The sequence below is a fragment of the Ahaetulla prasina genome, chromosome 1, assembly GCF_028640845.1.
Source record: "Ahaetulla prasina isolate Xishuangbanna chromosome 1, ASM2864084v1, whole genome shotgun sequence".
In the NCBI taxonomy this organism is placed as follows: Eukaryota; Metazoa; Chordata; class Lepidosauria; order Squamata; family Colubridae; genus Ahaetulla; species Ahaetulla prasina.
Genome location: NC_080539.1, coordinates 100,185,535 through 100,420,112, shown reverse-complemented (window position 1 = coordinate 100,420,112; position 234,578 = coordinate 100,185,535). Strand labels below are relative to the sequence as shown.

At 38.5% G+C, this 234,578-nt stretch overlaps 6 protein-coding genes, 1 long non-coding RNA gene and 1 other non-coding gene across 19 annotated transcripts in view; 6 read left to right on the top strand and 2 right to left on the bottom strand.

Annotated features, from left to right (window-relative positions):
* The first annotated feature begins 41,840 nt into the window (after positions 1-41,840).
* Positions 41,841-106,549, top strand: PHACTR2 (phosphatase and actin regulator 2). Of its 3 annotated transcripts, XM_058170363.1 has the most exons (13): positions 41,841-42,221; positions 79,742-79,909; positions 84,872-84,952; positions 85,895-86,050; positions 89,612-89,872; positions 92,577-93,120; positions 95,087-95,286; positions 96,903-97,059; positions 97,780-97,835; positions 99,933-99,994; positions 100,493-100,630; positions 101,808-101,884; positions 104,261-106,549. In XM_058170363.1, exons 1-13 carry the CDS (start codon positions 42,179-42,181, stop codon positions 104,274-104,276), a joined length of 1,959 nt encoding a protein of 652 aa, XP_058026346.1. In that variant the 5' UTR covers positions 41,841-42,178; the 3' UTR covers positions 104,277-106,549. The 3 variants fall into 3 exon arrangements, with proteins under 3 accessions (XP_058026346.1, XP_058026354.1, XP_058026361.1); XM_058170371.1 differs by lacking the exon at positions 84,872-84,952; XM_058170378.1 differs by lacking the exon at positions 89,612-89,872 and having other exon boundaries at positions 41,847-42,221.
* On the bottom strand, positions 49,099-107,357 carry LOC131191853 (uncharacterized). 2 transcript variants are annotated; one of them, XR_009153586.1, is made up of 4 exons: positions 107,150-107,357; positions 104,255-104,430; positions 74,483-74,582; positions 49,099-51,474 (listed from the first exon to the last, which is right to left on the bottom strand). It is a non-coding gene; the product is annotated as an uncharacterized LOC131191853 (long non-coding RNA). The 2 variants fall into 2 exon arrangements; XR_009153587.1 differs by lacking the exon at positions 49,099-51,474 and having other exon boundaries at positions 74,448-74,582.
* Positions 107,358-110,513: 3,156 nt separating this feature from the next.
* On the top strand, positions 110,514-124,208 carry LTV1 (LTV1 ribosome biogenesis factor). The gene is made up of 11 exons (XM_058170351.1): positions 110,514-110,651; positions 112,744-112,875; positions 113,964-114,152; positions 114,510-114,597; positions 115,063-115,207; positions 115,458-115,701; positions 116,929-117,056; positions 117,947-118,083; positions 119,389-119,441; positions 120,736-120,936; positions 123,860-124,208. Exons 1-11 carry the CDS (start codon positions 110,649-110,651, stop codon positions 123,971-123,973), a joined length of 1,434 nt encoding a protein of 477 aa, XP_058026334.1. The 5' UTR covers positions 110,514-110,648; the 3' UTR covers positions 123,974-124,208.
* A 190-nt stretch (positions 124,209-124,398) lies between these two features.
* Positions 124,399-138,089, top strand: ZC2HC1B (zinc finger C2HC-type containing 1B). Its single transcript, XM_058172684.1, has 7 exons — positions 124,399-124,621; positions 125,374-125,535; positions 128,483-128,547; positions 129,709-129,828; positions 131,040-131,178; positions 132,082-132,212; positions 134,109-138,089. The coding sequence occupies exons 1-7, from the start codon at positions 124,399-124,401 to the stop codon at positions 134,241-134,243; spliced, it is 975 nt and encodes a 324-aa protein (XP_058028667.1). The 3' UTR covers positions 134,244-138,089.
* A 153-nt stretch (positions 138,090-138,242) lies between these two features.
* SF3B5 (splicing factor 3b subunit 5) lies at positions 138,243-139,041 on the bottom strand. Its single transcript, XM_058170337.1, has one exon. The coding sequence runs from the start codon at positions 138,946-138,948 to the stop codon at positions 138,688-138,690; it is 261 nt and encodes an 86-aa protein (XP_058026320.1). The 5' UTR covers positions 138,949-139,041; the 3' UTR covers positions 138,243-138,687.
* A 15,187-nt stretch (positions 139,042-154,228) lies between these two features.
* Positions 154,229-167,915, top strand: STX11 (syntaxin 11). Of its 6 annotated transcripts, none has more exons than XM_058170309.1 (3): positions 154,270-154,336; positions 163,340-163,469; positions 165,620-167,915. In XM_058170309.1, exon 3 carries the CDS (start codon positions 165,627-165,629, stop codon positions 166,491-166,493), a length of 867 nt encoding a protein of 288 aa, XP_058026292.1. In that variant the 5' UTR covers positions 154,270-154,336; positions 163,340-163,469; positions 165,620-165,626; the 3' UTR covers positions 166,494-167,915. The 6 variants fall into 6 exon arrangements, with proteins under 6 accessions (XP_058026300.1, XP_058026292.1, XP_058026282.1 ...); XM_058170299.1 differs by having other exon boundaries at positions 163,340-164,804; XM_058170291.1 differs by having other exon boundaries at positions 163,340-165,013.
* A 9,796-nt stretch (positions 167,916-177,711) lies between these two features.
* TRNAL-UAA (transfer RNA leucine (anticodon UAA)) lies at positions 177,712-177,794 on the top strand. The gene has a single exon. It is a non-coding gene; the product is annotated as a tRNA-Leu (tRNA).
* Positions 177,795-192,715: 14,921 nt separating this feature from the next.
* Positions 192,716-234,578, top strand: part of UTRN (utrophin) — a 429,397-nt gene continuing 387,534 nt past the window's right edge. For 2 of the 4 annotated variants that reach the window (XM_058170259.1, XM_058170253.1), the window contains exons 1-2: positions 192,718-193,378; positions 196,131-196,300. In XM_058170259.1, coding sequence (XP_058026242.1) covers positions 196,222-196,300 — 79 coding nt within the window. In that variant the 5' untranslated portion in view covers positions 192,718-193,378; positions 196,131-196,221. Of the gene's footprint in view, positions 193,379-196,130; positions 196,301-234,578 lie in introns of all 4 variants that reach the window. The other 2 variants (XM_058170270.1, XM_058170245.1) reach the window with 2 other exon arrangements.

Below are 234,578 nucleotides of genomic sequence, written 5' to 3'. Positions count from 1 at the left end.
GAGCGGGGGTGGGCTCCCTGCCCTCCCTGCCCCGAGGAACCACGAGGGACGCCACCCGGTTGAGAACGGCTGAGCTGCAACAACCCCCGGCAATGGAGGCAGCGGCAGCGGCGGCGGCGGCTCCGCTGACGGCGAGGGAACTGAGCGAGTGGGGGCGGTCCCTTCTTGTCAAAACTTTTCTCACGCGGATCCCCTCGGATTGCTCCGGGCGGCTGCTCGAGGGAGGCGCTGCACCTGCTGCGGAAGAAGGCGCCAAGCGCGCCCAGACCTCTCCGGGACCGCGAGAGGAAGAGAGGAGCAGACGGGAGCGATGGAGGAGAAAGAGGGGAGCCCACAAGCAGGAGCCGCTGCTCCACCGCCTCGCCGGTTCCCACTTCTCACCGAGGCCGCACCCAGAGGCCGCACCCAGAGCGACATCTCCGCTTTCCGGACCCTCAGGAAGAGTCCCCTGCTCCGAGCGCCGCTCTCAGGGTCAGGTAGGGCTGGGTGTGTGGGTGTGACCCGACGATGCTCTTTGTTGCGGGGGGACCCGCCGTGGGCTGCGGAAATCCTGGCCGTTGCAAAGAGAGTTTTGTGGCGTCCCGGATTTGCCAGCTCCCACCTGCTAACCCTTGACTTTCACATAAACCCTTTTCTTGACAGGCAGGGTTTCAGAAGGCGGCTTGGCCTTCAGAAGTGGAAGGGACTTCGTCTCTGGAGGTTTTTAAGGAAAGACCGGACAGCCACCTGTCTGAAAGCATATAGGGTCTCCTGCTTGAGTAGGGGTTAGAATAGAATAGAATTTTATTGGCCAAGTGTGATTGGACACACAAGGAATTTGTCTTGGTGCATATGCTCTCAGTGTACATAAAAGAAAAGATACCTTCATCAAGGTACAACATTTACAACACAATTGATAGTCAATATATCAATATAAATCATAAGGATTGCCAGCAACAAGTTATATATATATAACAAGTTAGACCAGAAGACCTCCAAAGTTCCTTCTAGCTCTATTCTGATTGATTGATTGGGGTTTTTTTTGGCTTGCTTCATCACTGGATGTTTTTAAGGAAAGACTGGACAGCCACCTGTCTGAAAGCATATAGGGTCTCCTGCTTGAGTAGGGGTTAGAATAGAATAGAATTTTATTGGCCAAGTGTGATTGGACACACAAGGAATTTGTCTTGGTGCATATGCTCTCAGTGTACATAAAAGAAAAGATACCTTCATCAAGGTACAACATTTACAACACAATTGATAGTCAATATATCAATATAAATCATAAGGATTGCCAGCAACAAGTTATATATATATAACAAGTTAGACCAGAAGGACCTCCAAAGTCCCTTCTAGCTTTATTCTGATTGATTGATTGGGTTTTTTTTGGCTTGCTTCATCACTGGATGCCTTTAAGGAAAGACTGGACAGCCACCTGTATGAGATGGTATAGGGCAGTGGTGGTTTTCAATTTTTTTTTTACTATCGGTTCTGTGGGTGTGGCTCGGTGGGCATGGCAGAGGAAGGATACTATAAAATTTCCATTCCCACCTAACTCCAGAGGAAGGATACTGCAAAATCCCCATTTCCTCCCCATCAGCTGGGTCTCGGGAGACAGAGAATAGATGGGGCTGGTGCCAGTCAGAATTTTTACTATCGGTTCTCCGAACTACTCAAAATTTCTGCTACTGGTTCTCCAGAACTGATCAGAACCTGCTGAAACCCACCTGTGGTATAGGGTCTCCTGCAGGGATGAAATCCAGCAGGTTCTGACAGGTTCTGGAGAACCAGTAGCAGAAATTTTGAGTAGTTCAGAGAACCAGTAGTGGAAATTTTGAGTAGATTGGAGAACCAGCAAATACTACCTCTGGCTGACCCAGAGTGGGGTGGGAATGGAGATTTTGCAATATCCTTCCCCCAGGAGTTGGGAGGGAATGGGGATTTTGCAGTATCCTTCCCCTGGAGTGGGAAAGGAATGGGGATTTTGCAGTATCCTTTTCCTGGAGTGGGGAGGGGATGGAGATTTTGCAATATCCTTCCCCTGGAGTGGAAAGGGAATGGGGATTTTGCAGTATCCTTTCCCTGTCACGCCCACCGAGCCATACCATGCCCACCAAGTCACACCCACAGAACCGGTAGTAAAAAAAATTGGATTTCACCATTGGTGGTCTGCCTAAGCAGGGGGTTGGACTAGAAGACCTCCAAAGTCCCTTCTAGCTCTATTCTGATTGATTGATTGATTCAGTTTCTTAGCTTTTCTTAGCTACTTAGCAGGCAGAAATTCAGTGGGTACCCTGCAGTTATCTTGGAAAAAATGGCATATGCTGAATGGGTTCATTGTTCACTGATTTTAGTCTCCAGATGAATCCTTTTATTAGCCACAGGATTGTGTCTACCCGGCAGTTCCGCTCAAAGTGTTGTTGGCTGTATTGTTACTTTCTCTTTTAAGAAAAAATGTGTAGGGCCTTGAATGAATAAACTTGTGTAATGGAAGGTTATGGGTGGCTTTTTATTCCTCATTTATTAGTGGCTCCTATAGAGTCTTGGCAGATGCCTTAGACCTTTTTACATGGAATAGAGACACTATTTATTATTATAAAATTATTATTTACCAAATTTTTATCCCATCCATCTCCCTTATTGAGGTGACGCTGGGCGGGTTGCATTCAAGAAGCAATATTTCATGTGATGTGCAGTGACAGGAAACAGCTCTGCTTGTTGAACCATTTGCAAGTTGTACGACTGTTGAACTTAGTGGTTAACAGGTTAGATTAAAAATAGCAAAACTAATTGGTAGACTCAGTTTTCCTTAAATACAAATTAGTCTGTTAAAGCAACTAAATGCACTCTGTTAAAAACTGGAACATCTCTAGCAAATCAAATAGCGAATTGATATAATTATATGGGTGAGTGTAAAGGGAAGAACAACATAGTTACTGGTCAAACTTGAATGGAGAACAAAGATGTGATTTTTTTAAAAAATTGTTTCGTTTAAATCTTAGGAATATTATAAATTAATGGATTCTGTAATAGGCCATGGGCACGACAAACTTAAAAAATCTAACATGCCCAAATTCCATTTAATTGTTTTAATAATACTGACCTACTTATAGTGGTACAGAAAGAGACCTTTTAAATTTAAACATAATATTTTGAATCCTTAGGAGAGGTAGAATGATTATTGCTTTATATAATATTTTTAACATGCTGAGAGAATGTAAGAACTAATTTCAAATTTTTATATTGTGAACAATAGTTTAACTTCAGTGGGAATGGTAGAGAAAAGGATGTGAACCAAGAGCCTTCCCTAAATAGGGCTGTTGGGCATTCTTACTCTTTATTTATAAAAGCTGAATGTGCAGTGTCTGTTTCCAGAAACGTGGCTAGAGATATATGGCTGTATCCTACTTCTATATCTGTCTATACCATTTTTTGAGAGGGGGGCGCAGTGGAAGAAGGAGAGCAATTTTAAAAAGTCCAAAATCTTTGTACAAGGTTATTATTTGTTTCCGTTTGTCCTTCTTAGCTTTTAAAAACAATCACTGCAATACAGTATACATTAAATAAGTAATAATGTTTAATTCTTCTCCACTTGCTACTATAGGGTTGAAATTCTCAGTTTGGATAACTTAGAACTGTGTTGCTTGCAGTCAGACCTAGGTATTGCATACAAAATTATATGTAGTAATGTTTTACCTGTAAATGACTTTTTTAATCGTAATAATAAGTGAACAACTGCTTTAAACTCAATATAAATCATTCTAAACTTGATTGTAAAAAATATGATTTCTGTAATACAGTTGTCAAAGTCTGGAATGCCCTACCTGATTCAGTTGTCTCAGCTACAAATTTTCACAGTTTCAGTCACAAATTGATTTCCATGGACTTTACTTCATACTTAAGTGGTCAGTAGAGGAGGCATACATAAGTGCACTAATGTGCCTATCATCCCTGTCATTGTATTTTTATTCTCTTATTCTTGTTCTCGTTTTTGTTTGACAAATTCACATAAACAAATAAACATGCCTCCCACATATGAGGGCTGGGGTGCAAAAATGGAGACAACCACTAGATGGGAGACATGTGTTAGTATATTCATTGTCTCATGCTAATGACCAGTTAATAGACCTGTTATTTGAGGCTTGTTCATTTATTTTCATTATAGGATACTACTTTTATTTGTTATGGAAGTGAATGTAAGAGCTAATTTCCCTTCTCCCCTGCCCCCTGCAACAACGACCCTGTAAGCTATCTAGGGACAGAGTGACAGACCCTAATATCATCTTGTCAACTTCCAAGGCTGAGCTTCTTGTATGCTTCGTTGTATAAAAATTACAACTTTGCAATTAAATCTCCTCTTTATTGTTAAACATTTGCATAGAAACCTACAATTTGGAGAAATGGCTGAAGAGGATTGGAGAAGCACTTTCATACAATTTTGTTAGTCTTTTTCCTCTGTTTTTTAAGCATCCTATTCCATTTTTATTTCAGTTCAGATTGCAGCAGTACTTAAGAAAGAACCCTTACTCTTACTACCTCCAAATTCCTTTGGGAATTTTCCAAAGCTTGTGTTTGGGTACAGGGTTTTCTTGCATTTCTAATCTCTGATATTCTCAGAGGGAGAATTACTTTTTATAGAAGATAATGGGAAACCTCCTTCTATCTTTATTTATATCTGAAACAGAAAGCTTTTGGGTGGAGTTTAAAATAAGTAATTGGCAGCAGGACATGTCATAAGCCCCTAATTGCTTTGCTCCAGTGAGCTCAGCAGTCAGGAAAACTGCTTAAGAAAGAAAAAGGTAGAGGAGAGCTGATACTGGTTGATATTGTCTTGGACTAGAAAAGGGTGTAGACCAAATGGATAAAGACAGTCTGGTAAGTGTAATCATACGCTAATTTTAAGGGGAGAAAAGATACTTTAAAACTAGTATATTATACACAGTAAAAATATACAAGAGTGCAGATAAGAAACAATTTTTAATATGATGAAATTTCTACTTAGTAAGTCATATTTTTAAAGAAGCAATTGAAGTAAGAAACAGTATTGGGAAATCATAAAAGGTAAGTTTTAACAAGGCCTCTTTAAAGCACATGAAAAAGGAGACAGATAATTCGGATAAAAGAGTGGAGAATTTATTTCTTATACATTGTTTTCCTTTATTCAATTCAATTTAGACACTGCCCAATTCCAAACTGATTTGGGTTTGTGCAATATATAAACCACAATGTGGTTTACTTGCTTCTTGCTTAGTGTGATATATGCAAACCCAACACATTACAGTTGAATGCAATATTCCACACTGTTAAACTGTGTTCAACAACGTATGGATAAAAGTCTGGCTTAAAATTATGTCTGAATGCAGCTATTAATGCTATTAGTAAATAACCAATTTCAATTGAATAATGTTTACTTCTTTTATATGGGTTAGAATCGTGAAGTTAAAATAGAGACAAAACATTGCTTGGTAGCCGTATCACAATTATAGTTCACTTTCAGTTGAAAATACTTGAGTTGTATATATAGTTTATTTATTAAATTTTTATACTGCATTATATAGTTGTAATGACAATATTAACAGTAGATTTCCATCCCTCCAAAAAGTAGGCATGCTGGATTCTAATGGTAAGCCAATAACTTACGGTGCAATATATATTAGAGTTTTGCACCTGGAACTGCTGTGCAAGAGAAATGTGACCTTCCTACCATGATGACATCAAAATATTGGGGGAATCTATTGACTGTAATCTTCACTAGTATGCACAGAACTAAGAAATGCATCAATTGCTGCAAGAAACTGTTAAAGATAAAATTCTGGTTAGCGATACAATATGCCTTAAAAGCTATTCTGGCAATGATTCACAGAAGCCATCTGTCTATCATTCTGTATAATCTATGCATCTCTAAACAGATAATTGGTATTTCCCGCATAGAAAAAAATATACTGCCATCTGTCTATAGAGTTCTGCTAAGATGTAGACCTCGTTAAGTAGACCAGCCAATTAAATGGTTGGCTTTATATTGATATTGTCTAGATGGTTTTCTGCGCAAAATGGCAATGATGATCCTATGAATGCTATTCTCGGTACAGTATAGGTTCCATTAAGTACAGGAATGAGATGGATAAGACTGGAAATCAAGGTCTGATAGTCCTATTGACAAACCCAAAGCCGAAGAGCTAGCTCGGTCCAAAGACATCTCTGTGGTCATGACTAAATGCCAAAGTTGCATGGAACGCTATTACCTTCCCACCAAAGGTGGTCCCTAGTTTTCTACTTGCGTTTTTTTACATGCTTTTGAACTGCTAGGTTGGTAGAAGCCGGGAAAAGTAACAGAGCTCACCCCGTTACTCGGCACTAGGGATTCAAACCACTGAACTGCTGACCTTTTGATCGACAAGCTCAGCGTCTTAGCCACTGAGCCACCGCGTCCCTCTTTGGAATATAGGGGACATAAAAATGGAGTATCTTTCTGTTATTAATATACACATAAACAGTGAAAAAGGCAAAAATGCATTTGAAAATAATTATTTTAAAATATATAGTGCTTTCTTCAAATCAGAAGTTGGACTGCTATGATTAGATAACATGTTTTAATTCCTAGTCAGCATGGCATATGTATAGTATAAGAAACCAAACTGGGGAAAACAATTACCCTGTAATTGGACAATGTAAACTAATGATAGATCGATTATATCAAGTTACACTATTGTATTTAATCCTGATGTTTCTGACTTTATGTCGACTCAAAAATACCTTTTACAATTTAGTAGATGTTTAACCATTTTGAAAAATCCATTTTTGATGGTATCATATATTCTTTAAAGACAATAGCTTTCGTCTTTCTAGATACTGTATATCATAAAGCTTCTTGTTCAACCATATAGTAAATTTCTACCTAAACTTGAATCTATCTGCAGAACAACTTCAAGTAAGAGGGATGGAAAGAGTATCAATTAACGTTTTATTGACTTTATATGTAAATTCTGGTTTAACTGCTCCCAGGGCATATTTGCAATTTCCTGTTTCTTTCTGAAATCAAGAAATGACTGGGCTCAGGAAGTACTGCTTTCAAAATTGAGGGTTTATTCTCTTTCGATCTCCATTTTGTCCATTTTATCCTAGACATTGTAGGAAGAGAGCTGCAAAAAGCTGTATTATGGCTGCAAAAAGTCAGGAGGAGTCTAGTAATAGCTTTTCATACTAATACAATTTCTTTAAAGATATAAGCTTTTCTGAATTGTATCTCATATCACAGATGCATGGTAAGATTAAACTGATATAGGCTTTACACTGAGATGGGTGGATGGTGGTGGAGAAAGAGTGGTTATGAAGATTCAGTTACTATACACATGATTCAGATTATAAGTATCTCCTCAAGTAACAGATTAAAACACCATTGTGGTTGTTAAAATCTTCTGAGATGGCCTGAAACCTTTTAATGTGAGTTGTGCAGTTTCTCAAGTCTGGTGTAGTTTGGTTCTTCTGAAACTGCTATCTTGAGATTTTAAAAACAGTGCTTTGGAAGATATCCTTTCCCATTTGGGTCAGAGGCATCTTCTAGGGAGGAGAATGTGGTTAGGACACTTCCTGGTCTTCCAACCCAGTGTCCTAACCACTGTTCTCCTCCTTGGAAGGTTAAAAGGCTCTAATAATACTTTGTCCTTGCTTTGAGTCCTGATACTAAATTTTTATCCATTAGTTCTTCTGTGCAAAGTTTGTCCCCTTTGCCCTTGGTAGAATCTAGAGGGACATTACTGGCAGATGAAAGAACAGCATATGAAGCTACCTGTAATCTCATGTGTGGAATTATTGGCATCTATCACAGTGCTGTTGATATAAATGTAGGGGCAAATAGACATCTGGGTTTATTGTGGAATGAGTAGAATCATTGTTCCATACTTTATTGTTGCTTGTGAGAATCTGATATTTCCTTACATTTTTCAGTAATGCTTTTAAGATAGCTATATTTCAGATGAAATGATATTATAGTGGCTGTTGCTGGTTCCAAATCTCTGAAGAGAAGCTAGCAGAAAAAAAAAGCCTAAATTATATACTAAAAATACTGTAATATAGTTATGAAAAAAGATTGCTGTGCAGAATTAGATCACTAGATGGAGCATTTGCCACACAGATAGGTAAACTGTTTTTACTGTAATATCAAATGCCAGCTTGAATTTTTAATTTCTCAAAGAGGTTTTTTAACTAAAAGAAGAGATGTAATGCTGGAAAGTTGTATATCCAAATATAAAAACTCACTGGAACTTGTAACATTTTAAGGTAAACATATTAAACTTTTTAGCATAAATTTTGCAGATTTTAATAGATTTTAATTTTAAACAAGTATCTGGACATTCAGAACTTTCTGAGAAAAAAGATATGGTGCATTTTGATATGACATACATGTCTAAAAGATTCATAAAGTTAGTTTACCTTCCAAAGCCAATTATCATCATCATCACCATCATCACCATCTGTCTGAGATGGTGTAGGGTTTCCTGCCTGGGCAGGGGGTTGGACTAGAAGGCCTCCAAGGTCCCTTCCAACTTTGTTGTTGTTGTTGTTGTTATTATCATCATCATCATCATTACATATGTATTTTAGCTCTTTGGGATTAATTTATAAATTATTACAGTATTTGAATTGGACATATACTTCAGGTTGGCAACTTTACTGATGCAGGTTAATCTGTGAAAAAGTCTATTTTTTTATATTTGGTACACCTATGAACAGTGACTGACTGAGGAATCAGACACATTGTGATTGTTGCTCATGCTATATAGCCCCATCTTGCTCTACAACAGGGGTCTCCAACCTTGGCAACTTTAAGACTTGTGGACCTCAACTCCCAGAATTCCTCAGGTAGCTTTGCTGTTGAAGTCCACAAGTCTTAAAGTTGCCAAGGTTGGAGACCCCTGCTCTGCAATGATTTTCTGCAATCTTCCCAGGACAAGTTATCCAGCAGGGTGGCAATATAGGTAGTCCTCAACTTACAACCACAATTGAGCCCAAAATTTTTGTTGTTAAGTGAAACATTTGTTAAGTGAGTTTTGCTCCAGTTTACGACCTTTTTTGCCACAGTTGTTAAGTGAATCACTGCAGCTGATAAATTAGTATCCCAGTTATTAAGTGAATCTGGCTTCTCCATTGACTTTGCTTGTGAGAAGGTCGCAGAAGATTATCATTTGAACTTGGGACACAGCAATGGCCATAAATATGAACCAGTTGCCAAATATCTGAATTTTGATCACATGATCATGGTGCAAAGGTTATAAATGTGAAAAATGGTCATAAGTTACATTTTTCAGTGCCATTGTGACATTGAATGGTCACTAAATGAACTGTTGTAAATTGAGGACTACCTGTACAGCGGATACATCACAGCCAAGGAATCTGAACCCAGATCACCATATTCAGTTCTGAATAATCCTTCTCCAACTACCCACCCCCCTGTAACTAACTCAAGCAATATTCTAAAATGCAAGATTTTATTCCAGCAGATAAGAATAACTTCTTTAAGCTGATTTTGTTTTGGATTTGGTATGCATGATTGTTGTTTCGCCTCCTTTTTTTCCTGGTATTTCCCTTTTTCTAATACATTCCTTTATATATTAATTATGTAGCTTCAAAGGTTTAAAAGAATTTCTCACTTAAAACTTCTCTGCAAGCAAGTTTGCATGATTACACTGCCACCCTGGGATATCTGAAAGATATGGTTAAAAAAAATGAAAAATGACATGACAGTGTAATCAAAGCTCAACTTTTTTTCCTTTTAACCACCTGCCATGGGTACCCTTATAGCACCACCTTATATCCTAAGACTGGCAAAAGATTTGTTAACTTCATTTTTTTAAAATTTGAATTTATATCCCGCCCTTCTCCGAAGACTCAGGGCGGCTTACATTGTGTAAGGCAATAGTCTCATCCTATTTGTATATTTATATACAAGGTCAACTTATTGCCCCCCCAACAATCTGGGTCCTCATTTTACCTAATAAAGGATGGAAGGCTGAGTCAACCTTGGGCCTGGTGGGACTCGAGCCTGCAGTAATTGTAACTGCAGGCAACTGTGTGTTAATAACAGGCTACATTAGCCTGGTGAGCCACTTCCCAGCCCTTCATGTTCTTCAGTAAGAAGAACTTAATGTTCTTCAGTAAGCTGGGCCATTATTGTCTACCTGTGATGCCAATATATATTCTGCCAGCCAGATCTAATCATGAGTCCCTTTGAAAGTGTATCCATCAAGGTTCAGATCGAACAAATATTTGCCAAGAATATTTGTTGCCAAAAATTGTTCGCCCATCTTTTAAAATGACCAAAGTGCTGCTTTATTGTTGTTATATTCATGGCCCAGTCAACCAGGTGTTTAAACTGTAGTTGGCATTTTTATCCACCTATCTACCTAATTTTTCCCAAGGATCTGGAATAGGCAGATGTTGTTTGATGGTGTTTGATGAAGTATCATCACAGGATGTAAATTGTTCCAAGTAAGGCTGCCTTTTGCAATTGACTGGTGATTTTGTAAGTGCCGTTGGTGATCAGCAGCCATAATAGAATAGAATGGAGTGGAATGGAATAGAATATATAATATGTGTATGTGTATGTATGTACTGGAATGGAATGTATGTGTATGTATGGAATAGAAATAGAAATAGAAATGAAGAGAAGAGAAGAGAAGAGGAGCAGGAAAGGACCTTGGAGGTCTTCTAGTCCAGCCCCCTGCTCAAGCAGGAGAATCTATATTATTTCAGACAAGTGACTGTCCAGTCTCTTCTTAAAAACCTCCAGTGATGGAGCGCCCACAATTTCTGAAGGTATCAAGTGGTGTTCAAGTGGTGTTCCAGATGTTCTGAGATTGCACCCAGTGCCTGTTAGTACTATCTTTTCTTTCTTTTGTTACAGGCATTCTACTTTTATTTGTAGGTCTTTGTTTCATCAGTTCATCCTCTTCTCTTCTGCTGTCTCCAGGTATTGCCATCTCCACTATCTAGAATTTGTTTGTTTTTCTTATCAACAAATGTTAAATCTCGGATGTTATGTCCCAGAACACTTTAGGTTCTTCATTTTCTATGACTTTCTCTATTGTGGTCTTACCAGTTCTTGCTTGCCAGAAAATGATATTTCTTGCAAATCTTCCACTGCACCATAGTTACTATTTTTCCATGCTGTTGCTTGCAGTCAGTCTGTGCAATCTTTTTGCAGCAGTTACAGTAATTAGGCGATTCATTGCTTCTTCAGCTTCTTTGCAGATTATTACATTATTATGGTTTTAATAAAAGAAATATTCTTTATAGTCTCCTACACAAAAAAAAGCTTCTTTTTTATTCTTATCCACTTCCATTATTCAAGCTGCATTCTTGAATAGTTGAGCCCAGAACTGCACTGGTTTTTTCTTTGTGAAGTGCTGACTGGTTCATTACAGTCTCTCTCCATTGATGGATTGATGGAAACATTTCTGAAATTGGAGATTTTGCAATTCAAGCTTCATATCTTCTGATCTTCCTGGCTATAGCAGTTACGCTCTGCTTTCTTATTTCTAATGCTTCCTTAATCGTCCTAGTTTCTAGATGATATTTCTTGATAAAGTAGTCTTGCTTGCATCTGATCTTAGCCTGCTGATTTTATTTTCCAGCTTCATCTTCCATTTAGATGATGCACTGCTTGGATTTTTTTTTCTGATTTAGCATCCCAGTTATTCAATTATAACTGCAGTCATGCTTTACATTATTTGGTTTGTTTCTTGCAATGAGCTGGTGCTTATATTTGATATTATAGTAATGATGTATTTAATTACTTCTGCTGACTGTTTCTTTGGAACAAACTTCAACCCAGAGAACCTTATTCTGTTGTTTTTACACTGTTTTGGATGCTCAGGTATTCTTTGTTTCAGTTCTTCTTTTTTAGTTGATGTTGTTTCTGAGGAGAAGGCAGAAGGGATGATGTCTGGTTTGAGAATGAAAACAACTTAAATAGCTATGTTGGCTTCTTGTACTGTTATTCTTTGTTTCAATTCTTCTACTTCTTTATTTGGAAGGCTTTGTTCTTTCTGAGGCAGAGGAGAGGGTGACAGGTTTCCACATGAAAACGATTCTATATCTCTGCTGGATTCCTTTATTTCCAACTCCTCCTGCTTTACCTCTGCAGTCTGAGCTACTACTGGCAAGGCTTTGATTTCTTTGCCCTAGGTAGACCTTTGCAGTTCTTCCAAGTCTGTTTCTATGAATACTTTATTTCACATTATAAATCAATGTTGATCTACTAGCCTACTACAGATCTACTAGTTCTGTAATTTTGGATTCTAGATGTTTTCCCTTCCAGAACTGGTGTATTCTTGTCAGATAGCTTTTTATTGGGCTTAATTTGTAATAGCAGAACATTACCTCTTTGTTTTCAATATTTATATCTTTGCGATGAGTAAACACCCTTTTCTTCCAGTAGTCTTGAAGCTGCTGTCCCAGGATGCTCATCCAAATGACCTGAGTTCTGTAGGTCACTTGTCATCAGATATTCAGGAACTCCAACATGTACATAGCACAGTCCTTGTTGACCTGGGTAAGGACCAAGCTGGTATGGGTTTCAGTAAATTACATCTTGCCATATTGGTTATTGGCGAGACACTCTTCATCTGGCTTTCCTGATGAGTTCTGTCCATACAATTGAACCTCTGGCATAGTTCTCATCTTCCTCAGAGCATGCAAGTCCCACATCAAGGTAGTACCTCCCTTGGGGATTATTATTATAATGGTTTGTTGCATAGTCAATGAGAAGTTTAAAACGGATTGGTCATTTTTACCTACCTACGGAATCTTTCTCAAGACCTGGGATAGATAAATGTTATTTCATGGTGTTAGTTATTGTCATAGGATGTAAGCAGTTCCACGTAAAGCTGTCTTTTGAAATTGACCAATGGTGATTTTGTCAGGGGTGAAATCCAGCAAGTTCTGACAGGTTCTGGAGAACTGGTAGTGGAAATTTTGATTACCACTAGAATGGGGTGGGAATGGAGATTTTGCAATATCCTTCCCCCAGGGGTGGGGAGAGAATGAGGATTTTGCAGTATCCTTGCCTTGCCAAGCCCACCAAGCTGCACCCAGAGAACCGGTAATAAAAAATTTGGATTTTACCACTGGATTTTGTCAATGCTGATGGTGTTCAAGTGGTGGTCCAGATGAGATTGCACCCAAGGTGCCTATTATTATTATCTTTGCTTTCTTTTGCCACAGTCATCTATTTTACCTGTCATCTGTATTTTGTCATTTTCTCCAGTTCTTCCTCTTCTATTCTGCTGTCTCCAGGTATTGCCATATCCACTATCCACCTTTTTTTGGTCTTTATTACCAACAATTGTTAACTATCAGGTCTTATATCCCAGAGATCTTAGCTTATTCATTTTTTATAACTGTCTATTTTGCAAGAACCTACCACCAATTCTTGCTTGCAGACAAATGGTATTTATTCCACCATTGTTGCTATATTATTATATGGTTCATCACATAGTCAGCCAGATGTGGTACAGACCCAATTTGGTATTTTTATCTACTTATCAAGTCCTTTCCAAGGACCTGGGATAGGCAGATGTGGATGCTTGATGGTTATTATTGTTAGGAATTATTATTATTGTGGTCTGTTGCACAATTAACCAGATATTCAGACTGGATTATGATTAAAAGTAAAACAATATTTAAAGATTTTTTTTTGAGAAGGGAAACTGCCAATGGAGCAATTATAAAAATGTTATTCAATGATGAAATAAAAGGATCAGTCATTGTTTTCTGGAGCAAGAGAAAGCAATAAAAAAGGTTGAAATGTCAAAAAGTTCTGAAAAATGAAACAAAATGGAAAAGTGTCCAAAAAAACCTCAGGAAAATGAAGACATGTTCTCAATAGCGATTCTACAAATATGACTTGTTTTGGTAATTGTAGAATTCTACAACAGTCGAAATGTTATTTATTTATTTATTAAATTATCTTGATCTCCCCTATTTCTTTAAAACACTTTATCATACTGTATATGGGATAAAACTGAAATCTAAACTTGTTATAATATTTGAAATTGCCAGGATGTTTTTAATTTTGTTATTAAACATTTCCATTTGTAGTATAAACAACACACACCCATTCTACGTTTTTGCTTTATTAAAAATGTCTTAAATAAATTTCCACTGTATTATTTAACTTGCCTTGGCATCACTGGGAATTCCTCTGTCCTGGGATGACTCAGTTTTCTCCCGAAGCAGGTGCTCCTGCTGAAAATTGTACCTTGGGGGTTATATTACTTCCCCCATCACATTCAGGGTCTTAATATAAACTCTGAGGCTACAATGCTAATTACAGTATCTTCAGTTTCACTTCAAATAAGTAATTAAAGAACAAGTGCTAATAGATGCTATTGTGAAGGAAAAAGCAAGGAATACAGTGGATTATTAGCCTGATTACTACCCTAGGAACACGTCATCCAAACAGCATTGACTTGTGATCCCTTCAGAGAATCCTGTGGCATGCTGTGAATGGTGAGTAGCCAGGGGGAAAAAAGAACTGTATAATAAACAATATGCTTTTTGTCTCCCACCCTCTACAATGTAAATGTATTTTGCATCATTGCCAAAGACTTTCAAACAATAAGAATACCTGCATTGCAGCTTGCTAGTGAGTTAATCACAATTTCAAAATACTTAACAGAAGCACCAATATTCACTTAGGCCCTAAAGTTAGATTACCCCCTAATGGTATAAAGAAATAATGAAAAGTGGAATTGACTCAGAGACCTTGATGCCAAGTACAATATGGCCGACATTTGTTGCATTAATTTACTCGAGTTCCTCCTAATGCGGTAAAAAAAGACTTTTGGCAGCTTACGGTCTTATCAAATTACATTAAAACATCCATGGAATAAAACAAAAAGAAATATACACTGTATTTAGGAAAGTTAACATAAAATACAATAAGTGAAACATGATTTTAAAAATGCAACCAATAGATGACAACATTCTTTGTTGAAAAAAATTCCCTCTGCTTTCAATAATTTCCAAAAAGGCAATAAATTTTAAATTCTTGCATTTTATTGTCTATATTTCTAAAAGGATCTGAATTATAGCTTATATTTACTATAGCATGCTTGCTATTTTTGTTTCATATATGCAGAAAAATCTACAATAATGACTATGTCTTCCCTTTATGTTGCTATTTACTCACATTTGGATTTTGCAATGATGGACATGCAATAAATTACAAATATTTTAAGGATTTATTTTATATAAGGATTTATTCATTACAAATACATAAGTATCATGTTTACAAACAGGATAAGGAAGCCATGTTGGTCGATATTTTTGCCATATCATTAGTAAATAATTTAACTTTACAGTTAAACAAAGATACAAAAGGAAAAAAAAGATTAAAGTAGAAAGGCGATAGTGTTATAAGAGCTTTCCAGAGTCTGCATAAGCAGCAGATTTGAATCTTTATATGCTTGAAATAGAAATCTCTTCACATGTGAATAAACTCTACTAAATTACATAGGATTTAATTACAAGAAAATACATAATGCAACTGTATGGCTGCATTTTTCTGCTACTTAAGTAAAAGTTTAAAGGCAGTACAGGCATAGTTCTGGGATTTAGGAAATCAGTAATGTTCACAGGGTGACTTCCATCAGAAGAGATCCAAGGTTAGGAAATTTAGCACTGAGTTAATGGATGCGCAGAAGAAAATCTTAAAGAGATCCCAAGTTCCCTGTTAAGCATTTCTTGGCAATCTTCTAAGTGCTAAAGATGCTAATGCTTTGGAATTCATAATTCATTTAAGAAAGCCCTTTTTATTAATAGAGGTATGCCCTTACCTATCTGCCAAAAAGACAAGAAACGAAACTAGGGTTTCATACATTGGAAATATTTATTGGCTTTCACATATAGCAAGGATAATTTATTTTAGCATTAATTAATTAGTCTTATGTCATGACTTACAGTATTGTCAATTTTTCTAGTTGCAAAGATGCATAAATATTTGGTTCTTTCCCTCTCTTTTTTATATCTATTGAGCTTCCATCTGACATGGGATTATGTTGATTACAAAAGTCAAGGAAGTTAGCTTAGATTCCCCTTCTTTTGTTATATCTTCAACATTAAGGTTACTAGGTGTCCAGCAAATGAGGTCCTGCCCTCCTTTTTGTCTTCATGTATTCCATCCAACAGGCATAGCTTTGAAATCAAATATTTCCAAGCTTTTTGAGAGTCTGGTTGGATTTTTTAAAAATTGAACTAGTCATTCAAACTTCGGTATGCTCTATTGTGACTTTGTACATTGTCTGGTTTTTGTTGTTGTTGTTTCTTTTGCCTATTGACAGACTCAACAGTCAAGATTGTCGTCACGTATGGTAATTTTTTCCCCTTTGCTAAACTGAGGGTGGATGTGGCCAGTCTGTGACGAAACTGGCCCACGGGCCGCAAGTTTGACACCCCTGGTTTACATTATTCAGTCTAGCCTTTCAAATCCATCATCACTCTAATCTGTAAATTACAATATACATATAGTTCAGGGGTGAAATTCAGCAGGTTCTGACAGATTCTGGACAATCGGTAGTGGAAATTTTGAATAATTCGGAGAACTGGCAAATACCACCTCCGGCTGGCCCCAGAGTGGGGTGGGAATGGCGATTTTTCAGTATCCTTTCCCTGGAGTGGGGTGGGAATGGAGATTTTGCAGTATCCTTCCCCTGCCACACCCACCAAGCCACACCACACCCACCAAGCCACGTCCACAGAACCGATAGTAAAAAAAATTGAATTCTACCACTGATACAGTTCCATGCTGAAATTTGAGAAGCGCATTGTCATTGAGCCTATATTATTGCTAATGTATGATCTTGAAAATAAAGACATGTTGGAAAAATATTGTGGTTATAAAACCAGTCTTTCTAATGCTGGAAAAAGTAATTTCATATACATGTAGGCCTGAGGTACAATTTTTTGCTGTAATTTTTGTTGCAGATGCAACAAATCGTAATCAGTGTGATGATGTTAATCAGTGCGAAGATGTTGGATAATGAAACATCTGCAAACAATCAAGTTCTGAGGCCACCAAAAACTTCACATAATGTCTCTCTCTCTCTCATGTGTGTGTGTGTGTGTGTGTGTGTAAATGCTGGTGCAAAAGTCTTGGCACAAGCCCAGACATACCTGCTAATCAAATTCTATCCCTAAAATAGCACATAATCCTTCCCATTTCTAAAGAAGAACATCCCTAAAATTTCTGGATTCTTTAATATTACTTTTCATTCTTGTCTCATATTCCAAAAGAGGTAGCTTGGATATTAATTATCCCTCCTTCACTAGTTTTTTCCTGAAAAATATCTGGGGCAAATCCTATCATTTGTTGTGTGTTTTTTTTTAGAAACATAATTAAACATAAATCCTGAGAAGGTAGGGTTGTTTTTTTTGGGGGGAGGGTTCAGGAAGTGTCTCAAATCTGCCCTTTTTAAAAAGCTGATATCTATGGTTTGTGACTGCGGGATCAAGGAGTACTGCTCTATTGCTATATAAAGAGAAAAGGAATAATAGAAAACACTCTTTTGGTTCTCTCCCAATTCCGTCAAGCCCGCAGTCATTCCCAGTTGTTACGCATTTTACTTAGGATGGCTAATAGAGTACCAGAGGATGGTAAAATTTTCCTGAAAACTGATAGATCCATGATGGCAAACCTATGACATGTTTAGCCGAAGTGGCACACGGAGCCATGTCACCTGGCATACGCGGCATTGCCCATTCCTCTTCTGGGTTTCTGGTGTGCATGCACATGGGACGATCAGCTGGCCAGCATGCATGCTCATGCAGGAAAACGGAAGACCAGCTCTTCCAATTTCTGACACTGCTGCATGCAAAAAGGCCAGCTGATCATCATACGCACATGCACGCCGAAAACCCAGAAGAGTAGCTGGCCAGTGCGCATGTGCATGCCAGAAACTGGAAGTTCATTTTTGGCCGCGCGCATATGCCCTGGGCAGCTTCCCTTTCAGGCTGCGGCCCAGACAAGGTTCACCATCATTGTGATAGATGGTGACTTAGTTGGAGTTTGAGAATATATTTGTTCCCATATTTTTGGTAATAAGAGCAATATTTTATATTATTTTCATACTCGTCATTAAACAGCAATAGAATATAATATTGTGATTATAACCACCTCGCTAGAACAACCTTCCAGATTTTGATAAAATGAGTACCGTATTTTTTGGATTATAAGATGCACTTTTTCCCCCTCTAAAAGAGGTGAAAATTTGGGTGAGTCTTATACTTCGAATGTAGCTTTTTTGAAGCTTTTTTTCAGCCCTAATGAGGTACTAGCGAGTGAAGCGATCTTCTGAGCTTTTCCTGCTCCCTCCAACTCTCAGCTGTGTTTTAGAAGCTTTTTTTCAGCCCTAATGGGGCGCTAGTGAGTGATCTTCTGAGCTTTGTCTGCTTTTCTCATTGCTGCTCCCTCTCAGCTGTGCTTTAGAAGCTGTTTTTTATTGCCAAGCAGGGGATAAAAAGCGTGCATGCGTGCTCAAAACCAGCAAACTACCAGATGAATATCTAGTAGGCATTTTTTTCTCCTATTTTCCTCCTCAAAAACTAATCTGTGTCTTATACTCCGGTGCAATTTATACTCTGAAAAATAGAATAAATATGCTTTGAAGTTTGCATACTGACTGAGAGGGCTCTGAGCAGTCTTGACACTGTTCAGTTTATGAGCTTATCAGCTAGGTATTGCCATCTGCTGCAACATTATAATGAAAAGAATTCTGCAAATAGAAATACTATTTTAGTGTTTACTGCAGTGTGACAATGAAGGGAGAAGTAAAACATTGTGACATTCTTCTTCTCTGCTAATATTGACAACTCCAAATGTCACTATGTGACATTCTCATGTCAAAATATAGACTAATTTTTAGCGTTCTCTATCTGTACCGCAATGGAGGAAACACTTTCAAAGTCAGATAATATCAGTGGTGGGATGCTGCCAGTTTAACAACCGGTTCGGTGATTGCACGCTTTGCAGTTTTAAAAATACTAACCTTCTGTGTTACCACTTGGGAGTAACACAGTTGAGGCGCAGCAATCCGCTCTGCCGCGCCAATCAGCTGAGAAGATAAAGGTAAGTAAAGCTCAGGGGCAGGTGAGCGGGCCGACCTGATCATTGGAGTGAATCGCTTCACTCTCAGCTTATCCTTGCAGCTACTGGTTTTCCCGAACTGGTCCGAACCAGTAGAATCCCATTACTGGATAATATACTACAGAACAAACACCATACTGTAGATTTTAATTGTTTTACATATGCGGGTGAATATAATGGTATTCATTTTTGCGATCTATTGTACAATTTTCTGATTAGAAAATTAACTGATGGGATTAGAAAGTAGAAGAGTTCCTATCGATAGGTGGATGGCTGTATATTATATTCGCTCCATAAGACGCACTCCCCACCCCCCCGGTCAAAAGTGGGTGGAAATGTCTGTACGTCTTATAGAATGAATATTGCCGGTCCTTTGGTGAATAGCAGCCAGGCCATGGCAGCAGGGTCCTTTTACACTGCTGAACCCCACCTCTTCTGTCTTTGTCATTGCCTGCCTCTTCAGTCTCTTTTCTGCAGTGCAGGAGTCAATAGGCAGAGCTGGCACATGAGAGGACACATCTCTGGTCCTCTCAGGCTCCGCCTCCTGCCCTTAGTACATTGTTCAGAATGTTTTTTTCTTGTTTTCCTCCTCTAAACCTAGGTATATCTTATGGTCAGGTGCGTCTTACGGTGCGAAAAATACGATACTTGTTTAATAAATACATTTATAAATACATTTAATAAATACATTTATCAGTATCAATTTTTATGTTATCTTTTGATTTCCCCAGAAGTGCTACCTTAATGTATTTTATTTTTGTTTTTATCTGATTCTTTTTTTTTGAGGTTTTGTATTTTTATATTTTCTTTAGCTTTAATGTTTTAATTGAACACTACCTGGAGTTGCTCTGTGATTGAGATGGGTCTTACCTAAATTCAAGAAACAAACAACAAACAACAATCAAACAAACGTTTGCTTTCTGTGATATCTTGTAATGGACAGATACTGTGATATTTTCAACTTCTAAAAACAATAGGATATTTGGTATGATAATATATGCATTACCAGTTGCATTCATTCGATGTATTGTTTAGTAACATGAAATATATATCTCAAGGCCCTCAATCATTTTGAGCCACACTGGGCGTTGACTTAGTAATCAGGTTTGGAATAACTTGATCTCCTCACTCTCCTTTTTTTCTTCATACTTTCCTTTGCCATCTCAAATATCTTCTTTAATATAGGTAACTATAACTTTACATTATATGTAAATTAATATATGCATTAAATTTATAGATTGACATACTGGTAGTCCTTGATTTACAACAATTCATTTAGTGACTGTTCAAAGTTACAACAGCGAGGAAAAAAGCGACTGTTTTTCACACTTATGGCCATTGCACCATCTCCATGGTTATATGATCAAAATCCAGACATTTGGTAACTGGCTCATATTTATATCAGTTGCAGTGTCCTGTGGTCATGTCATCTGCTTTTGCAACCTTCTGACAAGCAAAGTCAATGGGGAATCCAGATTCACTTAACAACCGTATTGCTAACTTAAGAACTGCAGTGGTTCACTTAACAGCTGTGGGAAGAAAGGTCGTAAAATAGGGCAAAACTCACTTAACAAATGTTTCACTTAGCAACAAAAAATTTGGGCTCAATTGTGGTCATAAGTTGAGAACTCCCTATAGAAGACTTCACCACAGTGGATGTTTTTCAGTCATTCTTCCTATAGTTCTAATGTAAATTTCTTTTTATTTTGCCTGGGTTACAATACTTGCAGTATCTCATAATCTATAATTCCATTTGCTTCATTTGGGTTTTCCCCCCAGTTGATTGTAGAATCTTTGTCTCATTTCAGTGCCTTACCCTCTGCAATATATGTATGCAGGACATACAGTTGGACCCCAGTCATGAAGAGATATTTGTTTGTTTATCAAATCTAAATACCATCCATCTCACCCTCAGAGTCTGAACATTTTATAGATAAAATTATTTAAAAAAGAAGATTCTGTCCTTATCATCAGAATGAACATGAAACTCTATTGCAGGTATGAATTCCACTGACTTTTTAATGGTAATTTATATGCAGGCATTCTTTTTATATGCATTTTATTGTTATGAGGTAAAGGTAGTTTAGAATCCCACCATTAAACCCCCATCATTGCTGATGGAGTTGCTATGTTTGTATCTGCAGAGATTTCCATAAGAAAGCATAAAATGTTCTAATTTTGGAGTGACAGCATTATGATAATTTCTATTCTATTTTATTGTATCTTGATACTATTCTATTGTATCTTATGATTTACAGTATGTTGTTTTGTTGTGTCTTGCTCAAGTTTTTATTTTTTTAGGTCTTTGCTTTTAGGTTGTTGTTTTTTATAACCAATGCATTGCTTTAGTTGTATTCGGCCTTTGCTTTTGTATTTTTAACTTGCTGATTGTTGTCCTTAAATAAATCTAAATTTGATTCAACTTTATTTGTTCAGTTTTGGTGTAATATTGTGGCTGAACTCAATCTTTGATTAGGCCAGCTTTCCTAAGCTTGTTGTCCACCCCAAATTCAGTCCATCATTTTCTTTCTTAGGAGAATCTCATAATCGTGAAAGCTTTCAGAAGTCAAACTAAAAATATCTGTTTCATGTTTCCTGATTCAAGGACATACCTATCCCTATTCAAGAAGTTTCTCTTTGGATTTTTTTGCATCTACTTTTAAGGAAGTTTTAGGTGCAAGAATCTGGGAAGTGGCTTCTGCTGATTTTGAATTCTCCCACCTCTTCCATTGTAAAGCCACAGGGAATATCATGGGAATTTCAACTATCTTATGATCTCTATGATAGGCTTGCAGTCTGCTGATAATGGAGCTAATGGTTGTTTGTCATCCGCAGAGAAAGATAAATTTCCCTGGCAATGTTTGCTATAGTCAGGGTGTGCACTAACCCAGGCAAGGTCTAATAAGCTGGCAGGAGCTTTATAAGTGGGGAGGGGGGAGTGAAGAGAGCAAGCAAGGAAGCAAGCACAGAAGAGGAAAACAGAAAAGAAGTAATAGCAGCCTGCTGGCTCTGGGATAAAAGAGGAAATGGATACTGCCGGTAAGTGAAATAAACATTAATTCTTGGCTGAACTACAAAATTCATTTGTATCGTGTGTGTGTGTGTGTGTGTGTGTGTGTGTTTCGTGTACTGAAGGTTTGCTTTTTCTGTTTGTATTTATTGGCCATCATTACATTACATTATCTTTTCAGCATTCACTTTTGTAACCCTTTAGGGGCTATTTTCCACCTCTGAAGAGCAAAAATCATGTAAACTGTGATATAAATTGTAGCTCAGAAGCTGCTTAAGGGATGGGCTAACTTGCATCCTTTTGTGCCTTCAGATGGGTGAGGAGAAAACATACATGTAAACTCTCCAATACTTTTCAACTGTGATACTAATTTGAAGAATCATTACTATCAACTCACCTAAAATGATTTTATCTACATATGCATTTTAAAGCTTTTTATAGGTGTTTCATTTCTTTCTGATATTTTTAAAAATGTGATCTTTTCCTAAGATAACACTTCTAAAGTATGAAAGAAGAATTACACAATAAGGAAAAATGTGAACTTTTAAATTAAATATCTGATTAGTACTTAAACCAGAATAGTTCTTTCATATTTTCATTGTGGTGCATCTAATTATATATAATTGCATTATTTTACCTTAGTGATGCAACATTTCCTTGGGTCACACAGTACAAAAATGTTTACAAGAGCCCATTCTACCTTTTTTTTTTAAAGAAAATTGCCAACTCGAGCTAAGCAAATCTTTTATGTTTTTTTAACTTACATGGCACAGTAATTATATTAATCTTTATTCAGAAGAAATTGCCTTTTTATTCAGTAGTGATTACATTTTTAAAAATGTGTTTTAACATTTTAGTCTTAAATTCAATTCCCACAGCACTCAACAAACATAAAAGCAAAGTGCTGAAGGAGCATGTAATGTTGCTTCCATTTATATTTATAAACAAAATCAGGACATTTCTAACTTTACAATAAATATAGGTTGTTGAAACAAGACAGCCAGACCAAACTGAAGTCCATTAAGGTTTCAGAATACTTTTGTTTATTCTGTATGTTTCTGGATTATAACAGAATGACATAATAATGAGCCATGACTAGACAAAATTTTCTTTACTCATCCAGCTTCCTTTAACAGTAAATACCAATTTCATACAAAGAAGAACTTCTGATTTATCCTAGTTTAAATTATCATGCTGTAAACTATTATAATGGCCTTTAGGCCAGTTTAATCCTAAAATATATAATAAAAATATCAATATAATCCAGTTATAAGAGATTTTATGAAAATAGAAGTAAAAGAACAACAGTGTCTTTTGAACAGTAGTTGTAGTACTATTTGAAAATCAATGGAAAACAATTTTATATATAGCTTTTATTCTTTATTTTATTGAAGCTTTAGGTCTTAGATGATTCTTATTTAGTTAAAGATAAATAAACATTTGTACTAAGAAACTGCCATTTTGGTTACTTTCATTAACTAGCATTGAACTGCCTTACACAGGTATGTATGGCCACAATTGAGCCCAAAATTTCTGTTGCTAAAGGTAGCTTTGCCCCATTTTACAACTTTTCTTGTCATAGTTGTTAAGTGAATCAGGCAGTTGTTAAGTTAGTAACACAGCTGTTAAGTGAATCTGGTTTCTCCATTGACTTTGCTTGTCAGAAGGTCACAAAAAGTTATCACATGACCCTGGGACATTGCAACCATTATAAATATGAGTCAATTGCCCTGAATTTTGCTCATGTGACCATGGGGATGTTGCAGTGGTTGCAAATGTGAACAAAGGTCATAAGTCACATTTTTCAATTCCATTATAACTTGAATGGTCATTAAATGAACTGTAATAACAACTACCGCTTTCTTTTTTTTGTTATTATGAACAACCAAGTTCAGATAACTAAGATTTCAGTTATCAAATAGTATCTCTCAAATGCGGTATAGGAATTTCCAAGAAAGCATTGTTCTCTGGTTTCTCTGTGAATTCCATGAATAAAGCTGTGTACTTGCTCCATAAAAGCCTGATCTGGAAATACCCACAGACCATAAGAGAAATTTATTGGTACAATACCTGTTATTCTGATACAGTATATACTATTTTCACAAAGATTCTGAAGCATCAAGTAGATTATTGTTCCTCTATACAAATAAATTGCCAACATGATCGCCAACGTCCGATGACGGATATGGCACAAGAAGAATACAAATAAATGAGCAAGTATCTAGGCTGTGGGTCCAGACTAGCAAAAGCATTTTTAGAGTTACTACCCACTCCTTAATTAAGGTTTTTCCTGCATGCTCTAATCTTCCTTAGTTGAATAGACTTCATCTCTCAGTAGTCCCCAGCAAGAATAACCATTACTGAGACTTCTGGGAGTTGAAGTCCATAAACCTAGATGTCTCCCAGGTTGGAGAAGAATCACTCTGGAGGGTATCTACTCTACTTAATGATATTAGTCTCATTTCAGTACAGTGCTCTCCAATTTAAATTACAGTATTATGGTTACATCAGATTTTTTTTTAAATAAAGCAAGCAAGAAGACAATCAATGGACAGACCTAAAACATACTGCACGTCAGAGGTGGGTTTCAGCAGGTTCTGACCAGTTCTGGAGAACTGGTAGCGGAAATTTAGAGTAGTTCCGAGAACCGGTAGTAAAAATTCTGACTGACCCCGTCCCCATCTATTCTCTGCCTTCCAAGTCCCAGCTGATTGGGAGGAAATGGGGCTTTTCCAGTAACCTTCCCCTGGAGCGGGGTGGGAATGGAGATTTTGTAGTATCCTTCCCCTGCCATGCCCACTTAGCCACACCCACCAAGCCATGCCACGCCCACCAAGCCACACCCACAGAACCGGTAGTTGGCTTGCTGCATACTCCTGTGCAGCATCTCCATATACAATACCCCTACAGGTTTAGCTGGGTATGGAAATTAGGAAGTAAGACCCAGCAGTTGTACTACTGTAATGGCAGCCACCCTGGATGATTTGAAAGGGGATTAGATAGGTTCACAGATGACTAAGGTATCAATGGCTAATGATTCTGACAATAGTTTACCATCTCCTGATGCTCATAGGCACCATGCCTCAAACATTGTTTGCTGGTAAACAACAGTGTAAAGGAGCTATCAGAATAACAGGGTCGGAAGAGATCTTGGAGATCTTCTAGTCCAATTCCCTGCTCAAGCAGGAGATGCTATACCATTTCAGACAAATGGCTGTCCAATCTCTTCTTAAAAGCCTCCAGTGATGGAGCACCCACAACTTCTGGAGGCAAGCCATTCCACTTATTAATTGTTCTCACTGTCAGGAAATTTGTCCATAGTTCTAGGTTAGATCTCTCTTTGATAATCTTCCATCCGTTACTTTTTGTCGTGCCCTCGGGTGCTTTGGAGAATAGATTGACCTTCTATTCTCTATGTCAGCCCCTCAAATATTGGAAGAAAGCTATGTCAGTTTTAATCCTTCTTTTCATTAGACTAGACATATCCAGTTTCTGCTACAGTTCATTGTATGCTGTAGCCTCTAGACCCTAATCATCTTCGTTGCTCTTCTCTGTACTCTTTCTAGAATCGCCCCATATTTTTGGTATTGTGATAACCAAAACTGGACACAGTATTCGTAGTGAAGTCTTACCAGTGCAGCATGAATTGATACTAGTACTTCATGTGTTCTTGATACTAGCTATGTATTGATGCAGCTTAGGTACTTTTTAACTGCTGCAGCACACTGCTGGCGCATACTTAAGTGGTTGTCCTCTAGGACTCCTAGATCCTTGTCACAGTTAACTGCTATTGAGTCAGATACCACCAATTCTATACATGTACATTTGGTTTTCCTTGCTTAAGTGTAAAACATTACTTTTTTGCATCACTGAATTGCATTTTGTTATATAGGGCCCAGTGTTCAAGTCTCTCAAGATCCTTCTATATCTTGAGTCTATTTTCTAAAGTGTTGGTTATTTCCCCCAGCTTGGTGCCGTCTGCAAATTTGATGAGTTCCCCTTCTATCCCTTCATCTACATTATTTATGCTTTGAGCTTCCCAAATGCATCCAGTTGGTTACTGTATGACACAGATGTTTGGAGTAGATGGGCTGTCTTGATAAATCTATAGCAGGAGTGTTTTTCATCAGCCAAGGAAATACATGTGAAAGCAATAATAACAGTGGAAATATTATGGTGTAATGTTCAGATATTTTTTAAAGGTGATCTTGCCAAGTTTTAGCTTTTAACTCGCCAGCTTCACTATTACTCTTCTGGAGCAGGGGTCTCCAACCTTGGCAACATTAAGACTTGTGGACTTCAACTCCCAGAGTTCCTCAGCCAGTATTCTGGGAATTGAAGTCCAGAAGTCTTAAAGTTGCCAAGGTTGGAGACCCCTGTTCTGGAGAACAAAATACATTTTTTTTCTGCTAACAGCAATTATAGCTAACAACAATTATCAGTGATAATGTGGGTGATAATCTCTTTATGGGACAACTGAGTTTATTTAAATAAAATATTTCCCATGAAAATCTATGTGTTCTATCCATATGTGTTAGTGAAGAACATGAAATGGTAAAAGATAGCCAAAGAAAGAAATGCTAATCAAGAGAAGATACATGAATGAAAACTCCAAGGAATATGCATAATGGCAGACATTTGATGGCTGCTCTAAATAATACTTTTGTATCACATTTATACATCTGCCAAGTCCTTGGCACTATTTGAGCTTGTTTGTTTGGTAATATCAGTGTGAGTGAGTGTGAGATTTGCTCCTGTTTATATATTGTATTTTACCCAGTTTTACAAGCAAACAACCAAGCTCAGAAGACTCTACAGTTGAACTCTGAACTATTGTTTACATGCAAACATCCAAGCTCAAAGGGCACTGATTTTATAGTTCATTCCTGAGCTAAAGATATTCTGTTCTGTTGAAATGTGTACAGCTGCCCCTATAAGAGTGTGGTTTTACTCACTGGCATTGCCACCATCATTGCTTCACATAATTTACTGCTAAAAGGAGAGGAAAGAAAATGCCCAATTTAACCACCCTATGAATAAGTGAATCTGAACCTTACAAGAATAATACTGACAGTGAGACACAGGAAGGCCGTTTTTAACATCTATCTACAATTGTTAATCCATACATTATCCTTGAGAAATCTATCTACTTTGTCCTTACTTCCTGGCTGGCTTCATAACTTTCTTTGCTGTATAGCTTAATCAGTTTGTGTTGTCCCTTTACTTTTCCAAGTGTATTGTTCTAATGGTCAAACAAATACGTTTCTGCAGATAAAAGCCCTGTAACAACTTCTGCAATAAATAAGTTCATTTAGTATTACATGGTAAGCATAACTCCCATAAAATATTTGAAAAAACTCTGCTTTGGGCTGTAAGATTAACATGGACTCTTTTTCCCCCTCCAGCTAAATTATAAACTAGTGAGAAAGATTGGTTTGTTTGTTTTTACATGTTCTCCTCAAAGACTGGTCATCTACCTGACATCATTTACTGGGCAGCTATTGTTTCTGACAAAAGACTAGGTGATCTGGCACACAGCTGCTTGCTCTAGTGCAGTGGTTCTCAACCTTTATAGTGCTGCGACCCCTTTAATACAATTCCCCACGATGTAGCGACCCCAACCGTAAAATTATTTTCGTTTTGAATTTATCGCACCTGAAGCCATATTGGCTAGCGATCTGAACTGCTTGCGATTGCCTTGAGGACGGAGGCATTAAAGTGGAGACTCCTCCCCTATTAAGTTTATCGTGCCTGAAGCCAGATTAGGCTAGCGATTGGGAGTGATTGCAGCTGGCTTGAGAGGGAGACATCAGAGCAAAGATTTCTCTCTTTTTTAATTCATCGCGCGTGAAGCCGAATTCGGCTAGCGATTTGAAAAGCCTGCAGCTGGTTTGTGGAGTCAACCATTGGAGTGCTATTCTTCGACTCGCAAGTATACTTCCCATATTTCCGATGGTCTTAGGCGACCCCTGGCAAATCGTCATTCGACCCATGACAGGGTCCCAACCCACAGGTTGAGAACCACTGCTCTAGTGAGTCCTAGAGACAGTAATTTAGGTACATAAACACTAATGATTCAACCTTTTGTTGTCATTTACCCTTTTGATAGACTATGAATCAGATGGATAATAGTTTAGGAGAGGGACGAGTGAAGATAAAATTTATTTTAATCATTAGTGACCTCCAAATTATTAACAAAGGGATAGATCCCTTCTTTTGTGTATGGACCACCTCCATCCCGAAGCCAGTTTCATGTCTGAATTGGAATTCCTGATCCTAGTACCCCTTTTGTGAAGCTGTGTCTTCCATATTGATATTTAGTAAGCCATTGAGAAGTGTCTCAGGAGACATGGATGAACTCCAGCTGCAAAGAAATGATTTTTCAAACATCCCAAATTTTGCTTTATCAATTTTTTTTTATATTTGTTCAAGCCCACCCATATGTTGAGCTACAACTGATTTCCTTCTTGCCTACGTCATGGTTACAAAGGAAACTGCCTACTTTCTCTCGGAGTTAGAGAAGCTATTTTGTGCATTGAGTTTAATATGTGGCCTTCAAAGCCATTGTTGGAATGAAATATCAATTTACTTGCACCAAACAATGAGTATGTATTTGGAAATATTTCATTGAATGGAAACAGATAAACTTAAGACAATTCTTTTAAGCAGGTTATCCTCTGAAGGAGGATATATCTTATAATACTTGCCTGCTAGGAAGCCAACGGGCATCCAGATATTGTTGAACGATACTTCAAGCAGCTCCAATTATCCTTGCCAATTGTAAGGAACATTTGGGGTTTTAATTCAACAGCATCTTCAAAGCAACATGCTTTCTTGTTTACTGAAAAATTATTTAATGTGTTCTGATTTTTATTTCAAATAATTTTTAAAGAGTGCAGGAACTCTTTGCCCACAGTGTTCATTTTTATTCAATTAATTGCAAACATTTACTCTAAATTAAAACCTTCCTCTTTGCTAAAGCAAGGAACTAGTCCTGTTAGTGATGGGATGCTTATTACTTGCAGAGCCAAATAATGATTTTGGTATCAGTCCCAAAACTCTAAATAACCTGGGACTGAGATGTTTTCCTGTTCCATCCTGCCTCTTTTTATAGACATCTAAAGTTTTTGTTGCCACTTTCATTATTGAAAGTTGGGCAAAAGTCAATATTTTTTTTCATTGGCATTGTCTTGTTTAAGGAATGTCACAAGAACATAATTAATTAGCAGTTGAAATGTATTATAACAATGTTGGAATTTTTAGTCCAGTATTCTCCTACATCATTCATTTGTAGCTTAGTTTACCAGGACAACGAACACTGTTGAATTAGGACTAACAAAAATAAGATGGGATTTACAGAGCATATTAATCTATGGTTTGTTTATATAAAGTGTAATAAATAGAAGAATGCTGCCCTAAGCTACAAACTTAGTTTGTCAATTATATAGCATGCTAAAGACACCATGTTATGACTAAGTACGATATACAAGTCCAACTGAAGCTAAAATCATCACTAAGCCATGATACAGAGAGTGATTTAGAATCAGTAATTATTTCTCAGTTTAACCTACTTCCCAAAGTTGTTATGAGAATACAAAATAGAGGCAGGAATATAGCAAATTTATTTAATAAAAGTATATGGCCACATCTCATTTACTCTGGATGGCTATCAATTAAAACACAGGATAAAACAACCAACATTTAAAAAACAAATTGCTGCCAATAACCATTCATAACAACCCATCTTCAGATTAACCATAAAAATGGGTTTACCTTTACTGGCAGAGCCTCAGGCTACGTGGCAAAGCCAGATTTTTAATACCTTGTGAGTGGCCAACACGGCTGAAGCAAACCTAATCTGAAGGGGAGATGATATTCCAGAGGGCCAATGCCATGGCAGAAAATACTCTCTTCCTGGGTCCCATCACATGGAACTCTCTAACCGAAAGGACCTGAAACATGCCTCACCTGCCAGATCTAACAGGATGGGTAGACAATACTGGGGAGAGACAGTCCCATAACTAACCTGGCCCTGTGCCATGGAGCATTTTAAAGGTATCCACCAACATCTTGAATTGCATCCAAAAGCATACCAGTGCAGCTTATGAAGCAGAGGTGACACGTGTCACCCAAAACTTTCATCATTGCATCTTTCATTAGCTGAGTTTTAAAATACTCCTTAAGGACCGCCCCAAGTAAGGTGTGTTGTATCAATCAAATCAGGAGGTGATAAAGGCATGTTGCCGTATCTTTTAAATTGCTGTGTGATCCTAAGAAATGCTGTAACTGTTCTAAGATGTTGCAGACAGATGCCACATTCAGATTCCCACATACTCAATAACATTTTGGAGACTGCATCCTAAGCGCTACACAGCCCTAATATCTGGATCTAAGATATTTTATCCAATTAAAATTCCTTAAATTAAATTCCAACCCATCTTTCTTTTGGAAAGAAAAATTTAATATACCTTACAGATAAAGGGAAATCTGTTCTATTCCATTGGCTTACTGTCATTGTTTTCCTCTCCTTTTTTCTTACAGTTGCTAGATTTGCGGGCTTGCTGAGAACTTTAATATTGTCCTGATAAAAGCAGTGGTTATTTAGCCGATCAGGTTTGAGATCTAACAGCTAGTCAAGTCCCAGAAAAGGGATATGTAAAAAAAATAATTGTTTCTGAGACCTTTAAGATAAACCTACTTCTAGTAGATGTGCATCATTTTATTACAGGATTGAACAATTATTTAAAATGGCAAAATTCACACAGTCATTTTGGAAACAGGATTAAGATTAAAATCACAAATGAGCCATGGTGGCCCAGTGGTTAGAGTGTAGTATTGCAGGCTAATTCTGCTAACTGCCAATAGTTCAGTCCTGACCAGCTCATGGTTGACTCAGCCTCCCATCCTTCCAAGCGGTAAAATGAGGACCTAGATTGTTGGGGGCAATATTCTGACTCTGTAAACAGTTTAGAGAGGACTATAAAGCACTGTAAAGCGTATAAAAATCCAACTGCTATTGCTGTTCAGATTTTCTTTAACTCTATTATTAGGCCAAATTCCACAAGTGTTTCTAATCAATCAGTAGCTCCCAACTATTCATTTACGGTGAAGTTGTGCTTATGCAATTGTGTTATAAGAGATTTATATGATGATATCTTTGTTTTTCACACACATTTTTTCATTTGGTATTTTATATACAGCATATTGATTTGTATGCTGTCTTTCAATATACAGTTTATCAAATGCTAAAAAACAAAGAGAGCTATTTTTTTTTTTAAAAAACCCAGTAGAAACCATTGGTTAGCACTGTTTTTGAGAAATAAAAAGATCAGGAAAGTATCTGCTTTAATTCTGTAGACAGTTATACTAAGGAAACCACTCAAGATAGGAAGTGTCACAATTTACGGTCAGAGAGAGAAAGCTTTCCAGTTGCCACACATTTTGTGAAATGACAAGGGTAATTTTCAGAAACTTTGTCTATCAAAAATATAAAAGTACTGATGAAACAAGAGGCTTTAATGTTTCTTTCTGCAGCATAAACTTAGAGGGACGTCTGGGAAATAATTTACCAACTGCATAACAGTTATATGTCCCATTTTCTTAGACAGGCAATTCTGGAGTGGGCGACAATGGTTTCCTTATAGGACCCCTGTATTACTAAACTGTTACAGTGTATGAACATATAACATCCTAGGCATTTCAGCTTTACAAATCTGTTGCTCTTCATAAAATAATGAGCAAAATAGTACTTCTATTAAGATCATTAGCATTTTTTCCTTGTAGTGCTTAGCGGCATGCATACAAAGAACAATAATTTTTAATCTAGGTAAAAATGCAATGAAATGAACCAAAAATATTGAGTCCAATGGCATTTCATAAAAGACAAAGATGTTTTTTGGGTGGGGGGGAAGCATTACATTCTTGCCCATTTTTGCTCAATTAACGTTTAAATACCACAAAAAGAAACCTAAACTAGCTTTCAATGAACATTGCACACTTTGAGTGTTATTATACATTTAAAATTCTAAATGCAAGTTCCAATTAATTAGATTCCATTGAATTGGCTTTGATACCTGGTAACAGCATAAATGCCTAGCATTGTAATCTGTAAACCTAGCAATTTTAGTAATAATTTGTATTGCTTTCAGGAACATTCTAGCAATTTCTTTTCTTGTGCCCATATACCTTATTCTTTTTTGGTCCATCATCTGTATTTATCACATTATCTTCTATCACATGCCCTCAGTCTCTCTGCTTGCTGATTATCACCTCAAGGAAACCAACAATTGGGTTTTATTTGGTTCAGGCTCAGTGATTGGTTCTTCTGCAGTCTTTGGGACCCTGCATAATCATCTTCAAATCAAGAATTCAAAAATGACCATCTTCTTTATTTTTGTCTTCATTAATCAGTTCAGTAAGCATGTAAAATTACCATTACCTTTGTTTTCTTAGTATTTATCATTCAACTTTATTTTTTTGCTCTTTTTTACTTTCTTTTTGTCTAAGAAATGGTGCAGTCTACTTATCTCAAATCATTAGAAGCTTGAGCACCAATTTGCATCCTGACTTCTTCCAATCTCACATTTCTTGTAATAGATTTGCTGTGTATGCTGAACAGAACTGGGGACCATATGCACTATATGGCTCTCGAGGACGTGGACAGGTTGTTGGGGAGGTTGCACGCCATCACATGTTTCCTGGACCCGTGCCCCTCCTGGTTGGTGCTGGCCACACAGGAGGTGACACGAGGCTGGCTCCGGGGGATCATTAATGCCTCCTTGTTGGAAGGGGTTTTCCCTGCCGCCTTGAAAGAGGCGGTGGTGATACCCCTCCTCAAGAAACCTTCCCTGGACCCAGCTATTTTGGGAAATTATCGTCCGGTCTCCAACCTTCGCTTTGTTGTGAAGGTTGTAGAGAGTGTGGTGGCATGTCAGCTACCCCAATACCTGGATGAAGCTGTCTATCTAGACCCATTCCAGTCCGGCTTCCGGCCCAGATATAGTACGGAGAAAAATAGTACTTCTATTAAGACAGCTTTGGTCGCGTTGGTGGATGATCTCTGGAGGGCCAGAAACAGGGGTTGTTCCTCTGCCCTGGTCCTATTAGATCTCTCAGCGGCTTTTGATATCATCGACCATGGTATCTTGCTGCACCGGTTGGGGAGTTTGGGAGTGGGAGGCACAGTTTATCGGTGGTTCTCCTCCTATCTCTCTGACCGGTCGCAGATGGTGTTGACGGGGACAGAGATCGACCGCGAGGCGCCTTACTTGTGGGGTGTCGATTCTCTGAAGCCGCTGGGCGAGATCATCAGTGGCTTTGGCGTGAGGTACCAACTGTACGCTGACGATACGCAGCTGTACTTTTCCACCCCGGGCCACCCCAACGAAGCTGTCGAAATACTGTCCCGGTGCCTGGAAGCCGTACGGGTCTGGATGGGGAGAAACAGACTCAGACTCAATCCATCCAAGACGGAGTGGCTGTGGATGCCGGCACCCCGGTACAGTCAGCTGCAGCCACAGCTGACTGTTGGGGGCAAGTCACTGGCCCCAATGGAAAGGGTGCGCAACTTGTGTGTTCTCCTGGATGGACGGCTGTCGTTTGAAGATCACTTGATGACCGTTTCCAGGAGAGCTTTTTACCAGGTCCGCCTGGTCCGCCAGTTGCACCCCTTCCTTGACCGGGATGCTTTATGCATGGTCACTCATGCTCTTGTTACCTCTCGCTTGGATTATTGCAATGCTCTCTACATGGGGCTCCCCTTGAAGTGCATCCGGAGGCTCCAGTTAGTTCAGAATGCAGCTGCGCGGGTGATAGAGGGAGCCGCACCCGGCTCCCATGTAACACCACTCCTGCGCAGGCTGCACTGGCTGCCTGTGGTCTTTCGGGTGCACTTTAAGGTTTTGGTTGCTACCTTTAAAGTGCTCCATGGCTTAGGGCCAGGGTACTTACGGGACCGCCTACTGTTACCCCACGCCTCCCACCGACCGGTACGCTCACACAGAGAGGGACTTCTCAGGGTGCCGTCCGCCAAGCAATGTCGGCTGGCGGCCCCCAGGGGAAGGTCCTTCTCTGGAACGAACTTCCCCCTAGCTTGCGTCAATTGCCTGACCTCCGGACCTTTCGCCGCGAGCTGAAGACGTATTTGTTTATTCGCGTGGGACTGGCTTAAATTTTAAATTTTAATATTTTAATAGGGATTGAATTGTAATTTATATTTAATATAAATTTTAGGGGTTTTTAGGTCTAAATGTTTTAAATTTTGCCAATTATATAATAAGTTTTTTAATCTCTGTTTTAGTTGTAAATTGTCATTGTTTTATATTGGCTGTGAACCGCCCTGAGTCCTTCGGGAGAAGGGCGGTATAAAAATCTAATTAATAATAATAATAATAATAATAATAATAATAATAATAATAATAATAATAATAATAATAATAATATTTTTGTTTCACTTCCTTTTGTATTCTGAATCCATCAGTTTCTCCAATTTTAATCCTTATAATAAATTGTTCTTTTGAAGAATCTTTTGCATTAAAAACAATCAGATATTTTGTTACTATTATTAGGCACACTGAATTCCATATTCTAGGACAGGGGTCTCCAACCTTGACAATTTTAAGACTTGTGGACTTCAACTCCCAGAATTCTCCCAGAAGTCCACAAGTCTTAAAGTTGCCAAGGTTGGAGACCCCTGTTCTAGAACACTCTACACGTGCTATTGCTAGGGACAGATTAACAGTGTTTTAAAAAGTAGTACTTTTCCACTAGTAGTTACATGTTTCCTTTTCTGGTCTGCCAGAGGTCATCCATAAGAGTCACTTCCGTTTAAGCTGTGGTCAAAGAGCTTAACATTAGCAGAAAATTAAAGGTGAATAAACTGCCATTCTTTCCAATCTGTGATGATTGAGGTACAATCAGGTAAAACTGTAGAAATCAAGAGGAATTGATCATCTATTAGTCATTATGGATTGATGCTATGCATGTCCATATCCATGGATGACCTCTGTGACAGAGCAGATGTTTGATTTTTGTACTCCTTGATCACCTAGTAGCTTTCAATGGCCTGACTTGGGCCTGAATCCAGTCTGGAAAAGGATCCACATAATCCATCGCCTGAAAAAAGAGCTTCCAATCAGCTATCTGTGGAGGCAATAGGAGCAAAGAAATAAGCACATTTCACCTCACATCCCCACAAGATAATCCCTAATAAAGGCTCATCCCTGTGGCACCTTTCCTGAGAGTGGCCCACTCCCTGTCTACCATTATATCTCCTTATTTTAATCTGATTTTGATTTCTTCTGGCTGAATGACAGATGGAGAGAACTTTAACTAATCAATGGAGCAAAGCTTTAAGAGTTCTTACTTATTTTTCTCTAATTAAATGGCATGTTGTTATGGTATAAAGTCTGGTCAAGATAGCCCAATTTTAAAAATTCTTATTAGAATTAAGTTGAGTCTATTATGAGAAAAGCTTATGAGTTATCAGAAGACATGTGCTATGTAGTAACATAGAGGGATGTGTTTCAATAGAAATTATTGTCTTATAAATGCAGAGTTGGCTTAATCTATCTTCCCTAACTAGAAAACAGAAGAGTTGCTATCGGTGAATGGAGAATTAAGTTGATCTGCTTGGAACTAACGACAAATAGCAAAGATCCAACTAAATTGTAAAAAAAAAAATCCTATGACATTAAAAATCTTCCTTAGAAATCTTATAAGGAACAAGAAGTGTTAATATTGATAATGCTGCAATGTCAATCTATATGTAGATGTATGAAAGCACGTGTGTATGTGTGTGGGGAGTTTCCTCTGTATCAAGCTTGGTGACCTCATGGACAACTCACTGGAATTTCCTGGGAAAACACATATTTATCTTCTATGTTGTTTTTATTGTATTTAAGAAATGTTTTTCAATTTTGCCATCTGGCCCAACTCACTGGTTCTCCATGGTGGACTTTATCCAAGTATTAATCAGCTCTAGCTCTGCTTATTTTATTTATTTTTTATCTACCAGCACAAGCTCAGTTCTCCCAGCACTTACCAGGAGATAAAAGTTCATTTAAATTGAGGGTAACCAAATCTACATTTCTACATTGCAAGTTGCTCTTAACCTTAAAGTGACATGCTAGGGTTTCATTGTTTAGATTGTATTTATGATACTAAATATTTAATATAACTGGTCTCCAGTTATGTATTTAATAATTTTTTCCCTCTATCAAAACCTAGATCTCCATTCTCACAGATCCTTCAAAATCTTAGCATTGTTCTCAGGAAACTCAAAAGTTATTGATAAATTGTAATGCTAATGGGGCAGAGAAGAATGATTAAATCTCTCTCTCTCCAAGAGAGATAGATGCAGCTTTTGAAAATACATATAAATTGTTTTACAGAAGGTTCACATTAATGCCCATCTGCAGCTTCCTAACAGCAACCTTAACACTTTTTAAAAAAAGAATTTCTAGTAGAATACCGTTTTCACAGTGCTATGGCTTTAAAAGTTGAAAAACAGAATATTTAAATATTAGATAAAATGTTGAATTTAAACTGGAAAGTTCAGCATTAGTATATGGAAAGTATGGGTGTGTATGTGTATATATTTGCTTCTGTATATACCAGTGATGGCTAACCTTTTTTCTGTCACGTGCCAAAAGTGGGAGGGAGTGCGGGGGGCATGCGCATGTATGTGCCCACACCCATAATTCAATGTGCCCTGCTCCTGCGCATGCCCGCATGACCCTCCCCAGCTTTTGGCACGCGATGGCATGGTGGGCCTGGTAGGCCTGTTTTTTGCCCTCCCCAGGCTCCAGAGGCTTTCTTGGAGCCTGGGGAGGGTGAAAACGGCCTTTCCCGCCCCCACCCAAGGCCCTCTGGAGGCCAGAAACAGCCCATTTCCTGACTTTCAGTGGACCTGGAAGGCCCGAAAATCAGCTGGCTGATGTGTGCATGCGCGCTGGAGCTGAGCTCCCGTGCCCACAGATATGGCTCCGCGTGCCACCTGTGGCATGCGTGCCATAGGTTCACCATCACGGGTATATAAAAATACTCATTTGCATATACTTTTTAAAAAGTTTAGAATAAGCACTTATCATGTTTGCTTAGAAAAGTTGTTTTTTTATAAAAGAGAAGGCAATTCATGGAGACAAAACATTACTTTAGATCAGGGGTCCCCAACCTCTGGTTATTGTGGCCTGTCGGCCACTGGCCTCTCCAGCAGCCAAATCAGATGAGGAGGCGGAATGGGAGTTGGGGCCAGCATCAAGGCAATCGGAGAGCTCTGAGAGGGAAAAGGGAATGAGCTGTCAGAGACAGAGACAGAGGCGGAACCTGGGCTGTCCTTCAGCTCCCAGATGGGGACTCAACAACCCCCAGGTCTGGAGGTGGCTGATGAGGAAGAGGAGGAACAGCTGGGTCCCATGCCTGATGCACGGATGTGCAGAAGGCAGAGGAGAGCAGCGGGAAGCTATGGGACAGAAGAGCCAGCGCTACTATCTAAGCCCCACCCTAGCTCAGGGGTAAAAGGCAGGGGACGGAGACGAATAGGTGTGGCAGACAATTATTCGTCTCCTTATCAGTCAGCCACTGAAAGTCTGAACTTCTGAATCCTGTCAGGAACTGTATCGGAATCCTTTCTTGGAATCTGCGGCACTGAGAGTTGGGCGCAGCTTCAGAGCATGTCTATGTGTGTCTCCGCTGCTGAGAAAAGAGCAAGTGCACCTTCCAGGACTTCTGTTATGAGTGTGGTGAGAGAGAGAGACTTCTGGTGTGTTGGAGCCATTGCAGGGGGAAAGGGAGCGAGCTTCGCATTCCACAGGCATTTAAGAGATTTCTTTAGCCTGCTGTGAGAGAGAGAGACACTCTTTGCCAGGGTTGTTGGCGCTTCCAATAAAGGGAACGTTTAGTTAAAAACAGTGTACTTGTCATGTTTGGGAGCCCCATCAGAACAGCGGTCTGTGGACCGGCACCGGGCTACGGCATACCAGAAACTGGCCCATGTAAACAAGCAAAGCCCCATCCCAAAGCCGCAGGATGCAGGCACCACACAAAACCATACCCCCTCCTGTCCACAGAAAAACTTTTCTCCACGAAACTGGTCTCTGGTGCCCAAAAGGTTGGGGGCCGCTGGTTTAACTTGTGAACAATTAATAATCTTTCCACTTTACTGTGCTTCTCTGTCAGATAATGGAAATAAAAATCACTTAGTATTTCAACAAGTTTGCTTTTTTAATAAGTTCTGACAAATTTTTATGAGTGCTAAAAGGGATTTTTTGAACATAGATTATTCCATAATGTTTTACATCTCAACAGGTGGCAGCATCTAGCCAACTTTATCCACACTTGGAAAGTTAGTAATGTCAGGCTAATTAGGATGGGAAACCAACAGGAAATATTAGGTTAGGTTGGGAAGCTATATTTGCCTTGTATTGAGAAACATTATCTGGATGTTTCCCTATAATTATCAGGAGTTGAACTCAAGGGAATCTTTGCTTAGGAACTGATATGATGTGTTGATGTAATCATTAGGAGTTGAACTCAGTTCAAAGGTGTCTTTATCTTTATTGTGGAGGTTTTAGGCAACATTTCCTTTTGAATGTTTTCAGTGAAGGCTTAAAAGAAATAAAACCTACCTTATCAGAAACGAATTGTTGGAAAGAGGCCATTGTCTGTACTTTGTTGCTACCATGAGACAAATTGGAATTACTACTTTTCATCTCACATACATTTAAATACAGGTAGTCCTTGACTTACAATCACAATTGAGTCCAATTTTTTTGTTTTTAAGTGAGCCATTTAAGTGAGTTTTCCCCCATTTCATGCTGCAGTTGTTAAGTAAATCACTGCAGTTGATAAGTTAGTAACCGGTTATAAGGTTATAACTGTGAAAAATGGTCATAAGTCACTTTTTTCAGCGCTGTTGTAACTTTGGACACTAAATGAACTATTGTAAGTTGAGGACTACCTGTAATAATGAAAATGGTGCTCTCTGAGCGTGGCTGTTTGCTTGCAGTTATTTCCTTACTCATTGCCACACTGATGATATTAGTTAAACCGGTGAACATGAAAAGTCTACAAGCAAACAATCAAGGTCAGAGAGCACCTAGGACTCCAGAGTTCAATCCTGAGCTACATATTCTCTTCTATTGATAAATTATTTGCACATTTTTTAGCACACAGTATACATAGCCAGGACAGTCTGCAATGCTTTTTACCATAGAGTAGTTCTGGCAGCCTAAGATGGCTAGTTCATTTTGTTCATGCATACGTGCGCTATTCATAATATATCAGAGGGGGTGAACTAGCTTGGCACCAGCTGGCCAGCAGCATTCGGGTGTGTGTGTGTCAGATCAACTGAGCTTTCTTCCACTGACCTCACCATGCATCTGTGCAAGTCCGGCGCCAGTTCCCACTTCCGTATGGAACGCTGCTAGCTTTTCCCACTGGAATGGAACCTATTTATCTACTTGCATTGTACATGCTTTCCAACTGCTAGGTGGGCAGAAACTAAGCGCAAATGATTGGAGCTTGAATTGTCAGAGTGCCAGGTATCTCTGGCCAACAATTCCAGTGTCTTTCAGCCACTGAGCCACCTTGACCCCTAAATTATTTGTACTAGATGTAGCACAGAAAATCCAATTTGTAATAACTGATTTCTAAAGAAGTTACCAATTTCAAGAGGCTAGTTTATGAAATTAATTGTAGATGTTGCTTGCTTTTCTCAGATCTCTGCAGTGCTAAAATAAATTCTAGATGTGCTAAATTTTGTTTTAGCACTGCGGACAGAGTTTTTTGAGGTGGTGGTCTGTTTTGCATTTAAGAGCTATTTGAGTTTTGCATCAGAGTATATTCGTTAATTAAAGGTTCTGATGATCAATGGTTGTTCAAATTCTAGTAAATAATTATATAGTTTGGTTATTAATATTTTAATATTTCTTAAACTATTTCAGTTTTCTAAGAGAGGGGTGGATTTCAACTTCCTACAGTAGAATACCAACTTTTTTGGGAAACCTGATGTTTAGCTCTTCCAGGAAATGTTGTCAAACATGATGCTGTTGTTTTGGCTATGAATGGGCTGTAACATAGCTTAAGTAAACAAAAACAAATCCTACAAAATTGGGGGGGGGAGCTTTGCAACAGTAAATAGGGAGTGACCAGGAAAAAAAAGCAATAGATGCAATCTACAAAGACTTCTGCAAAGCTTTTGACTCAGTAGTACATGATAAACTTCTCCTAAAACTAAAATCCTACGGCATTTCAGGACCCCTTCACAATTGGATAAATGCCTTCCTGTCAAACAGACAAAAAGTGGTCAAAATTGGCAATGCTCTATCAAATCCTGTTCCTGTCAAAAGTGGTGTTCCCCAAGGCAGCGTTCTTGGACCAACGCTCTTCATACTATACATAAATGATCTCTGTGACCTTATCTCAAGTTATTGTGTTCTCTTTGCTGATGATGTCAAACTATTTAACACCACCAACAATACTTCTACCCTTCAAAAAGACCTTGACTTTGTATCCGATTGGTCTAAAACTTGGCAACTCCAAATCTCAACCAGCAAATGCTCAGTCTTACATATTGGGAAAAAGAACCCTAACACTAAGTACAAGCTTGATGGACATTACCTTACAGATGACCCCCACCCTGTTAAAGACCTTGGAGTTTTCATATCAAATGATCTAAGTGCCAAAGCCCATTGCAACTACATAGCAAAAAAGGCTCTAAGAGTTGTAAACCTAATTTTATGCAGCTTCTTTTCCAAAAACTCTACACTACTAACCAGAGCATACAAAACATTTGCTAGACCTATTCTTGAATACAGCTCATCTGTCTGGAACCCATACCACATCTCTGACATTAATACAATTGAACGCGCCCAGAAATATTTTACAAGAAGAGTTCTCCGCTCCTCTGAAAACAACAAAATACTTTATACCACCAGACTTGAAATCCTGGGATTAGAAAATTTAGAACTCCGCCGACTCCGACAAGATCTGTGTTTAACACACAGAATCATCTATTGCAATGTCCTTCCTGTTAAAGACTACTTCAGCTTCAATTGCAATAATACAAGAACAAACAATAGATTCAAACTTAATGTTAACCGCTTCAATCTTGATTACAGAAAATATGACTTCTGTAACAGAATTGTTAACGCTTGGAACGCACTACCTGACTGTGGTCTCTTCTCAAAATCCCAAAAACTTCAACCAAAAACTGTCTACTATTAACCTCACCCCATTCCTAAGAGGTCTGTAAGGGGCGTGCATAAGAGCACAAAAGTGCCTACCGTTCCTGCCCTATTGTTCCCTTTCTTTATATCAAATTAATATAGTTGTTGCATACTTTTGCTTATATATTATGTTTGTGTTTGTGACAAAAAAAAAAAAAGAGGGATCCAAGATCCGGACAGATTAGACCCTTCTATCCAGCCCTTTGAACCTAGGAAAGGAAGTGGGAGCAATCACTTTTTAAAGAACAAGGGACTTTCATGCTTTCTTACTCCTAACCTAGAATTTCAGGTCTTCCGACGGTGCACCCATCACCGTTGTAACTGAGTCCATCCACCTTGCTGCTTGTCGTCCTCTTCTCTTTCCTTCTATTTTCTCCAGCATTAGCCTAAAGTTGCCTCCTTTGTGCTGGAGTTGCGAGGAGTTACAGATTGCAGCGAATTGCTGCTGTGCGGGGGGCGCTTCCCGCCAGTCGGCGCGGCGTGGCTGCCCCAGATTAGGGACTCCATCCCCATGACCTTTGCTCCACCCCCCCTCCCCGTAATCTGCATAGAGGAATGACAGGCATTTGGCTGAACAGGAACAGTTTGAGTTGGGCTGCGGCGGCGGTAGCGGCAGCAGCAAGCAGCAGCGGGAGGAGGAGGATTTACAACTAGCTCGGCAAGAGGAGGCAGAATTTGCACGGAGGAGGCTGCTAAGATTAAGAGCGAGCGCTGGGAGAAGCTGAAATGAGTTCTCCGAAGTTTCTGTGCGAGAGGAAACCTGATCAGAGGACCAAGAGAGCCGCCTGATTGCTGGATCCCGGCCCTCCTCCAGGACGCGAGATGGGCCAGACTTCAATCTCCACTCTTTCGGCAGAGGCTAGTGGTAAGTGGAGCTGGAAATCTGGAGAAGAAGGCGATCTTTTTGGCGGATTCTCCCTTCCCCCAAGTGGGAGCTAGAGCGAGCGAGCGAGCGCTTTTGTGGCTAGAAGAGAATCCGGCGTTTATGGAAACAACATGGTCGAGGTGCCAACCTCTAATAGGCAGACCACCCTCCTTATACGCTGGGTTCTTCGCAAAAGATCCCAGCGTATAAAGGGATCTGCCTCTTGGGATCTCGGCAGGAGTTTCTCTTAAAGAAACAGCCCTTTTGTAATGTCCCTTTCCAATAAGTTCTCCTCGAAAATAGTGACTTTTGATTGTTTGTGTTCCCCTCCCCCCGAAGTTTATGTGTGACTTAATTCTTAGAGAAAGGCCCTCTTTCTGGGTTGTACTTTTCGAATTGGAACTGCGAGGTGCAAAAAAACAAACCCAAAACATTTTTATCGCCGAGATTTGTAGCACGTAAATTTTTTAAGTCCACGCCCAACTTCTCCTTTTACACGTTCTTATTTTGTTACTACGAGTGTGGTTTCCTATCATATATTTGTACTGTTTGTGTAAGTTTAGTTAGTTCTAATCCTCTTGTACACATTCGTCTTTACTTTTGAGCCACGTAAATATTTAGGTGTACTTTAATTGTTCAACTGTTGTTTTCTTCTTAGTGTGTTTTATAAAAATAAATGGATTGTTAATGAGATAGATAACATACCACAGTGGCAATGCATAAAATATTTTAATATAACACTTTTTGGATCTTCTAAAATGAAAATTATAAAAGCTAGAGAACTGTGTAGAATCTTTATGTAAGATATATGCTAAGAGTTCCTTAAATACTATATAAAACATGTTACCATTTTTGGAACATTTTACTCAATAGTATGATTTCAATTACTGATTAATATAGCATATTTTGAAATCTCAGCTTAAAGACATATGTTCCATCAGACAACCTAAATGTTTGCTCTGTTCAGAAAAGTATCCATAGTGTAAATGAATCTATGAAAGTGTATAAAACAATTCACATTATACAGAACATTATTTAAGAAAAAGCATGTTGTTTTGCTGTGCGCCATTTATTAATTCATGTCTTAATTTTTTGTAGAATACAGATGCAGTGATACTCCTAGTAATTATGAGTCAGAACAGTTAAATACTTTACAATTAGGGGATGTTTTTTCCTTCAAAAGACACTTAAAATGTAAACATTGGTAGGTCTTTGTTATATTCATAGAATAAGGGTTTAGCAGCTTAGGGTATTAGGGCTTTACAGTTATTTCACAAATTATTCCTGTTGAGTGTATTTCAGATATTTAACAGATGCAGTAGAATAGGAAATATAACTCATTCCTTCCTGTTCCTCTTCAACTTCACTGGTTCAGCAAGGTGTTAAGATCAGCTAGTGTAAATCTTAATTGTTCTCCTTAGAGCAGTAAATTTCTTGAGCTGCATAGTAAATCTTTGACAAAAGTACCCACCTGGAAAGCTTTAGGGAACAAGTAGCTGCCATTTATAAGAATTGCCCAATGGCAGTTGAAAACTTCAAAAGGAACATCTGTCTGTTATGTACTTAGGTGCTAAGAAAGTATAAAGCAAACATGTTTTCTGTTAGTGGTGATATTGTGGTATGGTGTTTTTGTATAACACATGGAATTTGTTAAACTTCCATTTGCTTGATGGCCAGTTTCAACTCAAAATTAGTATTCTGCTGCCTTCCTGGAATCGTGTAAACCAGTAATCTAGCTTATCCATGTTAGTAAAGATTTGTATGATATGCAAGTAATGCAGAATAACAAAAGTTGGAGGTCTTCTAATTCAACTCCCCTGCTCAAGCAGGAGACTCTACCATTCGACAAAATGACTCTCCAATCTTTTCTTTAAAAATCTCCAGTGATGGAGCCCTCACAATTTCTGAAGGCAAGCTGTTCCACTGACTAATTGTTCTCACTCTCAGGAAATTTCTCCTTAGTTCTAGGTTGGAGCTCTACTTGATAGGTTTCCATCCATTACTTCTTGTCTTACCCTCAGATACTTTGGAGAATAGATTAACCCACCCTTTCCTATGATAGTCCCTCCTTTAACAATTTAAAGATGTTAAAAATGCTTTCAAGAAATAATGTTAAGTGTTGAATGTTAAGACGCATAAAGCGCAAGGTAGATCTTCTTGAATTAACTCATTTTCTTTTAAAGTAAATTTTTGAGTATGTGAAGTACTGGATTTGCTTTCTCCAGCCTGGATGAACGGTTACTTGGCCATTCTGGCAGCAGTGGGTGTTGTGCAATTGCTAATGTATTATTGGATCCTGGTTCAATTCCACCCTCAGTTTCAGAAGCTTATAGGATGATGTTCAGCCAGGCACTGTCTCTCAGTTCAGCTTACTTCACAAAGCTGTTAATGTGGTGAATATGGAAGAAAGGGTAACCTTTTAACTACCTTGATCTTCTGGACAAAAAGGCAGAACATATGCTAACAAATACATTTACAACAAACCAGGATCTGTTAGTTGTTCATGTATAATGCTTTGTTGGAAGAAATGTCCATCTGGGTTCAGTTCCAAATGGGAAGAAAAACTCTGGAAACATGGAGACTTCTTGAAAAGATGGTTTAATGGTGGACAGGACCACATGGGGCTTTTGGGTCCTGGGCAAAAAAGAGCACATGGAGTGAAGAGAGGGATATATTTATATATTCTCTTAGACCCTGCCTTAGAGTTTCCTGTTCCTGCACAAGAAATGTATCCCATTGGCTGTCAGATTTCCAGAGGGCGAGGATCTTAGCTAACTTTGTAGGCTGTCTGTGTCCCAGGCCTGGTTGAATCTTGCTGGGTGATGATGTAATGGAGGGGCTTTGGACAATTCCTTTTATGGCTTAATGGCTTTGTTCTGGTTTGGATCTTGAGTGAGGGCTAATCCTATCATGTCTTTTGTGTTGTAGATAAGCTGGCCCAGCCTTTTGTCTTATAAATAACCAAAGTATCTGCTGGGGGCAGGGAGCTGGGGCTAAGTTTCTGTCTTAAAATTTCTATTTGTCTTTTAGAGGAAATATTCTGCCTTTTAATATTTCCTAGAATATTTCATTCTTTTAAGAGAGGGGTGGGTGCTAACTTCCTACAGCTCGATAGGAGGATGTTCCAAAAACCTAATTTTAATGTGATAGTCCATTTAGTCAAACATTATTAATATTTCTGAGAATTGCTAGAGTCAAAATGGCTGAAGAAAACCTTTATTTGTTACTTAGAGATCTGTGCTTAGTATGCATTATTAAACCTATAAAGAAAGCATTCAGATATTTGAAAACAGCCAAGCAGTTTCTGCTGTATGAAGAGATCCACAATTTGCTTAGTGTCTGTTCTTTTTCTATAGATGTCAGTAATTACAGCACAATCCTTTTATAAAAAATCTCTGTGTTTGGAAGGAGAGTCACAAGAATAATCAGTCATACAGGTTTAGAACTGTTTTACTAACAAAATTTTATTAGTGGTTATATATTCAGTAGCACACTTCAAAAAAATTATGATTGATTAGGAGCTACTTTAAAGCAGGGCTCTCCAACCTTGGCAACTTTAAGCCTGGTGGACTTCAACTCCCAGAGTTCCCCAGCCAGCTTTGCTTTGCTGGCTGGGGAATTCTGGGAGTTGAAGTCCGTCAGGCTTAAAGTTGCCAAGGCTGGAGACCCCTGCTTTAAAGAACATATTTTTAAAAAGTGAATTTAAGTTTCACCAAGGCAACAATATACAGTAAGATATTGCGGTCCTACAATTTACCGTTTTAGTTGTTTATTTCTCTGCATGGTTACTTTTCCATTGATCGCTGGATAGTTCGCATGCTTTTAGGACAGCGGTTCTCAACCTGTGGGTCGGGACCCCATTGGGGGTCGAATGACGATTTGCCAGGGGTCGCCTAAGACCATCGGAAATATGGGAAGTATACTTGCGAGTTGAAGAATCGCGCTCCAATGGTTGACTCCACAAGCCAGCTGCAGGCTCTTCAAATCGCTAGCCAAATTCGGCTTCAGGCGTGATCAATTAAAAAAGAGAGAAATCTTTGCTCTGATGTCTCCCTCTCAAGCCAGCTGCAATCACTCCTAATCGCTAGCCTAATATGGCTTCAGGCACGATAAACTTAATAGGGGAGGAGTCTCCGCTTTAATGCCTCCGTCCTCAAGGCAATCGCAAGCAGTTCAGATCGCTAGCCAATATGGCTTCAGGCGCGATAAATTCAAAACGAAAATAATTTTACGGTTGGGGTTGCCACATCGTGGGGAATTGTATTAAAGGGGTCGCCACATCATGGGGAATTGTATTAAAAGGGTCGCAGCACTATAAAGGTTGAGAACCACTGTTTTAGGATGCTTTCCTCCGTCTGTGTTTGTACTTTCTTTGCAAATATCAGAGTAGAGTTGTGTAGAGTATTCTTCTGTTCTGAAGCAAAGCAGATGGCTGTATTCAAAAATAAGGTGTTTTTTTGGCACTGACTGCCTGGCTCTAAAATGGTCTTTTCAGAGAAACAGCCTTGTTTGTATTTGTCTCTTGAAAAGGCTGTTTAAGAGAGTTTTCAAATTAGCTAATTGACATGTATGGTTTTTAAATAGCTGGGATTAGATAATATGTGAATGCTTTATAAATTTCCATGAATTGATTATGAGGTTTGATTGTAAAGTTAAAGTTTAGAAGTTGGAAGGGGTACCCTGTATCAATATAGAAAGACACATGATAATAATGCCACATTATATCTGATATATTTTGTATTCTTGAATTGATACAAGAGAACACTAATGGACAGTTGAGTCTTCCATCCATCGTCTCTGAAGTCTAACAATTTTGACTGCTAGTCCTATGAGCCTCTGGTGACTGATTGAAGAAGAAACAGAGCTTTCATTGAAAAATTCCATATCTATTAAGTAAGTGCCCTTCCTATATATTTCAAGGATTCTTTGCGTTGTTGAGAGCAAACCAGAGCTTCCCCCTTAAAGCTAACATTTGATAGTATATCTGGATATTCCAGTGCTATTTATCAGTAAAAAAAGGAGTTGATTTTTGTAAAAAAAAATATACACTTTACTTACACCCAAAGTCCCCTTTCTGTCACCCAAAAAGAATTCTAACCAAATAATTGTTGGATTCTCTATTATTGGCCAAAGTATTTTATTTGTCAGTGTTTTCGTATGCTGGGAAGATGGCCCTAACTATCTTGTTTCCTCTTTCCTGTGGCCAAAGAGTTTTACTCCATAGAATCCTGCTGTTTGTTGTGTTTGGCAGTCTACAAAGGCATTGTCTTAGGTCAAACATTAATGTGTGTTTAAACTAGTTTGCTCTTCAGTCTCTTGGGTTTAGGGACTTCCTGTTTATGAATGTAGGAAGAGCATTTTTCCTATGTGGCTACAGAGGAAATTGATCTTATGCTGACCAAGTTGATCTTATGCTGTCACCATCTATTACTAGTGGTTTTTTCTCTTTCAAGACATCATTTTTGAAATTATATTTTAAAGAATCCTACAAAAATGCTAATGAGAAATGGCCCCCTGATAATAATTTAGACTGACTAGCTATCCAATCTGAATTTCTCCATATTCTAGGCAACAGTTGTTCTCATGCAGAGAAGAACTCCTTGCATGAAAAGGAATGTGTCTCTAAAAAAAGGTACACATTTCTCTTTCTCTACATAGTTGAAACTCAGTTTTCATTTTGGAATGGAAACTTTCTGATAAAGAATCATGAGGTGGCTATCCCCCTACTGGTTTCCTTGGGCCTCTCAGAGCTCCTCCTTGAGGATTCAGCATCAATTTGAAAACAGCTGCATACCTCTGTTTTTCCACAGTATCAGCAGAATTGGAGAATTCTTATTTCCTGCTCATCTGCAGTGATAGTAATTTTGTGATTAATTGTTTTTTTGAGGTGCAGTGATTCCACTTCTCCATGGAAGGAACTTCAGTCTTTCTGTGGTGATTTGGCTTTGCTTCAGGTCTTGTAAGAGAAATGCTGGCTTGATGGTTTTGTAGCTCCTCAGAGGCCCAGACAGAGAACAGGTGTGAAATTGGCAAGAGTTTGGTCCGTTTCCCCCATGAAAATCAAACAGAATCAGTGAAGAAAGACAATGGGCAAAGGTCTGCTTGGCTGCTATTTGCTGCTTGCTGTATTTATTTATTTATTTATTTATAATTTAATTTCTATACCGCCCTTCTCCCGAAGGACTCAGGGCGGTTTACAGCCATATTAAAACACAAAATACAAACCGTATGGACCTTCTGAAGGAAGTGCTGGTCATCAACAGGTAGTCCTCGACGAATGACCACAGTTGAGCCGAAATTTTCCTTTGCTGAGCGAGGCAGTTGTTAACTGAGTTGAATTTGTTTTACTGACAAAGAAATAAAGGGAGACTAGTATAGATCTAATCTACTTCAAGCTATTTAGCTCTCTATTTATCCATACCCTTCTGGGATACAAACGCAGGCTACTTGCAGATTAGGTAGATGTATTAACCTCTAAGCCACGGGCTCTCTTCACTTTGTTGGCTATACCAGGGGAAAGATTACCGTATATACTCGAATATAAGCCGATCCGAGTATAAGCCGAGGTCCCCAATTTTACCCCAAAAAACTGGGGTAAACTGGGGACTCGAGTATAAGCCGAGGGAGGGAAATGAGGCAGCTACCGGTCAGGGAAAGCCTCCCTCCCTCAGCCGAGAAGGCTGGCGGCTCCCGCCCGCCCTCTCACTGCACGGCAGGGCTTCCAGCTAATGCAAAAGCCCGCCAAGTTTGCACCATCCGGTATAATGTGAAAAAGAAAAAAACTGAGTATAAGCCGTATATACTCGAATATAAGCCGATCCGAGTATAAGCGAGGGGCGTTTTCAGCACAAAACATGCTGAAAACTACCAGGGAAAGATTAAGTGTTTTTTTATCAGGGCAACCTGGTCTACCCAATTATGGGACGGAGCATACTGCTCTGCTTTTGCCTTTTAGCCCCAAATCTCATTTTAAAAACTTTTTTTTGCTACAGCTGTAACGAATCACTCTAGTTGTTAAATGAATCATGTAGTTGTTAAGCAAATCTGGTTTCCCCCATTGACTTCACTTGTCAGAAGCTGTCTGGGAAAGTTACAGATGATGATCACATGACTCCAGAACAGTCCCAACTTTTCTAAATACGTCTCAGTTGCCAAATGGCCAAATTTTGATCTGGTGACCATAGGAGTGCTACTGTGGTTGTAAGTGTAAGAAAACTGGTCACAAGTCAATGTTTTTAAGTGCTGTGGTAACCTTGGTCACAAAATGAATGGTTGTAAGTGGAGAACTACCTCTAATGGAGGGAAAGGAACAAGAGTATTTGCACAGTAAAGCAAAAATGCAAGAGCAGATTTGTGAAGCAAGACGAGTAGCTCTTCAGAGGAATCTTCAATCTTAACATGAGTTTATACTGAAGTACAGGTAGTCCTCAATTTAAGACCACAATTGAGCCTAAAATTTCTGTTGCTAAGTGAGACATTTGTTAAGTGAATTTTTCCCATTTTACGACCTTTCTTGCCACAGTTGTTAAGTGAATCACTGCAGTTGTTAAATTAGTGACATGTTTGTTAAGTGAATCTGGCCTCTCCATTGACTTTGCTTGTCAGAAAATTGCAAAATATGGTCACACTACCACAGGACACTGCAACCGTCATAAATATGAGTCAGTTGCCAAGCACCTGAATGTTGATCACATGACCATGGGGATGCTGCAATGGTCATAAGTGTGAAAAATGGTCATGTCACTTTTTTCGTGTCTTTGTAACTTTGAACGGTCAGTAAATGAACTGTTGTAAGTTGAGGACTACCTGTAGTAATAACTGAAAAACAATAAGGTGAAACTTAGCCGAAACAGATAGAGGTTCTGCGATAGTTTAACTATGTTATGTTCACCCTCTTCAGAGGTGGTTTTCATATTTCCAGCCACTATAAGGCACTTAATGATTGGCGACACAAATTGTCCATCTGACTTGGAGCACCTGTGACTGATCTCTTGAGACAGAAATAGTCTTCAGATAACCAGGCTGTGTTTGATGCATGGTACACAGTGCTCCTTTTTCAAAAATCCAGCCATTCTAGTCAGTGCAGAATATAAATACTTGAGGGAGCTAACTCAGTGGCATTTTTTGTGCCAGAGCTTTGCTATATTTATTGAGTTTAAGTTCATTTTCAGGGTCTCCTCAGTGATTTTTAAAAAAGGCTTTCAAAATACCTGCCACTCTGTATATGTGAATCTTTTTAGACCCTAAGAATTTCTGGGAAGACCAACATTTTCCAACTTAATGAGCCAAGTTAAATATACTTCAATCCTGTTACAATTCAGAATAGGCGCTTGCTGACTTAGACGGGATAAATTATAGTTAAAATATTATGGTGCAATTTTAAAAAACCCAACAATCACATACAAGACACAATAACAATAACCAAGATAAGCAAAATATAATAAGTTAAAAATAAGAAATTTAAAGGACATTTCTAAATATGTTATTTTATAATTAAAATCAAGATTTTTGAAAATTCAAAGTGCTTTGATTTGAATCAAATATATGCATTATTATTATTTAGTGTTGTATATATATTTTCAGTATGTACTGACCTTAAAAGTTCATCTATATCTTTCAGATATATGCACAGAATTTCCTAAATGCAGCCAGGAGTTACTGCTATTTTCAAATATTCAAGCTGATTGTTGACAAAATATTGTCAGATTAAGTGGGTAGATATTAGTTGAGTAAATGTAAATTCAAAATACGAACAGAACATTTTAGATAAGATAAATGATTGTGTGAGGTAATGAAATTGACCCTCACATTACTGCTGTGTGAGGTTGTGGAAATACTCAAAGTAATTCATGTTTATATTAAACAAGACCCATTTAGTGCCTCCTCTAGTACCGTAATGATACCACTACAGTGACTTGCCTAATGCTGATCAGGATTTAGCGATGAAGGACATACAGAAAACCCTGATAGATTATTGCTAATGTTTTCTAGTCCAGCGTTCTGTTTCAGAGTGGCTAGTAGAACAGTATAATAGAAGAATGCCACGAGAGCAAATGGTGTTTTTGTACTCTCAGTAGCATTTACAAGCATGCAAACTTTAATAAACTTATTCTCTATCAATTTATTGAATCTCCTTTGGAAATGTTCTGAGTTGGGTCCACCTGGTAGTAATTTCTGTGCATTTCTAGGCAGCATACGATGTCATCTTGTTGCCCTTCTTTTTTTAGATAATGTAGCGCTAAACTGAAGATATCTGTTTTATGAAAGAATGAAGATTTCTGTAAAAATCAGTTCTTTTCCAAAGATTTTTTGTATTTTTTAAAACTATTTTAAAATTAGAAAGAAAGGAAGAATTGTCCAATTAAATCCACAGAATGTATCAACCTATAATTTTATATTACCGTGTTTCCACGAAAATAAGACCTCCCCGAAAATAAGCCCGAGTGCTTATTTTCAATCCTAAAAGAAAATAAGACCCAGTCTTAATTTCGGGGAAACACGGTAAATATACTCTTACTATATGCAAAGCATGTCTGCTGAGAATAATTATTATGATGATTTTGTATTCGCATTCTGATAACAGTATAAAGGTAATCCTCAACTTATAACAGTTCCCTTAGGGACCGTTAAAAGTTACAAAGGCACTGAAAAAAGTGACTTATGACCGTTTTTCACACTTACGACCTTTGTAGCATCCCCATGATCATGTGATCAAAATTCAGATGTTTGGCAACTGACTCATGCATACGACCATGTGTCCCAAAGATATGTGATCATCTTTTGCAACCATTTGGCTAGCAAAATCAATGGGGAAGCCAGATTCACTTAACAACCATGTTAACTTGTCAACTATGGTGATTCACTTAACAACTGTGGCAAGTAAAGGTCACTTCACAAATATCTCACTCAACAACAGAAAAGTTGGGCTCCATTGTGGTTGTAACTTGAGGACTACCTGTATAAGCCTGGTAAAATGCACGATAATGTAGGTAGTCCTCAATTTACGGTAGAATAGGAACCAGAATTTCTGTGGCTAAGCATATTGGTTGTTAAGTGAGTAGTGACCAGTTTTACAACCTTTTTTGTCACTTTTGTTAAGCAAATCACTGCATTTAAAAAAATCACATTGTTGTGATTAAGTGAATCCGGCTTCAGCCATTGACTTTGCTTGTTGGAAGCCAACTGGGGACGTCGCAAATGGCGATCACATGACCTCAGGACGCTGCAACCGTCGCAAATACATGCCAGTTGCCAAGTGCCAGGATTTTGATCACGTGACTGCAAGGATGCGGCGTCAGTTGTAAGTGTGAAGAAGACCGATTGCAAATCACTTTTTTTCACTGCTGATGTAGCTTTGAACGGTTGCTATATGAATGAGGTTGCAAGTCGAGGACTACCTGTAGAATGTATATTTACAAACAACATTTTACACAATATTTCTGCTTTTCTTTTTAGTTTTCGCTTGTGTGTGTGTTAAAATGTATAGTGTTATTGTACCTGACATTTAAGAGACCCAAATTTTCCGAAAGACTCATAGGAGTTAAAATTTAAAAAATATATATCTTCCTTTGAAATGGATACAAACAACTTTGTTATGCTTCGTTCTGCTTTTAGCACGAGTACTACTCTGGTGGAAGTATTTGTCATTGTTTCCTGCATAGAGAAATGCACATAGCATGCGCTGGGGATGTGAAAGGCCCCTGACGTTTTCCTTAAGCAATGCTCTCTACTACTATGTTCGGTCTTTCTAATACTGCAGGCAGAATAACTGATGCAACTGTGCACTAGTTGGCAGACAGGAATCCCAACTGTTAGTTTTTGACAGTGAAATGACTTGTCACTTGTGCAGTTGATTTGCAGGGGAAAACAAGCAGCCAAGACCCAGGAACAGAGTTGCCTGTCTGCAGGTTATTTTTAAAAGCATTTGGGGTTCCTCAGTGCAATTTTACTGCATCTGATTTGAAGCTAGTTGAGGGGTCATGCAAAAGAGAGTGGGTGCAAAAAGGATTGAATAGAACACTTTGTCACCCATTTCTATTTAGTTACATATTTCCCATCCCTGATTATTTATACAGTTTGTCCTCAGTTAATGATAGTAATTGGGGCTAGAATTTCCATTGCTAAACCATGCAGTTTTATAATGTGACATCATATAACCACAGGCTGGATTTGATTTAAATTATTATTATTATTATTATTTATTAAATTTTTAAATCAAGTCGATTTAAATCAGGATTTAGATCATGATTTAAATCACTAGTAAAAAGGCTTGGTTTAAATCAACTCGATTTAAATGATAATTTTTAAAGAGCAACTGTCATCTCTGTCCCTCAGCAGCTCCTCTTCTGACCTGCTGTTGACTCACCAACAGTCCCAATATTGCAGAATATACAGCTTCATGCTACATAACTAAGCTCCATTTCACTCCATTTCATGCTGAATAAACTAAATTATTAATGTATCTTAAATAGAAAACTATTTCGCGATAGATTTTTACTCCAAAAGCATTTTATTAAAATAAATTTGATAAAAATAAAAACTGATTTAAATAAAAAAAAAACTGATTATTTTTGATTTTTTAAAAAATAAAACACCACAGATTTTTAGCCACTCTGCATAACCACATCAGTTAGTGACAAAAATCCAGCAGGCCCCACTGTTCTTGTTAAATGAGAATAGCAAATCATTAGGCTAGGCCACAGGTGTCAAACTTGGACATGTCATGTGACATATGACGTATTGCGATGTTTTTTGCCTTTGCAGAATCGGGGTGGGCATGGCTTGCACATGACACATCTGGCCCGCAGACCACCAGTTTGACAGGCTTGGGCTAGGCCAGGGGTCTGCAAACTTGGCTCGTTTAAGACTTGTGGACTTCAAGTCTTAAAAGAGCCTTTAAGTCTTAAAAAAGCTTTGCTGGCTGAGGAACTCTGGGAGTTGAAGTCCACAAGTTTTAAAAGAGCCAAGTTTGCAGACCCCTGGGCTAGGCCATCCTTGTGATTTCTTGCTGGCTTCCAGGAAGCAATTAGTGGGGGAGCTGGCAGGAAAATGTGAATCCCGGATGGGTTTGAAAGCCTGCTGGTGGATGAGTAAATGGCTGCTTTGGCCTAGCACAAACACAGCCAGGTCTGGGATGAAAAGGTGAGCGAGCTGCCTTGGGTTCTACCATCTTACTGCTAACCAGGGACCTTCACTGTTGTCTTCTTCCTGCTGGTGAGGTGGCGTACCCAGCAAAGGGTGGTAAAGTGCAGCATGGCGGGGATGGCAGAGTACAGGGCAAACAGAGCAGTAGAGTGCAGGACATGCCAAAGGGCAGAGAGAGGAGGGAGATAGACAGGTGGGTGGAAGTGCACCCTGCAGTTGTAAATGCAGGTAAACTGCCAAACACCTGAATTTTCATCATGTGACAGTGGGGATGCTAGAGTGGCTATAACTTGAAAGACTGGATGTAAGTGTCATTTGTTCAGTGCCAGCGTAACTTCAAATAGTTGCTGAATAAATGTCATTAAGGAAGGACTACTTGCAGTAAAGAAATAGTAGATTGGATTTTACTATTCCAACATTATAATTCTTGGGATTCCACTGAAAATTTGAAAACTATAGCAATAGCACTTAGATTTATATACCACTTCACAGTACTTTACAGCCCTCTCTAAGACTATTGCTTGACATAGTGTAAGCCGCCCTGAGTCTTCGGAGAAGGGCAGGATATAAATGCAAAATTAAAAAAAAAAAGCAGTTTACAGAGTCAGCATATTGCCCCCAACAATCTGGGTCCTCATTTTACCAACCTCGGAAGAATAAAAGTCAACCTTGAGCTTGGTGAGATTCGAACTCCCAAATTGTAGGCAACCGGCAGTCAGCAGAAGTAGCCTGCGGTACTGCATTCTAACCACTGTGCCACCAGAGCTTTGTTGGAAAACTATAGGAGACTTCTGCTGAAGTATGTTGTAATCTAAAGTTTTAGAATCCTGGGTTCTATCAGGGAAGGAACAGGAGACGAAGTCTTTAGATATCAGGGCTGTCTATAGGAAATACATAGCATCATTTATAAACTGGAATTGTATAAATTTTCATGTTGTATGTATGATATCCAAGAGTGGCAGCTGATGCTATACCAAAACTCTGAAAGTGAAACATCCCTCTCCAAGATTTCAGTAATACATCCAAGGTTGACCCTCTCATCCATGATCAAGTCACAAGATGAGGAATAATCTTGTTACAGACTGACCTGGCTTTCAGTATCCAGCAGCTGAAATCCCGGGCTTTCAAAGGTCTGCTGACTGACTCCTTCTATGTTTGATTCAGAAGCTCAGAATATTTTTAGAGGCAGCATCAATAACATTGTTTAGTTTAAATGTATTAGTTTTGGAATTCAGTACAATATATGCACTGCAAGAATATTTTTATACTTAAGTGTACAGTGCAATCTATTTTAAGAGCATTCAAAAATAGTGTACAATACAATAGTCTTCTACAGCAATTCTGTTTCTATTGTATATTCTTTATTTTAAGAAAGAAAATAGAATTATGAGGAGGGGGAAAAGCAAACAGAAGTACATAGTTTTCTGCCAAATGATCCATTCCAGCAGCCTGGAAGGTTAACAATACATTTAATTTTTTCATTACATCAGTTATGATTCATCAATAGGAATTTTGAAAATATTTAGAAAAGCAGCAACTTAGTCTTCCTTTTTCTGTATTGTCTTTTCTATTAATGTTCTATTGGGAGATGTGATACAGTGAATAAAAATAAAGAGAACCTCAAGTACCTGTTCTGCACCCATTAAGCAACTTATTAACTTGTTGATATTGTTGTTAAGAAAGATTTTAAACTTAATCTGTTAAAAAGAATTAACATTCCTTTTGGATTAGGTTTAAAATATTTCTTCAACAAAAAGCATCCTATGGACTTCAGAGCCTATTAGGAGGGAAGGATATAAGATAGATTGTGAATCTTTCTGTGCTATCAGATCACAACTTCAGAAATTTTTTTCCCCCTGGCAAAGTGGCTAATATGGAAGAAGAATGAAGCAGTGAACTTCACTGAAGCGGGAAACACAGGAAAATCATTCATTTTGCTTTTGCTGGTAACATGACTGTTTCTGGCAAAAGAAAAAAGGAAGGCATTTAAAAAAATTATTTTGCCTGTCCTGTTTCTCAACCCTATGCAGAGAACCGCTTGAGTCCTCTGATCTTACACACCTCTGACTGACAAAATAGAATTTTATCTTTTGTAGTTGTGTCATCTCTGTAGACTGCCTTCCCAAGATCTGTGTTGCATGGGCTTTTCCCCTTTATCTGTTGCACTATGAAATGATGAATATGAACAAGGCGCTGTGCATGTCAGGATGTTTGGCATCACATTGGAGACCAGAATAATATACCATGGGAATGGAAAGGTCCATGCTGTCGATACCATACAGCCATATAATTTTTTCGATTGTGTACATTCTTCTTTGTTGCTGCTAAGTTGCTTTCTGAATCAACTTGTTTTGCTTTTTCCTTAATACATTGAATCATAAAATATCCAGATGGATGGCGTCAGCACAACATATATCACTCTCTGTGAGTGAATATGTGTGCATGGTCACATACACAAACATGTATACATTAAAATGAAAGAAACTTTCTATGTTCCTCAAAGATAGCCACAAGACCTTCAACTTGATGAAGTATCTCTATCGCTAGTAGTGATCTTCAACTAACTTGGTTAAGCATTTATGTGAATATAACTGTCTCTCATTCCATCTTCACTAAGTTCCCAGGAGGAAGCCAGGTTATGAATATAATTATTGTAATGATAATCTTGGAGAAGTGTTATGGCTTGCTGCGGTACCGAGAATTCTGGATTGGTGGTTTTGGGATATTCTCTGGTTCCTAATGCCAGGGGATTTATGTGAGACTATTTACAACACGGAATGTCCTCCACAGAGTTATGGGAGAGTGGTCAGGCCACATTGTCATCATGTAACACTGTCAGTTACAGAATTGTCTAATTCTGGCTGCTGCTATGTACCACATTGCCTTCTTCATGCTACCACAGCATGAAAATAGGGTGTTTGAAGCCAGACTGGCATCTTTCCTACCCTCTGCTGTCTGCCCAACAAATATAAGAGCCATGGTGGCGCAGTAGTTAGAATGCAGTACTGCAGGCTACTTCTGCTGACTGCCGATTGCCAGCAATTCAATTCTCACCAGCTCATGGTTGACTCAGCCTTCCATCCTTCCAAGGTCAGTAAAATGAGGACCCAGATTGTTGGGGGCAGCATGCTGACTGTATAAACCATTTAGAGATGGCTGTAAAGCACTGTGAAGCGATATAGAAGTCTAAGTGCTATTGCTATATGACATTACTTTGTTGATATGAATTGCTTGGCAAACTCCATATGGCTTATGGACATTAGCAATAGGACAGTCTTTAATAAGTGGGCTCTAGCAGTGTTTCCATTGGAAAGCTTAAAGGTTTTTTTGCACTACCATTTGATTTCTCATGTTATGTGTTATCTCCAGTATACAATAAGATGTTCTGTGGGCGTTCTGTTTTTGTAGTACAAATGAATTTCTTCCACCTCCCTTCCCCCAGTGAACAATCTGGCATTAAGGAAAATCAACTGCCTGCAAAATGCAGGCAGTTTCCTGGATATACATTTGGTTTCCTGACCTACCTAAGTGTTAATTTTTTTAAGGTTATGCAAAATGAAGCCCCAGTTTTAAGTACAAGTCTTTAGCTAAGTGTTTAATGCCAATGCTTTGGGATCAGGAGACATTATTATAAATTTTTTTACGCTGCATTTTAATCCTTTGTTTGAAAATTTGATCTGCAATTTTGCATGCCTGTAAAGCTGAGACAGGTAAATAATGATCAACAGTATCCTGGTTGATCTAGAAAGGAGTCAATTTGTTATAATGGTTAAGGCACCAGAATAGAAACCGGGAGAGCATGAGTTCTAGTCCCACTTTGGGCATAAAGCCCGCCGGGTGAGCCAGACATTCTCTCTCAGCTCTAGGAACCAGGTAATGGCAAACCATTTCCAAGCTCTTATGGGAAAAAACTGCAGGAATTTGTCCTGGCAATTGCCAGGAGCCAATACTGACTTGAAGGCACACACATACCCCAGTAGGAAGCAGCTCATAAATGATATGGCTTTCTGGTATTTTCTTTTTTCTTTTCCTTCCTTCCTTCCTTCCTTCCTTCCTTCCTTCCTTTCTTGCCTACCACCGTATCTTATTCCTAGCTAACCAAATTATTCCACCTGCCTTTTAGCCAACATTTGCTGATGTTAAAATATTATGTTTAAATCATCCATTAAATTCTATGGATTTTCAAAGAAGGATATAAAGTGCTTTGGTTTTAAAGCTCTTCAAGTATAAAATATGGCTATATAGTTAAATTTCTAAATATAAATGAAAAAGGCCTTCTTTTGTTCTAATCTTTGTTTTCCATATTTTTCATGTTCTAAATGAGAAAGTATATACTAGCAATCACCTACATAATATAATAAAAGAAAACAAAATTAAAAGCTTAAATGCAGAAACGGTTGATTGTGGGCAGGAACAGGAACAGAATTTGAGAAATTACATTGTGCAAAATACTGGTGACTAAGCCTTTGTTAGGCCTTTACAAGTTAAAAAATGTCACCAACCACTCCTTTTAAATGCTTTAGAAAGGCATTCATTTTAATGGAAGGAACTTAAATCTGGGTTGTATAAAAATAACCATTTCTTGCACCATTTGTTTCTTTAATAATACATGCTTCAGTGAAAGAGAACACATGGCTGTAATTTGAGAGTTTTGTTATTTTAATTTTATATTGTAAATCATATTAAACAATATATGTTCAAAGATAATAGGGAAGAATTTCAAAGAGAAATTGGCCTCCTAAAGAGCCCTGGAAAGCAAATACAATATAGAGTGATCTTTGCGTGTTTTATTCAAGTAGTCTTTTTGTTCTCCATGCAGTTCAGGAAATAGTCATAACTTCAGCTTATGATGTTTGGTAGAGGTTTCTGGACTTGAAAGTAGATGGCATAATTTACTCCCAGTTACTTCATCATTGTAGACTATAATCCTATCAGAATAACCCAGAGAGGAGTAAATCATGTCTGTGTAGCAGAACATTTATTTATTTATTAGATGTTTACCCTACCTTTATTACATTTATAAGTATCTCAAGGTGGCAAATCTACTTAATATTCCTTCCATATTTTATTTTCCTATGGTTCTCAAATAGCTTGCAAAGAATCATTCTGCTGGATGAATTTATATTGCACATTAAAACAGGATTTAGTTTTGATATTTTAATTCAATATTTTTTCTCATTTCTTATTACAGTCAAGTGCAAAAGTACAGTATCAACATTGACTGACTGTCTCAACCTACATTGATCGAAAGTGGCTCTCAATGAAATCAACCAATCCTATAAAGGATTAATCGGCAAATTAAAACAATCACAGTTTTAATAGTTTTATACTAGAGCTTATCGTGAACAAAATTGCATTCCTAAGATTTATAACAGAAAATATTTTCTTTGAGAGGGCTATGAAGTGATATTTAAGTCTAAGTGCTATTGCTACTGTGAAAGAGGAGTTGAAAAATGGTTTTGGGGCCAAATAGTTGAGGAACCACCGATATCCTGTGGTTTCTACCTGGCTGAATAGAGCTGACAGAGTGGGCATACTCAGGGTTCCCTTGATTAAACAATGTGGCCCTTGGTGAGTTCTGAGCTTGATTGTTTTCTTGCAGATGTTTCATTACCAAACTAAATAACTTAATCACATTAACCTGGGTTATCTTTTGGAATTTATAAAATGGTCCTTCTTTGCCATGATCGCTGCCCTCTGGAATGAGATTCTGTCTCCCCCCTTCCCTTCCCCCCACCAAAAAAATTTGGACAGCTCCCAGTTTGACGATATTCAGACAATCTTAAAAGAGCTGGCTGTTCTTCCAGGCCTTTGATAGAGTGGATACAACACCCCCCTCATTAGAGGTGTGTGTGTGTTGATGTCTAGACTGCCACTGCTGTTTTCTTACTCTATTTGTGTTCTGTTTTATATCATGAGCCACCCAAAGTCATTCTGGAGTTGGAGGGCCAAAATCAAAAAGATATGCATATATATTTTCATGAATAAAATCAGTCCTGAAATTAACAGTGTTGTGGGGTGGGGCCTGAAAATTAGGAGAGAGATGCCCAGGGCCTCTTCTTATTAGAAGGGGAACTATGCTTACTGGGTTCTTCCAGGATTTAAGACTTTTCAGTTTAAATAATCCCAAATATTTCATGGTGCTGAGAATTTATTTATTTATTTTATTTTATTAGATTTTTATACCGCCCTTCTCCCGAAGGACTCAGGGCGGTGTACAGCCAAATAGTAAAACGCCCACAATATACACATTAAAACAAAACTTAAAACCAAGCATATAACTTAAATGGCCAAAATTTAAAATAATTTAAAACCCTAAGAAACATAAAAACCCCAATTAAAAATTTAATAAAACTTTTAACCCAGTCCCGCTTGAATAAATAAATGCTTTTTCAGCTCACGGCGAAAGGTCCGAAGATCAGGCAATTGGCGTAAACCAGTGGGAAGTTCGTTCCAGAGAGTAGGAGCTCCAACAGAGAAGGCCCTACCCCTGGGGGCCGCCAGCCGACATTGTTTGGCGGACGGCACCCTGAGAAGACCCTCTCTGTGTGAGCGTACGGGTCGTTGGGAGGCATAAGGTAACAGCAGGTGGTCCCGTAAGTTTTTTCTAAGGTATGGATTTTTCTAAAGTGTGGATCTGAAGTTTTTTCTAAGGTGTGGATCTGACTTTCTGGTGGAAGACTCTTCTTTAGGGTAGGTTCCAATGCTGATAAACCAGTGATGAGGATGAAGGTGGATACAATATATTGATGTTGTAAAACGATTATACACACCTACAGAATTTCATCATGTGTACCAAGTAAATCAAAGAGGAATCTAGGTCTATATATACAGAATGAGTGTTCCTTGTTATTGGTAAGATGAGGAACAGTCAGCACATTTTAGCAAGTGTGCCACAAGTGCAATTAGAGTCCAGCTTTATTCCAACTATGCACATAGTTTTCTGGGCAAACAAATATAATTTGCCTATACCCTAACTAGGAGGTATATACAGTATGCTGACATACTTAAGATTGCTGAACCCAGATTAAGTTTCCTAATGTTAGTACACCAAAGTAAATTCTTTGTTCTTGTAGACTGTAGACAAGGCTTAATTACAGTAAATAAATGATGTTTTCTGCTGCATATGGCATATAATTCTTTCGTGCTACCTAAACATTTAATCTCACCAAAGATGAGAATTGATGAACAATCCTTTGCTGACAAACACTCTCACTAGAAAGCCACTGGTGTTAAACTAAAGATAATTTTTATTATGTATCACGTTTCAACTTCTGGCAGACAGCTGTTTCATCTAATGCTTCAAGTGTAGAACTAACAATGGGGAATGATGAAATAAAAGAAGGATGGCGAATACTCCACACAAGCCTTCTCAGTTATGTACTTTATCCAATGTGTTTATAAAAAATAATCACAATGAAAAGTAAACACTGGAAACTATAAAGAAGTTCAGCTATATTTTAAAAGCTTAAAAACTCAGATTAAGTTCTTGACCAATCAGTCAGAATAATGACCCCTGTGCTGACATTATAAACTGCAATTGCATGTATCGGGTAACAGGAAGGACTTAATTTATGGAGTTTTAAAGTCATAATTTTATATGATTTAGATTATAATCTTCCATGGATTGCAGCCAAGCAACTCCGTAAATGGCCTTCTTTCCATCACTCCTCTCCCTCCCAGCCAGCCGTCTCAAACTGTCAGAAGGAATAGCAATTCATGAAGTGTCAAGTACACAATTTTTAGCTCAAATATACCACTTCTCTGTTTAAACAGCGAAAATACATCACTGACATTGCCACCACCTACCTAGAATGCACAAATGATAAAGCACACCATCATTTCTTAGCAGTCTCTATAAATAAGAACAAATTCATAGAACCTTCTCGTTGGTAATCAAAAAGCATTCTTGATTTTGAAATCGCACCACAACCTTATCCGTGTTGATTTATCATTTTCAAATTTCAAATTAGCAAATTTAAATTTGGGGCAGATGGTTATTACACTGTACTTTGCTGTTGGATTTACACATTAAATCCAATTTTGGTCCTGAAGAGCATCTTACATAGGAGTATACAGATTGGACCCTGCTATTGAGTGGGCTGAATCAGTAAGAAATCAGACAGGCTTCATATACAATTACAAAATGTAATTGTAGCATATGAACTAGTTTATGCTAATGGTTCAGAGGCAAAGTTGCTTGCCATTTCACTGAAAAAATCTACTTGGTCTACATTAGGCTACCGCAGAAATTGATGATATATTGTATTCTTCCACATCTGATCTAAAATCAGTAAGTGAGAGCATATGCACCAAGACAAATTTCTTGTGTGTCCAATCACACTTGGCCAATAAAAAATTCTATTCTATTCTAAAGCGAAATGCCTAAAATGATGTATTTTCAGTCGATGCATTAACTTCAAATATGTTAAAGTTGAGATTCGTCCCTTTTTTAAGGGTTTTAATCCTGGTGTCTATCACTTTGCACCAGGATTTATAAAATAAACCACAATTGGTTTGGTGTGTATAATATAGTAAATAAATACTGGTTTATAAACCACAGTGGGTGGATTCATATAACATGCAAAACTAAAACCAAACAGACAATATTATTACTTAAGAATGATGTAAGAATAAAATCAAGTAGAACAAGCTGGGCTAAGAGAGTTTTTCTTGATCCACAGCACTTACTCTATGTGCACACAGTGCCTCCCTTCTAAATGCAGAGGTATTTCAGATATTGAGGAGCCTAACTTTTTAATATCTAGTAAATATCTTTTTGAAGATATTTAATAGAACCTTGCATGGTTGCTCACCACTGCTTTAATTTTGTTTTAAAAATATATTGACAATTTCTTAACTTTATTTGGGCTGGTATAGCAATAATTATAAAAAGGAAGAATATTTGAGGCAATTAATGTTGCATTTGCATGTATTTTGCAACCCACTCTACATGGGGCTGCCCCTAAAAAGCATCCAGAAGTTTCACTTGGTGCAAAATGCAGCGCCCCGCATGGTTTTGTGCAAACCTCAGTGTGCATATGTATCATGTCTCCTGCAGGAACTGCATTGGTTGCCGATTTGCTTCCAGGTCTAATTCATGGTGCTGGTTATCACCTTTAAAGCCCTTCATTGGACCAGGTTATATGAGGGACCATCTCTTGCCGGTCACATCTACCTGACCCACTAGAGTGGGGAGGCAAGGAATGTTGGGGGTCCCGTCCCCTAAGGAGATATATCTGGCAGGACTCAGAAGAATGGCCTTCTTCATGATGGCTCCCTCCTGCTGGAATATCATTCCTCCAGAAATTGGACTGGCCCCATTCTAACACTCTTTCGAAAGGCCCTAAAGATGTTCTGCCAGCAGGCTTGGGGAACCCAGAGCAGGATGGAGCCCATTAAATGACCGTTATGAATGTGTGTTGTCTCCGGGGTGGGTGTGGGTTATTATTTTATTATTTTTTACTTTTTATTATTTTTATTTCTTTTATATTGTGCTTTTATGTCCTGTTGAGTCGCCATATGTGAGTAGGCAGCAACATTAATTTTATAAAATAAACCACAATTGGTTTGGTGTGTATAATATAGTAAATAAATACTGGTTTATAAACCACAGTGGGTGGATTCATATAACATGCAAAACTAAAACCAAACAGACAATATTATTACTTAAGAATGATGTAAGAATAAAATCAAGTAGAACAAGCTGGGCTAAGAGAGTTTTTCTTGATCCACAGCACTTACTCTATGTGCACACAGTGCCTCCCTTCTAAATGCAGAGGTATTTCAGATATTGAGGAGCCTAACTTTTTAATATCTAGTAAATATCTTTTTGAAGATATTTAATAGAACCTTGCATGGTTGCTCACCACTGCTTTAATTTTGTTTTAAAAATATATTGACAATTTCTAAACTTTATTTGGGCTGGTATAGCAATAATTATAAAAAGGAAGAATATTTGAGGCAATTAATGTTGCATTTCCACGTATTTTGCAACCCACTCTACATGGGGCTGCCCCTAAAAAGCATCCAGAAGTTTCACTTGGTGCAAAATGCAGCGCCCCGCATGGTTTTGTGCAAACCTCAGTGTGCATATGTATCATGTCTCCTGCAGGAACTGCATTGGTTGCCGATTTGCTTCCAGGTCTAATTCATGGTGCTGGTTATCACCTTTAAAGCCCTTCATTGGACCAGGTTATATGAGGGACCATCTCTTGCCGGTCACATCTACCTGACCCACTAGAGTGGGGAGGCAAGGAATGTTGCGGGTCCCGTCCCCTAAGGAGATATATCTGGCAGGACTCAGAAGAATGGCCTTCTTCATGATGGCTCCCTCCTGCTGGAATATCATTCCTCCAGAAATTGGACTGGCCCCATTCTAACACTCTTTCGAAAGGCCCTAAAGATGTTCTGCCAGCAGGCTTGGGGAACCCAGAGCAGGATGGAGCCCATTAAATGACCGGTATGAATGTGTGTTGTCTCCGGGGTGGGTGTGGGTTATTATTTTATTATTTTTTACTTTTTATTATTTTTATTTCTTTTATATTGTGCTTTTATGTCCTGTTGAGTCGCCATATGTGAGTAGGCAGCAACATTAATTTTATAAATAAATAAATAAATATTTAAAATTTGAGGGTTAAGTACTCATTTTATATTTTAAACTTGTATTTCTTGACACGAATACCTCAGTTTGATTGAAAACCCTTGCATGGATGAAAACGATTATTATGCACTTAATTATGTATCATGATATATTATTATATCTAACACCTTCCAAAGGTGAGGGGGACAAAGGCACAGAGGCACTGCTTGGCTGTAAAAGCACCAGTCCTCTTCAGTGACCTGCCACTGGACATTACATTAGCCCAAACTTCAACCTTCCATTTTCATGAATTGAAGATGGAATATTTTCAAAGAGTGTTTGGGGCTTAGCATATATTTTAGAGTAGGGGTTATCAACCTTTCGGACCTCATGGACCACTAAATTCATAATTTTAAATCCCGTGGACCACTAATATGATCTGCCTAATGACTGGGTGGGTGGGTGTGGCTAGGCGGTCATGTGACTGGATGGGCATGACCAGAACTCACCTCCCTGCCTGGGTTCCTTAGGGCCCCAACAGGAAGCAATTGTTGGAGCTAAGCAGCCACCATGAGAGAGAGTTGACAAAACAGCTCAGTTTAAATTGGATCTGACCAAGAAGGAGGCTCAGTAGAAGCACCTCACTGAGGACTACGAGCATAGGTTTTCCAAGCAGAGGGAAGACCTGTGGGAGTGCAAGGCCAGGTACAGGTCATGATGAAGTCCCACTGGAAACAAGGTCCTCTGGCTCTTCGCCACCAGCAGCACTTCCCTCCAGCCTTCGCCCAAAGCCCCACACCAGGAAGCTGAAGTAGACCCCAAGTCGGAATTTCTCCCCCCCTCAGACCCACACAAAAAAACCTCAAAGGGGGAGACTCTCTGCAGCAACACAAACGTTCATTGCACGTATCCGTCCCAGGGGCATAGTTTGCGGACCCCTGATTTAGTGCAATATTAAAAACGCTAATAATTTTTCTGCGGACCACCAAAATTTTCTCGTGGACCACCAGTGGTTGGTGACTGCAGTTTTAGAGGATTGTTTCTGGGTTGTTTTGACTTTGGTTGGTGTAAGGATTTTTTCCCCCTTGAATTTTATTAACTCTGATCTTTTCATGTTTCTGACAGTCAATTTGATGTAGTGATATCTTGAGTTCCAGTCCTACCTTAGGCCAGTCCCTCTTTCTCAGCCCTAGACAGAAGTCCCTCTTTCTTTCTCAGCCCTAGACAGAAGAAAATGGCAATCCATTTCCAAAAATCCTGCCAAGAGTACTGCAGAGACTAGTTCTATATTTGGGAAACTGGGGAGAGCCCAGCGGGAATGTGACAGGATTCAAATGTACAAAATAAACAAATTATCAGGGGTGGGATTCTACCGGTTCAGACTGGTTTGGGCGAACTGGTAGCTCCGATGATCAGCTGGAGCGAAGCGGTTTGCTTCGACGATCAGGTTGGCCCGCCCGCCTGCCCCTGCCCTTTACTTACCTTTATCTTCTCAGCTGATTGGCACGGCAGAACACCTCAGCTGTGTTACTCCCGAGTGGTAATACAGAAGGTTAGTATTTGTAAAACTCTGCATGCGCACAAAGCACACAATCACCAAACCAGTTGTTAAACCGGCAGCATCCCACCACTGCAAATTACCAACAATTCTCTATCTATTAAGCTGCTTGTGTGCATCAGGATATGTGTAACTGTGCCTTGGGAGCATGTATGCGTATCAAATAATACAAACACAATTTGTTGCGGATTAAGAAGACCTATTGTATTAGACTAACAAAACCATATACTCTAGGAGCCTGCCGCCAGCAGCAGCTGGCTAAATGCCTTTGGTGAGCACATAAATGGAGACGTGATGGCAGCAGGTTGCCTTCTTCCTTCTGCTTCCAGCAGCTGATGTTCCTGCACTCACTTGTCTCTAAATGCGGTGACTTGGTTTATTCAGAGACTTATTGTCTGAGACTATGATGACCCTGCTTAATTGCCATTCACAGATGTAGACCAGAGCTTTATGAGGCTATTTGGCCTCTCTCAATAAATGTCATTGAATTGTGATTTTAGTGTGTCAGGAGAAAAATACTAGTAATGAGTAATCATGAGTAATCTTATGAACTGCATTTCATTAAATTAATTATACTTAATTTCAACTTAATCCAATTTAGTTTTTATCCTAGCCTTATTACCTTGCTTGTCCTAGTTGTATTAAGTTTGGGTGTCATTGGCTTGAAAAGGGCTGGACATCAGGTGCCCTGCAGGGTCATTGAAATCAATGGTTGTGAACTCTTCATTGCTTCACACTTTTAGTGTGAGGCATTTGCGATGTCTGTAGGCTTCACTACTTAACTAGTATTTGACTATGAGACACTGTTGCGTATGGCATTTGTAAGCCTGGTTTGAGTTAATCAATGGTCTGGCTGTCATAGACTGCAACAGAGCTCTTTCTTGGCGCTGATAGATTCTGCGAATGAGATTTTAAGTATTTATAATGTGACAAATTGATGTCAAGTTGCAGGAAATGAATGAGAAAAGCCTCTGCTTCCAGTAAGTCTGAACTCTAATAATACCTGGAAAGCAGATGTTTTTACAGTGAGATCTCTTCCAAATCTATATCGTACTTAAAACTTCCTTAAATACAATGCTATAGTCCTTCCTATCAATAATTAGTTTTAGACTGTTTGTCTTATGGGAACATCCTGGTACCTTGTTCAGTTCACTTTTAAAGTTCTGGAATGGCAATGACTTCAGGGTTAGACTCTTAACTCTACTGAAATATTAAAATACATAAAGTCATATTGGTAGGGCCAAGAAGAGTCAACAGTTGTGTGCAACAGAAAAGCCTTGTTTGGATAATTGTGGAGGGTAGTAATCATAAAAGTCAAGTTGGTTCTTGTGGGCCCGTGGTTGACTCTTTGACACCTACTCTGCTTGAACCCAGCTCATATTTAAACTGAACAGTGGGGACAGAGAATTAACTGATACAGAAAATTTCTGTCCCCAGCAATCGAAAACTAAAAGGGTTATCAGTGCATGTAACATAGATGTCTGTATGGGTAAGACTATCAGCCCTGCTATTAAGCAAAACCAAGCATTTAACAGTGAGTGCCATACCATGTGCACTAAACCAACAGGTGGCAAGAAAGTAGGAGCAGTCAACACAGGTTATGTAGACAGTAAACACAAGGTCAATCCAAATGGACTCAAATGTCTATACACCAATGCACAGAGTATGAGGAATAAACAGGATGAATTAGAAATTCAAGTAAATGAGGGCAGATATGATATTGTTGCCATTACGGAAACTTGGTGGGATGAAACTGACAAATGGAACATGCAGCTAGAGGGATATAAATTATTTAAAAGAAATAGACCAAATAAAAGAGGAGGTGGAGTTGCACTATATATAAAAGAAATAACTACATCTCTACAGAAATAGAGCACAACAATGATGAAAATCATCTTGAATGTATTTGGGTCAATATAAAAGGGGTGAAAAACGATATTGCCATAAGTCTATACTATAGGCCACCCAACCAAACAGAGGAAGTAGATGAACTTTTTGCTAGTCAGCTAACTAAGGTATGTAGGAAGCACATCACAGTAGTAATGGGGATTTTAACTACCCTGACATCAACTGGGAAACAAACTCTGCACCAAGTGGAAGATCCAACAGGTTCCTAACAAACCTAGCAGACAACTTTGTTTCCCAAAAATAGAGAAGGCGACAAGGGATCAGCCATATTGGACTTAATTCTCACTAACAGAGATGAAATGATAGAAGGTGTTGAAGCTACAGGAACCTTGGGGCAAGTGACCACGCAATATTGGAATTCAACATTAAGCAAATACAAGTAGTAGAACAAAGTCAAACTAGAGTCTTGGACTTTAAGAGCTAATTTCAATAAACTTAGAGAGAGCTTGAGAAGGATTGAATAGATGAGAATCCTCAGGGGGAAAACAACTCAAGATGCTTGGGAAATTTTGAAAAGTGAGATTATAAAAGCACAGTCTAACACAATACCAATGAAGAAGAAAAATAATAGATCTCAAAAGAAACCAGCATGGATGCATAAAGAACTATCTGACAAATTGAAAGACAAAAAGGACAAATATAAAAAGTGGAAAGAGGGGCAAATAACTAAGGCAGAATATCAGCAAATAGCCCGAGCCTGTAAAGATGAAGTGAGGAAAGCTAAGGCTCACAATGAACAAAGGCTAGCGACAAAAGTAAAAAATAGCAAAAAAAGCTTCTTCCAACATGTTAAAAACAAGAAAAAAGTCAAGGAAACAATTGGCCCATTGCTGGGAGAAAGTGGCAAGAAGATGACAAGCAACAGGGAGAAAGCAGATCTACTTAACTCATATTTTGCATCTGTCTTTACACAAAAGGAAAAAACAATCCAACCTATCAAAAACAGCACCACAAAAAATAGATTAGAAACACAAGTTAAAATAGGGAAGAAAATGGTAAGTGAACACCTGTCTACCCTAGAGAGTTCAAATCACCAGAACCGGATGGATTACACCCCAAGGTTCTGAAGGAACTGGCAGACGTGATCTCAGAACTACTGAACTATATCTTTCAAAGATCCTGGAGCACAGGGGGGCTGCCAGAGGACTGGAAAAGAGCTGATGTAGTTCCCATCTTCAAAAAAGAAAAAAAAACAGATCCAAGAAACTACAGACCTATCAGCTTGACCTCAATATCGGGGAAGATTCTGGAAAAGATAATCAAGCAATGAATCAACGAACACCTAGAAGCAAACAAAGTAATAACCAAAAGCCAACATGGGTTTGTCAAAAACAGATCATGCCAGACTAATCTTATCGCATTCTTTGACAAAATGACAAAATTAGTAGACCAGAGGAATGCTATCGATATAATTTACTTGGACTTCAGTAAAACATTTGATAAAGTAGACCATAACCTACTATTAGATAAAGTAGAAAAATGTGGGTTAGACAGCACCACCACCACCAGATGGATTCGTAACTGGCTGACCAACCGCACTCAACGTCTAGTCCTCAACGGAACTACATCCACATGGAGGGAAGTATGCAGTGGAGTACCCCAAGGCTCTGTTTTAGGCCCAGTACTCTTCAACATCTTCATCAATGACTTGGACGAGGGGATAGATGGGGAACTCATCAAATTTGCAGATGACACCAAGCTGGCAGGAATAGCCAACACTCCAGAAGATAGGCTCAAGTTACAGAAAGATCTTGACAGACTTGAACATTGGGCGCTATCTAACAAAATGAAATTCAACAGTGAAAAAAGTAAGGTTCTACATTTAGGCCCAAAAAACAAAATGCACCGGTACCGTATATGTGGTACCTTGCTCAATAGTAGTACCTGTAAGAGGGATCTTGGAGTCCTAGTGGATAACCATTTAGATATGAGCCAGCAGTGTGCAGCAGCTGCTAAAAAAGCCAACACAGTTCTGGGCTGCATAAACAGAGGGATAGAATCAAGATCACGTGAAGTGTTAGTACCACTTTATAATGCCTTGCCACACTTGGAATATTGCATCCAGTTTTGGTCGCCACGATGTAAAAAAGATGTTGAGACTCTAGAAAGAGTGCAGAGAAGAGCAACAAAGATGATTAGGGGACTGGAGGCTAAAACATACATAGAACAGTTGCAGGAACTGGGTATGTCTAGTTTAATGAAAAGAAGGACTAGGGGAGACATGATAGCTGTGTTCCAATATCTCAGGGGTTGCCACAAAGAAGAGGGAGTCGGGCTGTTCTCCAAAGCACCTGAGGGTAGAACAAGAAGCAATGGGTGGAAACTGATCAAAGAAAGAAGCAACTTAGAACTAAGGAGAAATTTCCTGACAGTTAGAACAATTAATAAGTGGAACAACTTGCCTGCAGAAGTTGTAAATGCTCCAACACTGGAAATTTTTAAGAAAATGTTGGATAACCATCTGACTGAGATGGTGTAGGGTTTCCTGCCTGGGCAGGGGGTTGGACTAGAAGGCCTCCAAGGTCCCTTCCAACTCTGTTGTTATGTTATGTTATGTCATATACAAATCTTTGTACATGTTGAAGATAGACCTTGACTTATAGCCATTCATTTAATGACCGTTAAAACGGCACTGAAAAAGTGACTTAAGATCAGCCCTCGCATTTGCCACCCCTGCAGCATCCCCATGGTTATATGATCAACATTTGGGCATTTGGCAACTGGCATCTATTTATGATAGTTACAGAGTCCTGGGTTACAGTGTCCCAGGCAAGGGTGAAATTCAAACTTTTTTCCTACTGGTTCTGTGGGCGTGACTTAGTGGGTGTGGCAGGGGAAGGATATTGCAAATACTGCATTCCCACCCCACTCTGGGGCCAGCCAGAGGTGGTATTTGCCGGTTCTCTGAATTATTCAATTTTTCCGCTACTGGTTCTCCAGAACCTGTTAGAACCTGCTGGATTTCACCCCTAGTCTCAGGGTCATGCCATTCTGACCTTCCCAGCTACCTTCGAACAAGCAAAGTCAATGGGGAATGCCAGATTCACTTAACAACCACAGCAAATAAGATCATAAATTTGGGTGCAAATCACTTACCAGCTACATTACTTAAGGGATATTCCGGTTCCAATTGTGTTTGTAAATTAGGGACTGTCTGATGGGAAGACTTCTACTTTCAGAAGAGAGGACTATTCATTGCTATTTTAGTGGTAAGCTATATGCTTCTTTATAGTCCATGAACAAAAAGCTTCTGGGTCCAAACAGTTCAGTTGATGGAGAAAGAAGATCTCATTCCCAACTGAGATAAAGGGAAGCTTAAGTTTGGCAAGGTATTTTGTGAAAGGTACAGTAGTTTGTAGTTGAACAGCCCCTTATCTTTTATGTAGCATACTTTTCAGACTTATGCAAATGCTCAGTGAAGGATGAGAGTTTAAAGACAACTTGTAAAAAAAAAGATTCTTAAAGAATTTGGGCACAGTGCCACTTCACAAATCTAAAACCTTCTCTCACAAGATGCATCCTAGCAATAACTGGGCATACAAATGTGTGAAGAACATTATGTGCTTACATACCAACTGTCACACATTTCCCAGAACCATCATGTTTCTCGAAGTATGGTCTTGCAATAAAACGTTGTCCTACATAAAACCTAGATCTCAAATGTTTGAAATCAGCAAACTTATTTCGAACATGACGTTCCACCCAGATTCTGTTTTACTTATCCCCTCTCCACAATACCTTTTCTGGGCTTGGTCACTTAATCTCAATTTTATTGACACAGGATTTATTATATTTATTCAAAAGAAAGACAGACTTTGTTAATGTATGAGGGTTCCTTCGAAAAGGACACACAAATAAAAAATTAAAAACAGAAAAAGTCTTCCGTGGCACCTGCCATCTCTATCTTTCCAGTCTAGCATCAGCTGAAAAAAATCTTATTTCCTCTTATCCCTATAAATTTGCCCGGTCACATATTTGCCCGATCACATAAATATGTACAGACCTGTAGCCATTTCATTTCTTGCTCATTTTTTTATTTCAACATCTATTCTTAAAACATTCCAAGCAACAATTTGGGTTCTATGATATAAATCAGGGGTCTCCAACCTTGGCAACTTTAAGACTTGTGGACTTCAACTCCCAGAATTCCTCAGCCAGCAAAGGTTGGAGACCCCTGATATAAATAGTACCTTCTGTGGCTATAGATACGATCTTTTTGCAATCAATTAAGAACAAATGCAGTTTGATAATGGTTAAATAAACATGTACGAGTAATCCTTAAATTACAACTGTAATAGAAACTGCCAGTCCCTTATTTTATGTATTTTTTTGTGGCAGTTGTTAAGTGAACCAATGGTTCTCTATGGGCGTGGTTTTGGAAGTGCTGATTTTTGGCAAAACCATTGTAAAACACATCAAGTTACCGCAGGATGGGGCAAAGGGCTGTAAATGTGCCCATGTTACTTATTAGGTACTTAAACCAGGAGTGTCAAATTCAAGGCCTGGGGGCTGGGCCACGGGGCCACCCTAGAAACAGCAAAGGACTGGCCCATGGTACCTCTGCCAGCAAAAACGGAGCTTAGGAGGGCTACGTGTGGTCTTTCCAGGCTCCATTTTCAGCTGCAAAAGCCTCCTGCCGCCTTCTGCCAGTGAAAATGGAGCTTGGGGGGTATGTGCCCCCTCCGAGCTTAGTTTTCACTGGCAGAGGGTGGCAGGAGGCTATCACAGCTGAAAATGGAGCTCTGAAGCCCGTTTTCGCTGGCAGAGCGCTTGGGCCACCACAGAGAAGAGCAACAAAGATGATTAGGGGACTAGAGATTAAAACATATGAAGAACGGTTGCAGGAACTGGGTATGTCTAGTTTAATGAAAAGAAGGACTAGGGGAGACATGATAGCAGTGTTCCAATATCTCAGGGGCTGCCACAAAGAAGAGGGAGTCAAGCTATTCTCCAAAGCACCTGAAGGCAGGACAAGAAGCAATGGTTGGAAACTAATCAAGGAGAAAAACAACTTAGAACTAAGGAGAAATTTCCTGAGAGTTAGAACAATCAATATGTGGAACAACTTGCCTGCAGAAGTTGTGAATGCTCCAACACTGGAAATTTTTAAGAAAATGTTGGATAGCCATTTGTCTGAAATGGTGTAGGGTTTCCTGTCTGGGCAGGGGGTTGGACTAGAAGACCTCCAAGGTCCCTTCCAACTCTGTTATTATGTTATGTAAAGACACCCCTGACACGAATGATGTGAAGTTGGCCACGCCTACCTCGGCCCCCAGGTTCAAACACAACCCTGATGTGGCCCTCAATGAAATCGAGTTTGAGCAGAGAAATTGATGAGTATCTTTGGAAGAATGCTTCTGCATGAAAAATGAGGTTTAGGTTACAAATGTGTTCCTCTGGATGAGGGGTTAGTGGTAGAAATGAAGAATGTTGTCTTTCATCAGAAGCTGCAGCAAAACTTTGGAAGGGTGAGTCTTTCTTTTCTTGTGTCTGGGAATGTATTAACTGATACAAGCTGAATCGTGACTGAGTAGGCACGTGTGGGACTACACTGTGTAGTTCTCTGTAAAGTTTCCTACAGGCGTAAGCCATATGTAAGCTATAGAGATTCAAAGGACATTTTTGTTTTCAACTGATGGGCCACCTTCTTCTAAATAGGCAAGCCCAGACAATAGTTCACTTAGAAGTTAGAATAGTTCACTTAGAATAGTTAGAAGTTTTAATTTTATTGCATCTAGGTTGCTTTTGATCCCGTCAAAATGGAAATATGCCTTTTATAAATTTGACAATAAAAGGTCTTTTATACTCACTGTAAACAAATGAAGACAATATAAAACATTAGAATCTAATGGTTCCACCTGTATAAAGAATACCCATTAAAGGTTTGAGACACAGAATGTATATCAGAGAGAAAATATGTGTAAATGCCTCATTTTCACATCTCCTTTACCCGTTCAGCCTTCAGGTCAGGCTTCTGATATGTTGGATTGCAAGGACATATCCATATAATAAGTTTCTCAGGAACATTTCAGAAGTGGTTTCTTTTGACTCCTCAGTTAAAATATATACCTTTAGGTTTTTTTCCTAGCCGTGTCCCATCAAAATAGCAAGTTTTATCTGTATTCCGCTGTTTTGAAATTAGTCGAGGTCATAAAGGTGCTGCCACCTGCTGAGATAAAATAAATTGAGATACACAGTAAATATTTCCCTTTTTCGATTATGAAAAGTTGACAAGTATGTAAGTCCAAACACTATGCATATACAATTACAGCTTCTAATCTAGATGCAGTTTCCACTTTTGCAGAAACAACAGGACAGTTACACTGTTACACATTGTTTTAATTTAAAATGTCCAAGCCTTCTTCCTTTAACAGACAACCTTGCTGCTTTCTGAGAATCAAGATGAAACTGCATTCCAGAGAGCATCTCAAATGTGACATTATTGATCTAATTGCATTTGTGAAACAATCAAGAAGTACTACATATAGAAATTCTGTCTAAGCAAACAAACATATTTCCCAGATTTCGTTTCAAAGTTTGTGTGGATAGGGATGGCCGTGTATGGAAATAAACCACAGAAACCTTCCACAGGATTAACTCAGAAATTAATCAATATGGGTAGAATAAGTACAACTAAAAAATTTAAAAACTGGTTAAGATAACACCGTGAAATAATTTTTGAACTCTGGAAAATATGCGAGGTTACGCAGCCTCGCATATTTCAAGGTCAAAAGTAGTAAATATATGGTAGCTTACCTCTATGATTACATTTCTCTACCCACATTCCCAATATTAAGGCAAAAGTCAAGAATCGTTTGCAAGCCCGACTACCTACACTTTTAATCTCTTTTCTAGCAGGAGGCTTAATTAACATTTTCTAGCATTGGCAGCCCCATCTGGAAATTACTATTCAACCACCCACATTAATACCCAAGCTTTTCCTCCTTTCCTTTAATTAAAATGCTGTCAGAACGCTTAGCTCATGAAAGAGCTTCCTGAACTTAACAGTTGTATAGCGACATGTTGAAAACTGCATGGAAGCTTGTGCTGATCTATACTTAGAGTATAGCTTTTTTTCTCTTTGACAGTTTTATTAAATAGAGATTAATTGTGTGTGTGTGTGTGTGTATGCAGGCCACTTCTAAGTAGGAAACAAACAAATTAAGAGATTTATTAGGTATATATCAGGGGTGGGCTGCTCCTGGTTCAAATGAACCGGTAATGATGGCTGTGAGAGGCTCTGCCCACCCACCCAGACTTCACCAAAAACGCTCTGTGCATGCGCAGAAGCACTGCATGTGTACCCGTGTGCTACTGATAGTGAACCGGTAGCGCCAGGATTTGAATATCACCACTGGTATATATCCTGCCTTCCTGCCAGGAGTTCAGGGTGGCATATACAGCACTACGGCTCTTCATTTTCCCACAACAATCTTGTAAGGTAGGTAAGTCTGAGAGAAAGATTAGCATAAAGCCATCCAGTGAAGTTCTGCAGCTGATTCTGGGAAGTTAAACAAACAAACAAACCCAGAACATCCGACCTGTGCTGTAGCTGCCTGATTCATTATGTTTCATAGCCTTCATCTTGCAATGGACTGGTTTTGGAGGAGGATGACATCTGAACCAGTCTTTTAAATGGAATGCACTGAGTTTCCTAATGAACTTGTGTATGAAATCAAAGCATAACCAACAAAATGGATGGGTTGAGAGAGTTAAAAATGGTGTTTCTCTAATAGCTGAAGAAATATGATAAAATTAAGGAAATCTATACATAGGTTGAAAAAATATAATAAAAATATGCACATGATTAATTGCTTTTATTTATAAAATATCCTCTATAATCAATCATTTTTTAAGCGGAGAGGCTGAATCATTTTTGGAAGATTATGAAGAACAGAGAAGCACATCATGGAGGGAGTAAAAACGCTGAGATCTAAAACAGTGGTCCCAATCATTTTGGCACCAGGGATCGGTTTCATGGAAGACAATTATTCCACAGATCGGGCGGGTGGGGAAAGGAGGAGTATGCAATCTAGATCCCTCACATGCAGAGTTTACAGTACGGTTCATGTTCCTATGAGAATCTAATGCAGATGAAGCTTCTGCACGATATATATACTGCACGAATCAAGAAGAGGACCGTGAAAATATTTACAGATCCCTCACATCCAGGACATAAACTGTTTCAATTCCTACCCTCAAAACGACGCTACAGAGCACTGCACACCAGAACAACTAGACACAAGAACAGTTTTTTCCCCGAAGGCCATCACTCTGCTAAACAAATAATTCCCTCAACACTGTCAAACTATTTACTAAATCTGCACTACTATTAATCTTCTCATAGTTCCCATCACCAATCTCTTTCCACTTATGGCTCTATGACTATAACTTTGTTGCTGGCAATCCTTATGATTTATATTGATATATTGACCATCAATTGTGTTGTAAATGTTGTACCTTGATGAAGGTATCTTTTCTTTTATGTACACTGAGAGCATATACACGAAGACAAATTCCTTGTGTGTCCAATCACACTTGGCCAATAAAAATTCTATTCTGTTCTGTTCTATTCTATTCTATTCTATTCTATTCTGTTCTATTCTATCCTATCCTATCCTATCCTATCCTATCCTATCCTATTCTATTCACTTGCTCTCCACTTGCCACCCATCTCCAGCTGTACAGCCCAGTTCCTAACAGGCCATGGATCGGTATTGGTCCTTGGCCCAGGGGTTAGGGACCCCTGGTCTAGAAGACAAACGTTAATATAATTGTAAAACCATTAACCATGCTTAGAACAAAATCCAGTGCAGATATTCCTTGACTTACAACAGTTCATTTAGAGACCATTCAAATTTACAATCGCACTGAAAAGTGACTTACGACTGTTTTTCACACTTACGACTGATTGAAGCATCCTCGTGATCACATGATAAAATGAAGATGCAAACTGACTCCTAATTATGAGGGTTGCAGTGCTCAAGGATCATGTGATCACTGTTGTGACCTGAGAAGCAAAGTCAATGGGAAAGCCAGATTCACTTAGCATCTGTGTTACTAACTTAGCAACTGGGGTGATTCACTTAACAACTGTGGCAAGAAAGGTCGTAAAATGGGCAAAATTCACTTAACAAATGTCTTGCTTAGCAATAGAAATTTTGGGCTGTATTGTGATTGTAAGACAAGGACTACCTGTAATAAATATGGAACTTTTCTAATCTTTGTGACTTCAAAAGTTAAAACAAACTTTTATATATTTAGAAAATAGACACACACAGGCGTTAGGGAAATCTGTGTAAATATATGTATTTTGGGAAAACTTGCTGACAAAACCCAAGTATAATTTTTTTGTGAGATTTTTTTAAAAAATGCAAAACATTGTGTACAAAGAACAAAATTACCTTAATCTTAAACACAAACCTTAAACACAAAGAACACAAAACCATGTATATCAATTACCACGAACAGAAATTAAAGCAATCTTTCAACTATGATGTAGATAATCTATATGAATTGTGGAACATAGAATATCAGAGTTGGAAGGAGACCCTATAACATTTCAGACAAATGGCTGTCCAGTTTCTTCTTAAAAGCCTCCAGTGATGCAGCACCCACATATTTTGAAGGCAAGCCGTTCCACAAATAATGAAAAATAAGTATGTGTATCATTTAACAGTAAGTTTAGGTTTCATGCAATACTTTTTCAGAACATACTGTGGAAAACAGTAGAATGTGAATTTCAAGTTAAAGTAAACTGTAAGCTATTTTGAACTTAAAGACTTTAGCACTGAGCAAGGGACTTGGTGGCCTAGTTACATAAATTTTTCCATTTCCTTAATTCTAGGATTCTATATCAGATAAATAAGGAATTTTTGTGGTAGTCTCACCTGAGAATATTTTTCAGTTTGTGCATGTACTTGTTTTAAACAGTAAAAAAAATATTAATATTGAAGTTATTATATGGGGATTTAAAAATACCAATGTTCACTTGAACATTAAGTTTGTTGGCCTGTTAGTGAAGCTTTAAACATTATAGTAATATATCTATAAGTCTGATATTTCAACATGCTGCTTCTGCATTTTTTTTTAATTTGCATTTATATCCCGCCCTTCTTCGAAGACTCAGGGCGGCTTACACTATGTTAGCAATAGCCTTCATTCTATTTGTATATTTATATACAAAGTCAACTTATTGCCCCCCCAACAATCTGAGTCCTCATTTTACCTACCTTATAAAGGATGGAAGGCTGAGTCAACCTTGGGCCTGGTGGGACTAGAACCTGCAGTAATTGCAGGCAGCTGCTGTTAATAACAGACTGCATTAGCAGTCTGAGCCACCAAAACTCATTGCAGGTAGTCCTTGACTTATGACCATTCGTTTAATGACCGTTTGAAGTTACAAGGGCAGTGAAAAAAGTGGTTGCCACACTTAACGACTGTTGCAGCATTCCCATGGTCACATGGTCAAAATTTGAGCTATTGGCCACTGGAATGTATTTATGACAGTTTCACTGTCATGTGATCACCATTTGTAACCTTCCCAGCCAGTTTCTGATAAGCAAAGTCAATGTGGGAAGCCAGACTCACTTAATGACTGTGTCAAAAAAGGTCGTAAACTGGGGCAAAACTCACTTAACTGTCTTGCTTAGCAGTGGAAGTTTGGGGCTCAATTGTGGTCATAAGTCAAGGACTACCTGCACTCATGCATATTTGGGTTTGTAATACCTTATTAAGTTTTAACATTATGTATTTCTTATAGTTTACTATGTTTAAAATTAATTTTAAGGGGCATTAGATTAGCACTACCACAAAATGCCTGGGTTCTTGTGTCAAACTAAGCTATTAGGTGGCATTACTCGGTTTATGGTTTTGTATGATATGTGGAACGGGTGAAATCCAGCAGGTTCTGACAGGTTCTGGAGAACCGGTAGTAGAAATTTTGAGTAGTTCGGAGAACCGGCAAGTACCACCTCTGGCTGGTCCCAGAGTGGGGTGGGAATGGGGATTTTGCAATATCTTTCCCCTGGAGTGGGGTGGAAATGGAGATTTTGTAGTATCCTTCCCCTGCCATGCCCACCAAGCCACGTCACATAACCGGTAGTAAAAAATTTTTAGATTTCACCATTGGTGTGGAATCAGCCAGTTGTGATCTATTTAGCAAACCTTTAATAATCAACCCATACTATAATGCAGTACATGAATTTAGCCTGAACTTAATTTATTTCCCTTATAAATTAGTGACTGAATCTTAAAACAGAAATTTGGATGGTCTTCATACATTGTATATATTTTGTATATATATGTATTTGTTTTTTGTTTATACAGTTGATGGGATTGACAAAGTATCAGTTGCCAACTCAGATGGGACGAATCCGGGATCTCAAACACCGCCTTTTAAGAGGAAGGGCAAACTCTCAACAATTGGTAAAATCTTCAAACCGTGGAAATGGCGAAAGAAGAAAACAAGTGAAAAGTTTATAGAAACCTCAGCAGGTATGATTGCTGATACTGACAAATACTTTATGAAACCTGAAAAGATTATACAGGTAGTCCTCAAATTCATTTAGTGACCGTTCAAATTGACTGATGACCATTTTTCACACTTAACAACCATTTCAGCATCCCCATGGTCATGTGATCTAAATTCAGTCACTTGGAAACTGACTCATATTTATGACGGTTACAGTGTCTTGAGGTCATGTGATCCCCTTCTGCAACCTTCTGGCAAGCAAAGTCAATGGGGAAGCTAGATTCACTTAACAACTGTGTTACTAACTTAACAGATGCAGTGATTCACTTAACAACTGTGGCAAGAAAAGTCGTTCAATGGAGCAAAACTCACTTAACAAATGTCTCACTTAGCAACATAAATTTTGGGCTCAATTGTGGTCATAAGTTGAGGACAACCTGTAGAGTTGCAAAGAACTATGCAATTAGTTCTACCATATTAACTTTTAGATTTGAGCATTTTCAATGTTGTTCGTTACTTCTCATGATGATTTTTGCCAGTTCTTCAAAACATGCCTGATGTTACCTATTTTCTTGCATTTCTGTCCTTTAACATTTCTGTACTCCTGCACATTTACCTCCCATGGATGAACTTTGTAGTTGTGCCAAAATACTTTTTTATAATGTGGTTCTTACCCTGAACTTCTGAGTCCTGATTTATTGCTTTGATACTGTATCTTAATCCATTGAATGCCACCCACACTTCAGCTTTCTCTTTATAGCAATTAATGAGCTATAAGATCCTTAAGGATCAAACATTTGGGTGGAAATTATTCTTCACAGATTAAAGCTCACATGCTAAGTCTTTTAGAACCTAATTGTTTTAATGTGATTAAAATGAAACAGAATAGCGTATTCCAAATGTGCATTTATAGTGAACAGTCTCATAATCTCTTTTGAATTTATTTTTATTTATGTAAGTTTAATAGCACATTAATAAATTGGTGTTTTTTTTAGAAAAATGTTCCTCCTTTTGTATGTGTGTCATTAAAATATAATTGTGTCTCAACAATTTAAATGAAGATGTATAAACTTGAGAGAAATATTTATCCTCTGTGCATAAACACTTTCACTGGAGGAGTGACTTTTCTATGATATACTGAGAAAAAGGAGATGAACATAGTTCACTGGTCATGTTTGGAATATAATAATCCTGATAGTTGCCTTTTGAGATCAGGAGACACTGCACATTTAATATATTTTTACTATTAAGAAAGAGGTACAAATAGGTGAAGAATTATGCTGTATATACTGTACATATCCTGTTATGTATATACAGTTCTGGATTCTAAAAGAGTTGAGTTCAGAGTACCTTTGCTTCTTAGAGTAGTCAGAATACTAATCTAAATTATGTGTGCATACTCTTTCTCTCTACCCAAACAATACTTAAAAGCCACTTTTTCCACGTTAGATAATTTCTTAAGACTTATTCCTACCTTTATTAACTACACACACACACACAAACAAAAAAACCCACATATGTATACACACACATACATACACAGTGTGTGTGTATACACACACGTTAATAAATACAAAGATAAAATATTTTAAAAAGTAAGAAAAACATAAAAAGTGAGGAAAATGAAAAGTAGAAGGTAGAAAAAACAAAATACAAAAATTGTGGGGGGGAGATATATAAAAGGTGAGTCCCATTTCTCTCCAGACAAGAATAAACAACCTTAATAAGTTAATACCTTCTCTAATATTTTAATAAGGATAAAAATATTTCTTTACCCATGCCTCATCTCTTATCAATAATTAAATTATAAAAATTCATCATTCCATCCTCATCAGCAAAAAGTCTGATTAAGATCTGCCAGAAATAGTAATGTATTATATTTTAACTTTAATCTAATACATCCTTTTTGTATTTCAACTTATAACTTTCTCTAAGAAATAAAGCAAAGGAAAGCTTTCCTCATTTATAAACAGATCTGAAAATCCTTGTCATTTAGTCCTGGTCAAAAAGAAATTCCATTAATATCAGAACTATCAGAAACCACTACACATATACAGGTAGTCCTCAATTTACAGCAGTTCATTTACTGACTGTTCGAAGTTACAACGGCACTGAAAAAAAATGACTTATGACCATGTTTCACACTTATGACCATTGCCGCATCCCCATGGTCACATGATCGAAATTCAGATGCTCGTGGTGCAACTGGCTCATATTTATGGCGCTTGCAGTGTCCCGGAGTCATGTGACCATCTTTTGCAACCTTTTGACAAGCAAAGTCAGTGGGGAAGCCAGATTCACTTAATAACCTGTTATTAACTTAGCAACTGTGGTGATTCACTTAACAACTGTGGCATAATTTTTAACGCTTCCCCTTTACATCCAAGTTAGAAGACTTTCCAAAGCATTCTTCTGATTTATTATTTGTACATCCTTTTTATTTATTAAGACATCAGCCGATTTCAAATATAAATCCCTTGTGGCATTCTCTTCCATATCACTCTTGTAGTTTAACATCTAAAATCCATTTTCAAATCCATAACAACTTTTCCCCTATCACTCTTATATTCTCGGAATTTTTTTAAAAAAACCTATTTCCAAATCCACATTTAAATCAGTCTCTGTTTTATACAGTAAAATCGGTTCTTCTTGTATAACCTTTTGCTGTTTAAGATCGAATGGTTTATTAATAATTTGTTTATAGATAAGGGATGAGATACAGGAAGAAGAGTTTTTTTAAATTGAAATATTAGAGAAGGTGTTAAGCTACTAGAGCCGTTTATTCTTGCCTGGAGGGAAATGGGAATTTTATGCAACTTTTTTCTCATCTTTTTTAAATTTTCCTTTTTCTACCTCTTTGTACCTCTCCTGTTATTTACTTTTTATATTTTTCCTAGTTTGTATTAGTCTTTTATCTTTCTATTTATAAAATATCCTAAAATTATTTTAGGCAGTCCTAAGAAACAAGCAAATAAACAAGCAAATAAACAAGGATAAAAAGCATGCAAAAAATATAAGGGATGCTTGTGACAAGCTATCCTGAAGCTATGCATAGCACAAGTTAGCCATCTCTTATAATATTTCCCATATTCCGTTATTTTTTATTGTTCTTTTAATATTAATTTCAATTATCATACCACACATACCTTCCCTAATGTTTAGATCAATACAGCAGAATCATACTTGGTAGGCGGGTTCCTGATATATCATACTACACCATATAGATTATCATAAAACAAGATTATTAAAATGTGGTATACATATCACCAAACCTTGGATGAGTTTGGAGAAATTCTCTTGGAGTTATAATTATAGCATGTCAATCCTGCTAGGTAGAACAGACCAGGAAATCAATTCAGGAACATTAGATTTATTGAGATTGGCTATAATAACAGAATCTTGCAAGTCTGATTCTTCTATACTTCCTTCCATTTTTTATATTCAGTGAATCAGGGGAGCATCTTTCTGAGCTTCTTCTGAATTTTATCTCTCTGCTCTGGATTTTAAAAAATGGTTTGACCCCTTTTGCCTAGATAATTTTTCCTACTTATGGGATGCACAAAAACATATTTTTGGATAACATGAGAAACATCTCAAAAGTTAGTTGCTTCTTTCTGAAGTAAAACAAAACACAGAAAGGAGAATTAATAATTGCAAAGCTTTTTGAAGTACAGAAGTGGAATGCAGATAGGATTTTAGAAAGAGAAGCATTCCATGACTGGCTTAGAATTTTATTTATTTATTATTTGTTTGTTTATATCTTATACTTCTTAACCTTCTTAAAGTTGTCTTTCTCCCTCGAGAGGCAGATTTAGAAGGATGAATTTAGAAGGGTGGTCTATGCATAAGCAGTATCTGAGAAATCAGTGATAATAGTAAAAATTTAAATTCACTTGGAATGTTAGTCTTATATAATGAACTGAGGCAAAATTTTAAGGGATTAGAAGGGAGGAATTGGACATTGCTGTGCTTTATTTGTATATGATGTTTGCATCATAATTTGCAGTGTATATATCACCATGAAATATAGGCATTGAAAGCAGAGATCACATTGTTTATAATTTAGTGCAGTAAATTATAATTTAGTGAACCTATAATTTAGTGAATCTTTTTGGCTCCATGGACCATCAGCCACAGCAGAGGAGGGGATGGAAAGGATGGTTTTACGCACGCAACCTAACCCTGCGCATGTGCAAATGAAACTTTATGCACTTGCCTGCCACTTGTGTGGCCCAGTTTCCAAAAGTCTGCAGGCTGGAACTGGTCCACAGACTGAGGGGATGGGGGCCCCTGATTTAGTCCATCGAAGCATAAGAGGAAAAATTCCCTGGTACAAAACTTGGCTGAAACTAAATCTTGAGACTATGAATCATGACTGAGCCAACATCATCTTGCCTATTTGTTGTGATATATACAAGTGATAGAGAATAGACTAGCTAAGGGAATCTGTACAAGAGACTTTCCTGAACCATGAGGCTGTAAATGATGTTTTAGTTTTCAGAAGTCTATTGTTTTTAAAATTTCATTTAACTTCTATTTTAAGACAGAAATACTTGTATTCAGCACAAATGAAAACATAATTAATGCAGCTTCTGTACTTGAACAGAGAATGAATGTATAAATCTAATAATGTACATATGCTTACTTACTACTTTTCCATAGCACTATCTTCTGACCAACATACCTTATTAGGTAATTACATACATACCCGTACTTTTCATGTACTGCTCTATACATTGATTTTTGTTATTTAAACTCCTCAATTTTCTCTTTTTCAGCAATTCATCAACTGCTTCCTGTTATTCTCCTTCCTTTTGACCTATTCACTCTTCCTTCAAACACTTGCTTGCAATTAGATCCTAGTCCTCATTCTAATACTGCTAAATAATAAATATGGAAGCCAAAATTATTTTTACTTAATTTTTTTGGTTGTCTTGGTTTATTTTATACTGAATAATGTCTTAATTTCTCTATTTTTTTTAAAGTGCTGGAAAGAAAGATATCAACAAGGCAGAGCAGAGAGGAGCTAATAAGAAGGGGTGTCCTAAAGGATATAAATGAGCAAGGTGATCGCAATTAATGTAGATTACTAGACCTTATATCTAATGACAAATGTTATTCCTATTGCTTTACAATGTATATACCGGTAGTTCATTAACAAAGTTTGTAGTTAAGAAGACTGACAATAAGATTGTCACATATCTCTCATAGGGTTAGATTGAAAAATAAAACTGAAAAAACGGTGACTTTAACTCCAGGAACTTTGGCCACCTCTTTTCTTTTCTCCTCAGAAGTGCTCAGATTGTCTTGCAAAGCTAGTAAAGTAGAGAGTGGAACATCTCTGAAAGACAAAGGAAGGGAGAAAGAGAGAAAGCTGCTTTATGATAAATTAGGGACTTTGGGGAGCAACAGAAAACAACCTAATATGGGAAGTCAGTAGGATTTCATATGGGACAGAGAAAAGAAAAAGATGAGTGAGTGGCTTGGGTGAGTGCCTTTTGGCTTGTAGAAAATGGAGTGAGAGAATTGGTTTTGAGCGATTTTGTAAAAGAGAGAACTGTTTAGGGTTTGTAGAGAAATAGATTGAACTCCCACTTCTACCTTATATTCAGGCTCTTGGTCAGGTTTTTAATCTTCTTATCCCTATCAGTTAGTCTTTCTATGAAATGTCTTTAACCTCACTGATCATGGGAGACAATTGTGAATGGTCACCCATTACCCAGAGCTGTTTTGGAGTAAAAATATCAGGGAGGGAGGAGGAAGGATACTTTGTGAAAGGTTTCTTAAAATTCTCCCCAATGTAGAGGTGAGTCCTCTATTCTAGTACCACAACACAACTTAAGTATGCAAGAAGATATGTAGAAATGCATGGCAAAACTGGCTTTAATCAGGCTGCTATGCATTGAACAATACTATCCCAGATATCAGCACCGTTATGAAAATAAAGACAAGTTAGTTGCATATAATGAAGGAAATGCCTTCAGCCAATATTCTTGTTTTTGTTTCAGATGTGGATGCCACAGTGAATTATGAAATCTCTAATGGTCACACGATAGTAATTACAGAAGAAGCCATACAGGAAGAAAATGTAAAAACTGTAGAAGACAATGGTTCATTATCAGCAAAGGCAGCTGTTTCTGACGAGAAAAAAGAGGATAAAAAAGGTATTTTAAATGCAATGTATCAGAATGTATATGCCCATTTAAAAATAACAATCACCCAGTGTATATTATGAAGAATGAAAACAGACCTGTTTATAGCTACAAAGGATAATATGTATTTCAGTGGAGAAGAGACAGCAGTAAGAAAACTTAATTTCTGTTCAGAGGCAGACATTTTTAGTAACACATAAACTAAACTTGAGTTCGCTATTGGAATGGGTGGAAAGGTGCTAGGTCTTAGAACAAAAGCAGATTTCTGATTGTCCTACAGCAAGGGTCCCCAACATCTGGGCCACAGCCCAGTGTGCCATGAGAAAACAGCAATTGGGTTGCAGAAACAGCGGGCAAGTGCACCTGTGCTCAAGTGCATCCCCACTTGCGTGAGCAGCGGGCGAGTGCATGCCCATGTGCTCCATTTGCATGAGTGGCAGGTGCGTGTAAATGGAGCTGCGTGTGCACTTGCCAGCCGCATGCACAGAACTGTCCCCTGCCCCCCTCCCTCTGTTGATCCGCAAAACTGGAAAGGTTTGGGAATTTGGTCCTACAGTACTACACGGAACTTTGGGTGTTACACCACAAGAATCTATGGGATATAGTTCAAACCAAGTCTGAAGTCTTACTCAGCTGTGAAGTTCAGGGGTGAGCAGTTTCTATCTATCAAGTTAGCATACAGTTTCACACAAGATTATTTGGGATAAAATAGGAGGATAAAAATAAGAAATCTGGATAGCAATAATACTTTTTTTTAAAAAAACCTAATAACCTTCGCTGCTATTTTTTGAAAACAGTAGCTGGAGAGGGATGGGGTGGGGATAAAGAGATTTGATTTATTTAAGGAATTTCTGCTCTTTTTCCATTCTTACATTAGTTGATTAATGCATGTACTCACTAATGTGTCATTTATGAGTTATCACTCCTTATCCATGTCAATGTGATTGATTTGAAGACAGAGCTCAAATGAAAGAAGGCTAAGCTCAGAATCTTAATAAGCAATTGCTGTATATTGGGGAAGTTAACATGGAATAAAATAATCCTTAACAAAGCTGCTAGTCTTATCCTAGCTTTTCTTAGGCCGTGTGAAAATACCCTTGTACATAGAAGCACACATATTTCCTATGGGATTTGCTGCTAGTTGCTGTAGAGTTAGGTGATCTGTTACAAGAGGAATTGTATCCATGAAAAGAGAAACCTTTTCCTATTTTAGCCAATATTAATGCAGGTTAATATGCTGCTTTGCTCATTTTAATTTTTTAAAGTGTATACTTCTAATGTTTTCACTCTGACAAAGTTGGACATTAAAACATGGCTACAGTTCTGCTCATGGACATCAATCTATACCAGGGGTGTCAAAGTCATGTTGTCACAGCGATGTCACATGACATATCTGGACTTTTTTCCCCTTTGCTAAATCAGGCGTGGGCATGGTCAGCATGTGACGTATTCGGCCCGCAGGCTGGGTGTTGACAGCCCTGATCTATATTGATATCAGGAAAGCTTTATACATAACAAAATGCCAGATTATGCATTGAAAAAGACTAAAACAGAACAAATTTAGCTACTCTAAATTCTCATTTTCTTTCAAATTTCTGCTGCAATTTTCTTCATTTTTTCCCCCATAATGATATCATGTTATAATTTGCACATTTGCTTGATGATGTCAGACAGATGACATGAATTTCCTCAGTGCTATTGCTCTGAAATTCATTAAACACCCCATCCCCCAATTAGTAGTTCTAATTATGTTAAGAGCATAGATGATTAGAGCTCAGTAGGCTGGTACAGGAAAAAAGATTTCAAGGGAAAGCTTTTACATCTAAACAGCTCTAGAAACAATCCTTCTGAAGCTTATACAATAAATGCTTAAGAATGCTTTCTATGTTTGAGTAGTAGTCTTAATGACAATCAACAAAAGGAAAATTGCCTTATACACTGTAAGCCGCCCTGAGTCTTCGGAGAAGGGCGGGGTATAAATGTAAACAAAAAAAAAAAAAAAGGAAGCTATTTTCTTGAACCAGAATAAGAAATGCTGACAAATTTTCATTTGTCGGTTATTTTAGGTAAATGTTTATTGATGGTACACTCAATTAAGAAATTTGTCCTTGATCTTTATTTATAAATCTGATCAGCTTTTCCAAACATATTTTTAGAAAGATATAGTTATATATCTATAAATTATCCATAGTAGAATCAAATAATATTGTAAATATAAATGAAAGCTATCATAGTGATAATTGTCTTAATCTTTCCTTGGCTAGGAATTTGTTTAAAAATGTTATATTATACAGGTAGTCCTCAATGTATGACCACAATTGAGCTCAAAATTTATGCTGCTAAGTGAGAAATTTGTTAAGTGAGTTTTGCCCCATTTTATGACTTTTCTTGCCACATTTATTCAATGAATCATTGCAGCTGTTAAATTAGTAACTCTAATTGTTAAGTGAATCTGGCTTCCCCATTGACTTTGCTTGTCAGAAAGTTGCAAAAGGTGATCACATGACATCAGGATACTGCAACCGTCATAAATGTGGGTCAGTTCTCAAGCATCTGAATTTTGATCTCATGACCATGGGGCTGTTACAGCGGTCATAAGTGTGAAAAACGGTCATAAGTCACTTTTTTCAGTGCCGATATATCTTTGAACAGTGACTAAGTGAACTGTTGTAAGTCAAGGACTTCTTGTAAATGATCTTTCCCTTCCAATAAATGGAGCTATTTTGCTGAAAGCCATTAGGGCAAAATTGATGTTTCCTACCATGTGTACTTAACACACTGCTTGTCTTCATCTACTAATTGTTTTTAATGAGAATGCTGCTCATCTTTCGCAGGTTGGTGACCAAATCTTGGGAAATTGAGTTAGGATAGCTTAGAAAACATCTTTTAAAATAGTGGCTACTGCCCCAAACTGTTAGCAGATTTGATCTCCCTTCATTGAAGGAAGGATTATTTTTGGGTTTTTTTAAAAAAACTTTTTGATTCTGCATTTTGGGAGCCATTCTGAACGTTCTGTTGAAATCTGCACTAGATGGTGAAGCATAGTTTAGTGACCAGAGGTGGGTTTCAGCAGGTTCTGACCAGTTCTGGAGAACCGGTAGCAGAAATTTTGAGTAGTTTGGAGAACCGGTAGTAACAATTCTGACTGGCCCCGCCCCCATCTATTCTCTGCCTCCCAAGTCCCAGCTGATTGGAGGAAATGGGGATTTTACAGTATCCTTCCCCTGTCACGCCCACCAATCCATGCTACACCCACAGAACCATAGCAAAAAAATTTGAAACCCACCACTGCTGGTGATCCTTCTTTTTTTAAAACAAAAGCAGTCCTTACTCTCAAGAAAGCAGAGCAGCAGGAAGAAATCTGTTTCTTTGTCTAGTTCAGGGGTCTCCAACCTTGGCAACTTTAAGACTTGTGGACTTCAACTCCCAGAATTCCTCAGCCAACTTTGCTGGCTGATGAATTCTGGGAGTTGAAGTCCACAAGTCTTAAAGTTGCCAAGGTTGGAGACCCCTGAACTAGTTTATCCTTGTTGTCCGTTTGTCAGTTGCTTGTGTTCATTTTCTTATTTGTAGATAAGCCTCTTCCTAAAGGCCTTGAAACATCAGCCGTGTCTGTTTCTCCTCTTCCTCCTCCTCTACCACCACCTCCTCCTAAACCTAAGCCTAAAGCTAAAAAAGCAGCCATTCCTCCAAAAAACGCTGCTGCTGCTGCTTCTACAACTAGCCATAAAACTACTGAAGTGCCACATGCTAAAAAAAAGGGCAAGTCTCCTTCCAAGCAGGCCTCTGCCCCACCTGCCAAGCCAACAAGCCGCAGTGGGACTCGAGAAGCTGGTAAGTATCACATGTGGCTTTGAATCCGTGCTGCTTTATTGCTTGCTTTAAATGTTGCAAAGTCCATATTCTCCCTGTGGATAGTTATTAATAAATTGGAATTTGTGTTATCCAAATTGGATTTAGGTTTATTAATTGTCCTTGTCTATGGTTTTTCAGCTCACCTTGGCTCACAAAATCCAGTGTTCAGCATTAAAGTCTAATAGGAAGCAATATTTCCCAGATAATTTGTGCAAAGCTGAACAAAAGCTACAGCTGCATTTAAAAAAACAACAACCAAAAAACCAAGCGTATAACATTAGTTGGCTGTGAATGATTATTATTAAATCTGTTGTCTTATTCACTGTCTCCATAATGTGTAGGTGGATAACTTGGGGCTTCCTGTACAGTAGCCAGATGCAAGAGCTTATTTGGTGGTTACTGTATTAAGTTCTTTTAACCTAAAAATGCTTGTAAGAATACTATTTATTTCCATCCCTCTTGATCAGCAAGACCTATCTGAAGATACAATAGCTTAGTAGAAAGACAGTTCTGGGATGTTGTTCTATATAGGAGAGGAGTCCCTATGGATTGTATTCCGCTAATCATTGCCGACTACAGGGGGGAGGTGCTCATTTCCGTTTCAGAGGCCTTTGAGATAGCGCTGTCCAAAGATGTTTCCACGTTCATATGGCCAGCATGACATCATGGAGTACTGTTACCTTCCCACTGAAATAGTACCTATTTATTTACTCACATTTGCATGCTTTTGAGCCGCTGGGTTGGCAGGAGTTAGGGTGAGGACGGGAGCTCATTACCTATCAGGCAATGCTCAGGTCTCAAACCTGGGCTTTTGGTAGGTACAGAAACAGGATTTAAAAAACAGTAAGCTGATTTATTATTATTTATTATTCATGTGTATTTTGCAAACCATCCTTCTTCTAGCATTGATTAATAATTTTCATTTCGCTCTTCTTGAGCTCTACACATCCAAGGCTTTCTCTGTCTTATCCTTCCATTCAAGTTATTAACTCATCCTTCACATATTTAGTTTGCAGTTTGTTCCTCATTTGGCCTATATGGCCAAACTATAATTATTTCTATCAAATACAATTTAGACTCCAATGAATTTTATAAATAGATTTGAAAATATGCGAGTTAGAAGATAATAAAAAATGATATGGTTTTCTTTTATTGTTTCTGTACTTTTGATTCTACCACAAATATTTATTAATCTTACTTTCAAAAATGCCTTAGGAATAATCAGGTTGAGAAAACGCTTAGTTTGGTGATAAAAAGTCCCAGATTTCAATAAGAAGCTCATGATTAGTATGTATATATATTCAAAATGGAAAACATACTTTGTTTTTAAGCTTATCCTAGAAAAAGATTCCCCAGAGCATTTTAAGTTAGTTAGGTCCCAACAGAACAATAAGTTTCAGTTGTACTCACTAGAAGAAACAATGAGAATGCGAGACCCATTGCTGCTCCCTTGTTTTTCATCTCAGACCCATAAATGGGATGTACCCTAATGGCAGAAAATGACATGATTTCGAAAACATTAAAATCAGTCCCTTTAGGAGACAGTGGGTACACAGCTCTGCGCTCACATCTGAAAAATAAGTTTAAATTAGAATCTGTAATCAAAAAATTATCTCCAGTCCATCAACCAAGAAAACAGATAGAGATCTTCTACTGAATTAGATTAAAGAGCAGAAACATACCTCTTTCACATTCCTTTGAATTAGCACATATTGCCTAATAGATTACTTTATTATTCAGATATTTAAAAAAAACACTCTTTGCCAATTCTTCTGTAGTCATTGACATTCCACTTATTTAGCAAGAACAAATAACAGATTTGGCATGCTTTATTTTTCCAGCCTGCCTGCCAAATGCAAGCTCAGCAAAAGCAACCATGTTGTTCTTTGCTGATGTTTTTTGCTTGTGCATAGAGTTGTTGCAGGTCATTAAAAAAAAAATGCTTGGTCCTTTTACTGTATTCAAGCAACAACCCAAATCAATAGACTCTTTACATTTTAAAAGGTATCTTGAATTTTAATGTCACCAGGTCATAATGTACACCAAAGCTTCACAATCCTTCCCCCCCCCCAATTTTTGTTGAGAGAACATGCCCTTGCTATATTAATTTCTTTATGTTTATAGTTTAAAACTTATTGTAATGCTAAGTAATTAAGAATCCTGATGGCCCAGCAGTGCCTAAAGCTCATCATCTATGCTTTAGTCTAGAAGACAAATCATATTCCAGAGTAAGTAGTGGAGAAGAGCATTGCTATTGTATTACTTACATATGCTAATAGGTAATTATTTATAATACTTCTACATTAGTGGTATAAGTACCATTTATTTACCTTCAGGCTTTCCATTACAGTGGTACCTTGGTACTCAACTGTTTTGAAACTCATTGAATTTGGTACCCAACACATTTTGATGTGAAAATTTTGTCCCAGTACTCATCGTTTGTTTGGTACTCAACAGGTAAGCTAGAACTAGTCATTGTCGGCTGCCTTGTGATTCACTACATTATTCCTTATGGGGAAAAATTTGTTTGGTACTCGTTTTTGGTACTCATAGCACCTCCCAGAACCAATTAATGATGAGTACCAAGGTACCACTGTATTGAGGATGAAAGGTTTCCTAGGAATACAAGGTAGGTTAATGCAAACCTTCTGTTACAACAAAAAGGTATGCCCTCTCGTTTCAGCTATTTCCTCTAATTTAAAGAAAGGACATGCTTCCAAATCATCATCTCCTTCTTCCACATCATCTCGCTCTAAACCTTCTAAAGAACCAACAACAAGCAAAAGCAGCACAGGGACTCCCAGGGATAAGAAGAAACAGGTGAAACAGGTGACGACACGAACACCATCTGATGGGGACATTACTTCTGCCTCCAGCACGACAGCGGAGAACTCGAAGACCAAAGTGGAACTCTTTAAATCAGAAGAATCTCTCCATATTATCCCTGAAGCTGGAGACACAACCCAGAACAGCACTATGACTGTTCCTCCCCCTCCTCCTGCTGTTCCAGCTCCTCTTCCTCCAACCATCCCAACTTTGTCTCCAGGCTGTGAGCCCGCTGGCTTTTCAGGCACAGAACATGTGCCAGTTAGTATTGAAGCAGGCCCATCTGTTCCTGGCACACACATAAGCGATCTTCATATAAAAACTGAAGCAGACAGTGAAAGCACTTCAAGCAGTGCAGTCTTAGAGCATAGCCCGGAGATTGGGGGAGAAGACACAGAATGGTAAGACTACATGTTTTCAGCTAGTTCTGTAATTCTGGGGTACCATTTGGGAAGATGGTGGAGCAATTCAGGTAGGCTTTTGTATACCTTGACTTTGAATTTGAACATGTATTGAAATAGGAAGATATGAGTAAATATAATTCAATTAACACTTTGAATTCTATTTTCATACTTCCAAGAAGCCAAGGGAATAAAAAATAAAATAAAATGGCTTCGTTGGACTGATTTGATTCCATTTAAATCTACAAATTTGTTTTTAAAGTTACAGTTTCAAATTTACAGCCCTTTTGGAGATGCTTCCTTAGAAATTTTGAAAGAATAGCTCTCGAAATCTGTGCTGAAATGGCACTCTCAGCAACTATTAAAAAGGCAGGTGCTAAGTGGAATCCATCTGAGCATTGCATTTATGAATGTAAGGTAGCAGGTTGAAAAGAAAGCTAATGGGAATAAATAAGCCTATTTTTGAGGCATCAAAGGAAGAATTAAAATGAGTTCAACCCCTCCCTGATCATTTACAGAACCAGTTTAGAAATTTCAGCCCTTCCCTGGTCATTTACAGAACCAGTTTAGAAAGTACATTTCTGTTCCAGTGGCAGGGTTATTATGCCTATTAAAAGCTCTTCATTTGTTTATATGTTGCCCCCTGCTTTTCTCCTATACCTCTGTGAATATACTTGGTTGCCTGTGTGCAAAGTAAATTAATTCAATTTAGAAAAATCCAAATGTAGTCTGCATTTAGAAAACACAAATTGTAATACTCAGAATTACTTATATCTCAAATATTGTCCATCTAAGACCAGCATCAAGGATGTTCCATACGAGGGGAAATATTTACCTAAGGGAGAATGGATAAAGATTATGAAGAAAGAAAGTTGTAGTGAGTAGGATGTAAAACAGAGAAAAGGGATTGTGCTGGCTGATAACATAAACCGGAAAAAGATTGTGCATTTTTTAAGATACAGTTTACAGTATGTCTATCTACTGTATATCTTGTTGAATATTTCAAATGAGCACCTTAGTAGTCTGTAAGAATTGATGGAAGATAATAAAATTATATAGGCCAGTGAACAATTCAACAAAACATCCTGACCAGATTAAAGTTGACCTAGCCTTCCATCCTTCTGAGGTCGGTAAAGTGAGGACCCAGATTATAGGGGGCAATATGCTGACTCTGTAAAGCACTTATAGAGTGCTGTAAAGCACTATGAAGTGGTATATAAATCTAAGTACTACCGATAGTACTATTGCTAAGGGGCCACAATGAAAAAAAAAAGTATGAAAATTGCAATGCCACTATAAAGTGGCAGCAGTTGGAATTAACTTTTCTGTAGCCCATCTGCTCTTGGCAGTACTTCTGATTACAAATTACTTTAAAATTTCAGGAATGATTTTCATCAGCCTTTCCTAATCAAGTATTCTCCAGATGTATTATACTACAACTCCCAAGATTCTTAGCAAGTATGGTCAAAGGCCATACTGACTAGCATCAAGAATGAAATGGGCCACCTGAAAACCACCAGATGGAGGAATGTTGCTTTTTATGAGCTTAAAGCTGGTCAGACATATGCTTAATATTATATATGACTGATTTATGAACATTTTTATTTTCTTAATTCATCCATGTGATTGTGAGAGTTAGAAATTTGCCTTCTGTTCATAAATGGAAGATTGATTCTTAAAAATTTAAGCTTTTAATTTGAAGCACTGGGTTTAAAGTAAAATTCTTAAAACTAGTAACAATCATATTGATATGCCAGAGTATGGGAAAATTTGAAATGTGTTGAGTTTGTGGGGAGCTTAGTTTTAAGTCTTTAGAACTGATTATTTCACAAGAGTCATGTAGTTTGATTTATGTTAAATTACAAATCGTAAATTATTATCTTATGTATTTTTCCTGTATGGTTATATTATACTATATCATAGTATGGTTATATATGATTGGTCTTCTTATTTGTTTTACTAATAGTTCTGCTATCAAAGAACATCAGGAAAAAGAAATCCCTGAGCAAACTAGTCCTCTTCTGACAGATGAACTTTCTGAAACTTCTGAAGAAAATCCAGAAATTGGAAACAGCAAAAATAATCAAACCAGTGACTCGGATTCAGATGGGCCTATACTTTATACAGATGATGATGAAGATGATGATGAAGATGCAAGCGGTGAAAGTAAGAGGACTTGATAAGCAACTATTTGCCATTTTAAATGAAGAAATAATGCATGGTGTGCAATTTGTTTTACTTCTGAACCAAAACATCTAGAAAAGTTTCTAAAATGGAGGTTACTGGGTGACTTGTTGCCTTCATTGGAAAGTGACTTCTCATTGCATTGGCAACAGATGCTATATATTTGTTCTACAGTTGGAATGTCCCTATTGGAGAGTTTGATCCAAGTTCTTGCTGTTGTCCTGAATAAGCAAATTGGGAAATATGTGAACTCATGAGTTCATATATTGGATGTATTTCTTGGGGCACAATGCATATTTGCAAGCCTTATTATTTGACATGTGTTTTGTATATATTCTGCTTCCCTCCTTTGGAATCTCCATCTACGAAGATGGAATCACTTAGCGTCAAAGGCTGAAAATTGGTTTCACTCACACTGTGATTATCCCACAAATGCTACACTTTCATATTTTAGATGTGCACATAAAAGGTTTTAATTTAATGAGTGGCATCTCCATGTAGGGCTAGTAAAGCCATTGCCTTTGACTATGGTGATTAATGTAATTAGGAATGTAAGAAACTCCTTTATTCAAAGGACATTCTTACACTTCTAGCCACGTTAATCACAGCAACTTATTTATATGAGAGCAAAGATAAAAGAAATGTATATTAATACCTTAATTTTAAAGTTTAATATTTATGTATTAAAGTAAATAGTAATTTATGTTGAGCTGAGAGATAAAGCTGTTCCCTTCTCCTTATAATCTAGTTCAGGGGTGTCAAACTGGATTTCTTCAAGGGCTGGATCAGCATTGTAGTTCTCTGTGTGCTGGCCGGAGTGGTGGGGGAGACTGGCTGGATGCCTCCTGCAGCATTCTGCCAGCCAAAATGGGGCTAGTGGGGAGCTCATTTTGGGCCTGGATGGCCTCCTGCAGCACCCTGCCAGTTAAAATGGGGTTCTGGGGCCGCATGTGACTCCAACACCCCATTTTGGCTGCCAGAGGCACCATGGGCCGGTCCGTTGCTATTTCCAGGTCAATCCCATGGGCCAGTTGTGGCCTGCAGGCCTTGGGTTTGACACCCCTAATCTAGCTAGTGAGGTTCACGTCTGCTTCTAATTGTAGAAACTCAGCCTAAAAACTGGAAAGCCATGAATTCTTGTCCTGTCTTAGGCACAAAACTAGGTGGGTGACCTTGGACTATCTCTCAGCCCAGGAAAGCAGCTAATAGCAAACCACTTCTGAAATGTTGCCAAGAAAAACTGCAGGGCCTTATCCAGGCAGTTTCCAGGAGTCAACATTGACTTAAAGACTACCTTCTCCATTCTGTTATCCTCAGTTTACTAAGAGAATATTCCTATCAAATTATTTCAAAAGCATTTTTTGGGGGGGAGGATTGAATGTTCTCATTCTACCTTAGTTGGTGGATGAGTTCTAAGACATTAATATATTATAAAGGAAAAGTGATTTTGATATGAACTAAAATTTCCCCGCAAAAAGGGACAAAAAGCTAGAAAGAGGTTTTTTAAATTCATGTATTGAATATCCAAATTGTGGCTGCATCTTGACATGCTGAAGTGTGAACATTAATTAATTTTAAAAAATTCATTTTCTATCCAGGCTCTTTAGCAAGTAAAATACATCGTAGGGATACTCTCGCAATCAAACTTGGCAACAGACCATCCAAAAAAGAACTGGAAGATAAAAACATCTTGCAGAGAACATCTGAAGAGGAGAGACAGGAACTGAGGCATCAGATTGGCACAAAACTAGTGAGGTACTGGTTGGGAGAAAAAAGAGAGAATAATAAAGAGGCTTCAGGCATAGGAAAAACTGTTTTTCAGCTTTTTGAATAGGTGATATGAAATAAATAAATGACCATTGTGATAATTAATAATCCTGCAGTTCAGTCTCAGGTTTTCACACACTTGTTCTATTCAAGCTAAACCGAATACCTAAGCCCCCACTCACCATTGCAAAATAAATAAATAAATAAATGATTGCAGGCAAATTTTGCTCAATTAAACAATTCACAGGTTCTTTTGATACAACAGTTATGCTACTTGCCATGAATCCAAGATAATTTTCTCTTGAAAGAACAGATATTTTAAAGCTGATATGCAGTATACTTCTCCCCCACCCGGTAACATCATCCAAATAGCATTTTTGATTATTTCTTTTATTTCAAGTAGATAGTTCCAAAAATACAAATCACATTTTGTAGATAGTACCATGGTATATATTCATAAGCAAGTGCAGTTACAACATTCATGATATGTTTAATTTATGTGATTTCTATACACTCATCTAGTTCAGTAACACTAAATGGTAATTTGCAAATCCAAATTAATGCTCAGCATTAAAAGTAATATGTAAAGTCATAGTATTTGGTAATTGGTATTTGAGAAATTGTTTTGGCAGTGATTCTTTCTAAAGTTACGCCTTCATAAGAAGCTGTTGTTACTGGGAGAAAATATGTGTGTCTTCCTTTTTGCAGAAGGCTTAGTCAAAGGCCCACCTCTGAAGAACTAGAACAAAGAAACATCCTGAAACGTAAGCCTTTAAAACAATGCATCTAATTCTGCAGTGCCAATAATGTTTATATTTTGACAGTGATGACACTTCCTGGTTTTATGAACATGAAGAATTCTGCAAGTTCTTTGCTAAATATAGCCAGAATATTAAACCGTATATATTGGAAAAGAGTGAATTTACAATTTGCAGCTGAATTCATAGAAACATAAGCACTTCTGCAGAAGTGTGCCTTGCCATTTGATGCCAAGGCTGAATTGGAATGTCCCTCAGACAGTAAGCAGGGGGACAATAACATTTGGGAAATACAGATCCTAACATGAACATTAGATCTAAAAATCTTACTATCGAGTGCTAAATTATGAATCAGTTTATGCTATCATGCCCAGTAGTTTGAACTGAGCATCCTGATCATGCATTACACAGTAAATATATTAAATATGTTTAACTATACGTTTTATAACTACTTTAAATATGTAAATATGTTTAACTTTTTACAGTGTACAGACATTGTTTATTTAGCAAATTGCAAGTATGGAGTCTTAGGGCAGTAAGTTTGCTATCCTTGCCAAAACTGGCTTTCTAGAAACATAATGTAGTTCTTTGTGCCAGATGAGAATAAGGATTATCATTGTTTAAACAGCTATCGGATAGAATAATTTCTGTGGCATTCCAGAAGAGTAGAGCTTTGTTTATTTTAGGTTTTTTGTTTCCTTAGCAAACATGCATTGTTACCCAGATATATAAATCCCCACAGGATATGGTGGAATGTTCAGGTTTAATTTCCTGAATTATATTAGGGCACAAACCTGAATGTCAAAAGCAGATGTAGGCTGATGGAGATCCTCCCAACCCAAGTAGATCAAACAGACACTTGGCATAAAATGCCAGCATTTGCTCTTCTCACAAAAGAGTAGCTCTGAAATTGCAGGCATATTTTCCTAACTCAATCTGTATTAACCACATCTTCAGTCAATCTGCTTCCAGCATTTTCATGATGTGATAAATAGTGTAGCCAATATAAACTGAGTTGGTGAGTGGCAACTGTGGATGAATAAGTTATTTTAGCAACAGTGTAATCTGGTCCAAACGGCTTCATTTCTATATTATCAGCATGTCATGTTGATAGGCTAGAACTACTGATTTACTGAAACTAAGTATTTGGCATATCTATTGCATAATTTGCTACCGTCTATATACCAGATGCGGTGTAACATTTAATTCATCCACCCAAAATTAGTATCAAAGTTCCAAAACAGCCAAACAACAAATGCTTAAAAGTGGATAGGAATTAATGTACAGAAATGTAGTGATGGGCCACTATTGAGAGGTGTTCTGCTCAACTCTTAACATGTAGTGAGAGATCCTAGCTCTTGATTCATTAATCTTGAGATGCACAGGCACAGTTTAAGGATACCTGAACATGTCATAAGTTCTCCACCTTGTCTCTGGTAGCAGCTTTCTAGATGAATAGCAAGAGATTTACTATCCTGAATGGCAATCAATGAGGAAGATTAGGTATCTTCACTAAGTCTGTGCATTACCATTCTCTGAACAGTACTGGTTGCTGTAATTATATAAATACACAGAGATAGTGCAAGTAAAAACAGAAGCTGTGATTATATTTCTACTGTTAGAGTAGTGATGGACAGGAAAGTTCTTGCATAATCAAGCGTTAACATAAGTTGAAGACAAGCCACAGGTATGGTGGCATAGGCTAACCAATCTCAGCTTGTTTGCTTCATTCTGTTACTTCTCGATTCATTCCACTTGCTTTTTAAATAGGACGAGCATTTTTTTCTAGGTCTCAAATATATAAATATTCTCACCAATATAGTCCTTGGAAGCTTAAATCAGTTTTTTAAGGGTTGTTTTAATTATTGTGTATGTTTGTATTTTATCTGCCTGTTCACCGCCCTGAGTCTTTCGGGAGAAGGGCGGTATACAAATTAAAACATCATCATCATCATCATCATCATCATCATTATTATTATTATTATTATTATTATTATTATTATTATTATTATTATTATGATTATTTTCCTACGTTGTAACAAGTCTGTCACCTATTTATCATGCCGTAACTATGCCTATGTTTCTTCTTTCATTTGTAAATAGAAAAAAATGAAGAAGAAGAACAAGAAGCTAAAAGAGAATTGAAGCGTAGTCTCAGCCGAAAGGTACATTAAATGTTTTGTTTAACAGAACATCCTTTGCATTCTTTCTTTATTCATCTCAGAAACACCTAAAAAATATACCGTTTCCCCCAAAATAAGACATCTCCTGATAATAAGCCCAGTCGGGTTTTTGAGCGCATGGCAATAAGGCCAAGCGCTCATTTCAGGGTTCAAAAAAATATAAGACAGGGTCCTATTTTCAGGGAAACACAGTAGATGTTTAACATTCAACACTGAGCAAATAAAATGTATATAAAATAGCTAATAAAAATATAGCATGTGTAGTGTATGTGCAATGTGTAGTGCCAATGCAAGATTATCTCGAAATCAAGTGAATTTGAAGCATCAAGCTATGATGCTTTATCAGTGAATTTCCTTCATCAACATAATTTTACCTTCGCTTTTTTTTATGCCCTGTCTGTTTTTGATGGTGTATGTATTAGGTTAACCCTAACCTCCAGATTCTTTGGGAGACAATTTATTAAATTTGCTTCTTTGCAGCTTAGTTTGAGACCAACAGTGGCTGAACTTCAGGCACGAAGAATCTTACGATTTAATGAATATGTGGAAGTAACAGATTCACCAGATTATGATCGACGTGCTGATAAACCCTGGGCAAGATTAACACCTGCAGACAAGGTAAGAGGCATAAATCTTGCATGAATTGAATATAAGTGAGTGAGTACGTAAGTAAGTGAGTGAATGAATGAATGGCTGGAGAGCTGAAATTTTAAATACATCATCTTTCTTATCTCAAAATAATTCTCCATTAATTAAGATTTCATGCATCTCCAGACATGAATTCTTTTAATGTGATTGTTCTAGAAGTATTTTAAAACAAATTGTACAGTTCTGTTCAAAAGGAACAGTGCATTAAATCTGGCTCCCTTGCCTCAGTAATTATTTTTCATATCATAGTATTTGTGGAATGTTGGAATATAGGTAGTCTTTTGTTTGGCAACTGTTCATTCAGCAATTGTTCAGAATCATAGTGGTGCTGAATGAAGGGACTTACAACCTGGGCCCGAAGTTACAACTGTTGTATCCTTACTGTACTCCACAGTCACATGATAAAAATTCAGGCACATGGCAATATTCTAGTATCTCTAACTAACTTAACCACCACTTGTTGGGTTTATGCCAATAATACTATCCTTCAATATATCTTGTGTTTTGTTTATTGTTTCCAGTCTTGTGTTTTATATAGCTCTCTAGAGTAGAAGATGCGGAAATTCTAGGAACAGTTTGTTCTTTTGAGAGATATAGACAGATATTTTAGGACTAGGTTAAGTGTAAAGGAAATTCTACCAGAATGATATATGAAATAACTCTGAATTATTCCTCAGCAATGGTTTGATAGATTTGAAACTCAGAGTAACTTTGGGGACCTCTCTCTATTTTGAGTAGTAGGTTTCTCTTAATATATTTTATGGATAAGTTTGAGTGTTGCTTTTTAATTAAGGTTGAAACACTACACTGTCCAATTTCACATAGTAAAATATTCTATATAAAGTAAATATAGAATCACATATATAAATTGAACAAACAAATAAAACTTCATGATATAAGAACAGAAAAAGCAAGGTAGCTCACAAGAGTAAGTATTAAAAAGGATGCAAACTATTGTCCTTCAGAGCTTTTGACTAGCTCCCATGAACCCTTAGAAATTTAGCCAGTGGTTAGGGATTATGAAATTTGGCTCACAAAATTTATTTTGACACGTTTTTGAGATTGACCACTTCGTCGTTACATTGTAGATATTTATGTATTTCCATTTAAGACCATCTGAGTTTACATTTGTGTTTTCTTTCATCAGGCAGCAATACGGAAAGAATTGAATGAATTCAAAAGCACAGAGATGGAAGTACATGAAGAAAGTAGACAGTTTACAAGGTAAGAAACCATTCATAATGCATTCATAAGAAGAGCATTCAAGTTGCTCTTGAACTCTTCAGAACATTTATTGTTTATTGAGCTGAAGAGGTAATTTTTCTCTATAAATTAATTTTTCTCTATAAATTAAGGAAAAAAATTGGATTATTAGTTTACCATTAATTGAAGATAAGAATAAATAAAAACTCACTAATTTATGATAGATTGCTTCTTAAACTTGAAATAGTAGTTTATTTTCTACATTTCAATAGGTTGATTAATATACAAGCTCTACCGCCCCTCCCTAAACACCATTTATTAACACCCTGACTGTTAGCTTACCAGGTGCGGAATAATTTTCTCCTCCTGAAGTTTTAGCAGTTGACAAAATGTGGAGACTTCATAAGCCCCAACTGAGCTGCCAATGGTGGCTAGAAAATGATATATACTTCTGAGAATCCAAAGATTCACTTGCATATCATCTACCCTTCATTTAAAATACTGATCTTATATCCAAAGGCTGATACCTTAAAATTGGCAGTGATATAGCTAAAAATACATTCTGGTTTTGCCTTTGGTCTGACAATATAAATGCTGAGCAACTTTTTGATTGATCAAGAAAACTAATTTTGTTAAGAAATATAGGGGTTTTCTAACAGATTTGTTTGCCACTTTATTGTGACATATGAAAGCAAGATTTTAAAAACATTAACTTAGGAATTTATCAACAATTATTTGGCTATTTATACTGATTTTGTGGTTTTTATTTGGATTAGGGAGAAACAGAACTCTCCAGAAATTTTTAGCTGCAACAAAAAGTTAAGCATTTTATTCCTATGAATTCAGCATCTTAGCAAGATAATGCAATCTTCATTTTATAGTCCACTGTGGGAGCCTGTTAACTTTTTTCCACAAATTCATCGCCTATCCCCTTACATTCACACTACTGTTCTTCCTATCGCAGAAACGACTATTCTCTTCTACTTTCTTTTTTAGTGGATTTATAATCTTGTGGTCCATCATTTGGTTGATTGGTAGACTGACAAGAGTATAATTGTGCTAGGAAAGAGAGTGTCCTGGAAAGGAACTTTCAAACACTAATCTTCCTCAGCACAGTTTAGGAGTGGAGTTTGGGTATGTACACGTCAGTGGGTATATGTGCATATATAGACTGTGCATTCAGCGTTGCATGGAATCTTAAAAGCTATAAAGAGTTTATTGTCTTAAATCAGGGGTAGTCGACCTTTTTATACCTACCGCCCACTTTTTTATCTCTGTTAGTAGTAACATTTTCTAACCGCCCACCAGTTCCACAGTAATGTGCTGTATATCGTCGTCTGCGCATATCTCTCGCGCATTGTGGTTTGGGGGCAGGGGGTGCCAGCTACCAGCTCTGCTTGTCTGTTACTACTGGGTGGTGTGTGGGGAGATGCGCAAGCTATTCTGGGATGAGGCTCTTTTGTTTGCGGTCGCACTATAGCGCCATTTAGTTTTACTTACGTAATGTGAACTAAACTTATGCGCTGGCGATACAAATAGTATATTTTCAGAAGTTAAAATTGTCACAGGGAATTTTATGAAAACCTAATGAAAATGTTTTTAAATAATACTATGAATTTTTTTTAAAAAGTCAATTAAATTTTTTAAAAAAGGAAAGTGCTTCAGTATCGGACAAAACCCCTACCACCCACCATGAAAACTGTGCTTACAGCTTCAAATTATTGCAGACATGATAACAGGAAATAGACAAGAATAACTTACAATGATGACCCATAAATTTATAGAGACACAAATGATGTGTTTCTATGAATGGCTTCAGACATGATCAGAAGCTTCTAAAATCCTTGTTCCTGTACCTGCATCCAGCCATGCAAGACTTTTGTTATATCATATTAGTTCTCCCATCTCTGAATCAAATGAAATAATAACAATAATAGGACAAAATTCTGTTCTTAAATTGAACAGCATTATCCAGTTATGTGAAACAGTATCTAAACAAAGGGTTCCCATCAATAAGGTTTTTTTTTCTCCATGGGATCTCAGTTCATTGCTAGTTTGGAAGCATTTTGTCTTTCTAAACCATTCAAAATAACTCATTTTAATCTGTGGGGTTGTTAAAATATTATTCCTGATAGCATAGCACACAATGAGCTAATAAGTAAATTCATATTCATTGATACTTAAAAATTTAACAGCAATGTTAGTCAGACTTGAATATGCTTTTGAAATATGGATTCAATCTATTTTATAAAGAAAGTGGTATGTATGGTAAGGGTATTGTGTGGATGTTTTAGCATTTGGAATTTGAATATTTGAACTTTACAATTGTTCTGATCTTTCTTGTACCTTGAGGATGATGAGAAAAAAAAATCAAAACATTTTATTTCTCACCTTCAGGTTTCATCGTCCTTAAGTGTTGAAAATACTCTGCTGTTGAGCACAACTATCTTTCCTGAGGAAAGTCCTCCATCTTGAAGGCCAGAGTACATCACAACTGGAATGTCTGCAGCACCTTAAAACCTGAAGTTACTCTATGTTGTGGATCCTCATATTTAACAAAGAGACAGCTAGAAGAGATACAGAAAAGAATATTAAAAAGGCCATGTAATATGAATGTTTACTATTTTGTTTTGAATAGAAAATATTACTGTTTTTTTCCTTACCAACAGTTAACTGGGGTGAACAGAAAATTACTATTGACAAGAAGGAAGCACAATCCATTTTCAAATAGAATGGGAACAGACGTAGTTGAACTATTATTTGTGGGCCAACTGATATACTTAGAATAAAAAAAAAATTCTTCATGGAAGTAAGCTTATACTATATTAAGAGACTGGATTACTACAGCAACATGAAAAACCAGGAATGTGAACAATTCTCTTTCTGTCTTCCAGAATGTCTTTTTTGGAGAATTGCCAATTCTACTTCTCATAAATAGTACAGGAATTTGATGTAATATGTGAATTTGGCAGTAATTAGTGCAATTCACATTTATGTTTATGATTGTATGATTATGACCTCTAAAATGTCCATTGGCGGTTGCAGTTTTGAGTACAACTAGATTATATGAGTTGTACAACATTAAAACGGTTAATATGTATCTTTATTATTTAGGACTGCAACACAAATTCCCTTTTTTTTAATCTGATAAATTTAACAGAGGCACCAAGGGTTCTCTGTAATCATGAATCAATTGAAAAATAGGTTTAGAAAATAAAAAAAATGTGAGACAATAAGAATGCTGTGAAAAGAACTGATAATCTTTAATCTTGCTTGATCGGACAATAGCGATAATCAGATTTTCAAGCCAAACTCAAAAGTCAACAAAGATGAAACACACATGGACACTTTCCCCCTGTTTTGATAGTTGAGCTATATTTAATTGGTCCTTAATATCAGTAAGAACAATGTAAGATTAAGAGGATGATTTATATTGAAATCAGGATTTATTTCTCTCAGAATAGGAAAGGTCATGACAGGAGTTTTCGGGGGGGATGGGAAAGGGGCTGACAAATCACATAAAATAAATTGGCATTACATTGCTATGTTTGGGACTACAGTAAATCTTCGTTGAAACAAACTAATGGGATAGAAGAGGGGGTCCTTTACACTGAAATGGCTGTTCAAAGGCACATGGGAGTTTATGCACAAGTAAAAATGTCAATATACGTATGTACAACGGCAAGTGGGTTTTTGTTGAATCTGAACCATATCCAATTAGTCTGAAGTTTTACTGCATTTGCAAATAAAACTCTTATAGACACAAGTCTTCCCTGTTTGAGCACACCACCTGCACATGGATGGATTCCTAGCATAACGGTGCTTTGTTTTCTCTTTCCTTTGATTCTTTGACATCACACCAGTCAGCCTGGGAAATGGGACCCTTGCCCACATTTATTTTTGTTCAATCTATCCTTCCATTGTGCAGAAGAGGAATAATGGGGATCTCCAAAAGAAATAGTTCTTCTGTCCCCCAAAGAATCTGTTGCACTGAACATCTCCATGGTAAGGAAGCAAACGGACAAAGCAGAACACTATTATATGACAGAAAAATTCCTTATCAGCGTTAGGGAGCACCCATCCCCCAACTCTTATTAACCTAGAATTTGAATTACGTTGACTAAAAGTATTCAGTGTTGCAGTTTTGCAGCATTTGGAATGATTCAGGTTTTGTCCTTTGCCATAGCAAGTTGATGGCAGGCTTTAATGGGAAAGGGACTTGCTGCTGTAGACATTTATTAACTCCTCCTCTAGGACCATGAGAAAACTACCAAAAGGGGCTTTAAACTTACAGCCTTTGTTGTATGTGGTTATGTGGAGCAAATGGTTGGTCTAATTTTATATTACCTTGTAACTGTATTTGTGAATATTCAATTAGTATAACAGTAAAAGGTGGAGTGCTTTATTATGTTGGTCCTAAATATGGTGGCTTATTATAAGCCGATGACATTGTTTACACTAAAAATTGTCTTATATTAGCACTTATTTATCCTTTTAATGTACACGGTAAAGCTTAAGGACCTGAAATACCCAAGGGCATGTACTGCAGTATTACAATATATTTGTATTATTTATCCTTTTTTAAGTCTGTACATACTACCATTTATTTTTGTCCATGTGTTCTCTTTAGTTCCTAATGATAAAAGATATGTATTTTTTTCAGCAATAAATGATCTCTGTCATGATTTTTATTCCTTTCTTTTGAGAAATTAAAAATTTATCAGAATTACTTTATATGTGTGTACTTAGAAATAAGATCTACTGAGTTTACTGAGAGCCTAGCCATATGCCTATGTAAATGTATACAGCATTATGCTCTAAAAATTTTTTAAACCATCCTAAGTGTGACTGATTTAACACAACAGAGGCTTTCAAACAGAACTATTTATAACAAGAAACTGAAGATTCAAACTAGGCTTAAGAAGATTAAAATAAGATAATTAGGGGAGGGGCTTCCAGATGATCTATGTTAGTTTTGAGGATGGTCAATGTGGCGGATTTTCTTTTGAGTGTGGAAGTTAAGAGGATCAGGATTACATGGATGAAAACTTCCAGATAATTTCAAGGCTGTAGGTTAGAAATAAAACAATCTTGAAGAACATATTTTTTCTGCACTGTTGCCAAGAAAACCATAGATGTGTCCACATAGTCTAAGCTAGGGCTAGTTTATTTGGGCAGAAAAAATCCAGATAACCACTGATGGTATAGATCTTTTTTGCCTTTCTGGTGTCATCTACTGATTATCCAAATGTTTGCAGATTGTATAGATGGTTTCAGATATGGTACCTTTAATAGTTCTAGGAGTCAAACTCAAATGAAAAGATTTGTTCGTGCTCTCTGAGTTTGGAAGTTTGCTTGCAGATATTTCATTAGCCAACTATGTTGAAGATATTGTTGATAGTATTAATGTGTCCTCTCTAGTTGTTCCTTGTTCCAAGATCAGAGACCACCAAGGACTCTACAGTCCAACCCAAAAGTAAATATAGTGTCTCCTACTGGAATCAAATGAAAGAGTTATTCCCCATTTTTTTACAAGTTTCAAAAATATAGCTATACAGCACCATCCACAGACAAGCCGTATATTTTAACTTCGAATATTGTGCAATATTGGAGGAGTATTCAAAATTTTTTGAATTGTAATATCCAATTTTAACAAATTTTGGTTGTGATATAAAGATAAATAATTAAGAATTAGTGCCTTCCCTCTTTCTTTTTTGATTGCTTTTATTTTATCCTTTTACATTGTAATGTTTGAAAGCAGATACAGTCTGAGATCCTGTCTGGTTTAAAGGCAGAAATATATATAAGCAACCTAATTTGATGTTAATATTATAAAGCAAGAAGCTCCTGTAAATATTCAAACTTGTAATTTAATTTTTTAAAGTTATTTTTAACTTTAGAAGTTCTTTGCACATAGACCATATATCTACCATGTAAGTCATATCAAGGCAAGATGTGTGACATGAAAATTTACTAAAAAAATAAAATAAATAGTAAAGATAACTTTAGTACAAACTCAAAAACAAAACAAAAACAGATCATACCACACAAACCTTCGCATTCTTTTACAAAGTAACTAAATTCAAGTGGGCCAGCAAAATTTGTGGACATTGTATATATTTGACTTCAGTGACGCATTTGACAAGATAGACCACAGATTACTTCTTGGTAAGATAGAAAAATATGAAATAAACAGCATCACCACCAGATGGATTCATAACTGGCTGACCAATGGCACTCAATGTGTGGTCCTCATTGGAATCACATCTACATGGAGGGAAGCATGCAGTGGAAAACAAGGCTCTGTCTTCAGCCCAGTAAGTTTTGAATATCTTCATAAACGATTTAAATGAAGGAATAGAAAGGGAACTCATCAAATTTGCAGACAACACCATTCTGGAGGAAATACCCAACACTTTAGAAGATAGGCTCCAGATCCAGAAGGATCTTTACAAGACTTGAACATTGGGCTCTACCTAACAAAATACAATTCAGTGATGAGAAAAATAAGATCTTATACTTGGGCAAGCAAAGCCAAATGCACAGGTATAGAATAGGTGATACCTGGCTTACCAGCAGTAATTGTGAGGGATCTAGGAGTCCTAGTGAACAATCATTTAATACAGCAATGTGATATAGCTGCCTAAAAAGCCAATGCAGTCCTAGGCTGCACTCCCAGAGGGACAGCATCAGGATTGTGTGAAGGGTTAGTACCACTTTACGCTGCACTGGTAAGGCCACACTTGGAATACTGCATCCAGTTTTGGTCACCACAATAAAAATATATATATGTTGAGACTTAGAAACTGAATACAGAAAAGAGCAACAAAGATAAATATAGAGGACAGGAGGCTAAAGTATAGGTTGAAGAGTCACAGGAACTGGGTATGACTAGTCTAACAAAGGACTCCGTATGACATAGTAGCAATCTTCCAAAATTTGAGAGGCTGTCACAGAGACAAAGAGATTGACTTATCCTTCAAAGCACCTGAGGGCGGGACAAGAAGTAAGAGACAGAAGCTTTACAAAGAGAGACCCAATCTAGAATTAAGTAGAAATTTCCTGTCAATGAGAACAATTGATCAGTGGAATAGCTTGTCATCAGAAGTAGTGGGTGCTCCATCACTGGAGGTTTTTAAAGAAGAGACTATCAGCCATTTGTTCGGATAGTCTATGGAGATTCTCTGTCATCCAGGTCACGGTTCTCCCAAAAGTGCTTTTTTCCAAGAGGCAACTGAACTTTCTGTTTTTTCTTTGAAGACGTTTCACTCCTTATCCAAGCAGCTTCTTCAGCTCTGGCTGGCTGGTGGGAAATGGAAGCATCTTGCTACAACCGAAGAAGCTTCTTGGATGAGTAGCGAAACGTCTTCAAATAAAAACCAGAAAGTCCAGTTGCCTCTTGAAAAAAGCACCTTTGGAATTTGTTCCGAATGGTATAGTCTCTCCTGCTTGAGGAGGAGGTTAGACAGGGGTCTCCAACCTTGGCAACTTTAAGCCTGGTGGACTGAAGATGTGTATACTACACAAATCAAGAAGAGGGCCGTGAAAATATTTACAGATCCCTCACATCCTGGACATAAACTGTTTCAACTCCTACCCTCAAAACGATGCTATAGAGCACTGCACACCAGAACAACAAGACACAAGAACAGTTTTTTCCCAAAGGCCATCACTCTGCTAAACAAATAATTCCCTCAACACTGTCAAATTATTTACTAAATCTGCACTACTATTAATCTTCTCATCATTCCCATCACCAATCTCTTTCCACTTATGACTGTATGACTGTAACTTTGTTGCTGGCAATCCTTATGATTTATATTGATATATTGATCAACATTTGTGTTGTAAATGTTGTACCTTGATGAACGTATCTTTTCTTTTATGTACACTGAGAGCATATGCACCAAGACAAATTCCTTGTGTGTCCAATCACACTTGGCCAATAAAAAATTCTATTCTATTCTATTCTATTCTATTCTATTCTATTCTATTCTATTCTATTCTTCAACTCCCAGAATTCCAAAGCCAGCTTTGCTGGCTGGGGAATTCTGGGAGTTGAAGTCCACCAGGCTTAAAGTTGCCAAGGTTGGAGACCCCTGGACTAGAAGACCTCCAAGATCCCTTGCAACTCTTGTTATTCTGTAATTCAGTATTACAAACTATAATATTTATAGTGGTTTAATAGCCTTTCACATAGTGACACACATCACTCAGAGCAGGCAAGCTGTAATCTATAAAAGATCACGTGCAAGAAACGCTGCCTCTCATCTTTATGGGAACTTCCGGAATAACAAAGGGGTTTCCCCCCCGCAATAAAGAGACATCTGTGATATCAACTATGCCGCTCTAGCCCTTTCTAAGCCGTTGGCCTTTTCTACCAATACTTCCGCTGGAAAAGGGAGAGCGCATTGTTGAGGCTTACGGTTTTGTTGGGATCATTATTCCAGGCATGAACACACTATTATTGCATGGAAAGAAAAACTCGTATACTCCATTCTCTCTTGACGATATTTTCAGAGCTGCTGGATATTGTAGCCAGGCCAATTTATTTGCTTACCACCCTTTTCGACAACAATTGGTATATTCCAAGATGGCTAGATTGTGCACCAACGAGATCGGAAACGAAGAGCGACAACTTCGGAACACCGATCCGTTTCCGGAACCGGAAAAACCGGAAGCGGCGAAGCTCGTTAGGTGTGGAGCTTGTCCGTTTGAGAACTCGGCTCGCGAGTTCCGTAGATCATTCGGCGCTTGACGGCCGTTAGCGTCGGAGACTCACATAATGGTGAGCACTGCGTAAAGTTCAGGCTTGCGCAGGCTGACAGTCTTGGGCTGCGGTTATCAGTTCTCCCGCCCTTTTATGGAGGAAGATGGATAATCTGAGAAAGAACTGTCGGAATTCTTCCAATTGACGTTGACAGAAATGATGTAGGACAGGGATGTCCAAACTTGGCCCTTTGAAGAGTGGAGGACTTCAACTCCCAGAATTCCCTAGCCAGTGACTTGCTCATATTTATAGCTCATGCTGGCTGGGGAATTCTGGCAGTTGAAGTCCCCCACTCTTCAAAGGGCCAAGTTTGGACATCCCTGGTGTAGGGTATCCTGCCTGGTCGTGGGGAAAGGGGGGTTGGACTAGATCAGGGGTCTCCAACCTTGGCAACTTTAAGCCTGGCAGACTTCAAATCCCAGAATTTGAAATCTGGGATTTGAAGTCCGCCAGGCTTAAAGTTGCCAAGGTTGGAGACCCCTGGACTAGATGACCTACAAGGTCGCTTCCAATTCTGTTAATCTCTGACTATCTCACAAGTTGGCAGAGCATTTATGAACTTGCTGTAACTTTCGGGACGGGGTGGGGGGAGAAGGGACATTTCGGGATGAGTAAAATCCAGCGAAATTCAAACAGAGGCACCAGCACATGATGCCCTGTAATGCCACGCAGGCATGGAGTCTGAGGCTTCATTACTTAGAAACGCAGCGAATTGACATATGCAGCTGTCCTGGAATGGACAGTTAATGAAAATGGTATGGAATCCAGAACAGCTTGCCATTTAAAACTTACAATATTTTTTTAAAAAATGGATATATGACTGGATCAATTGGGCTTTTGTCAGCAGGAAGCCTCCCACGGAAATCCAAGTGATGACAGTGGATGCTACGCATATTTTATGGCCTCGCATAGCAACACTGAAAATCTTACCTGTTTTTTAGGTTTTCAGGATATAGTTTTCAGTGAATAGGTAAGTTTTTGCAAATTATGTGAAGCCATTAAATATGTGTAGCTTCCACAATCTGTCACCACTTGGATATCTGTGTGAGGTACCTACCTGGTAAAGGTAGCTGCAAATTGCACGTGATATGGGATTTGCACCAGAAAAAACTAATCATGACTATCCTCTCCTGTCTTCTTTCATGAAGATTGGAATAACTCTTAGTATTTGTTTACCTTACTTTCCTAGATGCTGTTAGGATGGAGTCAGATTCTTATACTGAAGGCATTGTTGTCGATTTGTTTCCTGATGAGATATAAATTACTTATTACTTTTAAAATCTAAATGGTTTGTGTTAGGATTAACCAAGCAAATGTCTCCTTTATAATTTCCATTGTTCCCCCTCCCTGATATGCTGGGATTAGTAGATATAATTTACTTGCGATGAAGGTTGTCTCTTGGCAACTTACATTTCAGTCTTCTTTGTAACAAGTTTACTGGAAACTGTGGAATCTAACTTCATTATTTTTATTTTAGGAAGGCCTTGAAAAAAAACTTTCAGGGAAAAGTTCTTTTTATTTTAATTACTGTCCTTTTTGCTATCTTTGCCTTTGATTTGGTTTTATGCTTTTTATTATACACTAAAGAGATATTTTAGTAGTATGCAGTATATAAAGTCAATTAAAATGAGAATCATCTAGATCTCCTGATAAAGATAAGCATAAAACTTGCTGTATCAATGGGAAAAACATTCACTGTGGAAATTCTCTGCACTGGGATGATCCAAACATATCTGTGCCAGAAGATGTCTAGAGTACTACAAACTATTCTGTGTTCTGGACAACTGTGGAACTAGACAAGCCATCCCAACAAAGCTTGTCTGGTTCCAGGGTTGTCCAGAACACATAGTAGTTTGTAGTGCTCTAACACATTTAAAAAGCTAAAAGAATTCAAAAATACTTAGTACGCATCAGTTAACTAAATAAAGATGTTTATTTATTTGGTCTGTGTGATTGCCCAGATCAGAGTAATGCACAGCATTAAAATTTGTTTTGTTTTGTTTTTTACAATTATATTCCTAAGGAGGATTTGAATAACCTGTTTAGGTAGATAAACTGAAATCCTTATCAGTTTTGCTCCATTTTCAGAGAACTGTCTCTTGTTTTGTAGCCTCACAGACGGAAAAAACCTTTCATAGAAAAGAAAAAAGCTGTAACATTTCATGTAGTGCACAGAAGTCAGAAGGACCCTTTGACAGCGGATGATAGTGCACCTCAGAGAGTTCTGTTGCCTACATTAAAGGTAATAAGAAATGACAAAGCTGAAGAAAAGCAGGCTAATGCTTACTTTAGGTAAAAGGATGGGGAAGGGCTGTTCTGCTTATGGATGGACTTTCAGGAGACACTTGAGTTGACCATTGTGGGGAAATGATGCTGTAGAAAAAAATGTCAAGACTATTACTAAGTGTTGTATCTTTTTATTCTCGATGAATGTATTTTATTTTCCTTATGTGCACTGAGAGCATATATACCTAAGACAAATTCCTTGTGTATCCAATCATTCTTGTCCAATAAAAAATTCTATTCTACTCTACTCTACTCTATACTCTATACTCTGTCTGGTTTGGTTCTGCAACCCAACAAGACAGACACAGACTTCAGAGGATAATTAGAACTGCAGAAAAAATAATTGCTACCAACCTGCCTTCCATTGAGGACCTGTTTACTGCACGAATCAAGAAAAGGGCCGTGAAAATATTTACAGATCCCTCACATCCTGGACATAAACTGTTTCAACTCCTACCCTCAAAATGACGCTATAGAGTACCAGAACAACTAGACATAAGAACAGTTTTTTCCCGAACACCATCACCCTGCTAAACAAATAATTCCCTCAACACTGTCAAACTATTTACTAAATCTGCACTATTAATCTTCTCATTGTTCCCATCACCCATCTCCTTCCACTTACGACTGTATGACTGTAACTTTGTTGCTGGTAATCCTTACGATTTATATTGATATTGATTGTTTCCTGATTGCTTATTTGTACCCTATGATTATCATTAAGTGTTGTATCATTAAGTGTTAAATTTGTATCCTATGACCATCATTAAGTGTTGTAAGTGTTGTACCTTGATGAAGGTATCTTTTCTTTTATGTACACTGAGAGCATATGCACCAAGACAAATTCCTTGTGTGTCCAATCACATTTGGCCAATAAAAATTCTATTCTATTCTCTATATGTTCTTTCTAATAGAAGAATTCTGAATTCTCTGAGTATCAACATTGCTACAAAGATGTGTAGAAAGTAATTGGAAATGGTTTTTTTCTTTTGTTTGACAGCAACATTAGCTAAATTCATTAATTTCCTTCTTCAATGCCTTTAGAAAAATGATGAAAAAAGAAAAGAAGAACAGCGGAAATATGGAGTGTTCTTTGATGATGATTACAATTACTTGCAACATTTGAAAGAAGCTTCAGGACCCTCTGAACTTGTTCCATCAAGTTTCCCAAATCAAGGCAGGATTGTAGTGTCTACAGAAGGGGAAGTAGAAAATGAAATTCAACATATTCCGGTAAGTAAAAATGTTCTTCGCTGTTATGGTGGTATTTCCTATAATTACCATTATGTATGTTCAAATCAAACTAGTAGCACTTAAATTTAAAGTTTAAATTTTTAAACAATGTTTTGGATTTCCACATACCTTTTTCAATCACCCATTGAATTCTTTCATGATAGATCTAAAAACAACCTCATTTTGATTCATTAGTGCTGCTAATAAAATTATTGATAGCATTCCAAATTTTTTTATTATGGCACATGAACATTTGTGCATTGTATCAAATGAAAAATATATGCTAGAAACTCAGTTGAGGATACTTGGTCTCTTGAACATTTTAAAAGAAAATGCTACATATTGTTTGTTCTTTAGGCTCCCACCATTAATCTGCCCTCCTCAGTATTTGCATCAGAATTTGAAGAAGATGTGGGACTATTAAACAAAGCTGCTCCTGTTCCAGGTACTTCATTTACGCTACATTTTTTATGTGCACTTATATTTCGATGTGTAAAATGAAACTTTTTCCTTAAACATTTTTTAATCTGTCCTTCACATTATTAGTGATGGAGGAATTCTGTTACTGTCCTAATCTGTAAAAAGAGATAAATTATAAGGGTTTCATAAGATAGCTGTTGTTTGCCTTGATGGATACCTTGTGCCACTGAAGCAACACACATTATTTTCATCAAGGCAAGAAGACAATACTGTTCACTCTGCCGTTCAATTCAGTTTGAAAAAATTCTGAAAAATTCTGAGGTTTGATCTGAGGGTAACAAGAGAAAGTAATTTTCTAATTAATTGCTGTTGTAGTGAATTATTTTTTCTGTTTGGTAAATAGCTTGTGTTCAGTGAAATTGAAAGTTCTGACAAATTACTTAACCCTGTCAAAACTGTTTTTTTAACATGGTATTTTATCTAACAATAGGGCCAAGACCGGATCTTGATCCCGACATTATTGCAGCACTAGACGATGACTTTGATTTTGACAATCCAGATAATGTGCTTGAAGATGACTTCATCTTAACAGCTAATAAACCTGGAAGCCTAGAACAGGAGAAGGAACTCTCTTGGTAATGGAATGAAAAACATACTACCATACTTTTATTATCTTACTCAGTTTTCTCCTGGGGAGGGAATTTCAATACTGGGTGTATGAAAATTATCCCACTCTTTATACCTTTTTCAGGTCTTGATTGATTACTATTTCATTCTTAGTTATACTGTACAGTAGTACATGAAAAACGATGAACTATTAATCAGCATACTAGTAAAATGAAGTGTAAATCTAAGGAAGCCAATTAATGTATATGCTATTGCCAGCTTATCTGAAGATGAAGATGCTTGGGAAGATGTGGAGGAGGAAGAGGATGGAGAAGATTTTCAGAGTGATGAAGAATATGATTCTGAGGGTCCTTTGTCAGATGACAGTGATTTTAAAGGGAAGATGAAAGAATTTCTCTTCATTGAAGAAGAAACCAAGAGCCGTTTCACAGAATATTCCATGACCTCTTCAGTCATGAAAAGAAATGAACAACTCACACTTCTGGATGAAAGATTTGAGAAGGTGAAATAAACTTACAACAGTTATTGTAATTATTGGCATATACTTGGAAAATATTACTTAATTTTAATTCTGATCTCTTAACACCCCTTGTATGTAAAACTATTGCTTTATTGATGTGCTTTTCTTAAGAATTTTAAGGAGTTTTATAATACTGTGTTTCCCTGAAAATAGGATATGTCCCGAAAATAAGGCCAAGCCTGATTTTTGGGGTGGGTGTAAATATACGCCCTCCCCTGAAAATAAGCCCTAGTGATGGTGAGCATGGCCAGCCTTCTCCGGTCACCTCAGGGCTTCTCAGCCCCTTAATCAGATCAGCTGAGCCACTCAGACTGCCATTCACAGCTGATTCGCAGGTGCCACTTAGGCCTCCGCCTCCAGCAACTGTGGCCACTTTTGCAGCCAATTGCGGCTGCAAAAGAAGCCGGAGGCCAAGCGAGACACCCCACACATCTCACACCCTCCTTACCTGACAGTGACAGTCACAGCAGGCAATTCGGTCCATGGAACAGCTGCCTCATGGGTGCCGCTCCGGCCGGTGCCTTCAGCAAGTGTGGCCATTTTTGCCATGGATTGCAGCTACTTCTGCAGCAGGAGGCCAAGCGATGCACCCCATGTGCCTTGCGCCAACCTTCTGAAGGGTACTGTAGCAGCAACTATCCACAATTTTTTTACCCTTATTTCGTCCAACCGTACCACAGCAGCGCAACTATGAGGTGGCCACGCTCGCCGCCTCCTGCACCCCCAAAATAATAAGACACACACACATACACATCGATAATAAAGCCAAGCCCTTATTTCGGGGTTCAAAAAAATATAAGGGTCTTATTTTCGGGGAAACACGTTACTGCACCTAAGGCTATAACGTAGCTTGACTTGCACCTTATTTTTTGTCTAAAAGAAATTAGTTTTTAACACTTCAATATTTACCAGTAATGATTGTTTTAGATATTTATTGTTTTAGTTTTCTTGTATGCTATTCAGAATTACCTGTTTGTGAGATAGGTGGCTATATAAATTAGATAGACAGCTGGGATAATAGTAACTTTTGTTTCTTGAGCTTTTTTCATCAATGGAAAATGTTGGTTATATAAAGAGGAGGGAATGTAAAATAATTGTCCTCAAATACATTTTAAATTTGTTTTAAAATGTATTTGAGGGTTTTGATTTAAGTTTGTTATTGAAAGCATATGGAATTGATTTAAATACGATATTTTTTTTCACATTTAGTTTTTCGAACAATTTGATGATGATGAAATTGGACCACTGGATAATGCTGAATTAGAAGGTTTCATCCAAAGTGACAGTGCTCGATTACAGGAAGTTTTGAATGATTACTTCAAAGAGAAAGCAAAGGAGTATGTAAAGTGTTCTTACTGGGTAGTATGCTTCTTAAAAAATTTCTGTGTACCTTTTCAACAGTGAATAGTTTATAGATAGAACAGTAATATTACTAATGTCAAACCTGTGGTTTAAAGCATAATTAACTCAGTCCTTAAAAAGTCTAACTTTAGGAAGTATTGCCTCATGCCCAAACAGCAGTGTAGGCTTTGGGCAAGTTTTTTTTCTCTCTGTAGAATTTGAGCAATAATCGTCGTAAGTGGTATGAGCTTCATCTTTTCTGCTAATCCTAAGAGGAGGGAATCTTTTTAATTACTGGTATCTTTTTGTATTGATCCTTAGTGAGTTCAGTAAAGCATTTGGTGATAAAATGAATATATATATTTAATAATTCATATGGCTGTTGTACATTTGGGGAAAGAACTTAGTTAAGACTTTGGTTATATCAGGATTGATTACCGATTACAATGTTAACAGGTCTATGAACCTGTTAGCAACCAGTCTGACTTACAATATCCTTTCCAAAAGATACTTATGACACAGTTACAAACTATGAATGAATTTTAGGAGCTCAGCAACCATCCTGCATTTACAGTCATTTGCAATGTCTCATGGTCATATGACCACAGTTTACAATGTTTTTGCCAAAACCCAGCATTTATTTCAGGTGTCTGGCAAAAATTACTTTATAATCGCAATGTTTACTTAATAACTCACCACTTAAAAATGTCTAAAATTGGGTCAGTCCCATGGTTATCTACTTATTGACCATAACTGTCAGGTAAATAGCTAGTCTCAATAATACTGATTTAAGTAAGAAAAGTGGACAGGTTTTTAAAAATCATAATATTTTAAAAGACTTAAATTTAATTTATTTGCCTTCTGTATCTTTCTTTTTCTTTAAAAGTTGTGTGAAACTTGAGGATATTGAAACCAAGAAAGAAGCAGAGTTGCCCTTGAATGAAGAAGAAGGCGAGATTGAAGAAATGGTAACTTTAATCATTGAAAAACCAAAAGAAAAATGGGATTGCGAATCCATTTTAAGTGAGCATTCATTCATTCGTTCATTCATTCATATATATTTGTATTAGCTGCCCATTTCATATAGTGACTGGATGCCATGCACATAATAAAGAATATACTGCATAAAAAACATTAAAAACTTCACCCATGTTAGGTCAAGTTCACTCCTCACTGAACTCCAGAAACACTCCAGATATCTCTTAGCCTGTTTCATCTCCCTTTGCTCTTCCTTGAAATTTGGAAAGTGACAGGATCCATGAACCAGGAGAGGTTGCATGGCCATGATCTGGTCCAAAGCCTTGCCTCTTATTCCAAGTGACAGCCAGAACCAGAGCATGCTGCGGACCATTAAGAACAACCCCCATCTCCCTCGGGAACCCTTCCAGGCCCATCAGGTGCCATAGATGAACTGATCGAAGAAGGTCCAGCCTTCCTGTGATAGAGGGCAGTACCAGAGAATTTCAAGGTTACCATGACAGGAGAGCCACAGAGTGGTCTCCCAATTCCAGATCACTATGCCACTGCTGCCACAACAACAGAAAAACAACGGGTCAGGTGTATGACCACTGGCCCTAGAAGACGTGGGATAGGCCCACAGTTGTCATAGTGACCATGAACTCCTGAGGGACCCTGGAGCCCATTCCCAAGGAATGCAGATTGAAATTCCCCAAATCTAGAGATTTCCACTATCAACCCTGAGATAGAGTCAAGGCGCTCAGGCAGGGATGTTGCTATGCAGCAGGATGCTGGGATTTCAACTGATCCTTAGACCCCAAATTAATGACAGAATCTCACATCCAGTAACTTGTGGAGCTGTGCCTTTGAAAGCCATCAGAGACTCCCATATAACAATTGCTTCACCCAGGACTCACATAGGCACGTTTCCAAGAGAAATTTCCAGAGCCAGTCAGATCTCAACAATCCAGGTCAGCCATATAAGAAGGCTTTATTAATTTGGCATTTAATAGCAACAACAATATGCAGAGTCACCTGGTTTGGGTAATAAAACATCTTCAAGAAAACAACCAAACTCTCAATCCCAAAGTGTTCTAGCTATGGGAGTACTAAGGACGCCTCATGCAGAATTACAAATATTTTTATAGGAATAATGCTACTTTTGCTAAGAGTCAAGTTTACTTATTTCCCTTAAGCAGCTTTTGCTTTTTTAATATACTTAATTATCATACACATTCGTTAGTCCTCCAAAGACCTCCATTGATATTCTGAGGTTTAAAAATTGTTTATTAATAACATTTCAAATCAAAAGTTCAAGAGAAAAATAGTTTGTTAGTAAGCTAACCTTTGATATTATGTCTTCTCTTTAAGGTACTTATTCAAACTTATACAATCATCCAAAGCTTATTGAGGTGCCAAAAAAGGTGAGTTGAAGTTTCCATTACACTTTAAAGACTTACTATTGCAGTGATTAGAATCCAAAGAATTATTAGAGGTATATTCAAAAAATTGACTAAGGGGATTTTTAATTTCAAATACAGGTAGTCCTTGACTTACCACCATAATTGAGCCCAAAATTATGGTTGCAAGTCATTGTAATGGTACACTGAAATATCATGTAACTGGATTCAAAGTTACAAACTTTGTTATGACAGTTAAGGGAATCCATTTCCTCCAAAATATTGCTGGAAACTGGAAATAAACGCCAGAAACTGGCAAAAAAATCACAAATTGATTTCCTTTTAGATATAACAGGGAAGACGTGTTATAGTTTCCATCAGCCAGGGATTTGCCTTAGATGGGTCCCAGGAGGCAGGCCTTCTCTGCCAGGACATTCTCCTTGTAGAACTTTCTCCCCCGCTGAAGTTAGCCTTACCCCTTCCCTGTTATTGGTTTAGGAAGTCCTTCAAGACTTAGTTATGTCATCCAGCCTTTGGGTTTTGGGGAACTGGAGACAATTTTGTGATTACTATTCTTGCTCTCTTTATGGGGTTTGTATATTTTAAAATGTTTTGATAATATTCTTATTTTAATTATTTCTTTTTATCCTTTTATAATTATTGTTTTTATCCACGCTGTTTTATTCAATTGTTGTACACCATCCAAGATTATTTTGTGTGAGTTGAGCATAAGTGTGTTTGTGTGTGTGTGTGTGAGAGAGAGAGAGAGAGAGATAAAAAGAAGATAACATACTGTAGAAATATGTGTGACCTTCCTCTTTGAAAATTAGCCCTTTCCTAGTAGTCCTCAACTTCAAAATCTAGATGCATATAAATTAAGATTTGGAGGGAGGGAGGGAGGGAGGGAGGGAGGGAGGGAAGGAAGGAAGGAAGGAAGGAAGGAAGGAAGGAAGGAAGGAAGGAAGGAAGGAAGGAAGGAAGGAAGGAAGGAAGGAAGGAAGGTTGGTTGGTTTAAGCTTCAACCCAACTTGGATCCAGCTTGTAATTTATCAAAGTGCTAAACAATGAGTGAATGAATATATACTCTGTGTGTGTGTATGTGTGTGTATATACATACATACATACATACATACATACATACGTGGAATTCACATATCAAACATGAATTAACATACAGTAGATACCATTTTTCCCCCCAATGGCACTTAACATTTTGTTCAGTTTATTACCTGGCTTAGTATTTTAGCTTCTGCACATTTCATTGACCCAGTTAACTCATTGTTTTAAAAAATTAATTAGTTCCATGTATTTTTTATAGCTTAAATCAATTAAAGTGTCTAAGAAGACAGGAATCCCACTAGATGTTTTGCCTCAGAGAGGACCTACAGCTAAACAGACTGAGTGCATGCAAAGGATTAATGACTCTGATTTGCCAAGAATATCCACACAGCCACGCTCTAAGGATGAGAGTAAGGAGGATCGAAAAGCTAGGAAACAAGCGATCAAAGAAGAGCGAAAAGTAAGTTTCATTTGAATTTTTAAAATAAATTATTTAATTAATTAACTTTATTAACCTGTAATTGACTGAAGCAAGGCGGATTACTCTTGATTACTCTTATGTCATAACTCAAATATATATTAAATAATTGAAATGTTGCTTAGCATATATATTATTCCCAGAGGATGGAACTCAAAATAGATTATTTAGAATTCCCATTTAGGCACTGAATTTAGCTTTAGTGATATTGTGTCTTCATACACATATAGAACTTGACAATTGTAAAACCATCCCAATGAACAAAGAAATGACTTAAACCTAATTAGAAGTTGTGCTATGGCAGGCCTAATGTAAAATTAAAGGATAATATCAATAAATTAGTCTTTTTTTCTTAACACGGTAGAGAGATGGGGATTTAAAAAAAATACTTTAAGTTACAGGTAGTCCTCCACTTACAACAACAACCGGGCCCTGAATTTTGGTTGGTGAGCGAAATAATTAAGCAAATGTATTGTTAACTGAAACGCTGAGGAAAAGGAACACTGGGTGGGATGGGGCAGGTACAGGGCCCTGGCCTCCCACCAATCCATGAGGCCCAGGCCCTTTCCTTGTCCCACCGAGGTGAACAATTGCAAGAATGATGGCATTTGCTAGCCTTCTTGCCAGATGGAGTGTGCGGGAAGATTTCTTCTCCCAGGATGAAGGGGAGGGGAAATCTCTTGGTACGCTGAGGGAATTGACCACTAATCCAACAAACCCTCCACTTGTAACCTTCCTTGTCAGTTTCCCCACTGACTACCTGGAGCACGGGCATCAAACTAGCCATGTGACTTTGCTGTCACATGATGTTTCATGATGTTTTTTCCCTTCACGGAGCTGGAGTGGGCATGGCTTACACGTGATGCATCCTTTCTGCGGGCTGCCAGTTTGACACCCCTGATCTGGAGAAACCGGCAGAGAAGATTGCAAATGGCAAACAAGTTGCCAAGCTTGCAAAATATGGGGATTTGATTAGGGGAGCCATGTGATGCTTTCTGATGACCACAAGTGCTTCCTGGGTTGTAAAATACTTGTTCTAAGGCTGTCATGACTGCAAATGATTGTTAAAAGAAAAGCTGCAAATGGAGGCCTATTTGTGGTTCGCTATCTGTAATACTAGAGAAAGAACAACTGCAGCTGAGATAACATACACGAGAGAAATCCCCGCTATCATTATAGCCAAGTTACTGTCTACTTCTGCTGAGTCATTGGACTCTAAGCCACCTACTCATATTACCTCCCATTGGCATTCAATACCATCAACCATGGTTTTATTCTGGACTACTTGCAAGAGTTCAGGGTTAGGAGGTATCGGTCTTCGATGGCTCTGTTCCTTTCTAAGTGGGGTGGTATGAAGAATTGGGTGGGTTTGAGATTCTGAGGTTACCTCCAGAAGGGGTTTGCACTCTCGTTGAAGCAACAGCTCCATGGCTTGGAGATATGCAGCATCTGCTCAAGTTGCAAGTGAAGGTTGGGACCAGAGGGCTTTGTCCAACTCCAGCTGGAGCACCAATTGCTGGTCTTCTTTTGACAGTGGCTGGTTCCTTTAAACTATTGCAATGCATTTTACATGGACCTGGTTTTGGAAAAGACTTTGAAACATCTGAAAAATGCAGTGACACAGTGATTAAGAAAGAAAAGAGATTTTGTAGCATTATATCCTGGGACCCTGCACTAATTGCTAATAAGATTCCAAATCCAATTCAAGGAGCTGGTTTTAATCAGGAAAGGTCTACATGGCTTGCCACTTGTGTACTTACAGGAACATCTTTCCCTGTTAGATTCAGGCTAACTTGTATGTTCTTTTTGAGAGGGATGGCTCTTGTGAAGTGGAAGGTATGGGGACCTACAGGCATGCTTTCTCAATGGCAATTCTCATATTATGGAATACCATTGTCCATTGGGGATTTGGATTTGCTCTACTTAAGGCAGTAGAAATAATCTTGTTCTATAGATCGGTTCAGATGATGGCCATGGGCTGCTTTTATAGTTTTGTTTTGGGTTGTTTTTTTGTGTGGGGTGGGTTGGATATTTTTGAAAGGGATGACAGTTGTTTTTTACCCTTTTTGTTTGTTTGTTTGTTTGTTTGTTTGTTTGCTTGCTTGCTTTTCAAAAATTGTCCTGAGTTTTTAAAAAGTGTAGGTGTATATAATGCTAGCTGAGTAAAATACAAATTGTTGTTTTTCAGGGTTCAATAGCAGTACTTGAGAACTCAGTCAAATATTTAAGGTTAGCCCAAAGCTGTGAAGAAACCTGTTAGTTTAAAAAAAAAAATATCCCAGAATCTCAGAGCAAAAGGGATGGGATTTCTCAATGTTAAATAGCAAATTCCATGTCTTCCACTGTAACAGTAATTATGGAGGGGAGACCAGCTTCACAACAGACTACCAGTAAGAGAAAATTGGAACAAACTAAGCCTTCCCCTACTTTTTATCTCTCCAATAATCCATTGTGGGGCGGTTTTTACCCCCTTAGTCCCTTTCAATGAGTTTTTTTCTCTTAGTCTCTTGTGAAAATTCTTTAGGAAGAAGCAGGGAGACACAAGATTTGTGGATTGCCCTCCAGATATGGGTAGAATAATTTGGAATGGTGTTTAGATTGATTTGATTAGATCATCTCTAAATAGCACACACTATGCAGAGTGGGAAGGGGAGGAATCCTGGGTTTTTGTTTGTTTCTTTTACTGTTATTGCGGTGAAAGAAAAACTGAAGATATGCGCCCTATTTTTAAAAGTATGAAGGGAATGATTAAGGTCTGAAAAATTAAGTCTCTTTTCAGTGCATTAAGCCTCTTCTGCCAAGAGTTCTGAGACAGATATTGGTAAAATTGTATCTGCAATGCTGATTGCTTTGAGAGCACTTTCATGAAATGATACATTAATATTGTAAATTATATCCCCATTAGGAACGCAGGATAGAAAAGAAAGCAAACAAGTCGGCCTTCAAGCAAGAGAAGACCAGGCAAGAGAAAGAGCTGCTTAACGTGAAACAGAATCTTCAAGGACTCAAGCTGTCATAATGGAAGAACTGCTGCTTGTTAAGGATGATGGCCATTTCCTTCTGGTTGCTAACTGGAAAAGATACTTTTGATTTTAACACACCAGAAATGTAAAAATAATGACAGTGTGTTGTTTAAACATGTCTAACCACCAGTGTTTACTTACATGGAAACAGTTTTTTGGTTACCACAACAATAAAATCAGGGTAGTGTATTTCTATTTTCACAGCAACAATAAAACCCTTTTTCAAATTCATCTGTCACCTTTCATTATAATAAAAGTACCGGTAATTCACTTTTATGGTTTAAAAGAATGGTACACCCAGTAGCTTTTTCTAGCACTGAATGCTGGCCAATCACCAAATTCATTGAGTGCTCTTTACACGCAATGGAAATGCACATGCTTTATTGGTCGTTAGGTGTTTCTCTTCCTGACCAAGTCAGCAATGACACAGTATGACAGCAAATGGGCATTGCGCCAATACCCAAGAAAATGCAGGAGAAACACCTACAGTGGTATGGCCATGTCCTATGAGCAGCTCCCCACACCTTCGCCTGCATCACCTTTCATTTTAACACAGGTGGCAAGCACCCGGTGGAAAGCTGAAGCAAAGATGACAAGACAAGAAATGCAGATACGAAAATTGTCCAATTGGACCCGGATGCTACGTTTGATATACAGGATGGCATTCATCAATTCAAAAAGCGGATCCTGCACCTGTTGGGAATAACGCTAGGAGGAGGATGAATTTATTTTTATATTTCTTGGTTGCTGTATACAGGAGAGAGATTCAAGGAAAATTACTGGGCTTAGGTGGCAGAAGTTAAGTTTTAAGATTTTACAGGCATCTATAAAAAGATGGACGTGGTGGCTTAGTGGCTAAGATGCTGAGCTTGCCAATCGAAAGGTTGATAGTTCAGCAGTTTGAATCCCTAGTGCCGTGTAATGGGGTGAGCTCCCGTTACTTGTCCCAGCTTCTGCCAACCTAGCAGTTCAAAAGCACATAAAAAATGCAAGTAGAAAAATAGAGACCACCTTTGGTGGGAAGGTAACAGCGTTCCGTGCGCCTTTGGCGTTGAGTCATGCCGGCCACATGACCACGGAGACATCTTCGGGCAGCGCTGGCTCTTCGGCTTTGAAACGGAGATGAGCACCGCCACCTAGAGTCAGGAACAACTAGCACATATGTGCGAGGGGAACCTTTACCTTTACCTATAAAATTTCATATGAATGGGATCTATTTTGGCACTTCTTTAAAAAGCTGTCTAAAAGCAGCTTTGAAACTGATTAAAGGTTCCGTATTTATTTATTTATTAAATTTCTATCCTTTTATTATTTTACAAGGCAGCAAAAATACATAATACTGTGCATCATTACATGATGGGTGAACTGTCTGTGTCATAATTGTTTAATTGGTCAGCCAATGATATTTCACTTGGAATCCTGCAAGCAAGGGAACTAGACAACAGAAAGTCAGCAATCAGGTACATCTGTATCCCTGAAAAAAATACTATTAAAGAGAACCTGAAAGTACTGCACTATGAAATGAGTTTGGATTCTGAAAAAAAACCAGATGCCACAGGTATGAAATACCCAACAGCTATTTTGAATGTTGAGTAACTGTATATCAGAGTGAAACAATTTGTCTGTTTTTATATAAAAGTATTTCAAACTGGTATTTTTGCATGATGTTTAGAAGTATCTGTAGCCTTTATTGAATTACTATCTTACGATAAATCCTATGCAGTGATGTAACTGTTAAAAAATATGTCAGCTTAGATAGCCATTGTTGACATGACTTTTTTTCTCCCAGATGGTTTCTTAGGAGAGGGACAAACCTAGCTGTTTCTCTAACACTCTTTGCTTTTGGATACCAAAGCAATAGAATAAGGATAAAGGAGAAGTTGTGTCTTCGCCCCCCCCCCAACCTGGCCTCCTGGCAGAAAGTGACTCAGAGCGAGGGGGAAGAGCCGACAGGGCTTCCCTCTGCGGAGCCTCCTTCTCTGGCTCCGCTCCAAGTCCCAGAGGCAGGCCAGGTGGAGGAGATGACAAGGCCTCTGTCTCCTGCATCTCCTCCCTCTCAGGCCATGCCTTAAGACCCAGCTGCTGACAATCAGTCGTGGCTGGACTCCCCCCCCCCATCGTATCGCAGACAGGAGAGACAGCAACATCAAAAGAAAGGGTGGGGCAGGCCTAGAGAGTGCTGAGTCACGGAGCCACACCCCACAGGATATAAAAGCAGGAGAGGCTACCCTATAGTTCTTGTGACGAACAAACAATTGACTGTTGAAAACGTTGGCTGTACTTTGGCTTCTGGATTCTGTTTCGTTTCCTTCTGAACTTTGGGATTGTTCCAGCTTAGACTGCAGTCGCTCTGATAAATAAGAGGACTTGGCAAGAATAAATTGCTAGCACATCTAGTCAGTTTGCGTTTCTAATTGATTGTGGTGGTGGGGGGGACAGAACAGGAGAATTTTTTGTAGCTAAGGATTGAAATGAGGGGTCTTTGGTGCACTCTATGAACCTATGAGAGCATATGCACCATGTCGTGTCCCACTCCTCCGCTGACGGCTGGGTCCGGGAAATCCGAATCAGGCTTGCCTCTGCAGCTCTGCCCAAAGTCCTAGCAAAGTCCTCAGAGCAGGCAGGAGACCAGTAAGTGACTTCAGCAAGATAAGTTTGACTTTTGCCTGACTCAGAGACTGCCAGAAAGTAGCTCCTTTATATAGGCCATGGGGTGTGGCTCCATGACTCAGCACTCATTAAGGCCTGCCCCTCCCTTCCCTCTGTTGCCTCCGCCTCTCCAATCTTCTGATGCGAGGGTCACTCCAATCAGCTGTTCTTGGGAGTAAACCCTCCTCAGGCTCACCTGCTGTGGAGGAGGGGGAGGGGTCTAGCTGCTCCGTTTGCCTGGGCATGGAGTCAGGGCTGGGGCAGGGAGATGCTCCTTCTTCTGCAGTTTGTGGGGGCATGGAGCCAGGACTTGGGCCGGAAGGCATACATTCCTCAGTGTTGGGGAGCAGGTAAGAAGGCCCCGGCTGCTCTGAGGGCGGGCAAGACACAACACACCAAGACAAATTCCTTGTGTGTCCAATCACACTTGGCCAATAAAATTCTATTCTATTCTACTCTAATTGTTTACTTGAAGAATTGAGAACAAATCCCACTTTCCACTAGTACTGATAATACTAATTTGGGTAATGAAATGTCTGCAAGCAAACAACCAAGTTGAGAGGGCACCAGGATCCCTCAAATAATTTTACGTTCAACATAATGTAAAGATTGTAAAGAATTAAAATATAAGTGCACAATTAAGAATATTTAATTTACTCCTGTACTATGCCCTATATTTGAGCAGGAGGACTATGATGATCAACCATACTTAATGGGAATAGACAGCTAGATATCACAAGGGTTGTGTAGCCATGATTCTCTAATATAAACGCCCTGACATTAGCCAGCTTTGCAAATGATGCTAAGGAAACTGATAATTTTTGAATAAGCCACAGTGCCAAAGCCAAAAGCCAAATAAACTATTACGTTTTCCTATGCTCTGCCATACTCTGATAATCCAATAAGATGGATTCCTAAGCAGTTTTTAAATAGCCCCACAAACTATTTTGAGAGTACTGAATTAAAATTTGGGATAAAAATATTTTAAATGAGTGACTGTTTCAGAATATTTATGTAGTGTAATTTAAAAAAATATCTACTCTACTTAGCATGTAGACTCGATTCCTAACAAGCGATCTCAAGCAACATTTGTTAGGCTTCTTTAGAATCCTAAAAGCAATAAATATGTAAATGACTTGCTGCAATATTTTATTTTTTAAGGTATCTGTGTTCAAAGAAATCTGTATATTGAAAGACAATTCCTGAAATAGCCCCTACAAGATGATGCCATTGATTTTCTTAGTTTTTATCTTAAGCTTCTGGGGATTTTTATTAAAACTCGGCATCCTCTTCCTCAAAGTTACATTAAGAAATTCAGTGGAGGCAGAAGGTTCAAGACATCTTTCACTTTTAAAGCTATAGACATATATAACCAATGAAATATAAAATGGACGGTTCTTGCAGTATAATTCATAGCAGTATTAAGTCATTATATAGCAACAGCACTTAGACTTATATACCACTTCGCAGTGTTTTACAGCTCTCTCCAAGTGGTTTACAGAGTCAGCATATTGCCCCCAACAATCTGGGTCCTCATTTTACCCACCTTGGAAGAATGGAAGGCTAAGTCAGCCTTGAGAATTGAACTGCTGAACTGCAGCCAGCAGTCAGAAGAAGTAGCTTGCGGTACTATATTCTAACCTATGCGCCACCACGGCTCATATTCACCCTGAATGGGCAATCCTGCATGTACTGATTTAGAATTAAATTTCTGGATTAAGAATTAAGAATCTGGAAACTACATATTAATCTATTTCCTTTAGACTTAGGAAGGATGCTTAAGACTATATTTACAGAGATGTTTGAAAACTGCTTATACTTTAGAGATAAATTGTCATTTTTCCTGTTCCACACAGAGGCTGGCGCACCAAATTTGTTTCTTTGCGACACCTGTGGAAGGCATTTTGCACTGGAAGCAGTGGTAAAATAAGAGCATTTTGTACTGAATGTATTTAAGTGATAAAAGAAAAAGAAACGGTAGCTGTTTTGATCAAACTCATTCAATGAACATCTCTTCAGAAACAAGTGAAATAAAAGCAGGAAGATGTTTAGCAGAAAGATTGATGACAATTGTACTGATTTATGCAAACAAAACAAAAGCCTTTGTAAAGCACAGACTTGTTCATCAAAGTATATAATTCTGTACTAAATGTGAGAGTGGTGATATATCCCAACTCTGGAAATTCATGTTTATTGATTCAGAATCAATTGATTCAGAATCAGGATTCAAAATCTTATGATTTGTTTTACGACTGTAGAGATTCACGTAACAAGCATGGCAAATAAAAGTTCATAAAAGCCAGCATGATTCACTTAATGACTGTCTTGCTTAGCCAGAGAAATTCTAGTCCCAATTTTGGTCGTAAGTCAAGGACTACCGGTAACTACATATTAGGGAAGGGAAAACCCAAACCCTTAATACTTAAATTAAGTCATATTTATTTATTTATTTTATTTATTTATTTTATCACACAGTATATATAAGCATAAGCATGAAATAATTATACAATATATAAGCATATATATGAGTATGAATATATAATAACTATATTAATTGGATATAACGAAAGGAAACAATAGGACAGGAACGATAGGCACGTTTGTGCTCTTATGCATGCTCTTATGTACTATAAATCTTCCCAGCATCTGTATCACGATTCAGAGAAAATTAAACAGAACATTTGGAGTCACTAACTGCACATGGCACCTATAATTAAGAGATAAACAAAGTGGGATATAAACCCGATACATACAGATTAAAAATAGCCACTGGCTCAGTTTTTCTCCGTGATACGCAATCCTTCCTGTTAAACCTGATGCAAAACAGATTAGCCGATTAGCCTACCAAAAACAGTGATTACATGCCATGAATTGGGGCAGACAGAAGCAACCTTTAATTTTGTGCAACACACAAGCACATTATTATTCCCAGTTAAGCATCAAGATACTGAAATACACTAAAGATTGAAATGATCATAATTTTCCCCCGGGTAGATGGGGGAAGAGTTTGAAGTACAATCAAAAATAATATATGACTATTCTAGTTTAGGAACGTGACCATATGACTTTTCCTTTCCCTTAGGCAAGGCACAATCCGATATGCAAAAAAATTTTCAACAAGAAGCGCAAGCCATTCAATTCCTTGAAACAACGACTACAGGGAACTGACATCCCAACAGTGAAAAAGAAGCCACCCGTGAAGGTAGACCTATCAACACCATTCCCATGTTTTCATCAATATGTTTTAAGGAGTACCAAAGTCTTGCTATTGGGATGATTTGCTACAATAGAGCTGGAGAAGAGGGTGTCTGGATTCTTTATGTAGGCTGGGGCTGTCCTAATATAGAAGTTTGGAAGGTCCCATAACATTTATTACTTATCACCAACATTTAGCTAATGCCTGGAATTCCAACCTTTCGTTATCTGATATAAAATGGAGTGAACATTATTTGTCTTCTGCTGCCCTGCAAACATTCATTTGAAATAAATGCTGTTAACAGGAATAGCATTAGGGGCTCATCCTTTAATTAGCAAAGAGGTGACATTTGTATTTCCAGGCCTAGAAATGTAAACTTTAAGGGTGCACCATTTTTGCCTCATCCATGTAGCTACTATCAGGATTCAACCATGTTCTTCCACCTGGATGAATGAATTTAGCTTCTCACCTTATCCATATTCTCAGCCACGGCAAAAAAATGGCTTTGGGTCAGTCATTCTGCCTCAGCCCAGTATATCTCTCAGGCTTATGATGGAAGGGGGAAAAAAAACGGGAGTGTTATGTACGTTGATTTATGATCCTGTAGAAAAGGTGTGATGTAATGGACTACTCTCCTTCCCTTCCATTTGTCCTTCTCTCTCAGACTTCCCATGCAATCTCCTTTTCCAAATCTTCATCATTCCCATCCAATGACTATTGGCTCTCCTACAACAAAGCAAACCTGGGAAATTCTGCTTATCCTAAATAGATAATAATAATATACGTATTTTGTACCTTTAAGCCAGTATTGACTCCTGGAGACTGCTTGGACTAATAGTCCCTGCAGTTTTCTTGGCAACATTTTCAGAAGTGGTTTGCTATTGCCTGCTGCCTAGGGCTGAGAGGATGTCACCTAACTCAGCAAAGCTGGCTGAGGAACTCTGGGAGTTGAAGTCCACAAGTCTTAAAGGGACCAAGGTTGGAGACCCCTGACCTAACTGGTTTTGTGCCTAAGGCAGGACTAAAACTCACAATATCCCCATTTCCAGCCAGATGGCTTAAGCCTTCACCACTACTCAAGCTGCCTCCTATAATTGCCATTGGAATTATTTTATTATTCATAATCTGTACAAAATCTCTTAACATTGTTTTTCAAAACAAGACCTGTAATTAATATATGCTCTAATTGGCGAAAGGGAAATCTAATTCCTTTGCAGAATGGACGGGAGAAAAAATCGAACTGGAGACAACAGCATGAAGATTTTATTTCGGCCATCAGAGCTGCTAAACTTGCCACTCGAGCCATGAAAGAAGGCCGTCCTCTTCCACCACCACCACCTCCATCCATTAACCCAGGTGATATACTTGTAATGAAACAACACCTTGGCTTAAAAACCAAAAAGTTTGTTGGAAGAACCAAAGCAGATCCCTGGCTCATGGTTGTAGAAAGTAATAGTCTCTAAGGGTTTCTCAGCCTATTTTTTTTTTCCTACTATATAATGGCTGCAGATGATGATTCCTTCATGAATGTGTAGCGGCCGTCACATTTTCAAATAGTGTTTCTATCTAATCTCAAAACTCCAAAGAATTGAAAAAATAATTTGGAATGTTTTTGAATAAAACATTCTGGAATATATTAGGTAACCAGCTGTCAGACTTGGAGGCAGGGCAGGAAACTTTGGCTTTATTGATATAGTTATAATAATTAAAATCTCGAAAGCTGGAGTGTGTTTGCCCTTCCCTCCCTCTCTCACCCCAATGAATTAGAATTCAGTCTGTCTGAATTTCTTTCTCACTCTTTCCTTTTCTTGGATTTAATGTACCCCTTTGTTTTGGTAACCATTTCTCCTTTGCTCCAAGGTCATCTCTGTGGCTCTTTACCCTAAATATTCTTCCACTTAGTTACTGTTTCCCAGCAAAGTAATTTAAAAAAGAAGAAAAGGTTATAAATACTCAAGAGAACATGACTAAAAATGACCAAATCTATTTGTAGATGCAATACGTTTTTCTCTGAAAGTAGATACTGTAACTTTCGGAGTCAAAAGCTGGTATAATTCTGACAATTACTAAACATTTATTAACTTTTCCCTCTTCTTGCCTAGGGCTTGAAGAACAATAGCTTTCTATAGCATTCTTAAGAGTAGAACTATGGAAATATCATTCATTCATTTATTTGCTCCATTTCTATAAAGTTGCCATTCATACACTCATCCTCCAAGTATCGTTTGAGATAGTCACATGGTGCTTTATTGTATTCAGATTATATTCAGTGTCCTTACTGTATGAGAAGGTTTAATCAGACTGCGGCAGAAAGGCACATCAACTTTTGCAAAGAGCAAGCTGCCAGACGATCCTTTGCCCCAGGCCAGAAGGGAGGCAAACCAGCTTCAGTAAGTAAATGGACTCTATTCAAGCTCTTTGCTTCTACCATTTTTCTCTCATCCTTTTTTGAAGGATCATCATACATACATGGCAGAATTTTGACCAAAATCCTGTCATTGTTGTGGCTCTTCCGTTTTAAGGTTCAGGAAATGACAAATAATCCTTTGGAATAAGGAACAGATGAAAATTACACTTTTTCTTTTCCAGTAAATGGTTCTTCACTTTTCCTTAAATTGTTTTGGAATTGTTTTTCATTCATTACATAAAAGCTTTCTTTGGGCTAGAATATTAAATTAGAATTCCTAATGGTCACCTTTTCCAAAACTTAGAAGACGGTGTATAAAATATTCAGAAGCCATAACTTAAAAAAAAAAAAAAGCTAACCGTACTCAAATGTATTCAAAGTGAATTTTTGGGGGAGTTCTTCCACTGGCCAGAGGAGGATTAGGTGGTTTACATGCTGAGTTCAAAGCAAAAAAAAAAAAAAAAAAATTAAAGGAAAAACTTAGAAGAAATTTGGGTTCTGACATTTGAAACCTCACTTTCTAGTGAGACTTTTTAACTTTTCAGAAGGTTGTAAGTGAAAAAAATTGGCTTTGCTTGGCAACATTATGTTTTTATTAATATAATATAAACTATGGTTTATTAATGAGCCATTGAGACACAGTGGTTAGAATGCAATATTACAGGCTAACTCCACCCACTTCCAGGAGTTTGATCCTGACCAGCTCAAGGTTGACTCAGCCTTCCAGCCTTCCAAGGTTCATAAAATGAGGACCCAGATTGTTGGAGGCAATATGCTGACTCCGTTAACTGCTTAGAGTGCTGTGAAGCATTATGAAGCTGTATATAAGTGTGTTATCGCTACTGCTATTCTGTCCAGTAGCATGGTTATGAGTAGAGCTGAAATAAAAAAATTGAGAATACAAGAGACTTTAAAACTCTATTTGGAAGCAAGAGTTTGATAGTTTCCTGCAAATATTGTTGTGTTTATCAAGACTCAGAATTGTCCTCTACAACCTTTAGACTATTTATCATTCATATAATTAACTGAAAATCGCGCTAGATTGTAATACTCTATTTTACTCCTTAGCAAGCAAGGAGTAGAACTAGTAGTTTCTCCTGAAGCATTCTAGGTTTTGGTTGAGTTGGGATGCAAAAGTTTTAAAAACTTGCAGTCTCTTTGCTCAACAACAATTAAAGAATTTTCAATGGATTTTTGTTACGACAAAGTCAGTTAACTGAGAATCAAAGTTATGTGATAGACAGTAGTGAATTAGGAAAATTATTTAGATAGAAATTTCTCTTCCAAAGAAAGTTTACTAGAAATATCTAAAAATTGCTCAATCAATATTTTATTTATTTTGTCAAGCATGTATTTTATGACAGATACAAGTGTAAATGTAATTATAAATACATGAAAAGTATATGAATAAAAGAAAATATTACGACAGGGACGGTAGGCATTCTGGTGCGCTTATCCATGCCCCTTATAGACCTCTTAGGAATGGAGTGAGGTCTACAGTACAGTCTAAGGTTAGTTTTTGGGATTTGGGGAAGAAACCACAGTCAGGTAGTACATTCTAGGAGTTGACAACTGTTGCTGAATTCGTATTTTCTGCAGTCTAGTTTGGATAGGTTTACCATGAGTTTATATCTATTGTGTCTTGTATTGTTTTGGTTGAAGCTGAAGTATTCACTGGCTGGTAGGACCTTGTAGCAGATGATTTTATGTACTACACTTAGGTCAGACCGAAGACCGTCTGACCTAATATCAATGTCTTATCAATGTCTTATTTTCTTTTTCTCTCGTTCCTTTGAAGATATTTTTAAATATAAAAATGATTATATTACACTCTGAGCCTCTGTGGTAATGCTCAGGTTATGTACGCTTTGTTTTCTAGGGGAAACAAGGAGTCTCCAAAAAAGAACCAACTTTAACAAATGCTGTGGGGACACTACTTCAGAATAGATTACAAGAGGCAAATACTGGCCAATCTGTAATAGGTAAGAGGCAATGTATCCGAAATAATATTTAGAAATACTGAATGCTTAAAGCCATCCCATCAGAACTGCAACACCTACTGGTATATTTGCAGATACTATATATCAGAAGTGTCCAACCTTGGCAATTTTAAGACCTATGGACTTCAACCTGTGGAATTCTGGGAGTTGAAGTCCACATGCCTTAAAGTTGCCAAGATTGGAACCTTCTATTGTATATGTAGAATTTTATGTCCAATACAGAATTTATCGGAAATCCTTTAAAAAAAACCTTCTCTAGATTGTAATATAAATCTTGTATTATAAAATCAAAATTAGCTAATGATACCCCAACTGCAGTCATTTATTATTATGCGATATTACTTTGATATACAATGGAACAATACATAATCTAGTCTAATGTATAGTTTTCCGCAGGTTTTTTGCTGTTCTATGCTATTAATTTAAAAACAAGATTGATTGTAATATTTTTATTCACATAAGGTGCTTAAAAGAAAGAATAAATAATTTTAGGACAATCTAGCAAAAGCATGTACAATAATATAATATAAATTGAAGGTAACTGCTCTCATTGTTTGCTTTCCCAGTTACACTGACATTCATATTAGCATACAGTATTTGGGTGAGCTAAAATCGATGAAGATCTTTTTGCTGATTAATCTTGCTCTGACTTAATTTAAAGTGAAATCATACAAACAGCATGAATCATACCTCTGAGTAATGTTTAAAAAGAGGATTTAGGATGAACAACTACTGAGCTACAGTTAAATTCCACAGCATTTAATGTACATTTTACATTAATGTAAAATGGGTGAATTAATACTTCAGGTCTATAATTTGAATCAACAGTGCTTTAAATTGCTTGAATTTGCTGATCATTCTCAGGATATATTTTTCAGACCTCTTTACAGATATATTGTTGTTTTAAAGGGCATGGTATTGAAATTTCAGCTGGAGCAGTACACAAAAAAATATCCCCTATTTCTTCTGGAACAGAATCTGGGTAAGATACGTTGTGTAGATTAACAGGCTATAATCTAATCCAGTTTATTGATTGAGAGGATATGGGTCCATATGATTCTGCCCTGGTGATAATGAATTAGGGCATTTCGTAGATAAGTGGAGTACAGATAATTCTTGATTTAGAACCATTAATTTAGCTACTACTAGAAGTTACATGGCACTGAAAAAAATGATTTACAACTGGTCCTTGCACTTACAGCCATCATAGCATCTCCAGTCATGTAATCAAAATTCAGGCACTTGGCAACCAATATGTATTTATGATAGTTGCAGCATCCTTGGGTCACTTGTGACTTTTCCAGCAAAATCAACGGAGGAAGTCAGTTTCGTTTAACCACTGCATGATTCATTTAACAACTGCCGTGATTCATTTAACAAACATGGCAAAAAAAGATCACAAAAGGCCTTGACTCACTTAACAATTGCCTTGTTTAGGAATGAAAATTCTAGTACAATTGTGTCATACGTTGAGGAGTACCTATATTCTGCTTATTGGAGAGTTACGTAATGGGTAAAATACCAGGATTATACATGGGAAACAGCTTTATATCACCCAGGAATCATGAATTCAACTCTTCAAGTTATTTACCCTTCCAGAAAAGACTGCTGTTATTTCACTCATAAATAACAATAGTTTTGTTGCATAGAAATCAGCTACGAAATGGAAAACTGTAGCATTTACTGTATGCTTCATATCTATGACATATTAGTTATTTCTCAAATTACTTCATTTTCATGTTTACATAAATAAACATACCATTTGTATGACTTCTTCTCATTTATATACATTTGATTTACTTGAAATACCAAACCACAGATCAATTTCATTAAACATAACTACCATACTGACAGCTTTATCAAAGGCTTTAGTTATAAAATATTGTAAAAGTATTCCAAAATTCTGATACTTCCTGTGAATTCTTAATCCTCCCTGGCCAGTTTATTTATATCCCACCTTTTTTTAATAACTAACCCAAGGCAGCAAACATGCCCAATAGCTCTTCCTCACAATAACCACCCTGTGAGGAGTGTTGGGCCGAGAGAATGACTGGCTCAGTCACCCAGCCAGCTTTCATGCTCAAGGCAGGACTAGGACTCAGTTTCCTGGTTTCTAGGCCAGCATTTTAACCACTAAATCAAACTGGCTTTGTTATTGGTGTAGTGATTGATATAAATTATTTTTTATTAGTTGCAAACTGAAGCCATCAATAGAACATTATTTCCCAGTTTTTTCCACTCTTTTCATCCTGTACATACTTAACTAATTTATTTCCCTCAGCCTCTTAAACCAACTTTTATTCATATTCCCTTTTCTCCTGTGCTACTTGTTCTTCTATCTTCCAAAGATGCAATGTAATACTAGAACAAATATGTCCAGTAACAAACTGTGAAACCATATTGCACTTTCTCAAATTGGCCAGTGCATCAGGCTGTTGTGTTATCATCTGCTTTATTTCAGACTACCTAAATTAATGCTTGCCTGTTCTTAGGGCTCCAACTCAGGGAAGAAGATGAGGAAAACATGCCCACCAAACTTCTGAAAAGCAGCCTTTACTTTTTACAGCACCTGAATTAGAAGAGCTCAGCAAACCAGTTTACAGACATTCAGCCTCCCATCTCTCTTAAAACTTGTATGATGGATTGAAGTGTGATAATAAAACTAGCACAGTCATATTCCACAGTTTTTACAGGTGATAATCGTACGTAAGAATGTTTCCAGTTTTATAGCCTATGTTTTCTATTTTTTCCTTTGGTCAACTCCTAAGTTGCCTTAATCAAAAAGCGACTCTAGAGATTTTACACAATAGGACTAAAATGTCCAGTAAATAACAAATAACGGTATCACTAAATACTATGCATAGGACTTTCTGGGAAGAATAACACCACGAAAGTATTTTTCATCATATTAGATCAGGCTATCCTCCTGCAAGAGCCAGGTTTTTATGGAAGCCTCAAAGTGTTGGGCCACAAAGAACTCCCTGGACACGTTCCACAGGACAGGACAGCTATCAAGAATCATCTTCTGGGTATCACAATGTTTTTTTACAGCTGGGAACAAAAAGTTGCCAATTTTTTCAGATCTTAGGCAGCAACCATAGGGAAAAAACATCCCTGTAACTAATTAGGAACTGAGCTGTTAAGAGCTTTATAAGTAACATAAACAGCTAACACCCATGAATTGCAACCAGAAGCCCACTGGCAAGCCAGTACCTTTAACAGAGCAGTTTTGTGTATTCGCTCTGCATTTTGGCTGTTAAGATTCAGAGAAACCTTCAAGAGTAGCCCCATGTAGAGTGTTTTGGTGTGCTGCCTTTGAATCAGTCTTAATTTCTGGTGATTGTGGAGACCGGTTTTTGCAATTTCTTTTGCAAAATTTTTCCAAAGTGGTTTTCCATTGCTTTCTTCTAAAATCTGGGATTGACTTGCCCAAAGTCACCCTGCTACCTTTAAGCTTAAGACTAGAACTTCTAGTCCCCCAGTTTCTAGCCTGTTGCTTTAACAACTACACTAAACTGGCTCTCGTAGAGAATATTACAATAGTGCAAATGGAAAGGGATGAATTACTTTGTGAATGGCCTGCTCATCACAAAAGGACATAATTCGCACACCAAATAGATCTGTTAAAAGGCCCTCCTGACCACAGCTACTTTCTCACTGAGCAGGAGCCCAGATTCCAAGATGCCCCCCAAATTTTGTATTGGTTTTATCTGGGGCAGCGCCACCCAGTTAGGTATCACAAAATATGTTATGCAGAACAGTTTTACATTAGTCTATTGATCAATACACTGGCTAACAAATATAAATCTTTGGCTTTGTCATGAAAAATTTAAAGTAGGGAATCTGTACAGAAACCATCGTACATATGGCCAATTACACAATTTTTTTTACCAGAGATCACTCAAGGGGTGCATAACCACAAGGTACAAATCGAGATGATTTTGGAGATGCATTAATACTATCCCATCTGTCAGGAGCTGGTTAGTTTGCTATTTCAATTGATTATCCACACATTTATTTTATTTTTTTAAAAAAGCATAATCTTTTATTAAATCGAATTGTGAAAACGCCTCCCAAACACTCCAAAATGGGGAATGAAGGGGGGGAAAAAATAAGATGCATTTGCAAGTCTTCAAAGCAAGCCACCCCGGTGCCTCCTCTGCCTGAAACCATCGGGCTCCCTTCTGCTCCGTCTCCTCCGTCCCAAGTCCCCACAGGCTACAGAGGGCAAAAGTTCAGAAAATGCCCTCCCCGCCATGTAGGGTGTGCGAAACACGTCGGGATCCATTTAACCGCGCAAGTCCACGAGCAGTCACGGGTGGGTGGAAAGAGGCGGTGCAGAATCCAACGGTTCCCCGGGGGTCGGCAAGGCTAAGCTCCCCCATTCATTCATTCTTCCTTCCTTCCTTCCCTCCTTCCTTCCTCGCTCGCTCGGGGCGGGCTGCACGGCTGCAAAACTTAAGACTCGTCGGGCTTGTCGGCAGGCGGCCCGCAGGGTTGCAGCATCTTCTCCATGAGGTTGAAGCGGACGCGGGCTTTGCTTTCGTCCTCGGCGATGGCGAAGTAGTTGAGCAGGTCGAAATGGCCCATGTAGGAGCAATAGGAGTCCCGGTGCTGGTTGACGAGCCACTCCCACTTGGTGGTGTCGGCGTGGCCGGTCCCGATGTACTTGGACTGCAGATGCTCCAACTGGCTGTGAATCGTGTAACGGTCCGTCATGATGCGCAGGGAGAGGTTAGGACGCCACCTCGAAACAGGCCCCGGCGCGCGCCAACGGTCCTCAGAAAATGGAACCTGAAGGGAAAAGGCGGCCCGGCGACGCCGCTTCCGCTTCCGGCTCTACCATCCGCAGGTCGCCTTGCGGCCAATGTTCCTCTCTAGCCATCTTTCTATGGTTACGATCATAATTTTCGCGAGATGGGAAGGGGCAGGCTTTAGAATCTAAGAAGCCCAGTAACGGTTGTTCCCGCCTTCTTTTTAAACGAATGGAAGGGCCGGTTTCCTTTTTAATTTTAAAACGCCAATAATAATAATTAAAAAAAAAAAAGACCGTCGAAGTGCATCTTGGGGGTTGGAGTCTTTGGAGAGGAATTCTCATGTGACGTTGAAGGAGAAGACGAATAAAGTAACAGAGTTGGAAGAGACCTTGTAGGTCATCTAGTCCAACCCCCTGCTTGAAGCAGGAGACCCGCCTATAGCATCTACTGTAGTAGTTTTCTCGGCAGCGCTACGAAACGGGGTCTCGGCGCGCGCCAGGGGTCTCCAACCTTGGCAACTTTAAGACTTGTGGACTCCAACTCCCAGAAGCAAAGCTGGCTGAGGTATTCTGGGAGTTGAAGTCCACAAGTCTTAAAGTTGCTAAGGTTGGAGATCCCTGCTCTAGCTCTACCACCCTCTGGGATTTTTAAAAAAGACTTTCTAGTTTACGGGACAGGGATTTCGGGATCGTCTCTTAGGCAGAAATTAAACAGGCGGAATTTTGCTTAGTGTTGTTCCCTTTAATTTTATTCATTTTATGTATTCAATTCATGCTTATATATATTATCTAATATGTACCCGACAAATAAAAATAAATAAAGTTAAAAACTCTTATTATTATCTCTAGATTAAGTTGGATGGCTGGTATAAAGCAATCCCTCAAAGAGAATTACTGTCTCTTCATTCTTACTGCTGAATGCGTTTAATCTATTAGCTAATTCCAAATCACTTTTGTGCGAGCCAGGTCTTCATTTCTCAGACTAGTCAACTGTTTTCACCAGCGTTTGTATGAAAGATTTGAAGCAGTAATTTAAGAAAGAATCCCTGAGCATGTGCCAAATGTTTACTGTTAGCTGCCATACAGCCAAGAATTTTGGTTGTAAGGCTATTCCGTTTGTAGGAGATCCTTTGTATCCTTTTGTTTTGATAGAGGAGCCGACCCATGAAAGCAAACGTGTTTACAAAACTTTCATCAGAGCAAACGATGGGGACAGATAACCGTTCTGATTTCCTTCATACACTTAACTACTTAAAAAGTTTTGAAATGTTGCTTGGATTACAAGCGTGTCTGTCTCTGTAGTTAAAAAGAATAGCCACTGGATGTCATAATTTCCTACTTTGCACAGAAGTTACAGTAATACATGTATGAGTGGTTTCTGTGCCTTGAGAATCAGAAAAGATCTATCAGAACAGTGTTGTACAGTTTCTGCACTACGAGTGGGCCCCTTCGAGCTAATTTTATAGTATATTTATTGTGAATGGTTTTTACAGTTTTTTTTACAGTTTTAAAATGTTTTTATTGTTTTAATTCTAGTATATATTTTTGAATTACAAGCCACTTGGAATCATTGATTGAGATGGGAGCCTATAAAAATTTAAATAAATAAATTTGTGTTCTTGGGTGGTAGAATGCCGATTTGTAATATCTTTTTTCCACTCTGGTAAGCAAACTTGTGTACACATACACCTTTTTAAAAATATCTTGCTCTTAGTCAAAATATTTTACCATAACAGTTTCAATATTAATACATTCTTCAATGCAATATTTTGAATGCTACCTCATAATGGAAGATGGTGAGAAAAGATTCTTCAATCTGCCGCACCTATTTACAGCCTCAATGGACGATTTAGTAATTGGACCCTAGAAGCTCTGAAAACTGCACCAATTTTTTCTTTTTAATCAAGGACAGTTTAACTTGAGAAATAATTCTAATTGTTTGAGTTCATATAACATTTATTTCAAAATTCAGAGCTTGGCTAGATGATAGAAAATACTCCTGTTTTGTTATATTCCTTTTCGTCACTGAATAACTCTGTTTTGACCAGGGTAAAAAATACTTGTTTTGTTAGGCCTGTAAAACAGGTACTGTAAGAATTCTTATTATATATAGGTTCTTTCTGGAGTATGGGACAAATATTGGTTATTGTGAGCCAAATGCCAATTGTCTTTTGGACTGGAGTATTACAGTATTTCATTGATAATTAGGTGTTAAAAGTCTCTAATTCTGGTACTAGCTTTGTACTAGTTTCATTTTTAAAAAAAATAACATGACAGCAGGTGAGGAAGAGAAGACAAGTGATAAAAAAATTTAAGTGCATATTGGACTCCAAATGTTTTGTGATCATGTTTATGATAATACAATCGTGTAACACCGTCTGGTTTAGACAGGAAATGTCAAAGATCTATTTGTATGACCAACTCATTTGTATACAATCTGACCACAGTATGTTTGTATTCTAGACCATCTGTACAAATCAAAGTATTTTGTTAAAAAACAACAAAAGCTGTATTGATCATCCAGGGAAAATGAAAATTGGGAGGGAACACTATCACTACTGGTAATACTAAACTAAACTATTCTAGTACTGGTTTCTTTATTAATTTTAATTGGTGCAGATCCATGTGAACACTTTGAATTCACAATTAAATGCACTGATATGAACATATTTTCTGAATTAATGGATCATATTATCCACACAAACTACTTACTACTTACATCTCAATAAGCATTATTAATAAATAAAAATAATTCTTCCTCTGTATGGAGGCTAGTGTTTATACAATTACCAAGTGCTAACTAAAGAATAACCTGCATGGGTGGGAAATGGCTCAAATCTAGTTCAGTCATATTGAACTTCAAAAGGAGAACTAATTCATCCAGGGAAGAAGATTAATTAAAAGGACACAAAAAGACAGTTCCTATTGTCAGATCCTTTCTGAGAAATACAGGCAATCTACTCTTGCTGCAGAATAGCAGTAAAACGAAAATCAAGTTCTTGTTTTTAAAGACTGTACAAACATTGGGGGGGGGGGGGTTTCTTTCTTTTTTCTTTTTGCCTCTGGCTTCTTTATCACGTTGTTGTTTTTGTTAGTTGACCTGATTCCAAGTCAGAATTTGTCCACTTCTGTTATCTCACGCACACTTTACCCTTACATCTGTAAAAGGCTAGTATTTTGGGAATAAGGAAGAATTGTTTCTGACTATTGTATGAGTCTCTTTTACAGGAAGAAGACAATTTCCTGCTAGCAGACTGCATCTATCTCTGGCTGAAAACTCCTGATTTAATTCCCCCAGTTCTTTGATAAAAAGATCAGGAAGCAGGTGGAATCAAAGAACCTAGGACAGAGTTTCTCCACCTTGGCTGTTTTAAGATGGGTGGACCAACTCCCAGAATTCTCCATGCTAGCTAGGGAATTCTGGGAATTGACGTCCATTCATCTTGGAGCAGCCAAGATAGAAAAACACTGACCTAGAGAATTGCTTTGAACCCAACCAGGTCATGGTCTATATGGAGCATTATATAATCCAGTGGGCTGTTTCATGATTAGGAGGTAAAAGCTAAAATGATGACTCATGAAGTGATAACAAATATTTCTTCCTAGGGTGAGTAATCCTGCTGTCTCTGTACCCCTGGAATGCTTAAACAATGGTATTATAACCAATACAGAAAGACAGATGAATGACTGGATCCCAGTTGAAACAATGACAAGGAGCCTTAGTGGGCAACCTCATTTGGCTGTGATCTCATGGTCACAAAAGGCAGAACCTCCAGAAAAAAAAAATCACCCACAATTTCTATGTGAGAATAACCCTTACTATGGTGTAGTTTTCCTTCACTTTATTTATATTTCCTTGGCAGGGGAGGGATGTTCCTCTCAATTTCATTTATAAAAACTTGTGTGTGCATGTGTAACCCCTCCACACTTTTCTAAATCCTTCATCCCAACAGATGAAAAAAAAATCTTACACATAGGATGGATGAGCATGCATTTGTACATGTATGTGTAGATGCACGTGTGGGTGTATAATAGAATAATAATATATTAACCATAAAAGAAGAATATTAAATCTAGTAACCACAGCCCTTAGTGGCTGGAAGTTATTTCCTGACTAGGACATTCCCCTGTAGGAACATGAACATCTGCTTGTGAGAATATGGAATATTCCATATATGGCATTTTCGGATGTCACTGCCTGTTCTTAAAAGCATAGACAGGAAGCTCCTAATTTATCCTGATCTAGGATTTTAAAAGAATACTTTACTCTCTACCATTTCCTAGAATTACATTAGGAATGTAATGAAAAGAACTCCACATTATTCCTGCCCAAACAGGTTTCTTCTCCTTTGGGTCTGATGAATCCAAGGCCTTTTAAAGTCTTTGATTGCTGGGGAGACGCACAAAATATTCGTTTGAACACATTGGCTTTCTTCTTGCTGGATCATACATGAGTTAATTTTTCCACCTTCGCTTTTATTTTGTCCACTAAATTATTAATTCAGTTATTGGAAATGTGTGGGGGAAATAAATATACTGAAATAACTCTCGTCAGCATATATTGAAGGAAAAATGGGGCTTCATTTGAGTATAAATAGATTCCCCACTACATGTGGGGTCTGGGTAACAACGTCTTTATTGACCCAGAGAACAATGATCTAGCTCAGGGGTCTGCAAACTTGGCTCTTTTAAGATTTGTGGACTTCAACTTGCAGAGTTCCTCAGCCAGCAAAGCTCTGGGAGTTGTCCACAAGTCTTAAAAGAGCCAAGTTTGCAGACCCCTGACCTAGCTAACCAAAGCTTCCTGGGTTTCTGAAGAACACAGTACACTCCTGCTAATTTTAAAATAGCTTCTTTCCCCCCCACGCCTCCCCCCCTGCACTTTCACATCTGCCTAAAATAAAGTGTGGCTGTTCTAACAACTTCATTAAGTTTAATGACAATTTGCCACTGCAATTTTTTTTGCCAGCTTCTCCTAGCAATTCAGAGAAAGATGTTGGTTCATATTATTCACACAGAGAAAGATGTTGGTGCACTCAGAATGTCTCCTTCGTCTAGACTTTCTGACCGCTACCCACCACCGCAGGGAGACGGAACCAATGCGCTGGTTCCGTCCCAGGCGCCTGATGGGCCCGGGGAGGTTCCTGGCGGGGCTTGGGCCGGTTCCCCTGCACCTGGCCCACGACATGACTGAAGAGCTAGTTGCGGCCTGGGAGCGGGCGCGGCTGGAGCTTTGGACCGTGTCGTGCCTTTGCGGCCTCTGACCCGGCGTCGGTCTCAACCAGCTCCTTGGTTCTCCGAGGAGCTGAGGGAGATGAGCGCGGAGAAGGCGCCTAGAGAGTGCCTGGAGATCCAGCCGCTCTGAGGCTGACGGACACTAGTTAGGTCCTATAGTAGGACCTACCTAGTGGCAATGAGGGCTGCGGTTGCCCCACGCTTCCTCCCTCATTGCGTCGGCAGATAACCGCCCGGCCGCCCTGTTTGGGTGACCGCTCTCTCCTTCAACAGGAGGGGCGGAGGACCCCTACAAGGCGTGCCGAGGAGTTTAACGGTTATCTATACGACAAAATCGCTCAGCTTCGGGACGGATTGGATCAAAATTGGGTAGATCCAGGCGAGGGTTCTGAGGCCCGCCTTGTTGAGGTGGTTTGGGATGACTTTGATCCTGTGACTCCGAGGACATGGACAGGTTGCTGCAGGCTGAACGCCACCACATGTTTACTGGATCCGTGTCCCTCCTGGTTAGTACTGGCTACTCAGGAGGTGACACGAGGCTGGCTCAGGGATTACAAATGCTTCTTTGCGGGAGGGGTCTTTCCGCTGCCTTGAAAGAGGCAGTGGTGAGACCCTCCTCAAGAAGCCTTCCCTGGACCCAGCTGTTTTAGGGAACTACCGCCAGTCTCCAATCTTCGCCACGGCGAAGGTTGTAGAGAGTGTGGTGGCATGTCAGCTACCCCAGTACCTGGATGAAGCTGTCTATCTAGACCCATTCCAGTCCGGCTTCCGGCCCGGATACAGTACGGAGACAGCTTTGGTCGAACTGGTGGATGATCTCTGGAGGGCCAGGGATAGGGGTTATTCCTCTGCCCTGGTCCTATTAGACCTCTCAGCGACTTTTGATGCCATCGACCATGGTATCCTGCTGCGCCGGTTGGAGGGTTGGGAGTGGAGGCACCGCTTATCGGTGGTTCTCCTCCTACCTCTCTGATCGGACGCAGACGGTGTTGACAGGGGGCAGAGATCGACCCAAGGTGCCTCATGTGGGGTGCCGCGGGGTCGATTCTCTCACCCTCCTGTTCAACATCTATATGAAGCCGCTGGGTGAGATCATCAGTGGCTTTGGGGTGAGATACCAACTGTACGCTGATGATACCCAGCTGTACTTTTCCACCCCGGCCACCCCAGTGAAGCTGTCAAGTGCTGTCCCGGTGTCTGGAAGCCGACGGGTCTGGATGGGGAGGAACAGGCTCAAACTTAATCCTCCAAGACGGAGTGGCTGTGGATGCCGGCACTCGGTACAGTCAGCTGCAGATGCGGCTGTCTGTCGGGGGTGAATCATTGGCCCCTATGGAGAAGGTACGCAACTTGGGCGTGCTCCTGGATGGTCGGTTGTCCTTGAAGACCATTTGGCGACCGTCTCCAGGAGAGCATTTTATCAGGTTCGCCTGATCCGCCAGTTGCGTCCCTTCCTGGACCGGGATGCCTTATGCACAGTCACTCATGCTCTCGTTACCTCTCGCCTGGACTACTGCAATGCTCTCTACATGGGGCTCCCCTTGGAGGGCACCCGGAGGCGTCAGCTAGTTCAGAACGCGGCTGCGCTGGTTATTGAGGAGCGTCTCGGAGCTCCCATATAACACCTATCCTGCGCAGACTGCACTGGCTACCTGTTGTTTTCCGGGTGCGCTTCAAGGTATTGGTTACCACCTTTAAAGCGCTCCATGGCTTAGGACCGTCTACTGCCGGCTTCTATCTCCCATCGTCCGGTACGTTCCCACAGAGAGGGACTCCTCAGGGTGCCGTCAGCCAAACAGTGTCGACTGGCGGCCCCCAGGGGGAGGGCCTTCTCTGTGGGGGCTCCGACCCTGTGGAACGAACTTCCCCTCGGACTTCGACAATTACCTGACCTTAGGACCTTTCGCCGCGAACTTAAAACTTATTTATTCCGTATGGCTGGACTAGCCTGATTCTTATTTTTATTGGATGGGTTTTTAAAATTCTGTGATTTTATGGGGAAGTACGTTTTTTAATATTTTGGGCATTTAAATTAGTTTTTTAAGGGATGTTTTTAATTATTGTATGTATGTATATTTTATCTGCCTGTTCACCGCCCTGAGTCCTTCGGGAGAAGGGCGGTATACAAATTAAAATATTATTATTATTATTATTATTAAAAGCATTTCTTTTGAATTATTTTTCCACATATGCTAGGCCAGCCCTGCTGTTGGGTGAAAATGGCAGTAGCAGCTTGAAGATCCAGATTCACTTAAGAACCGTGCTACTAACTTAAGAACTGCAGTGATTCACTTAACAACTGTAGCATGAAGGGTCATAAAAGGGGGGAAAACTCACTTAACAAATGTTTCACTTAGCAACATAAATTTGGGGTCAATTGTGGTCGTAAGTGAAGGACTATCTGTACAGAAAACTGACCAAGACAGAATTCCTTCTCAAATAATTCTAAAACATTTTGCCAAGTCAAAGAATAAAATGTTATTGACTGACTTGTGCTATAATGCTGCCCAAGGAACAGCACCGGGGTGGGTTCTACTTACCTTTATTACTGGTTTGTATCGTGCCCGCGCGCATGCGCTTGCTCCACTTGTGCGTGCGCGCTCTTCTGCACATGCGCAGATCACTTCTGATGACCTTCAGGTCAGTGGGTGGAGCCTCCCACTGGTTTTACTACCGGTTCTATAGAACCGGTCCAAACTGGGGGCAACCCACCACTGGATAGCACCCATCATGTCTCAGGCTATCTGAGGGGGTGGGCCACCTAGCACACAGCGATGTCTTTAATAGAAATAAGCATCTGGAAAAAATAGAGAATAAACTAATGAAGCTCTTGCTCCTTTCTCCTCTAGCATATATCTAGGTATTAAAACCAGAGATAGCAGTCTCACTCTGCCTAACGGTAGACCAGCCTTGAAAATAGATACATTTACATGGTAATGATATTCTGCTGATTGGAATTTGATTTTCACTTGGCTTTGTAAGTGTACATACTTTTTAAGATATTGTATGACTCTTCCTCCCTTAACATTTCTTGTCTTCTATTTGAAGAAATGTATTCCCTTAGTCTTTGTATTCCAATCAACAAACAATGTAATCAATTTAATTTTACTTGCCCTCCTATAGTTAAAGAATTCAGTCTCATTTTGGTTTTTCCCCATATTGTGAGCAGACCACAAACACTATATGCTTTACAAGTCATTTCTCTCGCTGATTTTTCACTGAGCCTAATAAGCTGCCTTATAGAAACAGCCTGGAAGCCATTCCAGCAGGACTCTAAATTTATGATTTTTAAGGTCTACTACAAGCTTGCACTTGATTAGCATGTCATGTCAATCTAGCCACTACTGTCTGAAAACCTGGTTTATGATTAAAATATTATTATTAAAAGCATTTCTTTTGAATTATTTTTCCACCCCGGCCACCCCAGTGAAGCTGTCAAGTGCTGTCCCGGTGTCTGGAAGCCGACGGGTCTGGATGGGGAGGAACAGGCTCAAACTTAATCCTCCAAGACGGAGTGGCTGTGGATGCAGGCACCTCGGTACAGCCAGCTGCAGATGCGGCTGTCTGTCGGGGGTGAATCATTGGCCCCGATGGAGAAGGTACGCAACTTGGGCGTGCTCCTGGATGGTCGGTTGTCCTTTGAAGACCATTTGGCGACCGTCTCCAGGAGAGCATTTTATCAGGTTCGCCTGATCCGCCAGTTGCGCCCCTTCCTGGACGGGATGCCTTATGCACAGTCACTCATGCTCGTTACCTCTCGCCTGGACTACTGCAATGCTCTCTACATGGGGCTCCCTTGAAGAGCACCGGAGACTTCAGCTAGTTCAGAATGCGGCTCTTGGGTTATTGAGGAGCGCCTCGAGCTCCCATATAACACCTATCCTGCGCAGACTGCACTGGCTACCTGTTGTTTTCCGGTGCGCTTCAAGGTATTGGTTACCACCTTTAAAGCGCTCCATGGCTTAGGACCGGGCTATCTGGGACCGTCTACTGCCGGCTTCTATCTCCCATCGTCCGATGCGTTCCCACAGAGGGACTCCTCAGGGTGCCGTCAGCCAAACAGTGTCGACTGGCGGCCCCAGGAGGGCCTTCTCTGTGGGGCTCCGACCCTGTGGAACGAACTTCCCCTCGGACTTCGACAATTACCTGACCTTAGGACCTTTCGCCGCGAACTTAAAACTTATTTATTCCGTATGGCTGGACTAGCCTGATTCTTATTTTTATTGGATGGGTTTTTAAAATTCTGTGATTTTATGGGGAAGTACGTTTTTTAATATTTTGGGCATTTAAATTAGTTTTTTAAGGGATGTTTTTAATTATTGTATGTATGTATATTTTATCTGCCTGTTCACCGCCCTGAGTCCTTGGAGAAGGCGGTATACAAATTAAAATATTATTATTATTATTATTATTAAAAGCATTTCTTTTGAATTATTTTTCCACATATGCTAGGCCAGCCCTGCTGTTGGGTGAAAATGGCAGTAGCAGCTTGAAGATCCAGATTCACTTAAGAACCGTGCTACTAACTTAAGAACTGCAGTGATTCACTTAACAACTGTAGCATGAAGGGTCATAAAAGGGGGGAAAACTCACTTAACAAATGTTTCACTTAGCAACATAAATTTGGGGTCAATTGTGGTCGTAAGTGAAGGACTATCTGTACAGAAAACTGACCAAGACAGAATTCCTTCTCAAATAATTCTAAAACATTTTGCCAAGTCAAAGAATAAAATGTTATTGACTGACTTGTGCTATAATGCTGCCCAAGGAACAGCACCGGGGTGGGTTCTACTTACCTTTATTACTGGTTTGTATCGTGCCCGCGCGCATGCGCTTGCTCCACTTGTGCGTGCGCGCTCTTCTGCACATGCGCAGATCACTTCTGATGACCTTCAGGTCAGTGGGTGGAGCCTCCACTGGTTTTACTATCGGTTCTATAGAACCGGTCCAAACTGGGGGCAACCCACCACTGGATAGCACCCATCATGTCTCAGGCTATCTGAGGGGGTGGGCCACCTAGCACACAGCGATGTCTTTAATAGAAATAAGCATCTGGAAAAAATAGAGAATAAACTAATGAAGCTCTTGCTCCTTTCTCCTCTAGCATATATCTAGGTATTAAAACCAGAGATAGCAGTCTCACTCTGCCTAACGGTAGACCAGCCTTGAAAATAGATACATTTACATGGTAATGATATTCTGCTGATTGGAATTTGATTTTCACTTGGCTTTGTAAGTGTACATACTTTTTAAGATATTGTATGACTCTTCCTCCCTTAACATTTCTTGTCTTCTATTTGAAGAAATGTATTCCCTTAGTCTTTGTATTCCAATCAACAAACAATGTAATCAATTTAATTTTACTTGCCCTCCTATAGTTAAAGAATTCAGTCTCATTTTGGTTTTTCCCCATATTGTGAGCAGACCACAAACACTATATGCTTTACAAGTCATTTCTCTCGCTGATTTTTCACTGAGCCTAATAAGCTGCCTTATAGAAACATTCCACTTTCCTAACCTTTATCTCTTTATCTGAGATCCTTATGTCAAGATTTGATCTCCTACATCTCAAAAAATTAAATGAAGTAAGCAAGCTCAGCACATTTAGTTGAAACACGTTTTTATCAATCCTTCTGAGATGCAACTCATCCCAACCAGTAGTTCCTTCACTCCTTTAACTCAAACCATAGCCTCAGATGCCACATGATTCTCATTTATGCCATCTGCCTTGCCAGTTGCACACTGGTATTTATTCTTCTTTCCCTTTCTAGCTTTCTTCTAGAACTGTATGAATGGGAAGTCCGTCTGAGCCCTTGGTGCTTGAATGTCCTTTCTAGATCTTCCAAGTACATAATGATAACACGGTAATCATTCTTTTTCATGTTATATGCTCCCACATGGGCTAGCAAGAAGAGAGGAATCTTAGCTAACATCCCTGATCCTTGCTTCTGACATACAACACACTTCATAAGTGATGGCTACAATTAACACATATTAATTTGGCTCCTCATTGTAATGAGTGCCAGTTCTGACAGCTGTTCTTATTTTCTTATCTGGCAAGGTGTATCTCCTCTGTTTTTCAGGGGCTCATTATAAAGGCAGGAGAATCTGAGCTAGCAGAAGTGAATTGTTGGCAAATAGATAAATATAGAGAATGTAACCTTGTAAATGTCTTCAGTAGATGAAATACATCTGTGCTCTTTTTGTTAGTCTTCCCCCATTAGGGTGTGTCTTCTCTATTTTTTATTTATTTTAATTTATAAGCTTGTTTATTTATTTCTGTAAGTCATCTCCGCAGCAGAAGGACTGGAGCATACAGGCTTTGAACTTGAAATACAAGTCAGTACCATTTCCTGCCTGGTTAATGGGGACAGCCAATTTTCTGTTGCAGCTGCTGTTCAGAATGGTAATTAAGATACAGCTTCTTGTTGCATTCATCCAAGTCTCTGTGCAGTTGTAGCCTAGTTTGTCCCTGCTTTGGGTAAGCCTGACATTCATCATCCTGTCTCCTATTCCAGACTGACTATTTTTCTTACCCTGAGGGCTTAAAACATGTTTCTCCTAAGAAACAGCCTGGAAGCCATTCCAGCAGGACTCTAAATTTATGATTTTTAAGGTCTACTACAAGCTTGCACTTGATTAGCATGTCATGTCAATCTAGCCACTACTGTCTGAAAACCTGGTTTATGATTAAAATATTGAATACAGTAATCATTATGGAATTCATGGCTTAGCATGATAAACTTTGTAAGATCAAATCAATTATCAAACTACAGCTTGCAGTATCACTTATTATATATTAATTCCTTAATCAGCAGCAAACCATGATTACTTGAACCTGTCAAAGCCCCTTATCCCTGCTTAGACATTTACCACATTTGCATTTATGCCCTTCTTTCACAGAAGGAACTGCTCTGCCACTTATATATCTTTCACAGAAGGAACTGCTCTACACTTATATATATATATATATATATATAAAAATTTTTAATTGTAATTGTATTGGGTATTTTATATGGTCAATTGGACGGTTTTAATTTCGGCCTTTTATTGAATAATTTTTTAATTGTTATTTTTAGTGTGTATATTAATTGTTTTAATGTAGGCTGTACACCGCCCTGAGTCCTTCGGGAGAAGGGCGGTATAAAAGTTTAATTAATCAATTAATTAATTAAATAAATAAATAAATAAATAAATATTTTCACAGCCCTATCTTTAATTTCTGCATTATTTCTGTTTTAACATAGCATTTGTCTTTTTAAGACCTATTCCTAACTATGTTTTCTTTTGTGTGTTTTTATCCTACATGCAAAGCTAATTTTTCTAAATTAGGACTGTGGGTTTTCCTGAGTTTCTGATGCAAGCCTGGAATTTATTTGTTACAATTTTTCTGCCGTCTGGACATTTCAAAGAAGAGTTATTTAAACTCAGTATAAGGATAAAAGTTTGCAGAGGGGAAACCCAACATGACCAAAGTTTTCAACCTATAAACTGTAAAGGGTACCTTGTGCTGCTTTTTCAAAGTTTGCAAAATCACAGAAAGAGGGAAGTCCGTTCAAGGCCAAAGTGAAAGGAATAGCACACACCACTCATTATACCATTTGCAGGAAATGAATAATTTCGCCACCACCAAAAGAAAAAAAACCCACCCATTTCCTAGAACTGCCAATATGTTAACTACTGTGTAAAAATAAAACCCAGAGACTTAAATATGAGCAAGAAAATGATAACGGGAAAGATCCCTTAGCTGACCCTTTTAATGGAATAAAACAAGTTTATGATGATTCTAAAATTGATACTCTGATCCCTTCATGTGCACAAGAAGTCTTGGTATATTTGCTCAGAAATCTCACACTTTGTTAGTGAAGATGATCTCTAAATAAATGGACATAGAAATGTAAGTTGATTGGGAAATAACTAGATCAAATAATTAGGCCATTCAATTGAATAAGCATGCATAACTCAGCAGGGAATGTTTTAAAACAGGGGTGTCAAACTCAAGGCCCGGGGGCTGGATCTGGCCCACGGAGTCATTAGATCTGATCCACGGGGCTGCCTGGAAACAGCGAAGGACCGGCTCGCGGTGCCTGTGCCAGCAAAAACGGAGCTCAGGAGGGTTGCGGCAGACGTTGCAGGAGGCTATCGCAGCTGAAAACGGAGCTCGGGAGCCCATTTTCACTAGCAGAGTACTCGGGCCACCACAGGAGCCCCCAACACGAGTGACGTTGAACTGGCCACGCCCACCTGTCCCAAGGTCAAACACAACCCTGATGCGGCCCTCAATGAAATTGACACCTGTTTTAAAAGGTTAACACATAATTATTCAGTGGAAAAAATGTAACTTTCCTTATCAAAGGTGGAAAAACAATATATGGCAATCAATTTTTGATCATTACATGACCTATTATGGTATTATTCAATATATGTTAGGAAATAAGAATGTACATTAAAGGAAAAGGAAAATGTAACCTTGTCTAAGATCCTGATATCATCTACTTTTTAGAAAATACTATGTTTTCTTTATGGAATTTGAGGAGAAAATAGCTTTAATTTAGCTGACCTCAATTTTACAGGTAATATATACAACACTCTCTTTCACCTTTATTACTCCTGGGCCTAAGCATAGAATAACTGCATACTATCTTGTGGTTAGCAGCATCTGAAATTATATATAAAAGTATATATTTATATATACATTATATATAAAAGTATATATATATATATATATATATATGCACATTTATATTATATATATGTTTGTGTGTGTGTATACATATATATACATACACACACACACACACACTTTGAAACATTTTATTTATATTAGAGGTTCCTTCCCATTAATAAGAAAAATATTACTTTTTAAATGCTTTTTAAAATGTGTTTATACCTATGATGACCTGATTCCAGTTCACACTATTTATATAAAGTGTTTTAAAGTGTTACTTGAGATGCAAAAAAAAGAGGCAAAAAAGAAAAAGGAAGAAAAATATCCATGTACATATTAACAAATATAAGTACTCTCATGTATTAATAAAAATTCTTTCACCACATATATTCATCTTGTGATATACAGTTAAATTATTAACAACAGAGAGAAATGGGAAATCAGAACAGGAATTAGTATATGCAGTTCTGATTTGTAAACAGTCTTTTTAAGGTTCCCAACAACAATGGTGATGGTGACTTTTTCAGAAGGTTGAATAATTGACAATGTTTTCGTGTGAGATGGGTGACCATATAAATGTGATTAATGAATTAATAAATATTATTCCAACAAGAACAAAGGGTTGAGATACATGTACAGTATGCCTATTCTGATAAAACTGCACAATACTCCTTTCTCCCGCCTTCCTTGTAATGTTCAGACTTTTGTTTCCAAACACCTTGAGTATCGATCCAACTCAAGGAGTCTTCCAGAATGGAATCAATCCGTGAAATAAACTTTTGTCCTCCAGGGAGCTTTTTGCTGCACAAAAACACCCGTGGAATAAAAACAAACAAACAAACAAATAAAAACAACCCAACCCAAAACTGAAGTAGGCTTTACAGGTTTTGTGTCCATCTTTCCTAAATATTCTCTGCGGGTAATTTTTCCCGGCTTTTTGAAAGCGAAACTGAGTGAATGGGAGGGTGGGTGGGTGGATGGATGGTGAGAGGAATAGAAGTAGCGCAGTTGCTCTGATGCTGACTGACACCCAGGCTTCAGGTTCACACCTTTGCTGCGTTGACACCTCAGGGGAGCCTGCCAAGAATTCCCCAGGTCATCGAGGCCGGGAGGCCGGCATCTGCCGCGGAGTAGCAATCCGGACACCGCTGCCGCCTTTCCAGGCAGCTTCCACCCACCCGCTCGCCCTTCACAAGACGAAGACTCATCATCCCACCACACGTACTAGAGCATCGCTCATTCCTGACGCACTTTAAAAAAAAACAAAAAAACGGAGGCGGTCAATGGGCTTCGCGCAGGCGGGGCCAGGGGCGGGGATAAGACTCGCCGCGGGGAAACTCCCAGGATGGAAAGGCTTGACAGGTGCTTCTTCCACGAGGCAGCGTAGTCTTGGCTGGACAGCGACGCGGCGGGAAGTCGATTACTCTCTTCTCTTCCCGGCTCAAGCGGTAAGTGTTTGCTTGATTTCCCAGACGGGGGCTGTGGGAGATGTTCTCTGCTTGAAAGGAGTCCTTATTGCACAGTCCCAGACCGTGACAATCGTGGTTTTTATCACTTGCATTGGGAGTCTGTTTTGTATCTATGCACTAACTGCTGGCTGATTTGACAAAAGTTTTGAGTCGGTCCGCAGAGGCAGCAGCAGCCTGAACCCTGCTTTCTCAGGGGAATGGTGGAGAAATAGAGGATCCAGGTGCAGTTTAATCATCACACTTGTAGCTGGAGAAGAAAGGGCTACCAAAACCTGTCAAGAAGCAGGAAAATCTCTCTTGTGAAGAAATGACACAACCACTGTGTGTGTGTGTGTGGGGCTTTGGGGCTTAGCAAAGAAGCTGAGATGGAAGTGAAGGCAGAGATATGTACAATTTTTTTATTTTTTTTTTGCTGGGAGTTGAGTAACAGAAATGACTGGCTGACCATGAGAAAACTGAAAACAAGCAAGAGGAAGTTTTAAAGGCAGCACATAGTTCAGCTGTAGTATCTGCTAGAGGGCTTTAAATGGTTGATAAAAATCATGGAAAAATAAGATTATCTGTGGCTACTAATCATGCTAGTGATTACATAACTGAATTCCTACTTTGGGAACAAATTGGACATAAAGTGGCTCTTTCTTCTGTTCTATAGAATTCTGGTAGATATTTTACTTCTATATTAGGTATGTCCTGAGTACCCATGATTTTTATAGCTTATACTTTTTATTGTGAATAGTACTTACTAGCATAACATAGCAATTCTAATATGAAAGTTAATTATAAGAAAAAAATCTTTTCAGTTTTTTGTTATTTTTAAAATGTTGTTTAAGAATTTTCATTCTGAAAGAGATGTTTTTACACATTACCCATGAAATAAGAACTTGCGTTGGATATTTTTTTAATACATATTTTAAACTCTGGCTTTCAGTAGGATTAAATTTATTTTTCTTAGCTGGTTACTTTCAAAGCTTCTCCTTGTAGTTTTTCATGCTTAGCAGGAATGCCTACTATAGCTTTAAAATCTTTTGTAATTTTAAAGAAAATATAGAGCACAACACAAATATAATTTGCATTATACTTCTTATAATGTTTTGACCTGGATATGTATTTAAACCGTGTACATTAGTGTTATATTGTTGCATTCCTTAATTCACACATTTATACATGATGAAATTACTCTCTTTTGGACATAAAATGGTATTTTAGGAGAATATTTCTGCCTTTTCCCAAACTGATTCAAAATGAACTTTGTTCCTTTATTGTCATGAGCCAAATAGCTAAGGGGAACTTCATCTGGTCCCCACCAGATGTGTCAGATGTCAGATGTTCTCCCATAATCCCCAGTTAACAAGTTTCTGGCTTACTTTTCTGGATATTTGTATTTCATATGGAGAATATCACATAAGTATTGTTAAAAGATGCCAGGCCAGAATACTATACTCCTAGATATCTTCATCTTGAAATTAAATAATGGTCCACTGGCAAGAAGTGTATTGAGAAGAGGTACAGGGCTAGATCTTGGGTGGGAGGTGAGGGAATATAAGGAGATCCAAAAGAGTTCTCTCAGCTCAATGGAAAAAATGTGATGTGAACATGTAAAACGAGAAGGAAGTAAATTTAGAAGCACAGGTGAGTAAGGATAAGAGAGTATGCCAATAGCAGTATATATTGTGTGAGATAAGTGAGGCTAGATGCTTAAATATGTGGCTTCTGCTGTTAGGACAGAACATCAGGCCCAGAGCCCTGCAGGCCTGGATAATTACAGTATAGCACGTCATTGCTCAGAGACACAACCATCCAATCCCAGTATGGTATCTGGCCTGGCATTTTCACCCTGGTGATGAAATTCTTCAAGGCGGTATAATTTTTAACTTCTGGTTTTTTTAAAACCACTTTAATAGCAAAGGGACAACTAGTCAGGCAGACCCAATGGTGCTTTTTCAAGAGGCAGGTTGACTTTTTTCTTTTGGTTTGAAGACGTTTCTCTTTTCATCCAAGAAACTTCTTCAGCTTCTTTAGCTTCTTGGATGTGAAGGGAACCGTCTTCAAACAAAAACCAGAAAGTCCAGTCGCCTCTTGAAAAAGCACCTTTGGGACAACTATGACCTGGATGGCCGAGATACTCCGTAGATAGTCAGTCAGATATACAGTTACAGATACTAATTTTCTTTTTAACTTAAGGGTGTTGTTGTGGCTCCAGCCCCCCCCCCCAGGCCTGGCCCCCTTCCTGAAAGTGACTCAGAGAGTGAAGGGGAAGGGCTGTCAGGGCTCTCTTCTGCAGGGCCAGCCTCTCTGGCTCAGCTCCAGGAGCCAGAGGCAGACCAGGTGGAGGAGGTGATGAGGCCTCCGTCTCCTGTATCTCCCCTCGCCCAGGAAACGCTTCCAGACCCAGCTGTGGACAATCAGCCCCGGTTAGATCCCAGGTTTCGTAGACAAGAGAGGCGGGAACAACAGAAACAGGGGTGGGGCAGGCCTAGAAAGTGCTGAGTCACGGAGCCACACCTCTCAGGGTATAAAAGCAGGAGGGGCTGCTATACTACTTCGTGACGAACAAATCACCTGACTAGAGAAAACTTGAGCTGAACTATCTGACTGAGCATTTGGCCTGAATTGCTGTTTGCTCCTGACTTCCTGGTTGTTCCGGTAACTAGCTCTGCGACACCAGCATCAAGGAGATATAGAGAACCTTGGCACACAGACGCTGGTTTGCTGCTAGACCTGATAGTTGCCGTGGACTAAATTGCTGGCTAATTGAGTCAGTTCACGTGCCTCCCAGACTGAGGTGGGGGAACAGAACAGGTGTGTTATTTTCTACAACAAAACAATGCTGGTTCCCAAATAAATTGTTTTAGAATTAGGGTAGCAGAAGTAAGTTCATAATGCTCGGAGTATATGCACCAAGACAAATTCCTTGTGTGTCCAATCACACTTGGCCAATAAAAAATTCTATTCTGTTCTATCTTGGATTAAAATGAGATACAGGCTTGCACATACTCAAGAACCTTTTTAAAATAAAGTTCAGCGCTTTGCTCTAGTATATCAGGATGCAGTTATAAAATACGGATTGAAAGTTGAGGGAACTGAAATGTTAGTTTCATGATGCATAGTCTAAGAATTGTAACATGGAAGAATTCTATAAGACTGTGCCTCTAAGACATTTGTTTGAGTCCAGAGCTCTATCTGCAGAAGGGAAAGTTGGGTCAGGAAGTGAGTGATCCCAAAGTTGCCATAAAGTAGCATCTATTCAAGTTACAGTGTTTGCCGCTTAATGGAGTCCCTTCAAGATCAACCTTATTAAAGATGGAGAGATGTTACAGTTACCTGTCTGGGATATAAGTTAAGGCAAATGTCTTAACTAAAAATGCCTTAACTAAAAAATAGCAAGTGTTACTCTTGCTGAAATTTAAGAAAAATATGAAGAAGAATACAGCGTGAATAGTTTTTCTGGAACCCAATGTGTGGGGAGCGTGTTTACTAATTAATTTACTTTAATTTAATTAATTTAATTAGTTTAATTAATTTTAATTAATTTAATTAATTTAATTTAATTTAATTTAATTTAATTTACTAATCACGTAAGAACGTGATAAGCCTCCCTTAGATTACAACTAGTAATTTTAATTTTATATAACTACTAAACTGCTAGGGATTATGCTTCAATTAATTCAGCGACCCTTATTTTTGAGTATGGAAGAATAGAATGCTCTTGATAGTACATGAAGAAACTATGACCATATGGCATAGTTTCTTCATGAGCACTAACAAAGCTGTTTAATTTTTAATGTAGTAATTAATATGTTTAATTTATTAAGATTTTAATTTATTTTAATTCTTAAAATTTTAACATACGTTATTAAAAAGAATATACTTTTAAGGTTTTGGAGTTTTCTTCCAAATCCTACCTTGTTTTAAGATTTGTAAGGAAGGTCTCAGAATATATGGAAAAAAACACTTTGATCAGAACTAGCAATCAATTGTTTTGTTATTTGGAATACTATTTTAAATTTTGCATGCGTTTCTTGCTTGTTATAAATTGTCACACTTGCATTTCAGCATTTTGTATGCCTGGGCATGAATATACATAGATAAACATCATAAAAAATGTATAGGATAAAAACAAAGAATCTGAGATATGCTGGGAATTTGTGCTCAGTAATTGGATATGTCATGTTAGTATTTGTGTAATCAACTTTATTACGTCTAGCACTTGTGAGCATGAAAATCATGAGGTTTTGTGTCACTTAATAGTATATACCTTATAAAGGTGATGTATCAAGTGACTAGATAATACTACTGTACCTGAATGCAGAACGTACAGTGCTCCCTGTGCTTAGTCATAATACATAAGTGCATATTTTGCTTCTTAGCTGTTACAACACAACTAGAGATTAACTTGGAAATTACAAATGGTGTCTTATGACTTGTATTACCCTGGTAATCTATGAGTTTAAGAGATATTGAAAGGGATATGTGAAGACATTTGGCACTAGATACAAAATAGAAACCCTGTTAATGTGTTTTTTTCACACTTCCTTTATTAACAATAGACGCCCCTGCCTTCTGTTTTACTTAGATACAATTTAAATAGAGGAGCATAAGCTGTGGCAACCACCTAAAGCCTTGAGCACAGTCCCTGAAGTGCCCCCCCTTGCTATGAAATGTTTATTTTCAATATGACAAGCGGAAATTATTTCATACATGGCGAGGGGATCGTATTCACCGTGCAAATCATTTGACAATCTCTTCTGTATCAGCTTCTTTTAGTGACCAATGAAAGCTCAGCATGGTCCCTTTAAGAAGGGACCTGCTGGAATCGCCTTGGAAGGCACTTTCACCTGGATAGCTAAATTATTTGACAAGCCTAGTAATTATTTCATTTAATTAACTTTAGATCAGTGGTGGGATTCAGCCAGTTCGCACCACTTTGGGAGAACCGGTTGTTAACGTTCTGAGCAGTTTGGCAAACTGGTTGTTGGAAGAAATCATTAGGGCAGAGAACCGGTTGTTAAATGACTTGAATCCCACCACTGCTTTAGATGTAATATGTGTCCTGGTTTTTGCTGCCTTTTGGCATACACCCTCCAATCATATCTTCTGCTTTAAAAAAAAAAAAGTTGTGTGCTCCTGGGTTAACTATCTTACACATTTATCTGAATCTCTTTCTTACTGAAAGAGCCATTTATCTGAATCTCTTTCTTACTGAAGCAAGCTAGTGTCTTACTTTCTCTCACTCATGCTCATATGTACAATGGAGATGTGATCATTCCAGTTTAGCAAAAATAGATGATGCCATTTTTTGAAAAGGTCTCTAGCAGGAAAAGGTCTCTAGCAGGTCTCTAGCAGGAAGACTGGTGACCTGCTGCTTGAAGAAAGGAGTTGAATGTCCATTAACCAGTCTCTCAGTTAAAGTCACCCACCCCACTCGGCTTTCCTCCAGGACTACTGACTGCCTCATTGAATAAAATGTGTGATCCAAATTAGAAAGAAATGGGGATTTTCAGATGAAAAACAATGAAGCAGGAGAAATACATAAATACCCTTTCCCAGCAAAGCTCAGATCCATGCGATCAACCACAGATCAATAGTGACTGTCTGAAGAAACCCTTGGAGACTTAAAAAATGATCAGCTAATTCTAAGGTGACCCCCAAGGAACATTTAAACTATTAGTCAAACAGAATTTAGTGTACTTCATTGAAATCCAAGTCAGCATTTGCTGAGTTGTTGTGAGTCCCATATGACTACAGTAATCCTGTTGTCATCCTAAATCCAAGAGCTTAGTGATAGATCAAGTGTGTACTGAATCTGTTTCTTTAACATTGGGAACCCGAATAAGACTTGATTAGTGCTTTGGAAGGTCCTGGTCAGGTCTATATGTAGGCCAACACCTCTCTGGAAGCAGTTATCCAATCTCTGCTAAAGTCCAACCCAAAAAGGCCATGTAGAACAATACTAAACCACCAGAGAGGAGTGGAGGGCAACTTAAAGTGACCAGGTTGGCATGTGATCCTAGCCGTCACAAACTGATTGATCACATTGTTGACAAAGCGTCATTGATCGATTGTCAAGGAGAACAAATGCTGTTGAGAAACTACAGTCATAGCCCAATGCAAGCTCGCCTCTGCTGTGGGTTGGGAACAAGATAAAGACAATATCTCAAGGACACATTCTCTGAGAGTGGTTAGTGGGACATCTTTGTACCAGAGTTAGAAGAATGTGACAATGAGTTCTATAAGAGCCTGCCCCAAAGAGCTCTGCTGTCACAGCATTACTAGGCAAAGCCATATACAGTAGCAGTTTGGTCACTTTGGGGCTTTGTGATGAAAAACAGAACTGCCAGCTGTGAGTAGAAAAGCAGCTACAGAGGAAATTCATGTATGATTATCTTAAAGTTTCATACTGAGAATGACATCTAGAGGATACCAGCAATTCCTGTCCTAAAACATGGAGCAAATTCTATTTCCAAGGGGAGAGGTTTCTGAAGTAGAAAGTATCATGCTAAATTATTAACCACTTAAATCAGGAGTCCCCAAATTCTTCAACTCATGAACTCTTTTTATGAAGTTTCCGATTGCTCATCAATTCCCAAACATTTATTATAGGGGATGTGATGACTATGAAAATGTATATGAAAATAATTTAATAAATACTAATTTAATAATTCTTTGAAAAATAATAATGTATTCATAAAAATAGGCAATGATTATGGAAGTATCAAATTTAAAATACCATTTTTACTGAAGTTGTTAATATAACTAGGTGGGATGCATCTGATGAGTATCAAGGAGACTGATATATGGATGGAGATTGGTGTATTTTATTAATTACCATGCTCTTCTACTTTAGATTCAATTTGTTACTATTAATTATCATACATTTACTGATTCCCCTTGACACTTCCAGCCATTTATCAATCCCAGAGATGTTGATATTGACCGCTTTGGGGAATTCCATATGACTTTCCTCTCATTTCTGCTTTAATAATTCTCTTACTTGATTTTCCTCTTATTTATCCTATAAGCTGCACCTCTTCTATATTTCTACAAAAAAGTTTTTTTCCCCCCTTACATTATTAAATCATCTAGGGATCCAGATGGTAGCCATCCACTTTTTAAAAACAGAAATATAATAAGAACTATAAATGGATGGAATTGTAACTATTCTAATTTTGGATTGTTCCTGGATTTTGAATTTTGGGAGGCCAATGCAAACTAAATTTATCATGTGCATTTGAAGCTTGTCTGATTGAAACAGTTCACAGACAGCACAAAAATTTTCAAATATTTTGTGACTGTAGTGTCAATGCAACATAATCCTCATGACTTTCCAAAATGTGTACTGTAGCTGTTGTATAAGAACTGTGGGTTGTTCCTGCATGAAGATGTGATTAGCAATATTTCCTTTAGGTGATGAGTCAGGCTGTCAGTGGTTTACCTATGAATTTAGGATTTAATCAGATGTATGAGGTATTGTGGATTGTGCCATCTCATAAAACACAGGGGGAAAATGGTTAGCAGCTTTCCTTTTGTCTCTCTTCTAAACCACATCTATCTATGTAGCTCCCACAGACCTCTAGAAGCCCTTATCAAACAGCCATTTGTACTGTGACAAAAAAGGCACATGATTAAACACTTGACAGGAAACTATCAAATATATTTAATTTTAAGTATAAGTGAAATTGAATTTACATACTGGCCCAACCAACTATGGTATTTTGGAATGGGATGGACTCAAAGACTTGAGGGTGAATCTTATTAGAAAATACTTGACTTCAGCCTTCACAGTGTAGACCAGTGATCTCCAACCTTGGCAACTTTAAGCCTGGAGGACTTCAATTCCTAGAATTCCCCAGCCAGCTTTGCTGGCTGGTGAATTTTGGGAGTTGAAGTCCTCCAGGCTTAAAGTTACCAAGGTTGGAGACCACTGATGTAGACAGAAGCTGTCTATAGAATTATAGCCCCATAGAACTAGAAGGGGAGTTGTTTAGACCAGCGTTTCTCAACATAAACAACTTTTAAAATGTATGGAACCCTGAGAATCAGTCCATACATCTTAAAGTTGCGAAGGTTGAGAATCACTGTTTTACTCCATTGAGTCTTCTTGAAAATCTTAAGCTTAGTGCTGGATTCCAACTAGCATTCCTGGCAAATAGTTGTCTAACCTCCTTTTGAACACATCCAATGAAAGGAACCAATAGTATCTCTCTGGGTCCACCTTTTCAGTTGCTCTTATATTAGGGAGGCTTTGCTAATAGTCACTTGGCATCTGCTTCCTGTAATTTAAATCTGATTTTCTGCCATATCATCTGGAATGCCTGGGAACATGTCTTGGCCTCATACAATATTCAGGTATTTAAAAAGTACTATCATATCCTCCTCAGCTTCTGTGCTAAACATTAGAAATGCTTTTATTCTTTATTGCGATTTCTTTTCTCCTCCAACTTTAATCCTGAGGGGGCAATCATATTAAAACATTGACAAGCCAATAAAACAGTGATATTGTTAAAATCACTCCCATAACTAAAGCTGGACAAAGTGTTCCATCTACTTCCACCTTTTGGCAGAACTGGCTAAAAGGACTGGCTAAGATACAGTGAGTGTGCAACTCGACTCAGCTTGACACTGGGGTTAATATCTCATGTCAAAGAATTCATTTCAACATTGGGCAGAATTAGGATACATTTTTGAGGGGAAATTTCAGGAATTTTAAGAGATGGAATGGCTGCTTTAAATTACAGCAAATCTTCAGGCACTCATTTTATAGCACATTTATAATTCCAAAAATGAAAACAAAACCAAATCAACCTTTACCCAAAACTACACCCACCCACCCCCGGCCACGTTTCCCTGACTTGGAGCAATGTTTTCACTTGGGAACATGTCTTGGCCTCATACAATATTCAGGTATTTAAAAAGTACTGTCATATCCTTCTCAGCTTCTGTGCTAAACATTGAAAATGCTTTTATTCTTTTTTCCCCCCACAGGATTTAATTACTAGCTCCTGAATCATCCTGGTTGCCTTTCTGTGAAGTAGTTCCAGTTTGTCTGAATCCTTTTTAAATGGTAGTCTTCTGAACTGTATTTAGTACTTGAGGTGAAATCTCACCAGTGCAGGTATATTTGTAATGCCTTGCAATGCCAAATTTCCTTCTTGTTATTGTAACAGTGATCATTTTCAAAGTAGTGCACATATCTTGATTCTTGTTTCAAAAGAATAAGAAACACGTTAAGCTGTGAATACTGAGTGGAAGGACAGAGGCTTCTTGAGTAACATGTCAAATGTAGAGGTAGCATGAAAAGTATGGTAAGAGTAAGGAATGCAGTTTGACAGGAAAGATGGAAGCATCACTGTCAACTTGACGTAACCTTACAGTTTATTTGTGGATACCTAGATCATATACAGAGTACATACCTTGTACTCTATGTATATGAATTTCAAATTCCACCGTTGTTTATTACACGGTTTTACTTTAAAAGCATTTTCTTATGAAACATTAGTGGTGGATATTTGGTTGACCAAAAAAGGATGTTTACTGAGAAGCCAAATGTTGGATAAATATTTTTAAAACAGTCATTTTACTGAATAGTAAATTTGAAATAATCTAATTAGTAAAGTTTTATTGTGAAATTGTGAATTTATTTACTACTGCAAAATTTAATGAGTCTATAGATGCGATTAATTTATAGTGCTGCATCTGCTCTCTAGTTATCAAGCATTTCAATGTTCAAAAAAGAAAATAAAAATTAGTATATAAGATTACTAAATAAAAGCTGGGTTTTTAAGGAAAAGTTATGGTAAGGAGGGATTTATGCTGCAACTCAGCAGCAGATAAATAGTTTAAATTTAGTCAGTATGATAGTTTCATATAAGAGTGTGGTGGCACAAGTGGTTAGGATGCTGGGCAGGAGGTTAGCAAGCCCACGTTTGAGACCCCGAGAATGGCTAAAGGGTGAGGTTGAGCTCTTGTCTTTCACTCTAGCTCCTGCTGGGGATATGAAGGAGCCCCCAGCTGAGCATCCCCAGGGCATGCCCCCCCGCCCCCCACCCTGGATGATGTTCAACTGATTGATCAGCATGACAATCCCAGTAAAGTACTGGTCCCCAAAGTGATCAATATTGACTTCCAATGGTCAATGTGACTATTCAAAGTAAATTATTACTCATAGTATTATTACTTAAAGCAGCATGGGGTTCAACGAACAATGTGGAATTTCATGAAGGGGTCAATAAGCTGAAAAGTGTGGGAATCTCTTCAGTAAATCATTAGCTTATTTAATGGCCTCTGAATAAATTAATTCTGGGTTATGGGTTCATGTCTAAGAGGTTTGAGCTTGTGGCTATTATCTTTATAAACTCAAACTCTGACCAGATGGAAGTATTTATTTTCCAGCTGCCACTTGGTGTCCAAGAGAAGCAGTCTATTGTAGTGGACTGAATGTAGTGCTAAGGTAAGACAGAAGCCCAACCCAGAGTTTAAATTGATCCATTCACTATTCTCTGAGCCGAGCCTATTTTTCAGAGCTGTAATCCCACTGAAATCTTCAGATGAATAAAAGTTTAATGAATAAATGAAATAGTGGAAGGCCTTGGAATGGATGATAAGTAAGGAGTAATATCTTAAATATTTGACTGACTTTTCAAAAGTGGACATAAAACAGTAAGTAGACAAGTTTATGAGATCAGTTCTTTTGAAGTAGTTAGAAGCGAAACTGTACAAATAGGAAAAATGTCTCCTGGAGAATCTTCTTAAAATAACTCCAATATCAATAAGATTTCCCCCAGGTTTTTGTTTTAAATTTCATATGGGAAATTCTGCTTTCTTACAGAATTAATATACAGAAAACCTCTTGGTTTTGATATACATCAGTTTTGTTTTCTATTTGAATAGCAATGTACATTTCTGTGATTTACATTATTTCTCAGCCTAGTATCCTCTACGTATACCTGTGAATAGTTAATTAGTAAGAATACTCTAAATTCATACTTGGAGGCCCTTAGAATGAGAAAGGTTGAGTTAAATATTTCCTACTTCTACAAAGGGTATCTATAAATATTCTGATTTATCGGTAGAACAAAGGGATTCATGAAATTCAGTAATTAATCAGAAAGTTAGTGTCTTTCTGATAGTATTTTTTTTGATTAATATGGAATATTTCTGATTAATATGGAAATATGTGGTATATCAAACTTCAATTCATATATGGTAATTAAAAGAAATCTATCTTCGTCACTACTATCTGACTTATTTGTTTTTTCTTCCTAGGGCAAAAATGAGAGACAGACTCTTGGAGTTTTATGAATTATCTAGGCTGTACAGCCAACATACTGGAGATGCTGAGGATGACTTCCAAAGACCTCATGAAATGCTTCTTTTTGAAACTGACCATGCCATAGCAAATCTTTACAAAAACATTCAAGATATTCGAACAAACAATCACCGTCTGAAGGAAGATGTGAGGCGCTTGGGCAAACAAAACAATCGCTTCCTGACATCAATGCGTCGTTTCAGTAGCATAAAGCGAGACACAAACACCATCGCAAAGGACATTAAGGCCCGTGGGGAAGAGATCCACAGAAAACTTCAGGTTCTGAGAGATCTGAGTGAAGATGCAGAAACAAAATATGGTGAGAATGCAATTGTAACCCGTGTGTGCAAAGACCATTATGTCGATCTCATGCATGCTTTTCAGGAAGCCATGTTTAATTACAATGAAACTGAGATGAAAGAGCGAGACAATTGTAAAGTTAGGATTCAGCGGCAACTGGAAATCATGGGCAAAGAAGTGTCTGGAAACCAGATAGAGGACATAATTGAGCAAGGCCGATGGGATGTATTCTCTGAGAACCTGCTGTCTGACGCAAAAGGAGCTCGCTCTGCCTTGAATGAGATAGAAACCCGGCACAAAGAGCTGATGAAGCTTGAATCTCGAATCAAAGAGGTACATGAACTTTTCCTACAGGTGGCATTGCTGGTGGAAGAGCAGGCTGACACCTTTGATGTCATTGCGTTCAACATGCAGAATGTCCAAGAATATGTTGGGGAAGCTAAAGACGAAGTGAGGAGAGCACTTGAATACCGGAGAAAACATCCTTGCCGAACAATCCTTTGCTGCTGTTTATCATGCCTTAAAGGCTAACTACCCTCTTGAAGCCACTAGATCAGTGTTATGGGAATGCTTATAATTTGTGCTCATCTCTTTATGGTTATCGTATTTGTTATTAATTTTATATGTGTATGTTTCTTATCAAAACCAAAGGACAGTAGCAGTATGATACTTACCAAAGTTGGGAACCTGTGACTCCATAGATGTTGTTGGACTACATTATATCTGACAATAAACTATGCTGGTGGATTGAAATTGGAGTCTGAAAACATCTAAAGGGCCACAGATTCCTACCTATTCATATATTTCAACTTATGTAATAACAACAAGATTACCAACCCCCACATTGCTACCAAAATGAAAGACATACCAGAACCTATGTAAAACCACGGGAAATTTTGATGAGGTGGGTAATAAATTATTCCCAAATAAATACATCCTATGGATTTTTAAGGGGGCAATTGAAATTGCCAGGTTTTTTTTCTTGGAGAAAATAAATATGGAAGAAATTATGAACCCTAATTATAAATTACATATAAACTGTATTACATGGATAATGCAGTTTAGACATCTGGTAGTCATAGTTGAGTTTAGTGTTTTGATAAAAGATTTCCTATAAGGTATACATTTTTAAAATGCATTGTTATAAAATCACATGAGAAAAATATTTATTTTAATTATTATATAAAGAAAGTCCTTTGCTTTCTACCCCATAGTTTCGATTGTCAGGGAGAAACTTGTTGATAATGGAACCGAAGTACGGTCCCCAATATTTGAAAATGAGGTCTCATTTACACAATATGTCAAAGTTATATTGGAGTTATTATCTCTGGAGCTAATAGCAGTCTGGAAGTCTTACAGGAATGACAAATAGAGGGGATCAGAAATCAGACATTGTAAAATTGTGTGGCTGTTTCTTGTGCTGGCATGCAAAATGTGCAGCCTAGGGGTTGCCTGCAACCTGCTAGCATCCCTTTTGTGGCCTCAGCAGATCCCTAAAGGAGATAGGATTTGACTCATTCTTTAGCCTTTGTCTGAATTTTAGCAATCTACTGTATGTCTGAAGAAGCAGAAGGGATGCTTTCATCTGAATATTGGCTGGGATGTAGGGGAGATTAGAAAAACGACATTAACCCATTAAGCCAAAAAGAAACACCCAAAGCAATAGATCTTCCATGCTTAAGATTTGTTTTAGTCATGCTAGTTTATCTGTTTTTTGAGGATAATCAGAGCAGCAAAAGCTGAAACCAAGAACCTCCTTCATTTAATTGTTCAAAGACCAGCTTCAAAAAAGTAAATACTAGGATTCAATTCATAAGTCTAAGACTTGTGTGTAAAGTTCATGTTTTTGGTGTATCATGTTTCTTCAGACAAGTGTAAACAAGTAATGTAAATTTGGTTGCAGTATTTTGTAAGTTTATGATAACTAAATCACTAATTAAAGTATTTTTCCAAAAATTGATACGTTTTTCATTTATATACTTGCTCCTTCTTTTTTAAATGAATAATCACCATTTTTAAACAATGAATTTTTCAGAGTTCTGTTACTGAAATGTATGCTTTTCTGTTAAACAGATGAACAAAATATTAGAAATGAGAGTTTTCCACTCTCACATATGAGAAAATCAGATTCAGAGCAAAACATTTGTTGTTGTCATTATGATCATTACTGTCATCCTAAACTACAAATCTTTGGGTTATCAATATCCTATGAATTCTCTAGAAGAATAGGGGGGTAGGCATCTGTGGATCCAATTTGTTTTTTTAACTGGAACACTAAGATCCATTAACCAATAAATAATGACGTTGAAGGAAATGCATACCTCTCCTGCACACATGCATAATTACTTTTCTCTGCCATCACCTTTTATTCATTTCAGCAGTAATACACAATTTAAGTGGAAAGATTGTGGGGGCTACATAGCTGCTGATTAAGTAATGAGTCAGAAATTCTTGCTGATCTGTGTAAATCCTCCAGAGAGCTATTAACTGTCCACATTGTAGAACACAGGATCTTATTAACATATCTTGCTAAATTGTTCGTTTGGTTGGCATATTGTATCACCCAAACCATTTGTGATTCCTTCAGTAGACTATGGTTAAGCCATTACTCCATGTAATGTGTGTATTTACACTAAGATGAATTTATACAATGACTAAGACATGTTTTACACAGAACAAAGCACATGTGGCTGGGTTTGAGTAAGAGATTAATTTACAAAGAAACCATATTGTCATCCAGTTTGATAAATGAACCCGATCTTTGTCTGAATGTCTATTCTGTTCCATATCTGAAATTCAGTGTGTGTCGTAATAAAACATACATATATTATTACTTCATTTTGGCTTGCAAACACAAAATCACTTCTCATCCCATTTCACATTTTAGAACTACATAAAAGTAAAAGCAAAGTAAAATTGCTTCAACTAAATGAATGACAAGAGAGTTGTACTTCCGCCTTTCCCCTTTGACTGAATAAGTACTTTCCTGTAATCAAGAGAGTTGTGTATAAAAAACAGGATTCAGTATGTATACTTCACTAAAGATATGAGAAGCTGTGCAATTGTATCAGATATGAATATACCGTGAATAGAATGAATGAATCTGGGCATCGTGTATTTGCATGGGATGCTTAGTCTCTGTAGATTGTGGCAGGGCTATTAATTAAATTTTTATGCTGCCCATCTCCCCCTACAAGGTGACTATTTATCTATCTAGCCAATTGACATAACCATCCATCTCACAAAACATATAACTCTGGCCAGCAAATAACAAAGCTTAAACAAGAAATACCCCAAATCATCATCAAACATTAAAAATATAAAAACAAAGCTAAGACCAGAAATAGTAGGCAAAGGGATGCTAACAACAACAACAATAGCAATAATGGCCCCTGGATTCCCTGGCTGGCTGGCATAACTAAGTCTTGAGGGGCTTTTGGGAGCTCAGAAGTGATGGAACCAGTCTCATCTCTCCAATAGTCTGCAGCTCTTTAATCATGCTTAAAGCCCAGACATGATTTGTCTGTAGCAGTTACCATAATTGGTTTGCAGGAACAACTTGTAAAGCTAGAGGCATACATGTTACACAAACATGACCTCTGCCATTTTCAAAGAAAGATTCACACTGTGGTAAGTCAAAAATCATAATCATGGTTTATTAGAGAAAGAGAAATCATTAGAACTAAACATATGATGTTTAGTATTATACATCAATCCAATCAACACTTGTATATAAGCCAGTGTGTTTTTTATACATTGGCACTGTAGAGGGGTAAAATGTCAATACAGTAATGGTCACAGCGGCACAATCAAAACCCCTGTTTATGGTTGTAGACATGTGGGTGTTGCACAAATACACAAAGAGGTGTAACTTTGATCACACTGCCATCTTGATTTTTTGACTGCCCCCCCCCTACTATTCTTGTCTATGCTGTCATTTACTTCCTTATATAAAAAGTTGTGTCTCCATTCTTAGCATTCTTAACTGATTTTGCACAAATCTGCTTGTAACCTTCTCTTGAAATGCAATGGTTTTGTATCACCTTAGTAAAAAAACTGACATAATAAACACTACTTTGTTTTTCCTGGACTCTGTCCACAGAACAATTGTGTTGTTTTCCTTAAGGAAGCACTAGATCTAATTTATCTGTCAAACATATCAATCTGTGTCATTCCCAAATGGATTACTCTAACAGAAATTACCATAGCTCTATTAACCTTCAAAAAGTCAACCTATAAAATGCAGACCACAAGAGTGTCACAACAAAAAGGATGTGTATTTTAAGAAATTCTTAACAATTTGGAAATAATTTGAAATGACTTGTGTGATTGCCCAAGTCTGTTTCGTTTTTGTTACTTTCTTATTGAAATGATTCCCGGATGGAATAAAAACATGACTAATGGATTCATATATGTGTATCACATTTGTATCTCATTGTTCTTGTAGTTTAGGGCTGAGAAACATGGGGCCCTATAGCCACATTCAATCTTTGTCTTAATTTCATAATTTTAATATTTACATTATACTTTAATATAGTCATCTTCTTGGATCCCTCTTAGTTAACTGGTTTTTAATTCTCTCTTAAACTTTATTTTGTTTATCATTTGTGCCAGTCAATGACAGCAATAAACAGAATTAATTGACTGCATTGATTTAATTTCATGTGGACCAACATCATTTCCAAAGTTCTTTCATCTGATTATATTTGACCTTTAGAAAAGTTATCTGATAGCCTGTTGAATGCAGAAGGAAAAAAGAGAGGAAAAGAGGTATCAGAGATGAAAAGAAAGTTAGGGAAAAAAATGTAAATAAGTGGCTCCCATCATCTCTGGCTCTGACTTTCTGATTTCTGCAGAAAACATATGCTGCAATTCCTACCATATTGCCCATGCAGTCATGTTGCCTTTAACAGATTAAAAAAAAGTTTGCCTAATCTATCCTTCCTTTAAGAACTCATAATACACATGATTTCCCTCCCACTTCCTATTGATAACCTGTGAGGAAGGTTACGTTGGGAGATAATGAATGAGGATCCCCATCTAGTCAGCCCCACTGAGCAGGATTTTTCAGTCTTGGCAACTTTACGATGTATGGACTTCACCTTCCAGCATTCCCCAGCAGGCAGGCTACCTGGGGAATCCTGGATATTGTGATCAGTTATATTGTTATAACTTGTGATTTGGCAGGTGGGAAATGGCCCTAAAAATCTCAAAGAGCTTTAAATATCAAGGTTAAGAAACTCTAGTCTAGTAGAAATACGAACTCATTAAGATTTCTAAACTGTAATTTAACAGTTTAGCAGTTTTAACAGCTACACAATCAACTGAATCGTTGACATTCTTACTTTTTAAATGTAGCAATAACTGCAAAAATGCAATTTGCATGCATTTTTAAAAATTTCAATGAGCAGCTACAGGAAATTGGAGTATGTGTGTGATGGTAGAGAGCTTAATCTCTCTCTCTCTGTCTCTCTCTGTGTAGAAAATTCCTTGTGGGGATATTTTCTCTTGCCTGTTTTTTGCATTGGAAGTTAAACCTCAGGAAGTGGCCTTTCAGGACAGTAACGATAGATCTGTTGCTTTTTGTTACTTTTTAAAAATGTACATAATAAGTATTCATGCTCTATCCGTCATTTGACTTGGATTCTGTCACTTCAACTAAAAAGTGTTAAAACGGAGGTAAATTTAATTTTGAAGTGTCACATTACCATACAAAGTAGCATAAAACCATCTGTTGATATTTAAAGCTCTTTGAGGTTTTTAGGGCCATTTCCCAACTGCCGAGTCACAAGTTATATTACATAATTGGGGGAAGGGAGAGGGGACAACAGCCTGCAGTCAGAATTAGAATAGCAATCTTCACATCGTATATAGAAGCAAAAGCTGGAATCGCTTGTGGTTTCTTGCTTGCAAAGTGGAAAGTTTTACTCACCTCCATATATTTTATTTGTGTTTTTATCAGTATTTCCATTAGATTATGCTCTATTTGTTTTTAGATACATGCATTCGCATTTCACTTATTTGTAGTTCTTTCACTTTAAGAACTGGTTGGTAACAGTAATCAACCACATCTGGTTGGTTATTATAAGAAACCAAATGTCTGATTCAATAGGACTGTTCTTATGATAGTCCACAGTAGTTAATAACGAACAAAGGTAATTCCCTAAGAAAACACAATGAAACTGAAGGCAATAATTTCATAGGTTATGAGCATGTTTGCATTACTGTGCCCAGCAATATAGAAGACTATTGGAGGAAGATGATCCTACTAGTGACAGCAGCAAAACCATAATTTCGTATTGTGTATAAGAAGACAGTGGTAAGCCACTTCTGTATTTTACTAAGAAACCCCCCACGAATAGACACTATAAAATTGGAGTTGAGTGGCCAATAATTTTAAATAAATAAATAAATAAATAAATAAATGAAATTACTGATAGTGCCAGGTGATGGGTCTGTCAGGTGAAATGATACACTACATGCTACTAGAAGAGCTAAGGATCTTTTGGAGTACTAATAGTATCTATGATGCAGCTCCATTAAAGCCTTCCAGCAATCTGGTGGCTAACGTTGCCTTGCAGAGAAAGAAAACCAAAGTTGCAAAGAAAGAATTACAGAGCGAATGTCGGACATATGAACATGAAAAATTCAACTCAGAGATAAAATGGATTGTATATTGAGATACTAGGCATCAAATAAACTGAATTGGATGAAATTGGACATTACTCATTACATGAAAAAGAAAGAAGGAATAGCATTGTTTTCATAAGGCTATAGCAAAGACACTACTTAGATATAATGCAGTCTACGACTGAGTAATATTTATCAGGCTTCACAGGCAATCCTTGGAAAAGATACTCAGATGGCCTAACTAACATGTCTGTTAGATCAGAACTGCACAGAGCTAGGTATGAAACAAAGAAAATGCCAAAGATGCAGGATAAAAAGAATACTAGTGCTTCTGAATTTTGGTGATGGAGAAGATTCTTGACAGCATCGTGTATAATCCAACAAAACAAATTAGTAGAGCATAGAAGAAGTTAATCTAGAGTTCTCATCTGAGACATAAACAAATCAGTTCAAATTATATTTTGGGCAGGAAAAGACCAAGCTTCCTTGAGAAGTCCATAATGCTATGAAAGGTTGAAGGGATAGGGAAGAGGATAAATAACAATGCAGAAATGGACTCAATCATAGCAATAACTGGTGATCAGCTTTTACGACCTTCTGACAAGTAGTCAGTGGAAAGCTAGATTCACTTCAACTGTTACTAATTTAACAACTGCAATGATTCCCTTAACTGTGGCAAGAAAGGTCATAAAATGGGACAAAACTTAATAAATATGTCATTTAGCATTAGAAATTTAGGGCTCAATTGTGGTCATAAATCAAGGACTACCTGGATTTCTTAAGACGAAAAAGAGAGAATAGTTAAATAACACTTTTTTAACTAATAGCTTTAAGAGATCTCTGTTCAGAAAACATACAGGGTGATTACTTTTTGCACGTACTGTAAAATACCTAATTCACATACAAAACTTCCCCAAGTCTTTTTTAAAAACAACATTTACGTCAGAGACTTAGAGCAAGAATTGTAGAAACAAAAGTCAAGACTTAAAATTTTGAGCTCGTATCAATAAATGTAAATATAGGAGAAATATGGGGGAGCTTAACCAATATTTGCAAAATACATTTGGGCAATGTTTAACAGGAACAATTCAGTTTACTTCTACCCAATTCATTACTGAGTTTGAATTCTTTCTCTTTCTCGAGTTACTTGCTTCCTTTTTCTTTCACACTATGAAACTGGGATGGGCCTTTACTTATTCATTTATTTTGACACTAGTAATTCTGTAAACTAGCTATATTTCATTTTTTTTGGTAAACTAGCTATATTTCTTCTAACTTTCTTCTAACTAAGCTAAACCAGCTACAGGTACCGGAACAGACTTGTAAGTGGATCACAAGCTTCCTAACAAACAGGAAGCAGCAGGTGAAGCTAAGCAAGATCACATCAAATACCTGTACAATTAGCACAGGGGCCCCCCAAGGCTGTGTGCTCTCCCCACTTCTCTTCTCTCTGTATACCAATGACTGCATCTCCAATGATCCATTTGTTAAGCTACTGAAGTTCGCAGATGACACAACAGTGATTGGTCTCATTCGAGACAATGACGAATCCGCATATAGACGAGAGGTCGAACGACTAGCCTTGTGGTGCAACCAAAACAATCTGGAACTGAACACACTCAAAACCGTAGAAATGGTGGTAGATTTTAGGAAAAACCCTTCCATACTTCCACCTCTCACAATACTTGACAACACAGTATCAACAGTAGAAACCTTCAAATTTCTGGGTTCTATCATATCGCAAGATCTCAAATGGACAGCTAACATCAAAACATCATTAAAAAAGGACAACAAAGAATGTTCTTTCTGCGCCAACTCAGTAAGCTCAAACTGCCCAAGGAGCTGCTGATCCAGTTCTACAGAGGAATTATTGAGTCTGTCATTTGCACCTCTATAACTGTCTGGTTCGGTTCTGCAACCCAACAAGAAAAACACAGACTTCAGAGGATAATTAGAACTGCAGAAAAATAATTGCTACCAACTTGCCTTCCATTGAGGACCTGTATACTGCACGAATCAAGAAGAGAGCCGTGAAAATATTTGCAGATCCCTCGCATCCTGGACATAAACTGTTTCAACTCCTACCCTCAAAACGACGCTATAGAGCACTGCACACCAGAACAACTAGACACAAGAACAGTTTTTTCCCGAAGGCCATCACTCTGCTAAACAAATAATTCCCTCAACACTGTCAGACTATTTACTGAATCTGCACTACTATTAATCGTTTCATAGTTCCCATCACCAATCTCTTTCCACTTATGACTGTATGACTATAACTTGTTGCTGGCAATCCTTATGATTTATATTGATATATTGATCATCAATTGTGTTGTAAATGTTGTACCTTGATGAACGTATCTTTTCTTTTATGTACACTGAGAGCATATGCACCAAGACAAATTCCTTGTGTGTCCAATCACACTTGGCCAATAAAATTCTATTCTATTCTATTCTATATTTCATTTTTTTCACATAAGTTATTCTGTAAACAAGCCAGTAAAATTTTCCACAAAAGCTTGGGGCTATCTTAATCCTGAAGCGCAAATACACAGACTGAAGAAGAAGGAATGCGAAGTGCTATTTCATTCGGCAGGTTAGCATATCCTATAAGACACCTTTTCTTTCCCCAACGAACTAAATTCATGCCCCATTATATTAGAAACCAATTCTGAAAGTTTCCTCACTTTCAAAAGCAGCTGCATGACTGACATCAAAAGAGACCTGATGGAGAGGGAACCCAAGAGGTTTTGATGAACTATTCCCATAGCCAGTGGTGGGATTCAGCCAGTTGGCACCAGGGGTGAAATCCAATTTCCCCCCCTACCGGTTCTGTGGGTGTGGCTTGGTGAGCATGGCAGGGGAAGGATATTGCAAAATCTCCATTCCCACCCCACTCTTGGGCCAGCCAGAGGTGGTATATGCCAGTTCTTCGAACTACTCAAAATTTCTGCTACTGGTTCTCCAGAACCTGTTAGAACCTGATGGATTTCACCCCTGGTTGGCACTTATTCAGGAGAACTGGTTGTTAACTTTCTAAGCGAACCGGTTGTTGAAAGAAATCTTACTTTGTTTTTTTCTACTTTGCAAGGCTAATCCTGTAAGGAAAGCAGGAAAGAAACATTCTGGTGTTGTTTCTAGCCTAATCTTTATTGCCCTGCTTACAGAAACTGCTTCTCTGGTTAACCCTTATTACATTGTAACAGCTAAGTTGAAGCATCCATCGACGTAAGTGACGTTGAGTTGGCCACACCCACATGGTCACATGACCACCGAACCACGTCTACCCAGCTGGTTATTCGGGCAGAGAACCAGTTGTTAAATTATTTGAATCCCACCACTGCCCATAGCCCATATCTCCTCTCCTCTCCCTCTCTCCTCCTCTCCCTTCCTCTCTCTCTCCTTCTCCCTCTCCTCTCCCCTAACTTCCCCTCAGAAGCACATATTTATTTAGATCTATGTTTAATATTATATTTCAGTATTAAATGATCAAAGCAGCATATTTCAGTAGAAAAATTAGTACAAGCAAGTAGTCCTCAACTTAAGAGCCCAAATTTTCCCTTGTTGCTAAGTCTTAAGTGAGTTGTGGCCCATTTTACAACCTTTTTTTTCTGGGGTTGTTAAATGAATCACTGCAGCTAAGTGAATCAAGTGGTCATTAAGTGAATCTCACCCCCCCCATTGATTTGGCTTGTCAGAAGCCAGCTGAGAAGGTTAGAAATGGTGATTATGTCATTCCAGGACAGTGTAACTATAATAAATATACGCAGTTGCCAAGTGCTGGAATTTTGATCCCACTGGGGATGCTGCTACAGTTGTGTGAAAAGTGGTCACACATCACTTTTTCCAGGGCATTTTGAACGGTCACTAAAGGAATGGTTGTAAGTTGAGGACTAAAATATTTGCAGATCCCTCGCATCCTGGACATAAACTGTTTCAACTCCTACCCTCAAAACGATGCTATAGAGCACTGCACACCAGAACAACTAGACACAAGAACAGTTTTTTCCCGAAGGCCATCACTCTGCTAAACAAATAATTCCCTCAACACTATCAGACTATTTACTGAATCTGCACTATTATTAATCGTTTCATAGTTCCCATCACCAATCTCTTTCCACTTATGACTGTATGACTATAACTTGTTGCTGGCAATCCTTATGATTGATATTGATATATTGACCATCAATTGTGTTGTAAATGTTGTACCTTGATGAATGTATCTTTTCTTTTATGTACACTGAGAGCATATGCACCAAGACAAATTCCTTGTGTGTCCAATCACACTTGGCCAATAAAATTCTATTCTATTCTATTCTATTCTATTCTATTCTATTCTATTCTAACTGTACAGTACAGCCTCTAATATATCTATTATCAAAAAGGTGGAATTGGGGGGAATAGCACCTCTTCAGGTGAGAATCATGAAAGCAAGGTGGACTAGATAAGGTTTAGACTTTTTCCAAAAGTCAGCAAAGCTTCACAGATTCTCTTACGAGGGATGTGTTTGGACTCTCACTTTAAACTGGTCTCAACTCAGCCAAGGCAGTTTCATTCAAACCACCACTAAACCAAGTTTAGTTAGTTGCTATGCCCAAGCCAGCCAGGGGTGGCAGAGTCTTCTAAGACAAACCTGGGCTTTATACAATGTGTGAACCCAAACATTTAACTACGTCACTGGCCATGTAATCAGCCCAACCTTCCTTCAGTGGCAGGAACACGGTTGTGCGACTTGCTTGGTAGCGAAGAAAGGTTGTAGCTTTAAAAAAAAAAAGCTGCTGTCGCGAAATCTGCTAAAGGTTTGCCTTTGCTTGAGGAAGGTACTCTGAAGGAGGCTATTTCCGACCGCTCGCGTGCTTTTTTTATTCCCTTGAAATCCGGGTTGTACTTTCCCCCCTTTCTGCGCCCTCCCGCAAGCCGAATAAAGAACGCTTAGAGCGGGCGAAGGGAGAAGAGAAGAAGTCGCCGAGCGCGGTGAAATCTCTCCCCTCGCCCGTAAATTCGACTCAAGCGGGGCCCGCCGTGCCTTGGCAAAAGCAAGCAAAAAAAAAAAAAGACGAGACGGCGACCCAGCAGCTCGCTCTATGTAAGAGTGCCTGCTGGTGGGGCTTACAACCGTACCAGGATGGCCGAGTGGTTAAGGCGTTGGACTTAAGATCCAATGGACGCATGTCCGCGTGGGTTCGAACCCCACTCCTGGTAATGGCTTTTTTTCTACCCAGCTCCTCTTTAAATTAAAGAGGAAACGGAGAAAACACCGCAGACGACGTCAGGTGAGGCGCCTGCCTTTGAACGGACGCCGGGCAGGACATAGCCGCCATTTGAGCGAGGCCGCCTCCTCCCGTTGGGTGCCGCTTCTCTGCAACTATAACCGAAAGCAAAGGCAGGATGGGTTGCACGAAAATGAGATCGCGTCGTTTTCCCGGGGCTCCATGTAAATATATGAACAAAATCGCTTCTTTTCCGCCCCCCCCCTCTCCACTCTGTGCAAAGCTTGGTGGATAGGAGTACAGAAACCACCGACTTTAAAGCGTCAATATGACAAAAATATGACAATTTGAAAAGGGTTTGATCTGGGAGGAGAAGGTGGCCAAGGGGCTGTTTATTTCGGTGATCTTCAGTTGTGTTGGACTACAACTACCATCATCTCTGGCCGGTCCAACTACCCACAATCTAATTTCACTTGGAAGAGCATCGGAACAGGGACGAACTATTTTCTTACAGAATCTCGAGAAAGATAACTGCAAGCAGTATGATTTCCATTCAAACAAATAATAGGAATGTTGTTGGTTTTTTTTGGGAGGGGGGGCATTCCTATATTCCTCCCTTTCCCTCTGCCCTATCAATAAAGGACAATATTTGCAGTCAGAGTTGAAATGAGGGGTCCTTGGTGCTTTGTGAACTTGCTTTGTCGTCTTGCAGGCGGTTCATTCCCCAAACTAGGTAACATCATCAGTGTTTAGGAGATAGCCCACATTAAAGAGGCTGACATGTTTCTAACAAAGGCCTCTTACCCCAGAAGTTTTTATGTTGGAAACACTTTACTTTGAACTCCTGGTTGACCTTGGCAGATCTGCAAAAAATAATCACGGTGGAATTCGATTGTATTCAGATCATTATATTGTGTTATATTGTACATATATATGCTATGTTGTTGCTGTTAGTTGGGAAGTCGTGTCCGACCCATTGTGAGCCCATGGACAATGTTCCTCCAGGCCTTCCTGTCATCTACCATCCTCTGGAGTCCATTTAAGCTCACGCCAAGTGCTTCAGTGACTCCATCCAGCCACATCGTTCTCTGCCATATGTTATTTTGTAAATAAAATGATAAAATGTACCATAATTATGTGATGCATTGAAGGGAACATATATACTAAAATACTAGAATTAGTAGGAAACTTGCTAATGATATTTGATGTCTTGGTCTCTTGTTTGTATAACTGCACATGGTAAATATCTGTTTCCCATAACACTGACATATATATATTGTGCCCTTTTGTGGTTAGAACATAAATATGCCATCATGGATGGTTATGGAGGTCACACTGACTAAATTCCTGAATTGTTACTGATACCTCATCCCACCAATGACAGTCTCTGGAAATTGTCAGAGTCCATCATTTGATCTCTCCCCACCCCACTCTGGCTGAGAACGTGTATGTCATCCTCCAGGAAATCAAGTGGTAATTAAGAAGACAAATGGAAAAGATAACACCACAGAAAGAAGTCAGATTACATACACTGACCCTTACTATTGTGTGACCTGATGTAAATCCAGAAGTTAGTTTACATTCACTGACTTATACTATGGGAACATGCAAACCAGATTCCAGAATACGCAGATGCCAGAGTTGAGGATTTATGACTTTTTGGGTATAAGAGGACATCGCTTTCTGTCATAAGTTCGTAGTTCTTCCTTGCATGTATGTATGCACCATTATGTGTTTGGAACAGCTAACCATTTAAGCTTGATCAAGATTAAATGCTATTTTACTCAAGCCTCTGTTTAAGTCTCTTGATTGGCAGTTATGAGCTTAGACATATTAATAAATGGACTTTACATTTGGCGCCCAGACGTGGGGCTCGAAGGCAATGCTTTTCTTCGAAATGGCTACATTTAGCCCCCCACAATTCTGAACTCCATTGAAGTTCAGCAGGCCTTCAAAACGGTGGGCAGGAAAAACTGGCATGGGCCATAGACAATGTCAAAGAGCGCTCCCAGTACGTTTGAACTGGTGATATTGGACTGGCCGGATGCCAGCAGATCCTGATTCCAGCCGGACCTGAACGCCCCATTGAGGCTTGAACCGGGAAGATTCTACAATCCTAGGTGAGTAGAAATTTTTTTGGGGGGGAGGTAAGAGGGGAGTGTTGCTTTGTGTGTGCGTGAATGAGAGGAGGGAAATTCCTACTAGAGGTTTGCCCTCCAAGTGAGTGCGGAGATCCAATTTGCGGTTCTGATTATTCGCGAGAATATCAGCCAGAGCGGATCGCTTTGAAAGGCGGGTGACTGTTGGAATAAAAAGTCTGCAGTGAAAGGGTCGTTCTGGTCAAAACTCTGAGCTTGAAAGGGGAGCCCAAGAAATCCTTTTGAAAAAAGGAGAGTTTGTCAGTTCCGAGCCTAGGAAGTGCCCGAGAAAGCCCCTCACTGGACAAAAGCCCTTACTAAGAAGAGGGAGGGTTTTACTCAAAACCCCCTGACCGAAGAAGCCCGAGAAAGTCTCGAGGGAAGAGATGGGTCTTTGGCCAAGAACTTCGAGCTGTCCCCGGCCCGAGAGTGAGGCAGACCCCGAGCTTGTGTCAGGTAAAATCCCTTACAAAAAATAAATAAAAATAAATAAAAAAGAATAAAATATATAAAACATAATAAAATAAAATAAAATATAAAAATAAAATGGGCAACCATACTGGTAGCCTTTTTGGAAAGAGTAACCTTTTTGGAAGAGTAGAACTGTGTTTCCCTCTAACTGTATTTAGTGATTGGGACACTTTTCAGATGATTTTAGACCTATCGTAGCAATCAAAGTTGCTTTTAAAACCATCTGGCCAACCTACTAGCGTGGGAGGTTGGCCTCCAGAAGGCAGCTTTGATTTAGATTTTATCAACAAATTTGCTGATTTTTTTGGCTACCATCAGATGAACTGAAGAAGAATCCTTTGTTGGTTTCTTTTTCAACCTCCTCTGTCAGCCAGAGATTCAGAGAGCGTGTGGGCTCACTCCAACATCCTCTCCCCCTTGTCACTTTCAGAAAAAGAAACAAACTAGCCAAAGTGACTGAGGAGGAAGGAAAGTTTCCCCCACACCATATTACGATGCAAATGCTATGCCTGGCTTAAGTGCCTACAGCAGCACTCCAATTCCTTTCAATTGAATTCCCACCTTGCAGGAGTGCCTCATCCTCCAGAGAACTAGGATTTTGTCCTGCAAGGATTAAACCTGGGTGTCCCAAAAGAAAAAACAGTAAACTTCCACTGCATTCATCAGATCCTTCAAAAATCCCCCCACCCCTTTTTCTGAATCGTTTGAAGGATTGGTTTTGCAAAGTTTACTGACCAAAGTTTACTGATGATGTTTTGCTGGAAATAACTTTCGTGAGTCAAAGCACCTCCCTCATAAGAAAGAAAATGCAAGACCACCAACCCACCCCACTGCAGAGAAACATAAGAAAGGAGAATGCAAAAGCAACTGCTCTTTCAGCAGCTGCTTCCTGAATCCCCAAAGAAGAGGGAGGGAACTCAGTTACCCCCTGGAGTACCTCCATCCATAGAGATCAATGTTGTCTTCAATTTGCCCATTGGAGGAGATAATGCCCTTTGAACAACAATGTCCCAGTTCAGTCACTGGGCGGGGAGGCTTCAGGCCAGAAACCCCAAAACCCTAGCTCCTTCACCCCTCACATCAGCCCAGACCCCTGAATTTTATCCTGAATTTTATTGATGGGGCTCTGGAGGGCAAATTGCTTCCCTCAGACTCTCTGATGGAGATAAAAGTAAGGAACAGATCTCACTCTTTTTAAGTAACACAAGCTACTTTCAGGGACCATCACTCAAGCATTCCTTTCTAAATATTGCCACAATGTTTTGGGGAAATGTTTTGGGAAAGGATTCCCTAGCAAAGCTGGGAGCAATTGTAAAATGCACTCAGCAGGGAGTCCCCCTTAAAATTCTCCCAGGACTTTTATCTGTTTCCTGGAAAAGTGAATGATCCTTAATAGCCCTGACTCTAACAAGATAAACGCCCATAACACCCCAGAGCAGAGACATTCTACTGCTTAAAGAGGTGGATGCTGTTATGTGTGGTAAGAAGATCCAGGATCAATTTGGTGTGAGTTCTGCTAAAATTCTTGGGTATGCATGTAGAATTGAATGTGATTGAATTGATTGTGATTTGTATGGCCAGCTTGCAAATTACTTAAACTTCTAGTAGTGTAGATTTAGTAAATAGTTTGACATTGTTGAAGGAAATAAGTTTAGCAGAGTGATGGCTTTCCTTCATGGAAAAAACTGTTCTTGGGTCTAGTTATTCTGATGTGCAATGCTCTATAGTGTCGTTTTGATGGTAGGCAGGTGGGTAGGAAAGAAGGAAGGGGAAGATAGGATAGGAGAAGGAGGGGAAGGTAGAGGGTTGGAAAGGCTGGAAGCGAGAAGCGGGAAGGAGAAAGAGAAGTAGGAAAAAGAAAGAGAGGAAGAACGAAGAAAGTGAGGAGGAGAAAGGATTAAGAAAGTAGAAGAAGGATGAGAAGGGTAGAAAGAATTACGGAAGGGAGTGGCCACCGAGCAGGCCCAATTGAGCATAATTTGATTATAGGATCGATTGTTGGATAAGTGATTGTACTGTACTCTGGTTACATTTCTGGCCTGATTGTACAGCATTTTATCACCTTTCCTGTAGGCTTCCTCTTTGGAATGACTTAGCTGCTTAAGTTTAGGTGTGAACCAAGGTTTGTTGTTACTGTATATTCGTAAGTTCTTTGTCAGTACACATAGGTCTTCACAGACGCTGACATATGATGTTACAGTCTCTGTGAGTACATCCAGGTCTGCAGTGGTATCTTCAAAATGTTCCAATCAGTAACTTTGTTTAGATCTCCCAAAATAATGGCCAGTGAATCAGGGAATTTGACTTCAGCCTCCATGGTTTGGTCAGCTAGAAACTGCTCTGAGTTTTCCCACTTGAAGGGAGAGGATTTAAAGAGACAACTTCCCCAGGTCTGTAAATGTTGTTTGGTGGTGTGTGTGTATGTGTGTATGTATGTGTGCCATCATTTCCAGACCTGCATAATAATTTGAGAGAGTGCAGCTTGTAAGAAAGCTCCCTGAGATAATTGTGATGCTTGATTTGCATGGAATGCAACCTGATTGCAGTGTTAGAGAAACTCATTGAGAAGGTGTAAGATTTCTGTATTGTCTTTTGGATTTGCAAGAAGTGTGTGTGTGTGTGTGTGTGTGTGTTTGGATACATGAGAGAAATGGAGCAAGCAGCTTGACTGCTGCAATGAATTACTTTTGGAATTTTTTTCTAACCCTAGCCCTCACTGACTTATTCTAACCTTTACCCCCCCTCGCTCTCTTTTGAGCCAGGTTGGGAGGGGTGAGAGAAAGGGGGGCTGGACAACAGCCATTCCCCCCCCCCTCAGGGTGGACTTTTTGAATTTTTTTTTTCTCTCTGTCATCTTAACTACCCTCCCCATTACTCCCTGTTGAGCCAGGGGAGGGGGTGGACGAAGGGGGAGAACCATTCACCCCCCCTCCATTTTTTTTTCTCTGCTGAGCCTGTCTGAGAAGAGAGGGACAAATAGGCTCTTTGGAGCTTTGCTTTTCACTGATTTGGAATTTCTTCATCTGCATAAAAGCCCTGCAGATATATTTTCTTTTCCACCCTGAAAAAAATTTTGATTCTAATTTTTAACCCTGTATACAATTTTGATTTTGATTTTAATTTTAATTTTTCTTTTTTCTGGAAATGTTTGAGGTTTAAACTGCCTGATTAAACCTATACATTTATAAATGTTTTCAAAGCACACAGTTGACTAAAAATGTGTCATTTAGCTTTGTATTTTTGAAGCTGTTAACATACATAATAAGAGTTGGAAGGGACCCTTGGAGGTCTTCTAGTCCAACCCCTGCCCAGGCAGGAAACCCTACAGCATTTCAGACAAATGGCTATGTATGGGTGCATTTTTATTTTTTTATTTTATTTTTTAAGCAGAAATCTGTTTTTGTTTTTTAAATGCACTCAGATTTTCCACATAAAAAGACTTATCCATAAGCTTATAAAATGCATTTTTTTTGGAATCAGACTCAAGGCGCCCCTTATTTGCTGTTTGTATTGTTTATTTTTATTTTTTTTTAGTAGCACAAGATGTGCCCTGTTTTAAGAACTATTTCAGAGTTAAGTTAGACAATTATAAGTTAGACAATAATGCTGGCAATCCTTATGATTTATATTGATATATTGACCATCAATTGTGTTGTAAATGTTGTACCTTGATGAACGTATCTTTTCTTTTATCTACACTGAGAGCATATGCACCAAGACAAATTCCTTGTGTGTCCAATCACACTTGGCCAATAAAATTCTATTTATTTATTTATTACAAGATGTGGAAAGAAACTTAGAAGGATACTGGTGCTATGAAGAATTTAATTTGCTAAGTCAAGCTTTGAATTTGAAGCTTAAGGCACTAAAATAACAGTTTAATGATAGGAGTTAGGAGTTAGAAAAGTATGAACAAGTAAGACAAATGGTGATTTCACTAAGATATGATGTGATTTGTTTTTGGAAGTTTTTGATACTGTGGATTTGTTAGTGAACAACTTCCACACATGAATAAAAAGGGTGGGAGATGGGTTTTTGTTGATTGTTTGTCTTTTTCTCTGCCTTCCACATAGTATGTTTTTGTTGATTGTTTGTCTTTTTCTCTGCCTTCCACATAGTATGTTTTTGTTGATTGTTTGTCTTTTTCTCTGTCTTCCACATAGTATGTTTGTTAAAAAAACTGAGACTTGTGTGTAAACCACCTCCCCAAGTTGTGTCATTTCTTCTTTGTCCCTACTTTTGTGTGAGTATGAATTTTAAAAGTGCTGGGTTTAATGTTATTGTTTGTTGTTTCTTTTCAAGTTCTATCTGCAAGCTATCTATTCTCCTTTGGCCCCCTCCCTAATCCTCCAACAATGCCTTTTCTCACCTAGAAAGGGAGGAGGAGGGGACCCTTTCTCATGTTTTTTAGTCCTGCAGATGACTCAAACCTGTGGAAACCAAATACATGGGTCAAGATGCTTTCCCCAAAAGAGACATTCCATCCATTTGAGCCAGCCTCTACTGAAAGTCACCAAAAACACCAAAGTGGAGCAGAACTTTCCAATAAAGAAATGGACATGTAATGCTTGGACATGTAATGATCAAAAGACTCTTTTTCAATCCCCAGATGGGGGAAGGGTGGCAATTCATTGTAAAGTTTTCTTTCTTGTTTTATATATTCATGTAAGGATTATATTTGAGTAACTGTCACAGCAAGTCCTGAACACCTGTCAGGTGGAAGAGAAACTTGCTCCATGAAAGAACTCCACAAGTGCCAACTGATTCCTGGAGACCAACTGAGAATGAACATTTTCAAAAATGTGGTCATGTTGATGCATATGTTTTGTTTGGAATTTTTCTCTTTGCAGGAGAAACAAGTTTTGCCTTACTGACCTGATTGGTGGACTCTTTTACTCCATCTGAAGATTCAAAAGCAGCTGTGCAACCTTGCACTCTACAGATTGTGTTACTGAATGCTGTTGTTATTATTGATTGTACTTATGAACTGCAACACTGTGATTGTTGAAACGTGCAAGGGATTGCTCCTATAGAAACCTGATCATTAGACCTAGAAGATATTGATATCATGCTCCCTGAAAATTTTGAAGGTATAAGAATGCAATGGTTCAACATTTGAACTTTTCTTATGCATAGGATAAATGGGAGGAACAGATGATGGTGAAAAATCATACATTACCAGCAATTATGAACCGACACAACCTAGTAACCTATTTGAAAATAACTAGATTAGAATAGGTTATGGACGGATGTGGTAATTGGCATGCTCCAGATGGCTTATATTGGAAATTTTGCCTATGTGCAATTGCCTAGCCACTGGAATAAAGCAATTTTTTATATATATATACTGCCCACCCTGTGTACCTGTTTATAAGGAAGTAGACCAGAGAAAGATTGCTGGCCTCCAGAGTTCAGGTATAAGGCTGACCACCTGGGCAGAAGCTGGAATGTATGCTCATAGGAACGCTCCCATTTATATGCTGAATAGAATAAGGTTATTCACCATGATGGCATGCATACCATCATATTAATTCAAAAGGGAGGAATGAAGGGAACATATATACTAAAATACTAGAATTAGTAGGAAACTTGCTAATGATATTTGATGTCTTGGTCTCTTGTTTGTATAACTGCACATGGTAAATATCTGTTTCCCATAACACTGACATATATATATTGTGCCCTTTTGTGGTTAGAACATAAATATGCCATCATGGATGGTTATGGAGGTCACACTGACTAAATTCCTGAATTGTTACTGATACCTCATCCCACCAATGACAGTCTCTGGAAATTGTCAGAGTCCATCATTTGATCTCTCCCCACCCCACTCTGGCTGAGAACGTGTATGTCATCCTCCAGGAAATCAAGTGGTAATTAAGAAGACAAATGGAAAAGATAACACCACAGAAAGAAGTCAGATTACATACACTGACCCTTACTATTGTGTGACCTGATGTAAATCCAGAAGTTAGTTTACATTCACTGACTTATACTATGGGAACATGCAAACCAGATTCCAGAATACGCAGATGCCAGAGTTGAGGATTTATGACTTTTTGGGTATAAGAGGACATCGCTTTCTGTCATAAGTTCGTAGTTCTTCCTTGCATGTATGTATGCACCATTATGTGTTTGGAACAGCTAACCATTTAAGCTTGATCAAGATTAAATGCTATTTTACTCAAGCCTCTGTTTAAGTCTCTTGATTGGCAGTTATGAGCTTGGACATATTAATAAATGGACTTTACATTTGGCGCCCAGACGTGGGGCTCGAAGGCAATGCTTTTCTTCGAAATGGCTACATTTAGCCCCCCACAATTCTGAACTCCATTGAAGTTCAGCAGGCCTTCAAAACGGTGGGCAGGAAAAACTGGCATGGGCCATAGACAATGTCAAAGAGCGCTCCCAGTACGTTTGAACTGGTGATATTGGATTGGCCGGATGCCAGCAGATCCTGATTCCAGCCGGACCTGAACGCCCCATTGAGGCTTGAACCGGGAAGATTCTACAATCCTAGGTGAGTAGAAATTTTTTTGGGGGGGAGGTAAGAGGGGAGTGTTGCTTTGTGTGTGCGTGAATGAGAGGAGGGAAATTCCTACTAGAGGTTTGCCCTCCAAGTGAGTGCGGAGATCCAATTTGCGGTTCTGATTATTTGCGAGAATATCAGCCAGAGCGGATCGCTTTGAAAGGCGGGTGACTGTTGGAATAAAAAGTCTGCAGTGAAAGGGTCGTTCTGGTCAAAACTCTGAGCTTGAAAGGGGAGCCCAAGAAATCCTTTTGAAAAAAGGAGAGTTTGTCAGTTCCGAGCCTAGGAAGTGCCCGAGAAAGCCCCTCACTGGACAAAAGCCCTTACTAAGAAGAGGGAGGGTTTTGCTCAAAACCCCCTGACCGAAGAAGCCCGAGAAAGTCTCGAGGGAAGAGATGGGTCTTTGGCCAAGAACTTCGAGCTGTCCCCGGCCCGAGAGTGAGGCAGACCCCGAGCTTGTGTCAGGTAAAATCCCTTACAAAAAAAAATATAAATAAATAAAAAAAAAATAAAAAAGAATAAAATATATAAAACATAATAAAATAAAATAAAATATAAAAATAAAATGGGCAACCATACGGGTAGCCTTTTTGGAAAGAGTAACCTCTTTGGAACAGTAGAACTGTGTTTCCCTCTAACTGTATTTAGTGATTGGGACACTTTTCAGATGATTTTAGACCTATCATAGCAATCAAAGTTGCTTTTAAAACCATCTGGCCAACCTACTAGCGTGGGAGCTTGGCCTCCAGAAGGCAGCTTTGATTTAGATTTTATCAACAAATTTGCTGATTTTTTTGGCTACCATCAGATGAACTGAAGAAGAATCCTTTGTTGGTTTCTTTTTCAACCTCCTCTGTCAGCCAGAGATTCAGAGAGCGTGTGGGCTCACTCCAACATACTCTCCCCCTTGTCACTTTCAGAAAAACCTCTTCAGCTGGTTGTTTAAAAAGTGCTTTTAAAAGTAAAAAAAAAAAGTTGGCCATGCCCACCCAGTCACATTACACCACCAAGCCATGCCCACAGACCGGTAGTAACAAATTTTACATTTCACCACTGAGGAGAAGGATGGAGGACGGAGAAATAATGGAGGTAATCATGGGGTGGGTTGATGGCTCTTATTGTGATTTTACTGTCTTTCCACACTGCCTTGAGTTTATGAGAAGGCCATATAAAAAAGTAAAAAATATATAAATGTCTTGGCCTGGATCTCATGATAAATTGATATAATATGAGGGGTCTGCAATTAAAATGATACATCAGGGAAGTATCTAAATAGTAAGAATGCAGTCCAGAAATATCAATGTGATGATACATCAGTGATGATCCATTGATTATCTAATCAATTTATATTGTGAAGCCTGTCATGGAGTCTTAATTATGAGTAGCAAAAGGTATAGCATGAGACAATTGACAATTACAGTTGGCATTTAATAATGAAGGAGATGAATTCTTAACTGAGTTGCAACTTAATCACCTTTACTTGTATTTCCCACTACGGGTGAGGATTAGTCTGACATTTCAACTGGGCTATGGCTAAACCATAACAAGCCATTCAGTATATTACTGTAATTCCTGAAATAATGCATATTATTGCTTAGGAGGATGTAAATGTTTTATGTTACTACTTCTGCTGCAGGCCAACATATGTCAACATGACTCTGCTAGTGGTCTTTATTTGGGAGAAGACATTGCTTTTATTTTATTTTATTTATTTATTAGGGCAATGTTTATCATCCTCAGCAACTTTAATCTGGGTGGACTTTAATTCCTAGAATTCTCCAAGCAGGGAAATTCTGGGAGTTGAATTTATTTATTTATTTATTTATTTATTATTTAAATTTGTATACCGCCCTTCTCCCGAAGGACTCAGGGCGGTTCACAGCCAAGTAAAATGCACAATACATACAATTAAAATACTAATAAAAAACTTATTTAAATTGGCCATAATTAAAATTTGGAAGTAAAACCCATTTAAAAACCCATAACTTAAAAAAACTAACCCAGTCCAGCGCAGATAAATAAGTAAGTTTTGAGCTCGCGGCGAAAGGTTCGGAGGTCCGGAAGTTGACGAAGTCCTGGGGAGTTCGCTCCAGAGGGCGGAGCCCCACAGAGAAGGCCCTTCCCTGGGTGTCGCCAGACGACACTGTCGCTACCGACGGCACCCTGAGGAGTCCCTCTGTGAGAGCGCACGGGTCGGTGAGAGGTATTTGCAGCAGCAGGCGGTCCCGTAAGTAACCCGCCCTATGCCATGGAGCGCTTTAAAGACGCTCACCAACACCTTGAAGCGCACCCGAAGGCCACAGGTAGCCAGTGCAGCCTGCGCAGGATAGGTGTCACTCGGGAGCCACGAGGGCTCCTCTATCACCAGCGCAGCTGCATTCTGACCAACTGCAGCCTCCGGATGCCCTTCAAGGGGAGCCCCATGTAGAGAGCATTGCAGTAGTCCAGACGAGACGTCACAAGGCGTGAGTGACTGTGCACAAGGCATCCCGGTTCAGAAAGGGCGAACTGGCGCACCAGGCGAACCTGGTGGAAAGCTCTCCTGGAGACGGCCGTCAAATGATCTTCAAAAGACAGCCGCATCCAGGAGAACGCCCAAATTGCGCACCCTCTCCATCGGGCCAATGACTCGCCCCGACAGTCAGCCGCGGACTCAGCTGACTGTACCGGGATGCCGCATCCACAGCCACTCCGCCTTGGAGGGATTGAGCTTGAGCCTGTTTCTCCCCATCCAGACCCGCACGGCTTCCAAACACCGGGACAGCACTGATAGCTTCATTGGGGTGGCCCGTGGAAAAGTACAGCTGGGTGTCATCAGCGACAGCTGGTACCTCACACGAAGCCACTGATGATCTCACCCAGCGGCTTCATATAGATGTTGAACAGAAGGCGAGAGAATCGGCCCTGCGGCACCCACAAGTGAGGCGCCGCGGGCCCACCTCTGCCCGTCAACACCGTCTGCGACGGTCGGAGAGATAGGAGGAGAACCACCGATAAACGGTGCCTCCCACTCCCAACCCCCAACCGGCGCAGCAGGATACCATGGTCGATGGTATCAAAAGCCGCTGAGAGGTCTAATAGGACCAGGGCAGAGGAATAACCCCTATCCTGGCCCTCCAGAGATCATCCACCAACGCGACCAAAGCCGCCTCAGTGCTGTAACCGGTCGGAAGCCGGACTGAACGGGTCCAGATAGACAGTTTCCTCCAGGTGCAGGGGAAACTGATATGCCACCATATTTCTACAACCTTCGCCGCGAAGGTTGAGACCGGACGATAATTACCTAAAACAGCCGGGTCCAGGGAAGGCTTCTTGAGGAGGGGTTCACCACCGCCTCTTTCAAGGCGGCCGGAAAGACTCCTCCAACAAGGAAGCGCCAGAATCCCTGAGCCAGCCTCGTGTCACCTCCTGAGTGGCCAGCACCAGCCAGGAGGGGCACGGGTCCAGTAAACACGTGGTGGCATTCAATCTACCCAGCAACCTGTCCATGTCCTCGGAGTCACAGGGTCAAACTCATCCCACACAACATCACCAAGACCGCCTCAGATACCTCGTCTGAATCGCCACAATTTTGGTCCAGACCGTCCCTAAGCTGAACGATTTTATCGATAGATAACCGTTAAACTCCTCAGCACGCCCCTCGCATCGGGTCATCCCGCCCCCTGGTGAAGGAGGGAGCGGGTCACCAAACAGGGCAGCTGGGCGGTTATCTGTCGACGCAATGAGGGAGGAGGCGAGAACGCCTCGCTTCCTCAGTGCCACTAGGTAGGTCCTAGTATAGGATCTAACTAGTGTCCGATCAGCCTCTGAACGGCTGGACCTCCAGGAACTCTCTAGGCGTCTTCTCCGGCGTTTCATCCCCCTCAGCTCCTCGGAGAACCAAGGAGCCGGTTGGGATCTGCGCCGGGTCAGAGGCCGCAAAGGCACGACACGGTCTAAAGCCCCAGCCGCAGCCCGTTCCCAGGCTGCAGCTAGTTCCTCTGCCGTGCCGTGAGCCAGAATTGTGGACGTTCTCTAAATACTGATTTAGCAAATGAGCTAGATAAAAAACACATTTCCTTTAAAAAGGATATTTGGGCAAGTACAGCTTTTACACCTAGTATAAACATAACTACACATTTAACCAGATACATGATTTGGCTCCTTGCTTCTCAAAGATATGCCCCGTTATGGTAATATTGAGAACAGAGAAGTCTGTCCCATTTAGTACCATTTACTATAAACATTTGTCAGTTTTAGTAACAGATTCAACATTTAGGTAGTATTTATTCCAGGGTGAAATGTGTGGCTTCAGCAAATAAAGAAAAAAAAATCTACTTAGAGGAGTGACCCCTAGTGGCCCTTTGTGGTTATGAAAACTTAACAAATGCTTTGGGAATCAAGGATTTGCAATTTGGGCAAAACTTCTATGAACTAACATACATACATTGAAGTGTTCCAGAATTGTTCATCATGATAGTATAGTACAAAAAGCAAGTTATTGTTTGGAAGGAGAAACAGAAGAGTCTGAAATGTACAACAAACTCTCATTTTGCTTGAAACGTTTTGGAACTCACTGCAATTTAGGTAGTCCTCGATTTATGACCACAATTGAGCCCAACATTTCTGTTGCTAGGGGAGAATTTGTTGAGTTTTGCCCCATTCTACGACTTTTCTTGCCACAGTTGTTAAGTGAACCGGTCTTCCCAGACTTTGCTTGTCAGAAGATCTCAAAAGGTGATCACATGACCCTGGGACACTGCAACTGTCATAAATATGAGTCAGTGCCAAGCATCTGAATTTTGATCACATGACCGTGGAGAAGCTATAACCGGTGGTAAGTGTAAAAAACAGTCATAAGTCACTTTTTCAGAGATGTCTATACAGATTCCCAGTCGTTCTCCAGAACTGGTCAGAACCTGCTGAAATCCACCTCTGGGTGGAAGGGGCAGGGAGTTAGCCTGCAGCTGCATAACAAGCTGAAAAAGAAATCCAGAAAGGATCCTCTTATCTTATGACTGTGAAAAGAGATGGTGAGATATTTATACAGTATTTTCAAACTTGCATGATCCTACAGGTAGTCCTCAACTGAAAAGATGCTATGTAATTATCTTCACCGCACAAAGTGCCTTTTTCCTAGACGTCTATGGAGATTCTGAGTCATCCAGGTCATGGTTGTCCCAAAGGTGCTTTTTCAAGAGGCAACTGGAATTTCTGGTTTTTCTTCGAACACCTTTCGCTTCTCAGCCAAGAAGCTTCTTCAGCTCTTCTGAAAAGTCGAAGCAGCTTCTTGGCTGAGAAGCGAAACGTCTTCAAAAAAAACAAAACAAAAATCCGGAAAGTCCAGTTGCTTCTTGAAAAAGCACCTCTGGGATTTTTCCCTGCACGTTTGATTTCCCAATCTTGCCTAAAAAGCCCTGGGATTTCTTAGTGGTCTCCCGTCCAAGGACTAGTCGGGCCTATCTTTTTTTCGTTTTTAGTTTTCCCTCCCGGGAGGGTCCAGTGACTTCGGCTTCGGACCAGCTGCAGCACCTTCGGCAGAGAGGAAAGGCCAGCTGCCCCGGTGATTGACAAGAACGAGCGGTCACGTGGCTCCTGTCACGCCACCTCCCTCCGCCGGAGCGCAGGTCTCCTCTACGAGGGCGGGTGAGCTAGAGCAGGGGTCTCCAACCTTGGTAACTTTAAGACTTGTGGACTTCAACTCCCAGAATCCCTCAGCCAAAGCAAAGCAAAGCAAAGCAGGCTGAGGGATTCTGGGAGTTGAAGTCCACAAGTCTTAAAGTTGCCAAGGTTGGAGACCCCTGAGCTAGAGGATAAGAGCGCGGGCCCGCCGAAACAAACTTCCCAGCGAACTGGAAAGTTCGCCGAAAGGAGTTCGATGCCTGGAGTGCGGGCGGAGGTTCTTCGCCTCCGTCACCTACCACACGCCTCCGTTTCCCTTTGCAGCGGAGGCTGCAAAGCAGCCGGGGCCGAAGCCGAGATAACTTTTCCCGGAGTTTCCCCCCCCACCATCTTCCCAGCTCGCTCTGCCCTCACCTAATAACAAAGGGGGCCGGGACGAGCCGAGGGACCGCCCCTTCGCCACCGCCCCCTTCCTCTAAAAAGTTGAGCTTGGCCGGCTGGTGAGAGAGGCGCTTCCCTCCTTCCCTCCTTTCCTTAGGGCGAAGCAGCCAGTGGAAGCGGCCAAAGGGTTGCAACGAAAGACCAGCCGAGCGCGTCGGCCGAAAGTTGGCTTTGCTTTTTGGCGACTTGTTTAATCAGAAGCGGCGGGGGCGGTTTGCTTTCTCCAGGGGCGCTTTGAGGTTTTCTTTGGGAGGGTGTTTTTTTTGGGGGGGTGGGGGGAAGAAGTCTTTAGAAAAAGAGCGAAGCCGCAGCAAAACCGCCACGGAGCGGACCTGAGGCTCGACCGTCCGGGGCACACCAAAGTCTCAGCCTCCTCCTCCTCCCCCCCTCCCGCAGGTAAGCTGGTGAATAATTGACGGTGAAGGGAAAAAGGAAAAATTAAAAAAAAGCAACGGGATTCCTCCAGGCGGAGAGCTGGGAGGACAAAAGGGCACCCGAAGAATTCACTGCTCTCTTCCCAACTTCTCTCCCGCCGCCGAACTGTAATTGATTCTCCCTTTTGGGGGGCGGGGGGATACTTTCCGTTGAGTAATTGCTACGGGTGGGGATTGATTTTAGCTTAGGGCAAAGCCAGAGGTTGGAGCTGAGCGGATTTCGCTGCGAAGTGACAACTTTTGGGGAGAAGTTTTGCTCCACGTGGGAACTGCACTTCTATTAATTTGGCTTACTTAAGTCGGTTCCTTCCAGCGCTCCTTTAGGAACTTCTCTGACTCTTGAATGTTTGGAATTTCTTTCCCCCCACTCCCTTATCCTGGTTTCCTTGTAGCAAATGAAAGAGGCGAGGTGTTAACATTGTTATCTTTGAAAAGGATCTTTTGGATGCACACGACCAAGCAACCTAACTCTTCAAACGGACCCCTTCCCTTTGGCATAAATTTTTAGTGATCTGACTTCGTGCTGTTAAATGTTTTATTTAGAATGATCTAGGGAACTCTTCCATTTTGAGCACGTTTTGTGGGATTTAATTCCTACCTGTAGTGTTGATGACAGATGTTAAGAGACTGAACTACCCTATGCAACAGGTAAAACTCCGGGCAGCCGCTAGTCGGCACTAAATAATTTCTTTGCTGCGATCAACTGATGCCCAGATTTTTGTAGCCTTTTTTAAAAACGCAAATAGCTTTCATTGGGTTGTGATTTATGCTAGATAAAGGTTAGTTGCCTTAGAGTCAAGTTTAACTTCTGCTGACTATGGATCTCTTTACAGTGTTTTTTTTTTTTGGAGAGATGGGCAGAGCTGACCTCTATTAACAGCTTGATACATAGTACATTTCTGCAAATTGATTTCTTGGCATGTCAAAACTACTCTGAAATATTTATCAGGTCTCAGAAGAACAACATTTGCATGCGTTTTGAGGGAAGGGAGAGGTAACAGTCCTGAGACTTAACCTTAGCTATATATCATTGGTACTTCCTGAATTGCTTTAATATGGGAGGAAATACCACTGGAAGTGCAGCTTCTGTTTGTGTTTGTTTGTTGCACTGCAGCCTTCCTCAACCCTTCAGATTTCTTTGACTTCAATTCCCAGAATTCCAAAATTCTGGAGTGTACCAGTTTGGAGAAGGCTACTGTAAAGTGAGCGAAGAAGACAGCTGTTGCTTTCACTTGAAGCGGAAAGTAATTGCAATCCTCTTTATCATCCATCTTAGTCCGCCTCCTTCCTGATACATATCTGGTGGGGTTTTTTGGGATAGTCACTGGTTATTTTAAGGAAGAATAGCATGACCTAATCTCTGTTGGAGTTTTCTAATTTAAAATCCTTGCAAGTTCTGGTTGCAAGTAGGGTGGAACCTGAATAGGCATTAAACTTGCTTGTTCTGGAGTGTTTGGAGGACCTCAGAAAAGACTGAAGTGGGCTTCTGTTTGATAGGAAGGCAAAATAATAACTTGAGTAAGAGCTTGGCTCTGTTGCTAATTTTGAGGGGGGGGGCTTTAAAATACTTTCTGGAAGAAAGTCACAGTGACACATTTGAATGAGCGACTGGAGTATCCATTACATGCTGTGTGCTTGTAGAAGTGTGTGTCACGCACAAGTTGCTTGCAGAACTGGAAAGGGCTGAAAAGTAAATTGGATGGAAACCAAATTCTGTCTTATGTGCAAAATCTGATTTGGATAGTTCTGTTTGGTAATGGAAATGATCATGAGCTGAATAAAATTCTAAATAAAATTTCCTTATTTTAAATAATATTTCCAGATCTTATTATTTGATCTGTTTCCTGCTTCCCATTGTAGTTGTATATTTAAATTAGTAGATATCTCCTGATTCATGTTTTTATTCCTAGTATGACTTAAGTTACCCCAAGAAATTCTCCACTCTATTCCCAGGCCCATTGAACTTCACAAGGTGTAATCCAGCAAGCTCTAACAGGTTTTGAAAAACCAGTAGCGGAAATTTTGAGTAGTTCAGAGAACCGACAAATACCACCTCTGATTGGGCCCAGAGTAGGGAGGAAATGGGGATTTTGCAGCATCCTTCCCCTGGAGTGGGGTGGGAATGGAGATTTTGCAGCATCCTTCCCGTGCCATGCCCACCAAGCCACACCCATAGAACTGGTAGTAAAAAAAAATTGGATTTCACCACTGGTGTAATTGTATAAACATGTGGTATAGACTTGATTCTGAGCCCTTGAAGAAGGGTGCAGATTAACCATGCATTGTGCCTTTGTAATGTATATAACCCCTTCTTTATAGAATTTAAATTAACAAATGTGGGGTTGATAACTAGTGTTTAGATAACAAATAATCCTCAATGTAACCTTGCAAGAGTTATCCAAACTCCTCCAGACAGGATCTGGATAGAGAGTAAAGTGCTTTCTTTGCTACTTTTTGTTAGTAACGAATCAGTCTGGCCATTCTAGACAGTTTTCTGGTCTATAGACATATAGGGCTAGTGATAAGAAAAAATATGAGGTTGCAGGTTTGTCCATATTTTTATGGGAATATTCACCGGACTCCATTCAGAGAAATAATTGTGTACAATTACACTCCATATGTTGCATTAGGATGTATGTGTAATACAGTAAATAGAGTATGTAGATTTCAAAATAAGTATATTTATGTTTTTTGCATGTGTGTTTACATTTCAGATATTAATTTCACAACAGCCAAGAGTGTGAATTCAGCATGCAGAAATTTTAAATAATTCTATATTGTGATCTTGAATTGGGAGAAAAAAGGATGGCCAAAGTTTTGGATATTGATAAAGGATCTGAGGGAGGTAACAATGAATTCAGCAACATCATTAAATCCAGATCTGGTAAGTTTCACTTGGAAGTAAATTTTTCCCCCTAGGAACATTCCACTGTAAAAACAAAGGAAGTGCTATTTAGTTGACTGGAATTGAAGGACCAGAATGCACGTTATGTACAAGTGCATGCTGATGTCCCTTTAAACAGGAAAAACTTGTTTAAGAAGGGTGTGATTTGGAACAGAGGAGCAGAAATGTAAGGCACAGCCTTTTAACTCTTTTTTTTGTCTTCTGTCTTTTTGCCATTATCCCCATTTCTGCTGCTCTTTTTCACTCCCTTCCAAACAGTGTCCCATATTTGCAGTAGAAGTATGTGTATTATACAGTGCTTTTGAGATAATTTTCAGTGCTTCAACTGACTTTTCCAACCTGTGATTTCAGCAACAACAACAACAACAAAAAGGGACCATGTTGCTGTGTATTGTTCAGTTTGTCCTTCTTGTTCCTTTCTGATTCGTCTGCTTGTCAAAACTTTTGTTAGGGACTTGTATCCCTGCTCCAGTTTGACAAACCTCTTGAGGCAATTGTAATGTAATAATAATAATTACAGGCCTCTGCTTTTCTGCAGTACAAGTCAAATCTGTTTATTTAATCTCCTCCCCACTCCATATACCAATTGCGCTGGGTTTTATAAAGTGCCATATGTCCAGTGCGCCTTTATAGAATTATCTAGCAGCTTTTGCTGTTTGAGGCTTGGAAAATGTACTGCGTGCACTATTTAATACGTTTAAATATACTAATGAGAATAAAAGCTGCATAAATCTGCAGGGGCAATTTCATGGCTCTCAACATATTGCCTTATTTCAAAACCAGAACTGGAGCAGTGAGTGGGGAGGAAGGTTTTGTACACATTGGATGTGGGGGTTCTTGCTTCAAGGTTTCTCAAACTATGTTAACAAGGCAGAATTGTTTAAATTGAAAGAGCTCAGACGTAAACTTGCACCATGCAAGGATTAGCCTAAGAGAACTGATATGCATTAAATGTGCAGAAAATGTGGTTTTTGATAAAATGCTTTTTGATTCTTGAAAAGTAATTCTGTTTATAAATACCAAAATAAGTTTGCCTATCTTATTTATTTATAAAAATTATATTCTGCATCTTGCCATCAGGTGACTCTATCAACCTTGTCCTGTCCTCAGATTATTTATTAGTATGTACCTGAGACATGAACCAAACCTTTCAGGAGAATTTCTTAGGAAGTGTGGTAGCTTATGAGTTTAGGATGCTGGGCTGACAATTATTAGGCTCATGTTTGAGACCCAGTTGCTGCTGCAGTATAGGATGGGCTCCTGTCACATGCTCCAGCTCTTGCCAACCCATCAGTTTGAAAGCGGATGACCACGTGTAGATACATGAGTATCACTTTGGTGGCCAAGTTCATGCGGATGTGAAAGGAGCCTCCATTGCCACTTCCCCCAGGCAATGGTGACGTCCCTGTTCAATCCTTCCAATCCAGAAGCACTTTGGTACTCCTGACTAGTAGACTTGATGGAAAAGTTTCCATACTTTATAGTATATTAGGCAACAAGTTAAAAACCTGTTGTCAAAGTAGACATTTCTTTATTTGACCTTTATTCCACTTTCTTGTGCCAAAAGGGCACAAGAAGGTGGAATAGAAGTGTGAGAGAGGGCTTCTATGTATGGGAATTCCTACATAGAAATAAATGTGATCAGTATTTAACATTGTTCTATAAAAGTTATTCAATGTCTAATTTTTACTTTAATAATTCTCTTTGATAAATTACATGTAAAGAAACTGGCTGATTTAATAGAAATATATATATTTTTCTAAGTTGTATATTTGTGCTAACTTTTCTGAAGACTCAGATGCACAAATTCCAGCTCTCAGAATTCTGAATGGACATACTAACTAGGGAATTCAGGCAGTTATGATCTCCATATCTGCAAAGTGCCTGCATTGGGTGACCTCACAATCCATTTCGATCTGGCATTTTCATATACATTGACTACAATACTCATAATTCTAGTGGGAATTTCAATGAAGTATATCTGGAGAAGGCAACAAATTAGTGGATTATGTTCAAGGATTAGAGAGCAATTGTATCTGTTAACTTGAATAATTGATAACTGCAAAACTTCCTGTTGTCATAGTACTGATCCCTGGAACTAATTGGGGCCTCCAGCAAATATTTAACTAGAGGTGGCTCAGCAGAGAATATTTCTTAAACCAGGCTAGGTTACGGATCCAGCTAGGCCAGTATTGTCTGTTCTGCTTTCAACTGCTCTTGGTTCTCCTTTTAGCTGATCTCTGACCTTTTTAATTAGATACATTGTGAATCAAACAGGCAATTTTGGGGGGAGAAAATTGGTAGCTCTGTCATAAAACTTAATGTTGCTCACCAAAAGAAATACTGGCTTGAAATCAAGTATGTTTAGCAATAAAAAGTCCTTTCTCTTCTGCAGAGCAGTCTTATCAAACACAGATGGTCCCTTGACTTTTATAAATGGCTTTTCAGGAATGCAGGGGCTGAAGTGGGAGAAGGAGCCAAGTAAACTGCAGAGTGAAAATGATTTTCTTCTCTCTTTTGGAGCCAAATCATGATATTTACAATTAGTATTTTTCAAGCAAAACCTAAACAGTAACAATCTCTTTGAAATCTGAATATTATTATTTAGTGACATCATCAACAATCAAATGCACTGCTGGTATGTATTTTGCTATAATTCTGGTGTATTTTGGTAGAGCTACATAACTGGGCTACAAAAATCCAGGTAGCTACAGGATGGCATCACTGAACAAGAGTTGTCTGTTCCTCTTGTCTGCCATTTTGTGATTGTTGGTTCTAGGAGCTATAGTGTGCCAATAGATAATTGAAATTCTTTTCAGACAAAGCTAAGTTGCTATTCTGAAACTAATATTTTATGTTACTAATTTTGGATATTTTTTAAAGGATATTTTTGGGCTGAGTTTGACTCTGTGACCCCCGACGATATGGACAGGATACTGGGGAGGTTGAATGCCACCGCATGTTTATTGGACCCGTGTCCCTCCTGGCTGGTGCTGGCCACCCAGGAGGTTACACGAGGCTGGCTCCAGGGAATTACCAGCGCTTTTCTGAGGGAGGGAGTCTTCCCAGCTGCCTTGAAAGAGGCGGTGGTGAGGCCCCTCCTTAAGAAGCCTTCCCTGGACCCAGCTACTTTGAGAGTGTGGAGGCCTGGCAGCTCCCCCGGTACCTGGAGGAAACTGTTTATCTAGACCCATGCCAGTCCGGCTTCAGGCCTGGGTACAGCACAGAGACGGCTTTGGTCGCGTTGGTTGATGATCTCTGGAGGGCATGGGACAGAGGTTGCTCCTCTGTTCTTGTCCTGTTAGATTTGTCAGCGGCGTTCGATACCATTGACCATGGTATCTTGCTGCAACGGTTGGGGGGTTTGGGAGTGGGAGGTACCATTTTACGGTGGTTCTCCTCCTACCTCTCCGACCATTCGCAGACAGTGTTGACAGGAGGGCAGAGATCGACCACTAGGTAACTCACGTGTGGGGTGCCGCAGGGGTTGATTCTCTCACCCCTCCTGTTCAACATTTATATGAAGCCGCTGGGAGAGATCATTCATGGTTTTGGGGTGAGTTGTCAGCTGTATGCCGACAACACTCAGCTGTACATCTCTACCCCGAACCACCCCAACGAAGCTGTCGATGTGATGACTCGGTGCTTTGAAGCCGTTTGGGTCTGGATGGGGACGAACAGGCTCCAACTCAACCCATCCAGGACGGAGTGGCTGTGGATGCCGGCATCCCGGCATAGTCAGCTTACCCCATTGCTGACTGTGGGGGGCGAATCGCTGGCCCCCAGGGAATCGGTGCGCAATTTAGGCATGCTCCTGGATGCACGGCTATCTTTAGAAGACCATTTGACGGCCATTGCCAGGGGAGCTTTTTATCAGGTCTGCCTGATTCGCCAATTGCGCCCTTTCCTGGACCGGGACTCGTTATGCACAGTTACTCATGCCCTCGTCACTTCCTGCCTGGATTACTGCAATGCTCTTTACATGGGGCTCCCCTTGAAGAGCATCCGGAGGCTCCAACTGGTACAGAATGTGGCCGCGCGGGGAAATGAGGGAGTTCCTCGTAGCTCCCATGTAACACCTCTCCTGCGCGGGCTGCATTGGTTGCCGGTGGTCTTCCGGGTGCGCTTCAAGGTGTTGGTTATCACCTTTAAAGCGCTCCATGGCATTGGATCGGGATATTTACGGGACCGCCTGCTGCCTTCGATTACCTCCCATTGTCCGGTGCGTCCAGTGCGCTCTCACAGGGAGGGCCTCCTTAGGGTGCCGTCAGCCAACCAATGTTGGCTGGTGGCCCCCAGGGGAAGAGCGTTCTCTGTGGGGGCCCCGGAACGAGCTGCCGGTGGGACTCCGTCTTCTCCCTGATCTTAGGACCTTTAAACGCGAGCTCAAGACTTTCTTTTTTCACCAAGTGGGGCTGGCCTGATTGATTGATTTTAATATTTGGGGATTTTAGCGGGTTTTTTAACAGGGTTTTTTATCTTTTGTATTTTTACCGAATAGTTTTAAGTATACAGCAGTCTAATTAGATTTTTAATTTTGTTATGATATTTTAAATGGTTTTGGATTATTGTCGTTTTACTTGCTGAGTTTTCGGAGAAGGGCGGTATAAAAATGCGAATAAATAAATAAATAAATAAATAAATAAATAAATAAAGCAAGAAAGACCAGAGCCAGAGTGGTATGGAGGCTGAAAGCTTGTTTTCTGGCCATTGAGATCCCTATCTCCCTCTTCCAATGGATACATATAAGAACATTTTTAAAAAGAGATGCAAAATTGGAAAGCTTGATAGCAAGGTATATTTATACCAGGTGCGTGTTTTGACCCCAAGTAGTACGGTGTAATGGCTGCTTGGCAGAAATAAGTGAGAAAACTATGTCTTCACGTTCTAAAAGCTATTTGAAAACTAGCTTTATGATGCTTCCGGTAGAGTAAGTAAACACCCAAGCTCAGAGACTCTCCAGTTTCTGGTGCTTATTGTTTGAATCTCTCTTAATAAGAAAAGTATGATCAATGATTTAAACCAGGGGTTTCAAACTGGCAGCCTGTGGGCCATATGCATCACACACAGGCCATGTCCACACCAGCTCTGTAAATGGGGAAAACATCGCGAAACATCACATGACGCAACGTGACATGGCGACTTTGAAACCCATGATTTAGACTTATTAAATGAGAAGAACCATTAGGAAAAACAATCTAATGTGTGGGAAAAGTGAAGTTGATCTTCAGATAATTACAGTTGTTTCATGGGTATTCCCAGGATATTTTTTTCAGGAGGAAAAACTACAGCACAGTATATGACTGTGATTTCACTGTGATTTTCTCAAATAGAGAATCCATTCTCTTATTTCTTGCTCTGATTAATTGTTTTAGTAGCATCAAACTTTTGTGTAAATTTAATTATTTTGTATGATAAGAGTCATAGGACTCAGGAAAAGGGTCATGTGTTCTAGTGTAAGAACATTAGAAATGCCCTTATACAAAGTTACATCCGGGTCTTTAGATGAGTTTTTCCCAACTGTATTTTAAACTGAAGAATTAACTTTGGATCCTTAACTCTGAAAAGTGGAAACTGTTTCACTGAATGATCACCCTTCTGACCATCTTTGAAATATATTGAGCATTCCTGAGAGCATAGCAGAGTCTGATTCATCTCTTCTGCAATGTGGACAAAGGAGTATAATTGGCCAATCATCATATTTGGTTAATCAAGACATAATAATTCTCTTTTGAATAAAGTCTTCACAGGATGAAAACCATCAGGCTCTGAAATAGTTTTTAGAATTAGCTTTTATTCTTCCAGCTATTATTATTGATACTTAATATTAGGCAGAGGTGTTCTTGGTCAGACAAAAGGCAGATCAAGGAATTGCTAGCTGTCTTAATTAGCATCTACTGAAAAAGAAAATTGTTTCCTCTCATTTTGCTTAGCTTGCATTCCACTGCAGACTCTCTGCTAGACTGTGATGTCTTTATAATACATTTTTACATGAAATAAATCATTAATTCTGAGCAGTAGCATATCATACCAGACTGGTCTTTGGCCTCCCCCTACATGTGTGAAATTCCCCAGAATGCTCAAGCTAACAAGGCATTACTGAGAATTCTGGAGGTGGAAATACACATATTTGAAGTATGCCATGGTGAGCGAAGGCTGCCATTTTGCCTCAACACCAGAAAAGAGGAAGTGACTCCACCCAAGGTCAAAGAAGAAATCTGTGATCTTCCTTAAGCTAGTACAGGTACATTCATGTCAGAACCGCCTTCAATAATAAACAGCACAAACTTTTACAATTCTTGCATTGCAGACTTGCATCATGCTCATAAACTGATAGTGTGCCTTTTCTTTTTTATACAATTTATTTTTTTATGTTTTGATTAAATAAACCAATTATGAACATTTCTTATTTCCTAGAATTAATCCCTGAATTCAGTATTCTGTGCTAATAATAATTTATGATTCATTAGTTCATTCTTTTTACCTGTTCTCCTCCTTCTGTCCACTCTTAGTTATGCATTATATTAACATTCCTTTTTACTTTAAGGAAAACTCTGATAGGATGGATTGCGCTTTTTATAGGTAATGCTGTTCATACATTTGACTCTTCTGAACAAGACATACTTTTGGCAACTGCATGCCTAGGGCTGGGAATTTATGCAGTGTTAGCCATGTCAAATGGCAATCGATTGCATATTGCTTGGATTCTTTCTAATAGAATTTCAGTAAAGTCTTCACAGGATGAAAACCATCAGGCTCTGAAATAGTTTTTAGAATTAGCTTTTATTCTTCCAGCTATTATTATTGATACTTAATATTAGGCAGAGGTGTTCTTGGTCAGACAAAAGGCAGATCAAGGAATTGCTAGCTGTCTTAATTAGCATCTACTGAAAAAGAAAATTGTTTCCTCTCATTTTGCTTAGCTTGCATTCCACTGCAGACTCTCTGCTAGACTGTGATGTCTTTATAATACATTTTTACATGAAATAAATCATTAATTCTGAGCAGTAGCATATCATACCAGACTGGTCTTTGGCCTCCCCCTACATGTGTGAAATTCCCCAGAATGCTCAAGCTAACAAGGCATTACTGAGAATTCTGGAGGTGGAAATACACATATTTGAAGTATGCCATGGTGAGCGAAGGCTGCCATTTTGCCTCAACACCAGAAAAGAGGAAGTGACTCCACCCAAGGTCAAAGAAGAAATCTGTGATCTTCCTTAAGCTAGTACAGGTACATTCATGTCAGAACCGCCTTCAATAATAAACAGCACAGACTTTTACAATTCTTGCATTGCAGACTTGCATCATGCTCATAAACTGATAGTGTGCCTTTTCTTTTTTATACAATTTATTTTTTTATGTTTTGATTAAATAAACCAATTATGAACATTTCTTATTTCCTAGAATTAATCCCTGAATTCAGTATTCTGTGCTAATAATAATTTATGATTCATTAGTTCATTCTTTTTACCTGTTCTCCTCCTTCTGTCCACTCTTAGTTATGCATTATATTAACATTCCTTTTTACTTTAAGGAAAACTCTGATAGGATGGATTGCGCTTTTTATAGGTAATGCTGTTCATACATTTGACTATTCTGAACAAGACATACTTTTGGCAATTGCATGCCTAGGGCTGGGAATTTATGCAGTGTTAGCCATGTCAAATGGCAATCGATTGCATATTGCTTGGATTCTTTCTAATAGAATTTCAGTAGAGCCTGCAGACAGAATTTCTCAGTCAGTTGTGTAGAATATAATCAAACGTCTCTATTTCAGACTGTCATTTCACCTACATGCTGTTTGTATGTTGTAATGGTCAGTTGGAATGACCTTGGGAGATGGGAAAGAGATGCTGCCTAGGGAACGAACAGAGGAGAGAGGCCTTAGCCTACATTTTACATTTGCATACTGGGCAGAAGAAAAAAACTTCAAAAAAAACAAACAACCCTCCCTAAATTATCAGATTGTAAAAGAGACATCCGGCTGGTCTGAATGTGGCTAAACCAGATAAATCCTATCCCTGCAGGATGCCCATATTGGACTGGATTCTCACTTGGTGCAAAAACCTATCGTATAATTTGTTTAGGCTCATCATGTGTGAAACCTGATATTTGTGATTTGCTCAATGACCCACAGTTAAATAAACCACGGAAGAAATTGATAGGCAAGCCTATATATGCCCCCATATTTGTACTTTTCGTATTTTAATCTTAGGGCTTCTGAACCTATTTAAAACATGTATATTGGAATATTGGAATTAAGATAGGAAATGTTTCCTTCATCTCATCCTGAGTAATTGAATGTTGGCATGAAATGCCAGAAACCATTGGACTACTGTAAGCATACGTCCTCATTTTAAACATCCGATCCCAGGTGATACTGGCACACATCGGTTTAGTTAAGAAATTGGATCCTTGGGATAATGCTGTGGGGCACAAATATGTTTGTTGACATTTCCTGATGACATTGCTAGACTCTCTGCCACTCCCTGACTTTTTAAAATCATTATTTTAACTAAAAAGAGTAGGAAATCTGCCTGCTGCAAAGCAAAATGATAGCTTCTAGCATGATTTTTAAATGCAAAAAAGCCAAAGGGCGACCAATAAGCTTTCTTTCTCGGAGATTAAAAAGGATGATGATGTTCTGGTAGCTCAGTGCTTAGTTTAGAAGCCTTACTTAAGAGGAAGCATCAGGAGAGCATGTCATGCAATATTATGTACTTTTCAGTTGATCCAAACTAGTTTGCTGTAGATAGGATTCACATACCATTCAAAGTTACAGTTACAAATCCCATTAAGGATTAAGGTGATATGTGAATCAGGTCCACACGTGTCTTTTTATGACCGTTCCCTGTTATAGCTTTGCTTTGAAACTTCTAATCCTCGCTTCCTTCTGACATAATTCAACCGTAAACATTTGCCTTTGGGATGCAACTTCATTTTGTCATTGGTGTTTTTATATTGAAGTCTGCGTTATCTGCTAAAATGCCTATGTATAATTCTTCTCTCAAAATGGACAATTGGTTAGTGGTATTTTCTTTTGTGAATTTTCCCTCCTTCTGCCCCAGTTTGATTATGTAGACTTAAAAGACTGCCTGCTACAGTGTTGTTTACTGTATGCCTCCCGGGAGTCAGTAACTGTTTCTTGCTGACTTGTAGGATGGACAGAAAGCATTATTGAAAGAAAGAATGCGGAATACATTTTCTTCCATGTTATTGTTTTCTCAGACTTGGTGAGTGTAATGTTAGATATTACTTTGATGATTACATTCAAAACAAGACTTCTTTGTCTACGAGCAGGAAAAGTGAGTCAAATGAGATTCTAACTTTCCAATATTGCTAACTTGATCATCGTTGCACATAACTGTTCTCCCCTCTTTTTGTGTGTGTCTGTGGCCTTAGGAGGAGTGTTTTGTGAGACTTGGAAGCAAACATTTTAGGATCCATGCATAAACATAAAAACACTTTTATTTTATTTTTTAAATTGGGTCATTGATTGAATTTTCTTTTACAATATCAGGTAGCTGCATTAAGATAATTCCAAGGTACATAAAAAGCATAAGGGTAGTTTTCAGTGGTGGGTTTCAAAATTTTTGCTACTGGTTCTGTGGGTATGGCTTGGTGGGTGTGGCATGGCTTGATGGGCATGGCTTAGTGGGCGTGGCAGAAAGGATACTGCAAAATCTTCATTTCCTCCCGATCAGCTGGGACTTCGGAGGCAGAGAATAGATGGGGGCAGGGCCAGTTAGAATTTTTACTGCTGGTTCTCTGAACTATTCAAAATTTCCACTACCGGTTCTCCAGAACTGGTCAGAACCTGCTGGAACCCACCTCTGGTACTTTTGGTTCCCTTTATTGAAATGTGTTGTTAATGAGAAGATAAATTGCTTGGCACCATTGCAGAAAAAAAAAGACAAGAAAAATAAGTAAAAACCATTGAAATAAAATAATAGCTTGATACAGCATACATATAATGAGCCAAGAAACAAGTAAGTACACATATTATCAATGAACTTTAGCTTTTGGGGATATTATGTCAACAAGTACTTGACCAAATAAATAACATGTGATATATGGAATTTGAGGGAAAGGGCAATGGATGCAGAGACTTCATTTTGAAATGATTTCTTTCTTATACCTTGGGATAAGGCCGGAGTGGGCAACTATGGCTCCTTATAATCTGTGGATTTCAACTCCCAGAATTCCTGAGCCAGCCATGCTTAAAAGTTAAAGTCCACAGGTCGTAAAGTGGCTATAGATGCCCACACCAGGATAAGGTGTTTTTTGTAAGAGAAAAATGGGTCTTGTGGTATTTAAATCTGCCTAATCTTAAAACTGCTTCTACTTCATACATAATAATTAGAAATAGGAGTGGTTTTTTTTGTATAGAGAGAAACAAGGGTGCATATTTCAGATAAAGATTTGCACTAATGATAGTAAGTTTGGATAGTGGTTTTTGGTTTGAGGTGGGATTATGCATTCATCCTGTTTATCTCTTTTATCATGTTCTTTGCATGTTTGGGAAAGTACTTGCTTTAGAATCTACATTCCTGCTTATATATGAACGCAAAAACCTTTGGTTTAAATCCTTTCTTCTAATTGGGATACAAAACCAGAATTGTTTCAAATAGTGTATACTGAAACTCTGTGATAGTTACATTGTAACTTTTTAAAAGACTTTCATTTATTAAGCTAAGACTACTTTATTTATTGGATAAGCATCCTTGAACCAGATGGTATCTATCATACTGTAATATTCTACATATTTTATATTTGGTGGTGTTTGTGATGGGAAAATACGCTATCCATGGATAGAAGATTCCAAAAATGAACAAATGTTAAAAAATTGTTCAGGAATGGAAATTTTATTACGTTTTCCTCTCCTTTGCAGTTCAGTCATTCTAGTTTCAGTCATATTTGCATTCAGGCCTTTGAAATGGCATTATTCTAACTCAGCAGTTATTCTTCAAAGCTATCAAATTAAGCACTTATAAATAAGCCACTCTATGCATTCATCAGAGCTATGCTCATTTTTGTATCAATACTTTTTTAATACGTCCATCTCATATGGAAATAAGATCTTGAAGTATAAATTGCTCACAAAGGGCCTGATATCATTGCAATAAAGAATGGAAGACCAGAAAGCAATAAATCTTGTTCCTGTCAAAAAGCCTTATGGTTGAATTGTTTGTCTGCCTCAGAATGTGGTAGTTCACTTCATAGTCACATCTCTGCCTTTTTTAAACTTCTTGAATGGCCGCCTGAGGTAACAAATGGATATTTGATACAGCACTCTGTGTTTCTGTTCAGATTTTTGGAGGAGCAGAATTAAAGAACATTTGGATCTCTCTTGTTTTTAGGACAGATCTATTCCAGTATTTATTTTTCCAGGTTGCTTCCAGGCCTAATTCATATGTATCACCTTGGCTTCCTTAGTCATTATTTTGGAAGCTGGAAACCACATTTTTCTGGAGTGTACCCACATTGGGAAAGTTGGAATGGAACATTCTTCACTTGCCCTTTTCTTTGCATGATTAGACAGATTTGGCCCAGTGAACGTCAATAGGTAATAAATAAAAATAACTCAAGACCTAAAATGGACACCTAACATCAAAAACGTCATCAAAAAAGCACAGCCAAAAAATGTTCTTTCTGAGCCAACTAAAGAACCTCAACCTGCCCAAGGAGCTGTTGATACAGTTTTACAGAGGAATTATTGAGTCTGTCATCTGCACCTCTATAACCGTCTGCAACCCAACAAGACAGACACAGACTTCAGAGGATAATTAGAACTGCAGAAAAAACAATTTCTACCACCCTGCCTTCCATTGTGGACCTGTATACTGCACAAGTCAAAAAGAGGGCTGTGAAAATATTTACAGACCCCTCGCATCCTGGATATAAACTGTTTCAACTCCTACCCTTAAAATGATGCTATAGAACACTGCACATCAGAACAACTAGAGAATAGTTTCTTCCCTAATGCCATCACTCTGCTAAACAAATAATTCCCTCAACACTGTCAAACTATTCACTAAGTCTGCATTATTATTACTATTAGTCTTCTCATCGTTCCTATCACCCATCTCCTCTCAGTTATGATTTCATGACTGTAACTTTGTTGCTTGTATCCTTACGATTTATATTGATTGTTTCCTAGTATGATTTGATTGCTTATTTATACCCTATGACTATCATTAAGTGTTGTACCTTATGATTCTTGATAAATGTATCTTTTCTTTTATGTACACTGAGAGCAAACGCACCAAATACAAATTCCTTGTGTGTCCAATCACACTTGACCAATAAAGAATTCTACTATTCTACTATAAAACGGCAAGAAAAATCATGACTATTTGACACCTTCTCTGTAATCGCAGTGTCCCATTTTTCCCAAACTTTGAGTTTACCAGGACAAGTACAGAATGAAAAGGAAAGTGGGGAGCTTGGGGGCTCAAGGCTTTCTGCCTTTCCATTTATAGGTTTAGCAGATCAAAACTGAATTTCTGAACTGGCCTAGTAATTCTGTTCTAGTTAGCAATTACTTCTTGGCACTCTGTGTTCGTTCTGTAACAAAGTGGAGAGGAAACTAGAAAACGTGAATGCCATGTCCATGCTGGTGCTTTCTAGATGAGTTGAGCTACAACCCCTCACAATTTGAAGACATTATGACCATTTGGAAGAATTGTTAAAAAAACTCTCCATTTCTATTTTAGCTCATTAAATTTTCTGCCAGTGCCTGTCATACAATATTCTTTCTTGCGTCATCACACTATTGATCCATCTAAATTAATTCTGCCAACACAATCTGATCTACCAAGTTTCCGGCAGGCATCTTTTCCAGTCCCACTTGGAGGAGACTGGAATTAAATTTGGGATTTTGAGCACGTGAATCAGAAGCTCTACCACTGACCTTCACGTCGAGCACATGTAATGTATGCGTTCTTGGAAAGCTGTACGGTACAATAATTTCCAGATTATGAAATAGAAATAGAAAACAACATTAGGATTGTAACCAGCAGGCTTCATTATAGTCATAACTCAAGGATTATCCATAATTGAATTGATAACCCGTATATCAATGGTTAAAGACTAGGATGACAATTCACTCAATAGATTATAATTTATGTGTAAGTGCTGTGTCTGTTTTTTGAGTTAGTTTTCACCCAGAGTCACATTTTTCTACAGCATAGAAGAATCTCCATTTCAACCTTCTCATTTGACATTTCTCGTTGCTACCCACTCATAAAAGCAACTTACATGTCACCTTTTTAAGTGTAGTGCCCAAGTTAATTTTGGTATGAAATGCCTCCCCATTTTGAAACAGTTTTCAAAGTGGAACCTGCAACAATTTGTGTGTATTTATTTTGTATAAATATATAAATATATAAATAAATATATAAAATAAATATATAAAATTGTATAAATAAATAAATATATAAAATAAATAAATATATAAAATAAATATATAAAATTGTATAAATATATAAAATATATATAAAAATATATATATATTTTTATTCAATAAATAAAGCTATAAGGCAAACTAAAAAAACCCCCCCAACTTTGGGGGAAAAATAGAACTAAAACAAAAATGAAAGCAAATTGAAAAAAACAAAACGAAACAAAACTTGGGAACAAAAGAATATAACTTGGGATATATTTTGATAAATACATAAGTATGTGTATGTGTGTGTGTGTGTGTGTGTGCGCGCGTGGATGTGCACACAATTAATTATATGCTGACTCCTCAAGAGTGGTTCTGGCCAGCTAGAAGAACATAAAATAAATAAATAAATAAAACTAAAAATATAAATCAAACATACATTCCAGCCAGCAGCTATCTGGTTCATTCTCAGGACATGAACAAATAATATTCAGGCTCACAAGCCTGGGGCAAAAATATTGTATTGCTTTAATTGTCTCTGATACTTGTGTCTTCAGTTGGATTCCCTAGTCATCAGTATCACCTTTTAAAACAGGGGTCTCCAACCTTGGTCCCTTTAAGACTTGGGGACTTCAACTCCCAGAGTCCCTCAGACAGCAAAGCTTCAAGAGTTGAAGTCCCCAGGTCTTAAAGGGACCAAGGTTGGAGACCCCTGTTTTAAAATATTGCTGGTTACTTTTTGAGTCATTGGATAATTTCATAATTAACTCCTGCAGAACAGAATGAACTTCACCAACTTCCTGATTTTCATTATAAATAAGTGTTATAATTATATTTCCACAATAAAGTATTCAATGGTATAACAAGATAGATGGACTTTTCTTTAATTCTAACTTAACAATAAAGGTGAGCCCTGTAATTACAATTTACGTTTTCCCATAATCTAATAGGCTTTTGTCGAAAATGTATTCTAAGCTTTAAGAACTAAGAGCTTTGTTTTAAAGTATCACCTGCATTATAGAAATAACTCAGTTGTCTATAAACAGTAATTATTGTAAAATGTAAATATATCCAACATAAATTTAAATAAAAGCATAATGAAAGTAGGTAAGGGTTGGGTTAAAGATGATTATTATTAGATATTGGCACTTGGTTATTTGTAATAGACCACTAAGGGTTGTTGAATAACAACAAAAAGATTGTAGGCTCTGCATATGTCTTTGTATGATTCATGGACCAATGATTTAGCTGTGGCTTCATTGCTGCTCAGATCTGAAATGAGACTTTATATTCTTTAAATATCTGTTATCTATCTATGTTAAAGATGCTTTTGATTGACATGACAACTGTAACTTGTGGCTTACCTACTAATGAACCTAGGAGCTGAAAAATGAACAAGTTGTGGCTTGTTGGAAGGAACCATTTAACCACCAAATTCAGTCCCCTGCTCTATGCACCAATCCAAATGTAAATATCAGCAACAACTTGTTCCACAGCCTTTGAGTGAAGATAACCAACCAACCCTACCCCAATTGTCTGAGTAATTGATTCCACTGTCAAACATGCCTTACTAATTCAGGCATTCAATAGCTTCAGTACAGAATCTTCCTTTTTGAAAGTTGGGATCATTATTTCATGTCTTGCATTCTGAAATGATAGAGAGCAGGTCTTGTGTGGTTGTGTGGCTCAGTGGCTAAGACGCTGAGCTTGTCGATCAAAAGGTCGGCAGTTCAGCGGTTCGAATCCCTAGTGCTGCCGCGTAACGGGGTGAGCTCCTGTAACTTGTCCCAGCTTCTGCCAACCTAGCAGTTCAAAAGCACATAAAAAATGCAAGTAGAAAAATAGGGACCACCTTTGGTGGGAAGGTAACAGTGTTCCGTGTGCCTTTGGCATTTAGTCATGCTGGCCACATGACCACAGAGACGTCTTTGGACAGTGCTGGCTGTTCGGCTGTGAAACGGAGATGAGCACCGTCCCCTAGAGTCGGGAATGACTAGCACATATGTGCGAGGGGAACCTTTACCTTTACTGTGTGTGTGTGTGTGTGTGTGTGTGTGTGTGTGTGTGATTCTTCTACTCAAAGGACTTATTTTCTAAATCCCCACGTATATTTGTTGTCCTTTACTGAATAGATTTAATATGGCGAACATGTTGCGATGAGTTTATAGTTTGTTCAGAAGAGGCTGTCACTTCACATTCAGCAGCACAGCCACCTTAAACATGTCACGGACAGATGGTTTGTACCTGTGCTATTTCTCGGTACATTCTTAAGTAACCACAAGTCACACTTAATGTGCTGTCTGAGCCCAAAGTAAATATGTTAATCTTGAAATACTTCACTAATAAGGATAATAGTATTCCTTCAAGAGTTGGTAGTGTTTTCTAATCTTGGAATGCTGAGCCAGGATCTGGTTTTCCTCATCCTCCAATGAGATTCAAGCATTTTCAAAATTAGCGTCAAGCATTTCTGAATTAGCTTTTGAAGAGTTGGCGTTACTAAGTTGACGCCTTGATGCCTATTTCTAGTTTTTACTGGTGGCCTTTGACAGCCTTGGTACAGGTCTAGGCAAAGTTTAGAATCATTGAGGAGTAGAAATGTAATCAGTGTAGCAGGTGCTGATCATCCTAGATTGACTAACTACCATTCACCCTCTGAATCATACCCTTCGATGCTAATTTCTGTCATTTGACATAGGTTAGTGAACCTCAGTATCTAAATGGATCATGGGAATCTTTGGAGTTTCCTCTCCCTGTAATTTACCATTCTGGTGCTGAAGGCTGAAATGTAAATTAGAAGCTATGAATTCATTCATATGATTTTGCAGTATGGTAATAGATTAGTGAAGAGTCAGCTGGTGTCACTGATGGTTCTTCAGTCACATGATGCCAGCTGTCTGGTCTAAAAACCAAGATGTTGCATGAGACCTAATAGTTGACAAATGAGAATTCTTGTGAATTGTGCCCAAAACATTTGTATCCACTTAGGTGGAAATAACCTTTTGTTGTCCACTTTGTTGACATCATGCATAATTTTGTACACCACAATCACGTACCCCTATGCTGGTTTCAGTTTTAACATTTCCCCCCATAAATTTGTGATATAGTTCCAGGTTACCTCATTTCATCTTGAGCCCAGATTGTTTTAGAGCTGGTGAGACATATATATCTAATGGGAAGACATACTTCCCAACAAGCGATGGTTATCTGTTGCTGAAAGCAGGCAGATGGGTGGGAGGTGAAAATGTCTACAAACATCACTGCTGAAAAGTATGAAAGTCTTTGAAGATTACCTGCAGGATTAGAGGGACCTCATCTGCCGATTTGTTTTAATACAGTATCTAACAAGTCATCTCTTCACTTCCCTGCTCCATTTCTTCATCCTCTTACTCATTTTCCTCAAGTTTTGTTCATCATCTTTTATCCATCTCCTGTTTTCCTTCCATCTCCAGGACAGCTGTCCTTTTCTGTTGTACTTCCTTTTTCTCTTATATATATTCCTTTGTGCTGTTTCTGCTGGAAGGTGGTAGACAATTTGTAATAGTGTGTAAATGGTTCATTTCTGAGAAAGAGAATTTATGCAGACGGGGAATGAATTTTAGAAATGTGCCATTCTTTATAGTGTATATAGTGTAATATCGTATACGGAGTAATATAGTGTAATTTCTGGCATATGCGTGCATATATATGCATGTGAGAGTGTGTATGCATGTGCGCGCATGCACACCCACACACCCACACAGATTATATGAAGAAGTTTCTTGAGGAGAGGGAACTAATTTCATCTGGAAATGGCAATCTTAGATGGCCAATTCTAAATTTTCTGTCCCCTTGTTTGAGGAAGGGTTATCTTACATTCATACTAGTGTATTTTTGGGTAAATGTGCAGACAGTCGGCAGAAGAAGTATGCTATGCTTTTTCTGCTCATTTACTTTATTTTGGATGAGTACAATATATGAATAAATTGGATGAATGTTATTTGTGGAGTTGAAATCTCTATTGTATCCCTTTCCTCCCACCTGTAGCCTCAATCCCTCATGTCCCTAGAAATATCCATTAAAGAACCTTCCCAACCTTCCTCCCAACAGATTTTGGTGGTTTTGGTGAGCTGTGCAGTACTTTGTTCTTTCTTTTGCTTATGGGCATTGCTGTTACATGCTTGATTTCATCCAAAGGATATAAGAGTTTGGCAAAGGAACCTTGAGCCATTGCTGGGACTATATTGGGTCAGCTGGATCTTTATTTTAATATTGTACATCAGAATTAATGTTATGTTCTTATCCTCCCATGGAAAGGATTATGAAGTTTTAATACATGGTAACAGATTTATAGTAACATAAACTTGGCTATTTCTTGTACTCTAAACTTTTCAAAAGTGAAATATGACATTTAAAAAAAAATTGGCCACAGCAGGATGATAACTATTTTTTGTTTCTCAGTCAGAATTCATCATTATTTATACTTGTGCTTGGTCATTTATTTTTATCGTAATGCCAGAAACATATATAAATAGTGCATGGGCATCCAGAGTCACTTAGGTGAGAAGGGCAGGGTAGAAATACGATGAATAAAATAAATAAACTGCATTTGTGGTGTACTTTTGTTAACCGAATGACCTTAATCAGTTCAGTTTCAGATTACACGATCTTTATATTTCTATGTAAGTATTGTTATTATTATTAGTGTTTTTATTATTGTTTTAATGTCTGTATATTTGTTCAGCATAGTCTACATAGAAAAAGAACCTAAATTTATTATGAAGTATGAATAGGTCTGTCTGGAAATATCTGAAGATTGTGTGTTGGTATTTCATATATAGTAATCGGTTCAAGGGATTGCTTGAATGGAATTCACTAACATCTTCATAATGTATTTAAATATATAAAATACCTTTTCTGTTATCTCACATTACTTCTAGCAAGAAATTTATAGTAGATGAAGATGCTTGTGCTTGTGTGTGTGTGTGTATGTATGTAGGTCTTTGGTTATTTGGGTTTTCTCCCGTGTAAAATTGGAAGTGTCTTGGCGACGTTTCAACGAAGTCTCATTCGTCATCTTCAGGCTTCAGTTTCGTGCTTCTGGGAGCAATGTGTGATTGCAGCTGTTTCTTCCTTTTTAACTGCTAGTGGGGGTTAACCAAATATAAATGCAAATATATATATATTTGCATTTATATCCCGCCCTTCTCTGAAGACTCAGGGCGGCTTACACTACGTTAAGCAATAGTCTTCATCCATTTGTATATTATATACAAAGTCAACTTATTGCCCCCAACAATCTGGGTCCTCATTTTACCTACCTTATAAAGGATGGAAGGCTGAGTCAACCTTAGGCCTGGTGGGACTTGAACCTGCAGTAATTGCAAGCAGCTGTGTTAATAACAGACTGTCTTAGCAGTCTGAGCCACCAGAGGCCCTTTATATTGCTGTTCCAAGCCAATTAAAGCTGGAGTTGATTTAAATCTTTAAGACATAAAGGTAGACAGGGTCAACAAAATAGTGCTTATGACATTTAAGAGTCTCAGTCACTCCTAAAATTAGTGCCTGTAAGTCCCCCAAGGATTAAATTGAAATTAATTTTAATTAAAAATGATAAATGCTCAAAATCTTACAAGACTAGTAGATCACCTGATATTTTTGTGTAACGTCTCATGGCTGGGTTTCCAGAATAGGAGTTTTTGCATGATTCAACAATAGCTTTACTACTGGAGAATGCTGTCTGTGGCTTGCACATACTGAAAGCTTTTCTCCTCCTTTCTGGCAATTGTTACCTGAAACCAATTATTAAACAAATCTGCCTTTTGTGAGTCTTAGCAGATGAATACATTAAAAGTTACAATCTTATAATTCTTAAGAAGGAACACTTTCCCTTTGAGGATTGAAAAAGGGAATACGAAACAGCTGACTGAAGAAGGAAATATCAGCTGGATGTTCCTTTCCTGTTTTTTTCCCATGAAACATTCACGTTTAATACTTCTCAAAATTGGAAAATTGGGCTTATGGATCCTTAGGTATGACCTTCCAACTTAACATCAGATTACTTCAGCTGTAGAGCCAGCATAAATTTATGCTGTCCTATTCGTTTCTGTGAGAATTTTAAAAAGGGGAAGACTTTGGGGGGGAAAAAATCCAGATTTCCCCTTCAGTTACTTATTTATTTTATTTTTATTTATTTTATTAAATTTTTATACCGCCATTCTCCCAAAGGACTCAGGGTGGTGTACAGCCAAAAGATAAAAAACAGAAAAATATACAATTAAAACGACAATTTAAAACCGAGCATATTAGAAAAAAAATGGCCAACATTTAAAAATTTAAAATTTAAGATTATAAACCATAAAATAATAAAACCCCAGTTAAAATTTAAAATATTAAAAAATATTAAAAATATTATGCCAGTCTTACCCCTCTTGTGAAAAATATGACAGGGTCTTAGGTTTCTTAAAGGCACCCATATCAGAATTCTCCACAATAGGAGGAAGGACTTGTCAGCCCATTCAATAAACTATTGTTGTGATAGTTCATTTGCTGGATTTATTTGCAAATTGATATGGAGGCAGATTTGTAGGTTCATACAGAGCAATGCATTTCTTAAAAAAATACAGTTGAAATTTTTTTTTAGAATCTTCAGGGAAGTGCCAGGATACTTATGTTGGAAGAAATATCCATCTGGGTTCAGTTCCAAGTGGGGAAAAATACACTGGAAACATGGAGACTGCTTGGAAAGATGGTTTAATGGTGGTCAGGATCACATGGCTTGAGTTCCTGAACGGAAAAGGGATGAGATCCTGTGCGCTCCCTAGCTTTATGCTTTTTCTGAGCTTTGAACTTTCTGGGGCACAGGAAGAGTATCCTGATTGGTTGTCAGACTCCCAGGGGGTGGGGGTCTTAGCTAACCTTGCTGGCTGATGTAATCTTCCCAGGTGTCATGTGGTGAGTTTCTGTTGCTAGGTGGGTCCTATTGTGTTGCAGATGATGATCCATTGACAAAGGTGGAGAGAATGAGTTTCTACCTCTGACCCATTGACAAAGGTGGGGGGAGTGAGTTTCTGTCTCTGACCCCTTGACAAAAGTGGGGGGAGTCAGGAAGCTGCTTTTGTCTTTAAAACATGTTTCTCCATTTCTCATCCAGGGAAATATATTCTGCCTTTTAAATATTTTCTAAAATATTTCATTCTTCTAGGAGGGGGGTGGGTGCTAACTTCCCTCACTTACCTGCATGATTTTTGGAAATGAGAAGAAAATGCCACACCAAATTAGATATTTGCCTTGTTCCTTCTAATATGCCTGTTACTCAGTCTGCTTTTGAAATGGTTTATGTTTTAGTATGGGGCTTGGTTTGTTGTGTTAAATGGGTGGGTGGTGGAAATGGAATTCTTTAAATTCTTAAGGACTCTTGAAAAGTTCTCTGATTGGATCCAGTGAATGTTCTTTCTAACAGGGCTACAAATGATAACCTGGAGCAATTTTGTTTGTTTGGATCCAAGAGTTGTTGGTATTTATGGTGATTTATATGTTGTCTTACGCCTGATTGCAATTCATTTCAGATTTTTAAATAAGTTTTGTCAATTGTCTACTTCCACAGTCAAGGTTTTTAGATGTAACAGTCCTGGCACTGGCTAAATATCACAGCCGTATTTCATGATAAAAAGCTGGGTTTCCATTCCTGGGCAAACGTTGGAATTTTTGAGGAGTTAGTTTGCAGAATATTTTCTTCCTTAATCTTTCCAAGCTGCTGACCTGCTCAGAATAGCCTTGATTCTTCCAAGGCAGCCTGCCCAGAATGGGCAGTATTAGAAATGACAAATATATTAAGTGAGAGCTTGGCTAATATACACGGTTTGCAATTTTAAACCTCTACAAAATAGAGCTGGTTGCTAATATGGCTTGATTTGCAGGAACTGAAATGCTGTTGGACATCCATTCAGCCATGGGGAAAACAGACTCTTTCCTTTGTCATGTCATACTTGAGCTATTGAGCCTTTATTGCTGGCTAGTTGTGGCACAGACAATGTAAACAACTGTATTCTAAATTAAATGGTGCCGAGAGAGACATTCTATGCAAAATCCTTCCCACTGCTGTCCTGAAGCTAACTTTTATAATGCCAATTAAACATTCATAGTCAAGATCAGGAGCACCCTTAACCTCTGTCTGTTGTTTCTTTATTAACCAAAAAAATAAACCAATGGTTTGTTAAACTTTTACTTTGAGACCTAGTGCTCTTAAAATCCTTTCTATTACTGAAACTAACTTCTCCCAGAGGTCATATGCTTGGGTTGTACCACTTCAGAATGCTAATCAGTATGCAGGACTGAATGTTTCCTCTTCGCTGAATTCCATCAAACACTTACTCTATAGTGCTAAAGTTGTGCATGGATGGGTTTTTGTTTCAGGGAATTGATTGTAAGAATTTTAATCTGTCTAAAGAGGGAGTGGCATGATTTTACTAGTGGCACTCTATGCATTTATTAAGAAAAGCTTGGGAAAACTGTTGTTTCATTGATGTCCCATATCTCTTCCCTCCCCAAAAAGGGAGTGAGGTTTCAAGGGAAAGAGGAAAAAAAAAAACATAGATGAAGATTGTGTTCTCTCTTCCATGAACAGGAGCCCCCACTGGCTTGAAAACTCAGGTGATCACAAAAGGATTCCTTGTTTAAACAGAAGCATATTTTTGTTTCTACTTTACAAACTAAACCATCATAGAATGGGACTACTTAAATTGTTTTATGATAACAACGTAACACCCTCTTGTGCTTTTTACTGTCAGCTGTTCTCAGAATGTCAACGGGCATCCAAAGTATGAGATGTAAATGTATTTATTATATTTATATGCATATTTATTTTGTGTAACTCAAGGCAGAAAACACAATGTTTACACTTCCTGTATTCCAACAACAATCCTCCTTAATGGATTGGATTGAGAGAAAGTGACTGGCCTAAATTCATTCAGTGGGCTTCCTTCTTAAGGGGACAATACAGTTTCTAGACCAGTGCTTTGACCACTGTACCAGAGTAGCTCCTGCATAACTGTAAAGCACTGATGGAATTATGTAAATAATAAATAAAAGTTCCACAGTCACGATGAAAGCCTGTTTAATTGACTGCTTGCTCTACATGTTGGAGCATAGAGTTTGCAAAGAGATCTTGAAGTTTTTCATGACACTGACAGCTCAAGGACAATTTATCCAGGTGCTCATGTGAGTAGACTGTGACTTTTTTCTAGTTCAAATAATCCACTCAAATGCAGATGCACTAATTATGAATGGCTTCTATAAAATAATATTCTGTTGAGGACCTGCAGAACAGGAACTGAATGCTTCGGTATTTAAATAGTCTTCCTTGCTCTCAGTTGGGCTTGATGTTTTGATTAGTTCTTAATTTGATGAAGTTGTTTGTACATGACAAAAGAGATAAATTAAGAGCAAGTTATATAATTTGTGCAAATACAGGGATGGCAATGATGATGTTTAGTTTAGACCAAGTTATTCAATCTTTAGAAAGTGCTTAATTGTCTTGTTAGGCAAAAATGTTTTGTAGTAAAAACTACATCATCAAATGGATCTAACTCTCAAACTCCTACTTTTCTGGGCTGGATTTTGAATTTGAACATCTTTCCTTTATTTTATTTATATTTTTTTCTCCTTTCTTTTTACATACAATGCATTTGTTTTCTAGTTCATTCTTTCACAAAAATAAAAACACTGTTCTGCAGTTGAGCTCTACAGCAACGGCAGGGTAGAAGGATGTAATTTCATAAAACGGCTGGAAAGTTTTATACTAGAACTGAGACATAAAGTGTTCTCCACCCATTTGGCCAGCCACAAAATAAGTACTATGACTTTTGTGGGGCAGTTCCAGTTGGCTAGCAGTGAGGAGGCTGGTTCCTTTTTAAGAGGACCTGTTGTCTCTGCCAGAACCTAGTATATGACAGCTTTAATTTTAAAAAAATACTTAAACGTATTTTATATTTAAAACATCTGTCTGCTTTCAGCTGAGGAAAACCTTGTAAAATCCAAAGTCCTTGTTTTGGCTTTGCATTTATCAGGATTGAGACTCGCTTCCTGTTACCCTGGCTGGTTGCGCCAGCAAAACACTGCAAATTACTCATGCATGTACAAGGCTTTAAATTCAATAAAATGGTCTGTGAGCTGAGCAAAAAAAAAAACAGCAATAGATGACAAGCAACCTGGCTACTGTAGCTGAAAAAAATGAAAGAAATAAAAACTTCTGATTCTGATGAATGCAAGGTGAGACAGTGTTGTCCTCTCAGACATCTTCATTAGTGCCTGCTATGTTCTCCGACGCATCTGATTTTATTTGAAAAATACTTTAATAAAAATCAATAAAATGGGAAATTGACATGTTGCAGAGCAATGTAATCAGTTACCAATATCATTTATTTCTAAGAATTCCTTGGAAAATGGATGGCAGTTTAGCATTTTGTTTGGAAAGATGTCCACTTTTTCAAGAAAAATTGATAGGAAAACTACTCCATCCCTTTGCACATTGTTTTGCAGGATGTATAGTGGGGAAAATCTATAGATAAAGAATAGAGGTGTACAAACCTTTGAAGGGATGATGTGTTTTAATGAAGATCCACATGGAATGCAAATTGCTGTGGTACCCCACTCCTAACCGATAAAGAATAATGGTTGTTGCACTTTGTTTATCAAAAGTGCTTCTGCTCATGTGTTCTGTATGAACTCTATAGTACATGAATAAGTTCATGCTTTCCATCAAAACAAAATGGATGATTGAGAAAGATTGACGATGTCTCAGTGCTTCCTTATGTTAAGGCTGAACAACATACTGCTATGAGGCAAAGAAACTAATTGAAATTGACAGACTTGATCTGTAGAGGCTTAAGAAACAAACATGGCTGCCCTGATCACATGCAGTTTGCTTCTTATTCTTTCATCAGTTGCTTATTTGAGGAGCTGATTTTCCCAGACATTCCAATTATTGCACAAGACAATGAAGTAATAATAGAGTATCTCTTCCATTCAATAATAGATTTCATTTTTCAAAGATAAGAACAATATGAATATTGATATGCTTATGCTTAAGCATAATATTCTCTGTAGCTAAAGGTAAAGGTTCCCCTTGCACATATGTGCTAGTCATTCCCAACTCTAGGGGACAGTGCTCATCTCAAAGCAGAAGAGCCAGTGCTGTCTGAAGACGTCTCCATGGTCATATAGCTGGCATGACTAAACGCCAAAGGCACATGGAATGTTGTTACCTTCTTACCAAAGGTGGTCCCTATTTTTCTACTTGCATTTTTTACATGCTTTCGAACTGCTAGGTTGGCAGAAGCTGGGATAAGTAATGGGAGTTCACCCCATTATGCAGCACTAGGGATTCGAACTGCTGAACTGCTGACCTTTCAATCGACAAGCTCAGCTTCTTAGCCACTGAACCACCACGCCCCTCTGTAGTTACTGTATAGTTACTGTATAGTTACCATATAGCTAAATAGAAAATATATTCTTGAGTACCTAACATGTGCACATGAAGAATATAAAACCTCCATTGCTTCATTTTGTTACTTTAAAAACTCTGAACTGATGTAGTATACCACTTTGTAAGCTTAGTTTAAGAAAAAGGCCACACCTGTTGTTAGTTCATCAGGACATAGGAATTCCATTGCAGTCACTACTCACATCCTCTTTCCTTTCCAAGTTCAGTCCCCTCAGTGTCTTGTCTGGTCTCATTTTGTAATTGATACACACTGAACAGCCATTCTCACTGAGTTGTTTACTGTCTCCAGATTGGAGTTGAATTAGAAGTTGGATATGAGGTTTGTATGCTTCTGTTGCTAGGGCTTGAAGAGACTGAGGGGTGAGCCAAGAGAAGGGGTGGGATTTACAACAGCTGCTGTTTTCTGAAAATTGTACTTGCATGAGAATTGAGGAGGATGCAAGTTTGCCAATTCCAAAATTTTTACCTGATAAGGCAGGAAGCAAGGATTGGAGAAAATGTTGGGAGAAAAAATCAAGGGAAGAAGAGGAGGATACCATACGCATTCTTTCAGTTTGAGTTTTTAAAGCTGATTATTTGCATTGGGCTGTACTTTTATTGGCTCATTGGTCTTTTACAGTACATCGAGTGAATCATATGAATACACATTTGAATATATCCATTTACTTTGTGCAGTCACAAACCCTTTTACAACTTACCAAAAATACTTAAAGAGACGGTGAGTCAGTCTATTTGGTTTAGTGACTTTGGACAGCAGAAAGAGTTAGTGGCCATGTCTAGGATTAATAACTTATAAGGTCTGAGGAAGATTTTTTTTAAGTCAGAAAAGTTTTGAGTCATAGTTGCTAGTTCAAATGATGGGTCTACGGTCTTGTACAAATTTGACAAAAACAGTTTTCAGAATAAGTGACTAAATTGGTTGAACAGCCTGTTCTTGGTATATCTTTCTTGTACGAAGTGTCTCACGCATAATACTTTAGAAGACAGTAACAAAATTCAAAATCATCTTCATAGAATAGAGAAAGATAAACGCAAAAATATTCAGTAAAAAGAATGCTGAAAGGGTCAAGTACAGGATAGAAAATATCTGGCTTTGAAAAGAAGACTGTGAAAAAAAAACTTGGAAGTGAAATTGATCACAAGTTGCATATGAGTCAGTTGCAATGTGACATGGCTGTGATACAACTAACGCAATTACAGGATGCACCAATAGAAGTATAGTTTTCAAATCACAGAAAATAATAGTTCCACTATGTTCTGTATTGGGCAGACACCTACTTGATCTCACATCCACTGCCACGTGCCATATTATGAGATTCAGAAAGTGCAGAGAAGGACAGGGAGAATGATCAGGAGACCATAAAAGTCTTACAAGGAAAGACTGAGGCAATATTGTAAAACATAAAATATGGCAGGCAGAGTACGATAGCAGATATCTGAAGGGATGTCACAATGGAAAAAGGTATTCTTTCTAATTCAAGAATTCAGGACCCAGGACAATCACTTTTAAGTTGCAGGAAGACCATATCTGACTGGATATTAGGAGAAAAAAACCTTACTAACAATAAGAGCAACTTCACAAACGGCAAACCATGAACTAAAGGGGGATGATATTCAAGCAGAGATTGTAAAGCCATTTCTGTGAGGTACTTTGATTTGCCTTCTTGCACTAAGCAGATGATTGGATAAAAGGTAAAGGTTCCCTTCACACATATGTGCTAGGCGTTCCGGACTCTAGTGGGCGGTGCTCATCTCCGTTTCAAAGCAGGAGAGCCAGCGCTGTTCGGAGACATCTCCATCATCATGTGGTTGGCATGACTAAATGCCAAAGGCGCATGAACCGCTGTTACCTTCCCACCAAAGGTGGTCCCTATTTTTCTACTTGCATTTTTTATGTGCTTTCGAATTGCTAGGTTGGCAGAAGCTGGGACAAGTAACGGGAGCTCACCCCGTTACGCGGCACTAGGGATTCGAACCGCTGAACTGCCGACTTTTCGATCGACAAGCTCAGCGTCCTAGACACTGAGCACTACATCCCGATGATTGGATACAGTGACTTAAATGTTAGGGCTGTCTATGCATATCTTCCAGGGTTGCTCCATATTGAAGAAATATCCCAAGCTCCTTGCTTCTGAAAGCGTTTGGGTATTTCTATAATATAATCCCAATTTAAAACTATAACTTAAAATGTCATATTTAAAAGCATCAGTGATCCAGAAGTGGGTTTCAGCAGGCTCTGACCAGTTCTGGAGAACTAGGAGTGGAAATTTTGAGTAGTTCGGAGAACCGGTGGTAAAAATTCTGCCTGACCCTGACCCCATCTATTCTGTGCCTCCCAAGTCTCAGCTGATCATGAGGAAATGGGGATTTTGCAGTAACCTTTCCCTGGAGTCGGGTGGGAATGGAGATCTTACAGTATCCATTCCCTGATACACCCACCAAGTCACACCCACACCCACAGAACAGAAAAAATTGTTTTGAAACCCACCACTGCAGTGGTCCATGATATTTAAAACCGTCATTAGGACCTCTATCTGAAATACTTAAGTCAACTTCACAGAGGCCTGTAAAAACAAAATGTTTCTAACACCACTTAAAACCAATTAATAAATAACTTGATTGGCCGTCTTTGAAGCTAGTTCGAGAGAACCGGGGCTAATTGGGAAAAGCTTTCAACCATGATATGACTCTTTTAGGACAAGGCAATGCTAGTTAATTGTGACTGAATAATTGGACTGGGAACATACAGTAGGTTCATGAGTCATAAGCAGATTTTTCAAATAGCTGGGTGTGTCAGGAATGATCCAGAAGTACCTTCTAATGCTTCTCGTTAGCCACAGAGAGACTCTTCTGGGATTTGCAAATATCAGTAGAGGTTGTGAGGTGTATCATCTTTTTGTCACAGTGAGGTTTGTTGTATTGTGTATATGGCATAAATTGGCTGTTGGAGAAAAATCATAGCTATCTCGTGCATTCTTCCAAAATAATCCCTTCTATTTTGTGAACCGAACAATGTCACAAGTTACCATGATCCTTTTATCATATGTGATGGATGTGCCCAGAAGCTAAAAACTATTGGAATAAAATTAAGATATGGTTAGAAGAAATGATACCCTCCCTGAAAAAATTAGTAAAGAATTTTTTTTTTTGATTATACATGTTATAACAGCTGTATAGATTGTTTTTGCGCAAAATTGGAAAGTAGAGAACATACCTTTAGAAGAAGAAGTAATTAAAAAAATCTTAGAATGTGCAGAAATAAATAGATTAACTTTGATAATTATAGAAATAGAGGATTCAGAATATTTCAAGATATGGGATCAATTTTACCATTGGCTGGAAAAGAAATATAGATAAACAAATTAATAGTTATGTAAGAGAGTGGGATAATTAGAATAGTGTATTTTTGGAAAAATGTTTTAATAGATTAAGTGTGAATGAAGACAGAAGAACAACAAAAAGACAAATATACGGAGAAAACACCGAGATGTCACATGGAAGGAATGACTGATGTATTATGTGTTTGTTTGTGTATAAAATAAAAAAAAAAGAATTTCAAAAAAAAAGAGTTTATGCTAGTTGCCAAGCACTCAAATTGCGATCACGTGACTGTGAGCATGCTGTTACAGCTGCAACATTTAGGACTGGTCATAGGTCTCCTTATTCAGCACCATTGTTACTTCGAATGGTTACTGAAAAAAATAGTTGATAAGTGTTCTGACCCAGCCTTAGCAAGTAATGATAAGCCGCTTACTCACGAGTACAAACCCCTTTGCAAACAGGAGAGGAACAGTCTTTTATTCATGTGGATCAGGGGTGAAATTAGATTAGAATTTAGATTAGATTAAATTAGAATTTATTGGCCAAGTGTGATTGGACACACGAGGAATTTGTTTTGATGCATATGCTCTCAGTGTACATAAAAGAAAAGAAAAAGAAAAGAAAAAAAAAACCTTCATCAAAGGTACAACATTTACAACACAAATGATGGTCATAGGTTGCAATTTAACCCTTAGTGATAGCAACAAAAAGTTATATAGTCAAAAGTGGAAAGAGATTGATGATGAAAACGATGAGAATATTAATTGTAGTGTAGATTTAGTAAATAGTTTGACATCGTTGAGGGAATTATTTGTTTAGCAGAGTGATAGCCTTTGGGAAAAAACTGTTCTTGTTTCTAGTTGTTCTGGTGTGGCAATGCTCTATAGCGTCGTTTTGATGGTAGGAGTTGAAACAGTTTATGTCCAGGATGTGAGGGATCTGTAAATATTTTAACAGCCCTCTTCTTGATTCGTGCAGTATACAGGTCTTCAATGAAAGGCAGGTTTGGTAGCAATTATTTTTTCTGCAGTTCTAATTATCCTCTGAAGTCTGTGTCTTTCTTGTTGGGTTGCAGAACCAAACCAGACAGTTATAGAGGTGCAAATGACAGACTCAATAATTCCTCTGTAGAACTGGATCAGTAGCTCCTTGGGCAGTTTGAGTTTTCTGAGTTGGCGCAGAAAGAACAGTCTTTGTTGTCCTTTTTTGATGATGTTTTTGATGTTAACTGTCCATTTTAGATCTCGTGATATGATAGAACCTAGAAATTTTCGGTTCGAAAAACCGGTAGCAAAGATCTCTCCCCCCACCCCAGCTAATTGCCCTGTTGCAAACAGTAAGTGGATTTTTCCAAGTCGAATAGAAGAAGAAAAGAGACATCTGGAAGTTGACACTTTTTCTAGTGAATCTCTATAGTACTAAATCATATTTTGGCATTATTTCCTAGCAGCCTTCTTTTTTTAGGTGAAAAGAGACAAACTCAATTCACATGACTGAGAAAGCCTAGAGTTTGGCACGATATTTAACTGTGCTGCTTGGCAGACAGTTGAGAACTCAGTAGAAAGCTGCAAGCTGTATTTATGGGGGGCTCTGAATTGAGTTAAGAACTGAATTGGCAATCAGTTTTGGGTGTCAGTCCTGATTTCTTTTTCAGCTCAGTTAAAAGTCTCCCTACTTTAGATTGACAATAATATAAAGATGCAACATCTTAACTAATGTATGTTAAAATAAGTCTGCTTTATAAACTTTAGTCTGGAATTGGTTTCCCCCCACTACCTGTTGACAAAACATTGTTTGAGTTCAGATGTCATAACAAGCCACAGTTACTCCAAAATGGAGGCAGAAACTCCTGTATGTGGGGAAAGGAGGGAGAATATAAATTTTCATTTTATGTTTTGGGATCACAGCAGAGTCTGACGTTTGTACCGATCATGGTTACCTGCAAAACAGTTCTGGATGGTAGTAGTTGAACTAGGTGAAAAGTAGACATTGTGTGTATCACTGTGCTGCTGCGCCGCCACCCAGGGGTTCAGTAGACCAATCCTTCCTTATCCCTCCAGAGGCCAAGTAGATCAGCTCTTCCTTTGGCTGCTGGAGATTGGGTAGACCAGGCTCCCCCTAATTCTCCAGAGGCCAGGTAGAATGATCCCTCTATCAGTTGCCATAGAGTGGTCAGCTACGGTCAAGCTGGCAGGAAGTTGGTCATTGCTCCAATCCCCACTACTTTTTTGCCCTTGATCATAGGGATTTTCTGTTTAAGTAAGGAAATATCTCAAATGAAGGCACAATGGGTCACTGGTTGTTGACTATAATGATTAAATCATGATCTTTAATTTTGATCTGAACCAGCTCTTTGTCCAGCAATCTAATTTGTTTAGTGCAAAGCAGATGTTTTGTTGCACTGCCTGTTTCTTCTACTATCAGGAGAATGGTGGAAACATTTTTTATCAAAAGGAAGTACTAATATTTTAGTAACTTTCAAATGTATTTTTGATGAAAAAAGGGGAAAAAGTGTTTGGGGAGGAATGTTCTTTTTCAGTAAAATAAGGAGAAGGCTAAGCAAAAGCAGGCGGGGTGGGAACGTTTGAAATAATGGTACTTATTCAAACTTTTTTTTTTTGCTGAAGGCTTAAATATATTAAAATAATCTCTTCTGAAGTCACATATTTGTGAACTGCATATTTTGTATATTGTCAGAACTTGTTCAAACTGAACATGCTCCTGTATTGATATTTATTAGTCAGAAATGTGCTGTGCCTTGCCATAATTAACTAAAAAAAAAATTAGTATGGATATTTGAGCCATGGTTGAAGACTTGTATTCCATTACATTGCAATCTTTTTTTGAAGCATCTGAAACAATTCGATAGTGCAGCTATCAGGATTTGTTAAAGGGCAAGAGGGATTTACATGTATGTCTGAGCAGGGTAGATTGGCAGCTTTGCAGATACTATTAACTGGTATCCTGAAAGTAAGCTGAGCCAATTAGAGAAAAAGAGTAACAGAGTAATTGAAAAGAGGCTTCATCAATGAGTAGGAATAACAGCCAATGCCACTAGCATGAAGATGGCAGTAAGAAAGGTTTCCAATTAATACACCAGCAAGACAAAGCTGATAGGATGATGGGTTTGTATAGTACATATACTACAGTAGATGTGTGACGCAAACCTATTGAGCTGCCAAATTTAACTGGATAGCCATGGAGCCTAGGCAACCACCTATTAAAAGACTGGGAGGCATTTGAGCATTATGGAAGAACTTCAAATACAGGTAGTCTTCAACATGCGACCACAATTGAGCTCAAAATTTATGTTCCTAAGTGAGAAATGTGTTAAGTGAGTTTTGCCCCATTTTACAACTTTTCTCGCCACGTATGTTAAGTGAATCATTGCAGTTCTTAAATTAGTAACACGGTTGTTAAGTGAATCTGGTTCCCCAGTGACTTTACTTGTCAGAAGGTCACAAGATGACTCTGGGACACTGCAGCCCTCATAAATGTGAGTCAGTTGTCAAACATCTGAATGTAAATCACATAACCATAGGAATGCTGCAATGGTCATTGGTGTGAAAACTGGGCATCAGTTACTTTTTTCAGTCGTAACTTTGAACGGTCACTAAACGAACTGTTGTAAGTCAAGGACTACCTGTATTAGTTTGGGAGGATTCATAGACATCCCCTGTAAAGCTGCTTTCCCTTTAAACATAATGCACCAGCTACCTCATTAATAGCCATGGACTCCTGAAGTAATATCACTGAAACTTTAATCATGGTAAAAAGGAAACAAATAAAACTAGTTGATGAGTGGGTAAGTAGGTGGGAACTTTTCAACATCAATGTAGCATGTGATTTTTCTGATCTAATTTTCCAATTATCACAAGCTCCTTTGTATATTCTTTCTCTTTAAAAAAACTTATATAATAGATGCATTCTTATTAGTTTGTTATGGTTTTAAAATAATAGGTTGGGATATTTTTGGTTTGGGAGGAAAGAAGAAAAAGGTTAAGATCATGCTTCACATTTTTGAGGTTTCACACTGAATTCTTGGCTTCTGGTCTGGGATGGAAGCTTCTAGGAGCCCCTGGTGAATAATTTTCTTGTCGTTTTTGTTAAGTAAAAGAGGGAATGAGTGGAGTAAGTTTCCAAAATTACTTATTTTGGAGATGCTATATGTTTTTTCTCTCTGATTTTAATAATAAAGGAAACTGATAATAAGTTTTAAATGCGCTTCCATTATTTTGTTTTTTATCTATAAAAGCTTTTGAAGTGAAATATACTTATTTTATAGGAATGGAACATGCCATTATTGAATGAAGTTATATGGAGACATAAACATAACTAAGATTTATTCTGAAAATTTTGAAACTCTGCTTTAAAGTTTTTATAAATGTTTTAAAATGTAAATGGACAGTCTTCTTTTTTTTATATGGATGGAAGCCATTAGCAATTGTGACACACACACAAACACACACACACACACACACACACATATACACCAGCCAGATTTCCTAGGCACGATGTTCTCACAAAAGTGAAAACTTTAATTGTGTTAAAAAGGAAGGAAATGAGTCATTGTCCAAATTTTCATAACATGCCGTAGTTCAATATTTATTTGAGTGAACTTCCTTTTATCTGGAGATAAAAGGACAATGTGGAAAATATTCAAAACGCCTGTATTTCTAGCAGGTTGTAGCCACCAGAGTATGTAAAAATCTAATTCAATGTTCAGTTCTGTATTAAAATATTAAATATGTGATTTTGTTAATAGGGTTATTGAATCATTGAATGCAATGAACTTCTTAAGATTAAAAAAGCAGCTATATTACCTAAAGCAATTTCAGAACTTAAATCTAAGTTATTGTTTGTGTTTATTTTCTTTACATTCACAGTCTTGTCTCCATAATCATAGATACGTTAATTAAGTAATACAATAGATACATTTTTAAAAGATGCAGATCTAGTAGTACTCATCTGGAATTTGATGAGTGGAAAAGTTGGTTAGCACCTTTGTTTGTGGACTTAACACCACAACTTATTTCTAAAAAGTTTCAGAAGATCTTGTTACACTCAACAGATTAATTTATTTCTTAGCTTTTTATCCCGCCCTTAATTAATTCATGAGTAACTTAAGGCAGCAAAAATAGATAATACTCTTTCCTCTTCCTATTAGCCCCGTCTGAGAGAGAGTAACTGGCTCAAAATCAATCCAGCCAGCTTTCATCCCTGTGGTAGGACTAGTACTCTCTTGGTTTCTGGGCCAGCACATTACCACTATACGAAACTGGTTGTCTGACCACCCCAACGAAGCTATCGAAGTGCTGTCCCGGTGCCTGGAGGCCGTACGGGTCTGGATGGGGAGAAACAGGCTCAAGCTCAATCCCTCCAAGACAGAGTGGCTGTGGATGCCGGCATCCCGGTACAGTCAGCTAAATCCGCGGCTGACCATCGGTGGCGAGTCATTGGCCCCGATGGAGAGGGTGCGCAACTTAGGCGTCCTCCTGGATGAACGGCTGTCTCTAGAAGATCATTTGACGGCCGTCTCCAGGAGAGCGTTCTACCAGGTTCGCCTGGTGCGCCAGTTGCGCCTTTCTGGACCGGGAGGCCCTTTGCACGGTCACTCACGCCCTTGTGACGCCTCGCCTGGATTACTGCAACGCCTCTACATGGGGCTTCCTTGAAGGGCATCCGGAGGCTGCAGTTAGTTCAGAATGCGGCTGCGCTGGTGATAGAGGGAGCCTCGTGGCTCCCGTGATAACACCCATCCTGCGCAGGCTGCACTGGCTACCTGTGGCCTTCCGGTGCGCTCAAGGTTTTGGTGACCACCTTTAAAGCGCCCATGGCATAGGGCCGGGTTATCTACGGGACCGCCTACTGCGACCAGATACCTCTCACCGACCCGTGCGCTCTCACAGAGAGGGACTCCTCAGGGTGCCGCCAGCTAGGCAGTGTCGGTTGGCGGCGCCCAGGAAGGGCCTTCTGTGGGGCTCCCACCCTCTGGAACGAACTCCCCAGGACTCCGCCAACTTCCTGACCTTCGAACCTTCCGTCATGAGCTCAAGACACATTTATTCATCTGTGCAGGACTGGCTTAGATTTTTAAATTTAGAGGGTTTTAAATTGATTTTAATATTTATATTTGATTTATATTTCTATTTTTAATAATTCGGGCGCTAGAATAAGTTTTTTAAGGATTATTTTAATTTGTATATTGATATTGATGTTTTATATGCCTGTAAACCGCCCTGAGTCCTTTGGGAGATAGGGCGGTATATAAATTCGAATAATAAATAAATAAAAATAAATAAATAAATCCTACCATGATTACAAGTTTTTTTTTTAGTTTTTTCTTTTTTTAAATGGTTTTAAATTTAAATAATTTTTTTAACTGATTTTGGGATTTGGTTGTTTCATCTGTGTTAGCTGCTTAGAGGCATAACACAGGAATAGGCAGAATACACATTTTTAAATAAATAAGTTTCTTGGGTTGTTAGGCCTACAGCAGGAGTCTGCAACCTTGGCACCATTATGACTTGTGGACTTCAACTCCCAGAATTCCTCAGCCAGCACATGCTGGCTGGGGAATTCTGGAAGTTGAAAGTCCACAAATCATAAAGTTGTCAAGGTTGGAGACCCCTGGCCTACAGGAAAGCAGAAATATTGAGACCATATTGTACAATGGGAAATCTGCTAACACAACATTTGATTCCAGTTGTATGACATTTGAGGAGTTGTAAAATTGGGAAAGTTACCTTTTCCGTAATGTAAATGAAGATAACATTTATTTAAGTGAACCAATAAAATTGCTAGTGATATTTTTTTTCAAAATCTTTTAAAATGTTTAAATGATGTGACAAAACCTTAGTTTTTAAGACAGTAAAAAAGAAAAGTGCCTAGAAAATATTGTATACATTTGGCCTGTCATGTTTCCTCTCAGGTTTTGGAAAGTGAGTCATATTGCGTCCAAATTAAATGTTTATTTTTCTTATCTTTGCCTGGATAAGAATTCCTTCTGTCTGACAAAATCTGTGTTGATAGCTTGTATTTATGAAAAGGGGTTGACAAAAGCAAATACAGCAAAATGAGGTATCAAAATACAGTAGCAATTTAACAAGCATTGGCTTGCTTAAAATATGATTGTCTTCATTTTCATAATATATGAAGCTCAATAAAGTCACTTTCTGTATATCAAGCTGAAGCGCATGAAAAGATGGTGTACAGTGAAGGAATTAATAAAGACACTTCTATTCTTTAGTACTGCATTTTCATCTTTGCTGAGCAGGTGCCAACAAATACAAAACAAAGTCTTTTGTGAGATTTATTTTGTAACTTACTTTAAAATTCTAATGGTACAAATTCAAGGAAGTGGTACAAAACTATATATTGTTTCCAAAAGAAGTAGGGTGATTAGGTTTGATCTTTTGAGAGGAATATAGAAGCAATCCAGGTACTGTATTGGGTTGATTCTCGTCTCTGATACAACATTATATATAGAGAAATCCATAACTGAATTACATGGTAAAAAACAGAGAATGCTTAAAATTAATGATAAATACTCACTGATTCATTCTGATATTGGCACTCTTTTAGTAGTAACCCCAAAGGGTAGGTGGGAAAGATAGAGAAAGAAAATAGATAAATAACCTATCCTGTAGCTGAAGATGGACTTGTCTTTCCTTTAGGATTGTCCATTTTCAACATTGCTATTCTAAAGTGACGAAGGAGGTTGAAGCTTCTGTTTTTATCTAGCTACCTTGGGTCCATCACTTCCTAGATGTGGAAAGAGGGAATACACATTATAATCATTATTAAGCTGCTAATAAATTTAACATCCTGGTCACAAAATTCATTTCTTTCTAAAGCAATTGTTACAGCTTCCAGTGTTTGGATTCTTTAACTCTCTGGAGTTGAGGAGTGTTTCAGTTTAAGGAAGCTGGTTATTACATCTGCAGATTTCGAGAAGACATCTATTGGTAGCTGGATCCACATTCATTCTAGTGAGAATCCTGGGGCAAAAATGGTTGTGAATTTGTATTAAGCTTTTCAAACTTTTAAACGTGTAAGAAGACACAGCTTAAGAAAGTTTTTTTCAGTGAAAATTTGAGCACAATAAATTATTTTTCTGTTTCATGTTTAATGCATGGGAGTAACTTTAAGAGCTAAATATTTAAGCCAGAAAGATTCTGTTGCAGAAGTTATATATATATGAAAAGCAAATTTGACATAGTGCTAAACTAGAAACCAGGAGACTGTGAATTCTAATCCTGCCTTAGGCATGAAAGCCAGCTGAGTGCCTTCCGGCCAGTCACACACACTCAACCAAGCACATCTCACAGGGTTGTTGTGGGGAAGAAAATATGAAGTAGAAGGAGCATTTTCTATGCTTGCCCTTTTGAGTTACTTTTCAAGTAATAAAGGCGGAATAAAAAGTAAGTAAGTAAATAAATGAAAAAAATCCCTCCCAAATCACTATAGAGATTTTGGCAAGTACTATTGATTTACTAAACATTCCCATGGAAAACAAAGCTTTTCAAAGAATAACCACTTGTTGATTTTTTTCTACTCTATTATCCTTGTTTCATATCTGTGTTGTAAGATACATAAGCATCTGGTGTTTTATGCACTTCATAGTGTTTCTTTGAAAACAATTCAGAAGCATCTATTGATCTTAATTAAGACTGCTAGGGTTTGACTGGAGCCTCTGAACTGGACAATATTGCCTTGATCTTCTGCCTGTTTTACTGGCTGTTCATTTGCTTCTGAAGATGTTTTGGGAGTTTTAAAAATCCTAAATTATTTGGGATTATAATGCCTAAGGAATATATCGCTCTCCGTGATCCTGCTTTATATTCTTCAGACCAGGTATGCTTTCTCCATTGAGATAAGAGACATACAGATTTTTAGGTAAAATAAGAAGGCATTGGTGGGTTATTTTCAGATTGGTGGGTTGTTTTCAGATTAGTTTTTTTTAAAAAAATTTTTTATTATATATGTTGCCCAGGATAGCCAAGGGATGAAAGCCAGTTCATTCATGTCTTTGTCTTGTGAAATTTATAATCTTTTAAATTGAAATACTAAATTTAATATAAATAGCATTGTAGAATAATTAAGACAAATATAGTATGGAAGGGAGTAGGAAAGAAGGAGCTATAAGCAACTGAAAAAATAGGTTCGTGTATTATTATTTAAATAACTCTGGATGAAATTGGTAAAATTGGAATAATCTGCAATAGAATAAATTTGAAATACAATTTTCCATGTATAGAAATCAGTGTGGGAAAAATACTGAATTCTTCCTGATTCTGGGACTTGACAATTCATAAAATGCTATTTGATACCTGATGGATATAGAATATAGAAGCAGTATCAATATTGTTGCAAATGGTTACAGATTTAACTTCCCCGATCTTCTGACCAGAGCTGCATGTAACGTAGAGTAATTAAAGGAAGGAAGAAAGTACTTTCCATATATACTGTAATCATGAAACATTCGCAGTGGAAAAGATACATTTTGTTCCATGTCTCACTTTCTTTTTCACATAGTTCTAGCTGATTTAACTTGGATAAGGGAGCTGTTTTAATTCCCCAAGCTCTTTTAGTGGGGTTTCTCTTCTTTCTTTCTGCAAACACTTGAATACTTGAGATACAATAGTAGCCAACATGACTTGAATAGAAATAAAATGCAACGAACAGTCTGTTTCTAAGGGTAATTAAACCTTTGGACCTCTTGTTTGCCCAGTTTATGTTTTTCGACTGACTTGCACATGCTGTGGTTTCTAGACGGATGTAGCAATTGAAGCAAACTAGTCTATCTGTTAACTCGTAAGTTATTAAAAATTGGATACAATAGTTTCTTCCTGCTCAGTTTCTTACTTACTCCAGGAAACTGTTACTTATGATTCAGTACTGTTTTGGAGAGTTTTCTCCTTCTATTGGCTCCTTTTCATGGCACTTGAATGGTCATCTTTGCTCAACCATATACATGAGGCATATTATTTAAGTTTGAATTGAAAGAACTGTCCTTTTTGAGCAAGTATTGTTGCTTGATAGAATTAATGATGGAAAGACCAACT

Coding starts and splice junctions, on each gene's coding strand:
- PHACTR2 (XM_058170363.1), top strand. CDS start 42,179: ATGGGCCAGACTTCAATCTCCACTCTTTCGGCAGAGGCTAGTG. Junction 79,910..84,871: donor GTTTATAGAAACCTCAGCAG/GTATGATTGCTG, acceptor TTTTTTTTAAAG/TGCTGGAAAGAAAGATATCA. Junction 93,121..95,086: donor GGGGGAGAAGACACAGAATG/GTAAGACTACAT, acceptor TTTTACTAATAG/TTCTGCTATCAAAGAACATC.
- LTV1 (XM_058170351.1), top strand. Junction 115,208..115,457: donor CAGGAGAAGGAACTCTCTTG/GTAATGGAATGA, acceptor TGCTATTGCCAG/CTTATCTGAAGATGAAGATG. Junction 119,442..120,735: donor TTATTGAGGTGCCAAAAAAG/GTGAGTTGAAGT, acceptor TATTTTTTATAG/CTTAAATCAATTAAAGTGTC.
- ZC2HC1B (XM_058172684.1), top strand. CDS start 124,399: ATGACACAGTATGACAGCAAATGGGCATTGCGCCAATACCCAAGAAAA. Junction 129,829..131,039: donor AAAAGAAGCCACCCGTGAAG/GTAGACCTATCA, acceptor ATTCCTTTGCAG/AATGGACGGGAGAAAAAATC. Junction 132,213..134,108: donor AGGGAGGCAAACCAGCTTCA/GTAAGTAAATGG, acceptor TTTGTTTTCTAG/GGGAAACAAGGAGTCTCCAA.
- SF3B5 (XM_058170337.1), bottom strand. CDS start 138,948: ATGACGGACCGTTACACGATTCACAGCCAGTTGGAGCATCTGCAGTCC.
- STX11 (XM_058170317.1), top strand. CDS start 165,627: ATGAGAGACAGACTCTTGGAGTTTTATGAATTATCTAGGCTGTACAGC.